Raw genomic sequence first — 287,123 nt, forward strand, 5'->3', positions numbered from 1 at the left:
GGGTGCCCACCCACTCCTGTCGCCCCCCAGGCACCCATCAAGCGTGGCTGGGCCCTGACTCAGAATAGCACAAGGGGCTCTGCACTCAGAAGGACTGAGTGAAATTCAGTAAAATTCTGGCTCTCCTACATTCTCCCCAAGTGAACTTGGCCAGTGATTTCACCTGTTGAGCCTCAGTTTTCTCATCTGTAAAACAGGGATAATAGTACCTACCACATTAGGCTGGGGCAGGGGTTAATGAGATAATGCCCCGCGAAGCTTGACACATGGGTAACACCCATAAAGCTGTTGTTGCGTTACCACTCCTCTGTGCCAGGGAGCCTTTGTGCTGGATGCCAGGGCCCCAGTGATAAACCAGAAGACATCCAGGGACTCCCCAGGGAAATCACAATCTGATAGGGACACAGGACACAAGACAGTTATCAAAAATAAAATAACTGTTCTAATGGAGGAGTGAACAAGGTGTGGTGGGAGCACCAGGGAGGAGGAGAGTCTCAACGGGGCCCATGGGGCACGGAGGAAGTCCGTCCTGGAGGGGGCAGAGCATGAGTGGAGCCTTGCAGAGGAGCAGATTTTTGCCAGGCAGATCCAGGCGATGAAGGAGCCTCTTGCGACTCACTGTGTCTAGGGTTCTCCTGTCCTGTAATAAGGGTGGGGTGGGAACCAGGCTCGTGCTGCTGGCTGGCGTCTCTGCAGAGGCTCCAGAAGCTTCAGACAAGAGGGCCCCAGCACCCCTCCCCCACCCCGTCCTAAATGGAGGGTCAGACCATCCTGTAGGACCAGACCATCCTGTAGGACCAGCAGGAGGTGTGTTCCCAGACCTGTCCTGCCGGCCTCCGCCCATCACCCATCCGTGTTAACTCAGTTTTTTTAAGGGAGAATTGTCAGTCTGCTCTGCTTCCCCTCCCTCCTGTAAGTGAGGAGGACTGCCAGAGAACTGTTGGGAGAGCATGATATGTGCACCTAGAATCTGGGGGACACGGGGACCGGAACTCCTCTCACACACTGCAGAGTCTAACAGCACGGTTTGTGTGGGGAGGCGGAATGGGGTGCGGGAGGCCAGGGCTACCCTGGGAAGGGCTCGCTGCCGGCTAGACCACACAAAGGATGCCTGACTTGCCTGTTGGCCAGTTGAGGGCCTGCCTGCCTAAGGCCGTGGCCAGCTGCCTGAGGACCCCTTTGGGGGAGGTGAGGAGATCTCATGAGTTAAAGATCAACTTTAGACATCAACCATGTCCAGAGGGTCCCCAGCCAGATTACAACTGTGTCAGGCAAAGAGGGCTTTTTCTGCCCTCTCTCCCACTCTGCACTCCACCCTGAAGCGGCCGCAAGTAGTAGCCAGAGATGGTCATAGAGGGAGAGAAGGAACTTGTCGGCACGCTCTCCAGGTTTCTGGTTTCTGAGGTAAGCCCAGCCTGAAAGAAGGGTCTCATTCTAGACTGGAGAGATTTTGGAAGTTTGATATTACTTTGAACTGTATTTTTAAAAAAGAAATGTGTGGATGATTTCAAACATATATGAAATTAGAGAGATTAGTATAATGAATCTCCTATGTACCCATCCTTCAGCTTCAACATTAGTCAGGTCAGGTCAATCTTGTTCAATCTGTGTCCTCGGCCCACTCCCTCTAATGTAATTTTGAATCAAATCTGCAAGAAAGAATAAAACAACCTCCTGCTCGCCTTTGAAAAATTAAAAATAAAAAAAGTCAGCATCCTCCCCTGTTTGATTAGGGCACTGGTCTAGGGCATAAACCTGAGATCAACGTGGGCAGGACCCACTAAGTCATTCCACTGAAGGCAGGGTTTATACCTGCTTCTTGCATCATGTGTTCCCACCACTCAGAACAGCGCCGGGCACATAGTAGGTGCTTAATAAATCATTCTGGAGCCTCTCCTCCTCCTGCTCCTCTGTTGCATCCCAGACAGCAGCTCTTCTTTGGGCATCAGCTGGAGCTGATACTCAGCCCTCCATCCAAGGCTGCAGTCAGGTCCTGCTCATAGCACCCCACCCTGGGGCATATGCCAGAGGCAGGATTACTGCGCAGAACACAGGAGCTGATGAAATCAAGAGCCTAACTCAGTGCTCCAGATGGCAGATGGCTGTTATCGTAAAAGCAGTGGTAAGGAGACACCCAGAGGAAAGCTTTGAGTGGAGGGTGACAAGGGCAGACATTTTGGGGACTTCATTTCACTCTGCGGAAGGGGGTACAGAAGGGGTGAGAATGAAGCAGCAAGACAGTGAGGAAACAGGTAACGGAATCTGGGGAGAAGGGATGAAGGTTTGACTTCTTCTGGGAAGGAAGCAATGGGGGATGTGAAAGATGGGGGAGCTGGAAAACTTAGAGGCACAGCTCAGCTGCTGTGCCCTGACCCCTCCCACCTTTAAGCTCTGAGTCCTTCCTAGGACTAACTACCTGTGCAAAGTGAAAACTACCATGCTCCATGTCCAAAAATTAAGAATTTCAAGATAAAAATTGCAAATATTGCACCAGATGTATTTATACTAAAAAATTCGTTGTTCATCCGAAATTCAGCTTTAACTGGGAGTCCTGTACGTTAGCTGGCAACTCTACTAGGTGCATCCTGGTATCTCCTCCATTACCTGGGGCTTCTAGGAGAAGGACACTCAAACTTCAGCCTGCATCAGAATCACCTGGAGGGCTTGTTAAAACAGATTGCGGGGCTCCATCCCCAGAGTTTCTGACTCATAGGTCTGGGTGGAGCCCAAGAATTTCATTTCTAACAAGTTCCAAGGTGATGCTGATGCTTTTGGTCCTGGGCCACATTCTGAGAACCAAGGTTCAAGTGTCCATTACCATAGTGAAGCCCATGACTAGGACCCAGAAAAGTGCAGTGACCCAAAGTGACCACCAGAGGGCAGAGGGGCCCACTAGTCAGGCCTCACAGGGAGCCCACTGTCTTGGGGCGGGGCTTACCCCTCTGCTGAGCGATTGCTCTGTGCCTGACCAAGTCCAGGGCCCCGGCTGTGATGAAAACATGAGTCAGACTCAGTGCCTTCTCTTGAGGAGTTCAGGGTCTGGTTAGGGAGACACAGGTGTTAACTGGCAATTATAATTGGTGCTGAGGTGCTGGGAAGCACAGAGTAGAGTGGGTGGGGATTCCGTGGGAACCCAGAGAAGGCTGGGGGTAGTCAGGCAGGCTTCCTGGAGGAGCTTGTGGCCTGAACCATGAGTAGGAGTCACCCAGGTGGGGAGAAGAGGAGGAAGGGCATTCTGCACAAGTACAAGGGCATGCAGGCTGGGAAATGTCAGGTGTTACCAAGGACTAGCACAGAGGCAGGGGAGAGAATTGGTGGGTGAATACCTGGCAAGGCTGGTGGGGGCTTGATTGGATCCTAAAGGTCTCAGGGAGCCCCAGGAGGGTTTTAACTGATGGTGTGTTAGAATGATCCCCAGGCAACGGTGTGGAGGAGGAAAGACCAGAGGCAGGGAAGCTAGTGAGGAGACTGGCACAGTGGTCCAGGGAAGGGGTGACCAGACAAAGCAAGAATGGCAACAGTCTCATTCATTCATCCATCCACTCATTACACACATTTATGGAACAACTTCTCTGATCTAAGCCATGGGCTGGATGCTGGGATTTGGTGGCCTTCTCAGAGACCTTACAATCTAACAGGAAAGGCCACCAACCAACAGCCCATGGCACAGTTAGCCAGCCAGTGATATCTGTGGTCCCTGAGGGATCAATACAAGGGATGCTAAGGAAGCCAAATGGCAGGGTCTGGGCAGAGGTGGGGGTGGGAGGCATCTCCCAGGAGAACCCCTGACCTGGGCATCCTGACCTAGCAAGCACAGATGCCTCATTCAGCCAGACCTTGGCGCCCTCCCCACTGCAGCCCAGAGCTAACAATATGGCCATTGACGTTTGCTGCCACTGCTCGAGGTCCAGCCTTTCCTGCTCCCATCCTCCCTCAGCCACACAATCCTGGCCTTCAGCAGGGAAGAAAGAGCAGAATTATATGCAGGTACCAGGGGCTGGGGCCACTCCTCGACCACAGTCAATCTGGCCCCCAGATCCAGGTGGGCACCCGGGCTGGCACCTTCCTCAAACATGCAGGGCTCTCGTTCTAAGCATGTGAAGGGTTGGCCAGCTAGAAGCAGGGGGAGAGAGGAGATGACCTTACGTGCCAAGAGAATGCTCTCTAAAGGCTGTCCTGGCTGCTCAGGGTTCCTGGAACACACTACATTCATCTACAGGGGTGAGATTGGCCCCATGGATGAAGTGAATTAAAATCAAATTAACTGGGCTTCCCTGGTGGCGCAGTGGTTGAGAATCTGCCTGCCAATGCAGGGGACACGGGTTCGAGCCCTGGTCTGGGAAGATCCCACATGCCGCGGAGCAACTGGGCCCGTGAGCCACAACTACTGAGCCTGCGTGTCTGGAGCCTGTGCTCCACAACAAGAGAGGCCGTGATAGTGAGAGGCCCGCGCACCGCGATGAAGAGTGGCCCCCGCTTGCCACAACTAGAGAAAGCCCTCGCACAGAAACGAAGACCCAACACAGCCATAAATAAAATAAATAAATAAAATTAAAAAAAAAAAAAAAAAAAGACCTGTCACAAACATTATTAAAAAAAAAAAAAAAAAATCAAATTAACTAGAGCACTACTCTCTAGAAGGGTGGCCTTTTGCTATTCTGAGAACATGCTTAGTTTTTTCCAGCCTTGGGGCCCTTGCATATATAGTTCCCTCTGTTTGGGTTGCTCTCCTCCACTCTAAAGTTTTCAGGGGGTTGGCTTCGTTGGTAGGCAGAAGAGTGGCTCCCAAAGACATCCAGGTCCTAATCCCTGCATATGCTAGCTTACATGGTAAAGGGGACTTTGCAGATGTGATTAAATATTTATTTATTTATTTGGCTGTGCCGGGTCTTAGTCACAGCACATGGGATTTTCATTGCCGTGTGCAGGATCTTTAGCTGTGGTGTGTGGGATTTTTTTTTTTTTTTTTTTTTTTTAGTTGCGGCATGAGGCTGAGGGATCTTTAGTTGCGGCATGTGAACTCTTAGTCATGGCACATGGGCTCTAGTTCCCTGACCAGGGATCGAACCTGGGCCCCCTGCATTGGGAGTGAGGAGTCTTAGCCACTGGACCACCAGGGAAGTCTCCTACAGATGTGCTTAAATTATGGATCTTGAGATAGAGAGATTACCTGGTGGCCCTATGTAACAACAAGGTTCCTTATATGAGGGAGGAGGGGAAGGGGGTCAGAGAAAGAGATGTGATGACAGAAGCAGAGGTCAGAGAGAGGGGCAGCTACGAAGATGCTACACTGCTGGCATTGAGGATGGAGGAAGGGGTCATGAGTCAAGGAGTGCAGGCAGCCCCCTAGAGCCTGGAAAGGGCAAGGAAACAGACTTGCCCCAGAGCTTCCAGAAGGAACGCAGCCCTGCTGACCCATTCTAGTCTTCTGACATCCAGAACTATAGGAGGATAAACTTGTATTGTTTTAAGCCACTAAGTTTATGGTAATTTGTTGCAGCAGCAATAGGAAAACAGTACAGCCTCTCATCATTCAGTTCTCAGGTTATACCCCCTGTAAGGTACTCATCCCCCCACCTCCAACCACCGGCTTTTGTTTCTTCGTAGCGCTTACCATTACCTGGAATTATCAGATCTGTTTCTTAGTGTATAGCCTGTCTCCTCCAGACGCATGTGAGGCTCCTTGAGAGCGAAGGCCCTGTTTGTTCCCTCCTGTGTTCTTTGCACCCAGAATAGCGCCTGGTACATAGTGAGTCCTTGATGAATGTTGGTTGCATAAAAGAAGGAATAAATAGAATAAATAAAGGGCTTAGTATGATCTCTCCCTCCTGTGCGCACTGAAGGCAAGGGAAGGGAGAAGCTGTGGCTCGCTGGGGGAGCCTCCCAGGCTATGAGAGGGCAGAAGGGGTCTTCGGAGCTTGGAGGTCGGAAGGAGAGAGACATGGAGGCTGGAGGAGCCGACCTCTGCATGCCTGTGGGAGCTACAGCGGCACCTAACACAGAACTGTTGCACAGACTTCCTAGCGTACAGGCCTCTCCGGTTTCAAACTCAGCACCTTTTATTTTTCTTTTGTCTCTCAACCTGGAAGACAGGCTGTTGAAAGGAACCATTGTTCTCACTTTGCAGATGGGGCACTGAGGCACTCAGTGACTTGAGAGTGGGAAGATATCCAGGTGCATCTCCGGCAAGGGCTCATGGGATCTGGGACGTGCCTAAGGCTGCCCTGTCCCCCGAGACTTCCCCAGGCCCCGCAGGCTTCCAGCTGCTGGACAGCCCTTCTGTCCGTCTGCCTGGGATGCCCTTCCACACCTCGCCTTCTCTCAGGGCTGGGACTAGGGTGAGGAGAGTGAGACATTCACCCTGGGTGCAAATTACAAGGGGCACCCCAAACCTCAGTAATCAAAAGAAATAACCTTTCCATGCAATATTTTTTAAAAATCAAAGTTAATGCCAAAAAAATCCATGATGAACAAAATATCAAAATTTTAAATAAACACTTTTTTTTTTCATTTGGCTCAGGCTCCAACATGGCTTGACACAGTACTATTTTATTGTTCTTTTCCAGGACTGGCTACGTGATGTGTGAGGCCCCTCCTTCAAAAATTACTCCAAATTTCAAGATGGCAACAGCAGAACATGCAACCAAGTGTGGCACCCTGTCAGACTGCACAGGTTGCATGCCCAGGAAGTTGGCCCTGATCCTGTCTTTACTTAAAACGTTGATATTTTGTTCATCATCTATTTTTTTAGCATTGATTTTCATTTTTTAAAATATTGCATGAAAATATTACTTATCTTCATTACTGTGGGTTTTGGTGTTCCCATCGATTGTGCACCCGAGGAGGCCACCTCCCTTTTCTCATGCTCCCCAAGCCTTCTCTGCTTGAGGTGAGCTCCTTCTCCACCCCAAGCAGCCTCCTCCAGGAAGTCTTCCCTGCTCCCATCCCTGCATGGGCTCTGGCAGCCCTCTGCCTTCTCCCCTCTGTCACAGCCTTGAGCACCCTGTGTGAGCTCCATTGCTTAAGGACAGGGAGCGGATCTGGTTTGTTTCTGTGTTCCCAAGACAGGGCCTGGCTCAAAACAGTTGCTCAGGAAGAGTTGGTTTCGAGTGAAAATGAGTGGCCTGCCAGCGTCTGGAATTCTGTGTCAACATGATGCCTTTGTCAAGTCCTTCTGTCTCGAGAAGGACCTTGGTAAAACCCCCTGGAAATGCCCAGTGGTGGCAGAGCCAGCTCTGTGGGCACTGGGCCTGCTTGTCCCCCACACCCCTCCCCCAGGACACTGTGGGAGACCCAGTCCCACTCCAGGTGGCAGGACAGACCTCCAGCAGGACGCGGGGACGGGCCAGTGCTGTGGGTGTGGAGGAAGGCAGAGAGGGCCCCCTGTCAGGACTTTGGTATCAAGGCAGCCTCATCTCTGCGCTGTGCTGCCCCTGCCTGTGGCCTGTCACTGACCCATCGCTCACTGTACACGCCGCACTGAGCTGCTGGGTGGCTCCTAGCCTCAGGGACTCACAGTCTTGCTCCCATGACGGGGCTTCCTGTCCTGTTCCCAGGACCAGGCTTGTCTAGATCTGCAGCTGAGACCCTTTTTCACACTCAGCCCCACTCCTGCCGGTCTTCCAGGGCTGGGTCCCTGTGTCAGGAGCTTGAGGGAGTGCCCGCAGGTCTCTGAGCTTCAGCCTACACTGATCCCTTGAGATCGCCCCCTTTAGATCCTGGGACTCTGTCAGACCTGGCCACCACTTGTCCAGATCCCCCTTCTTTGTGGCCCTGACACTGGGGTCTGGGCAGGGTTAACAAAGAAGAGACTTGTAGGCAGTGCCCAAGATTTGGACAACTCTGGGTCCTGGGCATCAGTGATGCTAGTGTGAGACTCCCCAGTTGGCTGCAGCGGACAGAACCCCGGACCCCAAGCAGGGAAACCTGGCTTCAAATCCAGGCTCTATCATTCCTGGGCTTTTTGAGGCTCAGTTTCTTGATCTGCAAATTGGGAATTAAAATGCCTGCCTCACAGCAGGGATATGGGAGTTAACAGAGAATGAAAGCGCTCCCTGTACAAAGCGGGCATCAATAAATGCTCGTTCCCTTTCCCCTGTGTCTACTTTGGGTGCCCAGACTGGTCAGCTGTGCCCCTGGTAATCCCCTTCCCCCTCCAGCTCCCAAGCCTTGAGTTCTTTTTCACAACTCTCTGTCCTAGCGAAAGAGATGGGGAAACTGAGGCTCAGAGGGATCAGGGACTTGCCCGAAGTCACATACAGAGTCAGAGGCTGAGCACAGGCTAGTACCCAGGACCCGACGCTCGCCCTGGGCTCTGCAGGCACCAGGCTGCTCCGCTGCCGTCTCCCCATCTGGCCTTGAGAATGCTGAGCCTGAGGAGGACGGCCGGGCCGCAGCATCCACTGCGGCCCCTCCCCCGCCTCACACACATGCACAGAGCCGAGGGCTCTGGGTACTTCCATGAAAGGCGTGTTTCCCTCCTGAGTCAGAGCACACCCAGAGCAGACAGCTCCAGCCTGCCCTAAGAGCCGGTCCCCCCTCCCCACTGGAACCTCTGGGCAGCGGCCAGCACAGCTGCATCCCCTCAGCAGGGCCTGCAACGATAGGCCCACGTTGCATCAGCTCGGCCTGTCCCTGCGCCGGCTCCTGCCCGCCAGCCAATGGGGCCCGGCCGAGTGTACAGATCCTGGCTCTGACCCACCCCACCAGCCACGGAATCACCACGCGGCAGCCTGGTCCTCCCTCGGCATTCTCAGCGAGGGAGGAGGGGACAGAGGACATCGTGGCTCCATCGCATCCAGCATGGCCTTCCTCCCTCTGCCCGCCCGCCCACCCCACTAGCGGCCCGGCCAGCTCCTCCTTGATTCTCCCTCCTGGAGGTGGCAGACGATATTCCCCCCTCTGCCTGGCGTGGGCCTGTTTCTCCCCAGCCTCTGTTCTTCTCAGCCTCTGTGCCTGCTCGCACCCACACCGACCATCCCATGGCATCCATTACTCTCCTGTGCCACAGTCCCAAATCCCAGCCTGGCCTCTCCTGAGTGCCAGACTCACGGATGCTACAGCCTCTTGGATGCCTCCTATCTACAGACAACGGAGCTCACTACCTTCCCCCTAGAGTCTCCATCTCAGAGAGGGGACCGCTTGCCACCTGTTTACCCAGGCCAGACCCCCGAGAGTCCTCCTTCCTCCTTCTCCCTGGCCCTCCAAGCCCCAGTCCACTGCTGGACCCTCTTAGCCCCATGGCCCCTGCCCGGGTCCAGGCACCAGCATCCTGCTCTGGGTTCTTGTGACATTCTCCTCTCTGGCCTCCCTCTGTCACTCTCCACTCAGCAGACACAGAACTCCTTTAAAAACTCCAACGAGACCTTGTCATTTCCCTGCTAAACTGCCTTCAGGAGGGGCTCCCAAGTTCCTGCTAGACCAAGACTGGCCTGGCCATCTTCCGCAGCTCTGCCACACATGCTCCTGTCCCCTCACATGGTGACCTTTGGCAGGACTCTTCTGTCCCCGCTGGCTGCTGCCCATGAAATCCTGCCACAATCAAGCTCATTTTAGCCTGAGGCCATGGGGGTGGAAAATGCTGGGCCTGGCCAGACGGTCTCCAGCTCCAGCCTCCCAGGCTCCCCAGAGCTGCAGTGAGGGGCCCCGAGCCCCAGGCCCCGTCACGGCCCGTGCTTCCCCAGCACCTACTCAGACATGGCCTTCAGGCCTGGCTTGATCTCTCACTGGATGTTGCTTTTCTATTTACTTTATTGATTGTCAAAAACTGATTATAAAAGTAATATATGCTATTGAAAAAATTCAGAGAAGCAGAGAGTTGAAAATAGAGATAATGTGTATGTCCATCTCCAAAGACAGTATTAAACCATTTAAGAGTATTTCCTTCTGGCCTTTTTCTATGAATATTATGCATATCTCTCTATATTTTTGAATACACATTCATTGAGAAAAAAAGCTTGAAATAGTTCAAAAATTAGGTGGAGGGACTTCCCTGGTGGTGCAGTGGTTGAGAATCTGCGTGCCAATGCAGGGGACACGGGTTTGATCCCTGGTCCGGGAAGATCCCACATGCCGCGGAGCAACTAAGCCCGTGCGCCACAACTACTGAAACCCACGCGCCTAGAGCCCATGCTCCGCAACAAGAGAAGCCACCACAATGAGAAGCCCGCGCACCGCAACGAAGAGTAGATCCCGCTCGCTGCAACTAAAGAAAGCCTGCATGCAGCAATGAAGACCCAATGCAGCCATAAATAAATAAATTTATTAAAAAAAAAAAAATTAGGTGGAAATCACCTAGTAACAAGAATTAACTTTTTGGTGAAATGTAAACATCCTTCCACACATCTGTGGCTATGCACATGGAATTTTCGTAAACATGCTGTTTTATAAGCTGCTGCATTTTTTATCCACCAATCCATTAAGCTCTCCGAGGATTAAAATGGCTTCCACCTTTATGGTGGCTGCCAATAGCCCTTGCCTTACTGACACTGTCTCTAATTTTTGGCTCTTACAAATGAGTCTATAATGAACATCCTTGTATGTGTATCTATGCTCATATTTTTATTTTTAAATTTTTTTAACATCCTTATTGGAGTATAATTGCTTTAGAATGTTGTGTTAGTTTCTGCTGTATAACAAAGTGAATCAGCTATATGCATACATATATCCCCATATCCCCTCCCTCTTGCGTCTCCCTCCCACCCTCCCTATCCCAGCCCTCTAGGTGGCCACAAAGCACTGAGCTGATCTCCCTGTGCTATGTGGCTGCTTCCCACTAGCTATCTATTTTACATTTGGTAGTGTATATATGTCCATGCCACTCTCTCACTTTATCCCTGCTTACCCTTCCCCCTCCCCGTGTCCTCAAGTCCATTCTCTACGTCTGTGTCTTTATTCCTGTCCTGTCCCTAGTTTCTTCAGAACCATTAAAAAAATTTTTTCTTAAAAGAACAAATAATTTAAAAATTTAAAAATGTGTGAATAGGTAATGCATTCATATAGCCTCCAAATTCATACGGGATGAAAGATAAGTCTCACTCCTCCCCCTCTCCCTCTCACATCCAGTCCTTCCCCTGCCAGCAAGGAATGTTACCAGTTTCTACCCACCTGCTGGGACAATCTGTGCAGATCTAAGCAACACCCTCCTTCACTTCAGCTCTGAGATGGAATCAATATCAAGACATAAAGAACTTCCTTGCTTTTTGTTTTTCCCAACTTCCTGGTATCCCCACCCCGCTACTGATGGACAGTTAGGTTGTTTCCAAATTTTGCAATTACAAACAATGTTGCCGGGAAATATTCAGTACAATCTTTAAAGCTCCCAGTGCAAACTGCCTTCTAGAAAGGGTGTGTCCATTTCTTCTCTTGCCAACAGTGGGGACGAAACTAAACTTTCCCGTTTAAAATGAAATCCCTCAGATCCTTCCAGATCCTCCTCATTTCTCCACATCACAGATGAGGAAACGGAGGCCCAGAGAGGTGCAGTGACTTTCCAAGGTCACTCGCTGAATGGTGGCACCCAGCCTTCCTGACTCCCGGGCTGGATTCTCTTTGCTTTGCCAGGATGCCACCCTTGGCCTGTGCCTCTTCTGAAAGGCCCCACTCCAGCCCTTTGCTACCCTCCTGTGTATGTGCAAGGCCAGGTGTGAGTGGAACTGACAGGATGGTGATCAGAGCAGGAATGGTCAGAAGTGGCTTCTTAAGGTTAGGAAGGATGTGACCAGGTGATGAAGAGGCGGGCAGCGTGCAGCAGAGATCCTAATGCCATGCAGAGTTCGCAAAGTGCTCTCCAACCCATTGTTTCATCTGTGCTTCTCATCATCCTCCAGATCATCACTCCTATTTGACAGAGGTGGGGAGCTAGACCAGCTAAAACACAGCAGAGCTGGGCCAGGATCCCAGGTCTCCTGACCCCCATGCCAGGGCTTCTTGAATCCCATAACGCGGGAGTGGCTGCACTGGGCTGAAGCGGATTAGGGCTGGGAGTGGGGTGGTCAGAGCTCAGGGGCCCTTTTCTGAGTGTCAGAGACCCTAAGACAGGGAGGGCAGCCCTGCGGCTGATCTGGGCATCAGTATTATTACAGCTGTCAGCGTCACCTGGGGGAGAAAAGAAGAGCTGGGTGCTGGGTAAGGGGGTGGGTAGGGAGGCAACAGGGGAAGGGAAAAGGCAAGGTGGTACTTAAAAGCCGTCTGACCACCCCAAGGGCTCTCCAGGCAGCTGGAGCTATTTCCATGAGTTGCCGAAGGAGGCCTGGGACAGGGAGACTGGCAGAAGGAAGGGAGCTCCAGTCCCAGAGCTGAGCTTTCTTAAGAGCATCCTCCCTTGCTGTGGCCCTAAGAAGGCAGAGAGTCTCTGCCCAGGAGCACCGAGGACCTGCACTTGCAAACTGGCTTGCTGCAAAGGACCACCAAGGGGCTTGGGCTTTCTCGAGGGGCTGTTGGGAGCCACAGAAGGGTTTTGAGCTGGTGCAATGGACTGAGCCCTGGGCTGGGGTCAGGAGCCCTGTCCCTGTGTTCTGCAGCTGGCTCACTCCCCGCACATGGTAGATGCTCAAGAAATGTCTGCAGGTTTTGGGGATGAAGGCAGGGGAGAATGTCAACTGGCAGGGAGCGGGGTGGCAAGGAGAAGTCACACCCTCTCATTTTACAACTGGACACTGAAGGCCAGAGAGGGGAAGTGACTTCCCCAAGGCTTCACAGCTAATAAGGGGTGAAGAGAGTGGAATCCCGACTGCGGGCTGTCCTCCCCGCCTCCCCTTGAGCCTGAGCCTGTGTACAGGTACCTATTAGGCATGTGTGCCACATGTGGTGCATTTGTATTGCTAGAGAGTTATGCAGACATGTGTATATGTGGATTGCATGAAGGGGCCGCAGTGGGTGGGTGGACACGTGTGTCTGCAGTGTCAGTGGACGTGTGTCTCTGGGGGGTCCTGTCAGGGTGTCATGTGTGTGGGTGAAGGCCCTGGAGTTGCCTCAGCACCAGGAGGATAGTAGGAGGGTGGGGCTTGCTCTGGGAGGAGGAGGGAGGAGTCATGCGTCCGCCCACCCCTCACCAGCCTCCCACCCTCCAACGTGGCAGCTCACAGGACAGCCCTTTGGGTCAGAAGGCCCCAAACTCCACGAGAGAGAATCAGAGATTGCAGAAGCTGCGTTTCCCTGACTCATGCTTGGGGCTGCGCGCACATTCTTGGCTCCTGGACAGCATCTCAAAGAAGAACTGCCAGTGGCAGCCCTGGTTTCCCAGGGAGAGGGCCCACCATGGGCTGGCTATCCAAGCCTTTCTTGGCCACAGTTTTATCCTCTGTTAAAAGAAGAAAGGAATGACACCTCCTTCCAATTAACGTCCAATAATTAAAAGTGAGATATTGTTTAGGGTGCCTGGCCACAGCAAAGGGCCCCATGAATGTCACTTCCTTGTCCTCTCCCTGTCCCAACTCCCCATCTTCCACAGACAAACAGTTCAAATCTCAGTTCTGACTGCAATTTACTGTAAGGTCTTGAACTTAGCCTCCCTGAACCTCAGTTTCCTTGTGTTTAAAATGGAGACATTCTTACTTAACCTGAGAGTATTAAATATAATAATATGAACGTGCTGGGCACTTAACATGTTAGTTTTTGTCCTAGGATTCTGTAGGGTGAGGACTGCCTGAATCTAGCCACTGGGGCTAGAGAGCCGTTTCTGCAATATCTGCCAGAACTGGGCCTGCCTACCTGGAAGGCCCAGTTAGAAGATGGTGTGGGAGAAAGAGGGCTGGGGCCCAGGGCATGGGCTCTGGCCCAGTTCCACCTCTGGCTTGCTGTGTGACTTTGGGCAAGTTCCTGCCCCTCTCTGGGCCTCAGTTTTCCTCTCTGTATGGTGTGATGCAGTTGGATTCCACGGTTTTCTATTTCCTGCTGCCCACACCTCTTGGGACCTGGGATTTCCAGCTGAGCCCCTGTCGGGGGTGGGGGTGGGCAGGAACCGCTCCTGCTGGGAGCAGAGGCACTGGACGAAGCCAGACCTGAAATGCTGGAGAGTTTCTCTGCATTTCAGACTCTTTCCTCCCTCCAAAAAGAGTGCTTTTTCCAGAAAGTGCAGCTTGGGAGTGTGGGGGAAGGGCTGCAGTCAGCAGGGCCTGGGCTGGGCTCAGAGCTAAGAATAATGTGGCAAAGGCTCTTGAAACTTTTTTTGCTGATCTTGGAAATTTAAAGGAGCCGTTGCCTTTCTTTCTTCAGGGAGGTTGCAGGGAGGCTGTGCTTGGAGTCCAGTAGACTCAGGCAGACACTTCCCATCACTCACTCACTGGCCACGCTCATCATGTGCCTTTTCTGGGCATGCCATGTGCTGGGAACTGGGGACTCAGAGTGAGAAGAAATCTCTGCCCATCCAAAATCTCCAGTGACATTCAGTGACCATACAGGGTGATGACACAGAGATAACACAGCACAATGCCATAGAGGAGGCTTCTGACTCAGTCTGAGCTACAGTATCGGTCTAGTGAGGCTGGTAGAGGGTCTCCAGACCCAGCCCCCTCCCTAGGCCTCAGCTTCCCTATCGGTATATGGTGGGCATTGGTCCTTTCTACTCTGACCTAGGATTCTGGGTTTATCTAACAACGTGAGCCTCAGTTTACCCTTCCCCCTCAGGGCCGTCACTGAGAGTCGTAGCACTCAGCTTTCCCCTAAACTTCTGGTGAGGCTTCGGAGAGCTAAGAGATGAAAGGGTGTGGAGGAAAGGAAATCTCTGCAGGATTTTGACATCTGGACCTGCTGGAAATCAAGGCAAACCTCTCCTTCATTACACCAGCTTTGATGGACCCTTAGTTGACTGGCCAATTACCACCTGAGGGCCAAGCTGGGGGTGGGGTAGAGGGTGGAGTTGGGCCTGGGACCCAGGCGATTTTCTCAGTTTCCTTGAATAGCAAGGACTTATTCTTAAAAGCAATACACAGATGAGGCAGAGGGAAGTACATGAAAACCTGGACAGCTGCACCAAAGAGATGGACACCGCCCTGAGGCTAAGAGATTTTGTCAACGATCAGACCTGTCCTAAGAAAAGGATACTGGGCTGCCTCCGAGGGAGGTGAGCTCCCTGTTCCTGGAGGAACCTGGGCGCTTGCCTTTTTGGGGTACTTCAGAGAGGACTTCCGCCAGGGGCTACAGACAGGATTCCATGACCTCTGAGATGCCTTGCAGCCCAGAGTCCTCAATACTTTTATTCTAAGATTCTTTGACTCTGAGAGTTAACATTCTAAGATTCCTTGGATGAATTCAAAGATTTCATGGGGATATCATATTCTGTGATGACTACCTTAAGGTTCAAGTGGTCTCTGATTCTTTGACCCTGATTCGAAGAGTCTGAAGCTCTTGGGATCTAAGATTTCCCACAATCCTTGTAATCAGACTTTGAACATCAGCAGCCTAAGCCAGACTGAGAAGTTAGTCACTACCACCAGGCTGGGGTGGCCAGAAAGTGCCCTCCCCTCACCTCTGCTGCCAGGGACCTTGATGATTCATCTTTTGAGTGCTGGGCTTCATTTGCTCCCCAAGATCCAGAGATGCACCTGGAAGCAAGAAGATGTTCAGCACAGTTTGTTGATTGAATGAATGAATGAGTGAGTGAAGTGTCTGTCCCTTCTTCTCCATACTGGGGCCCATGGGTTATCTATGATTTACCTATTAAAGATTTGGGGGAGGGAGGGGGATGTCCTAAATAATCTTCTACCTTCTCAAGTTCCCTACTAAGATGTGCATACTCCTCTCAGAATGTTCATCCTAAGGGCAGGGACTTTGTCCTGTTCTTGGCTGTGTCTTCCGCACCTGGAACGGAAATGAATACCCCAGCTTAGCTCAGAGCTCAAGAGGCTATCAACTGGGGAAGGGTGGGGCAAGAGGAGTTGATAGTGAGACCTGTGGGAGAGGACCCAGACAGGGAGGGGGCAGGGACGACCAAGGACAGAGAGACAGAGACAGACAGAGACAGACAAGGAAAGGAAGCAAGGAATGACATTTCACAGAGGAACTGAGGCCCAGAAAGGAGAGTAACTTCTTTAGGGTCACACAGCATATTACTTGGTGGACAGTCAGGGTTTTCTTCCTGTGCACCCCCCCAGGCCCAGGCAGACCACGTGGTGTTTCCCAGTTGTTTCCAATACTTTCCTGGGTGAGGGTCAGGTACTGGGACTGGCCCGACCACTCTTCCTGTCGGGGTGGCCACTGAGGTTGAGCTCCAAGGTGCTCAGGATAAACTGCACATGGAGAAGGGTGCTGCCTCCCAACCTCTGACCACCTCCTCTGAGAGGAAGGAGAGGGGCCCTGACTGAGGAACCCAATTAAGTTTCAGCTCAAAAATGGGGGACTGGATCCACTTGGAGGCGCAGGGAAAGGGGTGCTGGAAGGAATGAGCAATCGGGGTAGCTGGCTTGTGCAAAGAGCCTTGGGTTGTTAGGGGGCTCCTCTCCTGGGAGTTGGACCCTGGAGACCCATGTGCCCTCCAGCTAAGCGTTCCGAGCTCCCACTAAGGTGCAGAGTCTCAGCTGAATCGAAGGATGCCCGCTCGCTCTGCAGTCGTGCGAACCCCGGGCACCCAGCCTCAAGGCGGGGGCTCCCCGGGTGCCGCGACCCCGTCCGATGAGGGGGGCAGTAGGACCCAGGGGCCGGGTGACTGCCCGCAGAGGGAGGGGTGGGAGCCGGGGCGGTTTGGGGGAGGGCTTTGGCTTTTTTTGGCGGAGCCGGGGCGCCCTCCGGAAGCTTTTCTAACTTTCCAGAAGTTTCTCGGGACGGGCGGGAGGTGGGGTGGGGGAACGCCATATATAGATCTGGAGAGCGGGGGCGCGGCGGAGAGTGGAATCCGTTCGCGGCTCTAGTGCGGCACTGTGACTGCGGTCCCCGCGCCAGCCCAGCCCGGCCAGGTGAGGGGCAGGGGCGGGGGCGGCCGGGGGGAGCGGCGGGAGCTTTGGGGGTGCTCAAGAAAACGAGAGGGGAGAGCGGCCCGCGGGAGGGTTTAGGGGCCACTCCAGAGCCCGCAAACTGGAGTCCCTGGCACTTTGGGGACAGCTGGAGGGTTCGGCATGGAGAACCCGGGGCTGGGTGGTGATGGCGGAGCGAGCCCGAGGGCCAGAGCAGAGATCAGAGCCGGGATAGAGAGTCGGGGCACTCAGAGGGCCCGGAGAAAGTGCAGGGTTCCGCAGAAGTGTGGGGCAGGGGTGCTGGTGGCAGAGAGGAAACAGTGGGGCTGGGAGCCGGTGTGCTGAGGCTCGTCCCTCTGCAGGACCAAGGAGGGAGGAGATGGGGTCTGGAACGCCTTCCAGCAGGGACAGGGAGGCCAGGCTGGCTTTGCATGTCGGGGTGCCTCCAGTTGTGGGGTTGAGGCCCAAGGGCCAGTGGACCAACCTCTTCACAGGCTTGCTGGGGGGCATCTGAGCCTCCTGAGGTAGGGTGGTAGGAAAAGGAGGTGAAATAGTCTTGACTTCTACTTGGCTCTTGGGGTCCCCGTGGTTTGGGAGGACCGCGGCTCCATTTCTGATCAGCAGCCTGCACGTGTAGGTCATGGCAGCCAGCACCAGTCTCCCCACCTCCCTCCAAAAAGCGGTGAGGAGGTGACCAGGTCTGCATCCCCCCGCAGAAGGGAGAACGGGGAGCTCCCTCGAAGGCTTTGAGTCACCCGCTGTAATTCTGTCCACCGCCACCTGGTTCCTGGAGTAACTGCAGGGTTAAGGCTACTTAAGAGGCCGGGGTTCCCTGCCCCCAGCTTAGGGACATTCCTGAGGCGGCTGGAGTGGTGGAAGAAGAATGAAACCGCTTCCAGCATGGCCAGAAGGCCCGGCCCCTCCTCTTCCCGGGCTTCCGGCTGGTCCCTCTGGTCTGCAGGGCCCGGATGGAGGCCGGATGGAGGCCGGAGGAAAATCAGGGGGCTTTGGTTCCCTGGAAGTCTCTGGCTGGGACCACACCCTTCTGTCCTCAGGCAGTTCATCTGCCCATCCCCCCTTCCTGAGGCCTCCGGCTCCCCTCCTTTTGTCTCTGGTCACCGGGATTCCCAGCAGAAATGTTTTTTCACGGGCTGTGTAACAGGACACCACATCCAGCCCTCCGGAGGGGCTCTGTGGGTGCTTCTGGGAGGAAGGAGCCCTGTGCTAGGAAGCCGGACCCCCACTGATCCCTGGTGGACTGGAGGTGGCTCCCTGCCCCCTCTGTGGCCTCAGTTTCTCCCGCTGTTTGGTGAAGTGAATGACCTCCAAGGTCCTTGTAGGTCTGGGACTGGTTATGTCTTCCTTCTGCCAGGGGCAGTGTAGACAGGGTTCCGTATGGGGGCTGGGCCTACCAGGCCCCCTCCTCACCACCACGCCAGCTCTGCCCTATCCCATCCTCCTCACTCTTCTGTTTTCTTTCAGAATGAAAAAGGCAGGCATTGACCTCCCCCTGAGGCAGTTTCAAGGTACTTTAGCCCTCCTCAAGTGTTTGAGAGCCCTTCTGGTGGTCCCCCCCTAGCATCTGCTTCCCTTCCCTCTACTTACAAAAATCTGGAACCCAGTCTCAACTTGGCCTGGCTAGCTGTGGGCACAGCCCTTGGTTCTGGGATCGTGTATTTTTCTCTGTGGGAGTATAAATCTTCTAACCTTGGCCTGAGGGCTAGGATTTCTCTGTGGCAACAGGGGCTGGGCTGTGGGAGGCTGGCTTGCTTGCAGTGACTTGCCTTCCTCCGTTCCTGCTGCTGGGTTAACAGGGCAGCCCTTCTCCATAGCTGCACATCTCCCTGCGGAGAGTGACGTTGCGGGCTCGAAGCTAGGGCCAGGGAGGCTCCGTGGCACCCCCTGGGACCTGAACCCAGGCCTCCTGCTTCCCGGGTTGGAAGCCCCCCTCTGCAGGCGGGTGGAGATAATTCAATTTCCAGCATGCCACGTCACCCGGAGCAGGAGCAGGAACAGGAGCGCAGCTGTGTGGCTGCCTGAGGAATCCCAAACTAGTCATTTGGAGCTTTCTTAAAAAACCCCTCCCAGCCCTTTAAGGTTCTGGTTGGCTGGGGGTGGGGCTGTCAAGATAGTGCCTGCCACGTGGCAAGGCTGTGAACTAGACTCCGAGACTGCCTCTCAAGGGGATGCTGGTGGCCTCTGCAGAGGTCCAAGCTCTGGCATCAGCTGTCTGGACTAAAGGCAGCCTTTGAATAGGATGACCATATGCCTGTTGTCCTGGCCTAATAATTAGTAGTGTCCCATTTTACTCTCTTAAGTGTCCTTGTTTGTACAATAATTATATGGCCGCTCTGCCTTTGAGGTTCCAGGCCTGGTGGGGAAGTAGCTAGGGCTGGGAGGAAGGCAGCCTGGGCCCTGAGATATTCCCTTCCCAATCCGTTCTTTAGGGTGAAACTCTGTCTTACCTCCGCAATCCATACTCTAGGCTACAGATCTCTTTGATACCTTCCCCCAGGCAGCTGTGGGGCTCAGTGGCCTTCCTTCCTCCCACCACCTCTCCCCATGTACCCTTTGCTTCTCCTCTGCACTGCACCTCCAAGGAGGTGGCAGCCCAGGGAGGGGGGACTTGGCTTGGTTCACAGGATGGCTGCAGCAGTAGAATCTTCGCAGAAAGCCAGTGCTCCCCAGGCAGGCTCAAGGCCTGAGGGTCGTCCACCAGGATTCTGAGTTTTCCATCTTCTTGAGGACCACGAGATGGGATCTGCCAGAGCCGTGGGATCACCGCGGTTCCTTCCAAACCTTCCCTTTGCCATGTCATCTCCTCTTCTGTTGTGCTGCCTGGAGAAGTGGAAATGACCTCAAAGTGGAGGAGTGTGGAAATAAGTCCATGTGGAGAGACTGTCCTGATGGGAGGACCCAGAGAGGGGAGAGGGGCTTGTCCTAGGGGCCACTGCTACTGCTGTGGTTTGAGGAGGGGACCTGAGGGCAATCTTGAAGCCACAGAGTAGATGGGCATGTGTGGTGATGACTGTCAGATGGGAGGGCAGAATGGAATCTGAGGTGGCCCTGCTTCCTGGGAGAATGAACACACATCTGGCCACCAGCCTCTGGTGAAGGGGTGTCGGTGTCATTGTTCCTTTGAGCTGTGACTTACCCTCTCCTTTAGTATCCTTCCTCTCAGGAAACCTCCCCTGCCTCCTCCTCAGCTTTTGTCCTGGGGATTTCACACATCCGCTCCAGGGGCTGTGGGCAGACAGGCAGGCAAGTCCCTGCCAAGACAGAAGCCTGGGCATGGAGACCTAGACCCGTACAACTTGGAAAATGCACCTGAGGTTCAGAGAGGGGTGGGCACACACACATGCACACATGCGAACTCAAGGTCACCCTTGGGGCAGCAGAGTAGGGCATCTGGACTCTCTCATTTAATGAGTGAACCAACTGGTGACTCATTAACATCCCAGGGCAGAAGGAAAGGCATTCGGGGAGGAGCAGGCCTACACCTCCGCCCCACATGACATCCTTTGTCCAGGCCCCTGAGTTTCATGCAGACCCTGAGCCCATCTACCACTTTTTTTTCCCCCCCACTGGAAAAGGGCCCCAGGGTTGTATGAGATCAGAGCTAATAACTGAAGACCCCAGGTTTGGGCAAGTGGCCCTGGTTTCTGTTCATTCAGGAACAGCTGAGGCCTGTTGTGTGCCAGGCACTGGGGATATAGAGGGAAACCAGACTGGCTAGGTTTCCAACCCTCCTGGAGGTCAGTCTAATTAGGGATGGAAACAGTACATAACAAACATAAGTCTAAATGTTAAGTTCAGTGCAAGAAATCAATAGGGCTGAGGTGGGGACTTGCCTGCTTTGGCTAGGGAGTCAAAGAAGGCCTCTGAGAGAGTGGGCAGATGGAGACCCCCAATCTGGGCAACCCGGAGTTAGGTCCGGGCTCCCTAGAGCTCTGGGCCCTCTTGCTCCCATCTCCAAGGGACTTGGTGACAGCCAGAAGGCTAGGGATGGTTGTTGGGGAGGAACGACTAGGGCTTCAGGGCCGCCCTCTCTCTGCCACCCTCACAGGTCCTCCATGGTGCTCACAACCCACCTCCCAGCCATGCGTGCCCTCATGCTCATCAGCACCTTCTGCCTACTGGCCAGAGCCCTGGCCGCCGAGGTGAAGAAACCCGCGGCCGCAGCAGCTCCCGGCCCGGCGGAGAAGCTGAGCCCCAAGGCGGCCACGTTGGCTGAGCGCAGCGCCGGCCTGGCCTTCAGCCTGTACCAGGCCATGGCCAAGGACCAGGCGGTGGAGAACATCCTGCTGTCGCCCGTGGTGGTGGCCTCGTCCCTGGGGCTAGTGTCGCTGGGCGGCAAGGCGGCCACGGCGTCGCAGGCCAAGGCAGTGCTGAGCGCCGAGCAGCTGCGAGACGAGGAGGTGCACGCGGGCCTGGGCGAGCTGCTGCGCTCGCTCAGCAACAGCACGGCGCGCAACGTGACCTGGAAGCTGGGCAGCCGCCTATATGGGCCCAGCTCGGTGAGCTTCGCAGACGACTTCGTGCGCAGCAGCAAGCAGCACTACAACTGCGAGCACTCCAAGATCAACTTCCGCGACAAGCGCAGCGCCCTGCAGTCCATCAACGAGTGGGCGGCGCAGACCACCGACGGCAAGCTGCCCGAGGTCACCAAGGACGTGGAGCGCACAGATGGCGCGCTGCTGGTCAATGCTATGTTCTTCAAGCGTGAGTCCGGACGGGCGGGCGGGGCAGGGCGCGGTGGGGCGGGGCCTCCTCTCCTCGGAGCCCCGCCCCTGGCAAATCAGATCAGTGTTCCCGTGCTGAGCACCAAGGCTGGGGCTCCTTCAGGCCTCATTAACAACCCGTGGACCCAGAGGGAGGCACTGTTATTGAACTCTTGTTACATACGAGAAACTAGATTCAGAGAGGTGTAGTGTTGTGTCTAAAAGAATGGGACAGAGATGCAAGCCCCACCGAAGGACTCCATAAGATGTGCTCCTACCGTGTTTCATCACATCAGAGTGTGTTGTTGCTTGTCTTGGAATCAAATTTAGTAATCAATTCTATCTCAGTAATGAGCTGGAGAAAGGCTCCACATCTGTGATCATTACTAACCCTCAAAGCGACTTTGGGGGCAGGTGGTGTTACCTCCATTTCACAGGTGAGGAAACTGAGGCTCAGCTAGGAGGAGAGAGCCCGGACTCAGGTCCAGGTGCATCTTGAATTGAAGATTCGATTTGGGCTTAATGTGTATTTTTGAGTACCTGTATGGATAGCACTGTTCCTCTCACGGCATGCTGTGAGGATGAGGTGACCCCTCTTTTACAAATGAAGAGACCAAGATAGGGGTGAAAGGTCTTGCAGCCAGTTGGTGACTGAGACTGAATTTGAATACAGGTCTGTATGTGACATAGGGCAGGTCTCATGCCTCTGTCACATATTCATGGTTTTTTGGGTCATTTTTGGGGGCCCAGAGACAGGGCTGGCAGACAAGAATTAAGGGTGGTCTTGGGGCATCCCCTGCCCAGGGCACAGACCTCAGTTAGCAGGTGGGGTGGGAAGTCTAGCTCAGTGCATGTTGCGCAAATGCCTGACAGTTGTCAGGGCGGAGGTGAACATGGTGGTCGCTGAGCAAGGGTCCTCCTTCTGAAGGCACCCCCTGTCATGCGGAAACAGGTAGGCCCTAAATATAGAGAGCCATATCTTCAGGCAGCATGTCCTGGGGCCAAGACCCACAACCCCAAAGCAGGGAACATGTACTCTGTGGGCTGGATGCTCGGGGGGAGGTGGGCTGCAGTTGAGCCCTGAAGACTTGAACAAAGGCCTTGAGCAGGGAAAAATCCAGGGTATGCAGTTGAGGGGAGTGTCTTGACAAGATGGGGGCATCTATTTCTGACCTTGTGTTCTACTTCCCACTACAGCACACTGGGATGAGAGATTCCACCACAAGATGGTAGACAACCGAGGCTTCATGGTGACCCGTTCGTATACCGTGGGTGTCACCATGATGCACCGGACAGGTAGGTTCCTTGCAGGGCAGGGTTGGGGGGGCAAAGTGGGGGCTTGAGGGTGCTTGGGGCCTGGCCCGCCCCCGCCCCACAGTGTGCCCAGCGCCCTTTCTGCTCTTCTCCCAGGTCTCTACAACTACTATGATGACGAGAAGGAGAAGCTGCAAATTGTGGAGATGCCCCTGGCGCACAAGCTCTCCAGCCTCATCATCATCATGCCCCACCACGTGGAGCCCCTTGAGCGCCTCGAGAAGCTGCTGACCAAAGAGCAGCTGAAGATCTGGATGGGGAAGATGCAGAAGAAGGCTGTTGCCATCTCCCTGCCCAAGGGTGTGGTGGAGGTGACCCACGACCTGCAGGTGAGAGATGGCCCAACTCAAGGGCCTGCAGGGCTTGGAGAGGGGCATGGTGCATGGGGTACCCATTCACCAGCTCAGCAGGTCTGTCCTGAGCCCCTCTGGGTGTCCAGGCAGTACTGGGCTGTGCTGGGGGAGGAGGCAGGGTCCCTGCCCTTGGGAAGATGGTGATAACATCAATAGCTAAATATTGGGTTGGCCAAAAAGTTCGTTCAGGCTTTTCTGTAACATCGTACGAAAAACCCAAACGAACTTTTTGGCCAACCCTATATAACTGAGCACGTGCTGTATGCTAGGCACTCTTCCTAAGCACTTTGTATGTATTAAACTCTTAATTCTCAAAACAACTTTATTAGGTAGGACTATCAACCTTATCTTACAGATGAGGAAAGGGAGGCTCAGAAAAGTTAAATAACATATCCAAATTCACATTGTCAATAACTCAGACATCTAGCACCAAGCCATGCCCTTAATCTTAGGCTGTGCTGCCTCTCAGAGTCTGAAGTGCCCCAAAGTGCTCCACTTTTCCAACAGCATTTGCTCGCTTCGTGTCACGTTTCAGTAATTCTCGCAGTATTTCAAACCCTCCACCAGCAAAAAGATTGACTCCCTGAAGGCTCAGATGATGGTTTTTAATTTTTATTTTTTAATTTTAATTTTAATTTTAATTTTTATTTTTTAGCAATAAAGTATTTTTAATTAAGGTATGTACATTGATTTTTTAAGACATAATACTATTGCAGAGTTAATAGACTACAGTATAGTATAAACATAACTTTTATATGCACCGGGAAACCAAAAAATTCATGTGACTCGCATTATTGCAATATTCACTTTATTGTGGTGGTCTAGAACCGAACCCGCGATATCTCTGGGGTATGCGTGTATAGATTGTTCAAGCTGGAGGATTGTCCCCCATGCAGTAATAAGACTAATAATGGCTTTCGGCTCTGAGTCACTTGGCTGGAAACTTAACCAAACCCGCTGAACATCATTTCTCCCTCATGACCACTCTGGGTGGTGGGCAGCAGCTCGGAGAGAAGCAGTGACTCGCTAAGGTCACCCTAGCTAGCGAGCAGTGGAGCTGCAGTTAGTTCTCAAGGTGAAAACTCAGGGTGGCCTTTTTGTCAATCAGGAGAGAAAGATTTTTTCCTCTACTCAAAAGGGAAAACTTTCATCTCATTCCTCCCTTGGATTCCAGAAATGATTCCTTGGCAGGTCTCTCACCTACAGAATTGTTTCAGACTTGCTGCTGAGAGAGCGTGGAGAGAGAAAGCTTGAGACGAGATGGGGCTTAGGCTTCAAACCAGAGACTAGTGGAGCTTGTGTGGTCTGTACTGTAGACAGCACTGAGGGTTTCCAGAGAGGAGCCACCCGTCTCCTTCTTGTGCTTGTCCCGACTCTACCCCAGCCCCTTCTCCTGCAGTTGCTGTCATCTGACTTCCCTTCTTTCTCCCGTGTTTTTCTGGCACCCTGGGTGGACACACTACCCGCTACCCTGCAATAGATTGAGTTGGGAAATTCCAAGAGGGTGATGCAAAGTCATGGGGACTGGAATAGCTGGGCCTAGAATGCCTGTCTCAGGACACCCCGACTCTCAGATCCCTAGGTCTCGTGCCCGTTTGGCCATGCTGGGGAAGTGCACTGTCCCGCAGAAGCCTGGGCCCTGAAGGCTGCTGTTCACTCAGCCGACAGTCCTTTACTGCCACCTCTTCTGCACTGAGAGCCAGGGAGAGCCCTGAGTATGGGCCCTGCCTTGAGGGAGCTCTGAGCCAGGTGCGAGAGACAGACAGGACCACACACTGATAGACAGAGGGAGGCCAGGGGTGCTGCGGCCCAGAGAGGCGCGGCTCCAGTCTTGTGGGATAGGAAAGCCTTCCCAGAAGACATGGAGTCTAAAGGGCCCTACAGAGACAGGGTAGCCACTGAGATGCCATCGAGGATGCAGTTTCAGGGAGGCTGTTGAGTGGAGAGCAGAGTGGGACATGCTGAGGGTTAAGGCTGCAATGCAAGCACAGTTCACAGGAAAGAGCTTGTCCTTGGCTTCCAGGGGTTGTGCAGAGCCTTGGAAGAGGGCGTGTGTGTGTTTGTGTGTGTGTGTGTGTGTGTGTGTGTGTGTGTGTGTGCGTTTTAACTTTTTACTATGGAAATGTATAAAAATATATTAAAAATAGAGAGATTAGTATCAGGAACCCTCATGTATCCATCACCCAACATCAACCATCGTCAACTCATGACCAATAAGGATTCATTTATACACACCCATTCCTTTCCCATCAGATTATTATTATTATTTTTTTAATTAATTAATTAATTTATTTATTTTTGGCTGTGTTGGGTCTTCGTTTCTGTGCAAGGGCTTTCTCTAGTTGCGGCAAGTGGGGGCCACTCTTCAAAGCGGTGCGCGGGCCTCTCACTGTCGCGGCCTCTCGTTGCGGAGCACAGGCTCCAGACGCGCAGGCTCAGTAGTTGTGGCTCACGGGCCCAGTTGCTCCGCGGCATGTGGGATCTTCCCAGACCAGGGCTCGAACCTGTGTCCCCTGCATTGGCAGGCGGATTCTCAACCACTGCGCCACCAGGGAAGCCCCCCCATCAGATTATTTTGAAGCAAATCCCAGACATCATATCACTCTGGAAAGGTTTTAAGCCCCAGAGTGATGTGGTCATAGCTGTCCTTAGGACAGTCTTTCTCAAACTTGAGCGTGTCAAGAATTACCTGGAGAGTTGGTTCAGAAAGGTTCCCAGCCCCACCCCCAGAGATTGTGATTCAGTGGCTCTGGGCTGGAGTCAGGGAACGTGCGCTTCATGTAAGCCCCTGGGGCATGCTGATGCTGGCGGTCCACCACCCACAGTTTGAGAAGCACAGGTCAAGGTGGCTCGGCGGGGCCAGGCATAAATTCTGCCTTTTCCCCCTGAGCCTTAGTTTCCTCATCTGTGAAGTGGTGATTGGAAGCTCTTGCAGGGTTTTCATGAGAATTAGGAAAGCAGTGCTTGGCAGTGCCCACGCCATGTCTGGCACACAGAAGGTGGCAGGGAGTGGTAATCTCTGCTCTGAGGAAGAGACGGGAGGAGACAGCAGGCGGTGTGGGTGGAGGGTGAGGGTCTAGGAGCCTTACCCACTGTGGCCTCACCGGCACTCATCTGGTCCTGCAGAAACACCTGGCTGGGCTGGGTCTGACTGAGGCCATCGACAAGAACAAGGCAGACCTGTCTCGCATGTCCGGCAAGAAGGACCTGTACCTGGCCAGTGTGTTCCACGCCACCGCCTTCGAGTGGGACACAGACGGCAACCCCTTCGACCAGGACATCTATGGGCGTGAGGAGCTGCGCAGCCCCAAGCTCTTCTACGCCGACCACCCCTTCATCTTCCTGGTTCGAGACACCCAGAGCGGCTCCCTGCTGTTCATTGGGCGCCTGGTCCGGCCCAAGGGCGACAAGATGCGAGACGAGTTATAGGGCCCCAGGGTGGGTGTGGGATGGCAGGGGGCAGCGGGAGGCTCCTGAGACACATGGGTGCTATGGGGGTGGGGAGCTGAGGTACTGACCTTGGATAGTCCACGGGGTGGGGGGTGGGAAAACAGGATGACTGGCTGTGTCTGAGCAGACCTTCCCAGCCAGGATTCAGTCTGCCTGGACACGGGCCCCCAGATGTCAGGATGCTGAGCCCAGAGACCCCACGTCCTGTGGGAGCTGGGCAGTAGTCGTGGAGCCCTGCCCTCAGCCCTGGGATCCAGCCTGCCTCCGTCAGTGTTCATATTTATAGCCGTGTGCTTTCTCATCTGTGAGACGGAATCGAGCTGGGGGTTCAGCCAAGCCCTCATGGAATGGGGGCCCTCTTCCTGATACTACCACCACCTCAGCCCCTCCCCAGCTCCCTCCCAATCTTCTAACTTCCCTCAACTATAAAACTAGGTGCTGCAGCCCCTGGGACACGTACCCACCCCACTCCATGGGTCTCACCCCAGTGAGGGGGTCGGGTATAGCTTATGGGGGGGCAGGGGGAGCTCTTGGGCAGACTCCAGTCAGGCATCATGGGGATGAACTTTTTTTTTTCCTTTTACAGATTTTCAAAGATGGGGAGGAAAGGGGGGAAATGAGCCTTTGTTGCTGTCAAACAAAGAACTTATTTGTACAATTGTTTTTTTCAATAAAATTTTCCAGTGAAATTTTGTCAGAGCATGGAAGGGGACTGGATCAGAGATTCCCATCTCATTCTTCCCCGGGGATAAGGGCTCCTTCTGTTAAGCCACGTTTGCTACTAATAGCCCTTGTCAGGCCCTGAAATCCTGGCAGATAACTGCAGATAATACCGTGTGGCAGGCCCACTATGTGCTGAATCGGAAATTGTTTTGGCGGTGGCTGCAGAGCCGGAATGACAGCGCTGGACCTGGAGCCCAGAGCTTTGCTGTCCTGCTGTGCAGGGCCCCAGGGTCCCAGTCTGAAACCCCCCTAGGCTTTCACTTAAAGCTGACCTCATCCACATCCAGGGCCAGAGGGCACAAGCTCAGGCTCCCCAGCTGGGCAGGACTTTGTGAAGAAGGAGCTCGTAGGAACCTTGCTCTGTGTTTGGGTTTGCAGCAGGAGATGAGGGACCTGATACAGCCCTCACATTGGTTACCTTTCATGGTCCTTGGGGCTCCTGACATTACAGCTCAGGGAGGGAGAGGGCAAGTGGGATGCACGGGACAGAAGACCAGTGGCCAGGGAGGCAGAGGAACAGAGGAAACTGGATTCATGACCCATCTCTGCTGTTTGCTGGCTGTGTGACTTTGGGCAGGTCACTACCTCTCTCTGGGCACCTCTCCAGCTTCTGTTTGCCAACAACTCTGCCCTGGGGGTTGTTGGTCCAAGGAGGGAGTCCCTGCTTGGCTGGGCAACCTAGTTGGAGTCCTCCAAGATGTGAATGGGGCTGCAGAAGGGCCAGCTGATTCACTCCCATTATTACCATAATGCAACACAGCTGTTCAGAACTCTAGGTCTGTTCTGTGCTGTGAACCCAATAAATTAGATCTCTGCCCTCAAGAGGCTTCATCTAGAAGTGGAGACGTAGGGACAGTGACAAGTATGCTCGGTACTCACTGTGTTCCAGTCCCCTGGATCATTCTGTTCCCAGACAGGCCACACTTACTCTCCTGCCTCAGGGCCTTTGCACTAGCTGTTCTTTCTGGCAAGTGGTTCTTCTAGATCTTTGCAAGACTGCTTTTTTGTCGTCCAGAACTCAGCCTAAATGTCATCTACTCCACAAGGCCTTCCCTAACCACCTAGTATAAGCAGCTCCTCCACAACATCAGTTTCTTTACTATGTTTTCTTGTTTTACTGACTCAGTGCTCCTAAATTATCCACCTATTGACACATTTGGTTTGTCCCCACTACTAGAATGGAAGCTCCATGAGAATAGGGACGATGACTTTTTAAAAAAAAAATTATTTATTTTTGGCTGCGGGCAGGCTTTCTCTAGTTGCGATGAGCGGGGGCTACTCTTCGTTGCGGTGCGCGGGCTTCTCATTGCGGTGGCTTCTCTTGTTGCGGAGCATGGGCTCTAGGTGCGCAGGCTTCAGTTGTTGTGGCATGTGGGCTCAGTAGTTGTAGGTCACGGGCTCTAGAGCGCAGGCTCAGTAATTGTGGCACATGGGCTTAGTTGCCCCGCGGCATGTGGGATCTTCCTGGACCAGGGATCGAACCCATGTCCCCTGAATTGGCAGGCAGATTCTTAACCACTGAGCCACCAGGGAAGTCCCCATGTCTTGTTCATCACTGTATGTCCTGCACTCAAATTCAGTGTCATACACACATAAGGCACTCAAAACGTATTTTATTAAGTGAAAGAGCTGTGTTAGAAGGGCACCAGGGCTACGGGAATCCAGAAGGGTGCCATGGGTGGGTGCCATGACTGCCATGGGGAGATCAAGGAAGACTCCCAGGAGGAAGTGACATGTGGGCTGCCTTGAAGGGTAAGTAGGCATTTCTTGATCAGAATAATGATTTTAATAATACCAGCTGGTCCTTCCTTTGTATTTTGCTTCTACTATGTGCCGAACACCATGTCGGTCACTTGATATATATAAATTTCATCCCAGCCTCCTAACAGCTTGGCTAGGTAGGGATTATTCCCACTTTACAGGTGAGATAACCAAGGCTGAGAGAGGTTAAGTGACCTGCCTGAGGCTCCACAGCCAGTGGGGCTGAGCTGGGAAATGCTCCTAGCCAGCTGGAGAGTTGTTCTAACTCCATGACACACAGAAAGGGCAGGAGAGGAACTGGCCAGATTTTAATAGGAAAGGTGCATAACCTCACAGTCTATATACGTTGTCCCACTTAATCCCCACAATAGCCCAGTTAGGTGGGAAGTCTTCCTACTCACACAGGTATAGTTCAGAGATGGGGAGACTGGACTAGAAGTTGGGACTCCCGGACCCAAAGCTCAGCCTGCAACAGCTTCCCCACCAGGTGGGCATGGGCAGTGAAGGAAGGCAGGGCTGAGTGTGGGGCTGCCCAGATGACACAAAGGGGGCCCTGAGGCCACCTGCCTCCATCCGGGCACAGGCGGGAGGGTGGTGGGAGGTCTGTGCTCCCACCTCACAGTGAGGGGTGGGGTTGCTGGTGTGAAGGGCAGGTGGTGGAGGTGGATAGGTCAAGGTTGGGCTGGGGCTGGACCAGCCATGTCAGTGCCCTTGATGGCCCATCACAGCTGTGTGTGGAGCTTTCTTGCCACCTGGAGGCCATTGAAGGGACCTCCTTGTTATTTCCACCACTGCTTGCTAAAAGTCTCAGGGCGATGATGACCTGCTGCACTGTGTGGGTCCTGGATGTGAGTGCCAGTGTGGGGAGATGGGGATTAACTTTTACTGAGCACCGACTATGTGCCCTGCACTGCCGGGTACCCCTGAGGGAAGCTCTTAATTATTAGAGCTCCCCTCAGGGGTAGCTATTACCATCCCAAGTTATAGATGAGAAAACTGGGGTTTAGAGAATAACGTGACCAGCCCAAGGCCACCTAGCAGGTCAGTGACAGAGCCTGGCACGTATGGGAGCGCAGGTCAGCTGGCTGTGGAGGAGAGAGGTGGTCGATACGCGTGAGCTCCGTGCTCCACGGTTTATAGGAGGCGGTCAGTAACCAATGGGACTCTATATAATCTTTACTCCAGTCCCCGCAGCTAAAACCTCCTTGAGAGTAGCCCTTGTCTGCCCACGCCCTGGCCACATCCCCAAACCCAGCACAATGCCTGGCACATAGGAGGTGCCTAATAAATGCTCATTCAAAGGAAGTGGTCCAGTGGGTGCTTTGGTGCTTCGCAGCAGAGGCATTGGAGCCTGGCAGACCAGACTGGAATCCCTGTTCTGACACTCCTAGCTGTGTGGCCTTGGGCCAGATACTTAACCTCCCTGAGCTTCAGTTTCCTCACTAGTAAGATGGGAATGATAATAGTAAGTACCTCATAGAGCTGTGGTGAGAATGAAATGAGGTAACCCATGGTACCTGGCAAATAATATGTGGCCGAGAAATATTAACTATTAATAAGAGAAGGTAAATAAATCAAGATCATACTGCAGAGCTGGGATTTGAACCCAGATCTCCACAACTTTAAAGCCTGATTCTTTCCATCATGCCATACAACCTGGGGGTCAGGCAGAGCTGAAGTGGTCAGGGAAGACTTCCTGGAAGAAGAGGTGCTAGAGGTTGGTAGGAAAGAGGGGAAGAGGCATTCTGGAAGAGAGGCCCAGCGTGAACAGAGGTGCGGCCGCTGGAAGGGCCACGGGAGCTTGGGACACAGCGAGGGGCCCGGGGGAGGGTGGGGGTGAGATAGAGGGAGGCCTGGCTGCCAGGTGCTGGGCTGAACTGCTCTGAGAGAGGCTGGGAGGAGGCGGCTGACGGGGAGGCCCCGAGGTCAGTGAACGTTTCTGCAGGAGCAGAGCAGTTGGTTTTGCCACTCCCACCGCTCCAATTTCCCTCCTTTTCCCACAGCCCCGGCTTGACTTATCCCCTCCCCTGGACTTTCCTCCCTCTCCTTTTGCTCATGTGGCCTCTTCTGCTGGTATCATGTCTCCCCCCACCTCTGCCAGTGGAGCCCTCCTCATCCTTCAAAGCCTATCTCAAAGGTTACCGACTCTCCAGAGACCCTTCCTGGGCCCCTGTCAGAGGCGCAGCTGCCTCTGTGCTCCCAGAGCTCTGGGGAAGCATCTCTGGGCAGCACACACCGCATTTCCCCTCCAGGTGCTCTTGGGGGGACTTGGTCCTTCCATACCTCTTGCTGTCACCTTTCTTCCTCTCTCTCTGTGACATGGACATGTCTGCTCAGCTCCCCTACACGCCTACCACGAGTGTTTCATTTGTGGGGGGAGCACGGAGTCCACATGTCCGGGCACGAGCTGATCCACCTGGCTGTTCCAGCAAGAATTAGAAAGTGTTCTGACACTTCAAATACACCTACTGAGAAGCGGTCAGCTCTCAGACTTCCTTTTTTTTTCATGTCATTCTTCTGTCTTGGTGTAAACCAGAGATGACAAACTCAAGAGGGGAGGCGAGAGGAGGCCCAACGGGAGGGGAGAGCTAAGCTATGTTATATAACTTGTCAAGACAGGAGTTTGATGCTGCAGTCAACAAATTACATTGTCAGTTTGTCAGCTGAATTCACAGTGCTGCTAGATCTCAGGTGAAATTTAGGGCACTGATCTCAGGGAGGGAATTAGAGGCCATATGGCAGGATTTGGATGATTTAGAGCACCCCTAGCTCCAGTAAACCCCCGTGCAGCACAAGCTGCCTTGCCTGAAAACCTTGAAGTGACCTTGTCTTGGAAGTTACCCTGCAAAGTGTTTTAGTTGCTTATTGCAGAGAAACAAGCCACTCCACACTTAGTGGCTTAAAATGACAATTCATTCTTTTTCACAGTTCTGCGGGTTGGCTGGGCAGTCCTTCTACTCGTCTTGTCTGGGTTCGCTCGGGTGACTGCATCCACTGGATGCTGGGCTCAGCTGGGATGGCTGGGCGCTGAGCCACTCTCTTATGTGGGCCTGCATCCCCGGCTTCTTCCTGGCACAGTGGTGGCCTCAGGATTCTGAGAGGATAAAGGCAGGAGCTAAGCCTCTGAGGCCTGGGCTCTGCAGCTTATATCATGTCGCTTCCATCACATCCTGTTGGTCAAAGCAAGTCACGAGGCCAGCCCAGATTCAAGGGGTGAAAAAGAGACTTCACGTCTGGATGGAAAGAGCAGTAATATATCATGGGCACGATTTCAATCTACCCCACAGGGGGAGGCCAAGCCTCTTCACGCAGCAATCCCATTGTCTCCAGTCCCAAACTGGAATTAGACACTTTCCTGTCTCAGAAGACTAGTTCCAGAGTCAGATGGGGGAGGAAGAAGCAGCCACATCAAAAGAATTGCAAGGTTTTGTTCATTTATATCACCAAAAAGTCTGGAAAATACATGTGGGACTGTTTTCTGTGGGTGCTAGTACATGGAGGGAGGAGCACAATTTTCACTGGGCTGGATTTATTAATATGGGTTCATTTACCTAAGATTCTAGAGTCAGTGTGCCAGTTTGAGCAGCTAGGAGTGGTTTGCATTGTTTGCTTAGCTGGTTGACTGAAACCTGGATTCAGCTGAGGCCTGTGCTTAATTGATATTGAAATGCCAGAATTCCTTGCTTTAACATAGAGGAAGGAATCCAGTGCTAAGGCAGGGAGCAATGTTGATGTGGATTTACCCTGTGTGACCCACTCACATACTCCCAAGCCAAGTTCCACACTCCCGACTTCCTCTTATGGAGCCTGGGGGAAATTCCCTTCACGAAGGCATGGAGAAACATGTGAGTGAGGGGAGCATCTCTGAAAGATTATGTAGTACTTGTTCTCTGCAGGCTAGGGATACTAGCGAAAGGCACTGCCACAGAAATAGGCTCCATGATCTTAGTGGAAATGATGGGATCCCAGGGGAGCAGAGCACAGACAGCAGCACTTGGCCATCTGGGACGTCAGATGCCAAGTGGTACTCAGAATGGTCTAACCCACAGATGTCTTTAGCAAAGACTAATTGTTTAAGGGCCAAATAGGACCAAAGGGACCAAATAGATAGGCAGCCTCTAAGTCCTCCTTAATGTATAACAGAAACAATAAAGCAAAACAACAAACAAAACCCTCCAGGCCTGGTAGCAGAAGCCTGATTTGACCCACTATGAAAGAGAACTTTGGTCCCTCACCCAAAGCCCCTTGAATGGAAGAGAGGTCAGTACCCTTCAGAGCGGCCCCTTCAATAGCACCCCAGATACATACTGTAAATCTTCCTTTTAGCAGCCTACCTTCCACAAAGGGCCCTAGGCCATTTGCCAGAGAACTGTGCCCTGTGAAAGGAAAATACACAGGCTTTTCAGGGATTAGCAGACCTTGAGTTTATCTAATGCTAATTCCTGAGGACATAGAAAGCCACTGTGTAGAGGCTCAGGTGGGTCAGGTGACAATTGGAGTTTTGACTCAAGTCCAGGCATGGTGCCTGGACTCATCCTACAATTGTATTTTCTGTTTCAGGGTGTATAATTGAAATTTACAGCACACATGAGCCTCTAGACCTGCGGAATAAGGGCCATTATGGTAGAAAGGGCCAAGTGGAAGCTTCTGGAGCTTTTTCTTCTTACCAATCAATAAACTGGTACAGATCTGGGAGAATCACAGAAATTTGTGCCCTCATCAAAACTTGAGAGATGTAGGTTGGTTTCTATTACATCCCACTTAATTTACTTCTTTGGTCTGTGAAGAAGGCACAGGTCTTGGAGAATGACAGCGAATTATCATAAGCTTACTCAGATGATTCCAGCAGCTGCTATTCTAGGTATGGTCTTTTTATGGGAGCAAATATACATATATTTTGTTACTTAATATGAAACTATTTATCTGAAAAAGAATTTTTGTTTGTTTGTTTGTTTTTTTATACTGCAGGTTCTTATTAGGCATCAATTTTATACACATCAGTGTATACATGTCAATCCCAATCGCCCAATTCAGCACACCACCATCCCCACCCCACCGCAGTTTTCCCCCCTTGGTGGCCATATGTCCATTCTCTACATCTGTGTCTCAACTTCTGCCCTGCAAACCGGCTCATCTGTACCATTTTTCTAGGTTCCACATACATGCATTAATATACGATATTTGTTTTTCTCTTTCTGACTTACTTCACTCTGTATGACAGTCTCTAGATCCATCCACTTCTCAACAAATGACTCAATTTCGTTCCTTTTTATGGCTGAGTAATATTCCATTGTATATATGTACCACAACTTCTTTATCCATTCGTCTGTTGATGGGCATTTAGGTTGCTTCCATGACCTGGCTATTGTAAATAGTGCTGCAATGAACATTTGGGTGCATGTGTCTTTTTGAATTACAGTTTTCTCTGGGTATATGCCCAGTAGTGGGATTGCTGGGTCATATGGTAATTCTCAATGGAACAAGATAGAAAGCCCAGAGATTAACCCATGCACCTATGGTCAACTAATCTATGACAAAGGAGGCAAAGATATACAATGGAGAAAAGACAGTCTCTTCAATAAGTGGTGCTGGGAAAACTGGACAGCTACATGTAAAAGAATGAAATTAGAATACTCCCTAACACCATACACAAAAATAAACTCAAAATGGATTAGAGATGTAAATATAAGACTGGACACTATAAAACTCTTAGAGGAAAACATAGGAAGAACACTCTTTGACATAAATCACAGCAAGATCTTTTTTGATCCACCTCCTAGAGTAATGGAAATAAAAACAAAAATAAACAAATGGGACCTAATAAAACTTCAAAGCTTTTGCACAGCAAAGGAAACCATAAACAAGACGAAAAGACAACCCTCAGAATGGGAGAAAATATTTGCAAACGAATCAACGGACAAAGGATTAATCTCCAAAATATATAAACAGCTCATTCAGCTCAATATTAAAGAAACAAACACCCCAATCCAAAAATGGGCAGAAGACCTAAATAGACATTTCTCCAAAGAAGACATACAGACGGCCACGAAGCACATGAAAAGATGCTCAACATCACTAATTATTAGAGAAATGCAAATCAAAACTACAATGAGGTGTCACCTCACTCCTGTTAGAATGGGCATCATCAGAAAATCTACAAACAACAAATGCTGGAGAGAGTGTGGAGAAAAGGGAACCCTCTTGCACTGTTGGTGGGAATGTAAACTGATACAGCCACTATGGAGAACAATATGGAGGTTCCTTAAAAAACTAAAAAAAGAATTTTTTTTTAAACTTCCTCTGGGGAAAATACCAGAAGCAGCTTTCTTTTTCTTGGCAGGGACAGCAATACAGCTTTCTCATCTTGTCTTGAAACTCCCCAAGTCTCTGATTCTCTGTTACAATGTAACCTGTGGGGATTTTGATCATCCTCCCATAACACACAACATCATACTTGTCTACTACACTGATTACATCATGTTCCTAGGATACAGAGAGTGGAAAGTAGCAGGTACTTTAGATGCATTGATAAGATACAAATGTGCTGAGAATGGGAGATGAATCCCATAAGAACATAGGGCCCTGCGCCCTGAGTGAAGTTTCTGGGTGTTCAGTGGTCTGGATCGTGCCAGGAAAGATATATTAGTCAGGGTTCTCCAGAGAAACAGAATCAATAGAAGATACAGCTATAGATACATGTATATAGAGATAGACACAAAGAGATGTATTATAAGGAATTGACTCACAGGATTATGGAGGCTGAGAAGTCCCGTGATCTTCTGTTTGTAAGCTGGAGACCCAGGAGAGCCAGTGGTATAATTCAGTCCAAGTTTGAAGGCCTGAAAAGCAGGAGAGCAGACGGTGTTTAGTTCCAGTCTGAAGGCAGGGGAAGACCAGTGTCCTGGCTTGAAGACAGCCAGGCAGAGAGCAAATTCTCCCTTACTCAGTCTTTTGTTCTATTTCAACAAATTAGATGAGGCCCACCCCCACTGGGTAGGGCAATCTGCTTTACTCAGTCTACAGATCCAATGTTAATCTCATTCCTTACAAACACACCTGGAATAATGTTTGACCAAATATCTTGGCATCCAATGGCCCAGTCAAGTTGACACATAAAATTGTCACATCCTGAAAAGTGAAAGGAATTTGCTGTTTTCTGCCCCTAGTAGTAGTAAGAAAGAAGCACACTTGTTGGGCTTCTGTGTATTTTGATGGCAATGTATGTCACATTTTGGTGTTCCGCTCTGATTTATGGAGTAACTAGTAAGGCTGCCAGCTTTGAGTGGAGCCCAGAGCAAGAGAAGGCTTCCAGGTGTCCAGGCTGAAGGGCAGGCAGCGCTTGCTCATAGCCCTGATGACCCAGCAGATCCAAAGGTGATTCAGGTATCTGCAGCAGATGGGGATGATGTCTGAGCCTGTGGCAAACCCCGAGAAAAGAACCGCAATGGAGTACCTAGGAGTTAGGAGCAAAGCCAGGCACCCCTTGGCAAGCAATTTTCCTCCTTTTGAAGAAGAGCTCTTGGCTGGCTGCTGGGCCTGCTGAGAATGGTCCTTGTGTGGGAGGCACCAGCAGCTATGAAAAATTAATGCCTGTCACACACAATCTTCTCTTTTCTCAGGAATACTTGGGGTATATGTGCCCAGTGATTGCTTCCTGGAATATTAGTGAATCATGCGTCAGGTATAATACATGATTTCTCCCCTTTTAAAGTCCCCCATTTACTGGAATTGGGTTTCTGTTCCCTCCACTCCAGAGACTCTGCAAATGCCAAGTTCACCAGTGATCTCCTCATTGTTAAGTGCAATGGATACTTTAAAAAATTATTTTGGAAATACAGAAAATTTCAAATGTGCATGAAAGTTGAGAGAATAGTGTAATGAACTTCCACGTACCCATCACAAAACTTCAATATGTATTGACATTTTACCCATTTTGTTCAATGGACATTTTTAATAATCCATCTCATAGGGAAGCACTCATGTCTCTGATCCTGTTGACCCGTTCCTCCTTGATGCTTTCTCCAAGGTGGCAATCTTTTCCAGTTCTCTTCTGACCTCTCTGCTGTGCTGTGGCAGGCTCCACTCAGGGCCTCCTTCCTCTCCTGTCCCTTAAATGTTGGTGTTTACCAAAGCTCTGTCTTGGATCCTTCTCTCACTTTCCACACTCTCCTTGGGTAAATGCACCCTTTCTTATGGCCTCACATAACTTCCCAGGGCTAGTGAGGCCCACATTTTAATGAGGTCCCCATCTCTACCTTCATCCTAGACCCTGTCCCAGGTTGAGGCCACTATATCCAGAAGTCTCCTAGATACAAAGCATCTCCCACTCAACATGTACCAAACTGAGTTCATCCTCCTGCCCAAACCTTCCGTTTCCTGTTTTCCTATTCATCCACCCAACACATAGTTATTACATATCTACTGGGTGTGTAGGCAAGAATGGAAGATTCTGTAATAGGCAAAGAAATCACTGCTATAATAAAAATGATGGACAAGAACAAGTGTTGACAAGAATGTGGAGAAACTAGAACGTTCATATGTTGCTGGTGAGAATATAAGATGGTGCAGCCCTTGCCCCCCAAGAATCAGATCTAAGCTCACAGAGGATGTTAAACTGGATGGGCTGAGATGGAGAGGGGGTAAAAGTGTAGGTGCTTTGATGGATGAGGGGGTAGAGTGGCCTGACTTGGGAATGGGGGTGTGTAGAAAGGGCAGGGAGCTGGGGGTCTGGATTATGGGGCCTCTGAGGGATGGGCTCAGATGTGGATGGCTACAGGAGTATCTGGGGAATGGCATTAACACCACTCAACCTGGGCAGGCTTTGGGAGCTCCGCAGCCAAACGTGGTGCGGGGCGGGGGGGGGGGGGGGGGGGGGCAGCCATAGTGACAACCTATGTGTCTTCTCAGGATGGCCTAAGCCTCCTGGACCTAGGGACAGGGTGAGGCTCCAGGAAAATGACTAATATTAGAGTTCCTGCCCACCTTGGCAGTGAGAGGAGGGGCTCCAACTTGATTTAATTTGATTTATCAGAATAAAGAAATGCCTCATTTCTTACACCCTGAGTGCCATCATGTAATTCACATACAGAATTACAAACTGTGATATGTGTGATGTAAGAGGGGGTGGCCACAGAGATAGAGAAAAGAAGGCAGATTCACCATTTATTTAGCTGGTAAAGGGCGCAGGTCTTAGTGACGGATTGGAAGTGGAGGGCTGGAAATTGTTGCAAAAAATTATTTCCAGGTTTCGGACTGAGAATGGCGTGCATTCCCCATCCCCTTCCTCTAGATGATCCATCCTCGCCGCGACAAAGACAAAGACTACGGAAGGTGCCGCTGCAGTACGACTTGGTCCCATGGTCTATCCTGAAACCGCACGCACCGCTTTCTCTCTACACAAAAATGCCAAAAAGTGCCCAGGCAGTGCGGGGATCACAGCGCTAGAGGAGTAAAATCGCAGTCTTTCCCTGGATCCGCCACCAGGGGCTCCAGCGAGGCCTCAGCCCAGCTCCAAGAGGGCCCCCCAGACCCGCCTTCGGGTGGCGCGCGCCCGCGGGTCCCCAGGCTTCTCTAGCCAGCCCGCTCCCGGGCCCTGGCCCGACCCCGCGCCGAGAAGCTCCGGCAACTGGGCCCGGAGCCCAGACGGGGAAACTGACCTGGCCGCACGGGCAAGACGGTGTGCGCGTGCGCGGACGGCCGCGGCTGGAGACTGGGCCTCAGCGCCGCCCGCCCGGGGGCCATGTCGGATCCCCAGCTGTCAGATTCAGAGCCGGGAGCCTGGTTAAGGGCTTTTGGGTGGAGCCTGGGCATCTTCGGGATCCGAGTTTCGGATGCCTGCGCGCTTCCGAGGCCGCTCCGCTGGGAAGGGGCGCCGCCCCCCCCTCCTTCCCTCAGGCAGCCGCGTCTGGGCGGGTGGGGTTACTGGCCGCGGCCCCCCGGAGTCCTTTATCTGGATTCGCCAGGCCGCCGAGGGGAGGGATTGAGAGGGGTGGAGACGATGCGTGCTGGGGAGGGGCTGGGAAATGGCTGCAGCTGGGAAGAACCTGGCCAAGGATGAAGTCTGCATCTGAGAAGGGTCAAGAGCACCTAGTTCATTTCCCGCCTTTCGCCGCCCCAGCCCAGGGCGGGGGCCTGAGCCGACCACCTCCGTCACTGGGCCTTCTTCCAATGCAGTAGAGAGCTGGGCGTGATGCAGGTGAGGCGGTGGCCTGCAGCTCAATCCTGAGCTGGAGGTTTTCTGCCTCAGGATCACCTCTTATCATCAGAGCCACTTTATCATCTGGAGGAAACTGAGGTGGCTGGCGCTGGGCTGGAGGTGGATCTGCTTCCACCACCGCCGCCTCTCGGTCATCTGCACCCTCTCCCTCAGCTTTGGACGCTGGGCATCGCTCTCCTTATTGAATCGCTCCTGGCACCGCAGGCCCTGGCCTCTCCTTACAGCTTTGGGCGAGCCCTTCCTCCGCTTCCTTTGTGCCCTTCTCTTCCTACCTTTAAAAAGTCACCAGAGCCTTGGGCTGGGCCCACTTCTCTTTCCATTCTGACACTGTCCCTGAGGGAGCTCAGCCTCCCCATGTGGGGCTGACCCCCGCCCCTTGTTTCCAGGCAGCTCTCTCTTCAGAGGGGATGCCCTGGTAGCCAATGGCTTTCTGGACATTTGCCCCTGGATGTTGCCCATCTCAGAGAGAGCACCATCTGCCTGGCCCGTGGGAATGTGTGTGCCATGGGACCAGGTGTGTGGGTCAGAGGGAGAACTGAAAGGAGGGGTGCGGTGTCCATACACTATACTTCTTTAGCCTCAGCGTGGTCTTTTCTTATCTGCAGGGCCCCATTAGAGTTCATATGGCAGCAAACTCTTGTGTTGGGTGGGCCAGGAAGAATCCTCATAGTGTGTGTGTGTGTGTGTGTGTCTGTGTGTCTGTGTGTGTGTTTATAGAGGTGGCTTGTGGGGCAGAAAACACTGGTGCTATTGGGAGTGGGGTGAGGAAGCAGAACTGGGGCCTGTTGCTCAGAAAACTGCACCATTTGGAAGCCATCAGTACTTCCTGTGATTTCTCTGTTAGAACCAAGCTGAGCTTCTTTAAAAAGAGACGTTTAAAAAAGAGACCTTTAAAAGGGGTTAGTGTTCATAATGGGTCTCAAAGGTCTTAAAGGGGTAGGAGTGTTCCTTGGGAGCCAGCTTTGGTGGGGTCAACAGGTGGAGCTCTCCCCACACGCCCAGGCCCCTGAGGGCTCTGGGTTTTAAAGGGGAGGCTACTGTGACCCACACCAGTGGGCTCCTAGCAGGCCCATCTCTGAGCAAGGCTGAGCCTTAGCCCCCAGCCTTCTTCCCAGTAACACGCTCACAGCCTACAGGACTGACCCCCTGACCCCCTCCCTCAGGTCCTGGGGTTCAGAAAACTGGTCACCCCTCCCTGGTCTCTGTTGTCTGCCCCAGAGGCCTGCTACACCCTTTGGTCAGGCCCTCATGAAAATCAGGTTTCTTTCATTCAAGGACATCCAGAGGGGGCTTACCCTGGCCCTCCCAGCCACATCCATGATACCCCTTCCTACCCCCGCTGCCTGGGCTGTCTGTACTTCATAGCCACTTTCTCTGAGAAGCCTTCCTGGATGCCCCTACTAGATTTTCTTTCTTCACTGTCCTCTCAAAGCCAGGCCTTTAGTTGTCCTAGGGCCTCATCCCACGCCACCTTTTAATGTCATAAGACTGGGACTTCTGTACCACAGTGACCTCATGCCCAGCACTGAGCGAGGCACAAAGTGAGTGCTAAGGGCAAGTCAACTGCAGGCATGAATGAGTGGGGGACTTCAGGCATTGTTTTAAAAGCCCTGGCTGAGCTGTCCTGGATACTGACTGAGGACCAGCAAATGTTAGGTTCTACCCTCATGAGTGTCCTGGGACTCTTCTGATCAGAGACCTGGTTTACTCAAGAAGCATGACCTCTGGATGATCTTTAGGACTGAGCCCTTGGCAAACAACTGTCATCCAGGATTATCCTGGGCCAGCTGGGTCCCTGCTCCTGTTTCCTCTGCAGGTTTCAACTCTGAACAGTCCAGGGCTCAGCTTGCTGCAGTTTGGTACCTGTTTGGTACCTAGGCTTTCATGGAAACTGACCTGTGAAATAATAGAGCTCTTAAAACCCTTGAAATTTCCTGGGTTCTAGCAGTGTCTTTTGTTTTAATGAGGGGACTCTTGGTGGTTTCTGGATCACTTCAGGATGGGGGCTGGTCACCAGAAAGACCAAGTCACGATTAGAAGCTTGGAATTTTCAGCCCCACCTTCCATCCTCTGGGAAGGGGAGAGGGGCTGGAGATTGAGTTAATGGTTGATTATGCCAGCATGATGAAACCTTCATAAAAATCCCCAAAGTTTGAGGTTCGGAGAGCTTCTGGGTTGCTGGAGGCACTGGCAGGGTGGTGTGCTTGGCAAGGGCAGGGAAGCTCCGTGCCCCTTCCCCTATTCCTTACCCTATGCATCTCTTCCATCTGGATGTATTCTTTATCCTTTGAGGATAAATAAGTAAACATAAGTATGTGTTTCCCAGAGTTCTGTGAGCCATTCTAGCAAATTACTGAACCCAAGTAGGGGGTTGTGGGAATGCTGGTTTATAGCAAGTCAGTCAGAAGTACAAGCGATAGCCTGGGACTTGCAATTGGCATCTGAAGTTGGGGGGGGCGGGGAGACAGTCCTGTGGGACTGAGCCCTTCACCTGTGGGAGCTGACGCTGTCTCTAGGTAGATAGCGTCAGAATTTGTTTCAATGTAGGGCCCCCCAGTTGGTGTTAGATAATTGCTTGATGTGCGGGACCTCCTCCACCCCCGCCCCGCCACCACCACCTCTGGTGTCAGAAGTGAAGTGTGGTCACAGTGTGAGAGTAAAAGGGAAGCACACGGTGTCCCGCCCACACCCTCACGATGGGGTCCTGTCGTCAGTCTCCAAGCAACTGCCACCCACTCCCATTTCATGCTGACAGCTCACAGGAGCTGGGAATTTCTCATATGGCCCGGATGAATGCAGAGCCCTGCATGCCCACCCTCAAATGTGCATGGCGCACACACACACACACACGCACACACACTCAAATGAAGCCAGGCAGGGAGAGAGACACTGCTGAGCCAGAGGGACAAGTTTTATTAGATTCCAGCAAGACTATACAATACGTGTTTCATGCAGATTAAATAAGTGTCTTTGCTGCCCCGAGAGGGAGCACTTTCATTGCCAGCTCCTTCTTTGGCATGTCGAGGGGTGAGTGTCAAGGAGAACTCTCAACATATTCTGCATAGGGGACAGTTGGGATCATGACTGGGGGTGGAGGTGATACAGTGGGCAGCTGAGGGCTCCTGAGACCTTGAATCTTCAGAGGCTCAGGGACCACAGGACCTTGGTCCTTTGCTGGTGGTGGCACCAGAGGACCTTGATCTTTCAGAGGCACTGGGGGTATAGGAACTTGATTCTTCACAGGCTCAGGGACCACAGGACCTTGATTCTTAGGAGGCTCTGGGACCACGGGGCCTTGATCCTTGACTAGTTCTGGACCTTGATTCTTTACAGGTGCTGCAATTACAGAATCGTGATCCTTTAGAAGCTCTGGGGCCCCTCCACCTTGATCTTTGACTGGCTCTGGGACCACTAAACCTTGATTCTTTACAGACTCAGAGAGCACAGAACTTTCACTCTTCACAGGTGCTATGACCGTGGCACTTTGATCCTGTGGTTGCTCTGGGACCATAGGACCTTGATCCTTGACAAGTGCTGGGACCATGGGGCCTTTATCCACAGGTTCAGGGACCATGGGGTCTTGATCCTTGACAGATGCTGGGGCCACGGGGCCTTGATCCTTCAGAAGCTCTGGTACCACGGGACCTTGATCTTTAACTCTTGCTGGAACCATAGGACTTTGATTCTCTAGAGGCACTGGGGCCAAGGAATCTTGGTCCTTGACTGGTGCTGAGATCACAGAACCTTCATTCTTTAAAGGCTCAGGGACCACGTGATCTTGATCCTTAACTGATGCAGGGACTATGGGACCTAGATCCTTCAGAGACTCCGGGACCACAGAAGCTTGATCCTTCAGAGGCTCTGGGACTGTGGGGTCTTCACCCTTTGAAGGCTTTTGGATCACAGGACCTTGATCTTTCAGAGGCCCAGGGCCCACGGGACCTTGATCTTTGTCTGGCTCTGTGGTTACAGGACCTTGACTCTTACGTGAATCACTGGTGGGTTCGACCTGGTTCCTGCAGAGGAGAGAGAGGTGGTCACTGTGAGGGCCAGCGCTCAGGCCAGGGACAGGGCAGAGCACAGATTGCCCGATAAGTCTTGGCCTAGTGGGGCCTGGGCAGGGCAGCTCTTGCTGGAGAGTCAGGAGGAGAACCTGATCTCCACGTCCTTAGTACAGAATGTGGGGTGGGGTGAGGAGCGGGCTTGGGAACTGGTCATTCAATGTGCTTGCCAATTGATTATAACCTGCGCGTGGCACGGAGGGCAGCCCCCAGGTGGCAGGACTGTAGCGGGACTCAGAGTCCTCCAGTGAGCGTCCTAGCAGCCTGTCCACCCCACACTCCACCCAGGCCATGCTGCCTTCCTCCAGAATATCTGGGCCCATCCTGGGGGCCCATCTTAGCTATCCTCTCAGAGGACCCTACAGGCTAGGGTGCTCCTGTTCTCAGGGCCTTCCCAGACTCCTTCCCTCCCCAACCCCCTAGTTAGGTGCTGAGTGGGGAGGGGCAAAGGGTCCAAGTCATGCATGAAAGAAAGAGGGAATGTTCCTCTTCCCCACCTCCCTTAAAAGGGAAAATGTAAAAACGTATTTTATCACTGACATTGTTTACAACAGCCAGCTGGCCGGGGTGACAATAAAAAGCAGAACAGCTTTTAACTGGTTTTATTATTGCTTTTAAATTCTCTATAAACAATGCTCCCCATTGTTGCCTGTATCACATTTGGTAGGTGACTGGCTGGGACTCCCCATTCAGGCAGTGAAGAGGCCCTGCTCCCCTCGCTCCGTCCCCACTCTGGCTCCCTCTACTCTCCCTGGGCCCTTGCCCTCACTTACTCCAAGGCTCTGGGGCTGATTTCCCAGCAACCAAGAGTCCAGGCCTCTCATCAGAACCCTCACAGTTTTCTCCACCTGCCTCACCGTGGACACCCGCCCCACCTCTCGGCTCACCCCCATCATGGAGAGCAAGTGACATCACTGACACCAAGGGCAAACGTTGCCACACTCAGACCACCCCAGTCAAGATGAGAGTGCACCCTCCTGCCCTGCAGGCTGGGCTCAGCCAGTGTCACAAGCCTATGCACACTTACAGCACATTCTACTTTCCAAATCACTTCTTTCCAAAGCTCATTTCAGCAACCCAGCAATCCTGTGAAGCTCGAAGGGAGGATTTATTACCCTTAGTTGTATGATATACAGATGAAGAAACTGAGGTCGAGTGGGAAAGTGACATGGGAAGTGAGGGGACCTGCATGGACTGTAAAGTCTGGGTCTTTCCACTCCTGGGGCCTGTGCTCCTTCCCTTATAGCACCTGCCACATAGTAGGTGCTCAATATTGGTTGCTATTATTACCCTTTTACACATTGCAATCAAGTCTTTATGCTTAAAATCATTTCAGTATTTTAACAGTTCCTATAGTTTAAAGCTGGTCCAGTAAGACTTCTACTTGGTAACACTTTCTTAGCTCATTATGGTTTTGTCTCTCTGGGCCCCAAGTGTGTCATCTATTTTGTTGGGTAAAATGATATTTACTCAGAAATTTATGATGATTAGAAATTATGTACATAGAGCACCTTGTACCATATTACTTTGTAATATTATAATGATTTTTCTATTTAATTAGAATTAAGTTACACACATCTGGACTATTTTTATTCTGACATGTCATCCTGATCCAGAAGCTTTTTACTATATTTAGCATCTTGAGCCCCGAGGAACTGACATCTCTCAGCAGAGCACACGGTGCCACAGGCAGCCTGTCCGTCCAGTCCCTCTTGATGTCTCTGAGCATCACAGTGGACAGAGAGGGGCCGGGGTGGCCCGCTGGTTCAGCACAACACAGAGCACAGCTGCCCTGGCCACAGGAACCCAGCTGGCTGCCATCAGTAGGACCTTAGTGTTTGTGGAGGGAGCCAGGCAAGGCCATGAAAAACACGCAGAATCCAAGGATGGCATTAAAATACCTCTAATACCTGGTGGTTGGCCAGAAAGGAAAAATAAAAACCTAATTCAGAATAAAATCCAGCAGGACACTGATTAGATGAATCCTATCTGGGAGTGAACAACTTGGGTAGAGTCATCCTGAAAGGGGTGATGAAGTTGAGACAGGAGACAAAAGAGGTGACCAGGGCTTAACTCGATCTCAGGAGCTTGGGTTGCAAAACCTACCCCATTGACAGGATATGGACTCAGTGTCCCATTGGCAGGACATGGACTCAGTGTCCCCTGCTGGCATGGAGATTTAAAAGAGGGCCAGACCCACAGCATGGGGTGCAAAGTATATTTTCCCGGGTGTTTGTGGCACTGGCTCCCACGCCCTGCCTCATTTTTCTGCTTAATGAGCATTCTCAGCCAGCTGTGAACTAACCTCAAATTTGCTCAGATATACACCCCTATGTTGCTCTGGTTAGTAAAATTGTTTCCTTAGTAAGTAAGTGCCTTTAATCATGGAAAGTTTTAGAAAAAAGATTAGAAGTGATAAATTAAATCAAATCTATATATTACCTTTTTTGGGTATTAAATTTAGGAAAAATCTGTGTAGATTTAGTTTGAAAGTATTTATAATGTTTAAAATAATTTGGCATATTATATCTAACAGATTAGCTTTGTGATTCCAATATAAAAGGTGTAATTTAATAATTAATTTAGACTTGATTTTAAGTTGAAAGATATAAGTTAACTGTCCTGAAGCTCTCATACTGTAAAGAAGCCAAGTCTGGACTTTTGGAAAAGCCACTTGGAAAGGCCATGTGGAGAGAGCAAGAGGTACCCAGCCAGCTCCCAGCTGCTCTAACCCCCAGCCGTTCAACTCACCCCAGTTGATACACTGGAAATTTTAGGCAAGGCCGTGTGGCTGACAGGGTCTTGGTGCTCCGGCCGGGTGTCAGGCCTGTGTCTCTGAGGTGGGGGAGCTGAGTTCAGGACATTGGTCCACCAGAGACCTCCCAGCTCCATGTAACATCAAACGGCAAAAGCTCTCCCAGAGATTTCCATCTCAACGCTGAGACCCAGCTCCACTCAATGACCAGCAAGCTACAGTGCTGGACACCCTATGCCAAACAACTAGCAAGGCAGGAACACAACCCCACCCATTAGCAGAGAGGCTGCCTAAAATCAGAATAAGGTCACAGACACCCCAAAACACACCACCGGACATAGTCCTGCTCACCAGAAAGATCCAGCCTCATCCACCAGAACACAGGCACCAGTCCCCTCCACCAGGAAGCCTACACAACCCACTGAACCAACCTTAGCCACTGGGGGAGGACACCAAAAATAAACGGGAACTACGAACCTGCAGCCTGCGAAAAGGAGACCCCAAACACAGTAAGTTAAGCAAAATGAGAAGATAGAGAAACACACAGCAGATGAAGGAGCAAGGTAAAAACTCATCAGACCAAACAAATGAAGGGGAAATAGGCAGTCTACCTGAAAAAGAATTCAGAGTAATGATAGTAAAGATGATCCAAAATCTTGGAAATAGAATGGAGAAAATACAAGAAACGTTTAACAAGGACCTAGAAGAACTAAAGAGCAAACAAACAATGATGAACAACACAATAAATGAAATTAAAAATTCTCTAGAAGGAATCAATAGCAGAATAACTGAGGCAGAAGAACGGATAAGTGACCTGGAAGATAAAATAGTGGAAATAACTACTGCAGAGCAGAATAAAGAAAAAAGAATGAAAAGAATTGAGGAGAGTCTCAGAGATTTCTGGGACAACATTAAACTCACTGACATTCGAATTATAGGGGTCCCAGAAGAAGAAGAAAATAGAAAAGGACTGAGAAAATATTTGAAGAGATTATAGTTGAAAACTTCCCTAATATGGAAAAGGAAATAGTCAATGAAGTCCAAGAAGCACAGAGAGTCCCATACAGGATAAATCCAAGGAGAAACACGCCAAGACACATATTAATCAAACTATCAACAATTAAACACAAAGACAAAATATTAAAAGCAGCAAGGGAAAAACAACAAATAACATACAAGGGAATCCCCATAAGGTTAACAGCTGATCTTTTAGCAGAAACTCTGCAAGCCAGAAGGGATTGGCAGGACATATTTAAACTGATGAAAGGGAAAAACCTACAACAAATATTACTCTACCCAGCAAAGATCTCATTCAGATTCAACGGAGAAATTAAAACTTTACAGACAAGCAAAAGCTAAGAGAATTCAGCACCACCAAACCAGCTTTACAACAAATGCTAAAGGAACTTCTCTAGGCAGGAAACACAAGAAAAGGAAAAGACCTACAATAACAAACCCAAAACAATTAAGAAAATGGTAATAGGAACATACATATAGATAATTACCTTAAATGTAAATGGATTAAATGCTCCCACCAAAAGACATACACTGGCTGAATGGATACAAAAACAAGACCTATATATACGCTGTCTACAAGAGACCCACGTCAGACCGAGGGACACATACAGACTGAAAGTGGGGGGAAAAAGATATTCCATGTAAACGGAAATCCAAAGAAAGCTGGCATAGCAAGTCTCATATCAGACAAAGTAGACTTTAAAATAAAGACTATTACAAGAGACAAAGAAGGACACTACATAATGATCAAGGGATCAATCGAAGAAGAAGATATAACAGTTGTAAATATTTATTCACCCAACATAGGAGCACATCAATACATAAGGCAAATGCTAACAGCTGTAAAAGGAGAAATCGACAGTAACACAATCATAGTAGGGGACTTTAACATCCCACTTTCACCAATGGACAGATCATCTAAAATAAAAATAAATAAGGAAACACAAGCTTTAAATGACACATTAAACAAGATGGACTTAATTGATATTTATAGGACATTCCATCCAAAAACAGCAGAATACACTTTCTTAAATGCTCATGGAACATTCTCCAGGATAGATCATATCTTGGGTCACATATCAAGCCTTGGTAAATTTAAGAAAACTGAAATTGTATCAAGTATCTTTTCTGACCACAACGCTATGAGACTAGATATCAATTACAGGAAAAAAACTGTAAGAAAGACAAACACATGGAGGCTACACAATACACTACTAAATAACCAAGAGATCACTGAAGAAATCAAAGTGGAAATCAAAAAATACCTAGAAACAAATGACAATGAAAACACAACCACCCAAACCTATGGGATGCAGCAAAAGCAGTTCTAAGAGGGAAGTTTATAGCAATACAATCCTACCTCAAGAAATAAGAAACATCTCAAATAAACAACCTAACCTTACACCTAAAGCAATTAGAGAAAGAAGAACAAAAAAACTCCAGAGTTAGCAGAAGGAAAGAAATCATAAAGATCAGATCAGAAATGAATGAAAAAGAAATGAAGGAAACAATAGCAAAGGTCAATAAAACTAAAAGCTGGTTCTTTGAGAAGATAAACAAAATTGATACACCATTAGCCAGACTCATCAAGTAAAAAAGGGAGAAGACTCAAATCAATAGAATTAGAAATGAAAAAGGAGAAGTAACAACTGACACTGCAGAAATACAAAGGATCATGAGAGATTACTACAAGCAACTATATGCCAATAAAATGGACAACCTGGAAGAAATGGACAAATTCTTAGAAAAGCACAACCTTCTGAGACTGAACCAGGGAGAAATAGAAAATATAAACAGACCAATCACAAGCGTTGAAATTGAGACTGTGATTAAAAATCTTCCAACAAACAAAAGCCCAGGACCAGATGGCTTCACAGGCGAATTCTATCAAACATTTAGAGAAGAGCTAACACCTATCCTTCTCAAACTCTTCCAAAATATAGCAGAGGGAGGAACACTCCCAAACTCATTCTACGAGGTCACCATCACCCTGATACCAAAACCAGACAAAGATGTCACAAAGAAAGAAAACTACAGGCCAGTATCACTGATGAACATAGATGCAAAAATCCTCAACAAAATGCAAGCAAACAGAAACCTACAGCACATTAAAAGGATCATACACCATGATCAAGTGGGGTTTATCCCAGGAATGCAATGATTCTTCAGTACATACAAATCAATCAATGTGATAAACCATATTAACAAATTGAAGAATAAAAACCATATGATCATCTCAATAGATGCAGAAAAAGCTTTTGACAAAATTCAACACCCATTTATGAGAAAAAAAAAACTCTCCAGAAAATAAGCATAGAGGGAACTTACCTGAACATAATAAAGGCCATATATGACAAACCCACAGCCAACATCGTCCTCAATGGTGAAAAACTGAAACCATTTCTACTAAGATCAGGAACAAGACAAGGTTGTCCACTCTCACCACTATTTTTTTTAAAAATTTATTTATTTATGGCTGTGTTGGGTCTTCGTTTCTGTGCAAGGGCTTTCTCTAGTTGTGGCAAGCGGGGGCCACTCTTCATCGCGGTGGGCGAGCCTCTGACTATCGTGGCCTCTCTTGTTGCGGAGCACAGGCTCCAGATGTGCAGGCTCAGTAATTGTGGCTCACGGGCCCAGTTGCTCCGCGGCATGTGGGATCTTCCCAGACCAGGGCTCAAACCCGTGTCCCCTGCATTGGCAGGCAGATTCTCAAACACTGCGCCACAGGGAAGCCCTCACCACTATTATTCAGCATAGTTTTGGAAGCTTTAGCTTTAGCAATCAGAGAAGAAAAAGAAATAAAAGGAATCCAAATCGGAAAAGAAGAAGTAAAGCTGTCACTGTTTGCAGATGACATGATACTATACATAGAGAATCCTAAAGATGCTACCAGAAACCTATAGAGCTAATCAATGAATTTGGAAAAGTAGCAGGATACAAAATCAATGCACAGAACTCTCTTGCATTCCTATACACTAATGATGAAAAATCTGAAAGAGAAATTAAGGAAACACTCCCATTTACCACTGCAACAAAAAGAATAAAATACCTAGGAATAAACCTACTTAAGGAGACAAAAGACCTGTATGCAGAAAACTATAAGACCCTGATGAAAGAAATTAAAGATGATACAAATAGATGGAGAGATGTACCATGTTCTTGGATTGGAAGAATCAACATTGTGAAAATGACTCTACTACCCAAAGCAATCTACAGATTCAATGCAATCCCTATCAAACTACCACTTGCATTTTTCACAGAACTAGAACAAAAAATTTCACAATTTCTATGGAAACACAAAAGACCCCGAAGAGCCAAAGCAATCTTGAGAATGAAAAATGGAGATGGAGGAGTCAGGCTCCCTGACTTCAGACTATACTACAAAGCTACAGTAATCAAGACAGTATGGTACTGGCACAAAAACAAAAATATGATCAATGGAACAGGATAGAAAGCCCAGAGATAAACCCACGCACATATGGTCACCTTATTTTTGATAAAGGAGGCAAGACTATACAATGGAGAAATGACAGCCTCTTCAATAAGTGGTGCTTGGGAAAAGTGGACAGCTACATGTAAAAGAATGAAATTAGAACACTCTCTAACACCATACACAAAAATAAACTCAAAATGGATCAAAGACCTAAATGTAAGGCCAGACACTATAAAATTCTAAGAGGAAAACATAGGCATTAACACTCTATGACATAAATCACAGCAAGATCCTTTTTGACCCACCTCCTAGAGAAATGGAAATAAAAACAAAAATAAACAAATGGGACCTAATGAAACTTAAAAGCTTTTGCACAGCAAAGGAAACCATAAACAAGGCGAAAAGGCTACCCTCAGAATGGGAGAAAATATTTGCAAATGAAGCAACTGACAAAGGATTAATCTCCAAAATTTACAAGCAGCTCATGCAGCTCAATATCAAAAAAAACAAACAACCCAATCCAAACATGGGCAGAAGACCTAAATAGACATTTCCCCACAGAAGATATACAGATTGCCAACAAACACATGAAAGGATGCTCAACATCACTAATCATTAGAGAAATGCAAATCAAAACTACAATGAGGTATCACCTCCCACCAGTCAGAATGGCCATGTCAAAAAATTTACAAACAATAAATGCTGGAGAGGGTGTGGAGAAAAGGGAACCCTCTTGCACTGTTGGTAGGAATGTAAATTGATACAGCCACTATGGAGAACAGTATGGAGGTTCCTTTAAAAACTAAAAATAGAACTACCATACGACCCAGCAATCCCACTACTGGGCAAATACCCTGAGAAAACCATAATTCAAAAAGAGTCATGTACCACAATGTTCATTGCAGCTCTATTTACAATAGCCAGGACATGAAAGCAACCTAAGTGTCCATCAACAGATGAATGGATAAAGAAGATGTGGCACATATATAGTCTGTAAAATGTCCCACCACTCACAGTGCCATCTGTGTGAATGAGACAGAGCCACTCCCCCAGGGTGGAAGCCGATGCGTGGTGGGTGAGTGGAGATGGGCTGGGTTCAGCCCCACTCAGCCCACAGGCCAGCTGCCCAGGGGCCCAGCCCAACCTGCACAACTGAGTCTGAGTCTGGTGCGTTGAGCCAGCTGCAGATCTTCTCAAGACAGCATACGAGACAGGCTCCTTTCACCTCCCAGCCTGTGTACCCTCTCAGAAACTAGAACGACCTGCTGGCTTTATCTTGGTTTCTGTGCTAATTGCCTGCCAGGCCTTGGGCAATTACTCAACCACAATAGACCTCAGTTTCCTCATCTGTAAAATGGGGATAGCAATACAAATGTCAGGGACAATTATGACAGAGGATCAGATGATCCTGTTGGGCAGGGATCTGAAATGATAATTTGTGACATTTGTAGAGTGCTTTTGTGCCTTACATGAATAAGTCCATAACCATAATAACTGTGTAAGAGTTTATCAGATGATCACGCGCTCATTACTTTAGCTCACTGGAGCCTCCTGGCAGCACTGGAAGAAGGCAGGGAAGGTGGTGGACAGCCCTGCAGCCTCACCCTCCTGCACTGTCCTCTGGCTACCCCATGCTGCTGTTTTGTTTCTTTTTGTTTCTGCTGCCTGGATTTCCCTCTTTAACCCACTTTTCCTGTCTGTCCCTGATGGCTTGGCTCAGATCCCACCTTCTTACAAGGTCTTCCTGGATGCACCTCTCCAAATTAGTTTTGTCTGTACCTCCCTTGCAGCACCATTTTACAGTCTCTACCCACATTCATAGATACCCTAATCGCATGTCAGTTTTCCCCCATTCGACTGTGAACTCCCTGAAAGCAGGGGCCATCCACCTGGCCTGCAGCCCCAATGCTCAGCACAGTACCTGGCACAAAGAAGGTCAAACAGAAAGATTTAGAAATTATTGTTGCTGAAACCTGGTTCATCATCTATCCCATGGCCCCAGCCAGAAACTCAGAGTCATGCTAGATACTTTCGACTCCCTCAAAGCCTTCACCCAATCCATCAGGAACCATCTGTTCCGGCTCCTAACATTTATTTCCTGAATATTCACATTTCTTTCCCTCCCTCCCTTCCCCCACCAGCTGTGCCATCATCTCTGTGGACCACTGTCACAGTCCCCTAACTGGTATCCCTGGCCCCTCCTCCAATCCATTCTTCACACAGAAATCAGGATGACCTTTCAAAAAAGCAAATCCTTCCCCTGCTGAGGACGCTTCAAGGTTTCTCCTTGCGCTGAGAATAAAGAGGTTTTACCCTGTTCCATGGCCTCACCTCGCTGACCAGCCTGCTCCCACTGTCTTCCAGCTCTCTATGCCCCAGCCTCCCATGCCCTGCTCCTTTCCATTTACAGCTTTTGCACATGCTGTTGTCTCCTCCTGGGACCTTCTCTTGCTCCCTCTTCTCCTGTTAATACTACTCATCCTCCATCTCTCAGCTCACCTTCTCAGGAAAGCAGATGTGACCAGGCCCCTGCTACAGGCTCTCCCAGTCCCTGACACTTTCTTTCATATCCCTTATCACAGCTAAATACTTGCATTCTTTTCCATTAATGTTTCTCCTACTAGACTGAAGCTTCAAAGGGCAGGACCATGTCAATTTTGTAAATCATTGTACCTAAAACAGTACCTGACCCAGGGAAAGCCCTGACTAAATACTTGTCGAATGAATGAATAAATGAGAGACTTTTCTGTGCCAGGCTCTGTCCTATTTGCAAAATGTAGCGTTCCAAGGTTACATGAGACAACCAGTCTTAGAAACTTAATTTTCTTCCCTTCTTCCTGTTTCCATGGTGACAGGCAATGCCTCCTGGGTACACACACGCTGACCTTGGATCCAAGCTTTATTAGAGTCTGTAAGCAGGATTACCAAGCACTGCCCGAGACTATCTGGAGAAAGGCTGATTCTTGCCATTGCACACAATTCTAATCCTATAATCCACCTGGTTTTTTTTCTTCTCAGACTCTCCTGATGCACCATCACAGCAGCCCGGAGCTGGGGCAGTGCTCCTGGTGTAGGGCCCTGTTCAGAAATCGGGGACCTATAGACCCTGTCCTTGAACCCCCTGCTTCCACAGCTTAGAAAAGCCCTGAGAAAGAAAGAAACTCATATTTCCTGAGCAATAACCATGTGCCAGGCTCGGTGCTGGGTATTTTAACCTAGGTCATTTCTTGGACGGTATAGAGCAGGCTGCTGGAGGAGCAGTGCTGGAGGAGAGAGTGCACTGACGGGGCTCGAGGCCAGAAGAGCTGGGTTCGAAGGCTGACTCAGCTCCATCCTAGCCATGGGCGCCATCATGGGCATCCAGGCTGCAACGTTTCAGTTTCCTTAATCTATAAGATGGGGATTACAGTGCCCACCTTCCAGGGAGGGTTCATTTATGGAGACACTCATGGCATGACCCCTGGAATACAGGTGATATTTAGTATTAACTAAATGTTAGTCCCAGAAAGGGACTCGGTGATCTGGTCCAATGTCTCACTCTACAGATGGGAAACTAGGTCCAGAGTGGGCAAGCAGCTCTCCCAAAGCCACACAGCTAGAAATAGCAGGTCCAGGACTAAATAGAGGCCTCTCAAAATCTCACTGGGTGGGTAGAAGGGATGGAGCAAACTCACTTGAAACAAAGATGGGCAGGAGGGGCTGAGAGGGGCCAGGCCGCTTGCGCCTCAGGGGCCCTGCAGGAGGAGGGGGGACAGTGGGCCAGGCGATTTCATGGCTTTGTCTCCTCCTGTCTGCCTCCAAGGGTCCTGGACAGGTGCCCACGTTTCCTAGACACAGACAAAGCTCCCAACACATTATAAGAGATGCAGTTACCCGAGGGGGGGTGTCAAGGAAACCGTCTTTGAAAGGCTTGTTATTCTTATGAAGAATTGCAGGAGACAAGGCCTTCTCAAAACAAGAACTCTCGCCCCGCCCCTCTCTCCCACGGGACTCTGTGGCCTCTATTTTAGCAATTATCATGGTGTTTGGTAATTACCTGCCTCTCCCCCTAGCTCGTGGGCTGTGTGTTTTTCATCTCTGCATCGTGAGTACCTAGTGTCTGGCTCATAGTACCTGGCAGCTATTTGTGGGAGTACCGGGTGGCTGGCATACAGCTTTTTCTCTTTATTCTATTTGATGTTTTTTCTCCTTTATCCATTCATTGGACAAAGTCTGCTGAGCCTGCACTCTGGGTTAGGCCCTCTGCTGGGGGAACAGGCGGGAAGGAGCCCGGGGCCCTGACTTGCGGAGCCCCCCGTGTGGGGTGCACACCACGAACACTGTGAAGTTAACAGTGCACCAGGACCACCAGCCCTGGCCCCAAGCCCTCACCTGCCTGAGTTTCTCCAACCGGAGAGGCCTGAAAGTCCCCTCAGTGCGAAGACGTCACTTTGCTCGAGAAGTCCTTTCTCTCTGGTCCCTGAAAGCACAACTCTGCAGAGCCACTTCAAAGGCGCCCAGGCTGAAAGGACAGACCTGGGGGTCATCGGGTCTCCTGAACTTGTGCTGCTGTCTCCCGCTGGCTGGCCCCAGCCTCTGCCCGCGCTGCCCCGGCGGGGGGTGGGGGGGTGGGTCAGGGCCACACAGCCGGGTGGGGCAGCCCACCCTCTGTAGCCCGGACCCTGAGCAGAGCCTGTATTTCTGTCAGCTCCACTCCCTGTATCCCTGCCCTGATCCGGGTTCTGTGCTCTGGCGCCACCCTTCCAGAGAATGCCATGCTGCCTGACCCAGGACTGATATCTGAAGATATTCCTGGCTTCTCTGGACAACGCATGTCCCCCAAAAGCTCAGAGCCCTCACCGTCCCGACTGCTCTCCTCACTGCACATCTCCGTTGGCTTCCCTCCCTTGGAAAGTGTGCCCCCAGAACTAAAAGGGATGTCGCAGTTACAGTCTCCAAGAAGCAGCACCCGCCGCCTCTGTCCTGGCACCTCTACTGATACGGCCCTCGGCTGCTCTCTCTAAGGCACGTCAGTGCTGTTGCCCAGCACCACCGCCCGTCTGCCTAGTAACGCCCTCAGCAACTAAAGGTTCAGGTCCGGGGTTACTCCCTCAGGGAGATCACCCTGACCCTCCACCTCCAGGGGTCGAGTACTCCTTCTCCTGTGTCCCCACAGCCCCCCTCTGTCCCCATCCCCTCGCCCCATCACAGCAGCCTCCATCAGATGAGCTGCCAACCGTTCTGTAGCTGCCTCTCCAGACTGGGGCTCTTTAGGGCAGAGACCATGTCTGCTTCATTCTCTTTCCTCTCTCTTTCCCTCCCTCCCTCTCTCCTTCCCCACCCTGCGCCCTCCCCTCCTCTTTACTCCCTCCATCTTTCCACAAACATTTAATAAATGCCTACTCAGTGCCAGGCTACTGATGAGAGTGGAGAGCCAGAGCGCCCTGGCATAGGGCTGGCACATACAGGCGGCCTCCACCCCAAATGGGAAGCTTAAAAAAAAAAACTCACACAAGATCAAATTCTAACAACTGCATTTACAAGACACACAAATACTTTCCTATTCTTAACTGCCTTAGGACCTTTTTGTCCTCCCAAACTGTAACCTCTCTTTATGGTTTTCTAAGAGGATTTTACATTCAATATGGCACATCGTATTCTCACAGCAGCCCGTCACCCAGGCAGACAGGGGTCACTCGTGCCCCCATTTTCCAGAGGTGGAAGCGGGGCTCCGAAGGGTCACATTGTGAGTCGGTGGCAATGTCAAGACCTTAACTGAGGATGACAGACTTTCGGTCAAGCTCTTTCCTTTCTACAACAGTATCCCTCAGGGGTGTGACTTCAACTATAGAGATTCCAAATTTGTCTGCAGAGGTCTGAACTCGGTCTGGCTTGACATGACTCTGACTGGTTCTGCCTGGTCCAGGAGGCTGGAGCCATTGACCTCTGCAGGTCCCCAGCTCCGAGCTCCCAACTATTTCTCCTGAGAGTTGCCCCTCTGGGACTCTAACAACCAGTGCCCCTTTGCCTCAGCCCTTCCCGCATCTACTACACAAGGACCTCCCTGGTTTACCTCCTGGTGTTCAGCAGACCCTGGCAAAGAAGATTGTCTCAGAAAACAGGGGCCTCCTGGTCTAAGAGTGCCCATCTGCACCCACACCTGTAAACCCTACCTGTATGGCTGCCAGTCAGTGTACCAGCCCAGGGCTACACAGGGAGTCCACCCAGATGTGGCTCATCACACAGGAAGAACAGCTAGGACCATGGCTAGAAAAATGGCTGCCACCACAAGCCTTAATTCTGGGTGGGGTGGGTAGGAGGTAGTAACTGTGCTGATCAAACTCAGCATCTGTGACCTTCATCTGACTCACTTTCCAAAGATGATGAGAATACTTAGGGTCACTGAAGGTTTTGGAGCAAGGAAGAGAGAGGATGAAGAGACTGCCTTTTCAGGAATTCTTTACAGTAGGAATCCTAGAGATGGTCCCAAGTACTGGACAAGGAATGGGTTTCAGTCACCCAAACCAGGCTCCAAATCCTGGCTCACCACTTACAAGTTGTGTGACTTTGTTATTTAATCACCTAGACTTGACTTCTTTATCTGTGAATGGGGATGATGCCTACAACAGACTCTCTAGCCCTATTGTGAGGATTAAATGGGAACAAGTGTGTAAAGGTCAAATAAATGCTCCTTCCCTTCCCCTAGGTTGTGCCACCTCTGCATTTTACAAAAGTGGCACCAGACAGCTGGGGCAGATTCCTAGTTTGGATTTTTCTCCACCACTCCAGGTTCCCTGTGGGAAGATGTGTTCTCCTAAGTACAGGGAGATGGTTGCAGTACGTAGCTAGATAGTTTTGTTTTCTGCCCTGTGTTGTTGTTGCCTTTTCTTTCTTTCTTTAAATTTTTTTTACTTTCTTTATTTATTTTTTGGCCACGCCATGCGTGGCATGTGGGATCTTAGTTCCCTGACCAGGGATCGAACCCATGCCCCCTGCAGTGGAAGCACGGAGTCTTAACCACTGGACCGCCAGGGAAGTCCCTGCTTTTTCCTTTTTCCTTTTTGCTGGTAAATACCTTTTCTAGATATAACCTGCTAAGAACTAAATAAATTCCAATTTGTATAATAAATATTTTAAAAGCTTCCTTGGTTGTTTTAATACCAAGAAGGCAAAGTCAGGGGCATAGTTGACTGTCTCGATGAGCTGCCATGAATCTGATAATCCTGCCAATGACGCTTTTAAAAATGTGAAGTGCTGCATTACAAGGATCATACACCATGACCAAGTGGGGTTTATCCCAGGATTGCAAGGATTCTTCAATATACACAAACCAATCAATGTGATACACCATATTAACAAATTGAAGGAGAAAAACCATATGATCATCTCAATAGATGCAGAAAAAGCTTTCAACAAAATTCACCACCCATTTATGATGAAACACCCTCCAGAAAGTAGGCATAGAGGGAACTTACCTCAACATAATAAAGGTCATATATGACAAGTCCACAGCCAACATCGCTCGCAATGGTGAAAAACTGAAATCATTTCCTCTAAGATCAGGAACAAGACAAGGTTGTCCACTCTCACCACTATTATTCAACATAGTTTTGGAAGCTTTAGCCACAGCAATCGGAGAAGAAAAAGAAATAAAAGGAATCCAAATCGGAAAAGAAGAAGTAAAGCTGTCACTGTTTGCAGATGACATGTTACTATACATAGAGAATCCTAAAGATGCTACCAGAAAACTCCTAGAGCTAATCAATGAATTTGGTAAAGTAGTAGGATACAAAATTAATGCACAGAAACCTCTTGCATTCCTATACACTAATGATGAGAAATCTGAAAGTGAAATTAAGGAAACACTCCCATTTACCATTGCAACAAAAAGAATAAAATACCTAGGAATAAACCTACTTAAGGAGACAAAAGACCTATATGCAGAAAACTATAAGACACTGATGAAAGAAATTAAAGATGATACAAACAGATGGAGAGATATACCATGTTCTTGGATTGGAAGAATCAACATTGTGAAAATGACTCTACTACCCAAAGCAATCTACAGAATCAGTGCAATCCCTATCAAACTACCACTGGCATTTTTCACAGAACTAGAACAAAAAATTTCACAATTTCTATGGAAACACAAAAGACCCCAAATAGCCAAAGCAAACTTGAGAAAGAAAAACGGAGCTGGAGGAATCAGACTCCTGGACTTCAGACTATACTACAACACTATAGTAATCAAGACAGTATGGTACTGGCACAAAAACAGAAATATGATCAATGGAACAGGATAGAAAGCCCAGAGATAAACCCACGCACATATGGTCACCTTATTTTTGATAAAGGAGGCAAGAATATACAATGGAGAAATGACAGCCTCTTCAATAAGTGGCACTTGGGAAAACTGGACAGCTACATGTAAAAGAATGAAATTAGAACACTCCCTAACACCATACAGAAAAATAAACTCAAAATGGATCAAAGACCTAAATGTAAGGCCAGACACTATAAAACTCTAAGAGGAAAACATAGGCATAACACTCTATGACGTAAATCAAAGCAAGATGTTTTTTGACCCACCTCCTAGAGAAATGAAAATAAAAACAAAAATAAACAAATGGGACCTAATGAAACTTAAAAGCTTTTGCACAGCAAAGGAAACCATAAACAAGACGAAAAGACTACCCTCAGAATGGGAGAAAATATTTGTAAATGAAGCAACTGACAAAGGATTAATCTCCAAACTTTACAAGCAGCTCATGCAGCTCAATATCAAAAAAACAAACAACCCAATCCAAACATGGGCAGAAGACCTAAATAGACATTTCCCCACAGAAGATATACAGATTGCCAACAAACACATGAAAGGATGCTCAACATCACTAATCATTAGAGAAATGCAAATCAAAACTACAGTGAGGTATCACCTCACACCAGTCAGAATGGCCATCATCAAAAAATCTACAAACAATAAATGCTGGAGAGGGTGTGGAGAAAAGGGAACCCTCTTGCACTGTTGGTGGGAATGTAAATTGATACAGCCACTATGGAGAACAGTATGGAGGTTCCTTTAAAAACTAAAAATAGAACTACCATACGACCCAGCAATCCCACTACTGGGCAAATACCCTGAGAAAACCATAATTCAAAAAGAGTCATGTACCACAATGTTCATTGCAGCTCTATTTACAATAGCCAGGACATGGAAGCAACCTAAGTGGCCATCGACAGAAGAATGGATAAAGAAGATGTGGCACACATATACAATGGAATATTACTCAGCCATAAAAAGAAACGAAATTGAGTTATTCGTAGTGAGGTGGATGGACCTAGAGTTTGTCATACAGAGTGAAGTAAGTCAGAGAAAAACAAATACCATATGCTAACACATATATATGGAATATAAAAAAAACAAAAACGGTCATGAAGAACCTAGGGGCAGGATGGGAATAAAGACGCAGACCTACTAGAGAATGGACTTGAGAACATGGGGAGGGGTAAGGGTAAGCTGGGACAAAGTGAGAGAATGGCATGTACGTATATACACTACCAAACGTAAAACCGATAGTTAGTGGGAAGCAGCCGCATAGCACAGGGAAATCAGCTCGGTGCTTTGTGACCATCTAGAGGGGTGGGATAGGGAGGGTGGGAGGGAGGGAGACGCAAGAGGGAGAAGATATGGGGATATATATATATATGTATAGCTAATTCACTTTGTTATAAAGCAGATACTAACACACCATTGTAAAGCAATTATACTCCCATAAAGATGTTAAAAAAAAAAAAAAGTGAAGTGCTAGTCTAAGGCCGCCAGACAGTAATGGCTCAGTTCTTGTCTACCTGGGAACTTGCAAATCAATCTTTGTCCTTCCCCCCACCCCATCTAAAGCAAAGGATGGGATCTTGAGCCATTAATCAGAAATTGGTTTGGAGTGTCCAGAGGGGATCAATGAAAATGACCGTGTAATTGCAGAAATGGAATCTGCACCAGGAGGTTGATTGATAAGGTGCTCAGGGAGGAGGGGCTGGGGAAGGGCTGGGAAGGCGAGGGGGCAGCAAGAGCCAGTACTAGAGGAGCATCATCTCAAGCTGTTGCGTGGCTGAGAGAGTGGCTTTGCCATGTGTAGCTCCAGCCACCACCACTCCGTTGGGACTAAGGGTGGTAAGTAACTGGGAAGTGGTGGCCAGCAAACTACCCATAAAGTGAACTGTGACAAGGGCGTTCCACTTACAGTTCACAGAGGCCTTCGTATGCATCCTCAGGGGGCCCTCATAATAGTCCTCTGAATCACAAACAGGATTTTCTGTGATCAGACCTCTTACCACCTGCTACCCACACGCTGGAACCAAACAGATTCGGGTCACACTATATTCCTTGCTGACCGAACTCCTACCTTCTGAATTTGGGAGTCATATAGATCTGGGTAGTGGTTGATACTTGTATTCTTGTTATTTCTTTGAGGCTCAAAGAAAGTAAGAAACTCAGCCAAGGTTACACAGCTAGTAACTAGTAGAGCTTGGATTTAGAACCAGGCCTGCTGGCTCTAATTCCCAGCCCTTGTTGCTAAGATATGCCCCTGGAGGTGCCTCTGCCATCATGGAGTTAGCAGCTCTGCACTGGGCAGGGGCTAGGCTCAGCCAGCCTCTTAAGATTACCCTCTAACCACGAGTCTATGATTTTATGAAGTCAGGACTGTTTAGAAAAAGTGGCCACATGACGTAAAAAGGAGGCTGGCCCAGAGGCTGGCCATTATAAAAGCAGCGGTTGACTCCTCTGTGCTCAGCCGTTGCCATGACCTTTCTTGAAACCACCCCTGTCTTGTGAGCAGAGCCAGTTACTAGGCAGAATAAAGCCTTGCGGAGGCTCGGTGGTCTCTATGGAGACAGATGGTGAATATCATCATTCATTCATTCGCTCACTGTTCATTCAGCAAACACGTTAGAAGACATTATCTGTGGAAGACAATGGTCTGGAAGCTAGGGCTACAAAGATGAGCAGAAGGACAGGGTCCTCGCCCTGGGGGAGCATAGGCTAGTGGGGGGGGGGACACACACACATATGAGCAGATGACACAGTACGTGTGCTAAGTTCCACGATGAAGAACACACAGGGAGCATCTTACCCAGCCTGGGAGGTGCGGGAAAGGCTTCCTGGAGCTGTCCCCTGAGCGGAGTCTTGAAGGATGAGTTAGCCAGGTGGAGAAGCAGGAGAAGGGCAATCTGAGCAGGTGGGGCAGCGTGGGTAAAGCATGGAGGTGAGAAGCAGCATGGCGCGCTGAGCAGACATAAGCTTCTGCAGGCCGAGAGAGGAACCCACGGATGGTTTAAAGCAGGGCGTGACATGGTCAGAGCTGCGTGTTCTAAAGATCCCTCTGGCAGCTTAAACCAGTACCAGTGGCAGTAATTTGTGTATCTCAGCATCTGAAGCTCCCTTGGCCCCAGGTAAGATGTCCGGGTTGAAATAGATATATACAATACCAAATTAACAAGAGACTGAGGGCCACTTATATGAGGACAAGGGACAGAGAGTTAAGCTCGGTTCCACTGTTTGAAATAAAATGCACAAGACGGCGGTCTCTGATCCAACACCTCCAGTGTCAGGTTTGGGCACCTGTTTTATCTTGGTATCTCTAGTACCAAGTATATTTCTTATGAATGAAAACAGTTGGATCATTCTGTATTCAATAACCCAGTCAGTTAATTTAGCACCCAAAGGAGAAAACCTATATATTTGGCTGAGACAATCGGTCAATTCATTCAGGATGTTTGAGCTAGTTGTGTGTGAAAACCTGACCCAACTCTTACTTCCCCTCATTTGTATCTGATTCCCAAGATTTAAAGGGGATCCTAGGTTAGCCTGCAGTTTGCCCAAGCAGACAGGGCACCTCGAGGTGAGGATATAGCTTAGGAGTCCAACTTGTCTGAAACCTGACTCCCTTCAGGCCGGCCCCCTCCCTTGGGTGAAGGGGAGAAGCAGCCCAGGTGGAGCTGGCAGACACCCTCCTCTCTGAGCTTCCCTCTCCTGTCTGTCACCTGGTGCAAACACCTGTTCCACTACATCAGGAGGGCTCAGTGGGACTGCACAGAAAGAAAGGCTTCGTAAGCATTCGGTAGTTATAAATTCTTAGAATATTATTGCTTAGGTTTGTGGACTCAAGGTAATTCAGTAGCTGGGATTCTTTAAAAGTGTTCTTCTTGATCAGTGTTTGCCTCAATCAGCTTCATATATTGTCAGAGTAACTATCAGAAAGACAGAGAACACAGACCTTTCAAGTACTGTACAGGGAAGGCAGAGGGGCCTGCAATGAGCTCTATTTAGTGTCCACTATGGGTTCCCTATAGCCATCAAGTCACTTCATCCTCACTCCTCTCATATGAGGTGGGTATTAGTGTCCCCATTTTCAGAGGAGGACAGTCTGTGTTTAGTGAAAGACACAGACTGGCATAGCTGCCACCGACTTCCATCCACGAACCTGGTAAAGGCCTAAGGGCACCACCACTGTTAACCCGTATTCACATGCTAAGGAAGAAAATATGTAAGGATGGCAGCTCTGTTATTAGAGCTATTCTAGGGTGGTCTAGGTGTCATGAGGGTCGATGCATCAGTGGCAGTGGGATGGAGCGTTTTGGATCACGTGCCGGGTTCTGCACGAGGGGAAGCCGAGGAGGGTTGGTTCCATTGGTTTGAAACAGCTGCCTCTCCTGTCTCGGCTCAGCTGTCCCCGCCCTGTTGGCCTCAGGTGGGGCTGCTGTAGGGTCTCCCCTTAACTGTAGATGGTCCACGGTCTACATCCTGAAAGAAACTTTTTATACCTGGGGTCCTGAAAATGTAAACTGCTCTAAGCATTTTAGCAGGGAGAGGGCCTTGAAACCATGACGACACCTAGAGGGAGTCCGCACACAGAGGGCGTGCACTTGACACTCCCTGAATCTTTGGGAAGCAGGCTGTGCATTTTTAAACCCTAGTGGGAAAAAAAATATGAGGGAAGAACTTCACTAAGAACACAAACTTTATGGAAGGATTAAACTACGTTTATAACGAATGTAGCAGTGGGGACCTATTTTAAAACTAGAGGCTGGTTTTAACTTCGTTTGCTGTTTCAGGGACGTGATGATAGTAATGGGTGGAGATTTGCCTCCTGGGCTTGGGCAGCATCAGGGAGCACAGCGGACGCGAGGCTGAGGCTCCGGGTGAGCCTGACCACTGGGTGGTTCCCACCTTCCTGCTTCTCCGCTGCCCATTCTTGCCCTTCGATTCTGAGTGCGTCTCACCTTCTCCTCGGTTATTCTCAGTGTCTTCATACATGTGTGTTTTCTGTGTGTCTTCTCTCTTTGCCTCTCTTTCTACCTCTCCTGTCTTTTCATCTCTCTCAATCCCTAGTTTTGATCAAGCAATTCTTAACTGATCAAAAGAGAGCTAAATAATATACTTTTATGTATGTTTTATTATTGGACAGTATTTTGCATTTTCTGCCTCATACAAAAGCAGGCAGGTGGGTGGAATGCTTTCTGTTCATCTGGAAAACAAATATATAGTGTTTTTTTCCACATACATGATCCTTGATTATTCCTACCACGGCTCCTACTCAAAGCCCAGATTTTGAGAACCAGCAACAGAATGAGTCCCAGCCTAGAGCTCCTGGCCTAGAGCAAGAGAGGACCTGTGGCTGGTGCCCGGCTTGAGGGTGAGGGTGAGAAGCACAATGGTAGGAGCATGCGCAGGTGGGGTACAGCTGGGGATGTGAATGGAGACCCTGGTTAGTGACCTCCCCCCACCCCCCGACGGCACCAGGACGTCCACGGCACCCTGACCCTCCCAAGGACTGAGCTCACCTGGCATTGGGCTCCCACATCTCTGCTCCTGCAGCCCCTCTGCCTGGCATGACTGGCCGCCGCCCCCCGGCTCTGTTCACTTGGTCGCCACCTGCCCATCCACTGAGGTCCTCCCTGACCCACAGAATCTGCTAGAACAGACTCCTTCTTCATGTTTCACTGTGATTGGAGGTGGGGTCTCAGCCATCCTGGTTCTCTGCTCTAGGCACAATGCCTGGCCCATGAGAGGTATTCAATCAACACGCACTGGCAAAAGGAAGCGGGATCCCAAAGTATAGAATCTTTTGTCTCCCATTCCAGCAGAAGGATATCAAAGTGGGCACCCTCGGCCCTGGCTCTGAGGTGCCCACCCTTCTGCTCTCCTGCCTGTAGGCCTGCCCCTGCGTGCCCTGCATACCCACATGCCACCCACTCTCCAAGGTTCCCCCCCGTGAAGACTACAGATTCCCCACTCCCGGTGGGAAGAATCCTGTCCTCCATCTGAGCTCCCAGCTCCCTGGCCTGTCGTTACCTTGTTTGGACTCTCTTACGGCGGCTTCCACACCCCGGTGTTAGGCGCACACCCGACTGTCACGCCATCACCCACACAGTGAGCCAGCCCCTGAGCGTGGAGCCTCCACAGTGACCAGATTAAATAAGTGAAGGCATCTCTGCCATCTCTTGGGAGGAGAAAAACCAGAACAGACAGTCCTGCGGGTTGACGGGAAGAGGGTGGAGGTCGGGGGCCGGCCTCCCGCTGAGGCGAGGTGGTGCTGGCCACTCACCCCCAGCAACATGGGATCAGATCGTTACACTACCTTGTTGGCCACTGGGTCTCCTGGTCCATCGTCGCCTTTCCCAACACTTAGCTCTGACTGCTTGCCATTAGTATCTGAGAGGCAAGTATCTAAAAGAGTCAAGCTGCGTTATGGAGAACCCCAGAGAAACTGCAGGGCGCAGCTCAGCTCGTGGAGAGCGGCTCAGATGGCAAAAGTTGGTTCCTTCACCTACTCAGCTGGGCCTTACCAAGGAAATAAGATCAAGAAAGTGGTGTTCGTCTTTAGCATTTATTTATAATTGGAAAAACTGTTTGTTTGTTTTTCTGAGCAAGCACAGACCACAAGCACGTCACAATCAATTGGCTATACATGAATATTTTTGTCATTTTCTTACTAACAGCAGGAATGAAATAGCACCAAGAGAGGTGTGCGCTACGCATACATAGACAATCTGTGGTACGCAACAAAACCCAGGCCACAAAATCGTAATTAGACGCTTCCGGTCTGCCTTGAGAGAGGCAAAGGCATAATGGGAGCACCAGCGGATAACAAAAAGCTTTAAGGACCCAACGCACAGCTTTAGGGATCATCTTTGCAGGTGAGTGAAGCAGAAGGTGAGAAAGCTTCAGTCCTAGCTCTTTTGTCAGGGGAGTTCAGGGAACCACAGGGAAGTGTACAAAAATGGGGTGAACAGGCATTTGAAGCTTGGCCACCTTCAGAAAGGCAACACTAAAACACTGCTTGTGAAACTGAAATCAGTTCCAGTCAGTGCGTTTGGGATGCAGAACGAGACCGGCTGAGTTTTATTTGTAAACAGTAGAAATCAAAGGAGGTTTCTTGCCAGTGAAGTGACACATTCAAGAGTCAAAGCGAACTACCAACAGGGTTTTCTCAGTTGGAGGCACTAAAAAGATGGGGAGACTAAAGGCCTGAAAAGACATCCTATAGGTCATCTAAAGCGTCAGGTGGGGCAGGGAAGAAACTCAGTGCCTGGGGCCACAAGGTGGGTGGGAAACTCTACAATTTGGGCAACACAAACTTGAATCAGACACAGGGGTGAAGTCCTACGTATCCTGGTTGTGCTGTGGTGGAGACATTTATACACACTACCCACCACGGCTGGCCCCGTGTCGGGCACACAGGCATCCAATAAGCGAATGTTGAGTGAATGGTCCCCTGTGCGTCGTAAAGTTTGATTTAGTTGATCTGCAAAAAATAGATGACTATTCTACGGAGAAATCCAAATCGTGGCTAACATCAACATGTCTGACGAATGCCAGATCTCAAGAGAACGAACATACGTTGGCAGAGTCTCTGGACAAAGTTAAGGTCATGCTGACCGAGCTCTCAGCATGAGATTATTGTTAAGATCAGCTAGCAAACACCTGAATCAGTACTGAGATCTACTCTAGCCCTTTCCAGCGAGGCATCAAAATCTGTGATTCATAAACACTGAAACTCACTAACGTTTTCTACCTTCCTCGGTACTTCTTCCTCACAGTTCCTTCCCTGGGACAGAAAGGAAGATGGCAGAAAGGGCTGGCCAAGCGCTTCATTTCTGCAGGTTCTGTCCTCTTAGGAAATAGGGCCTGCATAGCACAGGCTCAATTAATTTGCAAGAGACTTCTCAATCAGCCCAAAGGTGACAAAATAAAATGGTGTAAATGGGGATTTTGCTGCCTGAATGGTCAGAAGATGAGAGAGCTTGTGGAGGCTCTATTTCCTCCAACTTGAAGGACCTAATGGGACTTTTGAGGTAGGGAACTGTGAGGACTTCACTCATTACCACTTTTATTACAAAAGGAAAGTACGCCTGAGCAGAGGCTGATGTCACACAACAGCCCAGCGATTTCAGAATGCCGGCGACAGGAAGCACCCTGGGGACATGAGAAATAAAGAGTACTGAGCAACCTACATGCCGCCACGGGGTTTGCAAATGTAATTTTTCTGGTAGGTATGTGGGGTCTTTCCACAACTCCCTGACTAATGCCTACAACACAACTCTAGCACAACTAAGGTGGCACTGCCACTGGCAGCTTTGGCCACACAGACACGAGACACACAATACAGGGAGAGCTGCTTTTATTCAGAAATGAGGTCAAAAATGCTTGCTAATCACACAGCAGGGAACTTTCCTCGTCTTAGGCTAAGTCATAGAAATTTCCCATAACCTGAAGTTCAGCATCTCCTGTCCTCTCCGAGGAACAGAGCAAGAAGAGTCCAGGCAGGAATAGTAAACATTGTCACAGTAGCCACTACATCTGCTTCCTGCTGTGTGTTTCTCAGAAGCCAGAAAGCCACATTCTAAATACACTATCCTTACACCTTGAACCTTCTTTCTGGTTCCTCTGTAACCAGTCACTTTGCAAAATCCACAGCACTGGATAGGCGGAGAGTTAACAGGAAAACAATCTTCTCATTTTTGTCATCTTCCTATGATGTCTGGAGTGTACCTACAGCACCTAACCTTTTTGCCCTGGCCTAGTTTTGGTCATCAGTGGCGCATCATTTACTTGGTATACAATTTAAAGCCCACTGATAGGAAATGAAATGCAGTCAAGTGTTTCTAACAGAAGAGTCTATGAAAAAATTACTTAAACTTAACAGACACAACTCATTTTATTGACACGAAGGCCAGAATTTTTTTATTTGCTTGTTAAATATTTCCACAAATTTTGTCAATTGCCGAAGCCCAGGTCAAGCTTCTAGAGCGCATGAATTTTGGAAAAGAACACTTTTACCGAAAGTTCAAAATTGATCACTGGCACAGACCCTGGGGAGGAACAGGAGGAGGACGCCCTACATTCATGTCTAAGCACCGCCAGGACGGTTCCCCTGTGGTCCCCGGGCCTCCCTCGGCGGGTATACTCTCCCCCGCCAGGAGGCACCGCCGGGCACACAGGCTCTGGCTGGTCCAGGGGCCCGTGGTGCAGACCTGGTCTAGAACTGCACGGGAGGCAGGCCGCCCAGTCTCTGAAACAGGATCCGTCTGTTCAAAGAAACCAAAGAGCTCCTAGGACACTCAGGACCCAGGCAGATGGGAAGCCTCTAATCAATTTTGTGGCCTTTTTTGTTGGTTAGTGAAAAAGAAAAAAGAAAAAGGAGAGAAGAAGCAAGGGAAGAGCAGTGCATTACTCTTTAGCCTCAGCCAGCTTATTGTTCATCTCTGCGCTCTGCTCCTTGTCAGCAGGCGGGGCAGCGCTGGCGCCCTCCGCGCTCTTTTTCTTGGTGGCCCGGCCCAACACCACCTGCTTGTCTTTGGCCTTCCTCAGGGGCTTATGGCTCGCGGAGGTCTTTTTTGGTTTGGAACTCTGGAGACTAGGTTTCTCCACCTGCACGGAGAGACAGACAGACAGACGGCGAACAGAAACACAGAAGGGGAGGGAGTAGGAGGGCGAATTTAGAGAGAAGACGTGATTAGTGAAAGGATAACAGTTAACAGCACAGGACTCTGAGGAGCATGGCATGTAAAGCCTCTTCAGTGACGCTAGGCCATCCGGCGTCTCCCCTCTGAAGCCCCCGCTCAGCCGTTCCGGCCGCCCTCTCGCTGGCCACACTGGCCCCCGCTGCCAGCCCTCGCCCCGGGCCACGCCAGGTGGGCTGTGTTTTTTGAGGCGCTCCCTGCTTCCCCTCCCCGCGGGAGGGCTGTACCTCACCATCCTGCTCAACTCAGGCAGGCACGTGAGTGGCTTTAGGCAATGAAATGTGAGCAGAGGTGACGGGTCACCTCCAGACAGAAGATCAAGAGTCACAGCCTGTGCTTCCCAATGTGCCCCTTTCCTCTGCCACAGAGAGGCTGCTCCTCACCCTGAATTCCAGACGAAAGAGGTGCCGACGAAGAGAGCTGCAGCCCACCCACGGTGGACCCGTACTGGTAAGAAATAAACCTCTGCTGATGGAAGACACTGAGATTCTGGGCGGTTTACTACCGCAGCAGGAGCCGGCCTTTCCTGCTTCTGAGCTCCTGTGGACAAACGTCCTCACTGAGAGGCTTGGGCAGGCAGTCTCGCCCAGTGAGGCCTTCAGCACTGTCCAGCCATCCCCTCCTCCCCTCTGGCTGGCTCCCCACACGGACTTCCCCAGAGCTGCTGTTCAAGCCCACTTCACTCTCCCCAAGCTACCTCCTGCTAGTTCTGCCCCCTCATTCCTGGAAGATGGTCTTTCCTTCTCTTTCTCAAGAACTCTGGGCCACTGGGTATGATCCCTCAATATGCCATCCTCCTCCCACCCACCTCTGGATTTACTTTCCCCAATCTTCCCTCCCTCCTCTACTTGAATCTTCTCTTGTCCAAAGTCAACCCCATGTCCTGGGTCCCACTTCATCTGTGGAAGGTGGGCAGAGATGATGTTGGGCCTCACAGGCTGGGTCATCCACTCAATGAAGTCTAGGGGTTTTCAGTCACCCCTGACCTGTAAATAAGGTAACCGATCGTCCTGGTTTGCCCAGGACTGAGGGCTTTCATGGAATATGGAATTTTCAACGCTTCATCTGGAGTAGTCCAGGCAAACTGGGTTGGGTAGTTGCCTTACCTGTAAACCAGTCCTGGGCCAAAGAGGAGACTCCACTTGACTGCAAGACTTTAAGGCAAAGCAGAGCAAAGGCTCTTAGGTTTTCAGACTTTTACTGCTATTATAGAGAGGAGAGCTGATATTTGCACAATTCCGTATGGCTTGACATCATAGAATAAGCTATGGCATGTATGATTCCTGCCCCAGCAGCGGAGTCTCCAACATTATTCTCCCTCTCATGAATGCATATTGCGATGCAAATAAGGCAAAGCCCTGTTGTCATTGGAAAATCCCTGAATCCATTGTAACTTACTTAGAAATGAAAATCATTCACAAACTGTTTATTATAGTACCAAGTTACTTGGAACACATCTTGAAGCTGATGTGACAGGTGTATTGTGACAGACTGAGAATTGTTGCTGGCTGGAGGGAAAGGATAACAAAAGGCAGGTGATTTTTAGGGATTTGGGTGGTCAAGAAGTGTCCAGTGATTGGAGCTGAGGATGAGGCAGGGGCTGGGTGGGAAAGGAGTCAGGCAAGGAAACCTCCAAGGCTGGGTCAGCACTTCAGGGGCAAAAGCACAGTTATTTTAAGACAAGGGGATTTAGGGCTCATGTGAGATTTTCTGCGATTTTTGGGGAGGGTTTCTCAAAATCAGAAGCTAGTTCTCTGGAAACCTACCAGTCTTTAAGCTGTTTTCATTTTAGGTAATGTTCCTTTAAAAATTCACTTTGAATTTAGCAAAGGTCCCGGGTAAGAAGCCCCTCTGTCTCTGTGTGCTGTGAAGGAAAGGAGGGGCTTTAAAGAAGCCCTTGGGGGCGGGGCCAGAGTTGGCAGTACCCCCTTCCCCGCCCCCCAATCTCTGCTGCAGTTAACCCCTCCATGCCGGACAGTGCTGATGGGTCCCCAGAAGTTCAGTCTCACCTTTGGCGGTTCCTTGAAGGGCTCACTGTAGAGGCTGCGTATTCTTCTGCGATCAATGAACTTATTGTCAGCTGGGGTTGGCTTATTGGCCTCCCCTTTGAACTGGGAGCTGTAGCTGGTCTCATGAGCCATCTTATCATCTGGCGGCTTGTACTGGGGCTTGGCTTTTATGGGTTTCACAGGCTTGATGTCAGTCCATGCTCTGAATTCATTCCTGCAAATCAAAGAAAGCCTAAGTGATACGATACATCGTATATCCAGAAGCAGTGCTCTCGCACAGGGCGGCCAGCACAGCAGGTTCTCAGTTAGTGCCTGTCGTGCTGACTGATGTGTGGCTGAAGAGTGAACTCACTCTCCTCCTGCGTAAGGGTAAGTGTTCCTTCCTGCCTGGTCAAGGCAGGTTGTGACAACAGCAGCAGTACTTCAGAGAAAGAGCGCGGGCTCCCAGCTCCCACTGTGTGACCATGGACAGGCAGTTCTCATCTTTAGGCCTCATTTTCACAATACCTAAAATGAGGCTGAAAAAACTCAACCCATTCAGTCATTTATGAGTTCAACACGTATGACCGAATGCTGCTGTGTGTGCGGTTAGAGAGCTGTGACTGTTAAATGAGACAATGTGTTGGACGTTGTGCCTGGTACGTTGTGGCCAAACGAAAAAGTGCCAGTTCTGATTGAGTTATTTGTAGTGAGGTGGATGGACCTAGAGACTGTCATATAGGGTGAAGTAAGTCAGAAAGAGAAAAACCAATACCATATGCTAACACATATATATGGAATCTAAAAAAAAAAAAAGGTTCTGAAGAACCTAGGGGCAGGACAGGAATAAAGACACAGACGTAGAGAATGGACTTGAGGACATGGGGAGGGGGAAGGGTAAGCTGGGACGAAGTGAGAGAGTAGCATGGACATATATACACTACCAAATGTAAAATAGATAGCTAGTGGGAAGCAGCTGCATAGCACAGGGAGATCAGCTCGGTGCTTTGTGACCACCTAGAGGGGTGGGATAGGGAGGGTGGGAGGGAGACGCAAGAGGGAGGAGATATGGGGATATATGTATATGTATAACTGATTCACTTTGTTATACAGCAGAAACTAACACACCACTATAAAGCAAATATACTCCGATAAAGATGTTAAAAAAAAAAAAGAACTCTACAAAAAAACACAACAACTAACCATCAAAAAATAAATAAATGCCAGTTCTGTTCCTTCCTTTGTCATGATGAAGATGCTTTGTAACCCTGAATCTTTAAAGTTAATACTTCTCTTCAATAGCAGAGGGCTTGCTTCTTGTGCTACCTGAACCTTAACAATCTCAATCACTTTAGATGAAAATCCTTATGAAATGTCTAAATGCCTGCAGATCATAAATAAGCAAAATGTACTGAACACAACCGGATGTCACCATGGGGACTTGTGTTGGGATACATGATGTGTAAGAGAGTCCTGGTGGGTTTGGTGTGAATGGCTATTGGTCCTTACCCTAAATGATCCCTATTTGGTGTTTTTTGAGTCAGTGTGTCAGTTTGCTTGTTCATAGCAATCTCTCTCCTGGTTTCTAATCAGCCATATCTGATCTGTTACAGGACTGGAGAGTAGATGGTGACAGTGTTCAAAACAGGGTAAAATAAATGTCGCTGCTGATGTAGGCCACAGGGTCCATCCTATTTGTTGAGTGCAAGACATTCAATACATAAGCTTTGTGGCTCTGAGGTCTTTATCAGGTCTTCCCTCATTTGGGGCCATGAGAAGCTGTGTTGTGGGAAAGGAAGAGCCAGTGTACGAATATCTGTGGAGTTAGGCTCTCCAGCACCCTCTCTCATCCTCATGGTAACTCCCTCCTTCAGGGCTCAGACATGAGTACCACAAACAACAGGCCATAGGGGACGGTAGAGAGAGCTCAGGCTGCCAAGGAGACACACGAATTCTAGCCCTAGCTCTGCCTCTAGGTAGATGCTGAACAGGTCTCTCCCCTCTCTGAGCCTTAGTTTCCTCATCTGTCAAAAAAAGAATTGACCAGACAATGTCCTTATAATGTCCTTCAGGCTCTGAGGGTCTCTGAGTTGATAAAGCTGGTTTGGTAACACTAAGCCATATCCTGGTCATTTGAGCTCCTGAGGGGCACTGGCTCACGTGTGAGCAGACTGACCACAGTTTCTTAAGAGATCCTCCCGAAGCTTTAGACTTGCCTTTCCAGTGCAGTTGGACCTCCTTCTAAATGCCCCACCAACTCAAACTCAGCATCCCTAGAACCAGATCATCTTGTCTCCCCTGCCAAGTTGTCTTCTCCTCTTGGATTCCCTCACTGCTCCATTGCACTCATTCATTCATTCATTTATTCATTCGTTTATAAAACATTTACTGAGTGCTTAAGGTCTGCCTGGCAGGATGAACTCAAGGTGTGGGAGAGGGAGGGACTGGAGTTTACTCCAGGACTATAAGATAGGCTCCATGAAGGAGGAGGGAGTGGGGAGCACAGGGGAGGAGCTCCTGCACCAGCCCAGGAGTTGGGGGGTGGGTTCTGGAAGGAGTCACGAAGGTTGACAGGGGGCTGGCCGAACGTGGCAGGGCGGGTTTCCAGGCAGAATGGGGGACATACAAAGAGGCTCACGAGAGGTCCGGCCCCCCAGGAGGACCTGCGGGCAGCTCGGGCGGCTGGGTTGAAGCTTGGTGGGGAAGGACAGGAGAGGCTGGGCAGGTCATGAAGGTCCTGCCAGCCACACCAAGGGGATGGTCTGGAGTGTAACAAGGAGTTGCCACGGATGCATGTGGCCAGATTCTTCCTGGGGAAGAGAACTTTGGTAGCAGTGTGAATGGGGACAGAGGGGGAGGGGTGGAGTGGGAGGCCAGAAGGGATGTGCAGTGAGCCGGGAGGAAAGCGGAGGCCTGAACCAGGATCGTGGCAGTGGGGACGGAACACGGCACTGAGTCGAGGGAAATGGGCGGGACTCGAACATGGCTGAGCTGAGGGATGCCAGGCTTGGAGAGATATTTGGGTTTGTGGGTGGGGACACTACCCCCTGAGCCGGGGAACCTGGGAAGAGAGGGGGTTTGGGAGGAGGGTTGAGACCCTCCTGATTCTGTTAATGGCAGCCACCCACTCGGCTTCAAGGTTGCTTTTTGATCCTCTCCTCCCCTCCTCCCCTCCTCCCCCCCCACCCCCTGGCTTCGCCTCTGTAGCCTCAACCAGTTACCATGACCCGACTTCTGAGCCATTTTTGCTCTACACACAGACCCAGTGCTGGCCTGGGTTGCCTCTGGGGCTCGGGCCACATTACCTGCCTGAGGCGCCAGGACTCCCTTCCTTCCTCCCACCCTCGGGCCCTGATACTTGGCCTGCATCTCCCAGTAGCCAAAGCAGTAACAACCTGCCTCCCAAAATACGATGGCAGAAACCTGGATTCTCTGCTCCCACCCCTGCCTGCCTGCCTGCTTGCAGAATGAGGGCTGAGATAGGTATACACTGGCCCTAAGCACTGATTCTGGGTCATTTCTTCCAGGCCAGCTTCTGCAGCTTTCTCTCTCTCTCTGCAGCGGCCCCTGTGGGTTGGCAAGTGTCTCTCTGTGAGCATTATCCATGGGACGTGTCCTTGTGGGGACAGTTTGGTCACCCTGGTCTTGAACAACTTTGGTACATCATCTTCACGTGGGATGTGTTAATGAGTCCCATAATAATTTCACTGTACTTAAAACAGGCTGTTAGGTTTAAACCCAAATTCTATTACCTAGAACTTTCTTTGAACTCTCCACAAAACCTTCCCCAGCCACATGGAACAATTAATCATATGTCATAAAAAAATTATGTACCATTCATTAGTCACCTCTTATAAGCTGGAAGGTTGTTTTTCTTTTGTATATTCTCTATAATCCTTACAACAACTTTGAAAGGAAGCAGTATTATTTCCCTTTTATGAAAGAGGGTCACCAAGGCTCAGAGAGGTTAAGCGGCTTGCATAAGGCCACGCAGCTGGCAAAGAGCAGAGCTGATTCTCAGCCCAGGTCAGTCAGGCTCCACAGCCCACATCCTTCCCACTGCACTCGGACAACGTGCTGGAGCTGCAGCGTGCTGGCGGCCCTCACCGGAGGTGCTTGTGCAAGCTCTGGCCTGCTGTCTGCAATGCTGTGGAGGGTTTATACGACACAGACTGGACAGAGAATACCTGAGCTCCCCAGCCCTGAGATGCTCCTCCCAGAGCAGTATGGACCACACTCTCAGGTCAGTCATGTCCAGTTCCTTTTGCCACGAGTTCATGGTCCCCTGTAACCATCAACTTCCCTTTCTGTGCAATCAGATTTCAGCTTGATCATTCATTCATTCATTTGTTTGGCATTTGCCAAACTCCAGCCATGGCCATGGCATGTGGCCCACAGAGAGGAGGAAGCCAAGGTTGAGGTCTCTACAGTTTAGTGAGTCAGGGTCTGTCCATGTGTGACCCTAAGAAAAGGCAGAATGAAGCAAATGGGACAGAGCTCAGAAGGATAGAGGGGAAAGGATGCTTTATTCTGAGGGGTGAAGTGGGGAAGGCGGCACTGAAGGATGCAGATAGAGAAGTGGGTGGGGGGAATCAGGCAGCGGTGAGGTATTTGGGGCAGGTTCACAGAGCAGCTGAACCGCTCAGGGAGCTGGAGGGTGGGGCTCTTGGAGGGATGGCAAGGTGACCGGGTGGGCAGGAGCTAGGAGCAGGCTGTACAGAGCCTGGAATGCCATGCCTGGATGCTAGTGGGAGGCCTGGGGAGCCGCTGAACACTTCTGAGCGAGGCAGCTCTATTCCTATTCCTCCACTGACGGTGTCCTCCTCCTCTCAGACTGTCCCAATTTTAGTTATTCTTCAAGGCCCAGCTCAGGGCTCTCCTCTTCCAGGAAGCCCTCCTGGATTACTCAGCCCAAAGTCTCCCAGTTCTTGGCTCCTGGACCCTCTACTGTACTATCCAACTTTGTGGTTACCTAGCAGTTTCACATTCTTTAATTCTTTCATGAGTCCGTTTGTCTCTCTCGAGGGATAAGATATATAACAGAAAATTCATGACAGAACTCTCCTTCAAGTCCAATCTCATTTGCGTGGCTGCAGAGGGATATCCTTTAACTTACCCTGTGTCAGACTACAGGTTAGGGGCCTGGCTGGGCGAGGACCTCAGTCCCCACCTGCCCGCCAGGGCCCTTCCCTCCCCCTGGGCCATCATTCAGAGCCACACTCCATATCTTTCCTACATTCCTCTCAGGATTGAAGGGTTTGGCATTCAGTAGGCATTTACTAGAAACAGCTGTTATTTGATTTCCTTTCTGGTCAGCAACTGGCCCTCCTCCTGAGCCCTTCCTGCCTGCCCAGATGGTGCAGCGCTTGCTCCTTGGAGGCAAGAGAACATCTTATGCTTCTATCCGGTGCCCATCATGCTGAAATGATGATGGTCTCAAACTTGTCTCCTGCCTTAGCCAGAGGCCCTTTTCACCAGGAACTGAGCTCTGTTTATCTGTGTTTCCCTGCTGCCCTGAATAGCATAGAGCAAAACATCCAAGAAACATTTGGAGAATCAAAGAAAATCAAGGGTTCTGTTCTACTACAGAGACTTGTGAAGGCTGCTCAAGCATGGAAGGCTGCTCACACGTGGGGCTTCTATTACTGCTTAAACCACCCCCCTAAAACCCATGAGCCGCAAGTCTTAAGCCCGTGTGGGGAAGAGTTTCCCTTATGAAAGTAAACATGCCAAGTCACCCAAGTTTCCACAGAATCCATCCTCCCTAGATTGACAGGAGGCACCTAGCGCCCCTGCTGAGCGAAGCTGCCTCAGGTGGGAAAGGGGCTGGCTGGGGGCAGCGGGAGCACAGAGAATCAGGACAGGGAAGGAGAGGAAAACTTAACAAAAACTTGCCCAGCACCTACTTGTTAAAAGGCTGAGCCCTTTAAGAATCTAACCCTACTTTAGCCTTTGAACACCCTGTGTGGTCACTGTTATTCACCCCATGCTGTGTGTGAGGAACTGAGCACGGAGAAGTGAAGGGACACCAAGCCAAGCCAGTACAAGCCAGTACGTGGTGAGGCAGTTACTGGACCGCAGTCTGCCTGACTCAAAGGCCTTGTTCTGTCCGCTTCTCCACACTTGGGGGTGGGTGTGTAACCCACCTCAAGCTCATAGCGACTCTGGATCCTGGCAGCAAACACAAAAAAGCACTGCCCTTCAGCCTGTCTGGTACACACCACAGTGAGGCTCTGGGCAAACTGGGAGGATCCACGTCTGCAGGCTGCTGCGCTGGCCTCCCAGAGATGTTCCTCATGCCAAGGCTTCTCCTGTATCGGGATGTAAGGAAGTCATGGGGATGGGATGATCCAACCACATTGCCAAGTCCCCACTGTCCCCTAGATGGACCCCATCACTTGAGGCTTAGGGCATCACTGATGTCCTAATAATCCCTGCAGGGGCAGAGAATGGGTTTGGGACTATGATGTCCCTCTGTGGGTGAGTCAACTGCACAGAGAAGTGGCTCCACTGCTACGTTCAGGTCTGGGCATAAGGACTCCTTACAGGACTCCGTTGATGGCCCCTGTGTGCTGGGGAAACCTATGGAGGGGAGCCTGGGCTGGCCCCCGGGCCCCAGCCAGGGATGGCGGAGCCAGGCCCGATGTGAGCCATCTCGGTGTGTGGGGACTTGGTGGACAAGATGTTCCTGGGCTGCTCCCTCGGGACCTTCAAATCACAGCATAGTCACGCTTAGAGCAGCTGCTGAAGTAGAGCTTTTGGATTGTGCTGACCAGGCAGAGTTTTTAAAGGAGTCAACAAATGCTCTACCTTCACCTCCTCCTGTTCAGCCCCTGTGCCCACCTCACCTGGGCCCTCAACACCTCCTCTCCCTGGACCATGGCATCAGGATCCTGGTCCACATCTCCTCACTTGGACCCACCCAAGACATGCTGCAGGATAAATCTGCTCGGCTGTGAGCACACTCTCCCCTATGGGAACACCTTAGCAGTTCCCAGTGTCCTAAAGGACCAAGTCCCAGCAAAGGTCCCTTCTAGTTGCCACATGTCACGATTCCTTAGGATGATAGGCAGAGCCCTGTGACTTGGCCCCAAGTGACCATTCCAGCCTCATTTCTCTATTTTCATCAGTCGTCCACATCATCACTGAGTGAGTGTTTTCTGCGTGCCAGGCTCTTTGACTGCGTTGTCTTATGCTGTCCTCACAACGACACTGTGCCACGGGTACCGTCACCGACTCTGCCCAGGAGGACTCCACGCTGCCCTTCCCCAGACACAGGCTGCACTTTCCTGCTGTGCTGTTCCCCTTCCTGGCACGCTATTCCCTCCACACCTCCAGTTGCTGAAGCATTACATGACCTTCCGTGCCAGGATCCAGTGCTCTCCCCTCCAGCGAGTCCCCAGGCCCACTGCTGAATCAGGCCTTCCTCCTCTGACCTTCATCTCTTGGTAGCACTCACTGTCCTCCAGCTTGTCCTAGGCCACCTGTGTAGATACCTTGCTTCCCTCCCAGGCTGTGCCCTTGTTGAAGGTCAGGACTGTCTTTCTGCATCTGTGTACTCCTCACTGTGCCCTGGAGAGGGATTCAGAATGCAGCCTCCGCCTCACCCCTGTGAACAGCTAAACAGGAAGTCCCTGGGCTGCCCCAGCCAGGGAGGGGGCATCAAGTTGATACACGAGCATCTCATGGCATATATACCACTTCTCACAGTATGTCCACAAATTCCTTGACATTCTTCCCTTAGGTGGAGTTTAATTCCCCGCCCCTTGAATGTGATTGGACTCAAGTGACTTGCTTCCAACAAACAGAATACGGTGGAAGTGATGGTATGTAGCTCCTGAGACTGTACCACAAAGCCATTGTAGCCTCCTCCTTGCTCTCCTTCTCTTAGATCACTCAGCCTGGGGACAGCATGCTGTCACGTCACGAGGACACTCAAATAGCCCCTATGGAGAGGTCCATGTGGCAAGGAACCGAGCCTCCTGCTAAAAGCCATATGAGTGAGCCATCCTGGAAGTGGACCCTCAGCCCCAGGCAAGCGTTCAGGGGACCTCATGAGAGACCCTGAGCTAGAACTCCCCAGCTAAGCTGTTCCTGGATTTCTGACCCTCAGCTGTCTGAGATCATTAACGTTTGTTGGCTTAAGCCGCTAAATTTTGGAGTAATCTGTTACATAGCAATAAATTCTAATACAGACCCCAATCAGAAATTATTCTTCCCATCGAAAGGAGTTCTAAAAACTCAGGGTTCAGGTCAGCAAGGCAGAGAGCACTCGTGTGAGCAGAGCCCAGGAAGTTCAAGTTCCCAGCAGAGCTGTGGCATCAAGTGAATAGAGATGGTCATCCTCGGGTTGTAAGGACCTGAGCGGGAACATTTTGCAGCCTTCACTAGAGGTAGCAAAGCCTCCTATGCAGCAAAGCTGGTTAAGAAATACGTGCCTGGGGGCCTGGTCACAAGCAGAAACAAAGAAACTCAGGCCCTCACAGGAGAAAATGATGCCTCAGCGCACACAGCACATGCCAGGGCTCAGGGAAGCACAGGCCGAGGGCAGGGAGGTGGGAACAAGCATAGAACCTGGGCCAGAAGAGAGACGGTGGTTCCCTGGCAAGAACACAGGCTCTGGAATAAAATAAACCTGGGTGCCATCTTGGCTCTAACCCTCCAGTCAGTCCCTCACTTGCTCTGAACTTCAGTGAGCTCATTTGGAAAGGATTTGCTCAAGGCCTGTTTCACAGGATTGATGTGGGGCTAAATGAGAACGTATTAGTTGCAGAAGACCTGAACATCAGAATTACCAAGTCTATGGTGGATAACTGTATCATAATGTGTTTGGTTTTCATTACAGAGTCACGTGCTCAAGAAGAATGACTGAACGTCTTCTTCATTGCAGTCACGAAGCTGGAAATGCAGTGTGAAAGCCAGATGCTGCTCCAGCCTCACTGACCTTGCAGTTAGTGGGAAGGTCTAAACAATTACACAGACATCAAATATCTGTCCAGCTATTGTTTTTTCTGACCACTGCAGTCAACAGTTTCGTGCCCAATGTGGACAAAATTTGGACAGAAGCTTCCAGTGGCAGGTTCATTTCTGAATGCATTTCAATTTAGACTTGAACAAAGTAGTGTTCAATGAATGCCTGATTAATTGAATCTCCAATACTGAGGGCCCACTATAAGCAGATGTTCACTCCTTAAGGCCTTGTCCCACTTAAGCACATTTTCTTACAGTGACTCAAGGGGAGATATTGAAAGAGCAGTTACAGAGGGAGAGACTGAAGACAGGCGAGAGCTGGGTGATTGATGAAGCCAGGTCCCAGAAGAGGAAGGGGGGAGGCATCAGGAGAATGCAGAGAGGGTTTGGCCTTGGAGAGACGGTGTTGTAAAAGAAGAGAATAGAGGCTGGTCCTTCATTTCTCATTTGGAAAAGCCTGACATTTACAAGAAACAATGAAACAGAAGTATAGAAGGACAATTTTACTGCTGTGAAGAATATCTACATGTGTTAATTAGTACAAATCACCTCTTGACAGAAGTGGAGTCTTAGAATAATAGATTATTGCCAACTACAATCATATATAAATTCTACTTCTCTGCCCATAAGCCCCAGATATATTTATTATGTGTCTAAGTCCTTGGGAAAGATACTTCTTTCCCAATTCTCTTGACAACGAAATTTTCAACAACATTCCTCAACTGCTTTATGAAGGAAGAAAACCACACTTTTAAATCTTAATGGTTTAAAACCTTCCTGCAGATTTTCATCAGTAATTTATGTTGCCATGGAAACATTGTCTTTGTTCAAAAATCGTGTCCACACTTGTTATATTAAAGTGTTCTAGAAGAAGGGAAGCAGGCTCCTTCTTGAACTCAGGTGGAAGCAGTCAGTGAATGCTGTCGGTTGCCAAGCTATTGTCAGGAGTTGGTTAAAGGAAGTAGGATTTGTAGATTGAAAAGAAAAGAACATCCCTGAGCCTGGTGGGGTGCAGGGGGCTTAGAGAGGCTTCTCCCTCCTTCTAGGGGGAGTGGATGATTGCTTCTTTCCGCCAGAGATGACTGGGTCAAGAAAGGAGCTTTATGATCTATGCGTGTGTATGTACTGCATGCATCTTGCAGCTTCTTTTGTGTGAAAGGGAATCTTATAGAGAATGCCAACATTCTAATCATTTAGGATTGCTCTTCTTATCCATTAAAACCCAATAAACACATGCACACCATGTGTGAGATTTTTTTGAAATGAGGAAAGCACACAGTGGGCAAAAAAATTGTCAGTATATAAAGTTCGAAGTTTATCTAATGTGAACGGAGAATGAGAGGAAAAGAATCCTCCTTTCCCTTCCATGGAAAGATCTAGCATGGGCACCAGTTGGCAATGACAAGTGTCGGGACATGGGTTCGCCTCATTAGGTAAATGGCTCATTCTGCAGGTAACTGCTGTCTCAGTCTGTCACGGGCTGCGTGGGGCTCACAGGCCCCCGTGCACCTGGGAAACAGTGCCTCACACAGAGAAAGCCATGTGCACGATATATATGAGTATGATATATATGAATTATGAGTACAGATAGTTAAAAATGAAAACTGCTCAAAGTAGGAGTCAGTTTGATTCTACACAAATTAATTTAGGTTTCAGTATCTAGCAGGCACTACGCTAGGAACTGTCGGGAAGAAAAAGGGTCCAAAATAAGAAACGTACAGTTGGCAGAGGTGGAGGATAAGAGTGGGGGAACGTGGTAGTTAAAGTAAGTACACATACAAATACACCTCACGTAGAAACGAGTAAGAGCTAGATGAGAGGTTATAAGAAAATTACAGTTCCCCTTCCTTGCTTGCCAACCCCCACTTTCGCATTATTGTCTGCGTTTATTATTCGCAGGAATGCAGGGGTTGTTGCGCTACAAGGCCACAGTTATCTGGTTGAGGCTGCTCTCTTCTGGATGGTTGGGTCCCCAAGGATCTGTGTCCATTACTTGCAGAAAGATGGTTCCTAAGACAGGAAATGGGAACCTTGAGAGTTGCCCTGAAAGGGGGGAAAGAGTGCTGCCTCCTTCTGGGTAAACCTAGAATTCTGGGAGGACACTCCTATGAGATGATCTATAAAAAGTGCCAAGGACATTGTATGATACATCCAGTGAAGTGCTCAATAAATCCAGGTTTCCTCATTCTTTGCTCTGTGTATAGGAGGGACTTGATAAATATTTTTTTAACAAATAAAGCTGGTGCTGAAGATAATATCATTTTATGACTTCTTGAGACCTATGCGAATTTACTCTTTAAAGTGTAGCTCCATTACAAGGAAATACTAGGAACAACTTCATGTCATTAAACTTGACAATATAGATGAAATGGACAAATTCTTAGAAAGATGCAAATCACAAAAGCTTACTCAAAAAAGAAATAGGAAATCTGAATAAATGTATATCAAGTAAAGAAACTGAATTAGTCATTTGAAATCTTTCCACAAAGAAAATCCAGCCCCTGGTGATCTTCTATCAAGCATTAGAATTAAAATTCACATTGTTGAATTCTATCAAACATTAAGGAAAAAATAAACACCCAGCCTAACAATCTCTTTTCAAAATAGAGGACGAGAGAACACTTCCTAACTCATTTTAAGATGGGTAAAATCACGTATTACCCTGATACCAAGCCAGTCAAACACATTTTAAGAAAACTACAGGCCAATATTATTCATGAATATAGATATTAAAACCTTTAACAAAAGATTAGCAAATCAAATCCAGCAACATATAAGAAGGTTTAACAAGTGATGTTTATCCTAGGAATGCAAGCTTGGTTTAAGATACAAAAAAAAAAAAAAAAATTAATGTAATATGCCATTTTCATAGAATAAAGAACAGAAACCATATGATCATCTTAACAGATACAGAAAAAATGTTGGACAAAATCTAACACCTTTTCATGATTAAAAAAACTCAGTAAACTACGAATAGAAGGGAACTTCCTCAACCTAATAGAGGACATCTACAAAAACCCTACAACTACCATCATACTCTATGGTGAAAGACTTAATGCTTTCCCCTTAAGATCAGGAATAAGGCAAGGATGTCCACTGTTATCACTTTTATTCAACATTGTAGTGGAGGCCATAGCCAGTATAATAAAGCAAGATAAATAAATTAAAGGCATACAGATTAGAAAAGGAGAGTAAAACTGTCATTATTTGCATATAACATGATCTTGCATTTAGAAAATCGTCAGGAATCTACAAAAAGTTCTAGAACAAATGAGTGAGTTTAGCAAGGTTACTGGATACACAATGAATATACAAAAATTAATTATATTTCTATAGACTAGTCTCAGACAACAAGAAAATAAAAAATTTAAAAATCCATTCACAACAGCATCAGAAAGAATAAAATGCTGTGGAATAAGTTTAACAAAAGAAGTGCAATGCCTGAACACTGAAAACTACATAATATTGCTGAGAGAAATTGAAGACCTAAACAAATGAAGTCATATACAATGTTCATAAATTGGAGGATTTAATATTGCTAAGATGGCAAATCTAGAAATTGATCTATAAATTTCAAAGCAAATATTATCAAGATCTCAGCAGGACTTTTTGTAGAAAATGACAAGCTGATTTTAAAATTTATATGGAAATACAGGAGATCTAGAATTGATACAATTTTTTTGAGAAAGAGAAACAAAGTCTGAGTATTTATATTTCCTTATTTCAAAACTTGTTATGAAGCTATAGTAATCAAGTATGTTACTGGCATAAAAGTAGACACATAGATCTATGAACAAAATAGAGAGTTCAGAAATTGATCTTTGTATACGGTAGTGTGTTGAAGCTGGCCTATTCTGGCTTACAGAGCTGACTGTCAAATTTTCAGGAATTTGGTGAGCTGATTGTTAAACTATTGGTAGCTTGAAATGAGCCATGTAAGAGTATTCATACCAAGAAATTGGCCAACACTACAAACTAAGCCCCTTCTTTTTCCCAGAGAGTTAGTTGTTAAACATTTACCATCATACCATTGCTCACATATATGGTCAATTTATTTTTGACCAAGGTGCTAAGGTAATTCAATGGAGGAAAGGATAGTCTTTTCAACAAATGGTGCTGGGAAAACTGGATATCCATATGGAAAGAAAAGTAATCTCAACCATTACTTTACACTACACACAAAAATTAATTAGAAATGAACTATAGACCTAAACTAAATGTAAACCTGAAAATGATACAACTTCATAAAGAAGACATGGAAGAAAATCTTTGTGACCTTGGAGTAGGCCAAGATTTCTCAGATATGACACAGAAGGCAAAAACAATAAAATTTAAAAAATGATAAATTCAATTCATCAAAAATAACATTTTTAGTCTTCAAAAGATACCATTAAGGCAAGGAAAAGACAAATCATAGTCTAAAAGAAAATATTTGCAAAACATATATCTGATTAAAAATTTGTATCCAGAATATATAAAGATCTCTTAAAACTCAATAATAAAAGACAATCAACCCAATTTTAAAATGGGAAAACTACTGATAGACACTTTACTAAAGAAGATATACAAATGGCAAATAAGTACATGAAAAGATGGTCAACACCACATTTTAAAGGGAAATACAAATTAAAATCACAATGAAATACCACCAAACTCACTAAAATGGCTAAAATAAAGATCACTGACTACACTAAATGTTGGCAAGAACGTGGAGCAACTGGATCTCTCATACATTGCTGATGGGAATGTAAAATGGTACAGCTACTTTGGAAAAAAAAATGTTTTTAAATTAACCGTACACTTACAACATGTCTCAGCAATTCTATTCCTAAGTACCAAGGAGAAATGAAAATATACATCTACAAACAATTGATACACAAATGTTAATAACAGTATTATTCATGGTAGCCCAAAAGCTAGAAACAACCCAAATATTCATCAACCAATAAATGAATAAAGAAAATGGTAAATCCACACAACGGAATAACACTCAGCAATAATAAGGAATGAACTAACATGGGTGAATCTCAAAAGAATCATGCTAAATGAAATAGCCAGACAGAAGATACGACATATATGATTTTGTTTATATGAAATTGATAGAAAAGGCAAATTATAGAAACAGAAAGATCAGTGGTTGCCTAGGCCTGGGAGTGGGAGGGAGGATTGATTGTAAATGAGCGGGACAGATGACAATATTCTAATACCATCTTTCAGGGATGGTTGCCCCGATGAATAAATGTACTAAATCTCGTCAAACTGTACTTAAAAGGGGTTAATTTTATGTTATGTAAACTATACCTCAATAAAGCTGTTAAAACATCCAGCTGTCTTGTCTTCTTTCCTGACGTCCGTCTCCTTGCAGGGAGCTGATCCCTGCCTCCTTTAGTGCCCTGGGACTTCCCTGTACCAGCTTCTTTGTCTGGTTGCTCACACTGCATTCTTGGTTGTTTCCAAGCCCACCTGGAAGGCCCGGGAGGACAGCCAGGGCTTCCAAGCCCTCTCTGTGTCCCAGGTGCCTGGTTTGGAGGCTGGAACGTTTGATCATTCGCCCAGTCAGTGTTGCTGAACACGTAGATAAACACCCTTGTCTTTACTTTTTTAATTGTAAAAGTAACACGTAGCAGTTACAATTAGTTGTCTACTATTCTTTTTCCTATTAATTGGTATGAATCTCTATAAGTATTAGAGATACAAATAAGACATAATATTTCTTTGCCACTGTGTTTCCCAGCTTGTCTTTTGCCTACCTCTCTATGGCTCTATCTATGTCTATGCAAATCCCGGTTTACATAACAGTGACCTACCATGGCCCCCTGTTTGGACTAGAGCCCGGCTGCTCGGGGCCTCAGGGTGTTTGGACAAGTGCATGATGAGAGACCCCAGTGTTCCACAGCAGTCCCCTGGGAATCACTGGAAAGCTGTGTACTTAAGGCCTGAGGAGGGACACGAGTCAGCGTGACTTCCTCACTTGTGGCTACGTCCACATATAAGCTTTAAATTTGCACATGGCCTATTCTAGCAATCTTTTCCTTTATCCTTTTACTCTTGAGGTTAAAAACCTTTAAAAACCCTTCTCTATGCCATAATCATATAAATGTTTACCTATAGTTTCTTCTTTATGTATTTATTTTTTACCCTTAAATCTTAAGCCATTGGGAATATATTACTATTTTCATGTAGACTGCCAAAACAGAGAAAGAATCACAGTACCCACTATTGTCAAGGATGTGGGGAAAGTGTAGCCTGGCCCAGTGCAGCGGGGCACTACAGTAACTGCAGGGCCCAGCAGAGGGTCTGGAACAACATAAGTATTTGTTGAATTTGTGAATTAGTGAATGAGGCCTTTAAAATTGCTATCCTTTTTAAAATTATTTATTTATTTTATTTATTTTTGGCTGCGTTGGGTCTTCGTTGGTGCACGCGGGCCTTCTCTAGTTGTAGAGAGTGTGGGCTACTCTTCGTTGCGGTGCGCATGCTTATTGTGGTGGCTTCTCTTGTTGCGGAGCACAGGCCCTAGGCTCACGGGCTTCAGTAGTTGTGGCACAGGGGCTCAGTAGTTGTGGCACACAGGCTTAGTTGCTCCGCGTCATGTAGGATCTTCCGAGACCAGGGCTTGAACCCGTGTCTCCTGCACTGGCAGGCAGATTCTTAACCACTGCGCCACCAGGGAAGCCCCTAAAATTGCTATCCTTTGATCTAGCAATTCCATTTCTAGAACTTGCCATAAAGAGACAACTGGACAAGAAAGTATTTTTTTCAAGTATCACAAACTCTGGATTATCATATGTGAAGGCTGCAAATCACTCCTCTGTTTGGAAATACGAATGCATTCCAAGTCTGACAGTGCTGGAGCACAGCTAAATCTCAGAAATTATTAAATAATATTTAGCCTAACAAAATTAAATAAGTGATCTCCATGATGCCATTTTTCGTGCATTTAATGTCAGTGTGTTTCTTGTTGCTAATGATTCGTTGGAAGCGGTACCCCTTAAATTCTGCCTTTGACTGCCTACGCTCCATCTTGTCTGAGGTCAGGGGAACTCTGGGATGTATCAGGGAAAGAGCAGCCTGGCAGGAAAGGGGTGGGCAGTCGGGTGAGTGAATTAAGGACTTCATTTACCCAGGCAGACTAAACTTTATGGCTTCAATATCATTCTTTCTTTTTACACGGTAAATTTACTTGCAGGAGTCTTTCAGCAGCCTGCTAGGTCCGAGGAAGCAAGAGACATCTCAGAGGCATCAGAGTCTGAGAAAACGTGAGCCTGTTTCAGGCCACACAATCTGGAGGGGCTTCCTCAACACTGGGGTCGAGAATTGCTTGATGAAGCTGCAGTGTAGAACTCAAGTCTTGTTTGTCGCTTGCCTGGGTCAGGGACCAGCGTGACAGTGATTTGGTGTGGCAGGCGCCTTCAGAGGCTGGTTGCTAAGGGGCCAGAGAAGGGCTAGGGCTGCATTACGTCCTTCTTCGTCTCTGTTCCAGGGGCAGGAGGAATTTACACGTTCGCTCTTCAACCATCAGTGCAGCCCTTAAGGCTGGAGGTTCCCTGAGTCTCAGATTGGGGCAACAATTTACTTGGGGTGTGTCTGTCAGTCAGGGCCAGATTTGAGCCCAGGTCTGTTCAGCTCCACATTTCAACTCCATAATCTCCCCGTGAAACCTGAAACACTCCCATTACTCTGTGTGTTACGCAGGCCTGTCCTTACCTGGAATTTTTTTCTTCCCCCTTTTGACTGGGGAAACCGCTGTGTCAAGATGCAACTCAAATACAGGCCCCAAAAGAGGTCAGGAAAAGGTCTGCATTCCTGAGACGGGCACGTGTTGGGCTGGGACTAGATCCTGCCTGACCCCTGGCCACATCCTGGTCAGCAAACGTGATGGAACCCAGCACCTCACACACAGCAGGCCCCCAAACAATATTTCAAGTCCTGTTTCATGCCTCTGAGCCTCTGCTAGCTCTCTGTTCAATAGGCACTCATGAAGCATCCCTGAGTAAGGTGAAGTATGAACTTGCCTTTCAGGAACTTTCTGCCCCATGGGGCAGAAGCCCCACCAACACAAGAAAGCAAAGGTGAATGGCAGGGCCTGAGGAGGGCAAGTGCTCTGGAGCTGAAGGTCCCACAGAGGAATCTGAGGGGGTTCAGAAGGTGAGTAGGGGTTTTCAGAGAAGGGGAGGCACTGACATTTCTGGAAGAAGCATTGAAATTCCTGCAATCCTTTCCCCCTCTGAGCTTTCCAGGGCTGTTGATAGGAAGGAGATCCCGTCCATAAACTCATGGACATTGTCTATGCACAGAGCCGTCTTAGCAGCACCCTCCCCCAGCAGCCTGGAAGGGTAGGTTCTAGCTGGTAAGGTCACAAGCTTCCAGCTGGGCAAGCAAAGCCCTTCAGAACACCTAGTCTTTGGGGGAAGCAATTAATATTTCATAGGCAGCCTCCTTCAGATCAGTGCCCTGCCTTCTCTATCTGACACACCGAGCAGGGCATCAGGCCGGCGACTGAGGGGGAGAGAAGAGAAGGGATGTGTCGGGTCCACAGTGAGCCACGTGCTTCACAAAAACACGCTCTCACCTAAATCCCCAGGCAGGCAGAGGACTCCCACCCCAGCCCCACAGCACATCGTCTCTGCTGCCTTCGTCTCTCGACAAGCCTGCATCCTCCTCTAACTGGAGGTTCTTGAGGGAAGGAGCTGCGTCCCCAGAGCTAAGCCCAGGGCCAGGCACAGAGCAGACACTCAGAAAAGGCTTGTTGGGTGAACACAACTGCATGAGAATCACAGAGCAGCAGAGCCAGACAGGCACCTGGAGACTCTCACCTTATTTTACAGCAGAGGATTACATGAGGGGCAGTGGAGGCAAAGAAGGTGGAGAGGTGAGGTGGGAACGCGTACTGGACTTGGACTTGACTCTGGAGGCAGCAGGAGTCACTAGAGACTTGGGAGTGGGGGAGTGATGTGATGATGTGGCCTGGGAGGTACTTTGGTGGGGTGACTCAGGCCACCTGGGGACAATGAGGGGTTGGGGATATGGAGGGACTGAAGCTGCAGATTCAGGTACGTTTTAGTTAATGATGACAGCATTACAAACTTAGTGTCAACTCTGCTAACAAATTATTGAATTCCCCACTTAGTGCCTACAGCAGTTATAAGATGGTTTTCCTCTGTTGAGGGCCTGCAGTGTGCCAGATGCTTTGCACTCATTTAATCCTCAGAACTACCTTTTCAGATGGACGTGATTACCTTCCATTTTAAGGGTGAGGACAGGACGCTCAGAGAGGTAAAGTGAGTGTCTAAGGCCTCAGAGAGCCTGGGGGCCAGGCACCGTGTCAGCCCCTGGGGAGAGAGAATAAGGCGCTCCCTGTCGAGTGAGGGCGGAGGAGAAAGATAAGCAGCCTTGAGACCTGTGGTATGAGAGGTGCTGTAACCAAGAAACACAGGGGCTGGGAGGCCACAGCAGGGCTCTAATCACTCTTAGGGGGTGACGGATGAAGTCTTATTGTGACGGGTGACAGGAGAAATGCATCACAAGTTGGAAACAGGCCATCATCCTATTAGTACTTGTCTTTTTTTTTGGAGCAAAACCAGGCTATGCAAAACCTAAAAAGAAACAACTAAAAGCAGAAGGAAAAGTATGCAGAGCATCACTGCATGAGATTCAAAAATCATCTTCACGCTTATAATCATTTAACACAGAGGCTCCTGCGTGTGATTTCCCAGCAATGGGATGAGCCCTGTCTTTCTGCTGCAGGAAACTCCGGGGCCATTAGAGGAGTCCCAGGGATCGTGGGAGAGAGATGGCTGACAATCCAGCAGCGGATGGCCTCACACAGGCCCACCACTTAATTAGTGAGGGACAGTGTAAGAGAGACACAAGTCGGGGTGGTGGGGGACAGGGCACCTAGGGTGCTTCTGCAGGAGAGCCAGCATCAAAGGGGGTCAGGAACTGAGACACCGCAAACGGCCACTACTCTGCACATGTGGCCGTGCCTGCATGTCCCATTTGTGTTCCTATGTGTGTGTGTGTGTGTGTGTGTGTGTGTGTGTGTGTGTGTGTGTGTGTGTACGGTCCGGCCAAACAGTAAGAGGAGGGAGGGTTGGCCACAAAAGGACATGAAAATGAGGAATTTTCCCACTTAGAGACTGATTTGCTTTGAGATTGATCATGATAATGGTGATGGCAGTGCAGGCAGCTCACATCACAGAGAAGCTTCTCAGTGCCAGGGACTGTAGGAAGCTCACTGTGTGCGTTCTCTCATAGGTCACAGAGGACCTATGGGGCTAGCGCTCTTGTTATCGTTCTCGTTTCACAGATGAGGAAACAGGAGCTGAGGGTGTTAAGTGTCACGACCTTGGCTAGCAATAAGTGGAGCTGCTGGAGGTCCTTTATCAAGGGACCTGCAGGCTGGCATCCGCGCGATGAGTGGGGGCCTCCAGAGAACCCCGCACGGCGCCCCCAGGAGAGAGCCCACCCCACACACCTGCCGGTCCAGACAGCAGTGGTCCCCACGACTGCGTCAGTCCAGGCTAGAACCCTCCTGCTCCCCTCCCTGGGCTCTTGCTCTCTGAACACCAACCTGGGCAGGTGGAATGCTGGAGGAGGGGAGCCGGACAGGTGGGACATAAGTCCCACCACAGACTTCCGCGCTGGAGCAGGCAGAGCTGCAGGAGGGGAAAAGCCTCAACTTGAAATAGACTGACCCTTTTCCTACAACATGGGACTGGACTTTTTAATGACTGAAGGACTTTCATTCACTGAAATCTGATGTACAAGTGATGGGACTTGCCCAAAATTTCATGCCAGGGTACGGGAAGAACTTGTCCCAGAATAAATTTGAAGGGATAGTGGAGGCAAAAATAAAGTCGCCTTACTATTCTGTCCTACCCTATGAGTTACAATTAGTGAAAGCCTACTGTGTGCCAGAAGCTTTCATAGTTGATTCACACCCTTGATCTAATTTAATCTCAAACCAATCCTTCAAGATAGAAGTTACTATTCCTATTTTACACATTAGAACATGGAGGCTCAGAGGAGAAAAGTGCCCCATCTAAAGTCACAGAGCTGGCAGGTGGCAGTGCCGGGGCCCAGACTCACAGGGACTCCACCCCAGGATCTTTCTCCCATGTCTTTGCTCCGGACGCCGGCAGCTCAACCTGAGCCAAAGAAAGTCGGGATGGGAGCTTCTTTGACATTCTGAATCACAAGTACATTTATTCTGCATTAGTTCTGCTCTCACTCAATAAAGACTTCACTACAAAGGATAAAAGGCTTTGGTCTAAATACTAAGTGACTCAAGTGTATTTTAAAATTTTGAGACCAAAGGGATTGGAAAGGAAACAGTTTATTCTGAAGACGCCATCACCTGACTGGCTGTCAAAGGATTACCATAAACGGCAGGAGTCATAACCAAGTAAAACAATGAGAGAGGCTGGATCTGCATCTGCATTCAAGTTGTGAAACAAGGTTGGAGCTATACTGGCAGGGGTGTGCTTGGGTTCTATGGAGCGAGCTCTTATTATAGGACAGGAGAGAATAGGAGGGAAACGACGGCTGAGGGGAGAGAAGAGAAGTCAGGGAGAGTAAATCTCGCTGACACAGGAGCAAGAGTCCAGATTCTTGCTCATAAGATAAATATTTAATTTTAATATCTTCTGTTAATACATTATAATTATCCACAGAAAGGAGCTATCTAGAGAAAGGCAAAGACCAGGATCTACCTTAGAGAAGATGCCTCACAAAAACACATGGCTGAATTTCGGTCTGTGTGTGTGAGTGTGCCCGCCCTGTTGTAATTATAATCACTACCACCATCTTGTCATTGTTTTCATCACAGCTGATCTTTCTGTCTCACCCGCTCCCTGAAATCTGCCTGCCAGAGTCAGAGAACGAGCAGGTGACTCGGGCTCACACCTCCCACCTTTGCAGGTGAATCTCATGCCTTTGTCTGGTTTTGGTAACAGGTAACACTGGCTTTATAGAATGAGTTGTGAAGCGCTCTCTCCTCTACTATTTTTTGGACGAGTTTGTGAAGGATTGGTATTAATTCTTTTTGAACATTTGGTAGAATTCACCAGCTTATGTATTTAGTTATTTTTGGTAACCCATTGCACCTGGCACAGAACTGATGTTCATTAAAGGATATTGAAAAACAAAGAAAAAACTAGTGGAGAGACAGAAGAGGGAGGGGCAAAATAGGGACAAGGGATTAAGAGGTACAAGCTACTATGTATAAAGTAAACAAGCTACAAGGGTATATTGTACAGCACAAGGAATACAGCCAATATTTCATAATAACTATGAATGGAGTACAGTCTTTAAAAATTGAGAATAACTATGTTGTACACCTGAAACATATAATATTGTACATCAACTATACCTCTATAAAAACTTTTTAACTTAAAAAAGGGATATTGAAGAAATGAATCTGTTTCTATAATTTTGCATCTTATAAAATTTAGAAGATTTTACTTAAATATGTAAGAGGTTACTTGATACATCATAGAATATTACACAAGTCCAGAATGGAGGCCATTTTCCAAACTATTTATACCAGGACTTGAATTTTATAGTTGTGACCTACAATCAGTCCTAAAAATAAACTCCCTCAAATTCCTCTGACTGCCCAGAAATATTCACTTGCCTCAGCCTGTAATGAGTTCCAGCTTCCTCCTTTCTCTTTCCTACACTCACTCACTGTTCACTAGAAGAACCTATAACTGCACTTCAAATACAAAATGCTTAGCTCAGAAAGCCTTCAAAAAAAGCAGTGATTTTCAGTGTTGCATTAATCACAAGAATTTATTACCTTTTAAAAACAACTGTCCTCCAACTTTGAGTGGCAAACATTACCAGAGAATTTGTTAATAGTGAAAATTCCACTGTTCGCACCCCTGGGATAAAGTCCTGGAATCTGTATTTTAACAGGCTCCTTGGGTGATTCTAATACAGCTGGCCAGAGGAACTCATTTTGGGAAACATCACTTTAAAGTTACCATGACCGTGTGGATGGAAGGTGATGAATAAAGAAACCGTGTCTGGAAAGGGCCAGGCACAGCCCCAGGCTCAAGGCACATGCTGAGGGGCCAGTGTGACTAGTTTAAGTGCCAGCTGAATTACCTCCAAGAGGGTTGCACCTGGGTAAAAAGTTAATTGTTGGCAGGCTTGTAGGCCATATCCAAGTATTTGGGGTCACTCTTTCACAATCTCCATTCATTCCCAGCAAAGCCTGGCCTATCAGAAAGAGCTTGGGTTTGAATCCCAAACATGCCATTGACCAGCTGTGTAACCGAGAAAGTCACCTGCCCTTTCTAAGCCTCAGTTTCCTCATCTGTAAAATGGTGGTAATGTCATCTACCTTGCTCTGATAGTGTGATGATTTAATGAAATACAGTAGAAGTATTTTCTTACCTGACCTTTTCCCTTTGCTAACCCCCTCCCCTGTCCCTCCTCCAGATGAGACCATTTAACACAGAGCCAGCAGGACACGGCACAGATGCACTTTCACAACTCTGACTATGGATGACTGTCAGGTGGCTGACTCCCTGAGCTAACAAAACTCAAACATGAAAAGGGGGAAAAAGAGGCAGACTCAAAGGCTGGTGACCAGAAGATCACAGGCTTGCTTCTGAACACAAACCTCAGCATGAGAGCAGTGAAACTCAACTGAAGGAGAAAACGCTTATGTCCTTGGTGCTTTGATATATTTAGGGGGAGACAGGAAGGAATACCAAGGTCAGATCTGAAAGCAGATCAATGTAAAGTGATCATTTCTGCTGTCCCAGGAGATAGGCACTGAGTATCCGATTATGTTACTTAGATGGGATCATACAATTCCATCCAGCAAATACCACCTGCCAAGGCATTTCTGGCATATTTTGCTGCAATGGACACCAAGTGTGTGAGTGAGTAAATCTCTAGCGATGGTGAAATTACCTCGGCGGGCACCATATAGATATTTCTTACTTTAAATCTGTTAATCAACAGATAGTCTAAAACTATGAGTCTCTTTTGATTCCTTTTATATCCACTTCCTACGAGAGTCCTGGGGTCCAAATGATTAGCTCTGTGACCTTGGAGGCATGTTACTTTACTTCACTGAGCCTTTTTATTGAATTCTCACTTCAACCCTATTAACTCTATTCTATTTCCAAGAAAATGAGGTGTAGGGGGTGCCTTACCCAAGGTCACCTAGAAAGTGAGTGGCGGACTGAAACTGGGCAGGCTCCTCTGTGTTCTCATCCACTGCAATTCTGGGCATTTGCCCAAGGACACCAAGTTAGGTGGGCAAGATCTCCTTCACATGTTCTTCTGGGTCTTTCCATATTCAGCTATCTGGGATTATAATTTGCCAGAGGGAAGAGTCAATGTGTAATTCTTGTGCAAAAGTGTGTAAAGAAATGACTCTCAAAAACAGACAGTAACAAGTAAAGCAGGCCCCATGAACTTTATCTTCTCCCCCAATTCTTGGAAGTAAGTCAGTATATTTATCCCTCTTCTTCCTTCCTTTCTCACAGAATAAATATGCTTCAGTTACCATCACTTCTGCTTTTTACTATTCTATAATCTACTGTTTTCTAACTGTCTACTAGTCAAAAAAGTCATAAGGACCTCAGGGGTATACATAAAAAATTTTCAAGTAAAGAATAGGGATCTTCTGGACTAGGAAAGAGTAGAAAGAAGAAACTAGAACCAACCAGGAGAGTTAATACTGGGGAAATGTGGTGGAATTTTAGAGCTGGTAGATTCTGGAGATGATTTAATCCAGTATATTAATCTTACAAATTGGGAAAATGAAGTGGAGAGAGGGAAAGTAACTCCATGGAGTCACATAAAAACTAGTGGCAGAGAGGGAACCAGCGCTCAAGTCTCTCAAGTCCTAGTCTGTTTTTTTTTTCCCCACCAGAATAGACATTGTTTTAAAGTTGCTAATATATGTTGTCATTAAAAACAAGAGATACCATCTGCGTAAAACCTAACAGTTTGCAACGTACCTTTATGTAAGTATTTCACTTGAGTTACCATTTAGAGGGCATTAGAAATCATCCCATTGTGTTCTTCAAGTTCCTTGGTGTTTGCTCATAAATCCCTATCCCGCAGGACTTGTGAAGGCAAATGATCTTTCCAACAGGTCCACCTGCCTATTGTTCTTTAGGTTAATCCTCATATGACTTGAAATTAAATCTCCCTCCTTGGGCAGATAACCTGAGCACACAGGATTTTCCATCAGTAACTACTGAGGGATCGCTGAGTGATGCTCAGTAATTCACTCATTCATTTTTTCAACATATATTAACCTAGATTCTGTGGACAGGAGATTGGGATACAACAGAGGCCACAAGAGACCAAGTCCCTGCTGCCTTGGAGAGAGTGACATACATTCCGGTGAGGGGAGATGGGCAATAAACCAATAAGCAGTTATATAATAAGTCAGGTGGTGGTACGTTCTAACAAGACTAATAAAGGTGAACAGAGAGTCACATGTGCCTGTGTCAGTTTGTGCTGTGTTACCTAGGGTCACGGACAACCTCTCTGATGAAGGGACATTTGGCAGAGACCTGATGAGGTGAGCCTTGTGAATGTGTGGGGAAGAGTGCTCCAGCAGGATGCTAAGATGCTGAGGCAAGAGGTGTGTGAGGGACCAAGGTCAAGGGAGACGGGAGCAGAAAAGGACAGGCAGATGGGTAGGCCTTGCACATATGAGCGAGGGATATGATTTTATCCTGTGTGAGTCAGGAGTCACCGCAGGATGCGAGGAGACCCCATCTAGTGCTGAGCACCACGATTCACTGGTCATTTTAGGAGGTTAAGAACAACCACTACTTATGCAAGGAGGAAGCAGGGAGGCCAGGGAGAGGCTACTTCAACAGTCCCCGTGAGAGATTACAGGTGAGTGGGCTGCAGTAGCTGTGTCCCCATCTCCAGGCCAGGTAGATGACACTCTGAGTAGAGATAGGTGCTGAATGAATGCGTAATCTCACACAGGATGTATGTAAAAAGTGCTAAGGGCAAATAAATGAGAAGGTTTATTCCACTTTACCGGAGAGGGGGCAGAAATGTCAAAGAAGTCACAGCTGAAGCTTGATGATTAAGAATTCACCAAAGATGCAGAACATAGGGCTTTTCAAGGTCAAAATGGTGAAAGCAAATTCACAAAGACCCCCGTGGTCAGAGTCCTGAGGGCAGGGAGCACGGGGGCGCGTGGCAGTCAATGACCACACGGTGGGGAGCCACTGTGCCGAGAGCCCACTCACATCCCTCCACTCCTCAGGCCAAAAGCCATGCCGGGTAGGCCCAGGCAGGACAAAGGCTTGGCCTCCAGGGGCTTCCAACCTGGTTTCAGCAGAATGGACTTTGAGGGGCTGGCGCCGGAGACCAATGGCCAGGATACTAGTTCCCTTGTCGGGTGTGTCTCTCTCAGCTTTACGAGGGGCAGTGGGGCACAGGAGGCTGATCATCATTGTTGCTGCTGCTCTTCTTTTCTAGAACTTTCAGAGGGCCTTCACTCACTCAGGAATGGGTTCTTCGGAGCACAAGGGAAACTTAGAGAAACATGTATTGAGTTAGAGTCTGTCATACAGAGTGAAGTAAGTCAGAAGGAGAAAAACAAATACAGTATGCTAACACATATATATGGACTCTAAGGAAAACAAACAAAAAAAAAGGTCATGAAGAACCTAGTGGCAAGACGGGAATAAAGACACAGACCTACTAGAGAATGGACTTGAGGACATGGGGAGGGGGAAGGGTAAGCTGGGACGAAGTGAGAGAGTGGCATGGACATATATACACTACCAAATGTAAAATAGCTAGTGGGAAGCAGGCGCATAGCACAGGGAGATCAGTTCGGTGCTTTGGGACCACCTAGAGGGTGAGAGGGAGATGCAAGAGGGAGGGGATATGGGGATATATGTATACATATAGCTGATTCACTTTGATATACAGCAGAAACTAACACACCATTGTACAGCAATTATACTCCAATAAAGATGTTAAAAAAAATTTAAAAAGAGATATGCTGACACTTTTCAAAACACTGTGCAGGAAAAATTCTCCCTTTTCTTTTAGTAAGGGTTTAAGGGCTATGAAAACTGCAATTGTCATTTGTAATCTTTTCGCTATAAAGAGACGCCCCTTTTATTATTCTTTCCCAGAGCTTTCTCACACCAAATTACTAATGAGGTAATTACCAACACGATAATTACTGCATGATTACTCGGGGAGTGGAAGGAAAACGCAGAACAAAAGCAGCAGCCAGGGTTTGGGTTGTTCTGTCAGAGACCCGATAAGCATGGTTTCTGTGAAAGGCAGTAACTGAAAGTTTTTCAGTTCATAAAGTGAGAGCTACATCACCAGGGTTTTATAAAGTAATTAGTTAGAAGCATGCCTTTTAACCCCAGCCCCCGGGGTTCCAGTATCTTCTTGAGGCAGCCTGGCTGGGAAAGCAAGGGGCGTCTGTAATCAAACAGCTGCCTGGAATCCCCTCCACCCCTTCTTTCCATGAATCCTGCACAAGCACCTGAATCCACCAGAGCCTCGCTGTACTAGAGACACAGGGGGAAATGCACCTTGGAGGTCTTCTGGGAGGATTAACACAGCGACCCCAAGCCCAAACTAGCGCGGCTTACTACGCCTTCCTCTCAACCTTCCCAGTCACCACCGGTTGCCACAGCACCATCTGCCGAGACCCCAGTTAGGCAAGGCCAGAGGACTCAGCATTATTCATAATTCTTACCCACGTAGTTTCCCTTGAAAGTGCCCCTATCACTTTCAGTTAGTCTGTCAGTTCATATTTTTTAAAAAAAATCTGAGCTAAAAATAGAAATACCGGGGATAAACATGGAATTTGAAAGATCGCACAGCTGCACTGGAGGCCAAGCTGGGCGTGGAGCCTGCTGGCCTTCTGAGGGGACTTGGTTCCCTGGCTGTGTTCCCTCCTGAGGCCATCAGAGCACCTGTAGCATCAGCCTTCCCCAGCAGCCAGCCTCAGACAGCCAGCGCAGAGGAGGCAGGGCCGGAGCTCTATCTCTGTCGTCCTGTGTTTTTTAACACCTAGCTCAGCAGATGCTACATGAGGCAGGCAACCCAAACATAATTCTTGTTTAAGAGCTGACATGTAGAAGATACTGAAGCACAGTGAAGGTCATGGTTGGAATAAGTACCTAAGATTTCTTTACATATGTATAGTATTTTACTCTTTAGATTCTAGAATGCACCTAGCTTGTTTTCCCTAGGCTGGTCTCCAACTTCAGTGTTCCTGAGGATCAGCTAGGGTGGGAATGAGGGGCTTTTTAACATGCAGACTCCTGGGCGCCATCCTCATGGTCTGATTCGGAGTCCCAGGAAGCTGCATTTTAAACAGACCTTCCATGCAGTTCTTTCTTTTTTTAATTTTTTTTTTTTTTTTTTTTTTTGGCTGTGTTGGGTCTTCGTTGCTGCGCATGGGCTTTCTCTAGTTGCAGTGAGTGGGGGGCTACTCTTTGTTGCCGTGCGCGGGCTTCTCATTGCGGTGGCTTCTCTTGTTGCAGAGCACGGGCTCTAGGTGCACGGGCTTCAGTAGTTGTGGCTCGCGGGCTCTAGAGCGCAGGCTCAGTAGTTGTGGCACACGGGCTTAGTTGCTCCGCGGCATGTGGGATCTTCTTGGACCAGGGCTCGAACCCGTGTCCCCTGCATTGGCAGGCGGATTCTTAACCACTGCGCCACCAGGGAAGCCCACCATGCAGTTCTGATGCAGGTCACAGGGAGAGAAACAACTGAGGTATTCACTTGTTCTGCACAACTTTGATATAAACAGAATATACACAGATATACACAGAATAAACTTCGGTCAGAGGCTTTAAGTGATTTGCCCAGGGTGGGCAACTGGCCAATGAATGCAGAGCTGGGATTCCCTCCCCTCACCCTGCCCTGCTGAAAACCAATTTCTTCCATTAGCCTTTGTCAGAACAAGTATTCTTGAAATAATCTTTTCCTCTTAACACTGCAAGTGTGCTTCTTTTTTTTTACTACTTATAGCTTTCCTCCTTGTACAATACAATGCTAGAATAGGCACCTGCCCTGTCTCTGCGTTAAGCATGTCTTTTTATTCTGGTGTTTTGGTATCTGGGGACTTGCTGACCCTGGGGAGACTGCTCCCACCTCCACCCCAGGGCTAGCTGTTCCTAGAGAGCAGACAGGCCTTTCACATGCAAACCACCCACATCCAGTGCTCACCTCCACCACCTCCGTTACTGGGCTCTTATTCCTGGGCCACTACCCTCCTGCCCTAACTACCCCAGGGCCAAGGCACCAGATAACCATGGACCACCTCTATGCCCCAGAGCCACTGGAATTATTGAAACTATCCAATCCTGACCCTGCTCAGCCTGCTTACTCTGCCTCACCCATTCCTTCTTGTGAAACCCACAACAAAGGCTCCTGCCCAAGCTTTCCCTCACTCCTTCTGCCTCCTGACCAACCCCTGTGCCTCCCCACATGGCCCTGCAGTGCATGTGTGGTCTGCCCCTCCTCTTGAGAACAAACTGTCTTTTCAATGGCAGTCCTCTCCTGATGTGTTGGCTTATCACACCTGAATAACAATAAAGCCTACATTTTCTAGCAGTGTCCCATAGTAAACTAGAAGCAACTGGAGGACAAATTCTGTCTCTCTCCGAACAGCTATTAGACTAACTCAGTGTCTTGTTCACTATAGGTGTTCAAAATATATTTGTTGAATTGATTCTAAAATTTAATCGAGAAGCTTAAATGAAGCTTCAGTGACTGTTCATTTTGGGGGTTAGAATTTGAAGTAAAATTTGAAGCTGCTCCCAAACTTACATTGTTTCTCTCAAGCAGGAGTGTACAAGTGAACAACATATGGTCATATGATGGTCGGGTTATTGAAACTGTGGGTCAAATCCATTTCATCTGCCTTCACTAATCAAGGTCATTTTATTTATTATTTATTTATTTATTTATTTATGGCTGCGTTGGGTCTTGTTGCTGTGCATGGGCTTTCTCTAGTTGTGGCGAGCAGGGGCTACGGTTCGTTGCGGTGCATGGGCTTCTCATTGCCGTGGCTTCTCTGTTGCAGAGCACGGGCTCTAGGCACACGGGCTTCAGTAGTTGTGGCGCATAGGCTTAGGTGTTCCACAGCATGTGGGATCTTCCTGGACCAGGGCTCGAACCCGTGTCCCCTGCATTGGCAGGCGGATTCTTAACCATTGCGCCACCAGGGAAGTCCTCCAAGCAGCACTTAGCCTAAACAATAAGATGTCTGCCTGAGTTGTTTTCCAGGAGCTTGGAGTCAGCTGTGTCTTTTTCGAGCTGAGTTGATCAAGGCTGGATAGGACCACTGACCATTCAACTGAGCATGCGTGAATGTCCACTCTCCCCTCGGTAACCTTTTGAATGTGCAGAGGGCTGAAACTTAGTTTCGCCTGCGCAGAAGACAGTTGTCGCACCTTTTCCCAATCACCTTTCCTCTGCTCCCCAAGCCTCAGACCGCCCTGCTTCATTATTCTTTACCCCATAAATACCCTAAGCCCCTTGCCTTTGGGGAGGCAGATCTGAGACTTTTTCTCCCGTCTCTTCGTTTCTCTGCCTTGTGAATAAACCCTCTTTGCAGCAAACCTTGATGCCGCAGTGTTTTGGCTTGCTGAGCATAGGGGAAAATGAACCTAGTTTGGTAACATTATCACAGGCTCCCTTCAGTCATGCAAGGACAGTATTTACTGACACTGAGTTGAAAAAGACACATTTCCTGCTTTCTAGTTTGCCATGAAAACAGACAGTTTTGACTCATTAATAAACATGTAAAAGGACAGAAATATTTAAAAGGGCAGAAACATATCCAATAAAATAAACTCAGCTATTTTATAGAGTCTCCAGTGGGCTAAGTTGGGAGTACTTCTGTGCAATGGGATGAGAAATATGTGAGCGAGCAAAATAAAAAGATGGAGCTGCAGGTTGCTTGGTGAGAGAAAAGAGAGCACTGGACCAGGAGTCCAAAAAGACTTAGATTTGATTCCCTACTCTGAACCCATCTGTGTGTGTCACTGGGCGAATCACAAACCCAGATGTCAGCCTCAGCTGCCACATCTGTAAAATGGGAGTTCAGACAAATTACTTTTAAAACTACTTCCAGTCACCAAGCTGCCAGTGGATAAAAATTAAGGCCTTGAAATGTAGTTCTTCTGAAAGAAAGAAGAAAGGAAGGAAGGAAAGTAGGAAGGAAGGGAGGGAGGGAGGGATAGAAGAGGTGCAGCAGGAAAAATGACGTCCATCATGATGTTATGAATTAACAGCGGTAAAAAAGTGAAAGCAGGTGAAATGTGCAGTAATAGAAGAATGGTTAAATAAAAGGTACTATGCCCATGTGATGGAATAGTGTGCAATCATTTAAATGATGTAAATAAGGAGTTTAATGCTTCAGGAAAATTTGAGGATACTAAGGTAGCCCTTATTAGCCCTTATTTGATCACACTCTCCTCACTCATCCCCGATAGCCCTTATTACAGCTCTCGCGGTGGCTGCTATCACCCCTGTGGAGTGTCTTGCTCACGGTCACACAGAACTGAGTGAACCCATGAGAAAAGAGCTGGTGTCAACAACGAATCAATCTGAGAAACACTCTGTTTCAAATGGCATCTTGGTCTCACCAGCAGTTTGCATATTTCAGTTGGTGATGCCACTTTCCCTCAAATATGACTGGTCACTTGAGGACGCAGCACCCGCCATGTGGTGTAAGTGCTCTTGGGGTAACAGGAATGATTGGGCTTGGTTGTATCAGGAAATTCAGGAGAAATGATCCAGATACACAGTTCTTACCCACTATGCCACATTCTATGTGCCATACAGCATTTAAATCTCAATGCTCTTTTCAAAAATATCTCAGCAAAACAGTCTCCATTCTCTTCTCCCTTTGGAAGTTGCTTTTCTTTATGCACAGGCTTTATCAAAGTTGCTTAAACACACAAGAAATACCCAATTCAAAAACTGGTGAAACGACTAAAATGGGCACCACTGGCTCAGATGGCACAAGAGCCATCACTTAGGAATATCCATTTTGCATCAATTTGTCCTTCTGGCCTCAGCCATTCATTTTCAACCGGCAGATCTGCGATGCGAATGCAGAGGGACGTCTCACTACACATCCCATGTTTTTGTTTTTTTTTTTCTTGAAGCTAAATGCCTGACTCAAAAGAACCTTTAAGAAAGCAGAATACAGAACTGAAAATGCATGATTTCAACCTTACAAAAATATGCATAGAAAAAAAGGCAAACTAACACCAAAATTAAGGCACCCGATTATGAGTGGTGGGATTTGAGGCAATTAAAAATTTCATGTTTTACTTTTCTACTAAGTTGTACTTTTTTTAAAAAAAACTAAATTTCCTATTAAAGGAGGGAGGGAGAGAAGGAAGGAGGGAGGGAGGAAGAGAGAGGGAAAGAAATGCTAACATTCAAATTGCCTCAAGAGATCCTCCTGGGCGCAGCTGTGCAAGTCACAGTGCTGTCTGGAGGTTTCCTTCCGGGGCCAGATGCTGGGTTGGCTACGCTCATGCCTCACCCTTGCTCTCACAGCTGACGGCCTCTCACTCCATTGAACACACATGAGTCTGTCGCTTTCAGTTCCACTTGATTTCCACTCTCCCCTCTGGCTGGTGGCCCTGAAGCCCTCCTGGCAACCTCCATACTGGTTCCCATGGATACTCTCAGCTCCCAGACAGGCGGCTGCTCAGAGCAGATGGCCGCCGGCTCTGGGTGGGGCACAGACTGGGGGACATGGGAGTTATCCAGCACCCTGCATTCTTCTGTTCCCCCCCTCCCAACGCACTGCACACGGACACACACACACACACACACACACACACACACACACACACACACACACACATCTTTCCCTAGATCCTGCTTGGTTCTGGCCTTGACAAGGAACTCATGATGTTTCAAGTATCACAAACACTACAACAACAATGCTAACATTTACTGAGCACCAACCATCTGCCAGTCATTGACTTACGAAGTGCTTTGCATATGAAGCAAAAGAAATAATTTACCAAAACAGTTTAAGCAGTTCAGTTTTTCTGACCCAATTCAAACATGACTGTTTGGACCAAGTCTTTTGGGGATTAATGTGACTGTTGATGTGCCTAGGAATAATCTCAGAAGCATACTGAAATTTCAGGTTCCTGGGCCCAAACTTAGAAATTCAGATTCAGAAGGTCAGGCGTAGGACCCAGGAGTCTGGGAGGGGGCCCAAGTGATTCCAATGCAGGTGGTCTGGACCACTTGAGAGAAAGCCTGCCCTAGCTCAGGGATGCTCAGACTTTAGAGTACCCGTGGGGTCTGTTAAAATGCAGTCTGACTCAGGATGTCCAAGGTGGTCCCTGAATTTCTGCATTTCTGATTAGCTTCCAGGTGAGGCTGATGCTGCAAGTCATTGGAACACACTTTGAGTAACAAGAAACTAAACGGTCAGTCTTCCAGAGGCTGGTGCATGCAGCACTTACCTGCCAACAGCCCAATTAGGTAAACCATTGGACTTAGCAATTATTCAGTAGTATGGTTCAGAGAGAGTGCAGAACACTGACCCCACTTCCTGCCAGTGCAGACCAAGAGCAGGACTGTATCCAACACATCCACTGGCACGAGAGTCCTCGGCACTGCGCCAACAGTGCCCAGGTTTCCAGTCATGTCCCTGCTCTTCCCCAGCAGGAAGTCTATGCCCAGGCCTCCCATACTATCCCATTTCCTGTGCTTGGTTTCTCACGCCTCAAGCCTTTGCACATGCTGTTTGGGGTGCACTTCCCTTACTACGTGACCTCCGTTACCTGGCACCTTGCTGACTGCCCCACAGCATCATGGCACACCCTGCATCCAGCCTTGGCCCTCTCCCAAACCTCTCACCACACAGCTCCCAGACAGGTCTCCTGAGAATGCAAATCCAGTCACTCACTCTCTTGTTTAATATTCTTCAATGGTTCCCTAGAATTCTGGGGATAAGGGGTCCACAAGACCCTTCATGAATTACCTCTGCCCTTCTTCTCTGGTCTTCTTCGACTTCCCACTCTGTTCCTCAGAAGCCTGGGAATGAGCTTCCCTCATTCTGTTCCCTCTGCCTGAGATGCCTCCCTCTACCCAGCAGACTTCTATTCAACCCTCAGAACCCTGCTCAAACATCAGTCCTTCAGAAGCTTTCTCTGATTTCCATGTCTATTTCAGATGTCAGTGATGTGCTGCAGCCAGCTCATACCATCAGGAGAGAGCCAACTGCTAGATTTTCTGAGCTAGTTGTTAAGCACAGCCATTATAGAAATGTAATTATATAAACATATGATTAAATAAATTATATTAAAAATAAAGGCAACAAATGCTCAAAACGCACAACTTTCTAGTTATTTTACCACATTTTACTGTTGTCTATGCTCTGGGGATGATTAAGATCTACTGTATGCATTGGATGGAAAGGCTGCACACCGGTGTGCTCCTGCCCACCCTGTAGCAGGTGATATCACGTGGGCAGCCTGAAATTAGCCGTGGTGGGATGTGGGGGGATGTTGACACCGTGGAAATCAGCAAATGCTACAAATCAGCACTAGCTTTCTTGTTTTGCTGATTGTCCAGACTTAAGGAAGTGATAGGGTAAATGTTAATTAAGCAGATTAAACTTAAGAGTGTGCTATATCTGTGGCTGTTCCATTGTGAACAGCACAAAAAATTGAGGAAATATTTTTCCAGTATTCAAAACTATTATCTGAGCAAAGACGCTCACAGCACTGACTAATGAGTGAAGTTCTGATACGTTTTTGCATCTTCATTGCTTCCCTTTCACCTCCTCCTTAATATAAACAAGAGTAGCAATCAACGTTTGTCAGACCTACACTCGTGTGTCAGTAACATCAGTGCCTTCTTTGTAAAGTCAGATAGTGATGAAGCACATAGTCAGTCTGGTCTGTGACCTATTTGTTGGTGGTGGAATTGTAAAAACTGACGGTGGAATTTTGCTAAGAAATATACAGTCATACTGAAGTTACAGGTGTTTGGAGTTTTCAATAAGAATATTGTGTATTTTATTATTATTTGTCAAGTGTGTTCACATCCTTTATGTCAATAGTATAGAATGTATGTTTTTCCTTGGGGACCTGGTTGTTAACCATTTTCCAGCACAACACTGCAGATGCCCCTGCTCTGTTTTCTTACAGCAGCCCAATCTTGCCTTTTTTAAAATACTTATGAGCCCACAGTCTATAAAATCCCTGATTTACATATTTGTTTCTTCACCCAGTATGAAGACTCCTTGACAGCAGGGACCTCGAACTTTCTATCTTCACAAACCCGCTGATTAATAAGGTTCTTGGCACAAAGGAGGACATTGGTAGGTGCTGAAGGCAAATCTGACTTCATCTATCAAGTCTTTCTTGAAACCCACACTTGACAGAACCAGCCAATTCTGTGCACCTGCAGCAATTTCCACACGTCTCACACGTCCCTCCTGGCGGTCCTAGAGATGGAGCTCAGAGTAGGCCTTTGACTGTATGCAGAACCAAGTAATAATAATAAAACCTGACATTTCCTGCAGATGTTATGTGCCAAGTGCTTCTCTAAGTGCTTTACATGCATTAACTCATTTAATCCCCACCCCATGAGGTAGGTGCTGTTATGATTATTCTCATTTTATAGATGAAGAATGTGAGGTCTAGTGAAGTCAAAAAGCATGTCCAAGGTTAAGGAGCAGAGCCAGGATTAGAACCCAGGTCATCTGGCTTTAGGCATCCAGAAATGAGTGGATGGATGGATGGATGGATGGATGGACGGACGGATGATTTGCAAAGCAGCTCCTCTCCTAGGTAGCTTCTGATTCTATATATTATAGTTTATGTTTTCAACACACTGGAAAACAGGGATTCTTATTCTTAGAGGCGCGTGGCTATAAGCTCATTTCTTTCTTTGAGGTTCCTCTCAAGAAGCCTGCCTGGCCCTGAGCTTTTCTCCCTGTTTGCTCTGGAAGTGCTGAGCAAGGTACCAGGACCCTTGTCAGCCAGTTTCCCACAGATGGCCTGGCAAGTACTCTGCCCAGGGCCTGATTCTGCAACTGTACAAACCACTACTCCAATGGGGGCAGGATGATCTAGGGAGGGGAAGATACAGCTTCAGAAGACCTGTTCTGGGGTGTAAATTATGCTTCCCATTATTAGCTATGAGACACTGGGGAAGGTATTCAACCTCTCTGAGTCTCAGATAACAAACCTCTACAACAGATTTGGGAAGACTAGCTATAATGTATACTAAACTTTTACTATTATTTCTACTACTACAACTACTACTGCTGATAGTTAATATTTATGATACTTGTATTATGTCAGGTACTAATCCAAGTGGTTTACGTATAGTAACTAGTTTAATTCTAAAAATAATTCTTCAAGGTAAATACCATTATTATCCCATTTTATAAATGAGAAAACTAGGTTTAAATAAGTTAGCAACCCGCACAAAACCAGAGGTATTAAGTCACAGAGCTTGAATTCAATCTAGACTTGCTAGATACAAAAATTAACCACTATATTATACTTCCTCCGCCTCTATACTAGTCTATGGAGAAGCTTTGCAATGGTGTGCTGGTGTTCCTAGACAGTGATATAAGATAAAACTGAATATATAAGAGGGAGAAAGATTGTGAAGACAGAGAAAATACTGTCATTAATTGCAGATAATATGATCATCCAAGAATGGAAATTTGGTTGAGTAAGCTAAGTTCTCCTCCCCCGCTTAAAACACATAGAAATGCTGGATAAATTATAATAAAATATAACAAAAATCTTTTTTACATTCAGAGATGAGCTCAAAAGAAATAAATGGGAAAGCTCAGATGCCAAAAACAAAGGCATCCCCACATCAGAGCAGTAAGCCTGAGAAGTGACACCGCTATGGCCGAGGGGAACCCTTGGACCCCGGTATCAGCTCTAATGGTAAGGCAGTGGGAGGAGACCAGGCCTCTGGAGTCTGGGGAGTGGAAACTGAAACTCCAGAATGAAGCAGGGCCACAGAGGCACTCCTGCTGTGTAAGGGAGTTGCTGGCCTAGAGAAGTAGCAAGGAAGCCCCTTTCTGCTAAGGGTCTAGGTGGGGGTGATGGCAGGGGTGGGGAAGTCTGTCACAACCAATCAATCTGCTCAGCATGGGTGTGGAGTCCCTAATTGTGCATAATTGCTCTAGGAAGCCACTTTTACAACCCACAATAAAAACTTTAAAAGCATATGAGGAAATGGTTTGCCATGATGATTAGTGTCCTAAGAACTTGAAATAACATCATGACCTGAAAGAGACTATTTAATAAATGTTTAATGACACAAAGAAAAAGAAATCATAATGAGACAATAGGGCACTATGAAAAAAAGAATAGCATATTTGAAAAAATCAAATAGAACTTCTAGAATGAAATACCATAGAAATGAAAAACTCAGTGGATGAGGTAAAATCATATATGTGAAAATTAGTGACAAATTGAGAAAATTATCCAGAATTAAGCACAAAGAGATAAGACATATGAAAAGAAGAAGGATTTTCAAAGACAAGGAGGATATATGAGAAGAAACAGCATATGTAAGTTCTAGGCGAGAGAACAGAGAAAAAGGAGAGAGGCATTATTCAGAGATACAGCCTGAGAAATTCATGGAACTGAAGAAGTAATGCATCTTCAAACTCAGGAAAACAGTGAGTCCCAAGCATAAAAATAAATCCATGCCTAGATGCATTATAGTAAAGGGTAGAACAGCAAAGACAAAGAGAACAACGTTTAAATAAAAACAAGGAAGAAAGATCACACAGAAACGAATGACTGTTAGAGTTATGGCAGACTCCTCACAGGTAATGACAGAACCCAGCAGACAGTGGAATGAAGTCTTCAAAGAGCTAGAGAAAACTCTTGTCTACCTAGATTCTTCACTCTGCTAACTATCACTACAGCATGAAGTGCGATAAAGATATTTCAGACAAAGGACATACTCCAGAAGGCAAGAGTGATAGTCAAAAAGCAATGGTGAGCAAGATACTGCTGAATATTAAGGCAAATCTAAATAAGAATTGAATATAAAAATGTATGATTAGGGCTTCCCTGGTGGCGCAGTGGTTAAGAATCCGCCTGCCAACGCAGGGGACACAGGTTCGAACCCTGGTCCGGGAAGATCCCACATGCCGCGGAGCAACTAAGCCCATGTGCCACAACTATCGAACCTGCGCTCTAGAGCCCACGAGCCACAACTACTGAAGCCCATGCACTTAGAGCCTGTGCTCCGCAACAAGAGAAGCCACTGCAATGAGAAGCCCGCACGCCACAACGAAGAGTAGCCCCCACTCGCTGCAACTAGAGAACGCCCGCGCGCAGCAACGAAGACCCAACGCAGCCAAAAATAAATAAATAAAATAAATAAAATTTTTAAAATGTATTATTGATTATTTCTATATGAAATGTCTTATAAAGCAAAGATGAGCTAAAATATAAGACAACAAGAACATGCAGGTTGGGAGGGGTGATCAGAGGTAAAGTTTGACTAATTGGAAACTGAGATATACAGATTGAAAAAATAAGGATAGCCACCAAAAAACTACCCAACAACAATAAAAAACAGAAATAGAATGTATAACTTCTACACAGAAGGAAATACAGAAAAGTTTAATCAATTCAATAAAAGGCAGGAATGGATCAAAGCAGGAGCAAAGGAAATCATGGCAAATAGAAAACCTAAGACAATCAGAAGAGAAAATATTAGAATTAATGGGAGAATACAGCAAGTTTATAGGCACAAGGTAAGTATACAGCAATCAAATTGTTCCTATGCATCACCAACAACCAATTAGAAAAGATAACGGGAAAAAAATCTCATTCACTATGGCAACAAAATCTAGAAAACATCTAGGAAAAACAAAGAGAAAAGGAGCTTTTTGAAGTATATAAAAGAAAACCTGTGTAGATGTAATGACATACAGTCATCCCTCGGTATCCGCAGGGGATTGGTTCCAGGACCTCCACGAATACCAAAATCTGAGGACGCTCAAGTCCTTTAGATAAAATGGTGCAGTCCAGTCTGTCCTCCGTATGCCTAGGCTCTGCATCTGCAGAATCTTGTTTACACATAGAAGTATTCAGTATTATTCAAGATCAATTTTCAGATTAATCTATAACTTTAACCCAAGTCCAATCAAAATCTCAACAGTAACGTTTGTGGTGGCTGAAAACTGAGTCCAAAATAATTATGAAAGGGTAAATGCCTAAGAAAGATGAAGACAATTCTGAAAAAAACAAAAAACAACCAGAGGGAGACTTCCCTGTTAAAAATCAAAACACATTGCAAGGCTATAATAGTAAGTGTGGTGTTTGTGAAGAACAGAGAAGTAGGTCATTGAACAAAATAAAGAGCCCATAGCAGATCCACACCAATGAGGGAACTTTTTAAATCGGGAGGAAAATGACCCTTTAAACAAGTGGATTTGGATCACTGGCCTTCTACACAGAAGAATGTGAAACATATCCCTATCTCACACTATACAGAAAAACTAATTCCAGATGTATTACAACCCTCAATGTGTGAAAATAAACCTTGAAATTATCAGGAGAAAATATAAAAGAATGCATCTCTCTCTTTGGGATAGTGAAGTATTTCTTCACTTAGGAATAAAAACATAAACCATAAAGGCAAGGACTAAATACACTGAATACATTAAAATGAAAAATTTCTGTGTGACAAGAGACTCTGTAAATAAAGGTAAAAGACAAGACACAGGAAAAAAGGATAATAATCAGAATCAATGTAGATCAATTAAAAAAAAAGATAACCTCCTAATAGGACAACAGCCATAGGGTATGAATATTCAGTCCACAGAAGAGGAATGCACATGGCCAATAAACACATGAAAAGCTTCTTAATTTCACTGAAAATTAGGGAAATATGAAATAAACAATATACCATTTCCACACTATGAAATTGGCAAAAATTTTAAATTCTGACATTAGAAGAAAAAGGGGTATCTTTATACACTATTCATTGAAGTATAAATGAACCCAGTAATTTTCCAATATCTAGTAAAATGTGTACAACCCAAGATCCAACAGTTTCATGTTTAACTCATAAATATATTCACAGAGAGACATAAGAAAATTCATTGCAATATTATTTGCGATAGTTAAAAATTAGGAAAAAAAATTAGGAAAACCTAAATATAAATAAAGATAAGTAATAATATGTAAATATATTCATATGCTGGTAGATTATACAGCCATTAAAAAGAAGGAACTATATGAGTGGATGTTTACATATGCATGTTTGTATTTTTTCAAGATATATAATGTTGAGTGAAAAAAACAAAGTCACAAAATGATACATAGCGTTGGAGGTCATTTAAGTAAACACACACACACATACAGCAATGCCTTACATAGTTTATGGATAAAGAGGTGTGTACACCAAAAGTGGTGACCTCCTGGGGAGCAGGGCGAGGAACAGAATGGGTCTTTTGGCCAGGTGGGCAAAAAGACCTTTACTATGAAAGACAAAATGTTTTAACACAAAAAAGACTGGAAGTAAATATAATAATTTTTAAAATTCTGGGTAGTAGCAATATGGGTGTTATACTATTCTTTGTAGAGTATTTTTTAAAGTTCTAAAAAAGAAAGAAAAGAGAAAGTGCTTTGAAGATTTCTCGGACAAGATAGCATCAGCTATTTAGCAGGGAATAAGAGCAGTATCAAATGCATGAAACCAAATCCTTAGCCACAAGCTCCCTCTTCAATGTCATTGGATTTTCCAGTCACGGTCGTGCTCCCTCCTCTACCCTGTGTTGTCTACTGCAAGCCAATGACAAGGGCTCTCTGGTACCATGCATTGGGGTCTTTGAGTCTGGTCCTTTAGCACTGGGAAGGACTTGAGAGGGGACTGGGCCAGACTTCTAGTGACAGGCGAGGAAAATGAAGCCAGAGGAGAGGCTTGTTCAGGGTCACACGGGAAGGCAGACGTCAAGGCTCATCTTCATCCTTCAGGGCTCGGCTCAAATGTTACTTCCTCAGATGACAGCTCCAACTCCTGGTCTAGGTTAGGCCTGTCAGCTCTCATTAAGTGCTCTGTTAGCACCTTGTACTTTCCTTGCCTAAAATTCCTCACAGCTGTGTTTAATATTAGTTATCAGAATGCATGCTTAACACCGTATCTATTGTTGTACTGCTCACCCACGATGAACCGCATCTGTCTTGCTCATAGCGGTAATCCAGGAACTTAAATGCAGAGTCTGATCCCTGAAGTGACTGCTCTCCTGGCCTCTAAAGTGCTGTGCATTTAGATTCCATGCTCATTTCTGAGTATAAATATTTAAAACTGCAGGACCTAATGGTTTACAAAACATGTTCACATCCACACAGCCTATGACATATAATACTGCCCATTTTCTGGAGGAGGAAATTGAAGCTCAGAGACTTGAAATAACTTCACCAAGTTTACATAAATAGTAAATGGAAAGGCTGGGATTTGAACTGAGGTTTATCTGATGCCAAGACATTTGGTTGATCCACTGCACCATGGCTACCAGATCAGTATCAGTGATTATTATTATTTTTTTAACATCTTTATTGGAGTATAATTGCTTTATAATGTTGTGTTAGTTTCTGCTGTATAACAAAGTGAATCAGCTATATGTATGCATATATCCCCATATCCCCTCCCTCTTGCATCTCCCTCCCTCCCACCCTCCCTATCCCACCCCTCTAGGTAGTCACAAAGCACCGGGCTGATCTCCCTGTGCTATGTGGCTGCTTCCCACTAGCTATCTATTTTACATTTGGTAGTGTATATATGTCCATGCCACTCTCTCACTTTGTCCCAGCTTACCCTCCCCACTCCCTGTGTCCTCAAGTCCATTCTCTATGTCTGTGTCTTTATTCCTGTCCTGCCCCTAGGTTCTTCAGAACCATTTTTTTTCTTTTAGATTCCATATATATGTGTTAGCATACGGTGTTTGTTTTTCTCTTTCTGACTTACTTCACCCTGTATGACAGACTCTAGGTCCATCCACCTCACTACAAATAACTCAATTTCGTTTCTCTTTATGGCTGAGTAATATTCCATTGTACATATGTGCCACATCTTCTTTATCCATTCATCTATCAGTGATTATTAATCTCCCTTACATTCCTCACAATTTCTTCAGAACTCTTCCCTCTTCTATTGCCCCCAGCCCTAAACACCCTTTTGGTTAAAAGCACTCATGCTTCTGCCAGTGCAAGATCTTCTGCCTTTTCCTCCTTTTCTATCATCATCATCACCATCTTCCTCCTCCTCATGTATCTCCCTGCTACTGAAGTAGGAACAGACACAGAGTAAATCAGGATGTCTCAAACTGTGGACCTCACAGTCATATCCCCAGAGCTGAGCTCAGTGTCTTATACATAGGAAGTACTCAACAAATAGGAATTGAATTAAACTGAACGAATGAATTGAATATGAATTGAATTGAATCCATTCATTCACAAAGTAATACTCTCTACCAAAATTCCTCCATCTAGGTAGAGATTAAGGTAGCACTTATAAAGTGTCACCTTCTCACAAATGTTGTTTGAATTAGGACTATCAGGATGTGCTAAAAAGGCTCCCCAGAGAATGGTGTTAGATTAGATTCTTAGCAGCTAGAATCACCAAACCTCTCTCCAATTCATAGCCAGCCTTTGGCTGACTCTGGGGGCATGCTGGATCAGGGGCTTCTTTGAGGAGTCAGAACAAAACTCTCATGGTAGAGCTCTCTTCCATACTTTTCTTGGATGCTGAGTCCTAGGCAAGTGGATTATGTCCCTCCACAACTTTTAATACCACTATTTCCTTGTCTATTTCTTTTAAAGTCTGTTCCAGCACCTGGGGAAACCCTAAATGGATGGTCATAGCAGCCAGAGACTAATAATATTTCACAATGGAGACTCCTGTACCTTGTATCCTTGGTTGCTATGAGAGATGGGTTGGTTACCCATTATATATAAAGACAAAGAGACTCTCACTCGTACATCAGTGCCCTGTTGCTTTTCAGTCGTAAGGAAACAAGAGAGTGACTATGTCACTTGGGAAGAATAAATGATGTGCTTAATAAGGCATGGTCAAACCAAGTATTCTCAGGCACTCTGTTCAGGAGGTGATTTGCTACTTAAATACAGAGTCTGAACCTTGGTAGCACAGTATTCCGTCCTCAGTGATATAGATCAGAGATTGGCAAACTATGGTCCACGGACCAAATTTGGCCCTCAACCTGCTTTTGTTCAGCCAGGAGCTAAGAATGTTTTTTGTAGATAAATGTTTGCAATCAATATGATGAAAAAGATCACTAATTTTGAACCCGATTTCAGCAAATGTTATTCTCCTAAAAAATCCATTCTTCTCATTAGTAGACCCATATTGCCAAAGATTATATTCTATTATTATTATTATATTTTGAATTTCATCAATAAAACTTTTTTGGAAATTTGTTCTTTCTGGTTATATAAGGGCCAGCAAAGCCTAAGATATTTACTATCTATCCCTTTACAGAAAATTTTCCGATCACTGGTCTAGACCTTTTCAGACTTGCCTCCTGCTGTATCATTCCTCACACTGGGAACATTTGTCATATCTGAATAGCTGTGGTCTCCAAATGCACATCTAGCTCCACATGCTTCAGCTATCCCTTCTGCCTGCAGTGTGTCACCTCCCTGCCCACTGATCGTTTTGTCTACTGTAATCGGCTGATCCTTCAAAGTTCAGCTCAGATGATACCCTCCTCTCTGAGGTCTTCCCTGATCCTTCAAGTCAGACTAAAAACACTCACAGAAAATCTTTTATCTGAGCAGTTCATGGTTCTGTTCCCAGAAATACAGAATGTGTGCACACAGAAGGGCAAAATTACCTCTTCATATTAGCCAAGTGGTACTTGAACCCACTGGGGAGATGGATGATGAGGATAGTTGTTGTTTACTGAGCACTCACTATGGGCTAAGCATTATGCTAAGTACTGCACATACATCATTCATTCATTTGTTCAATTAAAATCTATTAAGCATCTCCTAAAGACCATGCACTAAGCTTGGTGCTCGGGGTGCAGTGGTAAGTATGACAGGTAAGAGAGTCACAGACTTAATGAAATGTTAAGTCTTTCAACAACCTTGCAAGGTAGGTGTCATTGTCAACCAGGAAACAAAATCAGAGAAGAGAGGTTAAGCAACTTGACCAAAGACATACAGTTAATAAATGGTAAGCAGGATTTGAACGCAAAGCTCCAAATAAAGCTAGATATCTGGGAGGGGTTGGAATTACTATTAAGTATTGTATTCTTAAAAGGCCTTCTTCATTCTTATCTCATTGGTAAAGACCTCTAGGAAGGAATATATAGTTCCTAATCTTTGTCTTCCCAGTGGAACTAACTCCACGCTTTTGACACACTGCACAGGTCAACACCTCCTCAGGAAGTGGTCCTTGATTCAGAATGAATCAGACCCCCCCTTTCCTCTATATCCCCTCAATACCTTGTGCATATTTCTATTATTGTACTTGCTACCATTACTATACTTTTCTTAATATGTTTCTCACACTAGACCAAGAACTCTTTTAGGATAGGTACTATGTAATTCATTTCTAAATCCCCAGGTTCTAGCATAGTGCCTGATACAAGATGTGGCAGATGTTAAATGAATGAATCAGTGAAAGACTTTTATTGGTAATCCACTCTGTTCTGTTCTCTCAGTGATAACAAAAGTGGGCAGCACTTACTGATGGGCATGCACTCATAAAAGCATTATCTCCCTCCACCTCCATCATGACTCTGTGAATTCACTACTGTAATTATCTCCTTTTATTGATGAGAAATATAAAGGCTTTCTAAGGTCACACAGATTTTTAGTTAGAGAGAGATGATTCAAACCCAGTTTTAGTGGTTACCAAATCCTTTACTGGACACCAGGACACCGCCCAGGACTCATACAACCATCTCTTCCATGAATCTTGCAACAGAATTAACCAGCCCTTGCTGTGGCCCTTGAGAACTCTGGCCCTGATTAAACCTCACCAGGCCCTGCCTGGTACTTATGATACTTGCATCCATGTTACCTCCCCCACCAGACGGCAAGCTACTGTATGGGGGAGCGTGTGCTCTGCACCTTGAATCCTCATAGCCCATAGCCCCAGCCATTGCATGCTCTTAAGATGATGCATTGAACTTGAAATAAAAATGATATTAAGCCCACTACATTATTATTATGATATTATGATCAAATAAATCCAACCTAATTCCCTGCTTTTATAGTATAAGCCTCTTTCACAATGGACTAAAAGCCCTGAAGGATAGGAAGGATTTAGAAGGAAGATGGAAGGCGGGCAGGAGGGGAAATTGTGAGCAAAATCCAGCAATGGTTACGTGTGGAGCTTGTCAAGGCTCAGCTCAGCCTGTGATTTGGCTAGATCACCCGCTGGGGACCCTGAGATTTTAAGGTACAACCAGAACTGAGAATCTGCAGGAAAAAGCATCAGGTGTTGTGAAGGGAGCAGTGGGCAAAAATGCTGGATGCACCAGATAGGTCAGATCCTGGAAAGCCTTGACCGCAGGCTGAGCTGCCAAGGCCTTGCCCTGGAAGGGAAGGGGATCCATGGAGAGTTCAGGACAAGGAATAGTGAAACCATCCATCCCTCTCCCCCTGCAGAACCAGGTGGTGAAGGAGGATGGCGTGGGCTTAGGAGAGTGGGAGTTGGGGGGCAGGTAGCAGCCCTCCCAGGAATGGCATGTTGAACTGCGGGGACATGGCAGGGGTCTGCCTGAGCCCACGAGTAAGACACAGCTGGAGGCCGGAATGAGGAGAACCAGGCTCCTGAGCCAGCCCAGTCACTGACTGGTTGTGTGACCTCAGTCCCCAGACCTCCCTGACTCTATTCTTCATCTTTAAAGAGAGAGACGTTTACCTTAAAAGGTCATGATAAAGTCTAAATAAAAAAATACTTTAAAGCAATTGGCATTGTGCACTCAGCAAATGAGGTTGAAACTCAATTACGTCTCTGTTCTAACATTCTGCTCTTTTGCTTTCTGCCATTGTCTATCTTTCACCCATTATTACGGTTTAATAGAGAACGATTCTTAGGGGCCAAGAAGATTGCAAAAAGGCACTCTAGGATATGCCACAATGTGGGCCAGCTTTTTGAAGTCATTGCACAAAGTAGACAGTGACCACAAGCAACAGCACAGTGGAGGCACTTACGGTGGCTTTTGTGGTTTGGGGCTTGGGTCCTATTTTCCTACCGAAAGAGGTTCCATCAGGCTTGTTCCTGCAAAGCCTCTTCATTCAATTTGAAAAGGAACACACACTGACAATAGACTATGCCGGGATAGGGAGGACGGAGAAGACTACTATTAGGTTATACATGTGTGGGTAGCTTTTGTGGGACGATGGTGGGCCTATGCTCTCGCTCTCGGATGGGAACAGCACAGACACACGTGCTCCTTCCTTGCCTGACTCTTCTTCTGCTCATCCCTGATATGTCGGGGAGGCTGGGCTCTGGCCGCAGCATGTTTTTCTTCTCACTCTCTTTCTTCCCACCCTCCCTGACCGCTACGGGTTAGATCCTCACTGACAGCTCAATATCCAGATATTTCTTTTCCGTTCTGCCTTTTCTCCTGAGCATCAAACTTATATCTCCGTTTACTTAGTTTGTAATTTGTTTCTTACTTTTTGTTGAGTTATAACAAACAGAATAAAGCCCATAAATCTTAATGGTTCATATGTATAGACCCACATGACCACCATCCAGATCAAGATATAGAACATTTCCAACATCTTGGTCAATTACCCACCCCACCCCCAGAGATTATCACTATTCTGACATCCATCACCATCACTTACCTTTGCCTGTTTTTGAAATTTCATACAAATGGAATCATTCAGTAAGTACACTTATATCTGGTTTCATTCACTCATCATTATGTCTGTAAGATCTATCCATATTAGTGAGTATTGCAGTAACTTTCTTTTTCTGCTATGTAACCGTGGATCTCAACCAGTGGCAATTTTGGCACACCCAGAGGGCTTTTGGCAATGTCTGGAAAGATTTTTGATTGTCACAACTTGGAGGGGGATAATGTGGGGAACGCTACTGGCAAGGCGTGGAAAGAGGCCAGGGATGATGCCAAACATCCTACAGTACACAAGACAGCTCCGCACAACAAAGAATTATCTGGTCCAAAATGTCAGTAGTGCCGAGATTGAGAAACCCTGTGCATTCGTTTGCTATAGCTGCTCTAACAAATTACCACAAACTGGCTGGCTTAAAACCACATGAATGGGGCTTCCCTGGTGGCGCAGTGGTTGAGAGTCTGCCTGCCAATGCAGGGGACACGGGTTCGAGCCCTGGTCTGGGAAGATCCCACATGCCGCGGAGCAACTAGGCCCGTGAGCCACAATTACTGAGCCTGCGCGTCTGGAGCCTGTGCTCCGCAACAAGAGAGGCCGCGATAATGAGAGGCCCGTGCACGGCGATGAAGAGTGGCCCCCACTTGCCGCAAATAGAGAAAGCCCTCGCACAGAAACGAAGACCCAACACAGCCATAAATAAAAATAAATAAATAAATAAATAAATATATTAAAAAAAAAAACCCACATGAATGTATTCCCTTATAGTTCTGTAGTTAAGAGTCAGAAATGGGTCTCACTGGCTAGAACCATGGTGTCAGCAGAAGCAAAGTGTTCCTTCTGAAGGCTCTAGGAAGAATCCATTTCCTTGCCTTTTCCAGCTTCTGAGAAGCTGGTGCATTCCTTGGTGCATGTCCCACTTCTGTCTTCAAAGCCAACAATGGCTGGCCAAGTCTTTATCACACTGCTTCACTGTGACACTGCCTCTTTCACTTATAAGGGTCCCTGTGATTACAATGGGCCCATCTGGATAATCCAGGATACTCATCCCACCTCAAGAGCCTTAACTTAATGACATCTGCAAAGTCCCTTTTGCTTTGTAACATAACATATTCACAGGTTCCAGGAATTAGGATGTGGACATTCTGGGGTGGGGGAAGGGGACCATGATTCTTTCCACCACACCCTACCAGGTGCTGGTCCACTGTATGAATATACCACAGTGTATTTTTCCTATTGTGGATGGACATTTGGGTTGATTTTACTTTTTAGCTATTATTAATAAAGCTGCTAAACATTCTTGTACAAGGCTTCTGCACTCATTTTTGCTAGGTATATACTCAAGAGTGCAATTGCTGGGTCATAGAGTAAACATATGTTTAACTTGAATAGATAATGCTGTAGAGTTTTATAAGGTGATTGTAGCAATTTACACCCTTTACCAGCAGTGTGGGTTTCTATTTTCATTTTCTATTGAACACCTCCATGTAGTCTTTCTAAAGACACCTCAAATTCAACTTATCCAAAACTATGCTATCTAGCTCAGTGAATGATTGTTTCCCCACACATCCAAAGCATCCAAAGGAAACATCCTAGCCTCTTCCCTCTCCCTTTCTGCAGACTTTCAATTAGCCTTATGTTATTCTGTACCATCAGTGCTTGTTTACATCCTTTCCTGGCTGGAGGTCTTCATCATCTCTCACCTAGACCACAGCTTCCTTTCTGGATTCCCTGCCCGCAGTCTAATCCCCTCCAATCCATCCTTCCCACTGCTGCCAAAGTCACCTTTGCTAAAATCCAAAACCTAATCCTCCTTCTTCATTTGCTCATAGGATAAAGAAGCTGGCCCAGCCTACCTACCTGGTACACCTCTCACCATTCTATCCTCATCCAATGAGACCTCTAAGTTCTACCTGCTCAGAACTGCTGACAATTTCTCTTCTGTACTTTTACTCAGACTGATCCCTTCCCCATTTAATGCCCATTCATCTTTGAAGATTCAGCCTAGTAGTCCCTTCTCTACTGAACCCTTTCCCTGATAACCCTCAAATCAAGTAGACTTAACCTCTCTCTCCTCTGTGCCCCACCAAACCCTGCATAGACTTTTTGTTAGGGCACCTATAACTTTTCAGCTCACCTGTCTCTGCCTAATAAACATAAGTCTTCCAAGAGCAAGGACTACTTTGTCTTCCTAGGAATTAGCCAGATATAGAGCAGACACTAATCAATATTCAGTGGATTGAAAATGGTTTGAGACAATACATGTTAATGTGACGTGGAGGAAGTGCCCTGTGGAGAGAAAGATTAGTGTTAGACAGAGTCTGTGCCTTCAACAGTTTTAAAACCTAAAGACAGACAAGAGGCCTTGTGGGTCCTCAGCTCTAACAGGGAAGTAACAGTACCACTTCTGCAGAGCTACTATAAAGATTAGAGGCTAAAATGCGTCTAAAGTTTCTAGCAGCCTGCCAGGCACATAGGAGGCACTTGATTAACTACTACTATTGTTTCTAATGGTGAAAACTAGCATCTTTAGTGAACATCGAGAGAATTTTTAGTTTGCTGGTCGCAATCCATTTGCAGTTTTCTTCATTTGGCGGAGAATTAGAAGCTCACCTGTTTAGATGTCTACAACTGACCTAATTTGAAAAGCCAAAGCTGCATTGATTACAGAGATGGCTCTTTAATCCTAGTGGACATTGCTGGATTATTTTAGTTTTATATCCTGGACACAGTGATTCTTTGTGATTATAGATTTAGAACTATCACTGGCTTGACTTTTTTTGAAAGTTCATAGATGCATTAGATGCCATTTTTTTCTGGGACAGCAACCAAGCATTAATTGTGCGTATCTTATCTCCTCTCCTCTTTGTGGGTTAGTTTCAGTAACATTATATCTAACTGCGCAAGGTCAACCAATGATCTAGAAAAATGCTTTGCACACAGTAATTCCTCAGTAAAAATTTCCAGGGCAGCATAAGGCTTTGCTGAGTTAGGTGCCCAATGTGGTTTCCATGATTAGTCTCTCTCCTGCTTTTCTTCCCTCCCTTCTGATCACTCTTTTGTCTTTTTCATGGTTATCCCTTCTGCTGTCAGTACCCCAAATACATGTATCCCTCAGGGCTCCATTCTCTGATGGCTAATTTTCTCTACTTCCTCTCTAGGGATGATTTCACCTCCTCCCATGGCTTTAATAATATCCACAGGATGTTTCAAATCACAGCCCGATCTCTCTCTACACTTCAGATCCATTTATTCAGCTGCCCCTTGAAACTTCTTGTCAGATATCTCATAGACAACTCAAATTCTAGATACTAAAAATAAGCTCAACTTCCACTCCTGACTTTTTTCTCCTCTACATTCATCATAGAATTCTAAATAAAAGTCTGTTCCTTTTTTTAAAAAATATCTTTATTGGAGTATAATTGCTTTACAACGTTGTGTTAGTTTCTGCTGTACAACAAAGTGAATCGGCTATATGTATACATATATCCCCATATCCCCTCCCTCTTGAGCCTCCCTCCCACCCTCCCTATCCCACCCCTCTGTTCCAATGACTAGGACCACTACCAGTTACCCAAGCCAGAAAAAAGTTATCCTGGATTTACCCTCTTCCTTGCATCTCAATTGGTCATTAAGATCTGTTTTTCAGTAACTGTATGTACTATGTTATAAATCTCCAGTCCCACAGCCTCAGTTCAGGCTTTATCATTGTCCCTGTCCCAATAGGCTCGTTATTGAAAGGTCACCCTTTCTCTAACCTCCCCTGGTCACCGGTCAGTGGGACATTAATAAAATTTAAATCATATTAAACTATCATGTAGTTCCTCTACCTAGATTCCTTCAGTGACTCATTTCTTTAAAAAAAAAAAAATCCAAACTCCTCAGCCAGGGATATAAAACTGTTCCTAACATGACCTATGCCTACCTCTCAGAGCATAAAAGGTAAAGGAATAGTAAAAATAAGAGCAAAACTTACTGAAAAGGGAGATGATCAACAAAACCAAAATTTGATTCTTTGAAAAGACTAAGCAAACCTCAATAAGACAATTATGAAAAAAAAGAGAGAAGGCACCAATTAATATTAAGTATGAAAGGGGATGTAACTGCAGATAAGTAGAGATGATTTTAAAATCCACAAGATAGTGCTATGGTGACTCTTATGTCAATAAATTTAAAAATTAAAAAAAATTATAACATTTCCTAGAAAAATATAAATTACTAAAATTGGCTCAAGAAGAAATACAAAAGCTGAATAAATGAATAACTATTAAAGACATCAAACTGGTAGTAAAAAAATAGTCTATTCATGAAAAAGACACCAGGTACAGAGAGCTTTACAGGAGACTCTTATCAGATATTTGAGGAGGAGTACTTGTTATAAGAATTGTTCCAAATAACTGAAAAGGAGAAAAATCTAACTATCTAACTTTATAGACATAATCATGATTCCAATACTGTACCAGACTGATATAAAAAAGGAAAAGATTTTAGACTAATTTCACTTATGAATATATATGCAAACATTTCAAATAAAAAGTAGCAAAAGAATTCAGCATCACAAACTATATTTTTATTTAAGTAAGATTTATCCCAGGAATGGAAAGATGGTTCAGTATCAGAAAAATCTATTAGCAGATTAAAAATAAAAACCATAAGACTTTCTCAGTTGATGCCAAAAAAATCATTTAATAAAATTCAATACCAACTAATAAGAACCTGCTGTATAAAAAAAAAATAAAATGGAATTCAAAGATTCAAAAAAAAATTCAATACCAATCCACATTTTTAGAAACCCCTAGTAAACTAGTATAAAGACAAGTTTCTTAACCTGATATGACACTATATTATAATGACACAGAGCAATCCTCATACTTAATGATGAAACTTAAGAAGCATTCCCATGTCTCAAGACAAAAGCCTATTATCAAAACTATATGGAGGGAATTCCCTGGTGGTGCAGTGGTTAAGAATCTGCCTGCCAATGCAGGGGACACGGGTTCGAGCCCTGGTCCGGGAAGATCCCACATGCCGCGGAGCAACAAAAGCCGTGCAGGAAATGCAAATCAACACTACAAACAGGTAGTGAGCCTGTGCTCTAGAGCCCGCGAGCCACAACTGCTGAGCCCGCATGCCACAACTACTGAACTAGAGCCCGTGCTCTGTAACAAGAGAAGCCACCACAATGAGAAACCCACGCACCCCAATGAAGAGTAGCCCCCGCTCTCAGCAACTAGAGAAAGCCCATGCAGCAACGAAGACCCAATGCAGCCAAAAAGAAAGAAAGAAAGAAAGAAAGAAAGAAAGAAAGAAAGAAAGAAAAAGCATTAAAAAAAAAAACTATATAGATATCCTCACCAGTGTAGCAATATACATACACACAAAAATATATGAATATCAGAATGAAGACAATAAACTGGTATTTGCTAAAAGTATACATTATCTCCACAGACAGTCCAAGAGAATCTACAAACAAAATTAGAGAGTGTGGTAAAGTTGTTGAATACAATAAAAACATATAAAAATTAATACATATGAGCAATAACAAATTAGAAAATGTAATAAGATATATGCTTGAAAATAGGAAAACTAATTTTAAATAGCTCAGAAAAAAAAGATGATAGTATGGCATTAGCTCAGATTAATGGAATACAACAGAGATCTCAGAAATATATTCAAGCATACGCAACCCTTATGTGATAGAAGAGATATCAGTGGGGATATTAATGGGGAAAAGTTGAACTGTTAAAAAGGTTATTGGGATAAATGACTTTCCATATGGGAAAAAGGAAAATCAGATCCCTGTCTCATTCCATACATAAAGCTAAATCCAATTATATTATTAGAGGCTTAAATATAGAAAAATAAAACTTAAAAACTAGTGTGTGTGTGTGTGTGTGTGTGTGTGTGTGTGTGTGTGTGTGTGTGACTTTTGTGGAGAAAATTACAAAATGTAAGTGAAGGACAAAAAGACAAATAAATGGCAAGCAATACCACGTTTGTATATGGGAAAACTCAATACCTTAAAGATAGCAAACCTTCCCAAGCGGTGTTTTCGCCAGTAAGTCTGAAGTTCACCTGCATAAAAATTACCTAGAGTGCTTCTTAAAATATAGATTCTTAGGCTCCATTTTAAAAGTACTGAATCAGCATGTCTGAGGATGAGACCCGGGAATCTGCATTTTAGAAAGCTCTCCAGATGATTTTTTTGTGTACTAAATTTTGAGAACCTCTGTCTTAAGGGAAGAGGTCATAACCTGAATTGCACATGAGAATTATCTGGGGCAGTTTGAAAAGATTCACATGCGCAGGCTATACCCCAGACCAATTAAATCAGAATCTCTGGGCAAGGCAGCTATGTAACAGCATTTTTAAAGTTCTCCAGTGATTCCATTATACAGCCAAGGTTGGGGACCACTGCCCTGGGTGAAGGTGCACCTAGAGTCAGGTCTGTAAGGTTTGCTGCCCTTCCCCATTTGAACATTTACTTCTAGTGCTAACCAAGTAGGAATACCCCTTTATTTTGATTAAGGAAAACACAATTTCTTTACATAGGGTTATCACTTTTTGGTATCTCCAGTATCCTGTCTGATACATTGCAGGGGCTTGGTGGTCATTTTCCAAAATTAATTCAGCTAAATGAAACTGAATGAAATGAATCAATATGTAGGCGAATAAATTTTTCATCTAACTTTAAAAATTTCACTGGATTCAACAAACCTATATGATAGTTAGGCACAATGTTACACTGTGAGAGATAGAGATGAACAAAATACAGCCTTTCCCTTCAAGTGTTCCTATCTGGTAGGGGAGGCAGATAGAGACAAAAGTATCTTACAATCAAGCAGACAATGAGAAGTGTACAGAATACGAAAAGGGAATAAGAGAAAAATTAGTCCTGCGTGGCAGGACCTGGAAGGCGTTGTTGAAGACTAGTATCTGAGATTGGCCTTGAAGTATTGCTGGGATTTAGTCAGGAAGATCCTAGGGAAACGGGCAGTTGCCCTGTAGGCACAGGGCAGTTCTGTATAGCATAAGCCAAGTCAGATGGGCCTTTCTCTAACCTTTATGGAAGACTGCAGGGTAGATAGGAAAGGCTCTTTTTCTTTCTGATTTCCTTGTTACCGCTCTCATTTTTCAAGTACTATTTTGCCTCTGGTTTATTAATTCTACCTCCTGGTGCCCCAGCTGATTTCTTCCAGGAAAAGTTGCTCATTAGCATTTCTATGGGGAGCACCTGCTACCCCATCTATCACTCTTAACCGATGGCTGGGGCAATGGGGTTGGCTGAGAGAGGAATTTTAATCCCCTCCTATGACTCATCTATTTCCTAACTGAGAATGCTAGGTCTAAAGTCACAAATAGCTGTGCAATAAAATCCATCCTTAACATTAAAAATAACGAAGACATGTTTCTCAATTTTATAATATCATTTATGTAATATGAATGTATTGAAAATCAACTTCATGATTGAGAATAATTCTAAAGATACCTCAGATACCACTTGAATGCAAAAAGTCTCAGGCTAGTGTGGATAGGTTATGAATTAAATGAACTGTTGAACAGGGAAGGTTTCTCAAAACCATAGTGTCAAAGGACATTTGATGTTATCTACTGATTGTACATTGCAGGAGAAAACCAAATAGCATGTATATGACTCTGGATGCTGAATATGTATTTTACATTATGTACCAATATATCAAGCTGATGGATTGTATATCCTTTCTCTATTTAAGCAAACTGCACACACTGATGTTACGTGACAGATGTCATTTGTAAAGCCCATGGGATGAACCAGTCACCATGGTGTAAACCACCATGATTTATGTAGAGTGGCAGAAGAAAAGGATTTGCCAATCAAATTATCAGTGAAATGTAGCCCAGCTTGGCTTCTAAGGTGATGTAAGGCTCATCTACAGAAGACATGGAACATACTTAAATTCAGGAGATATTTAGAATCCTAGCAAGGAAAAGGATGTGAGAGAATAGGGGGGGAAAAATCAATGTTCCAGATAAGCCTATAATTTCCAGGCATTTTTTTCTTTATAGTATACTTAATTAATTGATTATCTTATTTCTTCATATCTACTTTCACCCAAAGTGCATTTCCCTATTATTAGTTAATTTTTCTTCTGGAAGAAAAAATAATGTTAAATTTCACATCAAATTTGTCAAGTACTTAAATTGTCCATTAAAGAAATTGATGTTTCTTAGCAATACTTATTCTCTTAATGCTTCAAAACCCTTCTGATGATACAGCAAAATGGAACTGCTGATCCCAAAGTCATATGCATAATTAAATTTTACAGAAGACTCAAATTAGAAAAAAATGCTTTTTGAGGTACACAGAGATTTTTCTTGACAGGTTGGTGAAATTCTGATAGCTATGAAAAATAATCATTCTTACCAGCTGCAAGAGCATAGCCTGCCCCTATTCAATCAAATCACTTGCAGGATGTGTGTATTTCTAACTGTAAAGCATGACATGCTTACTGCACAGTTAAGGTGTTGTTTGGGAGGAAAGAGGCTACACAGAACAAAGGTACAACCCAAAATATTTGGAGTGAGTTGTGTCTGAAGGGTGGTTTACGCCCTGACTGTCTGAACCATCATTTATGAACAAAGCAAGTCCTACCAGCCTGGAAACATAAACTGAGTAGGATCATCAAATGAGATTTGAGAATCTGGATCTCTCTTGATTGGCATTGACTATATTGAGGTGAGGAGAGGTAGATTCTGTCTGGTAGGTGGTAAGGTTCCACCTGCCGTAGGGTGGTAGACTGGGAGTAGGATGATGAAGAGGCCAGTCCAGAAATCTGTGATGTTAGGCCAACCTTAGGGTTCTTAGGGAACAAAGGTAGGGCCTTGTAAACAACAAAGCCATGACAGAGTCATAAAATTGTATCTTGGCTTTGTTTTTTTATTCCCCTTGCTTATTTGTTTCCTTTCTTTTCTTTTTGATCCTCCTTGGGAACAGCATAAAGATTTTGTGAAAATTCCACCTTCTCATAGCTAGAACCAAGGAAAGGATCCATGTCCTTGCCTGACCCAGAGCTTTAAAAGGAAGTGGTGTATTCCTGGGGGACCAGTGTGGTCATGATAACAAGACACCAAGAGACAAATGCCAGGTGGGAGGTGGAATTCGGGAAGAAGGAATAGGGGCCAATTGATTAACTGCCCCTTTTCATTGGGAAATGCTTTCCAGAGGTAATACCTGAGTGGGGGGCAGATTCTGTCTTAACAAGAGAGGATGTCTATCAATGCTATTCTTCCTCAGCATAAGAGGGAGTGTTTGTCATATTTAATGGAGAAGGACATCAGTCTGATGAGGCTACATATAAGGTCACGGCAAAAGACACTAACTCTGCAGTCCTCCTGTCCACACCCTCCTGCAGGAAGGAGGCAACTGGCTGTGGCATTGATGAAGGACCCCATAAGCCACAGTTTGAACACCTCTAGCTCAATTACTCATCGTGTACATCCGCTTCCCCAGAGACCCCAAACCCAATGCCACATATTCAGAGTCAACAGTGATCTGTTAGCTAATTGTTTCCATTTGAAACATAAGGGCAGGACTGAAAGCTAAGCATTCAGAAATACATATTAAATGAATGAAGGGTGAGAAAGCAGACTGGAAGGACTGAGGCTGCAGCAGAGGGAGAATTCTAGAAAAAGAGAGAGAGAAGGAGAGAGAGAATGAATGAATGAATAAATATGCTCTTGTTTGAAGGCATTCATTTAAAGGGAATTTAAATGTGCTGAAGAGGGGGTTCTTGGTGGTAACAGAATGAGAACCACATTTGGCAAACATGAAAGGAAAGGAGGTGCATCAATAGGGGAGAAGGCTGGAAGTGTCTGGGAAGTGGAAATCAAAATAATGAGGCATCATGCAGAAGGCTGGAATGGAACCAAGATGTACTAATTACCTACCATGTGCCAGGCATAATTCTCCTCCTGAATCATCTCATTTAATCTTCAAAATATCTAGCACAGTGCTTAGCATATAGTAGGTGCTCAAAAATATGCTGAGTATTTAATATTAAATCAATACATGAGCAAACAATCTAAGAGAAGAATCTATTATCATCACGTCTTACAGATAAGAACCCTAGGCCAAGCAATGTTAAGAAACTTGCCCAGCGAGTCACAGCTAGAGGTGTAAGGAATCTGCCTTCAGCGTAAGTGGCTGAAAGAGGAAGGTGCTCTATAAGGGACCGGCAGGGAATCTAGAAAAGGGTGTGGTGCTTGGTCGTCTCCCAGGGATTGAGATAGAGGGGGTAAGAATGAAGGGCCCAGTGAACCGGGCTAGGGAGGAAAGGAAGGGGGAGAGGTCACTCTTCTTTGGGGAGGATTGGCCCTGCAGCAAGGCACCGAGGCCCCTGGGCGGCAGCTGAGCCAGCAAGGGGCAGCATCCGGGCTAATGCAGCGGGTGAGTTGGGTGGGGCAGAATGGAAGCACAGCCAGTGAAGAAACTGCAAAGGTCTCTGTTGGGCAGGCAAGGACTCGGGGTGGGGCAGAGATGGGGAAAAGATGGCTGAAGTGGTTAAGTGAAAGACTTTGGCAAGATGGGATGGATAATACTAACAGCTTTCACCAAAGAAAGAGCCAAAGAGCAGTCGGCCAGGGCTGGGGAGGGGGAGGGGGTGTGTTCTGGGCTGGAGGGGGAGGCTGACAGGGAGGCCTGCGATGCAGAGAATCTGTGGGAGAGGGTAAGGATGACCAGCCCCGTGGCCTGAGCTGCGGGCCGCGTCTCACCTGTAAGAGCTGCTCACCGCGCTCGCCACCTCCTCGCGGATTTGCCTGTTGAGGGCGTCGGCCGCCGCACGCCCCTTGCCCCCTTCGGGAGCCGTGGCCTGGGCTGCGGGCAGCAGCGTCTGCTCGTGCCCCTGGCCCTCGGCGCGACGCAACATCCAGGCGGGCCCAGGCTTCTTGCGTGTGTCGCGGTCTTCCTCACTGGTCGCCCTTCCAGCCGCAAGGCCACCTGCTCCTCCAGGGGCCGCCTCCTGCTCCTGGGCCTCGGCGGCGGCCTGCACCGGCCAGCGCTCCTGGCTCTGCGGCCGGCGCTGGGGCGCCCCGAGCACAGGCGCCGCCGCCTGGGAGGACGTCGGGATATGCACTGGCTTGGGAATCCACGGGTGGTCCCCGCGTCGCGGCAGCGGCCAGGCGCGGAAGTCCTTCTGGTACTGGGTCTCGCGCTCAAAGGGCGCGTCCGAAGGCTGGTACTCGCTGCGCGGCCGGCAGCTCGGCTCCGGCCGCTGCACCTTCCACGCGCGGTAGTCCTGCCGCATCACCGAGTCCGCGGGGCCCGCGCTGGAGGTGGAGCCGGAGCCAGAGCCCGAGCCCGGGCCCGGGCCGCTCCGGCCAGAGGTGGCCCCAGCCTCGCGTTCGCCGCTAGGCCCCGGCGCCGGCCCTGTTGCCCGGGCAACCGCATCCCCTTCGCCTTGGGCCGGCTGCGTTTCTATGGCGACCGCGCGCGCCGAGGGGGGCGCGGGCGCCGGCTGCGCAGGCTGCGCCGGCTGCTGGGGCGGCGGCTGGGCGCCCGGGTGCTCGGTGGCCTCCGAGTACTTGGTGAAAACCAGCGGCACGGCGATGTCTGCCTTGTCCAGCTGGTTCCAGAAGCGGGCGATGCAGCAGGCGCGCGTGATGCACGGCCACGCCATGGTGCTCGCCGCAGAGCTAGTCCTCCCTCTTCTTGCTCTATTCTAAAGCAAGTCCCTAATCTTCCTCAGTCCCCTGGCCCTCGTCCGGCCAATCTGGTTCTCACCGTGTCTTCCTTGGTGGCCTGAGCTACCGCGCCCTCCTACCTCAGAGAGCACCCGGGAAGGTTGGGTGGGCAGAGCTATCACTGAGAAAGTCCGTAAAGTCCCTCGATGCCCGGCTGTAAACGTCTCCGGGAGCCGCCGCCCAGGTCTCCAGAGCGCGGTCTGCTGTGGGCACCGCAGCGTGAGACACCGCGTCCCGGGTCCCCGGGCGAGGGCGTCTGGGACGCGCCCCTCCCTGCGGCTGCTGCGGCGCTCAGACCCCTGCCAACAAGGCAACGCGAGGCAAGGTGGTTGCAGGCTTAAGCCATGGCGCAGAGGGACGGCCGGGCAGTGTGGCCGCAGGGGCCGCGGACAAAGCTCTATCTTCTCCTTCCCGCCGGCGTCCAGTCGCAGCCGGCCACCTAGCAGGGCTCAGAGGATATCACGTCTCGAGGAGACCGAGCATTGCTGCCGCCACCGCTGCTCCCAATGATGCTGCAGCCGCCGCCGCCGCTGCCGCCGCTGCTGTCTCTGCTGCGGGGAAGCGGCCCCACCCTTTTCTGCCGGTCAGCAGAGGGGTGGTGGTGGTGGGGGGGGGAATCCAGGAAAGATGCTGAGAGAAAGCGCGATGCAGAAAAAAAATCACCTGCTGTCGTCAGCGCGCGCTGCTGGGAACTCGCCCTCTCTCTTTTTCCTCCTCCCTCTGATCTGGCAGCTCCTCCCTCTTCAGTTCCTAGGCAACAACAGGATCTGGGGCCTAGGTAGGTTCAAGTACCAGGCTCCTTATGACTTACTGTCCTTACACTGGTTGCTTCCCAACTGGGCGCCTCAGGCTCCTCTTCTGTGAAATAGGGTCAAACATGTGGGAAGGGTGGGGGGGATTCAATTTAAAAATACGGAGGAAACCCCTAGTGAAATGTCTGTCCCAGAATATAGATTTTTTAAAAAGGAAGCTCCTGTTATTGGCCAAAGTCTCTGGCCTGGATTTGAACCCCTTTGGCTGGCTTCTGATCCAAGCACTTGTCAGTCTTATCCACAGACCTTGCTCAGATGTGGAAACAGGAACCTGCAGACTGATGGTACCTTAGCTGTTCCCTTCCTAGGGGACCCTTGGGGGAAGGAATTTTCTTAGAGCTTCCCAAGAACCATCCAATCCCTGTTCAGCCCAGGGGCCACAGTGGAGGGGAGACAGTGAGAAGTAAATTCTTGAAAGGGGCCTAAGTGGGGAGGTCGGGGAGGGTGGGAAACAGCGAGATCGTGTCCTGGGAAAGGGTAGGCCTGACATGCAGTGGCTTTCTGCCATATTCCTGACCCCTAGCCTTTGCTTTTCTTCTACCTGGGAGGCAGAAAAATTTTGGAGTCAGATGTTCCTGCTTTGGCTCTGATACTTCCTACCTGTGTCACTTGGACAAGTTGGGTCATCCCTGAACTTCAGTCTCCTCACCTATAGAATGGAGGAAATAATAGCTACCTCAAAGTGGTTTTGTGAAGATAGCTAAGGACTCAGAGCAGAAGCTGTGAGTCAAATCAGATCCCAGAGGATTCAAATCCTGGCTTTTGCATGACTTAGCTCATGGCCATGGGCACATCACTGCAACTTTCTGACATTTAGTTTCATCTTTGAATGGGGGTGCCAGCTCTCAACTCACAAGGTTGTTCCGAGAATTAAAATGAGATAATCACTAAAAGTGCTTACCACAATATCTGGAATATACCAATGGCTCAATAAATGGTAGCTATTAGTATTCACAGGACCCACCCTGGGAAACCCATAGGTGGAGCTTCCCAAGCAGGCCACGCACTTGGACACCTTCTCCAGGAAGACCTCTTGTTCTTCTGAGTATCTCCTTTTGGTATCTCCTTGCACTGTTTCCCATTCCCTACCCCTAGCTACATTCACTGGCCTACAGCTCTGTTTCTCTCCAATACAGACAGAGTTTTCAGCCTCAGTTAAGCTGGGGGCATTGGTATCTATGAGGGAAAAAGTCATTTATGTGTTTAGATTGGGAATTGATTGCAAAATACAGCTTTTTTTTTAAACCTTAGAATCAAACAGGATGAGAAGACAGCTCTAATTAGTCAATTGTCTGCTGAACTTCCTCCTACTTGGGTCTTGGCCTCTTGGTGATTTGATTTGAGTTCCACAAATAAAATGATGCCTGGCACTGTTTTCAGTCATAAGGAGATATATTTCTATAAACTAAATAATCTGGTCTCACCCTTCCTCTCCCCAGTTCTGCAGAACTCCCTGGGATTTGGCTTCTGTCTTTCCAATAACTATTTCCAAAGGTAAAAAGATGGACTAGCAATTGGAGTTGGAGGTCATTAAGTGTCATTGAGACTTTACCCTTCCTTAATTTAGATGCCCACTCTGTGCCTTGGGCACTGTGGAACACAGATGAATTCTAGCTCTGGGGGAGCCCTCAATTACAGGGGTGCATTATGAAAGGACTGGGAGATAGATACATAAATAAATAATTAGCAAATAGTATGGTCAGCATAAGAGAGGTTCATTCACAAGGTGCTGAATGAATGACTAACGACAGATGAGTAGGAACTCTCCTAGCAGAAGTGTAAGTAAGAGTGCTCCAGGCAACTTCATCATCAATATCACCTCCCACATTCATTCATTTGGATTTTCTAAACACGTTCAATCATACAACTTTCCTGAACCATACAATGGCTCAGTGGGATAGTCAAGTCTAATGGTTGTCTGTTACGTGGCTTGCTTAGCATCAATTCTGAAGATAATAACACCTCCTTATTTGATTTTGGAGACTGCTCCTTTTCTAATTTCAGTCCATATGATTTGGGTGGGGTTAACCCTACTCAGTCCACTTCCAGATGTGACTATGTGACCCACACCTGTTTGCCAGTCACTGCATCATGCTGGCCAAAGTGATAGTTTACTGATTGACATGTGATCCACATTGGACCAATTGGAGGAAATCCTAGACTTTAGCTGAAACTATCTGTAAAGAGCCACTCTCTTTTTTACTGAATTGCTACATGGGAGACCATGAGGCTACTGTTGTTAGTGACCATCTTTGCCATCACTGGGGGAGGCTGCCTGCCTAAGGCTGGTGATGTCAATGTTCTGGATTATGGCCTTTCTAATAGGTGTGCAGTGGTATTTCATTGTCCTAATTTGCATTCCCCTAATGAGATATGATGTGGAACATCTTTCTATGTGCTTATTTGCCATCTATACATCTGCTCTGGGGAGGTGTTTGCTCAGATATTCTGCCTATTTTTTAATCAGGTCGTTCATTTTCTTATTGTTGAGTGTTAAGAGTTCTTTGTACATTTTGGATAACAGTCCTTTTTCAGATATGCCTTTTGTAAATATTTTCTCCAGGTCTATGCCTTATCTTCTCATTCTCTTGACAGTGTCATTTGAAAAGCAGAAGTATTTAATTTAATGAAGTCCATCATATCAATTCTTTATTTCATGTCCTCCTATGCTATTTTCAAGGAGTTTTACGGTTTTGCATTTTACATGTAGGTCTATGATCCATTTTGAGTTAATTTTTGCGAAGGGTGTAAAGTTTGTGTCTATATTCATTTTTTTGTGTGTAGATGTCCAGTTGTTCCAGCACCATTTGTTGAAAAGACGATCTTTTCTCCATTGTATTGCCTTTGTTCCTTTGTCAAAGATCAGTTAACTATACCTACATGGGCTATATTGGGGATCTCTATTGTGTTCCATTGATCTATTTGTCTCTTATTTTGCCAATACTACGCTGTCTTGATTACTGTAGCTTTACAATAAGTCTTGTAGTCAGGTAGTGTCAATCCTCCATCTTTGTTCTTCCTTTTTCAATATTGTGGCAGCTGTTCTGGGTCTTTGTCTTGCCATACAAACTTCAGAATCAGTTTATTGATATCCACAAAATAGTTTGCTGGGATTTTGACTGGGACTGTGTTGAAGTTTTAGGGTAATTTTTTATGCAGCAATACAACTAACCCACCCAGGAGAAATAGAAAGTTTTCTTAGGAAAAAAATATATCTTACTAAAACTGATTTTAGAAGGAATAGAAAACTTGAATAATTCAATAAGTTGAATCAGTAGTTAAAAATCTACCCACAAAGGAAAACAAAACAAGACAAGATAAAATACCTGATACACTGACCTTACAGGTGATTCTCACAAAACTTTCATAAAACAATCCTTATGCTATGTAAATTATTCCATAAAACAGAAAAACAAGGGAGAACTTCCCATCCCAGTTTAGAAAGCCAATATAATCGTTGTACCAAACTAGACAAGGATAATATGAGGAAGAAAAAATTATAGGCCTAGGCCAATCATAGCTGTAAAAATCCTAACTGAAATGACAGCAAACAATTCAAAATTCTACATAAAATTACTAAAATTTCAATATTAGTGTTTAATCCCAAGAATGAACACTGTTTTAATAACAGAAAATCTGTAGATATAATGCTAAACGCTTCTAGATTAAAGAGAAACATCACACAACCATCTCAAATAGATGTAGTATTTTGAAAAACATGATAAAAGTTGACACCCACTAATTAATTTTTTAAAACACTTAGCAAGCTAGAACGTTCTAATATGTCAAAGGATATCTACCAATAACCTACCAGAAATAGTACACGTTACAGTGAAATATTGGAAGCCTTCCCTCCGTCTTCAGGAACACAACCAGGGAGAGCTGATCCCAGTCGTTAGGGTTGGCTGAGAGAGTCTGGTGGTTTTGGATTTCCAGTTCTGACGCTAGGTAAGGACTGGAGTCAAATACCTCAGTGCTTTTGCTATAGCTGGTATGACCTCAGAAACAGGAATTACACCAAAATTGTGAAATCTTTGAATCCTGGAATCAGAATAAAAGAAGGATAGAATCTTAGAATCATAAAATATTTATTTAGAGTCCTAAATCTCATAATAATAGAATGATACAGTCCTAGAATCCTAGAAAAACGAATGTTAAATTCCTAGAATCTGGGAATAACTGAATATTCTTCTAAACTATTTATTTATTTATTTACTTGTTGCAGGCTAAGAAATTCTTCCTTTATTGAGCCAAAATAGGAATTCTTGCAATTTCTTTCTTTCCTTGAGACCACCCATGGCAGCATTTTAAAGTCATATTCAAAAACAACAGTTATATCCCCTAATCTTCTCTTCTCAGGGTAAATATTCCTAATTCTTTCACTTATTATCATATCCAAATATTATACTAAAAGCCGGATACTTTGATACTCTATAGATCTCCTGTTACTCATCAAACTTTCACCCACTGTTTTAACAACTATTGATGGCTCTTGCCTGAAATAACTATTATTATGTTGTTTGCCAAATAGCGATTTTCTAACTCCATTATTCCTTATACGTTTATTAGTTGACATCATTGTTTATACATGTATGGATTCGTGAACTCTTTTTTTTTTTCCAGTGGGTTTAGTTTATTACTATCACTTTTTATTCTGATCCTCAAACTACTCCAGATTTTCACAGCAGGAGCCCCTTGGTATGACTCTGCAGCTCCATTTGAATAAATGATACAGACACATCTTAAGTTCCATAGTGAACACACTCCCTGCCTTCCTTTCTCCAAAGTTACCTCCAAAAGAAGATGGTATAGATGCATGTTTTTGTACATGGATTACATACACATGTACCTACAATAAATGTGGTATTTTTTCCTGAGTGGTATCATACTTAATGAAGCCTTTTCAATGTGCCTTTTCCCTAATCAATAGGAATTTGAGAGTCATCCATGCTGATACAGCTAGATTTAGTTAGGCCATTTCAACTGCTCTCTAGTAGTCTGTTGCATGATGAACAACTTAAAAAAATCTACATCTCCATTGATGAACAGTTAGGATGTTTCCATTTTTTAGTTGTTACAATTGGTACAGGGTATTTTTCCTTATGTCTGTCTCCATTGACGGTATGAGAGCATTTCTCCAGGGCTGACAATCCAGAAGTAAAATTTCTTGGTCATACTATATGCTTCTTTTAATATAGAAGGAACAACTTGCTCTCCAAAGTGGTTTTACCAATTTACACTCCCACCTGTGACATGTGAGAGTTCCTGTTTCTCAGTATCCTCACCAATATTTGGTATTACAAGACTTTTAAACTTTTGCCAGTGTGAAGGCTGTGAAATGTTATATTAGGGGTGTTTAAATTTGAATACTAGGGAGGTTAAGCATATTTTCATGTGCTTATTTCCTGTTGGAGTTTCTGTGCATTACCTGTTTGTCTATTAGGTTAACTTTAAAGAATTATTTTATGAGTTCTTTATACATCCTGCATATTAATTACTATGGCTTGTATGTATTGCAAATATCTTCTCCCAGTGTGTAGCTTATCTTTTAACCTTGTTTATAGTGTATTTTGGCATACAGAGGTTTAAATTTTTAACATAGTCAAATGTATCAGTGAAATCAAAGTTTATCCAACTTTGTGGGTTGCAATTTTTGCATCTTTAAGAACTCTTAGCTACTCTGATGTTAAAGATAATCTCTTATATTGTCTTTAAAAGGTTTTGTCTTTATATTTTTAATCTATCCTGTGTGTGTGATGTGAGGGTGTGTGGCAGACACCCATTCTTCCTTGTTTACCATACCCCAACTTATTTCAGTTCCCATTAACAGTGTACTTCCTTCCCTTTCTGACTTCCTTACAGCCAGAAGTGGTCATGCGACCTGATTCTGCCCAATGAGGTATAAGCAGAAGACTGCTTACAAGAAGTTGCAAAAATACTGCACAGAGGACCCTGTACCCATCACCTATCATCTCCTGATGGTAACATCTCAAATAACTATAGTACATTACCAGAAGGAAATTGACATTAACACCATACAATTATTATTTTTTTAACATCTTTATTGGAGAATAATTGCTTTACAATGGTGTGTTAGTTTCTGCTTTATAACAAAGTGAATCAGCTATACATATACATATATCCCCATATCTCTTCCCTCTTGCGTCTCTCTCCCTCCCACCCTCCCTATCCTACCCCTCTAGGTGGTCACAAAGCACCGGGCTGATCTCCCTGTGCTATGCGGCTGCTTCCCACTAGCTATCTATTTTACATTTGGTAGTGTATATATGTCCATGCCACTCTCTCACTTTGTCACAGCTTACCCTTCCCCCTCTCTGTGTCCTCAAGTCCATTCTCTAGTAGGTCTGCGTCTTTATTCCCGTCCTGCCCCTAGGTTCTTCATAACCACTTTTTTTATATTCCATATATATGTGTTAGCATATGGTATTTGTTTTCTCTTTCTGACTTACTTCACTTAGTATGACAGACTCTAGGTCCATCCACCTCACTACAAATAACTCAATTTCGTTTCTTTTTATGGCTGAGTAATATTCCATTGTATATGTGTGCCACATCTTCTTTATCCATTCATCTGTTGATGGACACTTAGGTTGCTTCCATGTCCTGGCTATTGTAAATAGAGCTGCAATGAACAGTGTGGTACATGACTCTTTTTGAATTATGGTTTTCTCGGGGTATATGCCCAGTAGTGGGATTGCTGGGTGGTATGGTAGCTCTATTTTTAGTTTATTAAGGAACCTCCATACTGTTCTCCATAGTGGCTGCATCAATTTACATTCCCACCAACAGTGCAAGAGGGTTCCCTTTTCTCCACACCCTCTCCAGCATTTATTGTTTGTAGATTTTTTGATGATGGCCATTCTGACTGGTGTGAGGTGATACCTCATTGTAGTTTTGATTTGCATTTCTCTAATGATTAGTGATGTTGAGCAATCTTTCATGTGTTTGTTAGCAATCTGTATATCTTCTTTGGAGAAATGTCTATTTAGGTCTTGTGCCCATGTTTGGATTGGGTTGTTTGTTTTTTTGATATTGAGCTGCATGAGCTGCTTGTAAAGTTTGGAGATTAATCCTTTGTCAGTTGCTTCATTTGCAAATATTTTCTCCCATTCTGAGGGTTGTCTTTACGTCTTGTTTATGGTTTCCTTTGCTGTGCAAAAGCTTTTAAGTTTCATTAGGTCCCATTTGTTTATTTTTGTTTTTATTTCCGTTTCTCTAGGAGGTGGGTCAAAAAGCATCTTGCTGTGGTTCATGTCATATAGTGTTATGCCTATGTTTTCCTCCTAGAGTTTTATAGTGTCTGGCCTTACATTTAGCTCTTTATCCATTTTGAGTTTATTTTTGTGTATGGTGTTATGGAATGTTCTAATTTCATTCTTTTACATGTAGCTGTCCAGTTTTCCCAGCACCACTTATTGAAGAGGCTGTCTTTTCTCCATTGTATATTCTTGCCTCCTTTATCAAAAATAAGGTGACCATATGTGCATGGGTTTATCTCTGGACTTTCTATCCTGTTCCATTGATCATATATCTGTTTTTGTGCCAGTACCATACTGTCTTGATTACTGTAGCTTTGTAGTATAGTCTGCAGTCAGGGAGCCTGATTCCTCCAGCTCCGTTTTTCTTTCTCAAGATTGCTTTGGCTATTTGGGGTCTTCTGTGTTTTCACACAAATTGTGAAATTTTTTGTTCTAGTTCTGTGAAAAATGTCAGTAGTAGTTTGATAGGGATTGCACTGAATCTGTAGATTGCTTTGGGTAGTAGAGTCATTTTCACAATGTTGATTCTTCCAATCCAAGAACATGGTATATCTCTCCATCTGTTTGTATCATCTTTAATTTCTTTCATCAGTGTCTTATAGGTTTCTGCATAGAGGTCTTTTGTCTCCCTAGGTAGGTTTAGTCCTAGGTATTTTATTCTTTTTGTTGCAATGGTAAATGGGAGCGTTTCCTTAATTTCTCTTTCAGATTTTTCATCATTAGTGTATAGGAATGCAAGAGATTTCTGTGCATTAATTTTGTATCCTGCTACTTTACCAAATTCATTGATTAGCTCTAGGAGTTTTCTGGTAGCATCTTTAGGATTCTCTATGTATAGTATCGTGTCATCAACAAACAGTGACAGATTTACTTCTTCTCTTCTGATTTGGATTCCTTTTATTTCTTTTTTTTTCTCTGATTGCTGTGGCTAAAACTTCCAAAACAATGTTGAATAATAGTGGTGAGAGTGGGCAACCTTGTCTTGCTCCTGATCTTAGTGGAAATGGTTTCAGTTTTTCACCATTGAGGACGACGTTGGCTGTGGGTTTGTCATATATGGCCTTTATTATGTTGAGGTAAGTTCCCTCTATGCTTATTTTCTGGAGGGTTTTGTCATAAATGGGTGTTGAATTTTGTTGAAAGCTTTTTCTGCATCTACTGAGATGATCATATGGTTTTTATTCTTCAATTTGTTAATATGGTGTATCACATGGATTGATTTGCATATATTGAAGAATCCTTGCATTCCTGGGATAAACCCCACTTGATTGTGGTGTATGATCCTTTTAATGTGCTCTTGGATTCTGTTTGCTAGTATTTTGTTGAGGATTTTTGCAGCTATGTTCATCAGTGATATTGGCCTGTAGTTTTCTTTCTTTGTGACATCTTTGTCTGGTTTTGGTATCAGAGTGATGGTGGCCTCGTAGAATGAGTTTGGGAGTGTTCCTCCCTCTGCTATATTTTGGAAGAGTTTGAGAAGGATAGGTGTTAGCTCTTCTCTAAATGTTTGATAGAATTCGCCTGTGAAGCCATCTGGTCCTGGGCTTTTGTTTGTTGGAAGATTTTTAATCACAGTCTCAATTTCAGTGCTTGTGATTGGTCTGTTTATATTTCCTATTTCTTCCTGGTTCAGTCTTGGAAGGTTGTGCTTTTCTAAGAATCTGTCCATTTCTTCCAGGTTGTCCATTTTATTGGCATAGAGTTGCTTGTAGTAATCACTCATGATCCTTTGTATTTCTGCAGTGCCAGTTGTTACTTCTCCTTTTCCATTTCTAATTCTATTGATTTGAGTCTTCTCCCTTTTTTACTTGATGAGTCTGGCTAATGGTGTATCAATTTTGTTTATCTTCTCAAAGAACCAGCTTTTAGTTTTATTGATCTTTGCTATTGTTTCCTTCATTTCTTTTTCACTCATTTCTGATCTGATCTTTATGATTTCTTTCCTTCTGCTAACTTTAGGGTTTTTTAATTCTTCTTCTCTAATTGCTTTAGGTGTAAGGTTAGGTTGTTTATTTGAGATGTTTCTTGTTTCTTAAGGTAGGATTGCATTGCTATAAAGTTCCCTCTTAGAACTGCTTTTGCTGCATCCCATAGGTTTTGGGTTGTCGTGTTTTCATTGTCATTTGTTTCTAGGTATTTTTTTATTTCCACTTTGATTTCTTCAGTGATCTCTTGGTTATTAAGTAGTGTATTGTTTAGCCTCCATGTATTTGTATTTTTTACAGTTTTTTTCCTGTAATTGATATCTAGTCTCATAGCGTTGTGGTCAGAAAAGATACTTGATACAATTTTAATTTTCTTAAATTTACCAAGGCTTGATTTGTGACCCAAGATACGATCTATCCTGGAGAATGTTCCATGAGCATGTGAGAAGAAAGTGTATTCTGTTGCTTTTGGATGGAATGTCCTATAAATATGAATTTAGTCCATCTTGTTTAATGTGTCATTTAAAGCTTGTGTTTCCTTATTTATTTCATTTTGGATGATCTGTCCGTTGGTGAAAGCGGGGTGTTAAAGTCCCCTACTATGATTGTGTTACTGTCGACAGCTGTTAGCATTTGCTTTATGTATTGAGGTGCTATGTTGGGTGCATAAATATTTACAATTGTTATATTTTCTTCTTGGATTGATCCCTTGATCATTATGTAGCGTCCTTCTTTGTCTCTTGTGATAGTCTTTATTTTAAAGTCTATTTTGTCTGATATGAGAATTGCTACTCCAGCTTTCTTTTGATTTCCATTTGCATGGAATATCTTTTTCCATCCCCCCACTTTCAGTCTGTATGTGTCCCTAGGTCTGAAGTGGGTCTCTTGTAGACAGCATATATATAGGTCTTGTTTTTGTATCCATTCAGCCATTCTATGTCTTTTGGTGGGAGCATTTAATCCATTTACATTTAAGGTAATTATTGATATGTATGTTCCTATTACCATTTTCTTAATTGTTTTGGGTTTGTTATTGTAGGTCTTTTCCTTCTCTTGTGTTTCCTGCTTAGAGAAGTTCCTTTAGCATTTGTTGTAAAGCTGGTTTGGTAGTGCTGAATTCTCTTAGCTTTTGCTTATCTGTAAAGGTTTTAATTTTTCTGTTGAATCTGAATGAGATCCTTGCTGGGTAGAGTAATATTGGTTATAGGTTTTTCCCTTTCATCACTTTAAATATGTCCTGCCAGTCCCTTCTGGCTTGCAGAGTTTCTGCTGAAAGATCAGCTGTTAACCTTATGGGGATTCCCTTGTATGTTATTTCTTGTTTTTCCCTTGCTTTTAATATTTTTTCTTTGTATTTAGTTGTTGTGATTAATATGTGTCTTGGTGTGTTTCTCCTTGGATTTATCCTGTATGGGACTCTCTGCACTTCCTGGACTTGATTAACTATTTCCTTTCCCATATTATGGAAGTTTTCAACTATAATCTCTTCAAATATTTTCTCAGTCCTTTTCTTTTTCTCTTCTTCTTCTGGAACCCCTATAATTCGAATGTTGGTGCACTTAATGTTGTCCCAGAGGTCTCTGAGACTCTCCTCAATTCTTTTCATTCTTTTTTCTTTATTCTGCTCTGCAGTAGTTATTTCCACTATTTTATCTTCCAGGTCACTTATCCATTCTTCTGCCTCAGTTATTCTATTGATTCCTTCTAGAGAATTTTTAATTTCATTTATTGTGTGTTCATCATTGTTTGTTTGCTCTTTAGTTCTTCTAGGTCCTTGTTAAACGTTTCTTGTATTTTCTCTATTCTATTTCCAAGATTTTGGATCTTTTTTACTATCATTACCCTGAGTTCTTTTTCAGGTAGACTGTCTATTTCCTCTTCATTTGTTTGGTGTGGTGGGTTTTTACCTTGCTCCTTCATCTGCTGTGTGTTTCTCTGTCTTCTCATTTTGCTTAACTTACTGTGTTTGGGGTCTCCTTTTCGCAGGCTGCAGGTTTGTAGTTCCCATTGTTTTTGGTGTCCTCCCCCAGCGGCTAAGGTTGGTTCAGTGGGTTGTGTAGGCTTCCTGGTGGAGCAGACTGGTGCCTGTGTTCTGGTGGATGAGGCTGGATCTTGTCTTTCTGGTGGGCAGGGCCATGTCAGGTGTAACACCATACAATTAAATAGTCTACATATAGACCTCACTTGGATTTTAGCAGTTTTTGCATATACTCAGTTTTTTAAAATTATTTATTTATTTTTGGCACATTGGGTCTTCATTGCTGCTCACGGGCTTTCTCTAGTTGTGGCAAGCGGGGGTTTCTCTTCATTGTGGTGCACGGGCTTCTCATTGTAGTGGCTTCTCTTGTTGCGGAGCACAGGCTCTAGACACGCGAGCTTCAGTAGTTGTGGCACATGTAGTTGTGGCTCGCAGGCTGTAGAGCGCAGGCTCAGTAGTTGTGGCGCATGAGCTTAGTTGCTCCGCGGCATGTGGGATATTCCTGGACCAGGGCTCAAACCCATGTCCCCTGCAGTGGCATGTGGATTCTTAACCACTGTGCCACCAGGGAAGCCCCTGCATGCACTCATTTTTTAAAAATATCTCTTGTGTATAGTCTATGACATTTTATCACATGTATAGATTTGTATAAATAGAACCACAGTCAAGATACAGGACTGTTCTATCACCACAAAGCATCTCTCTCTCCTGCTACCTCTTCATAGTCACACCTTTCCCTGATTTTCCTGGTGGAAAATGCCCAGAGAGGAGGGGTGGCAACCACTGGTCTGTTCTCCATCTCTAAATTTTTGGTGCTTGAGAATGTTATCTAGATGTAATATGTAGCATATAATATTTTGAGACTGCTTTTTTCACTCAGCAGAGTTCCATTAAGATCCACCCAAGTTGTATATGTCATTAGTTTGTTCCTTTTTATTGCTGAGTATTACTCCTTTTGTTTAACCATTCACTCATGGAAGGACACTTGGGTTGTTTCCAGTTTGAGGAGATTACAAACAAAGCTGCTATGAACATGCTTGTACAAGTTTTTCTGTGAACATGTTTTCATTTCTTTAGGATAAGTGCTCAAGAGTGCATTTACAGGTTGTATGGTAAGTGTATGTTTAATTTTTTAAGAAACTACCATCTGTTTCCAGAGTGGCTGCACCATTTTTCATTCGCATCAGTGGTGGATGAGAGATTCAGTTTTGTTACTGTTTGGTGCTATCAGTATTTTTCATTTTAGCCATGGGTGTGTAGTGGTATCTCATCATTTTAATTTGCATTTCCCTAGAGGCTAGTGATGTTGAACATATTTTCATGTGCTTCTTTGAGATGACATATTTAAAATTACATCTTTCACTGTACTTATAAAAAAGATTATTGAATTTTGGCATATACTGATCTCTACTCAGCAGCCATACTAAACTCTTTAATCAGTTTTAATAGTTTCTAGATGATATTGAACTTATTGTTCACAAAAATGACTATTTTGCCTCCTTTCTTCTTACTTATACTTCTCTTCTTTCTCTTATCCAATTGTCCCTAATGTACCCCTAGAATTATTATTCTCATCTTTAATGCAAATGTTTCCACTACCTCACCATTAAGCATGATGTTGATTTTTGGCACAAGATATTTAGAATCCATTCATCTACTCCAATTTTACTAAGAATTTTTTTAAAACATCAAGAATATATGGTGAATTTATCAAATGTCTTCACAGTCTCTTCAGAGAGGGTCACATCTTTTCCACCTTTATCTTTCAACATATTTAATTATAATTTAGATTACTAATATTGCTGTATGGTGAGGCAAAAAAAAAAAAAAAAGAAAAAAGAGAGAGAGAGAGAGAAAAGAAAAAGGAAGCAGTCCAAGCTTGTTTATAAGTTCTTTTTTTTTTTTTGGCTGCACCACGTGGCACGCAGGATCTTAGTTCCCTGACCAGGGATTGAACCCAAGCCCCCTGCTATGGAAGTGCAGAGTTCTAACCACTGGACCGCCAGGGAAGTCCCTGGACTGTTTTCTTTTTGCTGCACTTTTTTTGTCACAGTGGCCAACAGTGTTACGATAACTTTACAAAAAGCATTTGGATACTTTCCTTTTCTGTGCTAACAGTTTAAACGGAACTGGAGTTATCCCTTTCCTAAGGACTTGAGATAACTTACCTGTGAAGCATCTGCATCTGGGGCTTTTGGGGGGCAGCTCCTTGCCACCTGCCAGAGGGATCATGTCATTCCCTTATTTGAGACTCTTCAATGGCTTCCCAGTGCCCTTAGAATAAAATCTGACTCCTAGCCACGGCCTTCCAGCCTTGCAGGACTGGCCCAGATCTGTTAACAACCTCCTTTCATACAGTCTCCTGCTTGCTGTTCACTGCACTCCAGCTCCACTGGTCCCTTTTCTGATCCTGAAACACACCAGGCTCTTTCCAGCCCCGGAGGCTTTGCATTTGCTGGTTCCTCTGCCTGGAATGTTCTCCTTTTAGCACTTATATTGCATGGCTTATTCTCATCCTTCAGGTCTCGCTTAATGTCACATCTCAGACAAGCCCTCCCTCACCATCTTATCTGCTGTGAGGTCCTTTACTTCTCTCTCATCATTCTGTTTATTTCCTTAATGTATCACTCATCATGCTCTGTTATTATCTTGCTAACTTTTTACTTGCTTATTGTTTGCTACAACACCGTCTATCCCACTGTCGACTATGAACCCCTCTGAGTTCCCTGGAAACTTGCCTGTCTTAGGTACTCTGTTTCCATTCTCTAGAACTCTGTTTGGCACATAGCAGACAGCCAAACAAACAAATGAATAAAAAATATTGTTGACTGAATGAATTAATCAGAGGACCAGTGAAGGGACCACCGTTGTCAGAAAACAGGTAAGAAGGAATCACCTAGGGTGGAGCTCAGGTTTGTACAGGTTTAGGTGACAGCAAAAGAGCCAGGTGGAAAGTTCTGATAGGCATTTGGAGATGTAAGAATGTAGTGAATTGAAATGTCGATTTGAGAGTTATCCTTAACCATCTGTTAATGCACTTAATTACCTGCCTACTCATCCATTAATCCATCTGTCTCTTCATTCATCTGTCCATGCATTGATATATTCATTCATGGATTCAGGCCACAAACTTTTGAATAAACTGTGAGTAAACCATGAGCCAAGCCCTGGGCACCAGGGTTACATTGACCAATAGATAGTCTCTGCCCTCAAGGAGTATAAGTCTGAAAGGGATGGGAGAATAGGGGACATAAGTAATAACAGACTCTAGTAAGCACTGCTATGAGGTAGGTACAAGTGCATAATACAGAGAATAGTTGAAAATATACAGATAAAATAAAGAATTTAATCTTGAGGGTATGCCAGAAATTAGCGAGCAGTGGAGAGGAGGAGCTTATGAGAGCTGACAATCAAAGGAAGAGGTGGTTCATGGTGATAAAAGGAGACATGGGAGAGAAATTATATCACAGTAGAAAAAACTTGGGCTTTAGAGTCAGAATGACCACACTTTGAATCCTAGCCCTGCTTCTTACCAGCTGGGTAAATTTGGAGAAGTGATTTATTCTCTCTGCGCCTCAGTTTTCTCCCTGGAAAATAGAGGTAATAGTGCTACCCTCATAGCAATGTTGTAGGGTATATCCTGCCTGATACATAGTAGATGCTCATGATGGTGGTTGGATGATGATGATAATAGTGGTGATGGTGACGATAGCAGTAATGGTGGTGATGATGACAGTGATGGTGGTGGTGATGGTAGTGATGGTGGTGGTGATGGTAGTGATGGTGGTGGTGGTGATAGTGTTGAAGATGGTGATGATGGTAACTGGAAGACAATTTAGATCAGGGGTCCCCAACCCCCGGAGCCTCAGACTGATAGCGCTCCACCGCCTGTTAGGAACTGGGCCGCATAGCAGGAGGTGAGCGGTGGGCAGGCGAGCGGAGCTTCCTCTGCCGCTTCCCATCACTTGCATTACCGCCTGAACCATCCTCCCCCCTTCCCCCAACCCCGTCCGTGGAAAAAATTGTCTTCCACAAAACCGGTCCCTGGTGCCATAAAGGTTGGGGACCGCTGATTTAGAGACCTTACTTCTTGCTTGTTGCTCAGTATTTGACTTGGATTTCTTGAGGCGTTGCCCCTTGTTAGGAGAAAGCTGCATGAAGTTTTGGTGGACAGTAGAAGGGTGGGCCAAGTTTGTGCTGCCATCTTTTGCAGGATGACTGTACTTTTGGTGGAAGCTGGACACAGGCCATCCGCTTTCTGCAAGGAAAATGCATTAGCTACAATCCATTAAGCTGCTTTGCTGACTCAAAATTTTTTATGATGAGCGCTGAAATTAAGTGATTATATTTTTTTCTATTTTAAAAGATATGCCTTCCTGCTGGGCTTAGATAGTAGGGTCAAGTACGATGGTCAGGGGAACTGGTTTTTAGTTAGAATTAATTTTGTCTTGATGAATATGGGGGACTGTGGCTTCTAACTTTGCCAAGAGGATCCGCATTTTGCCTTCTGCAGCTCTGCAGAGTGGAGAAGCACCGGGGATACTGAGAGTGGGAAGGGGGAGCAGAGCCTGTTGGAAAAAGATAACTATTTCTGTCAGGCAGGCCTTAAAGGGTGATTGATAGTGTCACCTGCTTAAAGCACCCACCACTGTGCCCAGCACCCATCAGCTATGTGGCAAATAGACGTCTCAGGGACTTCCCTGGCGGTCCAGCGGTTAAGACTCCACGCTTCCACTGCAGGAGGAGTGGGTTCAATCCCTGGTCGGGGAACTAAGATCCCACATGCCACGCAGTGTGGCCAAAAATAACACAAAAACCAAATAGACCTCTCATCCCCTCCCTCACATAGGCTTGGCATCCTGGTGCCCTATTGGCAAGGACCACCTAAAAAGGGCAGGAAGCCAGGACATGAGAGGCAAACTCAGTGACTGGTGAGATTGTGGGTTCCGAAATGGCTGGAGGGAAGGAGACTGCTCTTTAGCAAGTGCCTTCAGACTGCCCAGCATTGTGCTAGGGGCTTCATGTTTGATCCTTACCATAGCCAGGAGTTAGTATTATCAACTCATTTTGCAAATGAGGAAATCGGGTCTCAGAGAAGGGAAGTGACTTGCTCCAAATCATCAAACTAATTCAAGGTTGAGCCAGCATGTGAGTCCAGGCCTTTCTGACCCCAAAGTCTCCACTCTTTCCATTATATACCCCTGTGAGGTTGGAATGCTGGGGACATGGGGTATGAAAAATGGAGTATCGGAAAGGAGTGTGAGGTGTGGGACAGCCAACAGCTCTGATCTCTCCCCACTTATCTCAGGGCGTTAAGTTCTTGGAGAAGCCAAACTTCAAAAGACCTAGGTCTGAGCTGGCAGCACATGGGGGGAGGGAGCATGGGAAGCAGGAAGGTACGAGGGGAAGGTGGGAGGGGGTGCTCAGAATTTCCAGGATCTCCTCCTACCCAAAGCCTCTCTCCACCATTTCTCATCCCCAGATCCTCCAGGGCACAGTGCAGGCCGGCAGCCACCCTGCTCTGGTGTGAGTTCAGCCCTAAGCTCTTTGGGGAGCCAGGCCTCTGCAGAGACCCAGGGACCTCTTAACAGTCTCGTGGCCTCATGGCTTGGGGCCCATGAGCTTTCCAGGATCTTACACAAATATTTAAGCCCTGAGAAGAAAACTATACTGGCTCTAAAACATGAGCAGATAAACAGCAACATCAAAATTAATAAATGTTTAACTAAATGACTACAAATGCAGTATTATGCCGACTAGTCACAGGCATCCCAAACTAATTCTTAGTTAGAATAAAGTTAAGTACAAGTTACAAAGCAAAATGAATAATTCACTCTTCACAAAACTCAAAATTATAAAAATCCTTTGCAAAACTTTTACTGAAGTAAATGGTATTTGATGCAGGATCCGTTTATAATGCTTGTCACAGCAAGTTTATTATGCTTGCCAGCCTATGAAGGCCTTAGAAGGTCTGGTCTTGCAGGGTGGGGTCCCTTTGGTTCACAGCAGTGGCCACAGAGGAAGGAAGCTGCAGCTGGTTTCCTTGTAGAACTGGGTATCACAATTCAGTAGACAGGGACATAGCTGGAGGCCATCTGCCATCAGCAGTTGTGGTCTCCTAGGAAACACTGGAGGAGGACAAGGAGCGAGGCAGCTGATTGGCTACACGTAGGAGACCAAAACACCCATCTGTCATCTGCTCTGCCTGGGCCAGGAGAGCAACATGCTCAGATGTGGGTTTTAGCAGCTCCCTCTGGCTGCTGCTGTGTGGAGAAGGGGCTGGTCGGAGCAGAAAATCCAGGGAGGAGACTGTAGCAGGGTCCAGTGAAGAGGTGATGGTCGTGTGGCCTGCAGGAGGGGCAGTGGAGACGGAGGAAAGAAGATGGGTTTGAGAGATGTGCATAAGACAGAAACAGCAGGACTTTCTAAATAACTGAATGTGGAGAGTGAGAGGAGGAAGAGGCCTGGATTGGAGGAGGGGATGCATGGTGGTGCTGACAGCAGCAGGGGATGCAGGAGAGCAGTGTTTGGTACATGCCGATGTCAGTTGGCATCATGCAAACCTAGTAGGCTTGAGGGGCTTATGGGATGTCCAAAGAAAACTGTCCAGGATGCAAACTGACGTACTGGCTTCACAAGGTGGGCCCAAGGTGCGGACACAGACGAGGGCACACACATGGGTCAGGCAGAGCATGTTGATTTCACTGAAGGACCATAGGGCAGAGCCCTCTTCCACCCTGGGCTTTCACCTCATAAACCATTCATTCGCTCCCTCCACGAAACCTCTTCCGATGTTCACAGTCTGGTGGGGAACGAGACGTGAATGAGGGCAGCTGTGCTGCGGGGTGGACAGGGCCCCCCCACTGTGAATGCTGTGGTCTCCGCTTTATCCGTTGGGTGTGGCGGGGTCATAGCAGGCCTCGTGGAGGAGGAGGTATTGAACTGGTTCTGGGAGGTTGGGTTGGGTACGTACGAGAGAAAGTTACTCTGGGCAGAGAGAAGAGCAGGCTAGCTCACGGAGCACAGATTACTGGCTAAGGGTTTTGCCATGGCTGTTTGGGATTGGAAAAGAAAAGAAAAAGTTCTGAATTAAGACTTACTGAACCTCTACAAGGTGCTGTATTAGTTTCCTATCGCTACTGTAACAAATTACCGCAAATTTAAAACAACACAAAGCTATTCTCTTACACTTCTAGAAGTCGGAAGTCTGAAATCGGTCTCACTGGGCTAAAGTCAGGGTATCAGCAAGGCCGATTCTTCCTGGAGGCTCTGAGGGGAGCATCTGTTCCTTTGCCTTTTTCAGCTTCTGTATTCCTTGGCTTGAGGCCCCTTCCTCCGTGTTCCAAGTTCGTCACTCCAGCCTCTGCTTCCATCATCACATCGCCTTCTCCTGTGACTCTCACCCACCTGCATCTCTTTTATAAGGACTGTTGTGATTATATCAGGCCCACCTGGATAATACAGATTAATCCAGGATAATGGCACACTCCTTACTTTAATCACGTTGGCAACGTCCCTTTTGCTATGTAAGGTAGCATTCACAGTTTCTGGGGGTTAGGATGTGGTCATCTTTGGGGGCCATTACTCAGCCTACCATAGGTGCCCAGCACATTCATCATCCCCAGGGTATGGAGAGCACACTCAGGCCCTGAGGAGCCTGTCTGGTCCAAGGCCCTGCCTTTCAGTTTCTACTCCAGGCTGACTGCAGAAATTCTGTGTGGAATCTGGCCACTGCCCCTGAGCTCAGAGAGTGCCTAGTTTCTAATTAAGTTGTACTGCAATATTTAGGTAAACGAGGTAGGTGGGGAACAGAGAAATGGAACAGGGCTAAACAGGCTCTTTACAACAGGACTTCAGCATACTGTGTACTTTGACTCTCAAAACTTAACTCATCATGAAACCTTTTTGAGATAGCAGCGCTCCACTGAACACAGTCTAGGCAGTGCTGCATAGACCAGGCTACTGCGTTGACTCTTTAGCCTGAAGGGGAAAAAACCTCAGGGGAGGAGGTGTTTCCTTCAGCTCTGAGAAAGAGGAGAGGGGGAAGGGGAAAGCCTTAGTCCCACATTTCTTTACTCAATAAATGCACCTTCTAGGTGCTGGGTATATATTGGTGAGTTGTATAATCGTGTTTCTTGCCCTAAAGGAGCTTACAAACTATGTAATGGATAAAAGTAAAAATGATTGATTTCAACACTACCCCTTGAGATAAGGGCTGTGGAGGAAATGTCCAGGATGGAAGGAGAGGGAATAACAGGGTGTTCAAAGGTGTCATTTAAACTAGAACCTGAAGGAGAAGGAGACAGCAATCCAAAGGCTGGAGCAAGAACACTCCAGGCAGAGAGGACAGCATGAGTAAAGGCCCTGAGGTGGGAGGGTGTGTACATATTTACGGAACTGAAAGGATGAAAGGAGGGCAGTGTGGCTACAGCACATGAACATGGGTGGAGAAGAGGAGAAGGTTGGCAGGAGAAACTACCAGAGAGGCCAGATCACATGGGCACTTGTGGGCCAAGGTGAAGAGTTTGGAAATCGTCGTGTAATTGTTAAGCAGGGAAGTTGCATAATTAAAAAAAAAACAAAACAATAACAACACAATGGCAACATTGTTTGGAGAATAGACTGTAAGAAGCCAGAGGGTAAGTCTTGCTCCTACTGTGTTCCCAGTGTCCAGAGCGGTGCCTGGCAAATAGGACGTGCTCATTTAACAACTATTGGTTGAGTGAATAAGTCAGTAAGAGAAGTAGGACCCTTAAAACAGAGGCTGTTGTGGTAGTCCCTGCAGGTGAAGGACAATGGATATGGGAAGATGTGGGGGCATTCAAGATGTATTTTGGAACTAGAAGTGACAGGTGTTGCTGATGGGTTGAGGGTAAAGGGAGTGGTAAGGGAGGAATCTAGACTGTCTCCTGGGTTTCTGTCTCAAACTCCTGGGTAGATGATGGTGCCATTTTCTGTGAAGGGGAAGATTGGGAGAGGTTAAGGGATATTGGGAGTGGGAGTGAAAAAGAAAACCAAGAGTCCACTCTTGCACATGTTAGCCCTGAGATGCCTTTGAGATATACAAGTGCAGATATCAAGATGGCAGTCTGGAGGAGAGGTAAAGTGTGGATTTATAAACGTGGAAGTCATCATACACAGATGGGTATTAAAACCATGTCTTTTTTTTTTTTTTTTTAGATTCCATATATATGTGTTAGCATATGGTATTTGTTTTTCTCTTTCTGACTTACTTCACTCTGTATGACAGTCTCTAGGTCCATCTACCTCAATACAAATAACTCAACTTCGTTTCTTTTTATGGCTGAGTAATATTCCATTGTATATATGTGCCACATCTTCTTTATCCATTCATCTGTCAATGGAAACTTAGGTTGCTTCCATGTCCTGGCTATTGTAAATAGAGCTGCAATGAACATTTTGGTACATGACTCTTTTTGAATTATGGTTTTCTCAGGGTATATGCCCAGTAGTGGGATTGCTGGGGCAGGACAGGAATAAAGACGCAGACGTAGAGAATGGACTTGAGGACACGGGGAGGGGGAAGGGGAAGCTGGGACAAAGTGAGAGAGTGGCATGGACATATATACACTGCCAAACGTAAAATAGATAGCTAGTGGGAAGCAGCCGCATAGCACAGGGAGATCAGCTCGATGCTTTGTGACCACCTAGAGTGGTGGGATAGGGAGGGTGGGAGGGAGGGAGATGCAAGAGGGAAGAGATATGGGGACATATGTATATGTATAACTGATTCACTTTGTTATAAAGCAGAAACTGACACACCATTGTAAAGCAATTATACTCTAATAAAGATGTTAAAAAAAAAAAAAAACCATGTCATGATCAAGATTGCCCAGGTTGAGGGGCTTCCCTGGTGGCGCAGTGGTTGAGAATCTGCCTGCCAATGCAGGGGACACGGGTTCAAGCCCTGGTCTGGGAAGATCCCACATGCCGCGGAGCAACTAGGCCCATGAGCCACAATTACTGAGCCTGCGCGTCTGGAGCCTGTGCTCCGCAACACGAGAGGCCGCGATAGTGAGAGGCCCGCGCACCGCGATGAAGAGTGGCCCCCACTTGCCGCAACTAGAGAAAGCCCTCGCACAGAAACGAAGACCCAGCACAGCCATAAATAAATAAATAAATAATTAAAAAAAAAAAAAAAAAAAAAAAAGATTGCCCAGGTTGAGAGTGGGACTGAAGGGAGAAGATGGCCAGGACTTAGGTGGATTCAAAATGGTGGTCTTAAGTTCAGACAACATTATAAAGCTACAGTACTCAAAACAGCATGGTATTGGCACAAAAACAGATATATGGATCAATGGAACAGATTAGAGAGCCCAGAAATGAACCCACACACCTACGGTCAATCAATCTTCAACAAAGGAGCCAAGAATATACAATGGAGAGAAGACAGTCTTTTCAGCAAGTGGTGTTGGGAAAGACAGACAGCTGCGTGTAAATCAATGAAGTTAGAACGCTCCCTTACACCATACACAGAAAGAAACTCAAAATGGCTTAAAGACTTAAATATAAGATATGACACCATAAAACTCCTAAAGGAGAACATAGGCAAAACATTCTCCAACATAAATCGTAGCAATGTTTCCTTAGGTCGGTCTCCCAAGGCAATAGAAACAAAAGCAAAAATAAACAAATGGGACCTAATCAAACTTATAAGCTTTTGCACAGCAAAGGAAACCATAATCAAAATGAAAAGACAACCTACTGAATGGGGGAAAATATTTGCAAATGATGTGACCAACAACGGCTTAATTTCCAAAATATACAAACAGCTCATGCAGTTCTATCTCAAAAAAAAAACCCAACAGCAACAACCCAATCAAAAAACGGGCAGAAGACCTAAACAGACATTTCTCCAAGGAAGACATACAGATGGCCAAGAGGCACATGAAAAGATGCTCAACATCTCTAATTATTAGAGAAATGCAAATCAAAACAACAATGAGGTATCACCTCACACCAGTCAGAATGGCCATCATCAAAAAATCTACCAACAATAAATGCTGGAGAGGGTGTGGAGAAAAGGGAACCCTCTTGCACTGTTGGTGGGAATGTAAATTGATACAGCCACTATGGAGAACAGTATGGAGGTTCCTTAAAAAACTAAAAATAGAGTTTCCATATGATCCAGCAATCCCACTCCTGGGCATATATACAAAAAAGATGAAAGCTCTAATTCAAAAAGATACATGCACCCCAATGTTCATAGCAGCATTTTTTACAATAGCCAAGACATGGAGGAAAACTAAGTGTCCATCAACAAATGAATGGATAAAGAAGATGTGGTACATATATACAATGGAATATTACTCAGCCATAAAAAGAATGAAATAATGCCATTTGCAGCAACATGAATGGACCTAGAGATTATCATCCTAAGTGTAGTAAGTCAGACAGAGAAAGACAAATATCATATGATATCACTTACTTGTGGGATCTAAATAAAAGATACAAATGAACTTATTTGCAAAACAGAAACAGACTCACAGACATAGAAAACAAACTTATGGTTACCAAAGGGGAAGGGGGGGAGGGATAAATTAGGAGTTTGGGATTAACAGATACACACTACTATATATAAAATAAACAACAAGGTCTTACTGTATAGCACAGGGAACTATATTCAATGTCTTGTAATAACTTATAATGGAAAGGAATCTGAAAAACAATATATATATATAACTGAATCACTTTGCTGTACACCTGAAATTAACACATTGTAAATCAACTCTATTTCAATAAAAACAAAAAGGTAATCTTAAAAACAAACAAAACAAAAAACAAGTAAACAAAAAGGTCATATTAGTGTGATGATCAGGAGAAATCTGTTTAACCCCTGTGAGTTTGCTTCTTCCTCTGTAAAATGAGAATTCCTCCTCCTAGGACCATACTTCGAAGCACCAGACACACAAGTAGGGGCTCAAGAGGGGAGACAGCCCTAAGAGGGCTTAGAATTCCCCATCCTGACAAAGCTGGAAAAGGGACAGACTTAGCTTTTCTGCAGCCAAACGCAGCAGAAATAGACCACTTAGCCATCTCTGTGAGCAAGTTCCCCTCACAGCTTTGCCTGTTATCCAGGCTCCTCCCCGCTTGCCAGCCCTGCCCTACAAAGGCAGTCCATCCTGCTTGCAGATTCTCAGAATGGCCACCAGAGGGAGCGCCTCCTCACAGCTGGCACAGGCTGGCTCTCTCCTCTTTCCCTCCACCCTAAAACTCTCCCACCTCCTTGCCCTCCCTTTCCCTTTACTCGCTTTCCCCCTTCCGGCTTTGTTGCTGTTGTTGTTTTGTTTTTTGTTTTAATTTCAGAAGTATCTGCGAGTTTTAATAAACACAAGAGTCCAAATAGAATTTGGACAGCTCCCAAATCTTCTGTATTGTTACTGCCTTTTATAGTCTAGTTGTAATTACTAATAATCCTGTTTGAAGACTTGTTAGAGCCTTGAGAAATTTTGACCATTTAGTCTGGGTCTTAGGAGCATCATTTCTTTGTCTTTAAGGAGAAGATGGCTCCACTGAAGACTCCGTTCTAATCCAGAAATTTTAGGAATACAGGCTAAGTGGACAGACAGAGGGGCTGAGGCTGGAGCCCGCAGGGCTGCTTTCGCAAACGCTCTGAGCGAAGGTGGGATGTGAGAGGCGGGTGAGCCACAGGTTCTAGAAAGGGGTGGACGCGCCACGAGACTCGGCGTGGCGTATGCAACCTGCGGGCGGGCCCAGCAGCACCGAAGGCTGGACAGGAGCACGGCGCCCAGACCCTGGCCGGCAACCAGGCTGCTGGCCTAGGGACAGGGGCGGGGGCAGGGGTTGGGGGCAAAGGTTGAGGGGCGGCAGAAATGGGCATCGGGTCAAGGGCCAGGGGCTCGAGGTCCGGGTCAGGGTGGAGGGCAGGGGGGTCGGAGGCAGGGGTCCGGCGGGGCGGGCGCGGGCCCCACACTCACCAATTTGCCCGAGGAACTCGACCCTGATGCCCTGGTGTTCCAGCCGCTTCTTGGGGTTCTTGAGCGCCAGGCTCACCTTCGGGACACCGTCTTCCAGTCGCAGAAGAGGAAGTACTTGTCCTTCTTCCCATCTTCCGTCTTGTGCTCGGCCCGCTTCCTGCTGTTCGCATCTTTCAGGAGGAAGTCCACCTCCACGCTCTGCGTGAAGCCGCAGAAGCTCACGTCTCCGCCGAGCGCCCACCAGTGGAAGGGCGGGAGGGCTGCACGCGGCGCCAACGCCCGCGCTAACCCGGCAGCGCAGAGCCGGCGCGAGGCCCCACCCGCGGGTTCGTGCGGCGGGGACCCGCCAGCCAGCCGCCCGGCCAGGAGCAGCGCCCGCCGCTTTGGCCGCTCTGCCGGACGCGCCGGCCTCCTTCTTTTCTGTATTTTTTTAATCAAAACTTTTCTCTCATCTTCTCTGGGCTAGACTCTGTCTCTCATACTGGGGACATAGGATTCCTGAGCTTGAAGATTTCATGGACTGTTCAAGAAAGGAAACCAGTCATAATCATGGAATGGAGAGTGTGATGTAGCGGAAAGAAGGCTCTGGAGCCAGAAAGACCCAAACGGAACCTCACTTCTGCCTCCTGTGAACTGAGAGCTCTCAGGTAGGTCACTGTGCCTCTCAGAGCTGTGATGGGACCAACAGCTACGTTGGAGAGTTGTTGTGAGGATTATGTGAGATGACAGTTTTCATGTGTGTAAATTAGTGACCTCAAGGTCACCTAGAGAATGAGAAGCAGAGCAGGGACCAGTCAATACCTTTCTTTTGTGCCCAGCATAAAGCCAGCAGCAAAGACAGAAATCCTGGGCTCTTAGGGTCAAACTGTCAAAGAGGGTTCCCTCCTTCTTTTGCTAAATGCAGGAGGCCACCTGGATGGCAGAGCAGACAGGACCTTGCCCACATGCCTGGGGGCTCAGCACCCAGCAGCTGATGGAGTCCTCTGCACAGCACCCACCTGCTGCACTTGGCTTTGGACTCAGGTCCATTTGGTTATTTCTAGTTGGACAGTTCAGCCTGCTTGCTGGGAGCTCAAAGAAGTCAAGGCCTTTTACCAATTAGTTATAATTGAGTTCTTAATTCCATGCTTGTCTCCCTCCATTCTCCCAACACTTTATGCTCCAGATACTTTCATTCATTCATCCAATAAATATTTGAGTGTCTATTATGTGCCAGATCAGGGAGGTCTTGCCCGTTATAGGCTTGAAAGGACAAGGGGAGAAGCTATCACTGGAGCCTGGGAGGAATGGCGAGACGGAGAAGGTCACCTGACAGGATCTATGCAGCCAACCCTTGAGACCCAGAAGGGAGGTAGTGGTTGATGAGGAGCATAGGAGAACACAGGACCAAGGAAGTGCATGTCTCAAAGATAGGCAGCCTGCTGTGCTGAGAACCTAGTGTTAAAATTAGCAGAGAGCTGGAAATAATAAGAAAGAGTCCAATGGAAATACTAAAATTTTAAAAAACCAATGAAGAACTTCTCAGGGCTCACCAGTAGGCTCAACACATCCAAAGAAAGGATCACTGAACTTGAAGATAGGTCAATAAAAATTACCTACATTGAAACACAAAGAGAAAAAGGAAGGAAAACAAATAAACAGAATAGAGCCCTAAAGTGTTGTGGTACAATATTGAACAGTCTAACATCCATGTAACTGAAATCCTAGAAGGAGAAGAGATAACAGAGCAGAAGAAATATTTAAAGAGATAGGCTGAACATGTTCCAAAAATAATGAAAGAGATGAAACCATAGATCCAAGAACACAGAGACTCTCAACAGGATAGTTGATTTTTTTGTTTTGTTTTTTAAATCTAGACACATTATATTAAAACTGCTGAAAACCAGATGTAAAATGAAAATCTTGAAGGCAGCCAGAGAAAAAGATACAATATATTCAGAGGAACAAAAAATTGCATCTTTAAAGAGCTGAAAGAAAAAATATTGTCAACTCAAAAGTCTTTACTCAGTGAAAATATCTTTCAAACATTAAGGCAAAAATACAGATGTTTTTAGACAAACAAAAGCCAACAGAATTAATTCCCAGTAGGCTTGTGCTATAAGAAACATTAAGGGAAGTTTTTCAGGCAGAAGGTATACAATACAAGATACAAACCTGGGTTTACACCAAGAAATGAACAACTCCAGAAATGGTAATAATGGAGACAAATCCAAAATACTTTTAGGGCTTTCCAGGTACACAATCATATCACCTGCAAGGGATAGATTTACTCCTTTTCTCCCCAATGCTTATGCCTCTTATTGATTTCTCTTCTCTCACTGGTTTGCCTAATGTGTCCAGTACAATGTTGAATAGTAGAGGGCCTCTTTGGTTTATTGCTGATCTTATGGAAATGCCTTTAGTATTTCCCCATTAATTTGGATTCTAGCTTTAGGAACAAAGTATATATATTTTACAATATAAGGAAACTACTCATCAATTTCACTCTGTGGTGAGTTTGGTCAAGAGCTTTTTCAGCATCTATTGAAATAACCATGTGATTCTCTTCTTAAATCTATTAATCTGATGTACTATAGTAATGGTTTCCCTAATCCTACCTGTTCATGGTATATGATGTGATGTTGGACTGTTTCCTGAAATTTTCTACTATAATATTTCTAATATTTTATTTAGATGTTTTGCTTTAATATTCATAAGTAATAATCAGTCTATAGTTCTCTTTTTTGTGCTGCTTTCTGAAAAATTGAGTTTAAATATCAATGTAATACTTGCTACCTAAGAAAGAAATTGCAAGTTTTTCTTCATTTTAAAAGATTTGAAACAATTTATGGAGCATTGGGGCTCTTTAGTCTTTACAGATTCGGCAAAATTCTCCTGTGGAACTGTCTGGGACTGGTGCTTTTTTGTGGGGAAATTCCTTGGTAATATTCTCTGTTTCTTCTATGGAAATTCATCTGCTTAGGTTTTCTATCATTAATTGGCTCAGTTTGGTAAATCGTATTTCCCTTGGAAACAGTCAGTTGTGTCTAAACATGCAAATGTTTTTGCATTAAAGTTTACAGAGTAGTTTATTTTGATTTTTATTTATTTATTTTATTTTATTATTTTATTTTGTCCACTCCACACAGCTTCTGGGATCTCAGTTCCAGGGATCGAACCCCGGCCATGGCAGTGACAGCGCCGAATCCTAATCACTAGGCCCCAGGGAACTCCCTCGTTTGATTTTTTAAATTTCTTCTATATCAATTATATCTCCACTATCCTTTCTTCCTTTGTGTATGTGTGGTTTGTCCCTTTTATTCTTGATTACATTAGCTAGTAGTATGTTTTTTTCATTAGTTCTTTTTAGAAAACTAAAAATTTATTCATTAGAGCTATTCTTTTTCTAACCTCTCATTAATTTCTGCTTTTATCATTATTATTTTCTTCCTGTGGTTTCTTTGTTGCTTTTTTTTTTTTTAATTTAATTAATTAATTTATTTACTTATGGCTGTGTTGGGTCTTTGTTTCTCTGCGAGGGCTTTCTCCAGTTGCGGCAAGCGGGGGCCACTCTTCATCGCGGTGCGCGGGCCTCTCACTATCGCGGCCTCTCTTGTTGCGGAGCACAGGCTCCAGACGCGCAGGCTCAGTAATTGTGGCTCACGGGCCTAGTTGCTCCGCGGCATGTGGGATCTTCCCAGACCAGGGCTCGAACCCGTGTCCCCTGCATTGGCAGGCAGATTCTCAACCACTGCGCCACCAGGGAAGCCCTGTTGCTCTTTTGATAGATATTATGATGTAGGAATTTAATTCATTTATTCTTTCTTTCATTTTTATTCACATGTGTGTTTCTTCAAGATGAACTGTGATTCAACATTTTATGAATTCCAACATTCCAAGAGAGAATTTTGGGAATTGTTGAGATGATTCTAAAATGTATATGGAAGAGTAAGTGTGAATTATAGCCTGGACAATTGTAAGACAGAAGAGCAAGGAGGCTTGCCCTCCTAGATATTAGAGCTAAGTAAATAATTAAGATGGTGTGGCACTGGCAGAGATAGATAAACAGACAATAAAAGAGAATAAAAGCCTGACACAGGCCACAAATGTGTAGAAATCTATTGTATGACAGAGGTGGCACATTACCTCATTGGGGAAGGGAGCAGGGGGGGTGAACAAATGGGACTGCACAGAATGGTTCTCATATGTTAAAGATACAGTTGGAACCTAACTCATACTGTATAAACATCCAGATGCAGTAAGGACTTACATATGAAAAACAAACAACAAACTTAAAAATTTTTTTTGATTAATTAATTTATTTTTTGGCTGCTTTGGGTCTTCATTGCTGTGCATGGGCTTTCTCTGGTTGCGGCGAGTGGGAGCTACTCTTCGTTGCGGTGCACGGGCTTCTCATTGCGGTGGCTTCTCTTGTTGCTGAGCATGGGCTCTAGGGTGCGCGGGCTTCAGTAGTTGCATCACGTGGGCTCAGTAGTTGTGGCTTGCGGGCTGTAGAGCACAGGTTCAGTAGTTGTGGCGCACGGGCTTAGTTACTCCGTGGCATGTGGGATCTTCCTGGACCAGGGTTTGAACCCGTGTCCCCTGCATTGGCAGGCGGATTGTTAAGAACTGTGCCACCAGGGAAGTCCCAAATTTTAAATTCTTAATGGTAAATATAAGTAGGAAAAGATTTCCTGAATCAGACCAGGCAATGACTATTTAACAAAAGGCTGATGAATATGAATATATTAAAATGTAAAATGTTTGTTCATCCAGTAACACCTTAAAACACAAGCTAAAAATTGGGAGAAGAGATTCGCAATATGTGCAACCTCAAAGGTTAGTAGCATGAGTGCATAAAAAACTTCAAATTTAGACAAAAACCACAAAAAACACTGTAGAGGAATGGAAGAAAATTAAGAATGAGCTTTTCACAGAAGAGGAAACTCCTATGAATAAAGCCACGTGCAACATTCGTGTTCAGGAAGTGCAAGATACCAACCAGATATCACTCTACACACTAGCAAATAATAATAAGTCTGACCACACCAAGGGCCAGAGAGGTTACACATCTATGGGATCTCGCATATATTTCTGGTAAAGGTATAAACTGGTGCTGCTGTTTTGGGAAAAGTCTGGCACTACTACTGCCAAGCTCCTGCAGTCACATACTCTGACCCAGCAGTCCCTCCGGCTGTTGAGATTCTGGGAGGGAGAAAGGGCACAGTGACAGAGACCAGTGAGAACGCTGATGTCAGAGTCGATCAAAGAGGCTGGCTGTGGGTGTGGAAAGCAGCTTTCCAACGCGAGAGATATTTAAATCGATAATAGACTAGAACATGAACTTGACATAAAATCATATCCAAATGGCCAATAAACATACTAAAATGTGCTCAACCTCTTAGGCATTAAGAAATCACTATAAGCACAATGAAGTATCCCTGCATACTCACTACAACGGCTAAAATGTTGAGAAGGATGTGGAGCAACTGGAATTCTCATGCGGGCTTTGTGGGTGTAAATTTGTACAACCACGTTGGAAAATATGTGGCTTTATACCAGGAGACCCAGCCAGTCTATTCCCAGGCACACACACAACAGAAACGTATAGAAATGTGCACCACAAGCCATGTACAGAATGCCTGTACTGCTCTGTGATACATAGGAGAGTTGGGAAGAGAGTAGATCAGAGTTCTCATGAAAAGGAGATTTTTTTTCCTTTCTTTTTATTGTACTGTGTGAGACAATGGATGTTAACTAAATCTATCGTAATCATTCACAATATATGTGAATCAAACCATCACGCTGTATACCTGAAACTTATACAATGATATTTGTCAATTTTTTCTCCAAAAAATAGGAAAAAAAAAGAAAAGAGAAAAGAATGCCCATAGCAGCACAATTCACAATAGCCAGAAACAGACAACAGCCCAAATACCTCTCAACAGTGAAATGGATGAAATCTGGCATATTCACAGAGTGAAGTCGTATATGGCAATGAGAACAAACGTACTACAAATACACACAATTTGGATGACTCTCAAAATATAATCTTGAGCCAAAAGAGACCGTCCCAGAAGGTATATTGTGTAAGGCTCACTTATTATAAAGTTCAAAGCAGAGACGAGGTTGGTGTGAGGGTCGGAGAGGAGAGGAGTGACGGGCAAGGACACGGGTGCTGGTCAGGTTCTATTTGTCCATCAGAGCAGAGGTTACACCAGTATGTCCGCTCTGTGACAAAGTATCACTCCTACACTTAGGATTTGTGCCTTTTACTGTATGCTTGATATATTTCAGTTCAAAGTGTACATTTAAATGGAGAGATTTAGGAGAACCGACAGACAGTTGGATGGAGAGGGACGGAAAGAGTCTAGTGTGACTCTGAGGTTTTGGCCTGAGGAACCAGGTCACTGGAGTCCCCTTTCCTGAGATGGCAAACAGCAGAGGAAAGGCCAGACTGGGCAGGTGAGGGGAGGTCAAGTTCAGTTTGAGACAGGCTGTGATGGAGGAGCTGAGCGGGCTGTCAGGGAAGATGTCAAGTAGCCACCTAGCTGGTCAAGTCTGGAGCCCGGGGGGAAGTCAGGGCTGCAGATGCAGTTTGGAAGTGTTTGTCCTGCAGATAGACTCCAAGACCATGAGCCTGGAGGAAGTCTCTGCAGGAGAGAGGGTGGAGAGAAGAGGGAGGTTCCAAGTGAAACCGTGTAACTCAGACTGGGGCTTGAACCTATGGGCTGGGACTCGAACCCAGCCAAAACCCAGACTGGGGCTTGAACCCACAGTCTTTTAACTGAGATCACACACCTGGTCTCAGGACTTAATGAAGCTCGGATTCTTGGTGTCTCATCGCAGAAAGAATTCAGTGAGAGACAAAGAGATAGGTAAGAAGTGGATTTATTTAGAGAGAAACACACTGCACAAACAGAGTGTGGGCCATCTCAGAAGGTGAGAAAGGCACCAGGGTATGGGGTTGTCAGTTTTTATAGGGATGGGTAATTTCATAGGCTAATGAGTGGGAGGAGTATTCCAGCTATTTTGGGGAGGGGTGGGGATTTCCAGAAATTGGGCCACTGCCTACTTTTTGACCTTTATGGTTGGCCTTGAACTGTCATGGCGCCGGTGGGTGTGACATTTAGCTTGCTGATATGTTACAATGAGTGTATACTGAGGCTCAAGGTCCGCTAGAGGGACTTCCCTGGTGGTCCAGTGGTTAGGACTCTGCGCTTCCACTGCAGGGAGCACAGGTTCGATCCCTGGTTGGGGAACTAAGATTCCACATGCTGCATGGTGTGGCCAAAATTAAACACACACACACAAGTCTAGTGAAGGTCGACTCGTCCGCCATCTTGGACTTATTTGGTTCTAATCAGTTTATGTCGTGTCCTTGGGCTATGTCATTCTTTTAAAGGTTGTGCCCTGCCCTCTTCCCTCTTGTTTCACAAGGACTGAGTGGGCAAAAGGGCACTCCAACACTTAGCCTGGTGAAGGCTAAGAGCCACAATTAGACCCAGGGTCAGCCAGAGGGGCAGGAAAGAAACCAGGAGAGTGTGGAGTCCACAGGCCAAGTGGTTTCAAGGAGCAGGGAGTGACCAACTCTGTCTAAGGCTGCTGAGAGGTCAAGATGAGAGCTGAGAATGGACCACTGGATTCGGCAGCATGGAAGCATTGGTGAACTTGTCAAGGGCAGTTCCATGGAACAATGGCATCTGAAGTCTGGTGGAGGGAGGACAGAATGGGAGGGAAGGATGTGGAATGCAGACGGGGCTCTTCCATGGATAGGGCAGGAGGTGGAGGAGATGGTGGGGCCAAAGGATTTGTAGACAGGAGTTGCTACTGCATGTTTGTGGAGGGGAACAGTGGCAGAAGAGAGGAGACAGTTATTGCAGCCATGTCATTGGGTAGGTGAAGAGGGACAGGATTGCCCTATACTCAGTGCTTTACCTGCCAAGTGGAGGGCAAGATTCAAGCAAACAGAGAAAGGCGTCTGGCAGATAAGGTTTTGCTTGAGGAGGCAAATGTCCTTGCCTTCCTCCTTCCTTTACCTGGCTCCAGGGCAAGTGGGTTCAAAGGTTTCTACCAGGAAACAGATCCTTGCCAGGGCGGGGGCAGGGAGGCGTTGGGCTGGGCAGTGTGGGGTGGGGCACCCTCCTCCCCAACCACTAACGCTTACTCAACCTCTGGCAGCAGCAAAAACCAGTAAGTAGGTGCCTCAGACCACAGCAGAGCTCAGAGAAGACACCGGAATCAACCAAAGAGACAGCATGGTGAAGTTTGCACCCTTGTCCGTGCCATGGGAGCGCAGGATGCAAACCTTTGTGGTCCTGCAGTGGGTTTTCTCCTTTCTGGCTCTGGGTAAGGCGGGCTGGGCTGGGGGGACGGGAGGCCATGGGATTCTTCATCTCACCTGCTGGCACCAGACTGGGTAGGGACTGCTCCCCCCAGGGCTAGTGTTCAGCCTGTACACTGATGCCACTACACTGGCGTTAAACTGTGGGCGTACTCTTTACAGACTGGTCAATAGCCATTTCACACACCCACACACAAACATGCACGTGCACGCACGCACACACACACACACACACACACAAATACCATACACATACCCCATGTCCTCGCTCAGAAGCTCCCCGAAATTTTGCAGCTAAAGCAAGCCTCCAGTTCCCTGCCCCTAGCATCCCTGATGATTGACCTGTGTCTCTGCCCTAAGGGTTGTTAAAACATTTAAAATATCCCCAGTTACCCCATTCCACAGATGAGCAGAGAAGCTAATTGCCTTAAATGTCCAAGGCTGTAGGTCTGGGCTTCTCCTACTGCCAGAGGAGGAGAGGGAAGGCGGCAGAGGGAGGAGAGAGGACTGAGGGCATGGGAGGAGGTGTGGAGCAGGGGCAGGAGGCGACAAGTCGACAAGTAGGCTGCCTCCTGGGCATGGGGCACTGGGGGCCCAGAGCCAGGTGGGCTGAGGCCCGGGGATTACAGGGGATGAGGGACATCTTGCCCAGCTGGCCTTGGGAGAGCTTTCCCAGCAGGAGTGTGTCTGACTGTCCGTGCCCACCCCCAGCCCAGCCCGGGATCCTGGGAATGTCAGGAGCAGCACGGGGAGGTCAAGCAGCGCTGGGGCTGGAGCTAGAGGGAGGGTCGCTGAGCAAAGGGATCTGAGCCCACTCGTGCCAGGAGCAGGAGCTTGTACCTTGTCCCTTATCCTGGGGACAAAGGGGAGCCCAGAAGGCTTTTTGGTACAGGAGTGACAAGGTCCAATCTGTGTGGGACAGGTCTCAGTGCCTGAGGTCTATGGATCTGCTGTGTTTGGGGTGTGGGGCGTAGACCAATAGCAGGTAGTAGCCGCCAGCTAGATCGGGGTCCCCAAGTTATGTGGCATGGGCCAAATCCAGCCCACTGGTTGCTTTTGCATTTGTACAGCCCATGAGCCAAGAATAGTTTTTACATTTTAAATGTTGGCGTAATTCAAATGATTATGTGCCTGTGTAATACCCTCCAAGTTGCCCCATATAGCCTCAGAGTCTAAAATATTTACAATCTGGCCCTTTAAGAAAAAGATTGCCTCCCCTGGTCTGGCAGTGGGTGGAAAGAAAGGGCCCCTTTTCAAGGATACTTAGGAGATGAGTGCACAGGGTGGGATTTACAGGCTGGCAGGAGAGTAAGGGCTTCCAGTGGGGGAGTAAACACCACACATGTTGTGAACAGCTGGCTCACGCTGGACATAGAGCAGGCATTTTGGGGAGGGGCAAAGAAGTGGCTGGAGAGGTCAACCAGGACCTGTCACTGAGGACTCAGGGCCCAGAAACAAATACTTTACAGTGGGTTACATGTTTACTCTGTTTCCTTTCCACTCCTCTATAATTCACACACCCACACAGGAAGAAGGTAAGCTCCATTCAAATAGTTGGTCTTGTTCTCAGCTGCATCTCCAGCTCCTAGAAGAGTTGGTGTTGATAAATGTTGAATGAATGAATGTTGGGAGCATGATGTAGACAAAAGAGTAGAATTGAATGCCAGGTCCCAGCCTACTAGCTTGCTGTGGGACCTTAGCCAATTTGCATACCCTCTCTGGGTCTCAGTAAAGTGGGTTCTTACATTTTTCCCCCTTGGTGTTACAAGGTGAAAGAAAGTGTCTCCCTTCCTAAGGGACTGAAAAGATCCCCAAGTTTGGGTTTTGCCTGCTGACAGGAGTTAAAAGGTGACCTCAGGGTGAGGGGGATGGTGGAGAGTTCTTTCTGTCAAGTGCAAGTTCCTCTTGTGTGGGTTTTTTCCTAACCTTAACATGCTATGTTAGTTATAAAAATGAATATGTGCTGTTGTAACACATCCAAACAAAATAGGTATCCTAAAAGTGAAAGACTTCCCCAAATCCTACCCTCCAGGGAGCCACTATTTTATTTATTTATTTATTTATTTATTTATTTATTTATTTTGGGCCGTACACATCGTGGCTTGTGTGAAAGCAGCCGTGAAAGCGCGGAGTCCTAACCACTGGACGGCCAGGGAATTCCCTCCAGGGAGCCACTATTAACAACTTGGTTGTATTCTCTAGAGGCGGTTTTCTGAAAGGGGGAGCGACCCACATAGACTTTTGATTTTGCCCAAGGGCAGAGAGTCCTAGCTGAGGTTCTTTATCATTTTCTCACATTAAATATTTGTTATGTAAATAAAAATGATAAAATCTAAGTCAACTGCCAAGCCATCCTTATCCCTTATCTCCTGGCACCTGCCTCCTCCCTCCAGATCTGCAGGTGTCCTACCATCCTCTATGCGTGGGCATCACAAGGGTGGACATGTTATTCTTCATGCACATGGTGGCATTTCATTCCCACTCTTCTGCAACTTTCCCTTTCAAGTTTTTTATTAAAAAAACTTAAAGGCAAACAAAAAAGTGATCAACTCACCAGGAGTGTGGTTCGTCCTTTTTCTGAATCCTCCAGGAATCACGAGGCTGATGTGAGAGAATGGGTTCCAGCAGCCATTGGCCAGCAGGCCTGGGAAGGAGGGGAAATGCCTGGAGGGGAGCTGCCTGCGATGGCAGTGACTCAGGGCTACCGCTCCTTCCGGCTGTTTAAGAGACGCCAGATGAATGGGTTTGAGTGTGAAGCCTCCCCATTTTTCATTATTAGTAACTAATTCAATGCTATTTTAAAATAAAGTAGAGGGGAAGAAACCCAAGTGTCCATCGGTCCATTGATGGATGAATGTATAGCAAATGCCGCAAATAACACAATGGAATGTTATTCAGCCATAAAAAGGAAGGAGTTTCTGAAACATACAACAACATGGATGAATCTTGAGGACGTTGTGCTAAGTGAGATAAGCCAGTCTCTCTCTCTCTCTCACACACACACACACACACACACACACACACACACACACACACACATATTTTATGATTCCTCTTATGTGGGGTTTGTAGACTAATCAAATTCATGGAGACCTAAAAGAGAATGGTGGTTGGCAGGGGCTGGGGGAGGGGGACATGGGAGTTTTTGTTTAATGGGTACAGAGGTTCAGTTTGGGAAAATGAAAAGAGTTCTGGGAATGGATGGTCACGATGGTCAATGTGAATGAATTTAATGCCACTGAACTGTACACTTAAAAATGGTTCAGATGATAAAGTTTATGTTACATATATTTTACCACCATAGAAATTTAAAAAAACAAAACAAGTGCCCCCAAACACAGCACTGGAAAGTCAGCTCCATGAGGGCAGGAATTTTTCTCTGTTGTTCACGGCTGAACCACCAACACCTGGCACATAGGTGTTCTGTGTAAAGTGAACATCTGTGAGCCCCAACCTATTTTCTCTGGCTTATGAATTTTACTACTGTTCAGACTGGGTCAAAAGTCCCCTTCTCCTGGAAGCCTGCCAGGAATGACAGACCCAGTCTACCCCACTTTCAGAGGCAATACAACCGGAGGCTGACATTTCTAAGAGTGTGGGTGCATGGTGTTGAGTGGAAGGAATGGGATGGGGAGGGAGAAATATTCTCTGGGAATGATGTTCCATTAGCATCAGGTTAGGGTCAGCCCCACAGACCCCCTGACCCTGAGATGAAGCCAGGATTAGCTTGCAGCAAGGGACTTGGAATCATAGGTAAGAAGGTATTTCCTCACTTGGCCTGGTCCTAGCCATGCTGCACCCCAACCCATGGGCCAGCCACAAGTTGGCCTCTTCCTTCCTCCCTCCTTCACCAGGAAAGGGCATGGCAGGAAGAGGAAGCAGCATAAGCAAAAGCTAAGAGATTGAAGGAACTCAGTCTCTCAGTGTAGGTACACTGAGCAGTTTCATGTGGCTGGAGCATGGGGTGCATGTGGGTGAGTGAGGCCGGAGTGGGAGGGGGATCAGACCAGCCGTGGGGAGCCTGAATGCCAGGCTGAGCTACATGGGCTGTTTTTAAAGTTATGAGAAAACCATGGAAGGACTTTAATTAGAGGCGGGATCTGGCAGGATTTATCTATGGAAAGATGGGCGCGAGTGGACAGAGAGAGGGCTGGGCAGAGAGAATGTCTCCTTTTTCTCTGAGGGCCCAAAGGGTGGAAATGAGAAACAGTTAAACTAGTCACTTCTCCCCCAGGCATTTATTGAGCACCTGGTGAACACAGATGCTTAACTGGACAGAGAGGAGGTAGAGGGGGAAGACTGGAGTGAATGAGGCAGCCTGGTGCAGTGGGAAAAAATGAGTTTGGAGCTAGGCCTACCTGGCTTCAAATCCAGGCTCCCAGTGTGACAGACACTGCATGGGCTGCATTCCTTCCTCTTTGAAGGCAGGGGAGGCCGACCCCTTCTCCCTGGGGTGAGGGCTGGACAGGACAGTGCTGCTAGTGATGGGCATAGGGGGAGAAATCCTTCCTTCACCGCTCTGACCACTGATGGTTCCTGCTTCCTTCCCCAGCCCAGATCTGCATTGTGGTCTTCATAGGTCTCCTGTTCACAAGATTCTGGATCTTCAGTATCCTGTATGCAACCTGGTGGTACCTGGACCGAGACAAGCCACGGCAGGGGGGCAGGCGCATTGAGGCCTCAAGGCGCTGGGTCATATGGAAGTACATGAAGGACTATTTCCCCGTCTCGGTGAGTAATGGGGCTGGCTGGGGTGTGGCCAGGACCGTAGTGCCCCACGTGTCCGTGGGGAAGTGTGGCCCTGTGTGCAGTGAGTAGAATACTGGGCTGGGAGGTAGGAGCTGGGCTTCCACCACTATGTGGCCTGGGGAAGAGTCCAGCTTCTGTCTGGCCATGGTTTCCCACCTGCAGGGATGTGGGGCCAGTATGAGGACTGATGAATGAACAGGATTTGAAGGAGCTCTGTGGGCCATGTAGTGTGGCACACATGTGTATCTTATAGGTATAAACCCCTCAGTAGCCATGCTTGGGGGTGAAGGTAATAAACTTAAGGTCCTAAGAGACCCTCTAGCCCCACACTTCATAAGAGGAGGAGACTAACCCCTAGAGAGGGACAAGGATGTGATCAAGTTCACGTACAAAGTTCTTTTACTGGTTTAAAGTTTGTACATTAAGTCAGTTTAAAGGGACAGGGGAGAGGACCCTGAACTTGTTCTCAGATTCTGCCCCTCACTCTGGTATGTTAGGCATCCTTGGACAAGGCCTTGCCCCATTCTAAATCTTAGTTTACAAATGTATCCCGTGAGCACACTGATCCCTCCCAGTTGAGTGCTTTTGAATCTCTGACTTTCTTTTTTTTTTTTTTTTTAAATATTTTTTTTAAAGTGCTTCTATAGCACCTTGTATTTTTTTTTAAATTTAATTTAATTAATTAATTTATTTAATTTATTTATGGCTGTGTTGGGTCTTCGTTTCTGTGTGAGGGCTTTCTCTAGTTGCGGCAAGTGGGGGCCACTCTTCATCACGGTGCGCGGGCCTCTCACTATCGCGGCCTCTCTTGTTGCGGAGCACAGGCTCCAGACGCGCAGGCTCAGCAATTGTGGCTCACGGGCCTAGTTGCTCCGCGGCATGTGGGATCCTCCCAGACCAGGGCTCGAACCCGTGTCCTCTGCATTGGCAGGCAGATTCTCAACCACTGCGCCACCAGGGAAGCCCCGAATCTCTGACTTTCTGACTCAGGGCACCTCATGGCCTTTAGGACCCTTGACCCTGGACCCAGTTCAGTCCTGAGTGGAGCAGAATCCTTGATTTGAGTGAACTGACCTTGGCTCCTTTCCTGAATCCCAGACAGACTAAACTCTTGGGTATAAGCAGCTGGGCAGGGATGATTTATTGTCCAGATAGGATGGGGAAGGCAATGGGGACTCAGAGAGGTGCCAGACAGGGGCAGGTGGCCCTCCTCTGGAAACAGGAGAGAAGAAACATATAGAGTGTGGCCTCTGGAGCTGAACAGACTAGGTTCTATTATCAGTTCTGCAACATACAAGTGGTGTGACCTTGGGTGAGTTATACAGTCTCTCTGAGCCTCAGTTTCCTCATATGTAAAGTGGAGATGATGCCACATACGTCATTGGGTTGTGTGGATTCCATGAGACAGCAAGTAAAGCACTTTGTATGTTCTCAGTAAACTAGTAGTTTTTATTATTTTACTGAATCGCTGGGGATTCTGGGGAGATGTGGGCATGGCTATGGGTCTAGGGAGGACTCTGATAGCCCAGAGACCGGCTGTTCTGCCCTTCACACCTGCATGGCTTCTCCCACCCCAGTCTGGGAGCCCCACCTCTTCCTGGCCCTCCAGAAATTAGGCCCCCAGCTGGTAAAGCGATAGGGAATGGAGGAAACAGGCTCAAAGAGGGTAAACAGCTGGGCCAAGTCATGGGCACTCAGCAGCAGAGTCAGAGTTCCTGCCTTGCTCCCTTCTGAGAGTTCTGGGGCCCAGCAAGGACTAGCAAGGGCTGGGCAACAGCTCGGGTACAGGAGCCCTTAGCATCCAGTGAGCAGGGCCTCCTGGGCAAAGGTAAAGGGTGCGATGGGGCAGGGCAAGGCAGGGCAACAGGGCAGGGGCTGGGCAGAGGGCAGGAAGTTGGCTGGCAGAGGCTTCCATGCTCATTAGGGGTGATAGATGTTGAAGGGCAGAGCGAGTGGGCAGTGCTGAGCCAACCTGAGGGGCCCGGGTGGGGGCAGTCTTCCTCGACCCCATATCTGCTTCCTCTGCAGGGTGCCCTCCCAGGACCTTGTCAGCAGAAACGAGCAGGGTTTGCTGGGTCCCGAGGGAAGCCATGGGAATGTCATGGGCAGAGTCCCTCATCCCCACCCCAGGACCTCTGAACTTTGAGATTCTGAATTCCCATCCCTTCCTCTCCTCTTCCCAGGCTCGCTCTTCTGTGCCAGGAAGGCCAGAGTCTCCATGGGAAAGTATGGCCTGTAGCCTGAGAGTGTTTGTGACATCAGCTACCAAGCCAAAGAAAACTATAAGTGGTTTCTGGCCTCAAGCAGAGCTTTGTAGATTCTGGCTCTGTGGTCTCACTCCACACTGTGAGCTAAATCCTGAGTCCACCAGGGAAGGAAAGGCGGCCTGCGAAGGGAAGAGCGCAAGCTCAGGCCCAGAAGCCTGCCACCGCGTGGTTTCTGAGCAATAGTGTGACTAAAGCAGAAGGTGCGCCTGGGAATGAGGCTGGAGAGGTTTTTAGGGATAAGGTAATGGAGGCCAGTGCAGGCCATTCCGCAGAACTGGAGCTCTTCAACTGAAAGCTCTCCAGGGGGCTGTCTTCCTGCCATCCCGCGATCTCCAAAGGACAGCATCTGGCTCTCTTTACAGCTGGAGCTGCTGACAGCTGCAGAAAATGAGGCTGAGCAGCTCTGTGCCTGTCCTATCCACCATCCCCCTGCTCCTCCCCCAGCCAGTTAGCTCCGCAGGAGGGTTTCTCAACCCTGGCACTACTGACACTGGTGGGACACTGGACCTGTTTTGCAGAAATTCCACGTGCACAGTGTTCAGGATTGTTGCCCACTGCAGGCCTGTGGCATCACCACCTGCAGAGGGCGGGCTGTACCACCAAGAGGCCTGCAGGGAGTGAGAAGATGAGCACTTTGACTTGCCTGTCCTGGGCTGGGAGCCTGCAGATTCTGGACCCCACCACCTCCCTGGAGACCCTCCTACTCTTCCACATACTTTCAAAGCGCAGGCCCTGCAGGGATCTTAGGGTGGCCAGGAGGTAGGGGGTCCCGGATAAGGAGTCCCCACTCTGCTGGAGCTTCCCCACACTCACAAGCCTCTGCCTTCCCTGTCAAATGCATGTGGATCCCTGAGCTTCTATCAGCTCTTACTGTGATTTTATGAACCAGCATGTAGTGGTGAATTTCAAGCAAAATTAGGGCACAGTCTCTGTGTCTTGGAGCTTTCCAACCTCACCCTTAGCCTTCCTAAAGAGCTAATGGTGGAGGATCAGGCACTGTTTCCCCCAGGAGGAGCTGGCTCCACCTCCTGTTACCCTTCTCGGCACAGCTGGTGACGTTCTGCACGCATTGTCTTGCTTTTTCACACGACAAGTGATTGTGGCATCTTCCCATATCAGGACAGGAAGAGCTATGTCGTACATCCCTATGGCTACACAGTGGCCCATGAGGGAATGTTCCATAATTTGTCTAAATGGGCCCCGCTGATGGACATTTGAGTGGATGCTAAGTTTTGGTATTACTAAAAATAATGCTTCAGTTAATAATCTTGTTCAGATGTCATTTTGCACAAGTATGAGAAATTCTGTAGGTAAATTCCTCAGCAGTGGAGTTGCTGGCCTAAAAGGTCAGTTACGTTTTTCAATTGTAATATTGATAAATACTGCCTCATTACATTTAGACAGGTTGTACAAAATTATTTTCCCACTAGCTGAGAAAGAGAATTCACAAGCAAGTGCTTCAGTGCAGGGAGCCAGGTATGTTTTTCAAGAAACACACCGAGATGTGTTCCTAAGGAAACACCTTTCCCAATGAGAATAACCAGAATTATCTCTGCTTGTCCTTATTTTCACGTCCAATAAATCCCCACCGAATGAGTGGAAGAGGTTTGTCCTCATCTGGGAAGCAATGGCGCCTCCACCTGTGGTCCCCTCAGCCTTTCTGCAAAGGGTCAAGGGTAACCAGAGGGCATACTGGGGGGTGGGGGTTTGCAGAGATCAAGTCCAGGTCAAGGACAGGACAATTTGGGCTGTTCAGCTTGGGTAGGGCAGACAGGATCAGACCCCCATTGCTGTCCCTTGGGTCCCACCAGGCTGCTCTGAGAGCGGGCAGCCAGGCCTCTGGGGCCCGAAGGCAACAAGAATCCTCAGGGTCATTCTGAAAATTTCAGCTTGGTGACAGGATGAACTTTCACGGTGCCAGAGCTGAGCCAGAGTGGAATGGACTGCTCATGCCTGGAAGTGCAAATTGCAGGGCCTGTGCAGAATTGTCAGGGAGCCTCCTGCCAGGGGCTTAGGGCTTGGGCCGGGGGGCCTCAGGGCCTCCAACTCTGATGGCTGTGCCTCCCAGATAACAGGGCTCTTAAAGGGCAGGCCCGGCAGTTACTGGCAGAGTGGGAAAGGGGTTGGTCACACACACAATCACTGCCCCGGCAGTAATCTTTGCACACTGAAGCCTGTCCAGTAAATGGCGGGAGCAGCATTTGTTAACTCAGTTCCTCTCCTTCCACCCTCACCCCACTTTGCCTGGAAGCTGCTAATGACAAACAGCTCTCCTCTCCCACTCCCTCTACAATATCTAGTGGTCTCCTCGGCACCCTCCATGCTGCAGGTCTGACCAGACCAGGGCAGAGCTGCCAATGGCCAGGGGAAGAGGTGGATGGATGGCAATGAAGGTCTGACATGGGGGGAGCAGAGAACCACCAGGGAGACATTTGCATTGTACAGCGGGGTAAACAGGACTAGGGCCAGTCTCCAGGTCTGCACGCTCTTTCAACCACCCCTGATACATCTTGCAAATGCTCACTCCCAGGTCCTAAGCGCCAAATTTTCTCCTAGGGAGTTTTGTTAAAATAGGGCTCTTCAAGCATAGTGGCACCCCTGTGTGGCCCTTGATGGTGTATGAACTATACCAATTATAATTCAATGTATCAGTTATGATTATCCTGCCCTGTAGTCTTGGTAATTCCATGGCACTCACGGACCTAAGCTTCTCAGCAGTCCTGGGAGGTAGGTGGGACAGGGTCAAATGCCCGCATTTGATAAATTAAAAGCCAGAGAGGGAAGCAATTTGTCCGAAGCCAGCAGCGAATCTGAGACACAGATGGCACCACAGTCTCCCTAGATGCATTCAAACGCATATCTCCATCTTCATAAGAACCTGAGGCTCAGAGAAGGGGAGCAAGTTGCTCAAGGTCACACTGGTGATGGCAGAATCAGGGAGGGCCTGAGATCCAGCCTCGACTCACGAGGTTGCTGTCCCTGCAGCTGGTCAAGACCGTGGAGCTGGACCCCTCCCGGAACTACCTCGCTGGCTTCCACCCCCATGGGGTCCTGGCGGCTGGAGCTTTTACCAACCTGTGCACCGAGAGCACCGGCTTTTCTTCACTGTTCCCCGGCATCCGCCCACATCTGATGATGCTGAACTTGTGGTTCTGGGCCCCTTTCTTCAGGGATTACATCATGTCAGGGGGTGAGTCTTCCCACCCCTGGGTAGCCCAGGAAGATGAGGGCTGGAGGCATGGAGGAGGGATTTTAAGGAGGACTTCTAACAATTCTGTACTTAATCCAAGAACATGTGTAGTGGAGAAGGAGGCTAGACCCAAGGAAGCACTTCCCACAGCTCCGTGCCCAGCAAAGAGCTCGGCAAGGGGTCGGGAAGAGGAGGAGGACTCAGCCCCAGTCCTCAGGGAACTCCCAGTTTGGGGGTGGAGCCCAGAGCACACCTCCTCCACCATCCCTGCCCCCTTCACACCATACTTGACCTTCTTCCTCTCCCCAGGGCTGGTCTCAGCAGACAAGGAGAGCGCCGCTCACATTCTGAACAGGAAGGGAGGTGGCAGCCTGCTGGCCATCATTGTCGGGGGCGCCCAGGAGGCACTGGACGCCAGGCCTGGAGCCTACAGGCTGTTGCTGCGGAACCGCAAGGGCTTCGTCAGGCTCGCCCTGATGCACGGGTATCGGGGCAGAGGGCTCTCGGTTCAGTTGGAGATCGGCAAGGATTGTTATTTTAGTGGGAAGACAGCAGAGATTAATGCAGATCCTATTTTGGCAGAGAGACTTTTTTTTAAAATTTATTTATTTTATTTATTTATTTTTGGCTGCGTTGGGTCTTCGTTGCTGCACACAGGCTTTCTCTAGTTGCGGCGAGCGGGGGCTACTCTTCATTGCGGCACGCAGGCTTCTCATTGCGGAGCACAGGCTCTAGGTGCCCGGGCTTCAGTAGTTGTGGCGCATGGGCTTAGGTGCTCCGAGGCATGTGGGATCTTCCCGGACCAGGACTTGAACCCGTGTCCCCTGCATTGGCAGGTGGATTCTTAACCACTGTGCCACCAGTGAAGCCCTGGCAGGGAGATTCTCAATCCATTCACAATGAAGATTCTGTGTTGGTGACGATGTACTGTCTCATTCCCAAATACCCAGAAAAGAGTCTAGAAGGGAGATTTGGTGATTAAAGGGACTAAGTGTCAAGGGTCATACTGCTGAAAGCTTGCATTAGGTCTGAGACGGAGGGGATCTGGGAGAATGGAGTTTGGGGCATTGCTTAGAACTATTCTCCTACCTTGGATCATCTTTGAAGAATACAAGCTAACTGGGGCAGGTGAGATTTTTCCAAAGTTTGCAAATGTTTTTTATCTGGGAGGACTCTCTGTAGCATTCTAGTCTCCCTGTCGTGTTACAACTGCCAGGCAGTGGCCCTGAGAGGAGCTGGGACCTGCCCACAATCACAAAGCAAGGCCATAGCAGGACTGGGAGACACCAGAGGCCTCCTACTTCTGGCCCAGGGCTCTGTTCTCTACCCCAATTCCTGGTCACTGGGTCCCTGCAGGAAGCTAGGTGACAAGCTTGCACCTTCTTGCACCTCCTAACCCTCTCTCCTGTCTCCCTCCAGGGCAGCTCTGGTGCCGATCTTCTCCTTTGGGGAGAATGACCTATTTGACCAGGTTGACAACTCTCCTGGCTCCTGGTTGCGCCGGACCCAGAACCGACTGCAGAAGATCATGCGAGTCTCCCTCCCACTCTTCCATGGCCGTGGTGTCTTCCAGTACAGCTTTGGTCTTATGCCCTACCGCCAGCCCATCACCACCGTGGGTGAGCCAAGACCCAGGCTGGGATGGGGAAGCCTACAGGGCAAGGGGCCCAGGCTGTGTGCTGCAAGGGGACATGCACATGGGCCAGACACATCTTTGACCTTGTGGAACTCACATTCTAGACTGGGAAACAGTCACACAGGCAGATATAAGGCAGTCTGGGAGGAGAACTCTAACAGAGACACAAAGCACCGTAGCCACTACTGAGTACCGAGCACCTGCTGTGTGCCAGGCGCTGTACTGACTCCTTACATGCAGCAGCTCGGTTATTCCAACAACCTTGGAGGCAGGGACTATCATCCCCATTTCACTGATGGCAAACTGAGACTCAGAGAAGTTAAATCATTTCCAAAAGAACACCCTGCCCTTGAGTAACTAAGTTGAGGTTTGGTCAGGATCTATTTGACTTTTTTATTACACCAAAGAAGGAAGGTTTAATTCGGACCAGATGATCTCATAAGGCTTATTGGAGAAGATGGATACAAGGGAAGGGCATTCCAGGTGTTAGAATTTGTAAAGTAGCAATCAGCAGGCTATGAAAGAGAGCCTGAGGGATTTTCCTGTAAATAATGGGCATGGGCTTCAGTGCATGGACTTAGCACCATCTTTCCAGCTATTTGGACAGCTCATTTGCTTTCTTCTTGGATTCCACCTAGGTTCCAATGGCAAAGCTTGTAGAGAGAGGTCTGTTCATCTCCAACCACCCACTCATTTCTTAGTTGAGTACAGACTTGGTCAGCTCCCTACACCATGACTTTCCCTGGGTTGTGTGGTAATATTTTCATGAATATAATTCACAAGTGCTGCCTCCAGAGCCATTCCCAAGAGAAGAACACATAGCAGCTCCTTTCTGAGCCAGGCAGAACCAGAGGAAGGAGGTAGGTAGGGCCTCCCGATTCCTCCCTAGAAAGGGGGCACTGCAGGCCAGCATGGAGAGAGAGGCGGAAAGAAGGGCGCTTGGGCTGTGGGCCGCCTCCCCCAAAGACATACAGGCGCTTCCCATCACGGTATCTGAGACTCTCAGAACCGCCTGGCCTGGAGGTTAAGAGCACATCCCCAGGGCTTACCACCTGGCACTGATTCTTCCTGGCTATGTGACCTTGAACAAGTTACTTAACCTCCTTGAGCCTCATTGCCTGGCCCGTCAAACAGGAATAATAGCAGGTTCTATCCATATAGGATTGTTAGGACGATTATAAGAGATATTGCTTGTAAATGCCAGCTGGTGGTATTGTTAATATATCAGAATCTTGGAGTTGCCCTAACATCTTAGAACTTATCACCCAAAATAGAATTGAAAGTGAGACAGTAAGAGCACTTTCCTGCACCGATGACCATTGTGGTGTGAACCCCAAGTGCCCTGCAACTCCGGTGGTTCCTACTCTGGGCCACCTCACTCCTTTGTGTCTTGCAGTGGGGGCGCCCATCGAGGTGCAGAAGACACCGCGTCCCTCCCAGGAAGAGGTGGACAACCTGCACCAGTGCTACATGAAGGAGCTAAGCAACCTCTTCGAAGCCCACAAGCTCAAGTACAACGTCCCCAGTGACCAACACTTGGAATTCTGCTAGTGCCTCCCCAGAGGAGGGGCTGCCCCAAAGGACAGGGCTGGCATTAGGGAGAATAGAGGGAGGGGCTGTGATCCCAGAAGGCTTCCCGGAGGTGTCCGTTGAACACATCTCCAAAGCCTTCGATGGCTCCTGCGTTTCTAACCCATGCCAGGCCCCGAGTCACAACTGGCAACGTGGCAGAGGAGACCAGACTCTGGCATCGGTGATTTGCACTCCTGCTGTGGCTCCTCTGCAAGGAGCCCTCTCCTTGGTCTGCCCACCTGAGAAATGGGAGAGATGCTGGGAGAGAATAATGTCTGTGTTCTCCGTCCCCTGTGGTCCTGTCACTCAGTGGGCAGGAAAAATTACCAGGTTTTTCTTCCTCTGCCTTGAGTGACAGCTGCAAGAAGCCACCAGCTGCAGCCCTTTCTCCTACAGTTTCCCTCGTCCTGCATCTGGCCTGTCCCAGCTCCTCCCTCCCTGAGCTGGAGAGGAGGGCGAGGCCACAAAGCCCCTGCACTCGCCCTGGGCACCTTTGAGTTTCTGAGTCCTCTGAGCCCTGAAATGGCAGCCAGAGGGGCCCAGAAGGTAGGGAAGGAGAATTGCACTCTGTCACCAGCTGAATGACCGGGGGCGGATTTCTTCGCCCTCTTTCTGAGTCTCAGTTTCCCCGAGTGACTAGGATGACCTCTGACTCTCAGCTCTGATGTCACATGGGCTGAGGGCTCCATGAGGCAACTCCTACTCCATCCTTTGTAAGTTCAGCCCTGACCTTGGTATAAAAAATGGGCTCCATAAATGTCAATTCATCAAATGAAAGATTCTATTTTACTTTTTTTTCTCATCCTCCCCACTTCCATCTGGGAGCGCTGGTCAAAGCCTCACCTTTGTCCCCCAGCCTGGCCCCCCAGCCCTGCTGCCCTGTCTCGCCTTCCCAGGTGGTGGATCAGATGGGCCAGAGAATGGCATGTCGCCTCTTCCTCACTGAACAGTCAACTCCAGCTTACCTCCTGTGACCTGTTCTGTAGGAAACAAGGGGGATGTTATGTAAAGACACTGGGCAGACCAGCCAGAGAACGAACGCCCTCAGGGATGGGCAGAGCTGCAGTCTCCTCTTGAAATCAGGCTGCCCTTTGACCTGGGAGAAGTTCTCAGGCATCATTATCCACCGGGGACAAAGAGCCTGCTGGGGCCCAGCCTGATGACACAGCTTGCGGGTGACGGGTGGGACAGGGGTCAGCCAGCACAGCTCTGCCAGCAGCCACGTGGCCCGGCCCAACCTCACCCTCTCAGGCGGACTGGGCTTTGCTAGGGATCAGGAGGAGGCGAGGCGGGAACACGGGAGCTGCTGAGCGAGCAAAGCAGAGAGGAGGGAGGGGGCAGGGCACACGTGGGTGAGAAGTACTGGGGAGGGTCAGGGTCAAGGTGAGGTTTAGGGAACAGGAGGCTGAGGTTTAGGCCTTTGTGCAGCAAACTTCTGTTGAGATAGAGGCGGGGCAGGCAGATAGGGTCCCTGACGATGCCTGGCCTGCTGTCTGGGGGAACTAATGTCCAGTCAAGGAGTCAAGAATTGATCCCCCAGGTAGGAAGGAGCCCTGGGAGGTGCTTGAGCTGGAGCGGGGCATGGGCCAGGTCAGAGGGGTAGTGGATGCCTCAGGCTGAATTGAGCATCTGTCTTAGTGACCCCAGAGAAGGGCAGAGTCAGCTCCCTGAGCCCCGTCCTGAGAACCTGCTACACGCTGGGCTCTGGGTGGATGCTTCACATGCATTATGTCGATGACACTTACAGTGACCTCTTCATAACAAATGAGGTTCTTGTTAGAGAGGTTAAAGAATTTTAGTCATCCTGGTCCCGATATGAAAGCTGCCTTCCCAGGCAGCTATCACATGCTGCGCTCATCCTGTCTGGTTCTGGACTGAAGCTGCACAGAATGGTACATTGGAAATGGCAGGCGCCTGAGAGCCAGCCAGGCACGCAGTACCCACCCCCCGCCCAGCGCCCGCTGCCACTGGCTGTGGGACCCCATACAGGACACATTCCCTCGTTGAGTCTCAGTTTCTTCACCTTTAAATGGTTCATCCATAAATGATCGTTGAGTAAATGCCAGCTCTTCCTCACCCCTTCCATTTATACATGCCTGGAAAAGTTTTCGAAAGAGCTGTGAAAATTCATGTCTATCACAGACCACATTTGGGCTTTTCTTGGATTCTATTTCTTCCCCTCACTCTTTGCCAGAAAGATGACCCGAGTGTTTCCCTTTTCAGTCTGTTGACCTGGTGCCACGTACGTCCAGTTACACCCTTAGTGAGAGAATGGATAGAAATAGATGGGCAGGAAGACTCCTTCTAGCAGCTCCTTTCAAAGGGGCCCTGAAAAATGCAATAAACAGCAACAAATTTTGGCCCTATCAACAAAATGTCAATGATTAAGGATCAAAGGTGCCCCCTGCCCCCTGCTTAAAAAATGTAAGAATTGTCAGAAGCCTGCATTGGGGATGCCCTAGATCAGTGCTTCTCAAAATGTCTGTGGTAAAGGACCAGATTTTGTATTTTTTGTTCCAATCCACCATTGATCTATCCATTTGTAAAATACAATATAAATTACCCCAGGAATGAAATAAGAAAACGAAGCAAACATAGTGCAAATCAAATTTTTTATTATTAGTTTCAATACACATAAAATTACTCTGCCACATTGCTCTAACATTTCTGAACAGTTACTCCCAAATTCTGTACTTCCTTTGTCTGGAACCAGTAACAAGCAGCTGGTGGATGCGGGCAGGTCCCCAGACCACACAAGAGCAGCACCTCCCCAGGACCTGTGGTGCTGACTCGCTGTTGACATGTAAGGTGGTTGTGAGGTGAGGTGCACAGAACCACTGGTGAACTGCTAAGTGCTGAACACGGATCAGTTGGGGCTGTGGTCTCAGCCCCTTATATCCTGGTAGGATGAGGGGCTCTGGGAAGGGAAGGACTTGTCTGAAGTCACACAGCTGGAAAGTGGCCAACACAGGGCTGGTCTTAGCTCTCATCCAGGGCTCTTCCAATCTGCCTTGAGGATGGACACTGGAAAACGCCACGCAGCTGCACCTTTAAGGAAGGACGCGTGGCTGCAGCTGCAGAGCTACCTGCGCAGGGGCAACTGATCCTAGACTGGATCAGGATGTAAGCCTCGGCCACTTTAGCGCAAATCAGGACAACTTGGATGGGCCATTTCAGTTCACCTTCCCCCTGTGCCCAATTCCACTGCCTTCCCTTCCTCTTACAGGTGTTGTCCCCAAGGCTCTCCTTAACAAACATCCTGCAGACTAAACACCATCTCAGAATCCACTTCCTGGAGAACCTACCCTGGGACATCAGGCAGATATGAAAAATGAATTCCTAATGTGAGGCTCAGAGAGGTTAACTGACTTGTCCAAAGTCACTCAGATTTTAAGTGCTTTTTACGCTTGCAGAGCCAGGACTTGAACACAAGTCTGACTGCAAAGCTTGAACCATTTGCCTTGTGAGTGTGACCTCCTGACTACCAGCTTGGAAACAAAGGGCAGAGGGAGAAAAGTTAGATTTAATTTGTGAAATTCAAAGTAACTCTAATTTATACAAATGACACACCATTTTGGAAGACTTTTTGGCAGTTTCTGACAAAGTGAAATATAGGCTTATTGTATAACACAACAATCATGCTCCTAGGTATACACCCAAGGGTTTTGAAAATAAGTCCACACAACAATCTGCACATCAATATCTATAGCAGCCTTATTCATAATCTCCAGTAATTGGAAGCAACCAAGATGTCCTTCAGTGGGTGAATTGAGAAACATACTGTGCTACATTCATACAATGGAACACTGCTCAGAAATAATGAGAAATGAGCTATTCACACAGCAACATGGATGACTCATAAATACATTTTGTTAAGTGAAAGAAGCCGTAGAAATGGCTACACTGTATTTTATTCCATTCATACGATTTTCTGGGAAAGGATAATTATAGGAAGGGAAAATAGTTTAGCAGAAGTCAGGGATTTAAGGCGTAAGAGCCTCTGATGGGGGAACCAGGGGAGTTCTTCAGGGTGGTACAACAAATCTATGTGGTACTGTAGGGTGTATACATGACACTATGCATTTGTCAAAACCCACAAATAGTGAACCTTAAAATACAGAAATTAAAACTTAAAAATCGGGACTTCCCTGGGGGTCCAGTGGTTAAGACTCTGTGCTTCCACTTCAGGGGGCACGGGTTCAATCCCTGACCAGGGAACTAAGATCCCACATGCTGCAGCAGCGTGGCCAAAAACAAACAAATAAAAAACTTAAAAGTCAACCAAGAAGTTGATGGATCCCAGGATAGAATGCAGACTGTGACAGAAGAATCTTAACTGAATTACAAATGTATGAGAAAATTTCACTGAACTGAATGGAGAAAAAGGACTGATGAAAGTAACGTTGGAAAATAGTGTATTGACTGGAAACTGCCAAATTATAAATATGGGTTAGTATACAGACCTGTATTTCCAAGCTCTGTCTTCTGAGAGAGCCTAAAAGAAATGTCACCCCAGTAGCAAGTAGCATAGAGCCCAAATCATTGTTTCTAATACATTTTCTAATTCCTGAGATACTTGGAGAAATGACTGATGCTAAGGTAGGGCCAGACTATAAGATGAGGCTGAAGCATCTTATAGTGCCAGAGTAAGGGAATGCTCAAAACACAGAATGATGAGAGCATCTCAAAGAAACACAGGAGCCAAACTGGGAAAGCTCCCAAGGGCCATGACTGGAACAATTTGATCAACAAAACGAATAACATACTCTTTGGATTATAATCCAAAGTATAAAATAAATGTCCACAGTACTTACTGATATGAATATGACTGATTAATGAATACATAGGGTAGAAGAGACAGCCTCCCTTACGGAAGAATCCCAAGTAATTCATGTAGACATTGTCCTCTCAAGGAAGTAGAGCACAACCCTCACCCACTTGAGTTGGGGTAAGACTAGTAGCTTGTTTCCATGAGTCGACTATGGAAAGAGCTGGGGACAGGGGAGGAACAGGGAGTAACTGCACAATAGAAAACCTGGCAAACACTACCTCACGGTCACCAGGTGATCAAGGTCAACATTATCAGTGATGTCATGTTGACAGTATGTACCCTTGATACGATGTGATGAGAATGGCACTTCTCTTCCATGGTCTGCATCTCTAAACCCCATAACCCCAGTCTAACAAAGAGAAGAACATCAGATAGATCCAAATTGAGTGACCTTCTCCAAAATACCTGAGCTGTACTCCTCAAAACTAAAGGTCATCAAAAAACTAGGACTGAGAAACCATCACAGAGCAGAGGACACAAAGAACACGTGATGAATAAATGTAATGTGGTATCTTGATTGGAATCCAAGAAAAGATAAAGGTCATTAGGAAAACCTGGTGAACTTTGAATAAGTTGTGGAGTTTAGTTAGTAATAATGTACCAATCTTGTCTCTTAGCTGTAACAAATGTACCAGAGTAAAGTGAGGAAACTGGGTGAGGGGTATAGAACTCTGTATACTGTCATTGCAACTTTTCTTTAAATCTACAACTATTCTAAAATTAAAATTTGATTTAAATTAAGAAAAATTCTGGGGCTTCCCTGGTGGCGCAGTGGTTAACAATCCGCCTGCCAATGCAGGGGACACGGGTTCGATCCCTGGTCAGGGAAGACCCCATGTGTCGCAGAGCAACTAGGCCCGTGCACCACAACTACTGAAGCCCGCGTGCCTAGAGCCTGTGCTCTGCAACAAGAGATGCCACTGCAATGAGAATCCCGCACACCCCAATGAAGAGTAGCCCCCGCTCACCGCAACTAGAGAAAAACCCACACGCAGCAGCAAAGACCCAACACAACCAAAATTAAATTAAATTAAATGAAAATTAAAAAAAGAAAAGAAAAATTCTGTCGGATGCTGTATTAGCTTTCCGAGGCTGCTGTAAAAAATGACCAAAAGCTTGGCCACTTGAAACAAGAGATATTTATTCTCTCTCATTTCTGGAGGCCAGAAGTCTGAAATCAGTTGCACTATGTCAGTTTACAAATGGTTGGCAGGGCCACGCTCCCTCCTGAGAGTCTAGGGGAGAACGTGTTTCCTTACCTTTTCCAGCTTCTAGAGCTACACGTATCCCTGGGCTAGCAGGCTCCTTCTCCGTCTTCAAAGCCAGAAAGTAAGTATCTTCAAATCTCTTTCTCTGTTTCCATTGTCACATCACCTTCTGCTTTCTGGATTTAGTCAAATCTCTCTCTGCCTGTTTTATAAGGATACATGTGATTCCATTTAGAGCCCATCCAGATAGTCCAGGATAATCTTCTCATCTCAGGATCCTTAGTTTAATCACATATGCAAAGACCCATTTTCTCCACACATAAGGTAATATTCACAGGCCTAGAGATTAGGAAACAGATATCTTTGGGGGGACCACATTTTAAGCCCACCACAGATGCCAATCAAGTTATTCATTCCCTTGGAGCCTCAGATTCCTCTTCAGGGAAATGTATGTATGCAAATATATGTAAATTAGGAAAGCTGATCTCCCCCTGGACCACTAACTGGGGACGGGAGGAGTCTGAAGAGCATCTTGTCCTGGGCAGATGAGTCCTGACACTACTACACGTTAGCCAGGGTCCACGGTGATAAGAACATGGGAGCATAGGGAAAGCCCCAACTGGGAAGTCTGAGACTTGCGTTCAAATCCCAGCTCTGTTGGCAACTTGCAAGTCACTTTCCATATGTGGAATATTTTGCATTTCCTGGAAACTCATGTATATTAGTCCTGCCATGGGGGAGGGCCGGGGAGGGACCTCTCAGATCCCTGTAACTGTGAGATGTTATAATTATAGACCTTCACTTTCCTGGGGTCTTCCTATTGCTAAAGCATTTTGGTCCCTCCTAGTAACAAGGGTGATTTTCACTGAGCCCCCTGGAAGTAGTGTGGTGTCCCAAGGGAGTGGCAGGCTGTTGGAGGTCTATTGTGGAGGGGGAGGGGAGATCCTCTTTGTTTCCCAGTTGCTTCCACCCAGGCCCACTGGTCTAGACCAGGGTCAGCAAACTACACTCTGTGTCTGAACGACCTGTGAGGTACGAATGACTTGTCCAGATGAACATTTGCCATCATTTGATTGTAGGGAACTCTGACTGAGCCCCAGTTAGGTGAAATGTCATCCTCCAAAAATTCTGCCCTTCTCATTAGTAGACCCGTAATACAAAAAACTATACTCAATTATTTACTTTGAATTTTGTCTATTATAATTTTGTGACCATTTCTTTCCTCTCTTGTTAGATGACTACTACGTAGAGTCCTTCCTTTGCCTCCTGGCCTGCAAAACCCCCATCAGCCCCCACTAATCGGCTGCCCTACATTCCACTCAAATCAGTCTCAAGCCATCCCCAGATCCACCCTGCACTTTGGAGCCAGAAGGACCTCCCCAGTGTAGGTCTGACAACATCAGTCCCCTGATGAAACTGCCCAGTGGATTCTCTGTGCCCTCAGGATGCCTCTAGCCCCTTGGCCGGCTTGCTGCCCTTGCAGTGTGGGCTCTGCCTTCCTTGCCAGCTGCTCCCTGCCCTCCTCCAGCCTTGCTGAGCTTCTGCCAGTTCCCTAAGACATAGAGCTTCCCCTAGCGTCAGCATTTTGCAACAAGGTGTTGCCTCTGCGGGAAAGACCTTTTACCCAAATGTCATTTGTCTTGGTCTTTCAGGAGTCCTTTCAGACACCACCTCCTCCAGAAAACCTTCCCTGATCCCACCCCCTCCAGGCTGTCAGGTGCCTCCTCTGGGCTACCATAGTCCCCTGATTCCTTTCAGCAGAGCAGTGACCAAGCTTTTTAAATATCTATGGCCTCCATCAGCCTGGGAGCCCCTCTGAGCCAGGGTCATTCTGATTCTGCACTGATGGCCCTTGCTTCCCACTGGCTGTGATCCTGCTGGCTCTTGCCATTTGGGGAGGATGCAGGCTACATGTCAGGGGCTGGGGCTGCACGTTAGGAGGCGCATTTCATTCCTTCCATGACTGCAGGTCCTCATCTGTACAATGAGGCCGAGAGGCCCCTGGTTCTCGAAGGACTAAGACCTGGGTCCAAGGTGTGATTTGAACAGTGGGAAGATGGACTGGGCAGGGGGCAGCAGCTGAGCTTCCAGATGCTTTTATCAGTGCTCCACAAGCAACACCAGACAGCCAAGCATGGGTTCTGGGACTGTGTGATCTGAGCAACTCCAGCCAAAGTTCGCCCTTCAGCGGCCAGCTGCAATCAGCCAGGCCCTGGACTCTGCCCAACCCCCTACCTCCCCCTCCCCGGAGAGCCAGGAATAAAAAGGACCTGGCTGGCCATGTGTCTGGCATGAGCTCAGGAATATGCAAGCAAGTGTGAAAATCTATGGATATGTGTCTGCAGGAGTATCAATGTGTGTATATGTGCCTGTGTATAAGTATATAGCCTGCACACACCTGTCTGTTACTGGCTCGTGTGTCTGAGTGTGCCTGGGTGTGTGTGTGACTCTGTGCATGTGCAAAGCAAGAGTCAAAAAGCAGGAGGAGAGTCAAGCCCCTCAGTCCTGCCAAACTGTGGCATCCTGCTCCCTGGGACTCCCCTGACGCTGTACCCTCCAATCTCACTCCAAAGCTCCAACTCACCTGCAGCTTCAGGCTCCCAGGCCATCAGTGTCCTCACCCCTTCTCCTGTCCATCCAGCGCTGCTGGGAAAGACCCGGGATCCTGAAATGTGAGGATGAATCCTGAGGGTGGTGTGCGGACACAGTTGGTGCTCCACCGGATTCCCTTCGCCACGACTCTGCACCCCGTTCTGGGTTCTGTCAACCTTTCCTTCTAACACCGGCCCCTGCACCTCTCCTGGGCTTCCTGGCTCTACTGAGGACACAGTCCCACGTGCGGAGTAGGGGAACACCGCGAGTTCACATCCCCCCTCCTGCCCCGTGCACCCAGGCAGCCCACAGCCCAGACTGACTGGGGAAAGCCAAGCTCCTTGCTCTAAGCGGTAACACGCTTGGGGCATCAATTCTGCCGCCCTGCCAGATGGGGCTGAGGCCGCTCCTGATGTGGATCACACCCTGCTTAGCTGCTTCCCCTTCCTCGCTCTGCTGCCCCAACTTCTTCTCCAGCTCCTCCCGTGGGCATGTCCTCAGCAAACCAGGCTCACTGCGCGCCTATCCTCTGTCAGGGTCTGCTTCTGGGGAACGTGGCCTAAATCAGGGAGCTGGGCTTAGAAAACACTGACCCCAACTACCTCCACGCAACCCGGCTGAACAAGGAGCACGGTGAGCCCACAAGGGGACGTGTGTCTCCAGCGGCTCCTCTTGGCCTGCTGCACCCTACCCTCCTCACTGTAGCCCCCCCCCACTCCCCATCTTTACTGTAGACCCCAGCCCCTGTCTGCAGCACCCTGCACAGCCTTGGGTTAGGAAGGTTTCTGAGCCTGCTGGGTCCCCCGTTCCTCAGGGTGTCCCTTTAAACCATCACCTCACCTCCCCCTGGAGAATGAAGCAGTCATGGTCAGAAAGCAGGAAAAGAGACATCTTACCAGGTGGGGTCAGTGAGGCAAGAGCTGCTCTGCCAACACCCCTCCCCACGCTGCCTTCAAGGGGCCCAGCTGGGAGGCACATGGGGGTCCAGTTGACAAAATCTAGACCTTCCCTTCCTCAGAGGAGGCCTCGTATGGTAGAAAAGGCTCCAGTCTGGGAAGTGGGATTCTTGATCCCAATGGCACCTCTGCCATTGCCTGGCTGAGTAACTTTAGGGAGTCAGCGGACAATCTGAGGGGCTCAGTGTCCCCGTCTGTGAAGCCAGCAATGGAGAACAGAGAACATGACACTCAGAGCACAAGATTCAAGCTGCAAACCCACCTATGAGTGTGGCACTCTCTCTCTGAATGAACGAAGCAGCTGCTCATTTCCACAGCACCTTCATTTTCTCCTGTGTCACTGGAGATGCCCGAGGACAGACCTCAGGGCTTGTGAGGATGACAGAGGGTAACTTACTCGGAGCCCTTGGCAGTCCTGCACAGAGTCAGCTTTGGGGGCTGGTAGCTATTTTTGCTCGTGTTATGGACCATAACAGGGCTGTGTGCCTGGCTTGGCCATGTGTTCTTGCTGACTTGACACAGCTCCCTTGCTTTGTAAAACCAGAGGACTTCTGGGACTTCCCTGGTGGTCCAGTGGGTAAGACTCCGCGCTCCCAGTGCAGGGGGCCTGGGTTCGATCCCTGGTCGGGTAACTAGATCCCACACGCATGATGCAACAAGAGTCCACATGCAGCAACTAAGAGTCTTCATGCTGCAACGATGATCCCGCGTGCTGTAACTAAGACCCAACGTAGCCAAAATGAATAAATAAATAAATATTTTTAAAAAACCAAACAAACAAAAACAGAAAACCAGAGAACTTCCCACAAAGGGCACACCGTCTGGTGGGGGGAGATTTTAAAGTGTTCCCCTCCTTTCTGTCCCATCGGCCCCGCCTCTAATGCCTCCCTGGCTTCACAAAGAAGAAACAGATTCCCCAGGAGCTCCAGGCCAGGGCTGGGGCCCAGTAGGTCCTCAGGATAGGTGGGCTAATTGGCTGGGGATGATGTGTGTGTGAGTATCTGACTCCGTCTGCTGTAGGGCACAGCCAAACTGTTTCCTTTCCATTTGCTAAATGAATAGAAGTGATGTAGGCTTAGCTTACTTTGTTTCTTCAGGTGAAAGAATGTATTTATCTTGTCAGATTTCTTTTCAGTTTTAAAAATATGGTAAAACATAAGTAACATAAAATTCACCATCTAAACCATTTTAACATGTACAGATCAGTGGTATTAAGTATGTTCACATTGTTCCAACCATCACCGCCATCCAGCTACAGAACCATTTCCATCTTGCAAAACTGAAACTCTGTACCCTTTAGATAAAAAATCCTCATTACCCCCATCCCCCATGTCTTTTTTTTTTTTTAATCTGTGCAAGCATTGGGTTTTGTGGTGTGATCTCTTTAATAAATACATAGCCATGGTTTCCCATGTGCCTGGCACTGTGCTAGGGCTGAAACAGGAGCAAGTCTAGGGTCATCGCTGGATTCAATGGTGTAGGATGCAATAAGCCTGGACAAAATCGAAGAGATTTTTTTTTTTCATTTCTTCATTCAGTAAAACTCTCCTGACCGTGTCTGGCCATGGGGGCCAGGAAGAAGTGATGGAGGACACGCTCTCCCACCCCAGTGGTGCTCACATCTGGTCCAGGGAAAGAGGGCTCGAACCTCCACCCATGCAGGCTTCCCTTCCCCAGGCCTCTGCTTTCACAGATCCCACACACCTTACTGTGGAGGGAGCCACAAGCTGCTGCAGAAATGCAGGGGTGCTGGCACCCCACTGCCTGGGCTGAGGAAGAGCACGGCACAGGGAGTCTGGATGCTGGGATCCAGCCCAGCTCTACTACAGTCTCACTGGGTGACCTTAGCCTCATCCCCGGCCCTCTTTGGATCTCACTCTGCTAACTGTCAATTTGGGACCAACAATCCCCGACACACACACCCCAAGTGGCCCTTGTCATAATTAAATAAGATAATGAATATGAGTGAACTTTGCTGATTAAAGTGCTCTGGGAATATGAGGGCTCTGATTACTGTCTTCTGTGATTTGTAATTTAGAGGAATGGGCATGACCATCTCTGTGGGCTGACAGCTCCACATCTGCCTCTTGATTCCCTCCCACCCTGCACCTGACACAGATTCAAACAGCCCCATCCTGTCGGTTCAACCTGCCCTCTACAGAAGGACATTATAGTCCAGAGTTGGCCACGGACTGAGCAAAGGTCGCACGGCAAATGGAAGCCTGCCCTCCCCTTCTCAGGTGAGTATTTTATTACCTGGCCTACCAGAGTATCTTACTAAAATAAATGAGTAGGGACTTCCCTGGTGGCGCAGTGGTTAAGAATCCGCTTGCCAATGCAGGAGACACAGGTTCCAGCCCTGGTCCGGGAAGAACCCACATGCCGCAGAGCAACTAAGCCCGTGCACCACAACTACTGAGCCTGCGCTCTAGAGCCCGCAAGTCACAACTACTGAAGCCCGTGCACCTAGAGCCCATGCTCTGCAACAAGAGAAGCCACCGCAAGGAGAAGCCCACGCACTGCAATGAAGAGTAGCCTCCCACTTGCTGCAACTAGAGAAAGCCTGCGCGCAGCAGCAAAAACCCAACGCAGCCAATAAATAAATAAATAAATAAAATTTAAAAAATAAAAATAAAATAAAATAAATGAGTAAATATTTCATATTGTCCCAAATAGTTCCATATTGTTCAAATAGTACTGGAAGGAACCCTAGAGACCATCAAGAATAATAGAAATAGAAATAGGAATAGAAATACTACTATTAGTACAGTAACTCCACTACTACTGCTATTACTACATTGCTACTACTGATGATGATAGTAGCTAATGTCCTGTTCCAGGCATCATGATGAAAGCTTTGTATGGGCTCATTTAGTCTTCACATCATTCCTATGAGGTAGGTTTATTATTATTCACATTGGACAGATGAGGTAACTGAGGCACGGAAATGCTGAGTAACTTGCCTAGGGTCACACTGCCATGTGGGGCAATCTGATCTGGACATCCCACCTTCACCCTTCTATGGGCTGCCCTGCACATCAGGAAGACTGAAGGAGTTTGTTCAAGGTCATATAAGAGGGGTACCTGACCCTCAGGCTCTGACATGTATCCCCACAGTCAGGAGTGAATCTCAGTGGAACACCATTCACTTCTGCTCCAGACGTCATGCTTGAGGTCTTCTGCTGCAAGTTTATGGGCAAACCCTCCCAGAGAGAACACAGGAACAAGTTCACCTTGTCAGTACTCAGAAGAAAGGTGCCACTGTGCAAGTGGAATAGAGGAAATCAGATAGCATCTAATGAATTCTTAAAGGTCTAATGGGCCCAGCATGTCAGGTGGAAAGAACTGAGAACCTCAGATACAGGGGAGTCAGACTGACATCAAGCTCTTAGCCACAGGCCTCCACCATCACTCCCTCACAGGAAGATCGCATGGGGCACCACAGAGACCTGTCCTCCACAGTCGAAACACCCCAATCTCTTGTTCTGACCCTCTTCTCTACAAAGCAAAACCTTAAGCATCTGGGAAGGGACAGAAAATCAATTTGTTCCGAGGACCCAGGCAAAATTACATTACCTCTGAGGGAGGAATAAAAGCAAAATCATCTATTTCTTGGGAGAGAAGTAGGAAATTTTCTCACTGCCCCTAGGACACAGTCCAAGATCCACTGTTGTCATAGAGAGGATAGAAAACCCCCCTCTTCCCTTGGGGGTAGGGGGCACAGGAAACTGTTTCCAGCCCAAGATCCTGCACTGGTACCAAGCAGAGGTGAGTACCACTGGGGGAGGGTCAGGAAACTCTTTCCCACCCAAGACGAACCACAGATATAAGGTAGCAAATAATTGCCATGGGGAAGAGGTTCAGGAGTGCTGAGAATGCCCTATGTCCATGACCAAGGTACATAGAGCCTGCTCAAGACTCAGCTGAACCTTCAAATTGAGAAGCCACTGTGCCCTCCATGACCCTATAACAGTGTAACAAGCCAGCAACAGTCGACCACCCAGGGGAGAGACAAGCATGGAGAGAGATGTCCCTGTGGCATAGGAGTACAGGGACTATGGAAAACTGAGAGTGGGGCAAAAGCCCTGGGAAAGACTTCATCAAAATTTTAAAATTTGTGCTTGAAAGGACATTAACAAGAAATCGAAAAGACAACCCATAGAATAGGAGAAAATATTTATAAAGCATATATCTGATAACAGACTCATGTCTACAATATGTACTATCTGTAAAGAACCTTATAACTCAATAGCAAAAAGACTGCACAATTAAAAATGGGCCAGGGACCGAAACAGACATTTCTCCAAATAAGATACAAAAATGGCCAATAAGCATATTAAAAAATTCTCAACATCATTAGTCATCAGGGAAATACAAATCAAAACCACAATGATATAACACTTCACACCCACCAGGATGGGCACCCACTAGAATAAAAAGTCAAAATATAACAAGTGTTGACAAGGATGTGAAGAAATTAGAACCTTCAATGACTGCTGGCAGGAATCTAAAATGGTGCAGGCACTTTGAAAAACAATCTGACAATACTTCAAAAAGTTAAACATAGAGTTACTATATGACTCAGCAATTCCACCCCTAGGTATAAACCAAGAGAAATGAAAACATATGTTTATGCAAAAAATTATACATAAATGTTGATAACAGAATTATTCATAATAGCCAAGAGGTGGAAATAACCCATATGTCCATCAGCTGATGAATGGGTAAACAAAATATAGTACCCATACAACGAAATGTTATTTGATCATAAAAAGGTACTGATACATGGTCCAAAAAGGATTGTCTTAGTCCATTCAGGTTGCTATAAAAAAATATCACAGACTGGGTAGTTTCTACACAACAGAAATTTATTTCTCACAGCTCTGGAGGCTGAAAATCCAAGATCATGGTCCCAGAATGGTCAGGTTCTGGTGAGGGTCACCTTCCAGGTTGCAGACTGCTGACTTCTTGCTGTGTCTTCACATGGCGGAAGGGATGAGCTAGTTCTCTGGGGTCTCTTTTATAAGGACACTAATTCAAATCACGAGGGCTACCCTTTTGACCTAAGCATTTCTCAAAGGGTTCACCTCCTAACACTATCATCTTGGGCAATAGGTTTTCAACATATGAATTTTGAGAGTATAAAAACATTCAATTTATAGCAAGGATGATTCTTACAAACAAGCTAAGTGAAAGAAGCCAAACACAAAATGTCATGTATTATATGGTTCCATTTATATGAAATGTCCAGAATAGGCAAATATATAGATGTGGAAAGTAGAGAAGTTGTTGCTTAGGGTTTGGAGGGATGGGGGATTGGGGAGGTACAGGATTCCTTAAAAAAAAAACTTTAATTGTGGTAAAATACACATAAAACTTACCACTGTAACCATTTTAAGGTGCACAGTTCAGTGGCATTAATTATATTCACAGTGTTGTACAACCAACACAAGTTCCTAGTTCCAGAAGTTCATCATCCCCCAAACAGAAACAGAAACTCTATACCTATTCTCCCTTCCCTCTAGTTACACTGGCACAGGGTTTTTGTTTTTGTTTTTGTTTTTGTTTTTGAAGTGATGAAATGTTCTAAAATTGACTGTGGTGATAGTTGTGAAATTCTGTGAATATACTAAAATCCATTGAATTGTATACTTTAAATGATGAATTGTATGGTATGTGAATTATATATCAATAAAGCTATAGAAAGACTGAAAGAAAGAAAGAAAGAAAGAAAGAAAGAAAGAAAGAAAGAAAGAAAGAAGAGAGAAGAAAGGACTTCCCTGGTTGTCCAGTGGTTAAGAATCCGCCTTCCAATGCAGGGGACATGGGTTCGATCCTTGGTTGGGGAACTATTATCACATATGCCATGGGGCAACTAAGCCCACATGCCACAACTACTGAGCATGCGGGCTACAACTAGAGAGAAGCCCATGCACTGCAATGAAGAGCCTGCATGCCACAGTGGAGGATCCCACATGCCGCAGCGAAGATCCTGCATGCCTCAACTAAGACCTGACACAGCCAAAAATAAATAAATATTAAAGAAATTGGCCCTAAATCTCCCCAAGTAAGATTAAAAAAAGAAGAATAAAGAAAGAAAAAGGGAGGGAGGGAGAGAGGGAGGAAGGAAGGGAGGAAAGGAGGAAGGAAGAGAGGGAGGGAGGGTGGGAGGGGACTGAGAAGAACCCTCTGACACCCTAGACCCCACTTGAGGCACAAGCTAACATCAGTCAACCACTGGAAACATTTGAAATCTATGATGCTTTCAAGACAATGAAAGAAGCAACAAGACCCAAATCCAGCTCAGCTCCTGACTAGATTGACTCCAATAGACTAACTGTCTGAGAGAAAAGGAGGCATGCCTACTTTCAGGCATAACTTCTATTTACCCCAGTTTCTTCTCTTTTTCTGCACATAATGATTGGCATTCCAGCAAAAACTAGGAGATGCTTATAAAAACCCTAGATCAACCACTAAAAATATTTCAAAGAGGTATAATCAATAACCAAGTAGTAGAATAAAATGGAATCATAGTAAAATACTAAATTAATTCCAAATCAGGCATAAAAAGAGGAAAAAAGGATACAAGACCAGATGGCAAAAAACAGAAAGCATCTAGCAAGACAGTGGGTTCAGATCCATCCACATCTATAATTATATTAGTTGTGAAAGATCTAAACACCCACTTAAAAGACAGAGATTGTCAAACCAAAAAAAAAAAGACCCAATGATATGCTGTCTATGAGAACCTCACCTTAAATATAAAAACATATATATGTTAAAAAGGGATGGAAAAAATTACCCCATGCAAACACTAATCAAAAGGAAGTTAGGGTAGCTATATTAATATCAGACAAAATAGATTTAAGAACAAGGAATATTACCAAGAATAGGGAGAGATATTATATAATGATAAGGGAACCAATTTATCAAAAAGACATTATAATCTTAAATACATACACTAAGCCTATAACAGTTCATCAAAATATGTGAAGCAAAACCTGATAGAATTGAAAGGAAAAATAGATAAATCCACAACTATAGTTGGAGATTTCAGATTTCCTCTCTCCATTCAGTAATTGATAAAAACAAGTAGCCAGAAAATCACAAGAATATAGAAGACCCAAATAACAATCTCAAAAGACCTGATCTAACTAACATTACTAGAACACTGTACACAATATCAGCAGAATAAGCACTTTTCAAGTGCATATTAAAGATTTGTATTTATATATATGTATTTGCCAAGACAGACCATATTACCACATTCTACCCATGAAATAAACCTCAACAAATTTAAAAGAATTGAAATCACATAAAGCATGTTTTCTAAACAAAATTGAATCAAACTAGAAATTCAAAACAAAAAGATATCTGAAAAATCCCCAAATACTTGGAAACAACACACTTCTAAAAAAAACAGTGGGTCAAAAAAGAAATTACAAAGGAAATTTTTAAATATTTTGAACTCAGTGAGATTAAAAACACAACATATCAAACTTTATGGGATGCAGGTAGAACAGTTTGTAGAGGAAAATTTATAGCATTAAAATGCTTGTATTAGAAAATAAGAAAGGCTTGGAATCAATGGTCTAAGCTTAAGAAAAAGAAGGGCAAATTATAACTGAAGCAAGTCAATGAATGGAAATAATAAAGATAAGAGCAGAAATAAATAAAATTGTAAACAGATGGAGAAAATCATTGAAACCAAAGATTGTTATTAGGCAAACAAATAAAATTAATAAACCTCTAGTCACACCGGTCAAGAGGAAAAGAATGAACACACAAATTACCAATACCCAGAGTGAAAAAGAGACATCACTACAGCTCCTACAGATATTAAAAGGATAATGAGGGACAATTACGAACAACTTTGTGCCAATATATTCGATATCTTAGTTGAAATGTCCTAATGGAAGGCTCTCAGAATGGCTAAGCTATTTCTTCCTCACTGGTGCCTGGTATAATACGGAGACTTGGCAGACAAGAGGGAAAGTGTGGGTCACAGAGTGCTCAAACTGCTATAAAGAACAAGCCTCCAGACCCAAGAGGATTGGCCTGATAGAGGTCACACTGAGCTAGCTGCCTGGGTTCAAATTCCTCTAAGTTTATTTCAGGTCTGAGCCTCTTTCCCGATACCAGGTAGACAAGAGGTAACAATCTTGACTGAATTCTGGGGATAGCCCAGTGGCAGTGTTGGAAAATCCCCAGATTTAGGCTTTCCTTCCACCGAAGGTACTTCGACAGCACCATCCCAATACAGAACTGAAAGGGGGGTTAAAAACCTGTGTTCAGGTTCTCTCTCTCTCCCTCCCTCCCTTTCTCCCTCCCTTCCATCCAAGCGCAGGTGAATTAAAACAAGCAAGGGCTTTGGCATCAGACCGACTAGGATTCCAGTCCCATCTCTTCCTCTAACTAGATATCATCTCTCTAAGCCTCAGTTTCTTCATCCATATTTTAAGGTTCTTGTGAACTCATACCTCCAGGGTTGTGAAGGTTAAATAACAGGATGCTTGTACAGCGTTAAGCACAAGGTCAATGCTAAATTCATATCAGTCTCTGGTCTCTTCCCTAAAGGACTGTATTTCCTCTTCTCATTTTGACCTTGAACTACAAAAGCTACAGAATGGCAGCAGCTGGGTCTCCTCACCATTGTATCCCCAGTACTTACACAAGTCTTGGCAAAGAGAATGTATGTGATAAATGTATTGAATGTATGAATGAATGAATGAATGGTGACAATTATACTGGGTAACATGAGATGTAATACTGGATCCCACAATATATTTTTCAAGTGGCCAGAGTGCACATGATTGCAGAGGCAGGGAGTGGACGATGAGATGAATAAGATCCAGTCCTTGCCCTTAAGGAAATCAATACATTCTTTGTGATATCTTCCCTGTACCAGGTATCATGCTAGGTGCTGCGACCTTTGGATCAGCCTTGTCTCTGCCTGAGACAAGAGGAAGAATTTAGACAGATAAACTGTTCTATAAACTGTTTCTCCAAAATGTATGCTTCTCCAAACTATGCACTTCTCAAGCTATGAAGTTTCAGAAGGCAGGGACCCTGCCCTATATACCTTCAAATTCCCAGCCCAGGTCCCAGTGTTAAAGTTTAAGTGAAAGTTTTTAAAAAGTGGGTTTATAAAGAAGGCTTTTTGGAGGAAGATGCATAGATAGGAAGGATGGGCAGGGTGTGGAAAAAGAAAGGCTGGAGGAAGGACACTTCAGTTCAAGAGCACAGTGTGAGCAAAGAGCCAGAGGTGGAAAAGCACATTCAAGGACACAGCAAGTGACATGATGTAACCAGAGAACTGAATCCATATCAGAGAGAGGCAGTGGGGAGAAGAGTGGAAGAAGGTTGGAGAGGGTGGCAGGGCTGTGATCACGTGAGGTCTTGCATGCCAAGTTAAGGAGCTTGGGCCTCATCCTAAGAGCCATGGGAGCTAAGGGAGAAAATGGCTGGACAGGGTTTCCCAAACATCATTTCAGGGGTCAGTGTGGAGCACAAGGCTGGAGATGGGAGACCAGTGAAGAGTCTAGTACAGCTGTCTCTGCCAGGGCAGCAGGGATGGAGAGAACAGTGTCCTGCTTGTTGAGGACAGAGGTATATGTGTGTATGATTCTAAATGTGCCCATGAATATGTGCATCCTTCCACAGAGCGTCAGCCTAATCAGAAATCCCAGCGCTACTCAGCTTCACGACCCACCAAACCTAAAAGCCTGGGGGAGGCCAAGAATACCAAAGAAAGCAGCTGAGATGCATTTGGTCAATTCCTGACTGTATTTCTTCCTCTTCAACATCATCCTGTCAGATTCAACCCGCTTCTGCAGACTTTCAGGGTCTTCTAATCTTGCTTATCTCAGGTAAAAGATTTGCTTTACACCCTTCTTTGTCTCCTGCATGTTCTGTGTCAAAATCCTTGTGTGGGTTGCTGATTTTAAAGCCCCACAATGCCAGGCTGAGAGTGGAGCCTGGAGTTGCCAGGATACCTCACCCTAGGATTAGCTCCCACCTGGAACAGCTATGCTTCCCTGGCCCGGCCCACTCTGGTCTGCTGGTCACCCTCATGCTCATGAACTAGGCTGACACCCAAGGGCCTAGGCCTGGGCCAGCTTGGGACTTTAGTGAAGCCACTGGAGAGGGAACTGGTGCATGAATATCACTCCTTCTTGCTAACTCAACCTCAGCTCCTGATAACCAATGCTTCCTTCTCTCCAGGGCCACCTTTTAAAGTATGAGGTTTATACCATTGACCTCAGAACCAGGCAGGACTTTGCAGCTATTATAGAGCATAGGCTCTGAAGCCAGAATACCTGGACTTAAATCCTGGCTCTGCCTCTTACTAGCTGTGTGACCCTGGGCAACTTTTTAAACCTTTGTGCCTCCATTTCTTCAACTGTAAAACGAGACAAATTACAGTAGGATCTACTCCATAGGGTTGTTTTGAGGCTTCAATAAATTCACGCATGTAATATACCTGAAACCAGAAGTGGCAGACAATACTCACTGAAGTTTAGCACCTGTTACTACCTGCTGTAGTTCATGAAAGCTGCTGCTTCTCCTTTTGGAAAAATAAGGACTGCTCCACCCTACCTCCAGTCTCCCAATGCTTCTCCCACTGAACATCACTTCCCATCACCCCCCAGAGACTATAGATTCCTCCTGCAGTTTCTCTGAGATGCACTGTCATCTCCTCAGTGCAAAGCAGTTCAACAGTGATTCTCCAAGAGTGGGCTTCAAACCAGCAGCTTTAGCGTCCACCTAGGAACTTGTTAGAAATGCAAATTCTCAGCCCCACCCCAGACCTACTGAATCAGAAATTCTGGGGGTGGGACCCAGCAATCTGTGTTTTTACCAAGTCCTCCAGGTGATTCTTTTTTTTTTTTTTTACATCTTTATTGGAGTATAATTGCTTTACAATGGTGTGTTAGTTTCTGCTTTATAACAAAGTGAATCAGCTATACATATACATATATCCCCATATCTCCTCCCTCTTGCATCTCTCTCCTACCCTCCCTATCCCACCCCTCTAGGTGGTCACAAAGCACCGAGCTGATCTCCCTGTGCTATGCGGCTGCTTCCCACTAGCTATCTATTTTACATTTGGTAGTGTATATGTCCATGCCACACTCTCAGTTCATCCCAGCTTACCCTTCCCCCTGCCCATGTCCTCAAGTCCATTCTCTACATCTGCGTCTTTATTCCTTTCCTGCCCCTAGGTTCTTCAGAACTATTTTTTTTTTAGATTCCATATATATGTGTTAGCATATGGTATTTGTTTTTCTCTTTCTGACTTACTTCACTCTGTATGACAGACTCTGGGTCCATCCACCTCACTACAAATAACTCAATTTTGTTTCTTTTTATGGCTGAGTAATATTCCATTGTATATATGTGTCACATCTTCTTTATCCATTCATCTGTTGATGGACATTTAGGTTGCTTCCATGTCCTGGCTATTGTAAATAGAGCTGCAATGAACAATGTGGTACATGACTTTTTTTTTTTTTTTATGGTCAGTCTTTTTTTTTTTTTCACACACACACACTGTATTTTATTTTTACAAGAGATAAATAGACTGACACCAAGCATTGTAAATGGATGACCACAACAAAAGCAACAATGATTGCAATTACCAAACACAAAACACACTCATACTATGTCATAATATTGACATTCAGCCCAGTAATCCTCCACTGTAACAGCTCCTTTACTTTGCAGTGAAAATTGATTTGTATATTCTTTGCCTCTGAGTCCTTGTGGGATTTTTTTTTTTAATTCAAACAGAAAGTCACAAAAATTATAATCATCCTCATCAGTTCACTCAGTCCCATGTAATTAATTTTTTTTTCATCTTGATATTTTGTTACTACTTCTATGAGTTCATCAGTTTTTCATTAGAGTTCTGAAAATGCTTATTCATTCAGTTCAGCAGTACAGTCAGTTACCAGAAACCTGTACTTGTCAGAGTCTTTTCCATGAATTCCTTGAAGATGAAACCCTTTTATATGAACATATTTGCAAAAGCATCAGAGTACACCCAGAACTGTCTGTAAATGACAAAAGACTTAGAAATGACCATGGTTAAAGATTTGATGAAAGTTCATAATAATGCAATTGACAAGGAAATTTAGTTATTTCTGAGATATACATTTTAAAGTGATAACTAGAATTATGACTTATAACATTATACCAGAACATATAAGATTTTTAGAAATTTCATGTAATGTCTGAAACATTTATATTAACATATTTCCATACAAATAACCCAATGAAACTTTAGTATTAGTTGTTTTGTTTGTTTGTTTTTTTATACTGCAGGTTCTTATTAGTCATCAGTTTTATACACATCAGTGTATACATGTCAATCCCAATCGCCCAATTCAGCACACCACCATCCCCACCCCACCACAGTTTTCCCCCCTTGGTGTCCATATGTCTGTTCTCTATGTCTGTGTCTCAACTTCTGCCCTGCAAACCGGCTCATTTGTACCATTTTTCTAGGTTCCACATACAGGCGTTAATATACGATATTTGTTTTTCTCTTTCTGACCTACTTCACTCTGTATGACAGTCTCTAGATCCACCCACATCTCAACAAATGACTCAGTTTTGTTCCTTGTTATGGCTGAGTAATATTCCATTGTATATATGTACCATAACTTCTTTATCCATTCATCTGTCAATGGACATTTAGGTTGCTTCCATGTCCTGGCTATTGTAAATAGAGCTGCAATGAACAATGTGGTACATGACTCTTTTTGAATTATGGTTTTCTCACGGTATATGCCCAGTAGTGGGATTGCTGGGTCGTATGGTAGTTCTCTTTTTAGTTTTTTAAGGAAACTCCATACTGTTCTCCATAGTGGCTGTATCAATTTACATTCCCACCAACAGTGTAAGAGGGTTCCCTTTTCTCCACACCCTCTCCAGCATTTATTGTTGGTAGATTTTTTGATGATGGCCATTCTGACTGGTGTGAGGTGATACCTCATTGTGGTTTTGATTTGCATTTCTCTAATGATTAGTGATGTTGAGCATCCTTTCATGTGTTTGTTGGCAATCTGTAACTCCAGATGATTCTGATTTACAGGGAAGTTTGAGAACCACTGCAGCAGAGTGTAGCATAGTGGTGTATTTTGGTAGATCTGGCCCAGAGTGACTGCACCCTCCTCCAGGAAGTTGTCCCTGATTTACCCAGAACCCTCTTTCATTGACCCCCCCCCCCAACTTCCTCCCTGGATTGCAGTCATTTGTGCCCAGAGTGCCTCCCCGGATTGCAAGTTCCCTGAGAGCAGGGTTGAGTCTCACCCATCTCCTTGCCTGCACTGGGCTTTGCTTAGAAAGATAAGCTAAATCAAGCACACCGCATTTCCAGTTTCCTCTGACTGAGGCTACTATTACTGGGCCTCTGCTCTCTGGGACCCTCGCTCACATTGTGGTTTTCCTCTGGGTATGTTTTCATCTCCGTGCTGGGATGCCTGTCTCTTTGTCATTCCTAGTGTCCTCCAGTTTCACTGGTTACTCGGGACATTTTACCCTTCCCTCCGCCATTATGTTTGTCCAAATCCTGTTGGACAGGTTGCCCCATCTCCCGGTAAATCTGGCCTCCCAATTTCTATTTTCAATCATAACTCTTCTATTGATAACATTTGTCAAGTACTAGATGCTAGGCCCTGTGCTGGGCACTTCGTTCATTCTTTTAGCCCTTACAACAACCCTAGGAAAGAGATACTTTACTTATTCCCATCTGGATGGAGCATAGGGATACTGAGGCCTGAACACGGTATGTAACAATCACATGTCATCTGTGTCGCCTTGTGGGCTTCTGAACAAGGCTGCATTTGAAGAAAAGATTTCACTGCTAAAGAAAACTGGGAAAACTACTGCTGAAAAGTAATTGTCTTTTTAAAAAATATAATTAACATATAATATTTGTGGGCTTCCCTGGTGGCGCAGTGGTTAAGAATCCGCCTGCCAATGCAGGGGACACGGGTTCGAGCCCTGGTCCAAGAAGATCCCACATGCCGCGGAGCAACTAAGCCCGTGAGCTACAGCTACTGAGCCCGCGTGCCGCAACTACTGAAGCCCACGAGCCTAGGGCCCGTGCTCCGCAACAAGAGAAGCCACCGCAATGAGAGTCCCGCGCATCACAACAAAGAGTAGCCCCCGCTCGCCACAACTAGAGAAAGCCCGCGTGCAGCAACGAAGACCCAACGCAGCCAAAATATATATATATAATATTTGTTTCAGGTGTACAGCATGATGATTTGATATATGTATATTGTGAGATGATCACCACGATGAGTCTAGTTAACATCCATCACCACACATAGTAATTGTCTTTTAATGTGTCTGTTTCTTCCCCCAGAATGCAGGCTCCCAGAGAGTAAGGACTGCACCCCCAGATCAGCACAGGGCTAGGAGGGTCTCCGGAAAGGTGAGCAAGAGGGAGGGATGGATAACAAAGCACGCACGAGGAGCTCTCAGTGTGAGGGAAGATTTACTCCTTGTCCCTTCCCTGCAGGGGAAAGGTCCTGGGAGAGTTGAGTAAAAAACTTACAGACGGAATGATGCAAGGGGCACTTTCTGCATGTATTGCAACAAAAACATGCTAAAATGGGGCAGGGATTGTTCTGAAGGCTGGTTTCCCAGTGTCTCAGGCCTATTCCTCTCCAGTCGGCCAGACCTGTCCCACAAGACAGGGCCAAAGGCCACTACTGAGCCCGCACCCCCAGGTCAGGCATTAGAGCTGGAGGTCAGTGCTCCCGGGTTCTTGTCTGAAACCTGAAGTTATCTTCAATCATCTCTTTGTGCTTCAGCCCTACCTCCACGTCACCAAGTCCTAGAGATTCTAAGGCCTCAGCATCTCTCCAGCCTTCCCTTCTTACATTTCACCCACCACTACTTTCGTTCAGTCTACATCCTCATCACCTCTCCCTTCCTTCCTCCCTCTCTCCTTCCCTGCCTCCTTCCTCCTTTCTTCCTTCCAACATTAGCCAAGTCTCTCCTGTGAGCCAGGCCCAGTGTTGGGCACTGGGACACAGAGAGCACACTGATTCTACCTTTGCCCTCAAGTAGCTTCTTCTCTGCAGGACATGTGTGTAGACACTCAGAGTTATAGATGCTCTGAAAGAAAGAAGCTAGGGGTCTGACGGGGACACAGAGGTGGAGAGGGTCCTTCTAGGGCCATTACCCTCCAGACCCACTCTCCACCTTTCTCTACCCTAAACTCTGCCTGGATTCCCTGTATAGACTGTGTCACTGGGCTCCTTTACCTTCTGGCCATTGGGAAGTCCTGGCAGAAGATGGGGAGGAGGGAGGGACAGAGAGTGACCTTGCTAGGTCACTACGGGCTGTCTGTGCCACAGCTTCCATCAGGCAGCCCTCTCCACACACCTCCCACTCCAGCTGGCCTCCTCCCTTTGCCCTTCAGGCCACATGCCCCCAAAATGTCACTGGCCTTGGGGTACCGCACCATCCCTTGAATTTTTCCCTATATCCTGCCTACATCTTTGCAAATAATCTTTGTATTAAAATTTCCCCAAATTACCCAACTACAGCTATGCTGTTTCCTGTGGGGACCCTGACTAATCCAGGGCAGAGGTAGCCAGGAAGGATGTCATGGAGGTGACACTGAAGGTGTTCTTACCCGGACAGTGATCCTTCTAAAGCCAAAACCGACCTTATGTCATCCCTGCTAAAACCCTTTATGGCTCCCCATTTCTCTGAGGATAAAGTGCAGACTCCTTAGCCTGGCACCTGGGACTGTACACCATCTGGCCCCGATGAACAAGCAGCATGTGGTGAAATCACTCAGACGGGGGACAGTAGAGATTTAGAAGGGAGGGAGGGAGTCCCAGGAGGGAAGGAGTTCTGTGCCCCAAAGCAGCCCTGCCTGGCAAATTCCTGGATTGGGAAGGAGAAGGTGGGTGACATGTGGCACCACAGAGCCATACCAGGCCCCCCTCCCCTTGCCATCACCTCTGTCCTCCAACCCTCCAAGTGAGCCCAGCACTGGGAATGAGTTTGACCCAGACAAGCCCTAGCCTTGGGCTATGAGAACTGGTTCAAATCCCAGCCCCAGCATTGACATCTGGCAAGCTCTTTGGGTCTCTGAGCCTGAGTTTTCCCAACTACAAAATGGCAACAACCTCACAGGGCTATGAGAGAAGCTTAAAGGAGGAAAAGGATGGGAATTTCCTTTTGTCAAGCAGTTCCAGTGTTAGGAACTCCCCGTCTCCCCCATCCCACCCCAGCCTTGTGAAGCAGAGAAAGCACATGGACTTGTGGCTCAGGAAGACTTGGATGTGAATCCCAGCTTCACTACTTAGTCACTGTCTCATCTTGGACAAATCCCTTTATCTCCCTGTACCTCATTCGCAAAGCGGGGTGGTAATCACTCCTGGCAGGGTGGCTACCTGGACCGGGTGAGCTCACACGGGCCAGGGCCTGCATGGAGCAGAGCGCTTGTAATTGTTTGTTTCTGCCTTTCGCCCTGTGACTCTCTTAGGACAGGTGTCCTCTCTGCCTTGCAGACCGGCCACTCACCTCCTCCTCTGTGCAATGGAGGGGCTGAGGCTGCCATCACTGTTAGGGGTCTCAGAGGTGCCAGTATCCAACCCCTCACAAACCATAAAACTGCACCCATAATTCCTAATGGCAGCACAACCTTCCTGACTGAAGGGGGCGTTAGGACATGCCACCTTTGGGGAAGCCCACCCTGGTCAAACCCAGCTTGGTGGCTTGATTTGACCTCTCCATCTGGGGTTTGGCCAAAGCACTGTGGGAAAAGCACTGGGTTGGGAAATGATGAAGGAAAGGTGACCCAGGTCCTGGAGCCGTCCTGCCGACACACCGGCAGGAGCAGCGGAGCAGTGCATTAGGGCGGGAATAGAGGGATGCTGGAATGAGTGGGGAGGGGCCAGGAGAAGTCAGTGCCTGGTGTGAGCTCCCCACACTCACCTCGTGCAGGGAAGAACAGTCATCCCAGGACACAGAAAGCTGCCAAGAAACATCCTCTCTGAGTTACTCTAACGCTGGTCTGGTTTTCCATCCAAGCCAAAGTGGACCAAGCTGTTTAAGCAGGAGCCCTGGGCATGGCAGCTGGGGACCAACGGGAGGGAGTTGTCACTCTGTGAGGTGACCCAGAAGGAAGTGAGTGCCCCTCTCAGCCCTCGGACTTGCCTCAGCATCCTTTGGTGAATATTCCCATGTGTGTGAGAAAGGCCCAAATTGGGACTAGGTGTTATTGCCCCATCCCAAGCCCTCACACCACCAAACCACCCACCCACCTGATCTTTCCAACCCTCCAATCTAATCAAGGTGCTCTGGTCATACTCCTCCTTTGGTCCCATCCCACAGGATGAAGCCCAGGTGGGATTACAAGGCCCCTCAGATCTGGTCCAGTCAACCTCTCCAGCCTCATCTCCTACTCCTCCCCTGCCTGCATCCCTCTTCCAGCATCCTTCCTCCAGCCATATCAGGGTGCTCATGGTTCCCACCTCCAGGCCTCTGCCCAGGCTGTAGCCTCTGCCTGAAGGCCTTCTCCTTCCTTTCTGCCGGGCAGAATCCTACTCTTCATCTCAGGTCCAGCAGCAAATGTCGTCATCTCTCAACCTTCTCGATTACCATTCCCTCCTTGGTGCTCCCCCATAGCGCTTTGTCCATGACTCTGTTGTACTCATTCACTGGTCAGTCCACTGTTAACTGAGCCACAAATCTGAGCCAGGTCTGCACTGGGGCACAGAGTGATGAAGTTCCTGCTGATCCTGGGATAGCTCCTGGCCCACGGGAGAGGCAGACACTGCAGACAGTGACAGCACAGAGGAAGGGACTGAACTCGGCACAGCCTCCCACATTTCACTGCACCATAGCCTGGCTGTCTTGCTGCAACCACTGACTTGGGGACACTATCTCTGGGTTGGGGCTCCTCAAAGGCAAGACTATGTCTGATTACCTTCTGTGTCCCAATGAGAGCCGGGCCCAGGAAGGTGCACAGGAAAAATGTGCTGAAGTAGGTGAACCTGGGATCTGAATGTTTCAAAGGGGCCTTGGTCTTGATCCAAAGTCTTGCCATTTCAGTAGCTTACTTTCATAGCACAGTGGTGACACCCTTCTACATGCTGTGGTTTCATTTGCGCCTCAAATATGGGATAAGAACTGTCACCTCCATTTCATGATGCAGAAACTAAAACCTGGGCTGGGAAGATGACTTGCCCAAGGACACACTGCAAGTCAATGGGACAGGAAAGGCCAAAATGCAGGCCTCCTGCTTCCCAGCCCAAGCTCTGCCCCTTAGATCATACTATGAGGGAAGTGGGTGGGCCATGTGTTCTAGCCCCAGGCCTCCTCCACAGGAGACCCTTCTGGAGCAGGCACAAGCCACACACTGACTTGGGGTCCTTCCAGGCCAGTAGGAGTCTTGCTTCCAAGGGGACCCAAAACACCTCTGGGGAGAGGACTGAAGAATTCACGACACCTTCAGCATCCACCTTGCTGCACTGCTCTTTCCCCAGAAATACATCACACCTGTCCCAACCTCCCAGCCTTTGCACATACCAGACCCCTATGTCCCCCACAAACCTGGAAGCCGCTAGCTTTACCCCAGTTTCCTAAAAGGCACCAAGCTCTTTTCAGCATCAGAGCCTCACCACATGCCGGCCTCTCTACCTGGAATGCTTTTCCTTCTACTCTCAGCCAACTCATGCCTCAGGGCTCCATGACTTTTTCTCAAGGTTTACTCCTATGGCCTTGAGTGGGTTGAACAAATGGCAATGTTTCTAGGTCCCATCAGTGGCATTTGTCACATGCTGCCCTGGAACTGTGACTTCTGACAAGAAGAGATGGTAAAGACCTCAACGGCAGAGACTCCCTCTCCTCTTACGCCGTGAGCCCACACCCAGCTTGCTCAAGATGTCCCCAAGGAATACGTCTCTTCACTCACATGCTTGTTGCCCACACACCTCCCTTTACCCTCCACATCCAATAATTCATTCCACCACATTCCAGTAGATCTCACCTCCTCCTGCACTTTTCTCCAGACCAGGCCTTCTTTCCATCCTTCCACCACCATCCGAGCTCAGGGATCATTCTCTCTCACCTGGGACCCTCCCGCAGGCTCTTCACTGCCCTCTAGCCTCTAGCCTCTCCCCACTCTATGCCTGGAGGATTCTTAAAAACATAGGTGACCACTGTCATTTCCCTACTCAAAGCTATCCTCCCTAATGTCTCAAGAGTGGCAGTCAAGAAACTTCCTAAGGTCTAGCCCTAGCCTCATTTCCCACAGCTGCCTGGGCTCTAGCCACTGCAGGTGCCCTAACCCTGCCCCAAACATGCTGCCTTTTCTAAGACTTTATGCCTTACCCCTACACCCTCCATCTACAAAACTACTCATCAAAGGGCAATGAAAATAATTTTGGAACCCTTTCTATGTGCCTGGCACTATACTAGGCTATTTTTTCACTTCACCTCATTTGGTTCTCAAAGCACGTCACAAAATAAGTGTTATTGTTCCCATTGTACAGATATGGAAACTGAGGTTCAAGAAAGGGAGGGCCAGAACTGGGCTCCGGGTCTGTCTGATTCCAGCTCTGCTGTGCACTAATCTCTCTGGGAAGTGCACCCAGCCCCCGGCCCGCAGTCCAAGGAAAGGACCTCTCTCCTCTTGGTCTACAGCCAGAGGTTTCTCTCTTGCCCTAGCATTGCTGCCAGCATCCCTATGGCTGCCTCTCACTAACGTGAGCATCCCCCGGGCAGGGCCGAGACTGACTGGTTTGGGTCCCCAGCACTCAGCAGTGTATAGATTCTCTGTGAAGTTTCTACAGAAACAGATGGAAAAGTAGAGGCAGCGTGAGGGCTTCAGGAGCCCACCCCTACCTAACTAAGCCTGATACAACCACCAATCAGAGGCGGGACCTCAGCATCTGTAGCCAAGGCAAGGCCCTGCCCAAAGTAAAACACAAACCCACGCCCGCCCCCGCCTGTCCTGCCCATGCCGGGGCTCCCGGCCCAAGTTCCTGCTGGCGGGCTGCACCAACCGCCGCGGGGGTGCGGCGAGGGGCGGGCGGAGGGAGCGGCAGGAATAACCAGGCAGCCCCTTGCAAGGAGGACTCCGCTTCGCGAGCCGCCCACCTGCGCCGAGCAGGGGCCTCCGAGCAGCCCTCCCGCGCCAAGCCGAGCCCGGGCTCCCCCACCCCAATGGAGCTGGTGCGGCCGAGGTTGGAACGGCCGACCCCGCCCCTGCCGCGTCGTCCCCGCCCCTTTATGAGGTTACAAAGTGCCGCGCTCCGAGCCACGGGCGCAGTGGCCGTGGCCGTGGCCGTGGCCAAGGCTCCAATTTGGGCCGCCGCTCGGGCCCGTCTGGCCGCCCACCCCCCGCTCCCCAGGCCGTAACCGCCGCCGCGCTCCCGTGCTCGCCGCGAAGCCCTGGCCCAGGCGGCCGCGGCACGGGCCAGGGGCGCGGGGTCAGGCGGCTTCACGCGGAGCCCCGACGTGCACCGGCTTCGCCATGAAGACCCTCATAGCCGCCTACTCCGGAGTCCTGCGAGGTGAGCATCGGGCCCAGCTGGCCGGAGGGAGAGCTTTGACTGAGGAACCATGCTGTCCCGTGAGAGCTCTCGGAGCTGGGCTAAGGGTCTGGGAGATGAGCTGTCACAGCCTAGGGTCTGCAGGGCCTTGCGGACTTTCTCCTGGGGCAGTGCAGCTGCAAGAAGGTTTTCAGGAAAGGATGTGATGAAAGGCTCGAAGGCAGGCAGGAGTGTGTTGGTAAGGTGGGGGCACGTTGCTGGAGGACAGGCCGCTATGGGGGCCGAGGTCCCAACCCCTTTCTTTTCTTTTTGGGACGGCTTGCCGCCCTCTCCCCCATCATCACTCCCATTCTTCCCCCCAACTCACCTGGGTCTGAGATGAGGTTAGAATAATGGTTACCGGGTCTGAACCAGGCAACCTGGCATGGTAGTCATGTGGGCGCATTCTCCACTCTGGCACTCATCGATTTTGGGGACCTCTGTTACATCACTTCTCTTCCTCCAGCCTGTGAGATGGGGTGATAGCTGAGAACTCCTCTCCAACCCCCAGCATTGCTCCTGGCCCCTGGCAGTTCCCTCCCTCTCTCCTCACCTGGTGGATCAAGCTGTGAGGCACTGGATGGGGCAGAGTGGCAAGGGTTTTGCAATCCCCTGAAGCAGCCACCAGACAGGGAACATGCCTGGCTGGGACAGGTGTGCCCACACTGTCTCCTTCCTCACACCCATTCTTCAGCCCAGGCTTGGGAGCCCACTCAGCAGCAACTGTGAGCCTGGCACACTTAGAAGGTGGGGCAGAGGACCCTGGGTGCCCTCCAGTGTGGCCCGGGCCCCTGTTCCACCAGTGTGCAACTGAGGCCCTCCGTGAATCAGGGGCAGAGTGGAGATCAAACTCCAGAGCTTTTCCTACTCAAGGAGGAGCATCCCTTGCATGCCCCCACCTCTCACCTATACTTGGAGAAACTGAGGTGGGAGGAGGCATGACCCACCCAAGGTTTCCTTAACAGGTGCCTTGGCCAGGGGATTAAATACAAATCCGGGAGAGCCTGGGACATTCTCACAGCTGTCCTGGTCTATGTGTCTGTCTTGCTTGAATCCTCCCTCCCTCCACCTAAGTCTTTATTCTGCTTGCTGAACCTCTCCTACTTAGGATTTTTCTTCAGTAACTAACAGTAGCCTACTCGACACATCTTCATTATAAAAATAAAACATATGAATTATTGGAATTTTGAAAAATATAGAAAAACAGGAAGAAAATTTAAAACTGCTGGTTAACTGACTATCCAAAGATAGCTTCCTAATAGCATTTTAGTATATTTCTTTATAGTTTTATTTGTACACATTATTTAGATAAAAGTTGAAAGCACGATGTAGATATAGTTCTGAATCCTGTTTTCTCCCTCTTAGTGTTAAATCATGAGTATTTCCTTCTGGTACTCCAAATCACTTATAATATTCTAGTGGCTGCTAGGTGAGCACCCTGGAGCTGTGTCACAGTTTAACCATGTCTGGGGCATTGGCGTTGTTCCCCGTGTCACTATTGGTGTGATTATCTGCCCCTCTTGGTCTGGGTGCTGCTCGTTGCCCTTGGAGAGGTACCGAGATGCTGTCACCATCTTCAGGACAAGCAGCCTGAGCTGCCCCAGACACCCAGCCCGACAGCCTCTGACAGCCCCTTCTCTCACTTAAAAGAGCTTGTCCGTTCACTGTGCCATTTAATGCCCATAACAGGGGAAGGAAGGGACCTAGCCATGTTCATGCTTTTAAAAATGCTTTTGTCTCCAGAGAATGGGATAGGGGTGCTCTCTGTGGTGGTCCTTCCTGGAGATCCCCTTCCCTCACCTCTGCTGTCCACAGACTGTGAGCTCTATCTTCCAGGAGCAGGTGACCCTGACTTCCTCGTTTTTGACCTAGGATTTGTAATTCAGGAGGACTTCCAGTGAATGATTTTGACCAAGTCACTTACTATCCTACCAGGCACATTTCTCCATGTTGTTATCAGGTCTTGAAAACATTAAAAAAAGAAAAAACTGGCTGCAAACAATTCCATCATGGGATGTAGCAGGGGCTGGTATGAAATGCAAACCTATTACTTTAGGTGTCTGGGCTCCGCTTTGGTGAAAGACTTGGGTGGGGAAGGGAGAGACTGAAGGAAATCTTGTGTTATCTGGCATCTCCATTAGACCTGCTTTCTACATCCTTGGTCTTTGAAGACACTCCCCAGTGGCCTGGTTTGCCTCTGCCAGTGAGGTCCCATTGTTGGGAGGTGGTGAACACCCTGTTGGTGGTGGTATTCAAGGAGAGACCATGGCTTCTGTGAAGGGAAGACCTGTAATGGGTGAGATTGAAATAGATACCTTGGTGTCTGGTTTCTTGACCAAAAGCAGAGGCCAGCTGTGGGTGCATGGGTAGGTGGGTGTGTGCTGGAAGTGTCGGGGAGATAGGCGTCTCTGTTGGTATCTTCTAATATCTGAAGGATTTACCTGTGCCAGGGGTGGAGAATGCAGAGTTAGTCATATTCGCACCCCTGCCTTTGCCCCTGGATATGAGGCTCTTCAGGTCAAAGCCCTCTGATGCCTGCCTCTATCCCCAGGGTTCACCACAGGACCCAGCATGAAATGGTGGCAGCCCCAGTAAAATCCTGAGCTGATTTGCTCTGTGAGGCTCCGAAAAGCAAGGCCAGGAACAGGGGTGGCATCATGGGGGGCAGATTTGATGTAATGGAGGAATCCTTTCTGATAGCTATTGAGGATTGCAACAGGTTTGGTGTGGGTGGGGATGGAGCTCTCCATCACTGGGAGTGTGCAAGCAGGAACTTGGTAGGAGGTGAAACTAAGAGGCTGGATTGTTGGAGGCTAACTCTGGAACTAAGGATTGACAGTCACCTAACCCAGTCCTAAATCATAGGATGAGAACATCATTCTCATGTTCCTCCCTCCCCCAATTCTTTATAGCTTTCCTTCCTTGCATAGACCACTTCCCCAAATGCACAAATGCCACTTTGGGGCTATCTGTGCGACTGAGGGCTCTTCTGGGCTGGGAAAGGAGAGCCAAGAGTAATATTTTATTAGCAGGCTAGGTGATTCACTAGCCAGTGTGGCAATCCTGCCCCACCCCCATCCTCCCACCCCTGATTTCAGCAACAAGTACTTGAGTCATAAAATCAAAGCTCTCTGGGAGCGCTGCATCTGGCACAGCCCTCACATTACAGATGGGACACTGAGGGGCCCAGAGAGAAGGGACTGGACCAGGGTCATCAAAGCCAGGGTTAGAACCCAGATCCATCTGCCAGTCACTGGCCGCCTTAAACCAAGAGAGAAGCGTGGTGAAGCCGCGAAGGGCTGAGTGCAGGGCTCTGGCCACTGTAGGTGGTCGTTTCTTGAATGAGTGTAGGTTGCTCCCAGACCATGATGGGAGTGGCAGATCACCCCTTCCCAAGCTTTTTCAGGAAGCTCCCCCAACTTGCCTTGATGAGTACATGCACCACGAGCCCCAGAGTTTTGAGGCCAGGGGAACAGCCATTTGCCCCTCATCGTACTCCAAACCTTCCAGACTCCTCCTTGTGGCCGTGGAGCCCCCTGTGAGCAGTCCTCATGGCCTCACAACCTCCTCTCCTACCATGTCGTGCTCTAGAACTGCCAGGGGTCTTCCTGTTCCCCCAGCATTCCCACCAGTTCAGTCCTACCTCAGGGCCTTTGCATGTGCTGCCCTCTGCCCAGGTCACTGCATGGCTGGCTTCCAACCATTCAGTCTCCTCTCAGAGGCCTTCTCTGACCACACCATCTGGAGAGCCTCCCCATCTTGTTTTATTTTGTATAGCCCCTCTCATTACCTAAATTCTCATGTGTACTTATCTGTTTAGGTGATTGTCTCCCCCAGAAGAATGTCAGCCCTTTGGGAACAGGGACCCTGTCTGTCTTTCTCAGTGTTTGTCCCAGCATTTAGCACAGTGCCTGGTGTATAGTAGGTGCTCAGTAAATATTTGTTGAATGAATGAATCATTAATGGGACCTCAGCCCTCCTGAGCACTGCTCCTTCCTCTTGGCAGGAAGCCCTGCTTTTTGCTTCGGTGTGATTTCTCAATTCTTCCTCAGGCCTCCTCTGTGCCCACCCGTGCTGGGTGCTGGGCCTGCAGCTGTTCCCTGCTCTGGAGACACCACAGTCTCACGAGGAGCCGGTTCCAGGGCTGAGTGCCGAGGGTGGGGGGCTCACCACAGTTCCCCCCATTACTTCCAAGGCTTAGAAGCCAGAGAGCCAGGATTCCAGCCCTGGCTTCACTTCTCCTCTGGGTATCTCACTACTCCCCCTAAATGGAAAATAGGATCAGAAAATCTCAAACTCTCAAGGATGTGAGGGTTTAGGTTAACAGGAATGGAAAGCACTTTGTAAACTAGCTTGTGACTCGCCTGTTAGTCCTTGTCATTCATTTTGTGTGTCACGTGCAACAGCCTCCAACACTATGGAGAGTGGCAGACTCAGCTCTGGGACATCCAGGAAGGCTCCTCACTGTGGGGACTTGGGTGTGGGCCCTTCAGTTTATTGATGGAGCACCTCTGTGTGTCAGACTCTGTGCTGCACACAGGTCAATCCATGGTCCCTGCCTTTGAGGAAGTGAGACTAGGGGGTTGACAGTGCACAGCAATCCACATAGTGAAAGGGGAAGGAAGCATGGGTGGAGGCCTGGAGGTGAGGGTTAGGCAGCTAAATCATCCTGGGGTCAGGGAAGGCTTCCTGGAAGAGGCGACAGTCAATCCGAATATTGAAAGATGAACAGGTGTTACCAAGACAGGCAAGAACCTTCAGGTACAGGGACCAGCATAAATAGAGACATGAGATTTGGGTGGGAGGGAAAGTCTGACTGCAGGGTCTCTGGGCTACCAACCTGAGCTGAGGTCCTGGTGTGCTGAGAGACAAGGGAGATAGAGGTCACTGTATCCAGGCCTGGGGTGGCTCGCCTATGCCCTTTGCAGGGGTTGGGGGTGGAGATTTGAGAGCTGCTGGGAGAGGCACCTGGTGCACTCAGAGTTTCTTGGCCTCTACCACTTCTGGAGCCTCCTGGGTGTGGAGTTGCTACTGGCAGTTTTGAGGGCTTAGGGCTAGGAGTCTCAGTATCCTCATCTATAAAATGGGCAAATGCATGATAAGAATATCTGCCCAGGTTATGGTGCAGACCCAAGGAAGCTGAACACACAAACCCTTTGGGCAAATCGACAAAAGCAGGAAATGTGAATTCATTTCACTATTAGAGCAGACTTAGTGGCCAGGAGGCTCGCTCTGCATCTGCTTCCATTGTGACCTTGGGCAAGACCCTGCCCTCTTGGGGCCTCAGCCTCCTCGTCTGTACAGTAAGGAGGGCTGCATAAGGCAGCCCCCTTGGGTTCATTCCAGCTCGGCTGCAGAAGTGTGATTCCGATCATGCCCGATGGCTGTGGGATCCTGGGGGTCAACCTCCTACTCATTCTTGTCCTCAACTTGTCCTTGTGAAAATGGGCTCATGTCCTGCTTGGGGCCCAGGTAAGTGCCCGAGAAGAACCTAGCTCCCCACGCTTGCCCATGTATTGTGATAAGGGCCTATTTTGAGGACTCCTTGGTGGTGACATACCCACAAGCTGGTGGTGTTGCCATGGCAACCCCTCCCACTTCAGTAGCTATTTTTTTAATGTGTCAGAAGATGGGGGTAGAGAAAGCAGGCCATTGGGGTCCTCAGCAGTCACCTCCAGGGTCCTCCAGGGACACCTTTGGGTCAGATGTCCCAGTGGGCCCTGCTTTAAGGACACCTAATTTGCTTTAAGGTTACCTACTTAAAGAACACCTAACCCTTAAAGGGGAGATTATTAGTCTTTCGAGAAAAGAAATCACCAGTGGACTGGGACCAGGTGAATGGCTGGCTAGTTGCCTCGGGGCCCTTAGACACCATCTGAAGCTGGTGGAGGGAATGGAAGGGGTGGGCAGCAATTTTCTCCACTTTCAGGATGGAGCCCAGGACTCCTCGGCCTGGCATTTCCAGTCCTCCATGGCTCACTCCCCCTGCACGTTCTCGACTAGCTTCACCCATTCACACTGTTGCTATGCTTCAACCTGGTTGAACTATTTGCAGTTAATTCCTCAAACTTGTGCCCTCTCTCCCTTCCATGCCTTTTCCGGTGCCATTTATGGGACTCCAGTACCTGGGGTCCTGACCCTGCACCTCCCTCCTGTCAGCCTGGCAAACTTACTCATCCTTTACATCTCACCTGACCCATCCATGACAGCATCCTCCAGGCCAGTTGGGTACCTCCCATGGATTCCCCGGCCCTGGCTTACCCTCTGTGCCTCATTGTTCACAGCCCTGTCTCCCCAGCCATAGCTGAGGTGGGCAGCCCCGGGGCGGAGCTCCTCCTCCCACAAGAGCCCAAGAAGCAGAGGCAAGGCAGGGTCTGGCAGCTCCCACCCTAGACCAGCGCCTAGCCTGGCCTGTAAAGGATACTCAGAAAGTACTCGCTGAATGAATGTTAATGTTTGGCCTCCACCCTTCTCTCCCTCCTTCTGGAACCTTCCACTGTTGCCCCTGCCTTTAACCGCGACCCCTCCAGCTAGAGGAGACCTTTCCCTCCTGATCCCCCAGAAAGTTCCATTTGACCCTCTGCCATGACACAGGTCCGTCATCTCTGTTCTTGTGCAGGCCCTGTTTATTCATCACAGGCCCCTCGAGCATCCAGTTGGCAAACGTTGACCAAGCATCTGCTCTGTGCCTGACCCCGTGCTGGGCACAGGGACCCAGATGAGCAAATGCGCACTCTCTCCCAGAATGAGAAAGGCTGAGTGCAGGGTGAGGTGGGGCACATGGGGTGGGGGAGGAGGGCTACCCCGAGGAAGAATCAGCCAAGAAGGATGAGGCCCTTCTCTGACGGACCAGTGTTCAGGGCCTGGTAGGTACCCAGTAAGTGTGAGCTCAGTGACTGAGCAGATTGGGCCTGGAGGTGACAGGACTGTATTTGGAGGGATGGCAGGCAGGGCCAAGAGTGTAGGGAGACTTCCTAGGGGAAGAAGGGTCTGGCTGAGCATGTGGTAAGGCAGAGAATGGGCACAGCTTCATGCGCAGGGCTAGTTGGAGCCCAACCCAGGGCTGGGCCTCTGAGATCAACAGGCATGACCCTCCAGAGCCATGACTGTCCCCCATCGTCACACGTGTGGACTCCTGCTGAAAGGTGCTTGGCGGGGAGGGGACCTGGAAGAGAGCTTGCCTCTGGCCTTGAAGATGTAGCATTTCTTTGGCACTTGGCCTAGCTTCCTGGACCTCAAAGGGTCTGCCAGGAGTCAGAATGTCCATCTCTGTGCCTCTGTGCAGACTTGTTCCCAGCCCTTTGGAGTAGCTTGGGGCAATTTCCTCACTGTCCACTTGGCAGCTGCTGGACCAGGGCAGAGCTTAGGTCAGGCTGGGCCCAGGTGTGGCATCCTTGGGGCTGCAGACGTGAGCAGGATGACTTCCCCACTCAGGAGCCTCTGGCGGCTGTCCACATCTCTGTGACCTCACTGGCATCTTTCTAGCTCTCTAACAGAGGTGCCAGATGCTGTTTGTCCCTTTGCCATAAGTTGTTTGGATTCCTCCCAACAATTCTGGATCATAACAAAGGAGGACGCTGAGTCTTAGACGGGGGAAGTGACTTTCAGGGTCTCACACTAAATAAGAGTCAGAGCCAGGATTTGAATCCTAAGTCTACTGACGCCAGTGCCTCTGCTCCAAGGCAAGGCAGGGGTTGTGAAACCCATTAGACAGGAGTGGAAACCCAGGCTTACTTGGTAATTACCCCACATTCACCCAGGTCTTTACTTTTTATGATGCTCTTGCCTATACATTACCTCATTTAATTCTCCCAAGAATCTGGCAAGGTAGGTATTAGCCCCACTGTACAGACGAGGAAACTGAGGCTTGCACAGGAAGCGACTCACCAAGGCTGCACTTCCTGCGAGTTGGAGGTCAGGTTCTCCTGACGCCCGTCCGCCTGTCCTCTGCGCCTTCTCCAGGCTGGCATCCCTTCCCAGGATGCCAGAGCTAAGGAGGGTAGAGGAGGCAGTGTGGGGTACCCAGAGGCCTGACCCAGGAATGTCATGTGTGCTCCAGTGTCCCCGTGGAGGGAAGTCAGCCTTGCTCCATGCCTCCTCTCCACAGGTGAGGATCCTCTTGTCTATCCCTCTAGCTTATTTTTCTTCAGAGCTCTCATCACTGCCTGATGTTACATCCTACATTTATGTGTCGGTGCTTTGTCTCGCCCTCAGCAGAATTTAAGCCCCCTAACAGGTGAGACTTGACCTGCTGCGTTCACTGCTGTTTCCCCGGTGGCTGGTACAGTGCTGGGCACCTCATAAGTGCTCCATGCTTATCCCTGTCCCCACCACCTCCTCCAGGAGCCTACTTTGGGCTGCTTGAGCCCGTTCCATCTTTCCTATTCTCAGCATCTGTTTTGGGTAAATGTGAACCCCTGTTCCTGGGTCATTGAACATTCTGGGTTTGGGCCTGCCTCTTTGTAACTCCGTCTGAGTCTCTATTGGGGCAGTTGCCCCCAACCCCGAGTGCCCATTTTCCTCCTCTTCGCCTCCCAGATCTTGTCTTCCAGGCCCTGCCGAGGCCTCGCCACCTCCTTGGAGCCTCCCCTGCCACCGCCCCCACTCTGCTCCCTCTCCTCATAACACACAACCTCATGACCACACACATCTTGAAAAACTTTGTGTTTGTTCGTCAATTCCCCTCCCACTCTGGTCAGTGGTAAAAGCCATGACGAGAGCTAATCACCTAACAGGTGTCAGTCACCTAACAGATGCCAAATGGACTTACATGCATTTTTAATTTTTATTTATTTTTTTTACCTTCCCAACCACCCTGACAGGTAGGGATTCTTATCTTCACTTTACAGATGAGAAACTAAAGCTGAGAGAGGCTAAGTGACTTGCCCCAGGTCACAGAGTTATGCAGGGCCAGGGCTGGCCCAGGGCCCTTTCTCAGATTACGGGGACTGGGGCTCAGACGCTGCCCCCTCAAGCCTGTGTGAGAGAAAGCCCTGGTTTCATCAGTCCCGGGTGCGGCCTGGTCACTTTACTATCAGATGTTGGGCAAAGAGGCATTACACACCCATCCCCACCCGCCATGAAACTTGGGACATGGTTGGGACAGAGAGGCAGCCCTCCCTTCACCAGGAGTGTGTTCCTAAAGTCGGGGTGTAGACGGGCTTGTGTAGTGGGGACCAGCCCTCAAGAGCCTGGCATCATGGAAATGGTGAAGGACTCAGAACTCAAATGCCTGCCGAGAGTCCTGGCTCCCCTATACCCTGACCTCAAGCAAGTGGGTTAACATCTTTTGGCCTCAACTTGCCTCAGTTTCCATCTCTGTGAAATGGGGCTGCCCATCCCTGCCTGTCTACCTTCCCGGAGAGTGCTGTGGACAGGGAAGCTCCGTATAGACATGGGGGCAGGGGGTTCCTCTCTGGGGGTAAGAGAGCTGCTCTGGGCCTCTCTGGCCGCTCCACTCCCTCTGCCCTCCCCAAATCCAGGAGCAAAGGAGCTGTATAAAATAAATGGTGAAATCAGTGGTGCCCTGGAGCAGCTATTTGGATTGGTTACTGGCAGCTTCTCTTCATAGAACGAGTCAAGTTACTCTGTGGCCTGTCTCGTCTTCCTTCATGAAAATAAGACATCTGTAGGAAGTGGGTTCTGTTCTTATCGTGGGGTGGGGGGAAACTCATGCTCAGAGAGGGCGAGAGAGGCTCACTCCCCCACCCCATCTCTGGGGTCCTCAGTGATAGGGCTGGGGGCCTTCCTGTCAGGCAGCTCAGTCTAACTTGGGCATCCAGGCCTTCAGCTGCCTCTGGGACTTATGCATTTGTTGATTCATGCAGTAAACTTCTATGAGCTCCTTCTCTTGCCGGCCTGGCTGGGCTCTGGGCACATGGATGAATCAGGTACCAGCCCTGGAACCCAGGAGACGCTGGCCAAGGAGGATGACCAAGGAAGTAGACACTGGCTGCAGTGGGACTGGCGCTGAGAGGGTGCGCAGAGAGTGCAGTGTGCCGGCGGAGGCTGGGGGAGCGGTGGCGAGAGAGCACATTGGTGCTGAGACTTGTGGTGCCAGGTTGTGGCTCCCTGCTGGCCACATACAGGACTTGAGGACAGTCAGGCTGGGTATGAAGGTAGTGGCAGTGGTGACATCTGATTGCAGCACTGGCATCTATACCAGCTTCTGCAGGACCTCTCCCAGCCAAAACTGGGGCAGAGGAGATGCTGACAGCTGAGTGGTGAGGTCTGGCAATGACCTGGGGGTGCCCAGCTGAAGCCCCACTTCCCATCTGCCGAGCACCTGTACCAGGGCTATTGCAGGGTGGTGAGCCTCTAGGTGGTATCCTCAGGAGGGTGGACACCAGAGTCCAAGCAGTCAAAGAGATCATAAAATTCATCCTCCCCACCACCATTTTATATATGGGGAAACCAAAGCCCAGAGAGGTGAAGTGACTTGGCCAAGGTGACACAGGAGTTGGTGGTACAACTGGGACTGGAACCCCAAGGCCTGCTGCCACTTAACTTACTGCACAAGACGCCTGCTCCTCGCCTGCCCCTCTAGAGGAAAATAGGTCATGCATTTTCTCCTGTCGCCTCCCAGCCTTCCCCCACTTTCTTCTGGGGAGAAGAGAGAAGGAACGTGGGGAGACCTGCAGCACAGGGACAGAACGCAGGCCTAGAAGTTAGGCCTGAATTGAGTCCAACTTTGCCACCCTCTGACCAAGTGACCTTGGCTATGTCACTTCCCTGAGCCTTTATCACCATCAAAATGGCAGTGATGATGCCAAACTCACAGGACTGGTGAGGAACCAGAGTGCCTATGGAAGCGCGTTGGAGGCCCTGAAGCTGCATGGGCCGTGCGGGCCGCCTACCTGTCACCCAGCCCCACAGAGAGAGAGCCAGGGGTGGGGGAGGGGGGCCTGAGGATCAGCCAGAGCAGAGACCTGCTCGTCCTTTTGCTCAGCAAACCTTGCTGAGTGTTGACTCTGGGCCAGACTCTGAGAGGCCACTGGGAACCAAGACATGGATCAGACCCAGGCCCTTGGGCAGCTCCCAGTGTGATGGGAGAGTGGACTTGTAATCAGCAGTCGGTACCAGGTGAGGGGCTGTGGGAACCTGGAAGGAGGACTCCATTCCTCTCTTATTTCTCTCTTCTGCTGGCCTCTCCCGACTTCATCTACTGACAGGTTCTTTCCAAGATGGGTGGGGGCTGGTGAGATGGCCCTAGAGGGTTCCACGCTTGCATGGGCCTTAGAGCTGATAATCCCAGAGAAGGAAAGGTGACCTCTCTCCAAAGGCTCGCCTGTTTGGGTTCTGAAGGACGAGCTGCCTTATCTCATTGTCGGGGGTCATCAGGTGGGCAAGGCAAGGAGCGGCTTTCTAGGCAGGGGAGCAATGACTGGATATTTCTTAGATCCACAGGGGGCTTCCACTGGGCCTGTGGTTCAGCATCCTGGACAGGCCAGCTCCCAGGGCTGGGCTCTGTGGTCAGCCAGGTCGGGATGGTCTGGCCAGGAGGCAGCCAAGTGGGCCCAGGCCTGAGGGACACAGAGTGGCCACACCCTCCTGGCCTCCCCCTCCAGGCAGCCCCCTCACTGTGCTGCCCACAGGAACACCTGCCACTCCTCAGTGGACTTTGCATTTCCTAGTTGGTTGCAGAGCGGGCTGTGGGCGGTAGTTGGGCCGAGGCAGGGAGGACAGACTGGGGAGTGTGGGAAAGGCCTAGCTCTGGCCAACCTGCCCTGGGGCTTGTGGGAGCCCTTCAGGCCTTCTTCTTCTGTGTGGATAATAGGGTGACGGTTGAATAAGACAGTCTACATTTCCTGCACCCTGACTTTATCTAATTGTGAGAGACCTGTAATAGCAGACGGATTTGGATTAGGAAACAAGGAAGAATTTTTCAGTTGTTTCAGTGGGGGATATGTCACCAATATGGATTTACTATGCCTACCCCACCTCCAAAGCAGGAGAGCTCCATGTAGTGAGTGTGACCAGTTGGTTGGTCCTGACCCAAAGGCAGGGGCTAGACAGGGAGCCCTTTCTCTGTGCACTCCTCAAACATTCCTCAAGCACTCTTCGGGGTCCTGTTTGCAGTAGGAAGTGGTCAGATGAGACAATGTCTGATGCCTTTCCTCCCATCACCTTTTCTCCCCTGCCCAGTAGAAGGTGGAGGCCCCCAGCTCCTCCCTGCATGCCTCCCACCCCAAGCTTACCCTACCTAAGACTTTGGACTGAGTGTCCTGTTAAAATGCAGATTTTGGTTCAGTAGATCCAGGCTGGGGCCCTGCATTTCTAAACAGCTCCGAGACCAGACTCTGAGTAGGAAGGTGCTGGAGAACATTCTATCCTCTCTGCAACCAAGGCAACCAGCCTGCTCCAGACCCAGGGCAGGGACTCGCCTACCATGGCCCCTGCTTCCCTTCATCCCGCACATTCCCAGTGGCTAGGGAATGACTTGGCAGGCCGGCCCTTGGATTGGGGTTCAGGCCTATGCTTGGCCTCACTTCCCTCCCGCCTGTACTCACCCAGTACACTCTCCCCACTTCTGAGCACAGGCCACCCTTGGGCCTGCTGTACCCTGAGCAGGGGGCGGGAATCCTGGGTTCTGGCCCTGGCTAGGTAACCCTAGACAAGTCAGTGCTCCTGTCCTCAGCCTCCCCAAATGTTCAGTTGGGCTGTACCAGAAGACCCCAGAGGGCCCTCGGGCTCCAGGATGGGGTGTTGGAAAAGTGTGAAGGTAGAAACGGCTGTGATGGTAGGATATTTACGTAGAGGGCAAAGGAGCAGTTATGTGCTAAACCCCTGGCATGCCTGTGTAGCCCAGCCTATTCATTTGCTTCGGTGGGTTCACATACTACCACCTCCGCCCCAGGTGTCCTGTGGAGCGGTAGATGCTACTGGGCACCCGGTGTGCGCCATGCTCTGGGGGTGTGGCTGTGCGCCCTCGAGGTCTTGCCTGAAGTCGCATAGTGAGTGGAACCACGGTTTGCGCTGGGATCTGACTCTTCTGCCATGCCGAGCCCCCTCCATCTGCTCCGTTAGACCAGGTGAAGGGGGCAGGACTGATGTGTCTGCCTTGAGGCCTGGTGTTATTTACATGCCTCCCGAAAGTCAAAGTAATTGTTAACTTTCGGCAGATGAGGGTTGTGTCCCTTTCTAATCTCTGCCGTAACCTTGTTGAAATACAGATTTTGAAGAAACACAAGGGCTTGAGTGTAAGCCCTTATACCGCTCGCCCTCCCACTTCCGCAGTAGGCCAGGGTGAAAGGTCACGAGACCCTCAAGGACAAGATTGTGACTCAGCGGGGGGCCTGGCAGAGTGGGTCGTGTGAAGGAATGTGTTTGACCAGCACACGGTAGGTAGGCACTCGGTGAAGATGTGCTTAGCAAAGGGCGTGCAGTTGGGGCTCAGCACATGTGGAGGTTTGAAGCGGGGCACTCCTTTGGTCCGGCTGCCGGAAGGAATGGGGTATGTCAGGAGCCTCGCCCATGCTCTTCCCCAGCGCTGCCTCTCCTGCAATCACCAGGCTTTCCGGTCCCTCTGCCCATCAGCCGCTGGAGTCCAGGGCGTCATCCTGGGGCCACGGCCACAGAGCCAATTAACTGGGCACATCTTGTCCTAACTTATAGGCTTGGCACTTGCTTGGTAGCAAACAGAATTGCAGCCCTCAGTGTCCCGAAGCTCACTGGCCACTGGAAGCAGAGGTTCCTGGCTGGTTCCTCTCTGGGCCCCAAGCTTTGGGCACTGAGATGAAGCGCAAAGTGTGAATCCCTCTGAAGGTGGTATCGGTGGTGTTGGTGGTGGGGCAGGAGGGCTCAGCTCACTGGGAAAGGGTATTAGTCCTGGAGATACAGGGGTGGGGAGTGGGTCAAGGATTGGGGGTGCGCAAAGTACACTTGGAGGAAAAAAACATTGCAGGTTGGATGTTGGCCCTCTGTCCTTGGCCTCACAGACACAGAGAGCAAAGATTAAATATTTGTACTAGATCCAGATAAAGGATAAAGACAGGAGTTTGATTGGGGTGAAGGGGAGGGAAGAAAACTGGCAACTATGGCAAGCCTCCCCCTAGCCTCTTTGGATACCCTGTTTGTTCTCCAAAATGATCCTTTGAGGGGGGACATCATTCCCGCTGGGTATATATAGAAACTGAGGCACAGGGAAGCGAAGCATGTGAACAGCCCAGAATTATCAATACAAAACTGTTGTGTGGCAGGGCTGGGATGTGAGCCCAGATCTGTCTGATGTGTTGGCCCGTGCTCCTCTCGTGTCTGGGAAGGTGTCTGTGGGAGATAACTTGGTGATGGGGACTCTGAGGCTGGAGGGAAGGGTGGACAGGCTGACATCTCTTTTCTGTCGCAGGCACTGGCTCCAGCATCCTCTCCGCCCTCCAGGACCTCTTCTCCATCACTTGGCTCAATAGGTCCAAGGTGGAAAAGCAGCTACAGGTCATCTCGGTACTCCAGTGGGTCCTGTCTTTCCTCATGCTGGGTAAGCCGGGGCTTAGAAGGTGAGGGCAGGCAGGGGCCACCTCCCCAACAGATGTTGGAGAGGTGAGGGGTAAAAGCATCCTCCCACCTACCACCTTTTGGGTCCCCGATCAAGTGCTCTACCCCAGGTATGCATGAGGACTCACCAAGATTCACTGGGAGGTGGTGGTATGCTTCCCATTTTATAGATAGAAAGCCCAAGTCTCAGAGAAGGTAAGTAACTTGTTCGAAGTCACACAGATTTGGGTCCAGGTCTATAGGACCCCCAAAGTGTGTGCTGTTCCCACATACTGCCCTGCCTCCCAGCAGACATTTTCCCACAGGTATGTTGCTTTGCCTTAGGGTGGTGTGGTCCTGGGATCGAGTCCTGACTCCACCACAAACAAGCTCTATGACTTTACACAGGTTCCTTGAACTCCCTGAAAGTCAGTTTCCTCATTTTGAATGTGAGGAAAACACTGTCTCACGTGTCGCATGGGGCCAGGGCGTGGTGGGCCCCCAGTGTAGGGAGCTGCTGTTGGGAAGCGCCCTCGGAGCCCCCTCCCAGGCCTCAGCCACCCTCTGCTGAACACGGTCCCCAGCTGCTTCCTGCAGCCCGTTCAAGGCTTCTCCTTCTCTCTCTCAACACCTCCCACGTCAGTGCTTTGGTTGCTTCTCCTGCAGGTCCAGGTTGGTGCCCCCGTCCCCTGGGTTGCCATCCAGACTGGGGTCAGGGTACCGTAGGTTGTCCAGGAGGAGGAAAGGGCCCCTGGCCTGGGCCAGGCCCTGCTCTCCCAGCAGCCTCTCCTCTTCCCCAGGCCCCAGTGTCCTCAGCATAATAAGTGACTTCCCCAGCACCTCAGGGCAGACAAACCTGCTGCCGAGCATTGTAGAGTACATTCCAGAGCCTGTGAGTGAGTCTCTCTGGGCAGCCCACCCTTCAGGATCGTTCAGGCCAATGGGGATCACCAGGAATTACCGTGTCAGTGCTGAGCCGCGTCCTCCCAGCAGGCATGGGGGCCTCTGAGACCACATTTCCAGGGCAGCAGCTGCCGCTCCCTCCCTTGGCAGGGCAGAGGGATGGGACGGGGGTTGCTATTTATAGAGCCCCCTCAGTGGACCAGGCACTTGATGTGTCTGTCTTTCCTTGACTTCCCACTTCACAGGTGAGGAAATAGGGACTCACAGAGGTTCCGTGACTCTCCGAGATGGTGAAGCTCATTCAGAGGCAGAGTGAAGGATTAAGCAGAAGCCCAGAGCACTCACCAGGGAGTCCGGAATTAGTGGACCTGGTCTGAAATAGCCAGTCTTCACCTTGAGGACCAAGAGCGGGCTTTAGGGCGTTCTGTGAACCCCTAAAATTAGGCGCAAAATTATATGTGAAAGTATGTTCACATTTTTCTGGGGTGAAGGACAATTACTGTCCTCAGATTTTTGCAGAGGCATATGGGCCTCAACAAGATAAAGAGACACTGGTCTAGGGAACAGAGCAAATTAAACTGGCTCCCTGAGGGCTCAAACCTCCAACTTGGCCTGCTTGGCCAATTTTTAGAATCCCGGAGTAGAGAGCACCGTGTAACCCCTCCATTTTCAAATAAGAAGCAGGGATCCAGTGAGGGAAGAGCCTAGCCCAGAATCACATGAGAAGGAAGTAATGGGACCAGAACAAGACCCCATGGACTCCAGCCTCCAGGCCCCTGCCTAGTCTGCTGTACCAGCTCCCTTAGTCCCCATGTGCACCCAGAAGCCACCACTATCCCACTGTCTTAGTGAGTCAGAGCTTGGCTGATGGGGAGCTGAGCAGCTGGTAGAACCTCAACCCATGCAGCATGCGGCAGGGACTGGCCCCAAGCTGTAGGTTAATAATCCATCAAGCCTAACCACAGCCCGGAGACCGGCCCAGCATCTTCCCGAGCCCTTGTGTAGGTGGGAGCCAGGCCTGCTTGGATGGGCAGGTGTGCTGAGCTGCTGCTAATTATTGTCCTGAGCAGCCCTGGCCACTCGCTCCTGCTGCCACCCAAATCTACTGGCAGGCGCTCGCCTGGAGTTGCAAAGGCTGCTGTGGCCCCGTGGGCCTCCCTCTCGAACAAAGTGACTCTCCTCCATTTTTTGTGCCGCGGATCCCTCTGGTATTCTGGTAAAGACTATAAACCTTATTCAGAGTCTTTAAACGTGTACTACAAAGTACACTGGATTTCAAAGGAAATCAATGGTATTAAAATATAAATATGTACACATTAAGACATCGAATTCCACATATAGTGACACATTCTTTTTTGTTATTACATTAAATAAAAAGATCTAGCAGCAGGCATAATCATTACTATAATTCTTTTTTTTTTTTTTTTAGCTGCGTTGGGTCTTTGTTGCTTCGCGCAGGCTTTCTCCAGTTGTGGCGAATAGGGGCTACTCTTCATTGCGGTGCACGGGCTTCTCATGGCGGTGGCTTGTCTTTGTTGTGGAGCACGGGCTCCAGGCACGTGGGCTTCAGTAGTTGTGGCACACGGGCTCAGTAGTTGTGGCTCGCGGGCTCTAGAGCGCAGGCTCTAGAGCACAGGCTCAGTAGTTGTGGCGCACGGGCTTAGTTGCTCCGCGGCACGTGGGATCTTCCTGGACCAGGGACCGAACCTGTGTCCCCTGCATTGGCAGGCGGATTCTTAACCACTGTGCCACCAGGGAAATCCCACTATAATTCTTTAGTGATGAGAATAAATGATTTTTCAAGATATCCCCAACTGCCATAAATGTGGTACGGAAAAATTTTTGGTTTCTATTGGCGTCACTGCCTCCAGGGGCTGCTGCTAAGACTGCTGTGGTCTGGTACATTCATAAGTGAAGGAAACATTAAATTTCTATAAGAGATGGGTGAAAATTAAGATGTTGGGTTTTTTTCGCCATCCAAGCCCATGGATCTCCAGGTTGGACACTTATCTTTGTGTTAAGTCCTCTTCACACACTATCTCATGTCATCCTCCCAATACCCTGTTGGAAATCGAGGCTCAGGGATGGGCCATGGCCAGTGAGCGGCAGGGCCCCGGCTTCATGGAAGAGCGTGTCCATGCTCTTCCTGGGCTCCACTGCTGCGTCCCTGCAGTGAGCAGCCATAGGCTGCCCGCTAACGGGCCTTGGGGAGCAGAGTTTTGAATCACGAGCTTGACCGTGATATGTGGGGTGGGGTGATTGTAAAGGTGGGTCCTGAACCTTCTGCATGCGGAGCCAGAAGTTGTTTGCATCTCCTGGCCCCAGGGGGGCTGGTTCCTGCTGCAGCCGCATGACCCAGGGGTAGATCAGGGAGCCCACTGTTCAGAGGACTGGGATTAGACTCTGAGAAAGGCAGGTTGTTTGGTGGGTTTAATTCATTTTTGCTCAATAAACCTTTCCTGTGTTGGTTGCTAGGGCTGGAGATGTTCAACTGACCTGGTTCCAGCTCCCAAGGAGCTCAGGGGCTGAAGGGCCGTCTGCTGGAAGGAGTCTAATGGGGGACGCAGATAACGATGAGCCAGATGATAGGGGCTGTGGACACACAGGGGTGAGAGGGAGCGGGGCCCCCCAGCTGAGAAAGTCCAGAACTAGAATGCAGTCTCTGGACTCTCCATCTGTTCTCTTTCCTCCTCCCAGGCTGCCTTAGCACCAGAGTGAGGACAGTGGGTAGGGACTCCCACCTTCCCAGAGAGCCCAGACATCTGGGCAGTGCAGCCTGGGGCTCTGCCCCCTCTGATCCCGCTACCCCTCAGCCAGAGTTAGGCGTTTGATGGCAGCTAGGTTTCCAGGCTGCTCAGACCCTAGCCCGAACCTCATGGCCCTGCCCAGGCCCACCTGGAGCATCCATCTAGCTGCTGAAGGCGCTTGGATACCTGTGGAGTCTAGGGGGCTTGTGACCCCTTTTCTAGGCCTAAGAATGGGGACCAGAGGCAAGCTGCTCAACAATGTGAGTGACTTTGTAAGTGGTCTTAACTTAGTCATAGCCATCCACCAAGCTGCCTCAAGTACTTCACAGTTTGCCTTTAACAGGGTTTTACAGGCTGCAAACGCTTCCCTAGAGACTCACCTTCCCTATCTGTGACGTCACACTCCTAAGCTGGTCCTGAAAAACTGGACACCTGGCCACTCTCTGTTCACTGCCTCTCCCAAGATAGTTGTACCACTTTTAGCTACCTTGGGGAGAGACTAGCTCAGAGGCTTAGAACAGGACCGCGTTGTGGATGACAAGGGACCACCATTTTCCTGCCCTTAGCCTCATAGAGTGTCTGTGTCCGGCCCTCCCCTCTCCCTCGGGAAACCAGAGGAGGCTGAGCACGGTGGGAAGAAGAGAGCATGGAATCCAAAGCCAGGCAGCCCTAGAGCACCCGTGACTAGTGCAGCACCCACCAGAGGGTGTGCAACCAGGGTTGGCTTCCCTTCCTAGGCAGTGGAGGGGATGCTGGACGGAGGCCATGCTTTTCCCAAGCATGAGTACCTGTTGCCCCTGGTCCTGTGCTAAGTGACAGGGGGCAAAGAAGATGTGGCCCCCTAGTGTGGAGAATTCAGAGATGAGAGGTCCGTGTGGGAGGATAGTATGATACTGGAGAGCAGTTCCTGAGGTGAGGTCTGAGCTTAGCCTTGAAGGCTCGGTAAAAATTGGAAGGATAGAAGCTCTGATGAGGGCTTTCTGTGCCAGGTTATTCAACCTTATGGCCGGCAGGCCCAGAATAAAGGGACCACTGGAAGCTGGCCCCAGGGAGTCTTCAAGTGTCCCGCTGGGGGTTTTGAGAGAGGGACTGATGGGCTCTGGGCTTTGGCCTAGGACTGCCTGGTGCTTGGTTATATTGGAAGGGGGCCAGCCCTCCTCCTGGGGCAGGAATCCCACTCTCCCAGGTCCCTTCAGTGGCAGTCTGGGGCTTCTAATTTTTAGTGAATCTCTAAAGCTTGGTACAGATTTTGGACTTAATAGTCAGACTTGAGTTTTTTTTGTTTTTTTGTTTTTTTTAAAGGAAAGTTTTTTGTTTCTTGGTTTTTTTTTCACATCATTTTAAATATTTATTTATTTATTTATTTTTGGCTGTGTTGGGTCTTCGTTTCTGTGCGAGGGCTTTCTCTAGTTGCGGCAAGCGGGGGCCACTCTTCATCGCGGTGCGCGGGCCTCTCACTGTCGCGGCCTCTCTTATTGCGGAGCACAGGCTCCAGACGCGCAGGCTCAGTAGTTGTGGCTCACGGGCCTAGTTGCTCCACGGCATGTGGGATCTTCCCAGACCAGGGCTCGAACCCGTGTCCCCTGCATTGACAGGCAGATTCTCAACCACTGCGCCACCAGGGAAGCCCCCCAGACTTGAGTTTGAATCCTGGCTCTGCCTCATTTCTGCTGGGTGACCTTGGGCAAGTTACCTCCCCCTAGAGCCTCAGTGTTATCTCTAAAATGGGGTAAAAGTCACGCTGCCCCACACTTGAGACAGTGACTCGGCCCAAGTCCTGAGACATAGAGGCACTTGGCAGGTCCCTCCCTTCGTCCACAGTCACTATGCTGGGCACTCAGGTGGGGAGAACATGCCAGGAGGGGCAGAAAGAACAGCTCTAAGGACAGCTTCACAAGACATCCACCACCTCTGGCACTGCTGCCCAGACAACATGGAGCCCACGTGCCCCTCGATGCCAGGACAGCCCATCAGAGCCTAGGAGATGAGGCTCAAGTCCCCGCGAGCCGGCTCCTCCCCTGCCCCCCCGCCCCGCCCCCCGCCATGGCTGTGGGCCCCCTCTGCCCAGGGCCCCAGCTGTGCCTAGCTTAGTGCCATGGTAAACACTCAATCACTTGGTGACCCCCTGCCCAGAGGGGACTGAAGCCCACCCAGGGAGGACAGGCCTGACCGGGAGCCTTCTGCCTCCCCCCAGGAGTGGCCTGCAGCGTCATCCTCATGTACACGTTCTGCACCGATTGCTGGCTGGTTGCCGTGCTCTACTTCACCTGGCTGGTGTTTGACTGGAACACTCCCAAGAAAGGTAAGAGCACAAGTCACCCTGCCCCACCCCCTCACCCTCGGGACACTCCCTCCTGCACAAGCTGAAGTTCCTCGTCATGGGTGCTGCCCCTTTTTTGCTTAGCACCTACTATGTGAATAGCGTTGGGCTAAGCCAGGCTGTGGTTCTGGATGGGGGGCGAGGGGGGAGGTTAATAGTGGCTGTGAGGTCACATAGTGGTCCTCACAGGAGCTCACACTCAATCCAGGGTTTCCAAAACGTGAGGGAATGAACTTGGAAAGGGGCCCGGGGGAGGGAGGAGAATGCTGTATAGGGCGCTGGTCCCCTAGCTCAGGGGTTCACACTGGCTCTGCCTGAACATCACTCTCTCCCACTCCTACTCCTTCCCAACACTGTATTTTGTTCCCTGGAAGGTGGCAGGAGGTCACAGTGGGTCCGAAACTGGGCTGTGTGGCGCTACTTTCGAGACTACTTTCCCATCCAGGTAAAGACTTGTGGGTGTTATCTTGGGAGGGTGGGAATGGATGGGAAATCTGACTTCAAGCCTTAACCCACCCATGCACAGTGACCAGATGTGCTGGGTTGAACCATGTGACATCTCCCACTATGAGCATCTGCTGATACTCTACCCCACTTTATGCAGGATTTGAGGCAATTTAGGATACGTATAATGCTATAACAGGTAAAAAGGAAAATCAGGACTTTGGGGAAAATATACAAGTATTTCACCCATAAGGGTCAACAGAGTTGCAGTGGTTGAGCTTCATGGTCACCTCTGAGCTTCCTGGCAGCCAAGGCAAAAAGGGAAACATGATCATTATTGGTCCTCATTTTGAGAAAGGAAGAAGTTTGTTTATTCCTTGGGGAAACAAGAGTTGTTCTAGCATTTGGATCTAAAAGTTGTTTCAGATACTGAGATCCTGGGTGATGTAAGGAGCAGGTATAATAGCAGATATTATGGCCATTGCTTGTCTGCCTTTCAGTGAATATTAAAGTCATAACTTAAAATGGAAGTGATTGGGAATTCCCTGGTGGTCCAGTGGTTAGGACTCAGCACTTTCACTGCTGTGGCCTGGGTTCAATCCCTGGTCAGGCACTAAGATCCCACAAGCCACAAGGCACATCCAAAAAAAAAAAAAAAAAAAGGAAATGATTTATCAGGAGCAATACTACTAAGGTAGTCCAAGTTCATCTGGGCTGAACCAAGGATAGCAAAAGGTGTGAAGGGCTTTCTTTCCTTCTGAAGCTCTTACAGAAATATCACTTCCCTCAGTCAGTCATGGGTAGGTCACTGGGGGTCCTGGCCATGGGAATTAGGGCCCAGAAAATTTGGTGGGCGCTGAATGGAGAGTGAGGCCCTAATTGCAGAAGTGCTTGGGGAAGGCTTCTGGAGGCACTGCTGCTGGAACTCCGTCCTGAAGCTAAGTAGCACTGAAGGGTCAGGGAAAACAATGAGAGCACCTGAGTTTGAGAAGAAGCCTGGGATGTGGCGGATGGTGAGGAGGTGGAGCGGAGAGGGAGGATCTCCATTTATTGGGAGGCTTCTAGGAGCCAGCACTTTTCCCCAAGGAGTCTGTCCTTTAACCCTCACAGTACCCTGTAAGGCGGGTATTAATTTTATCCCATTTTCACAGAAGAGGAAACTGAAGGTCAGAAAGTAGCACAACAGAATGAGGCTAATAGGGGGTTGAGCCAAGATTCCAGTTGCTGTCTTGCCTCAAAGTCTGGGTTCTTCCCACCACAGCATGCTGCGTCCCTATGCAGCAGAGCTGTAGGAAACAAGCTTGGACGAATCCTCAGGCTTCCCTCAGGCTTGGAGGACGGAGGCAGGAAAAGCAGTGCAGTCTGACCCTGGGTGAAGCCAGGGTGCAGTCTCCCCATATGAAGCTGGTTTAGACCAAGTTGATGTCTGGGTTTCCTTCCTCCTGCACCACTAGCTGCTCTGGGTCCCCCATACTGGTTTTCTGAGCACCTGTCTTCTCTGGGGCCAAACTCAAGGTCCTGACAAGATAAAAAGTGGCTTGGTCTGGCTTTCAGTTACATTCTACCAGACCTCCTGCTGGTGGTCTACGAGCTAGGTTTGCAGGGCAGAGGCATCTGGGCCCTGGTGCATGTTGGTGACGCTGGTGGATTGTGGGTAACTCTGGCAGAATCCTGAAGGTTTTCCCTGCAGGGGAAAGACCTGCCTAGCCAGCTCACTCAGCACCCCAGCCCCGGCACACCCTAGCTGCTGAGGTAACCCGGCAGAAATCGGTGGGGAAATCTGGGATTGGATCCCACCGGACTAAATTTTGAAAGTGGAGGCAGCGTGTGTGTGTGCGGAAGTGTGAATGACGCAGGGTGGTGTATGTTTGCTGTTGTGAGTCAGCAACTGAGACATCCTGGCATGCTGCCTGGGGGAGGTGGCCAGGTAACCCTACATTTCTCCGCTGCACTCACAGGACCAGCTCCCTCTGCCCATTCCAGCCTGATCCCAGTTTTCCCAGGACCTTTGGGGTCAGGATCCCTGCTCCTCCCTTTCCCTGACCCCATCTCTCTGGCTGCAAGGAATCCAAGGCGGTTGTTGCTGGGAGGGTGTTGCATCATAGGACCCAACCCTCTCATTTTGGAGGTGAGGAAACTGAGTCCCAAAGAGGGACAAGGACTGGTCCGAATTGCACAGCGACTCCATGCCAGGGCTAGTACTAGAATCCAGGCCCCAGGTTCTTTCCCACTGGATCCCTACTGCCTGTTTCTCTGCGAGAGATCCAATCCCAGATTTCCCCACTGGATTGAGCCCCGCTCCATGGGTCTTCCTCCCTCTGCTTTGCTGTTGGAGACCTGGGTTGAGGTCCTGCCCTGTCACTCTATTCACTGGCCAGCACTGTTGCTCCCCGTGTACTCCTGGGCTCCTGCAGGGCATGGGGACACAAGAGTCAGCCCTGGTCCCTGCCCTTGGCTGGGCTCACCCTCTAATGGATCTTGGTAGACTCTGTCACTTTCTGCCCATGGGACCGTGGGCATGCTTTCTCAAGCTCACTGAGCCTCATTACCCTCATCTGTAAAATGGAGCTGTTCGTATGATAAAAAGTGGTAAATTATGGTTGGATGTGAGGGATTATGTACTCTTTCTCTCTGCTAGGGCCCTTACCTTGGGGGCCAGGCCCCAGAGTGGCCTGCCCCTCAGGAAACCTCTTCAAGGCCAATAGCTCCCCCCATCCAGAACAGGATGACCTGATGACCGTTGGTCAGTGCTGGGACAGACAGGTACCCTTCCCCACTGATCTCTGCCCTTCCCAAAGAACCAAAACAAAACCCCGTGTCCCTTATCTCACCTCTGTTCCAAGAAGACAGCTGGGAGTTGGAGCCACATGACACGTGTGAGCTGGCCCTGGGAGGGCCCCTAGGCACCAGGACCAAAGCCAAGCTGGGCCTGAGGCATTATGCCTCAACCTGGGCTCTGCTCTTGCCTGCTGGTTGACCTTGGCCAAGCCCCTGCCCTTGGGGCCTCAGGCTCCTCTTCTGTGCATGGAGGGTTTGGCCTTAGTGACCTGATGTCAGGGCTGATGCTCTGTGGAGTCATGTATGACCCTCCTGCCCCACCCGCTTTTCCCAGCCTCTTGCCAATGGTTGGGTAATGATTTCTAACTGTGCCCACCCACCCCTCCCCACTCCCTTATTGGTGAAGCTGTTTGCTCTTTGCCACCAGAGCAGCTCAGCTGGCCCAGAAAGCATCCCTTCTCCCAGCAGAGGTGGGGCTCATGTGTTAACAGCAGCCACCAGGACCACCAGCTACCTGGAAGAGGAGTGGGCAGTGCCCGGGTCACCTCTCCTTGAGAGATGGGCAGGATCTTTGGAGAAGAGACTAGGAAACACTCTCTGAGCTTACAGTCACCTATCTGTCCATCTGCCTCATTTCACAGATGGACCTACTGAGGCCCAGAGAGGAGGGACTGTCCCAAGGTCACAAAGCAAGTCAGTAGCAGGGCTGGTATAGAAACCAAGGCTGTGTCTGCTTCAGGGCCTGTGTTCTCATTCCTTTGTTCCCCTGCCGTGGTGCCCTGCTGTGTAAGCTTAGGCGAGTCTTCGTTCCTCTCTGGTTCTGAGTTTCCTCCTCTGTATGGTGCCAGGCTGGGACAAGGCTATCTGAACACCCTACCTGCCCGGGGAGGCAGGGTGGGAGGGGCAACTTGCCAGGAATGTGTCCCAGGCTCATGTCAGCCAGCGGGCCTGACCTGGGCAACCCCTCGGGCTGAGACTTTGCCATGGGTAAACAGTCAGGGGACACGAGAGCAGGTATGTCAACAGAGCCTTCATCAGCAGTGGCCTCCCTCCTCCCTGCTGAATGGACACTCTGTCCACCCATGGCGAGGGGAGTGTGGCATGAAGACAGATCAAAGCCGTATCAGAGGCCCGCACTTTTCTGGGTGCTGCACCAAGGGCCATCAACCTGCAGTGTGCCCCACGGCACCTCATTTAACCAATGTCCCACCGGATAGAGGCTTGGGGGAGGGAGGAAATGATTTAAGGAGCTAGCTAGGGTTCCACCAGCTGGCCCATCTGTATCCCAGGTCCAGGGAAAAGCACAGCTGGGTGGCCTAGTCTAGAGGTGGAGGATGATTTGCTGTGACCTCCGGGGAAGCAGCAACTCCTTTCTCTAGGTCTTAGTCTCTGCCTTGTAATCAAAGGAATGGCCCAGATCAGGGGTCTTCCACCCCATTCTGTGCTGGGGGCTCCCAGGCCCAGCCATCAGCTCAGGAGCAAGTTTCCAACATGGTACTGGCTGCCTCCGCTCTCACCTCAGTGCCTTCCTCGCCCATGGAAACCGGGACAAGGTGCTTTTTCCTTCTGGCTTTCCAGAGAGCTAATGCGGTAGGGCAGACCTGCTCTCTGGGGCAAAACCTCAGAACAAACACCTCTCGAAGCTCATGTAGAGCTGGGCTTGCCCCACCTCACTGGCCGTGGATTCAGCTGCTGCTCTTCCCCATTTATGTGGTGGGCAGCTAAGGATTACTTGGGGTTTTGAGCAGCTTTAATCTGCTCACCAAAGGCAGAACGGGAGAAAGAGTACAAATGCCCCAAGCAGCAGGGTACGACACAGGGGGTCTTCCTCACAGTCACACGTACTGGCAGTTACAGAGCTGGGAGAGGTGCCAGCCACCCTCACTCCCCTCCCCTTCTGGCCTCCATCACCTGAAGATTCAGATTTCAGTTTCCCCGGAGGCCAACCACCAGCACCCCACCCCCCCCAAACTGAGTGCGAGGTTCTCCCCTCAGTCAGGGAGTTCCCAAGTCTTGCGTCATAGAAAACCCAGGCTCTTGACATTCTGCCGGTGGCCAGGGGCTCTGCTCCAGCTGGCACCAGCGCAGGGCAGGGGGAACCTTGAAGCACTGCAGGTGGGAATGTCATCAGTGCCACTTCTCCAGAGGCAGGGCAGCCCACCGGACCAAAACGGTCATACCCTTTGACCCGGAAACTGTCTTTCTTGATGTTTGTCTCAAGAATGAAAGCAGACATGAGGACTAAAATAAGGTATTTATGGAAGCATTATTTCTGAGGGAAATTTTAGAAGCTTTTTAAAGGCCCATCAGTCAGGGTTTGATTACAATTCTATTCCATGTAGCATAGCCATGAGAAGACATGTTACTGAGGGATTCTGATAAGGAAAAATAGCTATGATATGCTTGGGAGGTAATTATTTAAAAATCATATCAACCATATGACCTCAGTTTTGTGGTTTTTAAAAAAGAACATGTGTCTATTTGAGTAGAAAAAAAGCTCAACATGTCAGAGTGGTTTATCTGGATGGAGGTGTGACAGGCCCTTTGGATTTTCTTCCTACTTTCCCATAGTTTTAAAATTCTCTGATTATTCATTAGTTTTCTAATCCTAAAAAAAAAGTGATGTTTTTCTGAACAAGATGCCCATCCTCTCCATCCCTCTTAGCACCCCCCATCCCATCATGTTTCCTGTAATACTGGGTCGGTGCCTCTTGCTGCTCAGGGTTTAGGGAAACTTTGCACCATCCAACCCACCGTCCAAGCCACCAGTCCCAGGGCAGGAAGCCAATCATCCTTTAGAGCATCCCAGGACAGCTTTGTTGATAGCACTGCAGGTGAGCTACTCCAGCTGTACAGCTGACCTCCCCTGCCCCCAGTGTGGCTGGCACAAGGGCTGTGGCTTGTCCTTCTGCTTCCTGCATCAGAGCCTGAGCTGAGTCTGGCTGCCTGGGAGGAGGTTTCCATTCAGGCCAGATGCACTGTCCCTTCTCTGGCCAAAGAAAGGGACTTGGACTTTATGCCAATGGAAGCTGGACATCCCTCTTTATCTGAGAGTGACAGGAGTTGCACTGGGGTTTTAGAGCAATCACTCTGGCTGTGGTGAGGAGGATGGGCCCAGAGGGAGGGAATGCAGGAGGCTGGCAGAGTGCAATTAAGAGGACCTGGTGTGTTCGGCTGGAGAAATAAGGGGAATGAGGGAGAAAGTTTCCCACCCCCTTCCCAGGGACTCGAAGTCCAAATGGTGACTTCCAAGTACCCGGCACTGAGACCCCAGTGATGAGAGTCTGAGGTCAGACGAAAGAGTCAGTCCAGTCCTTCAGGCCCAGGCTTCCAGGGGCCAGGGCACATCTAGTGCCTCCCCTACCTCTGGGTGTACCCCAGTACTCCTCTCCTGGCCAGCTTCCTCTGACCTGAGGTCTTCCCTGCAGCTGGTGAAGACACACAACCTGCTGACCACCAGGAACTACATCTTTGGATACCACCCCCATGGCATCATGGGCCTGGGTGCCTTCTGCAACTTCAGCACGGAGGCCACAGAAGTGAGCAAGAAGTTCCCCGGCATAAGGCCCTACCTGGCCACGCTGGCTGGCAACTTCCGGATGCCAGTGCTGCGGGAGTACCTGATGTCTGGAGGTGAGAATCCACCTCTGCGTGCCCCTGCCTGAGCCACTCCGTTGGCCAGAAAGCCAACCCACCGTGTCCTGGTGCCTGGTCCTGTGTTGGAGATGTGGCCTGCCGAGGCACAGTGGGTCAGGGCTGAGTGGGAGAGCTGTTCATACAATCTTCAGGGTTCAACTAGGATAACATCTTCCCTAGGAAGCCTTCTCTGACCCCTTTTCTGGGCATCGCCAGCCCCTGTGCTGCCCTTTGCACGACTTAATCATCGTCCATGACTCTCATTCTCCACCCACCTTGATCCCCACCAGCCTGACTTACTGGGATCCCCTAGCACCTGGCACCAGCATGACACAGTTAGGACCTCAGGGGACATTTGCCAAATGAATGCATTCCCTAAACAACCTTGTGTCATTGTCCCCACTTTACAGATAAGTAAGCTGAGGCTCAGAGAAAAGAATGGCTTACGTGGGGCCATACTTCTAAGTGGCTGGGTTAGGTCTGCGACCCAGGCACACGGCTCTGTCTATATTTGACCATGTGCAGGGGGTAGGGAGTGCATCCATGGGCAGCCCTGACTGTGTGTCCCCCCTCCACTCCCCAGGCATCTGCCCTGTGAACGAGGACACCATAGACTACTTGCTTTCAAAGAATGGGAGCGGCAATGCCATCATCATCGTGGTGGGGGGCGCGGCCGAGTCCCTGAGCTCCATGCCCGGCAAGAACGCAGTCACCCTGCGCAATCGCAAGGGCTTTGTGAAACTGGCCCTGCGCCATGGGTGAGTGCCTCCCAGAACACATGTGTGCACACGCATGCACACACCCCTCAACAGCTCTGCGCTGTTGCAGCCCAGGGCAGCCGCTCCTTGCCTCCTGAAGGCAGAACCCAGACCCCAGGAAGGCAGAGAAGGGGGTTAGCTATCCTGTGGGGAAGGGGAGGTTGGAGCCCAGAGGTTCAGGCCAGGGTTGCCCAAGCTCGGGCTGGGCGGCCGAGCGGGCAAAGGTGCAGCCTGGGTCTCCTGGGCCCTGGCAGGTGGGCTGAGAGGCCAGCCACGCCCAGAGGCAGCGCTGTGCCCCAGGGCCAGAGCGTGTCATGCAGCTAGGAGAGCGAAAGGCCAGGAAGGAGGATGTTGTGGCCCGAAATATCAAGGAAGGCTTCTTGGAGGGTAACCCTGGGGACAGGCAGAGAGGAGCTAGGCAGCTTGGATTTCTCTGACCTTTTCTAGGGGTACATTCTGGATAGCCACCTGTTCAGCACATTTCACTGGACAAAGTGCATTTACTTCTACAGTCCCGTTTGATTCTCCTGCAAAATCCTGTAGGGATGCCATCCCCATTTTCCATTTGAGAAAACTGAGTGAAGCTATAGTGACCTGGTCAGGGCCACATTGTAAAGCCCTGACATGCTCCCCAGTCACTAACAGGGGCAGAGGGCCTGTCCCCATCTGGCAGGGAGGCGACATGTGGTTTGGGGTCCCCCGGGTGATTCTTGTACACACCTGACGGAGGGGAGTTTGGCTGGTGTCTGGGGCCTCTAGGGCTGCCAGGAGGAACTGAAGCCAGTGATTGGGCTATGACAGACCCTGGCCTCTCCCTTCCAGAGCCGACCTGGTTCCCACCTACTCCTTCGGGGAGAATGAGGTGTACAAGCAGGTGATCTTTGAGGAGGGCTCCTGGGGCCGATGGGTCCAGAAAAAGTTCCAGAAGTACATTGGCTTCGCCCCGTGCATCTTCCATGGCCGAGGCCTCTTCTCCTCCGACACCTGGGGGCTGGTGCCCTACTCCAAGCCCATCACCACCGTGGGTGAGCCCCCCTTCCTCCAGACCCTGAACTCGGGTGCCGCAGCTAGTTTAGTGGCAGAGTTAGGATTCAAACCCATCCCTGGCTCTGATGTCCATGCTCTGAACCATGAGGACGTGGACCTGTTTGGGTGTTGATGGGAATGATCGTTGGGGGAGGGGGATAGGGGGATAGTTCCATTACCACCGAGCTAAGCTGTGCTAGATGAGAAAACAGGACTCAGCAATTCTGTGTTTTCAGAGCCCAAGTCTATCAGGGAAGACCCCCTTACAGCAAAGACCAATAAGGGGTGTGAGGAGGACGTGCAGGGTGCTCTGGAGGGTCATAATGGACCCCAGGGAGGAGATGGCTCTTTTTTTTTTATATAAATTTATTTTTTTATTTTTGGCTGTGTTGGGTCTTCGTTGCTGTGCACGGGCTTTCTCTAGTTGCGGCGAGCGGGGGCTACTCTTCATTGTGGTGCATGGGCTTCTCATTATGGTGGCTTCTCTTGTTGTGGAGCATGGGCTATAGGCACGCGGGCTTCAGTAGTTGTGGCACACGAGCTCAGTAGCAGTGGCGCACGGGCTTAGCTGCTCTGCGGCATGTGGGATCTTCCCGGACCAGGGCTCGAACCCGTGTCCCCTGCATTGGCAGGCGGATTCTTAACCACTGCGCCACCAGGGAAGTCCCTGTGACTCTTACACTATTAACTGAATAGGAATTATCCTGAAAAAGAGGGGAGGAAGAGACTTTTTGTCAGAAACAATAGCCTAAATGAGGTTCCTGCAGCGAGACTGTATAGATTTTTGAGGAACAGGTGCAAATCAATATGACTGGAGCAGAAGCCTGTGAGAAGTGTAGCCAAAAAACTGGCTGCACTTCGCCCCCAGCTGTGTTGTTTTGCGTTCATATGAGACAATTTAGAGGATTGCAAAGAATTATCTATTGTAGGAGTATGTGTGTCTGTGTGTATCTGTTAATGGTTCACAATCTAGAGATCACATAAGAGCATGGAGGCCGCAAGCCATGGACTTCAGGGGCCAAAGCTCACATAGATACTTTGAGTTCTTATCAGGGCCAGATGTTTTGCTTTGTACTTTTTCCAGAGAGATCAACTTCCTGCATTTTAGGTCACACGACCCAGACTCACCCTTGACTCGTGTTATACACAAATCCCGTAGCAGGTCTGATGTCTGTGAGGCAGCAGGGACATTTCCATGCACAGGGTGGCTGGAGAGGGACAGGGTCTAGTGGACAGTGTGAAGGAGTTTGCTCCTCACCTTAAGAATGGAAAACTGGGGAGTTTCCTGGTGTCCTAGTGGTTAGGATTCTGGGTTTTCACTGCTGTGGCATAGCCCTATAAGGAAGGATCCCCATGTGATAGGTGAGGAAACTAAGGCGCAGAGAGGTGAAGTGACATGCCCAGAGCAGGGCAAAAGCAAAGCCATTACCTGATCCCACACCTCTTACAGGAGCTCCCAGCTGAGTACTGTGGGTACAGCTGGACTTGATCCTACCTGCTGCTTAATGGCTATGTGGCCTTGGGCAGGTCCCTTCCCATACCCCTGGGCCCCAGTCTTCTCACCCGTAAAAGGGACAACCTGAAATGGAGTACATTCAGCACAGTTCCTGCCAGGTGGCTGGCAAGTAGCGCAGGGTCGCTACCATCGGCATTGTGGTGGATGCCCAGGGAGGGTGGGCTGAATGGCACTGACTAACCAGAGGCCTCTGCCCCATCCCTGCAGTGGGTGAGCCCATCACTACCCCCAAGCTGGAGCACCCGACCCAGCAGGACATCGACCTGTACCACGCCATGTACGTGGAAGCCCTGGTGAAGCTCTTTGACCAGCACAAGACCAAGTTCGGCCTCCCGGAGACCGAGGTCCTGGAAGTGAACTGAGCCTGTCTGCAGGGGCCAGCTTCTGGGAGGAACCAGCTGCAAATCGTTTTCTACCAAGTTCTCTAGTGCTTCTTGTTCTGTAAATGTGGAAGCGTCATGGGTGTCTGTGGGTTATTTAAAAGAAATTATAATAATTTTGTTAAACCATTACAATGTTAGGTCTTTTTTAAGAAGGAAAAAGTGAATATTTCAAGCTCTTTCACTTCCAGTTTGTCCTGCTCTAGGTGGTGACTGACCTATCTGGGCCTTTATGGTTTCTCAGCCAACCCCTCTTCTCCCCTTCCCAAAATTACAGAGAAACTCAGTCCTGGTTAACTGGGGAAGAAGGACAGCCATTCGTGACTCAGGCCAGTTAGATTCTTTGCCCTTTGTCCCTGGGGGATGAGGGGCCAGAAGCTTCCTCTAATACAAACATCTCTATGGCCAGCTACCCCACGCTTGACTGCAGGACCAGCTGCTTCTGCCAAGGGGAAGACTCAGAGGGAACAGGGGTCCCCGTTTTGAAGAGCTCAGGGATCAACATCTGGAATATTCAAGCTCAATTCTCCTTTCTGCCACCCCCCACGGCCCCAGTCTCTGAAATCTGAGCCTGGACTGGCCTCCAGAGAGAGGATGGAGGTGGCGGTGATCCCAGGCTGGGGAATGGCGCTGTCCAGTTTAATCATCTCTTGGATTATCAAGCCCCACCACGTTCTGGTTGGAGTGCTGGTTTTCCTCAGGGAGCTGACGACATGGACCCAGCACAGACCCTGCATTGGCCTAAATCACATACTTCTCAGTGGCCTCGGTTTGCTTAACCCACACCCTCAGTAGTGGATGTGGGGAAGGGGTCCCATTTCCTGTTTACAGAGGGACCTGGCCTTCTGAGCAGCAGATTGGTCCAGAACAGAAGTTCCCCGAACCCAAACCTCATATATTTGTGCCTTTCTGAGAGGGGGCCAGGGAGGAAATCTAGTCCTTCGTGTATTCTGTTTTCTCTTGATGAGATCATTATACCATGTTCAGACTTTTGTATATTCCTAAATGAATAAATGAAAATGAGTGTCCTCTATGAGTTATTGCAGGGGCCACATCTGCATCTTGCCACTGACACTTGGGGAGACCACCGCCCCCGCCGGGCTGCCTGCTGAACCCTCTCCCCCTTGCTTCTTTGGCCCACATAACCCTGTGTGGTGTATTAGTTATTAATTGCTGTGTAATAAATTACTGCAAAACTTAGTGGCTGTTGGGACTTCCCTGGCAGTCCAGTGGTTAAGACTCTGCGCTTCCAATGCAAGGGGCACGGGTTCCATCCCTGGTTGGGGAACTAAGATCCCACATGCCACTGCAGCGCAGCCAAAAAAAAAAAAAGACAGAACTTAGTAGCTGCAAACAACAATGTCCACTTTCTGAGGGTCAGTAATCAAGGTACAGCTTAGCTGGGCCCTCTGCTTCAGGGTCTCACACAAGGCTGCAATCAAGGTATCAGCCGGGCTGCGATCATCCCAAGGCTTGACAGGGGAGGATCCACTTCCAAGGTCATTCTTTTGGCTGTTGGCAGGATTCACCTCCTCACTGGCTTTGACCAGAGGCCACTCCCAGTTCCTTGCCACACGGGCCTTTCTGTGGAGTAGCTCACAGCGTGGCAGCTGGCTGCATCAGAGAGAGTAAGCGAGAAGAACCAGAGAGAGTACAAACAGAAGCCACAGTCTTCTATAGCCTAATCTTGGAAGTGACAACCTATCCCTTTTGCCATATATTCTCTTCATTAGATGCAAGTCACTAGGTCCAGCTCACACTCTTGAGGATTACACACAGAGTGAATACCAGGAGGCAGGGCTCACTGGAGCCCCTTCACAGCTGCCTTCCACCTGTGGTAAAGGCTACTGTCCTGCTGTAAGGTCCTAGAATAGCTGAGCTAGAAAGGTCCATATGGATCACTCAACCATGTTCCTTGCCCCTGGCCTCAGTTATACCACAAAGAGGGAGGCCTGGCCTGCTGTCACTCTAGTGATTTCATACCATACCTGGATCTCACAACATGCCACCTCTCTCTGTTCTAATTCCATTCAGTTCAATGAGTACCAAGTACCTGGGGGAACCTTTCCTACCTGAGACTAAAGTGACTTTCCCACTTCCCACTACCTAATGCCTGTCTTTACCATTCACCTCAGGGACCATTCCTCTGTGCCAGAAGATGTGAGCTGGCTGCGTGGGAGCAGAAACAAACACTGGAAGCAGCTGAGGATATGCAGGTGGTCAGAGCTGTGACGGAGAGGCCCCTGATCCAACCTGGGGTGCCTCATTGATCTGGGGCCCCAGCCTGAGTTGGGACTCAATGGGTGACTAGAAATTTGCCAGGAAGGAGTTGAAGGGCAGAGCAGCAAGTGCAAATTGGGGAGGCTGCTGATTTGAACCACTGAGAGGTGGCGGTAGAGAGGTCTGCAGTGGGGCTTCCTGTGGAAGGGCAGGGAGCTGGCTTCTCCAGAGTTTTTCGGTGGGGAGGAAGGCAGGGCAGAGAAGAGGTGCCCTGGAGGCCAACAGAGGCTAGCTCCAAGCAGGTCTTAAGCCTCAGGCCACAGAGCCCAGGTTAGAGGACAGACATTTCCTTTAGGATGGAGGAAAGGCCTGTTTTCTGATGCATCTCAGCCCCATACCAGCCCCAGCCTGAGGCCAGCCATGACCCTCATCATCTGGCTCCAGGCTAAGCTAGGCCAACCCACAAACATAGGCCATTATTCTCAGCATTAATTTTGTGAAGATTGGATACCTACTGTGCATCAGGGAACTCCACCGTCTCTGCCTAAGAACAGGAACAATAACCAGGCCCCAAATCTTGGAGGGGCCACCCAGGGCAACGTAAGTTCGGCCCTCTGTATCCATGGGTTTTGCATCTGCAGATGCATAGCGCCAACTGTACTACTCTATTTTATATGAGGGACTTGAGCATCCTCACATTTTGTTATCCATTGGAGGGAGGGGAGTGGAGTAGGGGTGACGGGCTCTATAACCGACCCCCTGCAAATAGCAAGCGTGTCTAGCAGCCAGCTGTGCAGAGCAGAGGCATGCCTCGCTCTAAGCTGTGTGTGGGCAACTCTAGGTAAATGCTACGAACATTGCCTTGGGTTGGGAGTTGTTACCTTCGGAGAGGGAACTGGAAACTCCTTTTCCAGAAGACCCTCTGCCTTTGGACGGTGGGAGTGGGGCTGCTGTCTCAGCCTGAAGGTCAGTTCCATGATTCTGCTTGTTGTTCCCAGATATGGCCACTAGGGGGCACTGAGGAGAGGTCGGAGGCAAACGCTGCGTAGCTTCCTAAGCTTTCTTTTCACATTTTGACGCTTATCTAGCCCCTACCCAGGGCTAGAAGCTAGAGATAAATAAAATCACAGACTCCCAAAAGCTCAGAGATAGACAGAAATTTAGCATTCACCGTGAGCAATTCCTCCTAATCTGGGAAACTTGGCACAGAAAGGCCAACAGACTTGCCCCTAATTACTCAGCAAATCAACACTCATCGAATTCCTCCTCTTGACAGGGAATGAGGGGCTTCCAGATTGAATGTCCCCGGTTCTCAGGTGCTTGAAATGTAATAAGGGCGACAGAAACGTAAAGCACTTATCTTTTAAAAAACCTTTGCCTCCTTTTATATTCCCTGTCTAGGTTCTAGATGTCACTACTGCCCACCATCAGCACAACCAGCCTCCAGTCGTGGTGGGCTCTTCTCTCCTCCCCCTTCCCTGCCCCACTCCAACAGCTGCTTGCTGATGCTGATGCTGACATTTTTGTCTCTCAAATCATTCCCTCCTTTCTCATCCCTGATAAAGTATACGAATGAGTGTGGGATCCAGCCTGTGACACTGCCCTTACCAGCTGCATTATCATGTCACTTAACCTTTCTGAACCTCAGCTTCCTCATCTGTAAATGGGAATAATCTATATTCCTGAGTAAATGAGATAATAGGTAGCTAAATATATGATATAAAAGTAAAATGTATTCATCCAGCTCTCTCAACAGAAAATAATAGCTGTGATCATCATCATCATCATCATCATACCCTTACTGGGTCTCCCGGACCTATTAAATTGAGCTCCCTGTTTCCAGGCCTCTCTCCAGCTCACTGTTCCTGCAGCAAAGTGGCCAGTCTTCCTTATTTTTTTTTTTAAATAAAAGCTTTATTGAGATATAATTCACGTATCATAAAGCCCATCCTTTTAAAGTATATACTACAGTCAACAAATCTATGACAAAGGAGGCAAGGATATACAATGGAGAAAAGACAGTCTCATCAATAAGTGGTGCTGAGAAAACTGGACAGCTACATGTAAAAGAATGAAATTAGAATACTTCCTAACACCACACACAAAAATAAACTCAAAATGGATTAAAGACCTAAATGTAAGACCAGACACTATAAAACTCTTAGAGGAGAACATGGGAAGAGCACTCTTTGACATAAATCACAGCAAGATCTTTTTTGACCCACCTCCCAGATTAATGGAAATAAAAACAAAAATAAACAAATGGGACCTAATGAAACTTCAAAGCTTTTGCACAGGAAACTATAAACAAGACAAAAAGACAACCCTCAGAATGGGAGAAAATATTTGCAAATGAATCAGTGGACAAAATCTCCAAAATATATAAACAGCTCATGCAGCTCGATATTAAAAAAAACAAACAACTCAATCAAAAAATGGGCAGAAGACTAAATAGACATTTCTTAAAAGAAGATATACAGATGGCCAAGAGGCACATGAAAAGCTGCTCAACATCACTAATTATTAGAGAAATGCAAATCAAAACTACAATGAGGTATCACCTCACACCGGTTAGGATGGGCATCATCAGAAAATCTATAAACTACAAATGCTGGAGAGGGCGTGGAGAAAAGGGAACCCTCTTGCACTGTTGGTAGGAATGTAAATTGATACAGCCACTATGCAGAACAGTATGGAAGTTCCTCAAAAAACGAAAAATAGAACTACCATACGACCCAGCAATCCCACTACTAGGCATATACCCCGAGAACACCATAATTCAAAAAGAGTCATGTACCACAATGTTCATTGCAGCTCTATTTACAATAGCCAGGACATGGAAGCAACCTAAGTGTCCATCGACAGACGAATGGATAAAGAAGATGTGGTACATATATACAATGGAATATTACTCAGTCATAAAAAGAAATGAAATTGGGCCATTTGTAGAGACATGGATGGACCTAGAGCCTGTCATACAGAGTGAAGTAAGTCAGAGAGAGAAAAACAAATACCGTATATTAACGCGTATATGTGGAATCTAGAAAAATGGTACAGATGAACTGGTTTGCAGGGCAGAAATAGAGACACAGATGCAGAGAACAAACGTATGGACACCAAGGGGGAAGTGGGGGGTTGGTGGTGGTGGTGGTGGGATGAATTGGGAGATTGGGATTGACATGTATACACTAATATGTATAAAATAGATAACTAATAAGAACCTGCTGTATAAAAAAATAAATTTAAAAAATTCAAAAAAAAGGAATAAATTTTAAAAAAATGAAGTATATAATTCAGCGGGTTTTAGTATATTCGCAAAGTTGTGCATCAATCACCACTCTCTAATTCCAGAACAATTTCATCACCACCAAAAGTAATCCCATACCAGTTAGCAGTTATTCCTCATTACCCTTCCCGTCAGGCCCTGGCTAAAAACTAATCACTAACTTACTGTCTGTCTATATGAATTTTCCTATTTTGGACATTTTCTACAAGTGGAATTATACAATAGGTGGCCTTTCGTGTCTGGCTTCTTAGATTTAGCATAAAGTTTTCGAGGTGTGTCTGTGATGTAGCATGTTTCATGAATCATGTACCATTTGTCCTTTGGAGCATGAAAGTTTTTAATTTTGGTGTAATCAAATTTATCTAGGTTTTTTGTTTTTTGTTTTTGTAGCGTGTAGGCTTCTTAGATATGAAAGCCCCAGCCTAATCCAAGGTCACAAAGATTTACTCCTATGTTTTCTTCTAAACGTTTTAGAGTTCTTAGCTGCTACATTTAGATCTCTGGACTATTTTTTTTAATAAAGTTATTTATTTTATTTATTTTATTTTTGGCTGTGTTGGGTCTTTGCTGCTGCACACGGACTTTCTCTAGTTGCAGTGAGTGGGGGCTACTCTTCGTTGCGGTGCACAGGCTTCTTGGCTTCTCATTACGGTGGCTTCTCTTTGTTTCGGAGCACAGGCTCTAGGCATGCAGCTTCAGTAGTTGTGGCACCCGGGCTCAGTAATTGTGGCTTGAGGTCTTATTTGCTCCGCAGCATGTGGGATCTTCCCGGACCAGGGCTTGAACCCGTGTCCCCTGCACTGGCAGGAGGATTCTTAACCACTGCGCCACCAGGGAAGCCCGTCTGGACTATTTTGAGTTAATTTTTTTGTATGGTTGCGGTAGGGTCCCACTTCATTCTTTTGCATTTCCATTCTTTTGGATATCCAGTTATCCCAGCACCGTTTGTTGAAAAGACCATTCTTTCCTCATAAAATTGTCTTGGCACTTTTGTCCAAAATCAATTGATCATAAATGTAAGGGTTTATTTCTGGATTCTCAGTTCTATTCCACTCATCTCTATTTCTATACTTACTCTAGTAGCACACTGTCTTGATTAGCTTTGTAATAAATTTTGAAATCGGGAAATGTGAGTCCCGACTTTGTTCTTTTTTAGATTGTCTTGGTTATTCTGTGTCCCTTGCATTTCCATATGAATTTTAGAATTGGCTTGTTAATGTTTGCCAAAAAGGCAGCCAGGGTTTCGATAGACGTTGCATTTGAAGCGACAGATCAATTTGGTGAATGTTGCCATTTTAACAATATTAAGTGTTCTGGATGTTTTCCCATTCATTTAGGTTTTCTTTAACTTCCTTTAATGGTGTTTGTAGTTTTCTGTGTACAAGTCTTGCACTTCTGTTAAATTTATTCTTAAGCATTTTATTTTTTTGATGCTATTGTTAATGGAATAGTTTCCTAATTTTGTTTCAGATTGCCATGTTAGTGTATAGAAATACAATTGGTTTTTGCGTATTGATCACGTATCTTGCAACTTTATGGAACTTGTTTGTGTCAAATGCTTTTTCTGCATCTGCTGAGATGATCGTATAGTTTCTGTCCTTTATTCTATTAATATGGTGTATTACATTAATGGATTTGTGTATGCTAAACCAATCTTGCATTCTTGGTAAAAAAATTTTATATGTTTGGATTTAGTTCACTAATATTTGATTCACTAGTATATTGCTGAAGATTTTTATGTCTATATTTATAATGAATAAGGGATATTGGTCTGTAGTTTTCTTGTCTTTGCCTGATTTTGGTATCAGGGTAATGCTGGCCTCATAGAATGATTTGGGACGTCTTTTCTTCTGTTCTTGGAAGAGTTGTGAAGGATTGATGTTAATTTTTCTTTAAATATTTGGTAGAATTCACCCCTGAAGCCATCTGGGCCTAGGCTTTTCTTTGTGGAAAGTTTTTGATTACTAATTTAAACTCTCCTTGTTATAGATCTCTTTAGATTTTCTTTTTGTTCTTGAATCAGTTTTGGTAGTTTGTGTGTTTCTAGGAATTTGTCCATTTCATTTGATAATCTAATCTGTTGTTATACAATTGTTCATAAGATTCCCTTCCAATCCTTTTTATTTGTGAAAGGCTGGTAGTGATGTCCTCGCTTTCAGTCCTGATTTTAGTAATTTGAGGCTTCTCTCTTTTTTTTTCTTGATCAGTCTAGCTAAAGATTTGTCAATTTAATTGATCTTTTCAAAGAGCCATCTGGTTACACTGATTTTCTCTGTTCTTTTTCTATTTTTTATGTCACTTATTTGTGCTTTGTGTAAATGTATTTAGCGTATTTCCCTCTAGTATTTCCTCTGAGTTAGTTTGCTCTTCTTTTTCCAGTGTCTTTAAGGTGGAAGTTTAGTTTATTAATTTGAGATTTTTTTTTTCTTGTTTAATACGGGTGAGTTATAAGTTTCCCTCTAAGAACTGCTTTAGCTGCATCCCACAGTTTTGGTGTGTTGTGTTTTTGTTTCATTCATCTCAAAGTTTTTTATAATTTATCTTCTGATTTCTTTGTTGACCCATGGTTATTAAGAGTATGTTGGTTAATTTCCATGTATCTGCTATTTTTCCAAATTTCTTTTGTCATTTATTTCTAATTTCATTTCATTATGTTCTTAGAATATACTTTGTATAATTTCAATCCCTTTTAATTTATTGGGGCTTTTTAAATGACCAAATATATGATCTTAGAGAACATTCCATGTGCATTTGAGAAAAGCATGTATTCTGCTTTTGTTGGTTGGAATGTTTTATAGATTAGATATCTATTAGGTCAAGTTGGTTTATTGTGTTGTTCAAGTCTCCTTTTCCTTGTTGATCTTCTGCCTAGTCGTTTTATCCATTACTGAAAGTGGGGTATTGAAGTAACCAACTATTGTTGTTGAACTGTTTATTTTTCTCTTCAATTCTGCAAGTTTTGCTTCATATATTTTGGGACTCTGCTGTTATGTGCTTATGTTTATAATTTTATATCTTCCTAATGAAGTCACCCTTTTATCATTATAAAATGTCTTTATCTCTAGTAACAATTTTTGTCTTAAAATCTGTTTTGTGTAGCCTGTATTAGTATAATACAGGCACCCCAGTTCTCTCTTGGTTACCATTTGCATGGAATATCTTCTATCCTTTCCCTTTCAACCTATTTGTGTCTTTAAATAAGGAGTGTGTTTTTGTAGACATAATAGTGTTGGACTTTTTAAAAATACATACAGTACTTCTACTTTCTGCCTTCTGATTGGAGCGTTAATTACATTTAATGCAATTACTAAGGTAGGATTTACATCTGTCATTTTGTTGTTCTTTCTCACCTTCCATCCCTGCCTTCCTTTGTGTTAAACATGTATTTTCTAATATATTATTTTAATTCTCTTTTACTGTATATTTTTGAGTTATTTTCTTCATGGTTACTCTGGAGATTACAACTAACATCTTAATTTAAAACTATCTAGTTTAGATTAATACCAACTTAATTTCTCCATCTTTTGGGCAGGCTGGCCTGAGAGAAAAGAGGGGCAGGCCATACATAGGAATGGTGTGATGGGTTAAATGCTGACCCACAAAATAATATGGACATGTCCTAAGCCCTGGAACTTGTGAATGTGACTTTATTTGGAAAAAGTCTTTACAGATATAATTAAGGATCTCAAGATGAAATAATCCTGGATTATCTGGGAGGGCCCTGAATTCTATGACAAGTGTCCTTAAAAGTAGAAGAAAGGAGAGACACAGGGAAAGGGGAGAGGCCATGTTAAGGAAGCAGGGACTGGAGTTATGTAGCCACAAGCCAAGGAACAACTGGAGCCACCACAAGCTGGAAGAGGCAAGGAAGGATTCTCCTTAAGAGTCTTTGAGGGAGTGTAGCCCTAACACCTCCTTGATTTTGGACTTCCAGCCTCCAGACCTATGAGAGAATAAATTTCTGCTGTTTTAAGCCAGCCAGTTTATGGCTTAAACAAATACAAACAGTGACCTTCAATCTTTTAGAGGGGTTGTGCCAGTGGATGGCAGAGTCTGGTCTTCTCATCTGTGAAACATTTTACTTTACATGGGGTAGGCTGCAAATCTGACGCTTTTTTCTAATACTTCTGAGAAGGTGGAAGAAATTCTCATTTAATGGGTTATAATGGGATCACTAGGAGGAGAAAAATAGGAATTTCCCCCACCCCTTGGCTTCAACCACAATTTTTATGACAAACTTCTGCCCTGTATATATTCTAAACTTCTTTTGCGTAATCCTGTTTTTCTTCCTTGTAAACTCTTTTCAAGCTATTTTTCACCACTTATTGCTTAGGGAGTTTTGGTTTGTGTATTTTCAGCTCATATTTTATCATGCATACACACAATTGTATCTCCTACACTTTTTACATAACATTACAATGCCCTTACGCACATTTAAAAAGCACCTTTTCTCATTTGTAAAATACCAAATGATTTTTGAGATTTCTAATTACTTTTGATGAAAACCAATACAAAGTATTTTTTCCTCTGATTAAACACAAATGATATATTTTTTAAATTTCCTGTATATGATATAGAAATATATTCTGAGAAAAACATGACTTCACTGTATAAATAAAATTTAAAATATACGCTATAATACTCTTTAATTAGAGGCAGTAAAATGTAGGATTAACAACATTGGAGTTAGACTACTTTCAAACCCCAGCTTAAAACTCAAAACATGTGACCTAGGGCAGGTGACAGAACTCTTGCTTTAGCTCTCTAATCTCCAGCACTGTGGTGAGTGTACACATGAACTGCTTACAACAATGCCTGGCACAGGGGCTTCCCTGGTGGCCAGTGGTTAAGAATCCGCCTGCCAATGCAGGGGACACGGGTTCGAGCCCTGGCCCGGGAAGATCCCACATGCCGTGGAGCAACCAAGCCTGTGAGCCACAACTGCTGAGCCTGCGTGCCTAGAGCCTGTGCTCTGCAACAAGAGAAGCCATGACGATGAGAAGCCTGTGCACCTCAACGAAGAGTAGCCCCCACTCCCTGCAAGTAGAGGAAGCCCGTGCACAGCAACAAAGACCCAACACAGCCAAAGGAACAAACAAACAAACAAAAAAACAAAAATGAAAAAGAAAAAAAAATAATGATAGGTAGAATTTATTGAACACTTACTCAGGAGACTATTTCAGTTTTCTGCCATATCCCTAGGGGTGTGTGCCAGCTCTCCTAGGGTTTGTGGCATGTAGGTAGAAAAGTCTGAGAAGTGTTATTTACCTCAGTTCTGTATATCTGGCGTCTAGTAATCTGCCTGATGCAGAGTTGAACCTCAGTAAAGGCTTGTGGAAAATCGCTCCTGCTCTCTGTGCTGGAACATCCTTTCTTCCCTCCTTGGCTGGTGAACTCTTATTGGTCCCTCAATACCCAGGTTAAATGTCACCTCCACTGTGAAATCTGACTGTCTTCTCTGGCTCCCACAGTCCCTGGACTTCTTCAGACCCAGCACTAAGCCCCTTGATTTGGGGCTTCTGGCCTCTAGAACTGTGAAAGAACAACTTTCAGTTGTTTTAAGCTAGCCAGTTTGTAGTAATTTGATACAGCAGCCTCAGGAAACTAATACAGCTTGGAAACAGACAAATGTTTTCTGTGAAATTCCACCAGATCTTGGAACCAGATATTTGGGATTTCTCAATTACTCCCTTCTCAACAAACACCTGACTGCATACCCTAGGCTCTAGCCATGAGGAACTACTCAATGTTTCAGAATAGGAGACGGTGTGACATACATCTTAGCCAGCTCTGGGATCAGATCCAAAGTGTCTTCAGCCTTCTGAATACCCTAGAAAGATAGTATGCTTACCTTTTATTAAAATATTTTTAGTGCAATTATTATATATGAGGTCCTGCACTGGGCACTATACTTACATTAATTTACTTAATCCCCACAGCAACCTTGTTACTATTTTACAGATGGGAAAACTAAAGCTGAGAGAGGGAAACTGGCTTGCCTAGGAACATATAACTAGAAGGTGGCAGAGCCAAGATTCCAAAAGTTCCTGATTCCTGTTGTGTCTGACTCTAAAACACTGTGTTCTTTCTGCTAGGTCAGTCCAGGTGGTGGAGAAATTCACAGTCTAAGGGGGAAAAAAGGCAGATCATTATTCTGCAGAATGACTCAATGATATTTATTACAGAAGCAATTGCTATAAATGCTATCATTATGATCAAGGAGGTCTTCATGGAAGAGGTGGCATTGGAACTGTGCCTTCACTTCAAAAACACATGTCCTGATTCTCTGCGAGGTACCGGGAATCCAGAGATTAATCAGACAAGGTTCTTTTGCTTGAGAAGTTCACAGTGTGTAAGTTTGTGTGTTTGCAGGAGGGGTATGTGTGGCTGCACGTGTGTTACACACTTATTAAAAGACAGTAGAACGCAATAGAATAATCAGGAATGTGGTAGAGGCAAGTTTCCTAACTCAGGGTCCCAGAGTGTATCTGAGAAGCCTTTTGGGATCCCAACCCCAGATGAGATTTGATGGGTAAGTAAACACTAGTCAGGAGGAGAAAAGTAGCAAAGGCTTTTCAGGAACAGCATAAACACCCCATTCACAGAAGTCAAACAGCGTCCTGAGGTGCCTGGCTCAGCCTACCAGTTAGTGGAGTGTGAGGAGGGGCGGGGACTTGTGGGTTGGAACTGGTCGTGGGTGGAGCTGGCAGGACTGCCCGACAAGTTTCTGGTCTTGGTGCATCCTGCGTGGTGGCTTTCTGTCGAACCATAAAGTATTCCTTTTCAATCCTTACACGTTGACGAGAGTCCCCTCAGGAAAAGATTACTCTGGGAAACTGCAACTACAGACCGGCCACCGCCACCCAGCTGGCGCCAAATGCGTCCCCGCCCTCCAAGGGAGGCCCGTTACCATGGCAACTAGGTCAGGGCGGAAGTGGCTCCCAAAACTGACTCTCACTAATCAGGTGACTCTGCTGCCTTCTGCACGTGACACCGGAGCCCAGGCGCAAGGTCTACCTAGTCAGACTCCGCCTCTCTTTCCCTTTACTGACAACTGACAGCGACCTCGAGCAATGGTCCTTGCGACTCCCCCAGGAGACCCCGCCCCGTGGTAGTGGAAGAACCAATTAGACTGGGAAAAAAATGAAGCAACGCCCCAGGTTTTACCTCCCCTTGACAGACGCAATTTAGGCCATCCCTGGGTTCCTCCGCCCCTAGCCTGTTCCTGCCGGCGATAGACAGACCTTCTGCCCAATAGCGCGTCCCTTTTCTGTCGTTGGGTCCCGCCCCCGTGGGAGCTGAACCAATGGGCAAGCCAGGTCTCAGCGGGTGGTGGGGGTTGCACTGCGGTAATATGGCTCTTCCTTAGCCAGCGGCGGCGGCGGCCGGCGGTGGGGTAGAGCGGTTCTGCCTCTCGGGTGACTGGTTTCTGGGCTGCAGGGGCTCAGCGGGTCGTGACTAGGCGGTGGTGGCGGATGCCGGAAGAGCGCCAGCCCCGCCGCTTGGCGGCTCCCGGGTCAAGATGAGCGCTTCAGCGTCGGTCGGGGGCCCGGTCCCCCCGCCGCCCCCGGGCCCGGCCGCCGCGCTGCCTCCCGGTTCTGCCGCGCGGGCCCTGCATGTGGAGCTGCCGTCTCAGCAGGTAACCCCGCGGGCTCGCGGCGCTCGGGAGGGGCCGGGAGGAGGCCGATGATGGGACCCCGTGGGCGGCGAGTTGACCCTGTACCGGCCGGGAGACCCTGAGAAGTGACCGGGAAGAACTCTGAGGACCGAGGAGGGCTGTCCAGAGGTCTTGGGAGGGGAGGAATCCAGGGATGGCCAAACCTCTGGGGGATCCTCGAGTCCCGGGAGACATCCCGTTACAGGAGATGGGCTGGGAAGAGGCGGGAAGGGACCCAGTGAAACTCCCTTGGGGCCCGCCTGTCCCACTCCGTAGGGAGGTGGGGATTCCCTGGCGCAGACCCTCCCCTTTATCCCTCTTGGGAAGGGACCCGGGGAAGCCCCGGTGTCCCAGGAGAGACGGGGGAAAGCGCTTTTCCTTTCTTAACTCACTTGCTGACAAACCAATTGGTACTCTGTGCTGCGGGCCAAGTGAGGAGTCTTTAGAGTTTCCAGCATTTACTTTTAATCTCTCGTTATTATGAAGTACTCCCTTAAACTCTCAAGAAAAATCCTTTGGGACTTTGGGTTTCCTTCCTAATTCTCCGACCCCCAAGGAACGCATTTTAGCAATTTAGAAGGGGGGGGTCTACTGCATTCCGTCAGATGAGTATCCGTGGAAGCACATTTGCTGTATATATTCATGTCTTCCCCCATCCTTTAGCAAGGCGTAAAGGGCTTCTTGGATCCAACTTGGATCCACATTGTAAGCGGATAATAAAGAGAGAACACCGAGTTTGGGGACCTGACAAAATTCTTTGTATCACCCACCTATCTGTAGAGTACTTCTTCTTTCCTTCTCTCCCTTGCCTTCTTGCTCTCCCCCAAGAGGAGACTTTGCAGGAACTTTAGCATTAAAGAGACGGAAAGAAAGTACCTTTCATCTTCCCGCATCCACGAAGAGGACCTAAGAGAAACGGTCAGTCGTTGAGAATTTACCATGTTGGGTTTGTGCCAAGTGCTCAGCTGGCTGGTAGTTGATTTAACCTCACAACTCTGGGCGGTAGCTATTTTTATTAGCTCCATTTTGTAGTTCAGGAGACTGAGGCTTAAGTTTGTAAAATCGCTTGGCCAAAGCCTTGCTGTTAGTGAGTGGTGGGGCGGGCTTTCAGAATCCAGCCTCTGACTGTAGCCCCAGCACGTGGTTGTTGTGCTGCAGACTTGAGCAGTCTTTTCTCCACCATCTCCACACAGGACAGAGTTCTTTCCTACCCTTCCTCCAACTTCCCATCCCTGTCTTAGTACTTAGGAAAGAGTCAGATGGAAGAAAGCAGAGGCTGGGGGCAGAGGGGGGATGGGCAATGGGATGGATTTGAATACAGGAAAGTGTGGGGATGTGGGGACTGCTAAAGGGAAGGAGAGCTGGAGATCAGAGCTACAGTGGTGGCCATGGAGCTGAGTTGTTTGCAGAAGCAAGGGCTTTCTGTGCGGTAGAAGAGGATCTAAAAGACTGGGATAGCATGGGCCCTGGTTTTGGGGCGCTGTTGGGAAGGGAGTTTGTGGAGGGTATGAGTTTGAGGGTACTGAAGTTTGGATTGTATTTGCAAGATGCTGGGGGAGAGTGAAAGTCTGGTGGGGGAGACTAGCCTCTGGAATGAGCATTAATGTGAATTTTCATGTGTGGGGCGGGAGGTGGGTTGTGAGAGTGGATACTGGGAGAGGCAATGATGGACATTGGTACAGGCATCCTGGAGAAATCCTAAAGGAGTCAAGAGCCAAGAGGGGTTTAGTTTGGGAGAGCTTTGGGAAAGTGTGGGATTAGGAAAGAGAAAGCATCATTTGTTTCATAGAGCCTGTTCTCTGATAACAGTTCCCAGTTTAACATTGGGGGAAATAATCCAAACAAACTGTCCGTGGAATAAATCCAACTGCATTTGTAAGTGTTTGTCCAATTTTTGGATTTGTGCCAAGGGATATGTAGTGGCTTAAGCGTACGGCTGAATGCTCTGTGATCGCTGAGTATGGTATTTACAGCTTTCTGGGGGTGTCATCCTTCTTGAATTCTTGGAAGGCAGCCTATATAACAAAAGCACTTTACTTTTGCTCTTGACATTAATTTTGCTTTCTGGGTCAAAATGCTCAAGTTTTTAGGATATTAAAAAAGTAAACATTTTTATTAAAGGGTTATCTGTATAAAGTGTACCAATTATTAGTACACAGCTTGATGAATTGTCACAAAGCAAAGAAAGTTATGGAGGTACTACCCAGATTAAGAAGTACAAAATTATTACCATCCCGGAAGTCCCCCTCATGTTCTCTCCCATCTCTACTTTTTCTTTGTCTCCAGAGGAACCACTATTCCGATTTCTAACATAAGAGAAAAGTTTTTGCCTGTTCTTGAACTGTATATAAATGGAACCACACAAAATGTATTCTTTGCTCAATATTGGTTATGAGAATCAGAGAATGTGTGTGTGTGTGTATAAAAACTTTTTTCTTTTAGCATTAATTTGTTGTCTTTTTTTGCCTGTGGCTTTTGCAGAATTTCAAGGGTTTAGATAAATTGGAAATTCAATTAACTTTCTTTTGAGTAACACTTTGAAAATTGTGTCATTTTAATAGATTCCATGCTATTTGATAAGATGTCAATATTTCTAAACAGGTAAACAAACCTTGTTGATTTAGGATTTCTACAATAAAGTTGATTATTTCAAAGCATAGATTCAATGGTTTCTCCCAGCCACCCCCAGCCTGTTTCTAAGGTAGGGTTTTTCAACTTCAGCACTGTTGACATTTTGGGTGGGTAGGTGGGTCTGTAAGATGTTTTGTCACCTCCGTGGCCTCTACCCACAGTATACCAGCAACACCATCTCAGGCCTGACAGTCAAAAATGTCTTTAGATGTTGCCAAATGTCTCTTAGGGGGCAAAATTACTTCTGGTTGAGAACCACAGTTCTAAGGTATATTTTTGTTTTAGGACAGAGAGTACCCCTGCTATTATTTACTCATTTATTCCAGTCTTCATTAAGTCCCATTGATTCTAGTGGCTGTATTGTTTAAAATATTAATTTACTGTATATTAGTTCCAAAAGTATTGGACTCCCCCCTACCCCCAATCTGCCTCCAGAAGAAGATTTATTTTGTTTTGGCTCAAAGAAAGCCCACAAAACTGTAAGACCTAACTTATTTTTCTTATTTTAATCCACTTTTCTTAAAGAAAAAATATAGTTAACACTGCATAACTCCTGAACCTTTACATTTATGAGTACTAACTACAGTCCATAATATTATAGCTACTTGGTTGTGTCAAATGGATCTACTACTTAATTTTTGCCTCCTTTTGCTTCTGTAGGATTTTGCTTTACCTGTAATTTAAGCCTGAACTGGTCACACATTTTGAAGATTGTTTTTGCTCTTTAATTTTTGGTTGAGGTTTGTAATTAACTAGTGAATATAAGCTCATCTGAAGAATAACTTCCTTCACATTAGGCATTTTGAAATAAAAATTTGTGTTTTGTAGTAGAGGTATTTATTATGCCCTTAAAAGTTTGAGAGCATTTCTTTCCTTCCCAAAGGCTTCCTCCTTTGAGTATAACCTAACTACATTTCTCAGATACTCGGAGCTGGGGAGGCTTTTTAGTGATTGTTTAGTGACCCTTTTTGGGTCACTCCATACATAAACACATAGTTTTGCATGCAGTTATAGTCCTAACCTAGTTTAATCCCTTCCATTTAAAAAATTTTACAATTCATTATTATTTTTCTTAGACAGTTGTCATCAGTATACATACATCTGCCACATTTTTGTATAATAATGTTTAGTTATGTTTGTTTAACCCCCATTGGTAGACTTTTGGACTGTTTCCAGCTTTTCTGTGTTATTTTGTTGCAATGAATATCCATATATAGGTATCTTTGAAATCATTCACTCAAAGGATATATACACATACACATGTATACATATATACACATATACACACACACATATATAACCTACATACACATATACATTTTTTTTGTTATTTAAATTTGTATTTCTTAGTTATCAGTTATGTTTTAGTAGCTTCATTTATTATATGCCAAACACTGTGCTAAGTATATGAACTCATTTATCCTTACACAACCCTACGAGTTTCAATATTTTTGCCTAGATTTGTGTAGCATTTTCATTTCTTTTGTGACTTGCTTGTTCACGTCCCTAGCATTAATTTTTCTGATTACTTGCTCATGTTTTTTATTCATTTAAAGAGTGTTTTTCTTGTCTTTTTATGGGAGGAGGTAGGGAATATTAGTGCTGTTAACCTTTATTTCCCTTGAATTTTTAAAAATAGACTTTATTTTTAATTTTATTTTATTTTTCCTTTTGGCTGTGCACGCAGCTTGTGGGATCTAAATTCCCCGACCAGGGATTGAACCCGGGCCCCCAGCAGCGAAAGCGCAGAGTCCTAACCGCTGGACCGCCAGGGAATTCCCTAGACTTTATTTTTTAGAACAATTTTAGATTTACAGACAAATTGAGAGGATAGTACAGAAAGTTCCCATATATTGTATACCCATTTTCCCCTATTTTTAACATCTTTCGTTAATATGGTACATTTGTTACAATTGATGAATCAGTACTGATACATTATTATTAACTAAAGTCCATATTTTATTCAGATTTCCTTCATTTAAAAAAATTGTGGTAAGATATACATAATATAAAATTTGCCATTTAAATCATTTTTAAGTATAATTCAGTGGCATTAGGTACATCCTCAATGTTGTGCAACCATCACTACTATCCATTTCTGGAATTTTTCATCATCTCAAACAGAAACCGTACTCATTAAACAACTCCCCATTCTTCCTTCCCCCAGCTCCTGGTAAACTCTGTTCTACTTTCTGTCTCTATGACTTTGCTTATTCTACCTTCTTATTATAAGGGAATCATACAATATTTGCCCTTTTGTGTCTCGCTTATTTCATTCAACATAATGTTTTCAACATTCATCCATGTTGTAGCATGTATCAGACTTTCATTTCTTTTTAAGGCTGAATAATATTTATATACTACATTTTGTTTGTTCATTCATCTGTTGACGGATCCTTAGTGTTTACCTAATATACTTTTTCAGGATCCCATCGTGCACACCACATTATATTTAGTTCACCTGTCTCCTTAACCTCCTCTTGGTCGTAACAGTTCCTCAGACTTTCCTTCTTTTTGATGACCTTTATCGTTTTGAGTACTTCTCAGGTATTTTGTAGGATGTCCCTCTATTGGAATTTGTCTGGTGTTTTTTTTTTGTTTTTTTTTTCCTGATGATTAGATTGGGGTTATGGGTTTTTGGGAGAAAGGCTGGAGAAGTAAAGTGCCATTTTCATTCTATCATTTCAAGAGTGCATACTATTAACATGACTTATCACTATTGATGTTAACCTTCATCATCACCAGTGAAGTTGTGTTTGTCAGGTTTCTCTGCTGTAAGGTTACTTTCTCCCACTCACCCCTCCATACTGGCCTCTTTGGGAGGAAGTCGCTATGTACAGTCCACACTGAAGGAGTGGGGATTGATACTCCCCCTCCTTGAGGGCAGAGTATCTACATAAATTACTTGGAATTCTTCTGCATGGGAGAGTTCTATCAGTAACCACTTCCTTTTACAGATGAGGAATCTAAGGTCTGGGTAACTTTCTCAAAGTAACAAAGGGTGTCATCACAGGGACTGCAGTTTAGGTCTTTGATTCCCACTTTCCATAGATACCTATTCTTTTCAGGGTCTGGTGAAAAACAAAAGCTTTAAGTTATCTCAAGGTTCGAGACCATCATGCTTTTTATTTTATTTCCCACAGCACCTTTACATAGCACTGTGCTGATTACATAGTAGGAGCTCGGTACATTTTTTATTTTAAAATTTTATTTGTATACGGATTATTCCTTTGAAGAACTTAACAGCCTAAAGAGAGGAAGGAAATGGGATTGAAACACATATAAGAAAAAAATGATAGAAGCACAAAAGCTTTCTAAAACTTAATTTAGCTGTATGTGATATATATTTTTCCCTTACATGTTTCTGTTTATTAGATGTCTTACTTTTGTCAGTCTGATTTAATCATCTTTTTATTATGTGTTTGAAAGATCTGTTTCGTTGGCAAGGCCACTGAAGGCAGAGAGAAGGCCGTATCTTATTGGAAACATATGCCCCGTGCAATGTTATGTATATTTATTCCTTCCACAAATATTTGTTGAGCCCCTTCCTTGTGACTCAAATAAAAAAATAGTGTATAGTTGTGTTGTATAGCTATACAATAAAATGATGGCAATTTTTGAGCTGTTTTGGTTCTTGTAAACAAATCGGTGTGAGGAAGCTTCAGAAACAAAGAAAATATCAGCATCCTAAAATCATTATTTTTATGTGATAAAATGCCATTAGGAATTTAAGATTTTAAAATTTTTTTGTGTGTGTGTGAAAATGTTTAGTTTTCCTTTGAAAGGAAAAGCTATGTTCTTATTCAGTGTTAACTTTAAAATTTCTCTACTGGGTCACAGTTCTTAACTTTGCGGCAGAAAATTCAGAAGTGAAACTGACTGGAAATAGAGCCGGAGCAGAATTGAAACTAGTAAGTTAGGCCTGAGTGAGTAGTAAAATGAAAAAAAAAAAAAATTAGGTTTTCATATTTTCCAAATGTATATTTTTGATAATCTGTGTATTTTCATCAGTAGACATATTACTACTGGGGGAAAAATATTTGTCATTTTTGATGTGCTTGAATGAGTGCAGATACAAACTAGGGATGTTTTAGAAAAATTAGACAGGTCTATATTAAGAGAGGGGTTGAAACATTCTAGGTTTTATACTTTGTTTTAGGTTTAATGGCATCAGTAACTTCTCAGTTAAATTTTTTTAATGTCTTGTATCTTAGGAGTTGTGTTCTTAGCTTATACATGTAGCGGAGCACATGGAGAATGGAAACTTGACATTGGAATTTTTTCAAAAACATATTTCATAGTATACTTTTTTGGTTTAATATTATATACCCTTGTTTTCCATCTTATTTTAAGATGGAAGCATGAATTTTGAATCATAGAATTTTATAGATGCAAATTCTGAAGCCCTCAGAGGTGAAACTATTCTCCTGGCCAGAGACTTGGTCCCTCTGTTTATTTCCACCCTCAGGGAGTCAGTAAAGAGTATTAATTTAACAAATCTGAATTGAGTGCCCTGCTCTTCCTGCTGGTTGCAAAGACCTGACCGGATCCTGGGTCTCTCATGAGCATTTCACTGTGCTTGGCTTGGAGTTTTGAGAATTTGTTTCTTAGACTTATCTCTGGGCTTTGACACATTATCCCTACAACTTTGGGGATTTTAGGCTAGAATTAAAATGTAGGAGAGACTGTATTTTAAACTTCTCTTTTCAGGCTGAGCTGTCAGACTCCATCCCCTTTCCCCCTGTTATGGTATGTATTAGTGAAACTTTGGAATGTCCCTGTGTAATTTGAGTGATCAGTCTTCCTGTTTTGTTCCAGTCTATCCTTTTTTGAATATCCCACTTAAGAAGTCCTGATTCTTTACCGCTTCGCATTTCTGAAACAGCAGCCATCTGGTGATTGTGGGGTTTTTGATGTGAGGAATTTTATTTGTGTAATGTTTGATGCTGATTGCCATAGACGTCATTTACTAGTAATGTTAACATTCATTGAAAAACTGGAGTCAAGTGCATTTATTGCTTGAGAAGCTGAGAAAGCTGAGTATTAGAACCCAGCACTTAGGAATCTCTGTTTGCTGGTCCATTGAAATATCTGGTACTTTTTCCCACCATGGTTTTTAGAATGTCCTACAAGATGCAGTCAGGCTTTTTTGAAAATAATGAGGAAAACAAGGAAGCTGAAACTGACAGCTGCCTTTGGCTTTTGTCAGTAGATTCCTGGGTAAGAAAAAAAGAGAAGATACAAATGAGTGAAAGTGGAAATCAGACTTTTATGGTCTATTTTTTTCCGGGAAAAACTTGGACCTCTTTTAACAACTATATTTTTTTGACTAAGGGCTTAACTGTGAGCTACATGTGTTCATGTTAACCTATGTCAAAACTAGTTCTAAGTGCAGAAGTGGAAGAAACTGACCGAGTAATCCGTCTATTCAACAGATATTTATAAAGTACCTCCTTTGATTTATGTTAAGCACGGGATTAGCAACTATATGTCTTGTTTCCTCCAACCTACTTAAGTCTTTCAGAGGATATGAATTATTTCCTGTTACAATTCCAGTCTTTTTTTTTGTATAAGAGCTAATACAGGGGCTTCCCTGGTGGCGCAGTGGTTGAGAATCTGCCTGCCAATGCAGGGGACACGGGTTCGAGCTCTGGTCTGGGAAGATCCCACATGCCGTGGAGCAGCTGGGCCCGTGAGCCACAACTACTGAGCCTGTGCGGCTGGAGCCTGTGCTCCGCAACAACAGAGGCCACGATAGTGAGAGGCCCGCGCACCGCGATGAAGAGTGGACCCCACTCGCCGCAACTAGAGAAAGCCCTCGCACCGAAACGAAGACCCAACACAGTCAAAAATAAATAAATAAATTTATTAAAAAAAAAAAAAGAATACAGGAAAACTACACTTTTTTTTTTTTTAACACAACATGAAACTAATTTAGGAGTATGAAAAAGCTGTGTTTTAAGTCTCGCAGCATGTGGGATCTTAGTTCCCCGACCAGGGATTGAACCCGTGCCCCCTGCAATGGAAGTGTGGAGTCTTAACCACTGGACCACCAGGGAAGTCCCTAAAATGTTAATATAAGGGTATATTTGAAAAGCAGCGACATGGGAAAGACTTTATAATTTTTCATTCTGAAAATAGATCAGAAAGCAAGATAGGCAGGTAGGCTGCAGGGTGCTCATTTCAGGTATAGGATATTTTACAGGACTGTACTCATTACAGGATAGAGTTGGTCCCATCATAGAACTGTACATATAGTAGGTATTTCAAGCTTGTTTTAATGAATTGACTAAATGGAGTTTTTCCTACATGCAAGGTATTTAATATAAATATAAAAATAAAGAACAGTTGTCCCAGTGCTCTTGAGTGACTGGTTTACATTTGATATTCCTTTATTTCTACCAAAAGAAATCAGTCTGATTATTAGATGGGGGCACTAGAATTGCAGAATTTCTTAATTGTACATTAGCTGCATTTTTGATATTTTATAAACTTGGATGTTTTAAAACTACCTGCAAATTACTAAAAATCGTTGCTCACTATTACTACCTTGTATTTTCAAGAATAGGTTACCTTATCAATGCCCTCTTCAATGAGGTAGCAAAATATGCAGTGCATTTTAGATATTTTATCAAAAATAAAAACAAAGTAAGTTGGTACTTAGAAGTAAACATAAAATCTGTTAAAAAACGGAAAAATTTAATTAATTGGTATTAAATTTCTGATGTGTACCAAATACTGTGTTAGACTCTGGTGTACTTCTTTCTCTAACTTCTCTTATTGTTGGAGTACCAGAATATCTTTGAATACGGTTTTACAATTTCTTAAAAGCAAATAATTATTTCTTTTCTTTTTTTCCCTTTAATATTTATTTATTTATTTGGTTGCGCCAGGTCTAAGCTGCGGCACGTGGTGGGCTCCTTAGTTGTGGCATGCGAACTCTTAGTTGAGGCGTGCATGTGGGATCTAGTTCCCTGACCAGGGATCAAACCCGGGCCTCCTGCACTGGGAGCGCGGAGTCTTAACCGCTGCACCACTAGGGAAGTCCCTGTCCCTAACATTTTCATTCCTCAAATATTGTGCTCAACTCTGTTCTACACTATCATTTGTATAACAGTTTTTTTTTTTTTTTTTTTTTTTTTTTTGCGTTCCTACCATGTATACCACAGTGGTGAAAAATATGTTTTCTAGAACCTGATGCTTGGGTTCAAATCCTGGTTCCACAATTTCCTGGTTGGCAGTCTGGAAGCTACTTAATCTCCCTATGTCTCAGGGAGGCTCAGATCAAATGGGCATAACAGCACCTACCCTGTAGGGTTGTTGAAAGAATTATGTGGGTCATAAATTTGCCTAAAAAGGTGCTTGGTGCGTAGTAACTGCTCAATGCTCACGAAATATTAGCTCTTGCTACTATCATTACTACTACTACTGCTGCAGTTTGTCAGGCTCCGAGGATACAGGATAAATAAGGCACTGTCCTTGCCCTGGAGGGATTTATAATCTAATGGTTAAGGCAACTACGTCAGCAGACCATTTTAGTGTAATATAAGAGATGGTTTGAACTAAATGCTGAAGTGGGAAAGAGAAGGAAAAGCATTCTAGCAGAGGGACCAGCTTGAGCAAAAAGGTAAGTAGGTGTAAAAGCGAATGGCAGATAATCATGTGAGGCTGGAGTTTAAGGATCTTGGAGGAGGATGGTGGAAACAAATGAGCTGGAGAGGTATAGTTTGGGATTAGATTATGGAGGGCCATGTGTGCCATGCTTTGGAATTTGGACATAATCCTGGAGGTAGAGGGGAGGACTGTCTTTTTTTTTTTAGTAGACTTTATTTTTTAGAGCAATTTTAAGTTCATAGCGAAATTGAGCAGAAGGTACAGAGATTTTCCAAGTACTTTCTGCCCCTGTATGTACATAGCTTCCCCCATTAGCAGCATCCCACACCACAGTCACATGTTTGTTACAGTTGATGAACTACATTGACACATCATCATCAGCCAAAGTTCATAGTTTACATTAGGGTTTACTCTTGGTGTTATACATTCTGTGGTTTTGAACATATGTATAATGACATGTGTTCACCAATATAGTATCACGCAGAGTAGTGTCACTGCCCTAAAAATCCCTTGTGCTACACCTACACCCTGTGCTACATCTACAACTCCCTCCCCACTAGCCATGAATGAAAATTGTTCCACATCCTTGTTAGCATTTGGTGTGGTCAGTATTCTGGATTTTGGCTCTTTTAATAGGTATGTAGTGGTATCTTGTTGTTTTAGTTTGCATTTCCCTAATGAAAAATGATGTGGAACATCTTTTCATATGCTTATTCGCTGTCTGTATATCTTACTTGATGAGGTGTCTGTTAAGGTCTTTGACCCATTTTTCAATCAGGTGGTTTTGTTTTTTTATTGTTGAGTTAAGAGTTCTTTGTATATTTTGGGTAACAGTCCTTTGTCAGATGTGTTTTTTGCATATATTTTCCCCCATGGCTTGTTTTCTCCTTCTCTTGACATTGTCTTTCAGAGAGCAGAAGTTTTAGATTTTTTTTTTTTAATTAATTAATTAATTAATTAATTAATTTTGGCTGTGTTGGGTCTTCGTTTCTGTGCGAGGGCTTTCTCTAGTTGCGGCGAGTGGGGGCCACTCTTCATCGCGGTGCGCGGGCCTCATTATCACGGCCTCTCTTGTTGCGGAGCACAGGCTCCAGACGCGCAGGCTCAGTAGTTGTGGCTCACGGGCTCAGTTGCTCCACGGCATGTGGGATCTTCCCAGACCAGGGCTCGAACCCGTGTCCCCTGCATTGGCAGGCAGATTCTCAACCACTGCACCACCAGGGAAGCCCGAAGTTTTAGATTTTAATGAAGTCTAGTTTATCAATTATTTCTTTCATGGAGAGTGTGTTTGCTGTTGTATCTAAAAAGTAGTTGCTGTTCCCAAGGTCACCTAGATTTCTTCTATGAATTTTATAGTTTCGCATTTTTACATTTAGGTCTGTGGTCCATTTTGAGTTGGTTTTTGTGAAAGGGTAAGGTTTGTGTCTAGATTCTTTTTTTGTGTGTGGAGGTCCAGTTGTTCCAGCACCATCTGTTGAAAGACTATCTTTACTCTACACCTACACCTTGCGCTACATCTACAACTTCCTCCCCACCAGGCATGAATGAAAATTGCTCCACATCCTTGTTAGCATTTGGTGTTGTCAGTATTCTGGACTTTGGATATTTTAATAGGTGTGTAGTATTGCCTTTGCTCCTTTGTCAAAGATCAGTTGACTATACTTATGTGGTATAAGTTTCTGAGCTCTCTATTCTGTTCCTTTGATTTACTTATTTATTCAGTTTGTCAATATCCACAAAATAGCTTGCTGGAATTTTGATAGGGATTGCACTGAATCTATAGATCAAGTTGGAAAGAATTGACATCTTAACAATATTGCATTTTCCTATCCATGAGTATGGATTTTCTCCATTTATTTAGTTCTTCTTTGATATCTTTCATTAGAGTTGTATAGTTTTCCTCATGTAGATCTTGTTCATATTTATACCTAAGTATTTCATTTTGGAGGAGTATAATGTAAACGATATTGTGTTTTTAAATGCAAATTCCCTTTGTTCGTTGCTGGTATATAGGAAAGCAATTGGCTTTTGTAAATTTACCTTGTACCCTGCAACCTTGCGATAATTGCTTAGTTCCAGGAGTTTGTGGTTGATTTTCTCAGATTTTCTACATAGATGATCATGTCATCTGTTGAACAAAGACAGTTTTATTTCTTCCTTCTCAATCTCTATACCTTTTATACCTTTTCTTGTCTTATTGCTAGTACAAGCTAGTACTTGTTTTTCTTTTCTTTTTTAAACTTTTTGTTTAGAAAGAATTACAAGCTTATTGAAAAATTGCAAAAATAAAACTTGTACAAGAATACCTTTATACCCTTTACCCAGAGTCATCTATTGTTAACATTCCATTTGCCTTATCATTTGCAAGCTATCTCTTCCTAGGTCTATACAGATACAGATAAGTTTTTTTTTGGTGTGTGAATCATTTGAAGTTAAGTTACATACATCCTGACCTTTTATCCTTAAATACTTGAGTATGTATTTCCTAGAAGAGGTATGTTCTCTTTTATATCTGCAGTATAGTTATCAGTTTCAGTAAATTAACATTGATATAATGCTTTTATCTAATCTATGGTTCATAATCTGTCAGTTGATCCCATAATGTCCTTTATAGAACATTTCTTTCTCCAGTTCATGATCCATTCTAGAGTCAGGTATTGCATTTAGTGGTTTTATCTCTTCTTTAAGGTAGAACATTTCTGCAGCTTTTGTCTCTTTTTTTAAGGTCAGTGTCATTATACAGATAGACCCCTTCCTCCCTTTTTAAAATAGACTATTCTTCATTTTCTGTTTACCTGATGTTTCCTCATGATTAGATTCAGATTATGCATTCTCTCAATTGGAATTTCTTTTTCTTTTTTTTCTTTTTTATGGCCATGCTGCATGGCACGTGGGATCTTAGTTCCCCAACCAGGGGTTGAACGCGCACCACCTGCATTGGAAGCTTGGAGTCTTAACCACCGGACCACCAGGGAAGTCCCTTCAATTGGAATTTCATGTGTGGTGATGCGTCCTTCATAGGGTATCACTTCTGGAGACAAATGATGTCCATTTGTCCCTTACTGGCGATGTTTATTTTGGTCACTCGGTCAATATATTATCTGATTTCTCAACTATATAATTCTGTATGTGTGTGTCTGCCCTTGAAACTAACTAATAAACAGTCTGTAGGGAGACACTTTGAGATCATGCATATATCCTGCTTCCCCCCCCACCCCCCCCGCCCCAGATTTATCATCCATTGATGATTTTTAAAAAAAATTAATTTATTTGGCTGCGCCGGATCTTAGTTGCGGCACACGGGATCTTTAGTTGCGGCATACGAACACTTAGTTGCAGCGTGTGGGATCTAGTTCCCCAGCCAGGGATGAACCTGGGCCCCTGCATTGGGAGTGTGGAGTCTGAGCCACTGGACCACGAGGGAAGTCCCCCCATTGATGATTTTTGTCTGAGGTAATCTTGGCTATCATTGTGGTAAAATTATGATTTACGAGCTCTTAACACTCCCTCCACATTTACCAGTCTGCCCTTGGCATTGTATTGTGAGAGTAGGACAGTTTTGAGGAGAGACTGGCAGTGAGAAGAGTCATTGAGAAGGCGGTAGGGAGAAGGCTGCTGATGAAGTTTCTAAATAAGGGGAGACTGAGGCCTAAGCTGTGAGGCAGTGTGAGATATTCATTCATTCATCATTCCTTTATTCCTTCAGCAAACATTTATTGAATATCCGTGTGGCTGCGCTTGGGATAAATAGATGGTTTTGGTTCTTAAGGAGTTTATAGTCACAGGAGGCTACAGAAAGGCCAAGAGTTGTGACAAAATAGAAGTGCTATTAAGAGGTATATATAAAATATAACTTTAATGTGTATGTTAAATATAACATACACATAAGGCTACTGTCTTAGGGCACTGTGAAATATCTAATCTTGTCCGTGGTTTACTCATTGGTTCATCCATCAAACACTTACTGAGTATCTACTTTGTGTCAGGTGCTAAGTGCTATGGGTAAAAAGAGGAATGAAACTTGGTTTCTTTATTTAAGGCTCACCCCTCTTTTGGGGGTACACAGCCATATAAACATAGTTGATAAAGCATGATTGTGAGCATGATTGTGGTAAGTGCTGTGATGGTGGCATGTATATAGCATAGTCATGGCACAGAGGGGAGAAATTATCATCTTGGTTTAGGGTAGTGGATGGGGCAGTGTGGTCAGGAAGGATGTCTCAAAAGTGGAGATTCTGAGTTGGGTCATGAGGAATGATTTGACATTTGTCTGCTTAATTGTAGATACTCATTTTAGTCCAACTCTGTGATTACCATTTGCTGTCATATTTTCCTCCAGTCAAGATTCATGGCTCGTTTTCACACACTACTAGAAATATCCTTTAAAAATTATTCATGAATGAACTTGCCACTCTTACCCTTTTATCTTTTGTCATGCTGCCTTGTGTTTTTAGTAGCTAATGTCTTTAAAACCATTCTCGTAGTATTTTTAGCTACAGTAGTTAGAACTATCTCCCCCACTTAACAGGTGAGAGAATCAAGGCCCAGAAAAGAACAATGAAGAGCTAGAGTTCATACGCAGCTATTTTGGTTCTAAATTTGGCGCTTTTCCCACTATCTTAGTGTGTTTGCTTCTTGGATTTAAAGCACAGTTTTCCAGCTTCACCTTTGTCTCTACCTTCACAAACCTGTATAGCTCGGGTTAGGTGGATAGATTTTGAACCTACAGGTAAACTGACCACTAAAAGCTGAGGCAACCTGTAGGGTAATAATTGTTACATTATTGAAGTACCTTATGCACTAGCACTGTGTCTAAGTGCTTTGCAGTTCTTCCCTTTACTCTTCATTCATTGCAACTCTATGAGGTAGAAGCTGTTATAGCTCCATTTTACAGATGAGGTGTCTGAAGGTTAGAGAGATTAGTTACATACCCAAGGGAAATAGCAGAGCTGGGACTCAAACCTAAGTTGGCTAAGTTTATCCACAACACAAAACCAGTGTTTGGTATAATTGGAATAAATAGCTCACAGTCTGATTTTGATCTGAAGTACATGCCCTTTGTTTTTTCTCAGGTTGATTTAATTGAACTCAGTTTGTATCTGGGAGTCTCTGGAACTGTTTACCCTAGTGCTGCAGTGTACTGGCTGTTGCACAGGAGTTAGTCCTCATGTCACGAGTGGCTTAATCTGCCTCTTTATTTCTTTTGTGGCTGAGCATCTATAAAAGTCCCATATTATTGGCTCTTAAAAAAGTCAAAACTTCTTGGTGCAGATGTGGAAATGCGGCAGAGACCAGGGCTCTTAACTTTATTGAATTTATGTAGGAGAGGTAGTCAGAGGTATTTAGTCTTCCATTTCGTTGTGTAGTTCCTGGCACATCATGGGTACTCCAGAAATGTTGAAATACTTTGGTTTGTTAGGGTACAACGTATAGGAGAGAATTATGAAGACATGAGGATGTTTGTGAATGTTGCGAGCTTATTGAGACAGATTGGGATTGAAGATGGTACTGGAAAGTAGATTTAGGGCCTTTGGATTTATTTAGTAAAGCTTGATTATAGTGGGAGGACCTTATTAGATAAAGGCAACCTGGGTTAGTTCTGGGGCAAAGAGAAGGGGGTAATGGGAAAGAAATAATGGAAATGAAGACACGAAGATTCTAATTTTGCTAATCTTGGTAGGTTTTAAAAATAGAGTCTCCCTGAAATCAGTATGTTAACATTTAATGCATAATGGGGAATATCCTGGCGGTCCAGTGGTTAGGACTCTGCGCTTCCACTGCAGGGGGCATGGATTCAGTCCTTGGTTGGGGAATTGAGATCCAGCAATGCCATGCGGCTTAGGGGCCCCCCCCATCCCCACCCCCGCGCGCCGCCAAATGCATAATGGCTTGTACTTGTTTAAGGAATTGTATAGAGATTACTATTTGTGAGCTCTTGTTTGCAGAAGAGGAAGTTGATATGTGTATAAGAGAAGAAAGCTGGTTTTTACAGTATAAACAACAATAGCTTTAGGGAAATGAATGAGGAGTGTGGAAAAGAAGAAACACATGCCAGAGATAACTGTGAAGAAAGAATTGATGGGCTGGGTGGCTGATTAGAAATGGGAGTAGGGGCATGGGACATCTGCCAGGCAAAGATGTCTCAAAGGTTTTGAAACAGGGTATCTGGGAAGCAAATACATGGTGTACATGCACACATGTACACATAGCCTAGGAGATCAGGCCTGGGTGCAAACCTTGATTTTGCTACTTACTAACAGTGTAAACATGGGTAGGTCCATTTACTTAGGACCTCAATTTTATTATCTAAAAAATGAGTAAAATGGCTTAGACTAGTGCTTATTAAACTCAAAATGTAAATACAGATTACCTGGGGATCTTGTTAAAATGTAGATTCTGATTGAGTAAGGTCTGTAGTGGGACCTGAGAATCTGCATTTCCAACAGGTTCCCAGGTGATACTGAGTAGCAAAGGCTTAGATGACTTTCAAGATCCCTTTCAGTTCTGTAATTCTATAATTCTATTTATTGAATGTTTGTCCTTTGGAGATCTGTTATACTCTTGTGACTATTACCTCTATTTAGATAGATGAATTCTAAATCTGTCTCTTTACTTCAGATTAGAAATGCCTAAACCAATTCGTCATTTTACACTAACCACATCCCTTTCTTGACATCTCTATTTCTGTTAATACTTTATATTTGTAAAATGCTTTACAGTTTTTCAGAGAGCTTTTATATCCATTATTTCATTTGATTCTTAAAATAACCCACAGAGGTAAGCATGCAGGAAATATCTCTGTTTTATGGAAAGGAAAACAGTCTCAGAGAGACTAAGTGGTTTGCCCACTAGTGAGTGGTTAGAACCACCTGTGAGTTCAGGATTATTGACTCTCTTACCACTATGTCACACTGCTTCTGGTAATGACTATCACAGATACCTGGGCTTAAGGGTTGGTTGCCATCTCTGTTTTTTTAAAGATGTAAATTTAGTTTTATTTTAAAAGATAGGTAATATATTCATATGGATTGCAATTCAAAGGTATGTAAGAGGATACAGTGAAGAGTCTCCATAACACTCTGTGCCCCAAATACCCATTTTCCCTTCCCTTGGCCAACCAGTGTTATCAATTATATTTTATGCATCTCCCATCATTACATAATTATATTCTTTTTCCCTGTGAAACATAAATGATAATTTGTTAAGCACAGTGTATACACTGTTTTGTACTGTTTTTAAAAAACTAATAGTATATCTTATAGATTGTTCCATATCAGTGCTCAAAAAGCTGCCACATGATTTATTCTTTATAGCCCCATGCTATTCCACTGTAGGATATACATTCTGTAATTTAGCAATCCCCTGTTGATGAACATTTAACTTATTTCCAGTTTTTGCTACTGTTGTATTCCATACATCATATTGTATATCTGCAAGTGTATTTTTAACACAAATGCAGAAGTGGAATTTCTGGGTCAAAGAACCTATGCATTTGTAATTGTGGTAGGTATTGCCAGATTGCCATCTTAGAGGTTTTACCAATTATACTTTTTTCAGGGACGTGTCTGTTTTGCCACTGCCTGCCTCTGAATATGTTATCAGACTTTGTGATCTGTGCCAATTTTAGTGTAGTTTTAAGTTGCATTTCTCTTATGAGTGAGGTTGAGAATCTTTTTTTGTTTAAGTGCTATTTGTATTTTCTGTGAATTAATCTGTTAATATTCTTTGTCGGTTTTTCTGTTGGGTTGTTGGACTTTTTGTTCTATGAACTCTTTATTTTATTTTTGGCTGTGCCTCACGGCTTGCGGGATCTTAGTTCCCTGACCAGGGATTGAACCCGGGCTCCTGGCAGTGAAAGCGCCGAGTCCTAACCACAGACCACCAGGGAATTCCGATATGAACTCTTTATGTTTTAGTGAAATTGTCTTTGTTATATGAATTAAAATCTTTTTGTTTGGTTTTTTCCTTTGATTTTGCATATGCTAGTTTTTGTCATGCATAATTTAAAAACATTTTATGTAGTAAATTTTATTGATTATTTTTATCTTTCTTTTTATAGCTTCGGAGTTTTATGTCATTCTTAGACCTTTGAGGTTATAAAATAATTCTTCATGGTTTCTTTTGATACTTTTATGCTTTAATTGTTTACATTTGAATATTTTTAAACCATCTGGGATTTGATGTAAGGTATAGGGTATGTTTCTTGTATATATACATATTTCTTTTCTTTCCTTCCCTTTCCCTTTCCTGATGGCTACTCTATTGCCCTAACACCTTTATTGATTAGTTCTTATATCTCTAGAGGTCCTTTAACTCCTTTATTTCTTTTATCAATCTTCTCTTTGTCCTCAACCATATCCGTTATCTGGTTAGTCTCCCCATTAAGCCCATTTTTGTCTTTGTGCTCCTATAGAGTCTTATCCTTTCTTTCTGGTCTTACTGATAATACTTTAAAACTTTTTATTATGGAAATTTCAATGAATGAAGAAATATAATGTATATTTTATATATAATAAATGTGTATTGAAATGCATACATACAGGGTGGGATGTAATAAACTCCCAGGTACCTATTACCAGTTATTGGTAATAACTATCAATAATTATCACCTCATGGTAGATCTTGTTTTATCTATATACCTAACTAACAATACTTGTCCTCCCTCCCTCACCCCAATTATTTTGAAGCAAATTACAGGCACGATACTACTCTAAACACTTGGACCATTGAAGCTGTCTTCTGTCTTCCGGTTTTTATCCTCCAGGTCATCCTGTGTAATTCTGTGTCTTTCTTCTGTCTTACATTTCTAAAATAACAGTTTTTTAATTAAATGGTCTTTGAAAGTATATGTTGGATACTTTTACCTCAAACTGGCTTTTTCATGTGCCCAAACTCCGGTTCTTTAGAAAGATTACATACTCTGAAACTAGGGAATGCCATGTTTGTATCCCCACAGTTCCTAGCATAGTCTGTAAAGGAAATAACAGCAAGTAAAATAGAAGAAAGGGGAATGAGAGAGGGAGGATGAGAGAGACATACATGGAGAACAATACTGGATCTGTCACTACAAAGGCCTATTTCTTAGAGCAACACTACCCAGAGGAAACATGGGAGAAAAAGGGCAAGTTTGGACTTCCCACCAAGATTGGGGTGAATAGGGTAGAGATTAAAAAAAACAAAAAAACCCAGAGCCAAAATGTATAAGAAATGTAGGAAGTTCAGAGACATAGATAATTTTGTCTTTTCTTGTGGAGAAGCCTGTTAGTGCATAGTAAATGACTGAATTAAATTCTAGGACTTACGTGAACTTGAGTGAGAGGAGAGTTAATGTCAAAATAAGCGCTTTGGTTCCAAGGTTGTGTAATTTGTGTCAGAGAAAGTTCTCAGTTAGGAACAGGAGCTATAAAGTTTTTATGAGAGATCAGAGTTGGTGGTTTGTTTGTTTAAATCTGTAACATTGGGTGTTGGCACCATCTGCTTTCTATCCAGCAGCATCGAGCGCTAGTTTTAAAGCATTTCTGTGTTCTTCAAAAGTTTTCACAGTGAGTCTTTCAGCTGGGATCAAGAGATTAGAAAAAATAGGTGATTGAGACTGCTATAATATAGAAGGGGCTTTTGTATTTTTTAAAAAGACTGACCTAATTTATCAAGCTTAAATTCTTGATTTGGTAATTCAACATTTTTACCTTCCGTGGAAGCGTGGAAAACTAATTTTCTCCCAGGTTTGCTTTTGTTGTCCCTCAAAAAAGTGTACCAAAGTAACAGTAATCTGACTTAACCTGGGCCTTGATTCTTCCATGCCAGTTAGCCTGGCCCCAGGCTGAGAATAAATGCCTGACCTGAAAAATAAATGAACTGGGAATAGGAAAGGGGAACGGTATTCAGAACAAGTTTGACTACATTTCCAAATCAAATGCTACTTTAAAACTTCTCATAACTCAGTGATTATCTACATTAGGGGTCAGCAAACTGTGGCCACCGGTCACTGGTTTTTTATAACAACTAATGAAATAAGAAAGGTTTTGACATCGTTAAAGGATTACAGACAAACAAAAACCCAAAGAATTTGCGGAGACAGGATGCACCCTGAAAATCTTGAAATATTTACTTTCTGTTCCTTTTAGAACAAGTTGACCAACCCACGATCTACATCATTCAGGGTATATAGTAGTATTTATTTATGTGGACATTTAAAATTTCTTGTTCTTTTGTTTGTGTTTCATATTAGCACTTTGTTTTTGTAAGGGTTATGCAGTTTTCCATTGTGTGAATATACCAGTTTGAGTGGTTATTAAGTTTTTGCTTTTATAGCCCATATTTGCATTTGGGCTATAAATCACATTTTTGTGATTTGTGGAATTTCTTGGTCAGATACTATGTGCAGTTTAAAATTTGGTAATTGTTGCTAAATCACTGTCCTTCCAAAATGGACCATTCTGTATTTTCCCCAACATTGTTTTTCTTACTAACATTAACCCTGACAGAGACTAAAATGGTTTGGTTAATCATTTAGAGCTCTTTGTTTTCTATTGCTGAGTAACAAACAAAAAATTTAGTGGCTTAAAACATCATCATTTATTTTGCTCATGAATATGCAGTTTGGTTCGGGCTTGGTGGGAACAACTTGTCTGTGCTTTACTTGATGTCATTTCTGGCATCTCAAAGGCTGGATACTGAAATGGTCACTTGCGTGTCTGGTTATAGCTGGGATCTCTCAGCTGGGGCTGAGAACACCTGCAAAGTCTTTTCCACTTGGCTGCTTGGCATCCTCACAGTGGGGTGACTGGATTCTGAGGAAGAGCATCCTGTAAAGAGGACCGGGTAATTTTACGATTTAGCTTCAGAAGTGACATGGCATTATTTCTGCCATAGTCACAGCCTTGCCCTCATGTAAGGGAGAGGGAACATAGACGCCACTTCGTCAAGGAGGAGTGGCAGCATCACACTGTAAGAGAGCACGTGGGATGCGATGTATTGGTGCGGCCATTCTTTGGAAACTACAGTCTCCACAAGCTGGAATATTTGCTTTGGTGTGCATATCTTTATGAGTGGGATTATACGTCTTTTCATATGGTTATTGACCATTTCCATTTCTTTTTCGGTGGCTGCCTTTTTGTATCCTTTGCCCCCTTTTCTGTTGGACTATAGATTATTGATTATATTATTGATTTGTAATAGCTCTTGTAGACTAAGCAAATTAGACTCAAAATTTGTTTAGAAGATACGTCACCGTGGTCTTGGGAGTCATAAAAAGTGTGTGGGATGATAGCTTAGTTTGGTGACGGTGGGGATTTGTGGAGTCATTATATTTAAGAAACACAGTTACTCTTGTTTTTTAAGCAAGGGGTACAGGGAAGGAGGGTGCACAATAGCCATTTCTTCCTCCTGTTGGCCATCAGCCTTCCTGAGTCACTCTCCAGCAGTGACGAGGAACAAGATCAAGGACACCACATTTCTCTTTGGTCATTATTATACCTCAGAAACCAGAAAGTTTTAGATACCAGCCAGGGAAAGGTAATATTTGGGAGGAACATAGAACACCAATGGCGCACCTTACTACTGAAAATTGCTTTGGTTTTATTTTAGTTCTGGGGTGCGTTTTGACTTGCTGTCACCAAGGTTAAGGTTAAAAATTATATCAACAAAAATGGATTGACCCACCAGAAATTACCATTTTCTAAAATATGGAGATGTTTAACAAAACATCAAATATGGAGATGTTTAACAAAACATCTTTGTACCTTGCCTCTAAATTAGAATGTTCTCTTCATCTACTAACCTGTTAATGGGATAAATTCTTTGTTTTAAAATTAATTAATTAATTTTAAAAATTTATTTTATTTTTGACTGCGTTGGGTCTTCCTTGCTGCACGTGGGCTTTCTCTAGTTGCGGCGAGCGGGGGCTACTCTTTGTTGTGGTGTGTGGGCTTCTTATTGAGGTGGCTTCTCTTGTTGTGGAGCATGGTCTCTAGGCGCTCGGGCTTCAGTAGTTGCAGAGCTTGGGCTCAGTAGTTGTGGCTCGCGGACTCTAGAGCACAGGCTCAGTAGTTGTGGCGCATGGGCTTAGTTGCTCTGCAGCATGTGGGATCTTCCCAGATCAGGGATCGAACCCGTGTCCCCTGCATTGGCAGGTGGATTCTTAACCACTGCACCACCAGGGAAGCCTCGGGATAAATTATTGATAAACAGTTACAATGTAAGTCTTCTCTCTAGTTGTAATCTTTGATAGTTTTATAGGGACTGGATATGTCAATATACAGTAGTTCTCATTTTAGGTATGGTTTGATCCAGAGACAACTTCTGTTGCCAGAACTTTTTTACTTTTATTTTTTTAATTGAAGTATAGTTGATTTACAATATTAATTTCAGGTGTACAGCATAGTGATTCAGTATTTTTACAGATTACACTGCATTAATAGCTATAATGGCTATAATTCCCTGTGCTCTACGCTATATCCTTGTTGCTTATCTATTTTATGCATGGTAGTTTGTATCTCTTAATCCCTTACCTCTGTCTTGCTCCACATCTCTGGACTCTGCTGTCTAACTTGCTGTTTTCATTTCACTGTGGTGGAAAGATGACTGCCAGCATCTCTAGTCCCATGCCCTTTCCAGGTTCTGGGCCAGTAGGGGGAAAAAGAACCTCTCAGCAATTTAATTTCTGGGTTTTCTAGGCTCCTAATCATGTGTTATGGTCAGGGGGATGGAATGTGCTGATCGGCCTGATCTGAGTCACGTGAGCCTCCTTGGAGTTGGAGGTGGAGTTAATTCTACAGGAAGTATTATATAGGTTGATAGCAGAGGAGAGTGGTTCTACAAAGGAATATCTGAGTGTTTTTTTGTTTGTTTGCTTTGTTTTTGTTTTGTTTTTTGTTTCTTAAACCACATAGGTGCTGGGCAGGATAAAACAAAACAAAATAAATAAAAACAAAGCAAAAAAATTATTTAATCTACTGTTATGTTTTAAAGCAGTTTTCTAAGAGCATTAGTACTGTTAACAAGAAGAATCAACCATTTTAGATTCTTTAGAGGCACCAGTTTACAATCATACTAATGAGTAACGCTTACTTTTTTACTTAAGCAAATGTTTCAGATCTACAACATATGGCAGTTAAGTCTTGTTTTAGAATTTATACTTGAGAGATTTGTAAAAGAAAAAAGTTAAGGAATTTAGGATCATACTGGTCTTTTACCCACTGCCAACATTGCAGGTAGCAGAGTTGTGCTCTAGCTACATCTATCAATCCTCCAAATCAAAGCTGAGTAAGAAGATTTAATTTTATTTGTTAGTGAACGTTTTTAACCTTTATATAGAATGTTTTATAGTCAGTGTTTCAAAGACATTAAAGCCATGTTAATTCCAACTTAAAAATTAAAATCTATTCAGCTTTAGTTTTAGGGATAGGTGTTTTTAGAGCACAACTTGGATGCCTAAAGCTACAGCTGTAGAAATATATGCAAAGAGCTTTTTATAACTGTGAAAGCTTAGAGCTTTGAGAAAGTATAAGGAGATTGGCTGGTAAAGAAGCTGCATGGAATGTTATCTTAAAGAGTAATTCCAAAGTCTGTGTAAATTTTAATTACTCAGTATTTTTACTTTTCTAAGATAATTGAGCCAGTTTAGATCATAAGACAGATTTGAATTTAACTATCTTTAGATGGGCCATTGAAGAGATAATCTGATATTTAATTTCTGTTTAGACAAGGTCTAAAGCAGTGTATTTATGCTAGATGGTGCCACCAGGCCACAAACTACTGCTAGATTGTATACCCTGGGGCAGTTAAAGGTAGATGAGTGCTGAGGATTTGCTGTAGTCCAGAAGCACTGCTAAGATTTGAGCCCCCTTTCAGTTCTGAGGTCCATTCTTAGGTTTGAAGTGCTCTCTGTTCTCCCACCATCTCGTGGGTGGGTGTCAGAATCCACTAAGGGTTCCAGGCCACTCAGGTTCATTGCAAGGCCTAGGTCATACCAAGACCTTCTTGACTGGGTTAATTCACTGGACATATATTAATTCAGTCAAAAACCGTTTATTGTGTTCCTGCTATTTGCTAGGTACTCATCTAGATGCTGGAGATACAACAGTAAATAAAATAAAGTCTCTCCTTTATAGAACTTATAGTCTAGTTGGGGAAGATTGATAAATATCTGGAACTATCCATAATTCCATATTAGGTATAATTATACATTGTTTTGGTCAAGTATAGATGTTCTGGGGAACTGAGAACCAGAGAGGATCCTTTAGGTCACCTTGATTTCTTTAATATTTCCTTGGATCATAGGGTAGTATTTTGGGCAAAGGTGGGTGTTATAGCCTAAGGCTGGTGGTAATTTTTGGTATTGCTATTATATTTTGGACTAGGTTTAGTTGATTTAAACTTTTTCTTATTTATTTAACTTTATTTTTTGATTATGTAAATCATTCTTATGGTACAGAAGTTAAAACTACATAAACAAGTATCAGGGAAGTCTTGCTTTTATCTCTATTCCCTTCAACCTGTTCTCACCCTCATAGGTAATAATTTTTCTGCGTTTCTGGTTTAACCTCCCAGTGTTTCTTTTTAATTGCATTAAAAAGAAATGTTCAGTTAGAGAATCAGGAAGGAGGAATCTTCTCTCCTTAACTTTGAAGCATAAATGGATTTCCTTAAAGAGAGTAGTATTCTAGATTGAGGGGCTAGCATTAGCAAAAGCATGGAGCTAGGACCATGCATGCATGATCTTTTTCATGGAACCTTAAGCAGTCATGTGTGACTAAGGGGTTGGGTATATGGAAGATCTAGTGGGAAGTAAGGATAGGCTATGGAGAGGTCGGATTGCACAAGGCTTTGAAAGGAATAACGGGAAGTTTGTACTTTATGCTGGAGGCTTTGGGTAATGTTTTCAGGTTTTTGAATAGAGGACCAAGATTGGAATCTTACTGCAGAATAGATGTGATTGTTGTGTATAGGCAATTAATAGTTCCTGTCAATTAAAAATCTTGACTGAGAAGGTTGATGAAAAATATATAGTAGAAGGAAATAGTTGCTGTAATCCAGGGTGTGAAATGGAAACCTTTGGCAGATTGTAGAAATGTAAGTCTTTTAGAGTAAGCCCTAGGAACTTTTTGTAAGTACATTTGGGGCTTTTCGTAGCTTGAGTATTAAACAAATTTATTAGACAATCACCTTCTCTGTCAAAGAATCTTAATCTCTAGATTGGGAGAAAGGATTGGGTTGGTATGTGCATGGAAGGGAAGAACTGAACTTTTCTGGCTGACTGCACATGTAGTTGAAGATGGACTTAGCAAAGTAGGCTTTCAGCCTGAAGGGAGAGCTTTAAGCATATTTTAAAACTGAGCCTATGGTTTCTATTTTTAAGTCTCTGAAGATAATAATCTGACAGAGGGAACTAGCTTTTGAGAATGAATCTGTTGTGCTTAGACTTCAGCATTGCCAACTTTTTCTCTTTTTGATATGAGATGATTTGGCTATCCCTTAAGTTATCTTATATTTTTGTTGATTTCTACTGTTGCTTATGGAGCTTTGCCTTTCCAACACTTGTGACTCCAAGTAATTCATGCATCCTAGTTGGAGAAATTGTTGGGAAGGATGCCTGATCAGGAAATAGGGGCTGGTTAACTGCTGGTCAAGTGAGAATTTAAGCTGACAACAGTTGGGTTACTGGCTGGATGGAGTGAACAGTGAGTTATTGCTTTTATTTTTTGGCTTTGGCTTCTTTTCCTGGTTGTAATAGATGATCTGGCATCAGACTGAGCTAGCAACAGAGGTGTATGTATGTAATAATGGCTGATTTTCTGTTGGTATGAGGTGGACTTTGCATGTCTACCAGCATCCTTCCGAAGGAAAAAAAGCAAATTACTATTATACTTAGTTTATGTTCCAGGAAATACTAACGCTATTCTACAGGTATATAGCATTGATATAACATTTATACTTTTCAAGAATGTTTCATATCTGTTATTTCATGCTCCCAACAACCTTGTAAATGATATAGGGCAGGAATAGTTCCTATTTGACAGAAGAGATGCTGAGGCATAAATAAGAGACTGGGTTAAGGTTGCTGGCTCAACAAATAAACGACTGGGACAACTTACTATATTTTATGTTTGAATTGTAACTTTCAGAAAGCTTTATAGGAGGAAAAAGCTGAATACTCCTCTTTTTTTGTTTTTATTTTTCAGCGACGTCTTAGACATCTTCGGAACATTGCTGCCCGGAACATTGTTAATAGGAATGGCCATCAACTCCTTGATACCTACTTCACACTTCACTTGTGTAACACTGAAATGGTATATAAAGGTAAGGGAATCTGGACTTGCCACCCACAGATCGTTGCATCTCATTTTTATTCTTTTGTAACACAAATGATTCTCAGTGGCTCTTGCTAGTATTGCTTACTAGAAAGCTAAGTTGTCATGCTGTCTGAAAATACTTCATGAGCAGTTGTTATACATATTGAAGAAACATGTCTTTTGGATAGTTCTTTCAGATAACTGACACTAACATTGATAAATTTATCATTCTTTTATGAATGTTAACGTTTAATATCTGTATTCCAGTAGCTGTCATTTAAAACAGGTTATTTGATGGGACTTCCCTGGTGGCGCAGTGGATAAGACTCTGTGTTCCCAGTGCAGGGGGCCCGGGTTCGATCCCTGGTCAGGGAACTAGATCCCACATGCATGCCGCAACTAAGAGTTCGCATGCCACAACCAAGGAGCTGGCGAGCCACAACTAAGACCTGGCTCAACCAAAAAATAAATAAATAAATAAATAAATAAAATAACTAAAACTTAAAAAAATTTTTTTTTAATTTATAAGAAAAAAAGGTTATTTGAAGGACTTCCCTGGCAGTCCATTAGTTAAGACTTCACCTTCCAATGCAGGGGGTGTGGGTTCGATCGCTGGTGGGGGAGCTAAGATCCCACATGCTTCGTGGCCAAAAAACCAAAACATAAAACGGAAACAATATTGTACCAAATTCAATAAAGACTTTGTAAATGGTCCACATCAAAAAAATCTTAAAAATAAATAAAATAGGTTATTTGAGTCCAGTATCCAGCACTAATTTGCTTTTCTTTAAAATATAATTGATTCCTTTAGTATTATGGTAAAATTTGGACCTAGTTCATATCTTCTCATATCTGTACTTCTTTGTGTACATGGGGTCATTTTTAGAAGAATGGCATGGTTTCTTTGAATTCAGTTCCACATTGAAATGTGGATTCTTCCATAAGTGATAATTCTAAGAGTACATCAGATATTTGATTCAAAATCACAAGCATCTTTTGAATACATATTGGATGAAAGGCACTTTGATATAATCAGTTGACCTGTGTTGGATGCTATAAGAGAGGAAGCATGGTATAAGGACAGGAATATTGGATTAGGATTGAAACTACATTGATACTAGTGCTAGCTATTTCAGCTAGTATATAAGTATATACTAGCCGTATACTATATACTAAAATAGCTATATGCTAGCTATGTGTTTTTTGGACAGAGATCATGGCTTTTTTAGCCTCACTTTTCCCATTTGTAAAGTGGAGATAATGAGGTCTTAAGAAGTCAGGCAAGACAGATTTTTATGAGGATCAACTGAGATAAGATGATAACACTTGGTTACATGTGAGTAAAGGTCTATTTATATTAATAAAAGGTGGCATTATTTTAATTTTTTTCTTTTTTTTGGCCGCGCTGCACGGCATGTGGGATCTTAATTCCCCGACCAGGGATCGAACCCGTGCCCCCTGCATTAGAAGCGCGGAGTCTTAACCACTGGATCGCCAGGGAAGTCCCAGATGGCATTATTTTAAAAAGAGGTACTAAGGACTTATTTGAATTCTATCCTGTGGCAAAGATGAAAAATTCAAATGACATTTTATGTTTTTGGTTTTAATTACTTTTAAAAATTGTTATTAAAGCAGTAGTTGTTTAACAACTTTTTTCTTTTTTTAATTTCAGTACCAGTATATGCTAATTTAAAAATTTAATCAGAAATTACATAGAGTAGAACCCCCCCTTCATATACAAATAGCATTAAAGTAATTTCAATGGGTAAAAAAAAAGGACTCTAAATTCCGCCATTTTTACATAGTTTTATTTCATTCTTGCTTTTGATTCTAACCATTGCATATTTTTAAAACAATTGTATTAATCTGAACGAGTAACACTAGCTACAATAACAAATACCACAAGTCACTCAGTGACTTGACATAATAAATTTCTTAAACACTAAGTTCAATGTAGGTGTTTTTTTTTCAATAATAATTATAATTATTTATTAAGAAATAAGGAAATTTAGACTTAAATCTAAAGTCTCCCAGTTCTTGAGCAGCAAACGATAGCTAGAAGGCAGGCTTTTCACAAGTATAATCAATTCTTTAATTTATTTGCTTTTCAGTTTTAACTGGAAGGCATAATGTGGTTTGCAGAAATAGACAAGTATTTATTTATTTATTTAGCATTTAAACATATTATCTAATTTATTTATTTATTTTTTAACATCTTTATTGGCGTATAATTGCTTTACAATGTTTTGTTAGTTTCTGCTGTATAACAAAGTGAATCAGCTATGTGTATACATATATCCCCATATCTCCTCCCTCTTGCGTCTCCCTCCCACCCTCCCTATCCCACCCCTCTAGGTGGTCACAAAGCACGGAGCTGATGTCCTGTGCTATGCGGCTGCTTCCTACTAGCTATCTGTTTTAATGTAGGTGTTCTTTATCAGACATTGGCTTGGCAGCTGTCCTCTAAGTGGTGACTCAGGTATCCAGGCTCCTTCTATTTTGGAATGATGCTTCTGGTATGGCAAGAGCAAGGGATTATTTGAGGGAGATTTTTTTGATGGAAATGGTCCACATGAATTCCACGACATTCCATTAGCTGTATATCAGTTGCGTCATCCTTTTTAGATGAACAGGAGACTGAGAAATGTTGTCTTCCTATGTGTCCAGAAGAAAAATGAAAGTTGGGTCACTATTTGTCCGAAGGGTGTAAGCATTTTTGCAGATCTTAATGCGTTTGGTCTGCTACTCACTAATTGGTTTTATCACTAGTAATATACGACAGTGCCAGAGTACTTCACATTTTTGATAGGTTTCTGTGTAATCAGTTCTTGGTTATTACCTTGGTTAGAACTTCTGTGTCCTTGCTCCAGTGTTATCTCTGATAATAGTTACTAATATTGAACTTGGTACATTTTAGGTATTTGGTAAATGATAGCAATTATTATTGGCATTGTAATGTTAACAAGCATAATAGTAGTTTCCAAAAAGAGTAGTCATGGGACTGGTTGATGACCATGATGTTGAAAACTTGTCTAAGAGGGGACTTCCCTGGTGGTCCAGTGGGTGAGACTCCATTCTCCCAATGCAGGGGGCCCGGGTTTGATCCCTGGTTGGGGAACTAGATCCTGCATGCATGCTGCAATTAGGAAGTCCGCATGCCACAACAAAGATCCTGCATGCCACAACTAAGACCTGGCGCAGCCAAAATAAATAAATAAATAAATAAAAATATAAAAAAAGAAAAAAAAACTTGTCTAAGAGATACAATGAAAGCAAAGTGATTTTTTTTTTGTTCCTGTTTTTTTTTTTTTTGTCTTCTCCAGCTCTGTTTATATCTTGAGCTTAGAAGTTATTATGGACCGTTTCTTGAAGTTATTTCAATAAAATGATTGTTAACACAATTAGGGAATAGTTGGTTTCAGACCACAGGGAAGTCCCGTGTCTAGTAGTGGTATTGAGTCTGTCACTAACCGGCAAGCCCTTTGGCTAGGGCATTTAGTTCCTCTTGTGTGCCGTTAGCTAATTTATCTCTAAAATCAGAGGACTGATGATTTCTGAGACTTCCTACTGCTCCAAAATGTCATGGTTGAATGAAGTCTATTATGTCTTCTTGTTGGGCCCACATATTATGCTCTATAACTTTCAACTACCATAGGAGGAGCCAGGAAGCTCTTTCCTTAGTAAACCTAATTAATACCACCTTATCTTCTTGGACCTGTGATGATAAACATAAATATTCATTGCATGATCATTATGTGGCCCTTGGTGTAGGATGACCACGATGGAAGGCCTATGGGCTTTTCTTACAAAGCCACCTGTCCCACCTGTCTAGTGGCATCATTTCTCAGTTTCAAAAGAAGATTTTTTTTTAAATTAGAAGAATATCTGAAATGCTGATTTCTAAGTTATTCTTTTATTTCAGCTGAATTCACAGGAGAGCATAAGAAGTTACGTGTGAGTTTTTTTGATTTTTGACATTTTTTTAATGCTCTTAGGAGATGGTCTATTTTTCAGGTAGTTCAAATCGAACACCATTTATTACATTCCCAGGGAACAAAGCCTTGTGTTAATGGATGAGGAGCTAGGTTCTAATCCTGGTTCCCTCTTAAACTTGGAAGTTTTGTAAAATCAAGTTTGCTCTTCAGCCACAGTTATTTTCTCACCCATGAAATGTGAGCGCCTGTCCTTTCCTGGAATACCAACCAGTTATTTTGAATACATCAGAAGACAACCTCTATATAATCCAATTTGGTGATCTCATGAATGTCTCATAGTTTTAAATATCACTTATCACCCTAACAGCCCACAAATGTATATCTTTAGCTTCAGCCTCCCCCCTGAACTCATGTTCCTGTATTCAGTTGCCTACTCTACATCTCCATTTGGAGTCTAGTAGATACCTTAAACTTGATATATTCAGCACTGAGATTCTGATGTTCCAGCTCTGATCTACCTCCTGTATTCTTCCTTCTGTCAGAAAATGACAACTCTATCCTTCTATTTCCTTGGCCAAAAACCTTGGAGTCATCCTGGATTGTCCTCTTTTATATTCCACATTCCATCTTTCAGCAAATACTTTTGGTTCTTACTACCAAAATGTATCCATAATCTTTTCCCTTACTACCTCCAAAGCACTATCATCTCTTGCCTGAGTTTGTTGAAGTAGACTTCTAACAGGTCTGCCTGCCCACTCACTCTTTCTAGTGTGATCTCAACCGAGATCCTATTAAAATCAAAGTGAGGTCATGTTATTTCTCCCCTCAAAACCCTCCAGTGGCTTCTCATTTCATTCAGAGTAAAAGCTAAAGTTCTTTTGGTTTCCTAGGCCTTTCATGATATGGCCGTCTGTGACCTCCTTCTACTCTTCTAGTTGTCTCTGTTCCCACGCAACTGCCCTTGTTGCTATTCCTTGAATTCATCAAGTTGACTTCAGTTTAAAGGCCTCTGCACTGGCTGTTTCTTTGGCCTGGGCACTCTTTCCTCCTCCACATGACTAGCTCCTCTGCCTTCTTTCAGATCTTTAATCCAAATGTTTTCTCAGAGAAACTCTCCTTGATCACTGACTAACCCCTTTTAAAAATTGTGACTATTCTCCTTTCTGTCTTTTGTGCTTTATTTTTCTCCACAATACTCCAGATTGTCTGGCATAACTGTATGTTTAATTATTTGGCTAACGCATGTCCTCTTCACTAGAATGTAAGCTCCACATGGGCAGAAATTTTTAGGTCAGTTTTGTTCACTGCACTATTTCCAGTACTTGGAACAATGCTTGGCACAAAGTAAGCCCCCAAATATTTTGATTGAACTTTTTGGCTAGCTAATGCCATCCATGGTTCAAAATATATTAAAGGTTTATATTAAAATCTTCCTTTCACCTGTCCCATCTCCCTAGTTTTTCACCCCACCGTTGTTTATCTTTACTGAGATTCCTTATGCAAATGCAAGTAAAAATAGTACCAAATTATATATCTATATCTATATCTATATATATATATGTCTGTGCCTTGCATTTTTTACTTAATGTAATTTAGATGTTTTTCCATATTATTTCGTAGAGAGCTTCTTTAATTTTCTTTTTTTTTCTTTTTAGTTTTGCATTGAACAGATGTACCATAATTTATTTAATTGGCTCCTATTGGTAGGCATTTAGGTTGTTGCAGGCTTTTGCTATACACACAGTACTGCAGTGAACAATTTCATTGGTATACATTATTTTGTATGAGTGCTAGTATAGCTATAGGGTAAATTCCAAAGAGTGGAAGTGCAAAGAGAACTTAGAGTTCTTAGAGTTCTGGTAGATATTGTAAAACTGCTGTTGTTGACATTCCCACTTGCTATGTACAGGTACCCTTTCTCCCACAGCCTGACCAACAGACTGTGCGGTCAGACTTTTGAAATTTTGCCAATCTGATAGGTGAAAAATAGTTTCATAGTAGAGTTTAAGTTTGTATTTCTTCTATTATGAGTGAGGTTGAGATACTAAAAAAGCATTTATTGAATAAATGGAATGCTGTATAACAGCCAAAACATGCCATTGGAACCATGCCCTGCAATCTCTGCTTGCTTTGTTTGTTTAGGTCTTAGCATGGATAGAGAAGCATTTGTATCTAATAGACCCTTTCACGTAGAGCTAGTCTTGGATGATATCTTTTTGAAAATTTACATGTCTAATAGTTTTGCTCAAGTCGAATTAATAAAAATTCATAGAATTGTATTAATAAAAATTATAGCTTATAAAGTATTCACTATTTCATTTGAGCCTCATAACAACCCTGTTATTTTCTAGGTGTCATTCTTCTTTGAAAGGTGAAGAAACTATGGCCCAGAAAAGTTAATTGACTTGTCCAGGGTCAAGCTTACACATGGTGCACTGGGGGACCGAACTATTTTTTTACTCTAAATTCTCCTGAATTCGCTATTCTGTTGTGCGCCATGCTGCTAATTTCATTGACAATATTGTAAGTGTAACACAGTGATAGACAGTGTAGGTCCACATTTAACACTTTAGAAATTACCTCAGACCCAGTGATTCCTTTCCAAACTGTATGGCTCCTTTGTTGACCTCTCTCTATTTAAATTAGCAAGTCCATTTTGAGGATCTAATGGAGAAGGCAAATTGTTTAGTTTCATTTATATATACAGTTAGTCAGCAAAGTTTTGGAAGAAATAATGATGCTGTTCATCTTCTTAGAGCTGGAGATATATATTTTGGGGACTGTTTAATTTAGACACTTTACAGATTAAGCTGAGGAATTCTCTCTCAAAAGAAAAGAGGAATATCTTTATTTTTTTCCACTGATTTTAAAAGTATTACCTACTTGCAGCAAATTCAGACAATACAAAAGTGTATTAAGTGAAAGTACCTTGTAATAACAAACAACACATTTTTAGCACAAAGTCTTTTTTTTTCTAATAACATATTTGACACATATAAATTAGAGTATATGTATGCATATTAAAAAAGAACATATATATACACACACATACATACATATGTACATTTATGTAGTCAATTTATGATTGGCATTGGTTAACCATTTGGGAAAAAATGAAAAGAATAATACTTAGGATTGCCTAGTGTTAAGTGGGATTGTAAAGTGGTACAATATTTTTAGAGAACAATTTGGCAATATATCAAATTCAAGCTGTATTTTTCTTTTTATCTTGAAATTTTACTTCTAAAAGTTTATCTTATAGATTCAAGTGTCTTAGGGTATATATCTTTCAAAGATTATTTATAATATTGCTTGAAATATCCAAAAATTAGCAGTAACTTAAATGTTCATCAATAGAAGTTTCCTTTTAAAAACAATTAGAATTCTCCCTTCTCTTAATTAAAATAATTGTTCAAAATAGAAAAATTAGAAAACTGCCAAGCAAAAAATAAAAGTAAGCAGCCTAACCCTATCACCTAAAATAAATGTTGTAAACATAATTGTAAAACTTTGGATCCTGTTGTAAATTCTCTCATAGAACCTGTTTTTTTTCACTTACTGTGACTATCTCACCACAAAATAGAATGATTATCCTTATTATTATTAATTTTTTAAGGGAAGATAAGCATAGAGTAATGTAGATGGTATGTTTTGTCAAGAAACATTTTAACCAAGAGAGCTTGCCCATAAGAATTTTATATCCAGGTCCACTTTTCCTTTACTGCTTGGTGGTTCCCAAACTTCAGTCCTGTGGACTACTTCGACAAGTTTCACTGTCTTCGAGTTTCATTTTTAACATATTTTTAAAAGTTCATTATTTCTAAACTCAGGTCTAAGCATAATCTATGAAGTTGTTGATTCAAGAAAAAAATTATTGAGTGCCTACCCTGTGCCAGGAATAGCTTGACATGCTGAGGAGACAACAGTTATACAGAAACAAATGTTACTGCCCTTATGGAGCTTAAAATTAGGGGTTGGATAGATGAGACATACATTTCAATATGTTAGAAAAAAATAAAGTTTGTTCATGTATCACCTAAAATGGTCTTATGTATCAGTGGTATGTGCATCACCCTTGGAAAACATTGCCCTATAGCAACATAAGGATACAGGGTCCTTGTAGGCTCTGCATTGACAGAGCACAACGGAAGTGACTTCGGCAGGGTCAGCAGAGGGAATGTTGGAGGGTTGTTAAGAATGTCTGTCTGAACCTCTGACACAGTCTCTCTTTTGATTGTATCTTCAGGTTTTGTAACATTTACAACGTAAATGAAGGTTTGTAGAATCATGAAATTTTAGTGCTTAGAGGACCTTGATTATTAGTCTGATTGTCAGAATTGTCTAATGAAGAAATGGGCTCAAGGAAATGAGAGGCAGAATGTTAATGACAAGTAGAACTAGAACTTAGGTTCCCTGGTTGCTAGATGAGTGTTCTTTCCACAGTACTACAATGGATAATTATTGGAGATGTTTGAGAAAAACAGAGAGTATAGAATTGGCTGTAGACAATGGCAGTTGGTAAGGGAGAATGAAGTCTGAGTTTTTAAGGGCTTACCTTAGAATCTGGGGTAAAAGGAGCCAGTAAGGGAAAAATCACTAAATTAAATCTTAACAGATTTTGACCTTTCTTTACTAATGTTTTTTTCCCTTTAAAACATTTAATTTAAAACAACAAGGTCCTACTGTGTAGCACAGGGAACTATATTCAATATCCTATAATAAACCATAATGGGAAAAGAATATGAAAAAGAATATGTATATATATGTACAACTGAATCACTTTGCTATACACCAGAAACTAACACAACATTGTAAATCAACTATCCTTCAGTTAAAAAAACTTTTATTTAATCATTATTTCTATTTTAATTTAATTTTTTGCAGATAAATATATGTAGAGAATAGATCCCTTGAAAATGTTTGAAGTGTTTTTACTAGAGCATATGTTAAAAAATTTGTAGGGTTCAGAGTTAGTGAGCTTATTTTCTTCCACGTCACTTATTGTTCTTTTTCTTCTTTTCCAGAATTTTATAGGAGTGAAGTGATTAAGAATTCCTTGGTAAGTTGCCTTTTTGACAGGTACACATGACTAAGCCGATAACTCCTATTTTAGAAAATGCTGAGACATAAAATAAGTTGAAGTTCAGTTTTGGTATTATGATAATTCTACAGTTAGATCTTCTGCTCAGTTATTGCTTAAATCTTCATTGATTTGTTCATTGTTGTATCTCTAGTGCTTAGAGCATGCCTGGCACAAAGTAGGTGCTTGATAAATATTTGCTGAGTGAAATGACATTTTTTCTGTTAAAAACTTGTGGTTTTTTTTAAACTCATTCTATAATTTTGTCACTTCTATTACTATTGAGGTTTTAAAAAAATAATTAATTAATTAATTAATTAATTATATTTTTGGCTGTGTTGGGTCTTTGTTGCCGCGTACCGGCTTTCTCTAGTTGTGGCAAGCGGGGGCTACTCTTCGTTGCGGTGCGTGGGCTTCTCATCGCGGTAGCTTCTCTTTGTTGCGGAGCACGGGCTCTAGGCGTGTGGGCTTCAGTAGTTGTGGCACACGGGCTCAGTAATTGTGGCTCGTGGGCTCTAGAGCGCAGGCTCAGTAGTTGTGGCACACGGGCTGAGTTGCTCCGCGGCATGTGGGATCTTCCTGGACCAGGGCTCGGACCCGTGTCCCCTACATTGGCAGGCGGATTCTTAACCACTGCGCCACCAGGGAAGTCCCCTGTCGAGGTTTTTGACTGTTGGACTTACCAAACATCATAATAAATGATACCTTTGTATGTAGTTCTTAAGAATTTTATATCTAGGGCCATTGCATAGGCTCCTTCCACTTGTTTTTTGGCGATAGCATTGCTCAGTTAGAAAGTTGGAAATGTCCTACTTTTGATAATGGGTACACTAGATATTTGCATAACTGGCTCAATTTATTTGGCCATGTTGATAAAAAGAAGAGCTTTTTGGTACTGATAATAATCGTTTTAACAGTCCAGGACCATCCTGGATTTGGCCCCTGTCCACCTTTTCAACCTCATCTGCTAGCAGTTTTCCTCACTCATTGTGTTCCAGGCTTACCTCATTTTTCCAGTGCTTCAAACATGCCAAACTTGTCTTGTTCCTTATGCCACAGCACCTGTTTCCCCACTTCTTCACTTGGCTGAATAATCCTTTGAAGTCTGAGCTATGTTACTTCAGCCAGGCCTTCTATGACTATTCTATCTAAAGTAGTTCCCTTTCCACTCTTTTTCACATCACCCTGTTTTGTTTTGTTTAGAGCATTTGTCACTGTTGGAAACTCTTGTCCATTTATCTGTTTATTATCTGTCTCCCACCTACAAGAACACAAGTTTCATGAGAGCAGGAACCTTGCCAGTCTTGTTCTCCTCTGAAACCCTAGAGTCTAGAATATTGTAGATGCTCAGTGAATATTTGTTAGATGAATAAATGCATATCAGCGATGTGTTATATTTACAGAATCCTTTTACATATGTTGTCTTATTTTGATCCTTAGAACAACTTGTAAGGTAGAGGGGGTAGATCTTAAGAAACTGACATCCAGAGAGACTCAGTGATTTTTGCAGAGTCACACAACTGAGGGGCCAGAACCCCAGGTCCAGACCTTCCATCTTCAAGTCTCTACTACTCTTTCTTCTTCATCAAGCTGTCTTCACTGCCCAGCTTGCGGGATCTTAGTTCTCCCACCAGGGATTGAACCCGCGCCCTTGGCAGTGAAAGTGTAGAGTCCTAACTACCAGACCACCAGGGAGTTCCCTATATAGGATTTTTTGTTTTAATTTAAATCAAGAGATACATTTTAAATGGCAGACTGAGCACATGTGGTGCCAACAGTGTGCCTAGCTCGAAAGAACTAAGAACAACTATTTTTAAGGTTGTGCATTTAAAGACAGTGACACCCGATGACTGCCACCTGGTGGTCAAAGAGTGTAGGACCTTATTCATTTTAACATTTCTAAAGTCAGAATTTATCTTACAGTGGAAGAAAAATGCTTGTTAGAATTGATGCTAAATTGGAATACGTTAGATGGTAATAAATATAATGGAGTAAAATAAAGCAGTATAATGGAGTATCTGGCAGGGGTGGTTGCTGAATTTCTATGGCAGTCACATAGAAGATCTCATCTGAGCAGACACCTGAAAAAAGTGAGGGAACATACTGTGTATCTAAGTGGGGGAAGACTGTTTCAGGCCAAGAATCAGGAAAGTATGAAGGTAGGAGTGTACTTGAGGTTTTTAAGGAATGGCTAAGAAGTTAGTATTGCCTGAGTGGAGTGAGTGGTTTGAGATTTTGCTAAGCAAGCATGACAAAGACAGGGGTAAGGGAATTGAGGATCAGGGCAGCAGAGGAAATGACCTGGAGAGACAGCAGATGATAGTCAAGGGGTGGGTGGCATGAGG

At 46.3% G+C, this 287,123-nt stretch overlaps 6 protein-coding genes and 2 long non-coding RNA genes across 22 annotated transcripts in view; 4 read left to right on the plus strand and 4 right to left on the minus strand.

Moving 5' to 3' along the window:
• The first annotated feature begins 16,740 nt into the window (after window positions 1-16,740).
• On the plus strand, window positions 16,741-27,413 carry SERPINH1 (serpin family H member 1). 2 transcript variants are annotated; one of them, XM_082343204.1, is made up of 6 exons: window positions 16,767-16,889; window positions 18,369-18,412; window positions 20,953-21,608; window positions 22,805-22,903; window positions 23,018-23,250; window positions 26,401-27,413. In XM_082343204.1, exons 3-6 carry the CDS (start codon window positions 20,960-20,962, stop codon window positions 26,701-26,703), a joined length of 1,284 nt encoding a protein of 427 aa, XP_082199330.1. In that variant the 5' UTR covers window positions 16,767-16,889; window positions 18,369-18,412; window positions 20,953-20,959; the 3' UTR covers window positions 26,704-27,413. The 2 variants fall into 2 exon arrangements, with proteins under 2 accessions (XP_082199329.1, XP_082199330.1); XM_082343203.1 differs by lacking the exon at window positions 18,369-18,412 and having other exon boundaries at window positions 16,741-16,889.
• Window positions 27,414-28,945: 1,532 nt separating this feature from the next.
• LOC309606321 lies at window positions 28,946-42,108 on the minus strand. Of its 2 annotated transcripts, none has more exons than XR_014231754.1 (3): window positions 38,865-42,108; window positions 35,955-36,047; window positions 28,946-32,441 (listed from the first exon to the last, which is right to left on the minus strand). It is a non-coding gene; the product is annotated as an uncharacterized lncRNA (long non-coding RNA). The 2 variants fall into 2 exon arrangements; XR_014231755.1 differs by having other exon boundaries at window positions 28,946-32,302; window positions 38,865-39,941.
• A 206-nt stretch (window positions 42,109-42,314) lies between these two features.
• On the minus strand, window positions 42,315-128,837 carry MAP6 (microtubule associated protein 6). Its single transcript, XM_082342237.1, has 4 exons — window positions 127,267-128,837; window positions 70,703-70,916; window positions 68,405-68,601; window positions 42,315-43,440 (listed from the first exon to the last, which is right to left on the minus strand). The coding sequence occupies exons 1-4, from the start codon at window positions 128,169-128,171 to the stop codon at window positions 42,459-42,461; spliced, it is 2,298 nt and encodes a 765-aa protein (XP_082198363.1). The 5' UTR covers window positions 128,172-128,837; the 3' UTR covers window positions 42,315-42,458.
• Window positions 128,838-129,178: 341 nt separating this feature from the next.
• Window positions 129,179-153,382, minus strand: LOC309605915 (uncharacterized protein). Its single transcript, XM_082342248.1, has 2 exons — window positions 153,190-153,382; window positions 129,179-144,488 (listed from the first exon to the last, which is right to left on the minus strand). Exon 2 carries the CDS (start codon window positions 144,385-144,387, stop codon window positions 143,893-143,895), a length of 495 nt encoding a protein of 164 aa, XP_082198374.1. The 5' UTR covers window positions 144,388-144,488; window positions 153,190-153,382; the 3' UTR covers window positions 129,179-143,892.
• Window positions 153,383-156,945: 3,563 nt separating this feature from the next.
• MOGAT2 (monoacylglycerol O-acyltransferase 2) lies at window positions 156,946-176,261 on the plus strand. 2 transcript variants are annotated; one of them, XM_082342245.1, is made up of 6 exons: window positions 156,946-161,517; window positions 166,065-166,243; window positions 171,514-171,718; window positions 172,028-172,202; window positions 173,138-173,337; window positions 174,751-176,261. In XM_082342245.1, the coding sequence occupies exons 1-6, from the start codon at window positions 161,427-161,429 to the stop codon at window positions 174,903-174,905; spliced, it is 1,005 nt and encodes a 334-aa protein (XP_082198371.1). In that variant the 5' UTR covers window positions 156,946-161,426; the 3' UTR covers window positions 174,906-176,261. The 2 variants fall into 2 exon arrangements, with proteins under 2 accessions (XP_082198371.1, XP_082198370.1); XM_082342244.1 differs by lacking the exon at window positions 174,751-176,261 and having other exon boundaries at window positions 171,514-173,192.
• A 19,803-nt stretch (window positions 176,262-196,064) lies between these two features.
• On the minus strand, window positions 196,065-219,424 carry LOC309605917. The gene is made up of 2 exons (XR_014231571.1): window positions 205,415-219,424; window positions 196,065-196,569 (listed from the first exon to the last, which is right to left on the minus strand). It is a non-coding gene; the product is annotated as an uncharacterized lncRNA (long non-coding RNA).
• On the plus strand, window positions 204,573-240,211 carry DGAT2 (diacylglycerol O-acyltransferase 2). Of its 7 annotated transcripts, none has more exons than XR_014231564.1 (9): window positions 204,573-205,068; window positions 219,431-219,559; window positions 225,400-225,507; window positions 225,900-225,970; window positions 232,176-232,380; window positions 232,967-233,141; window positions 233,964-234,166; window positions 238,199-238,883; window positions 239,685-240,211. XR_014231564.1 is itself a non-coding variant. In XM_082342247.1 (8 exons), exons 1-8 carry the CDS (start codon window positions 205,029-205,031, stop codon window positions 238,225-238,227), a joined length of 960 nt encoding a protein of 319 aa, XP_082198373.1. In that variant the 5' UTR covers window positions 204,573-205,028; the 3' UTR covers window positions 238,228-240,211. The 7 variants fall into 7 exon arrangements, 2 of the variants coding, with proteins under 2 accessions (XP_082198373.1, XP_082198372.1); XR_014231565.1 differs by having other exon boundaries at window positions 240,028-240,211; XR_014231566.1 differs by having other exon boundaries at window positions 240,040-240,211.
• Window positions 240,212-248,880: 8,669 nt separating this feature from the next.
• UVRAG (UV radiation resistance associated) overlaps window positions 248,881-287,123 on the plus strand; it is a 316,243-nt gene continuing 278,000 nt past the window's right edge. The window contains exons 1-5 of one of the 6 annotated variants that reach the window (XM_082342238.1): window positions 248,881-249,208; window positions 250,055-250,144; window positions 275,653-275,770; window positions 277,204-277,293; window positions 284,723-284,757. In XM_082342238.1, coding sequence (XP_082198364.1) covers window positions 249,092-249,208; window positions 250,055-250,144; window positions 275,653-275,770; window positions 277,204-277,293; window positions 284,723-284,757 — 450 coding nt within the window. In that variant the 5' untranslated portion in view covers window positions 248,881-249,091. Of the gene's footprint in view, window positions 249,209-250,054; window positions 250,145-275,652; window positions 275,771-277,203; window positions 277,294-284,722; window positions 284,758-287,123 lie in introns of those variants that run through there. The other 5 variants (XM_082342240.1, XM_082342239.1, XM_082342241.1 and 2 more) reach the window with 5 other exon arrangements.

The sequence above is a fragment of the Balaenoptera borealis genome (assembly GCF_965194805.1).
Source record: "Balaenoptera borealis genome assembly, chromosome: 11".
NCBI lineage: Eukaryota > Metazoa > Chordata > Mammalia > Artiodactyla > Balaenopteridae > Balaenoptera > Balaenoptera borealis.

Bases quoted from the DNA above. Each gene is read 5' to 3' on its own strand.
- LOC309605915 (XM_082342248.1), bottom strand. From the start codon at position 144,387: ATGCAGCTTTCTCCTAACAAGGGGCAACGCCTCAAGAAATCCAAGTCA.
- DGAT2 (XM_082342246.1), top strand. From the start codon at position 205,029: ATGAAGACCCTCATAGCCGCCTACTCCGGAGTCCTGCGAG. The intron at 219,560-225,399 runs GTAAGCCGGGGC...GCCTCCCCCCAG, and splicing joins CCTGTCTTTCCTCATGCTGG to GAGTGGCCTGCAGCGTCATC. The intron at 232,381-232,966 runs GTGAGAATCCAC...TCCACTCCCCAG, and splicing joins GGAGTACCTGATGTCTGGAG to GCATCTGCCCTGTGAACGAG.
- MAP6 (XM_082342237.1), bottom strand. From the start codon at position 128,171: ATGGCGTGGCCGTGCATCACGCGCGCCTGCTGCATCGCCCGCTTCTGG. The intron at 68,602-70,702 runs GTGAGACTGAAC...CTCTCCGTGCAG, and splicing joins CCTTCAAGGAACCGCCAAAG to GTGGAGAAACCTAGTCTCCA. The intron at 43,441-68,404 runs GTAATGCACTGC...TCTCCTCTGCAG, and splicing joins AAGCTGGCTGAGGCTAAAGA to GAACCAGGTCGAACCCACCA.
- MOGAT2 (XM_082342244.1), top strand. From the start codon at position 161,427: ATGGTGAAGTTTGCACCCTTGTCCGTGCCATGGGAGCGCAGGATGCAA. The intron at 161,518-166,064 runs GTAAGGCGGGCT...TTCCTTCCCCAG, and splicing joins TTTCTCCTTTCTGGCTCTGG to CCCAGATCTGCATTGTGGTC. The intron at 166,244-171,513 runs GTGAGTAATGGG...CTGTCCCTGCAG, and splicing joins AGGACTATTTCCCCGTCTCG to CTGGTCAAGACCGTGGAGCT.
- SERPINH1 (XM_082343203.1), top strand. From the start codon at position 20,960: ATGGTGCTCACAACCCACCTCCCAGCCATGCGTGCCCTCATGCTCATC. The intron at 21,609-22,804 runs GTGAGTCCGGAC...TTCCCACTACAG, and splicing joins CAATGCTATGTTCTTCAAGC to CACACTGGGATGAGAGATTC. The intron at 23,251-26,400 runs GTGAGAGATGGC...CTGGTCCTGCAG, and splicing joins AGGTGACCCACGACCTGCAG to AAACACCTGGCTGGGCTGGG.